A 266,826-nucleotide genomic window follows, 5' to 3' on the forward strand; every position below is an offset into this window, starting at 1 on the left:
CACCAACTAAAATGAATTGAACGTTTGCGGAATAGTTTCAAGTCCTACTATTCTTTGCCAAGGTTTGGAAAGTTTATTTACAAATTCGTGAAATTAAACATTTTGGTTCCAGGAACATTTTGAAAGATTTATCACGTTAACCGGCCAATAAACTTAATTGTAATTCGTATAAAAATACCTTTAGTAGTACTACAAGATATTTCCATTTAAATTTAATAAAGCTGTGTAATATTAATTAATTAACATTTGGTTTAAGGGGTTTTTCCCCGAGCTCTTTGGTTTCCCCTTCCATAAAAACTTGTTAAGGTTAACGGTAATAGTTAGTGTAGGGAGCTGTTGGCTCGGTCGCGTGGCATGCAGGGCTTGCCACCACCCTCCTACGCATTGTAACCCGGCCACCTGAATTAAAAAGGCTTCAAAAGTCGCTTGATGACTTAGGCCTATGGTGGTGCCTTGGGTATTAGCCTAGCTGATTATTATTATTATTAGTTCTTCAACCGAAAATATTTGTATTATAATTATTAAATATTTCAATATTTGGCTTAAATTATAATTTATAAAAACATCTGTTGTTTGAAAATTTATCAATAAAAGCATGTTGATCTGCAACATTGTTGGTTTTGCCAATAATGTTTTACAAATTGTGTGGCTAGTATGAATAGGTATATAATTTGTTGCGTATGAAAGAATTCCAAAATATTTAAATAACAAGTTGGCAAGCCAAAATATACCTCTCCTCGGAAGAATTGTCCCTAGTGGTATTAATTTATCGAGATAACCCTTAAAGATATATCTCCGCAATTTAGAGTTATTTGTTAAAAATATTAACCCATTTCTATCCCGCCCGGTATAAAATTTTAATTATAATTAAAATAATTGAGACGAAACGACCAATTTTAATTTATTCAGAATATCATAAGTTAAGTAGTTACAACAGTAAGTTAGACGTACTATAACAATGCACAATTGAATTAAACCCTTTTACAGAACAAGTTTATCAGTTAAATATAATACGAAGCAAATTTTAATGAAAGAAATATCTACAGAGGCTTTTTGGAATTACTCTCTTACGAAATACTTGCCGCATCTTTAACGCTCATTTTATTTCAACACTCGCCCTTGATGAAGATACCGTAGATATCTGGTAGTGGACGACTCGTTCACTTCCTGTTGACGTTGTGACGCATACCACATGAAAAAGACCAATGCCGTCCAATTTCCAATATCATATAATGACTCGCACACCCAAGAAATCATTGACTGCGTTAGAAATCGTAGATATCCAAATATCCACACCAAATGTATTTACAAGAAGCAAAAACCTTACCATCAACAAAGCACAGAGAGCCACTTGACGAACCGCCAGCTCTTAAAGCAATTAACGTTAAATTATCTCCTTTGAATTAACAGAACTATATATAGGTCGTTAAAAAAGTGGACCACCCACAGGGTCTACCCTTTAACCCTCTAATCTCGGCTGACTGCGCTAAAACAAGATTTAACCTTTAAAAAATACCAGATTAGGCCTTCATAAATTCATTAATAAAAAAAGACTTTATTACCTATTATGCTTACGATGCCTGTCTTAATTTCAGTGAATCTAAGGAGCTATCGGTGGTTCTGTGGTAGAGCGCTCGACTGCCAAGCCGAATGGTCTGGGTTCGAAACCTGGGTGGCGCATTTATTTTTAATCAATAGAGAAACGCTAAAGTAGAATTTCTTCGATGCAATAATTTCAATTTCAATTCTATTTCAATTAAACCAAAATTTCGTACTCTATTAAATACGCTTCCGATAAAGCTGAAGGTCTAATTTTCAAAAAGGCTTAACAAGTGTCGGTGGTTCTGTGGTAGAACGTCCGCCTGTCAATCAGGAGGTCTCGGGTTCAAATCCCGCCCGATGCGATCGCAAATTGATACTAAGACGAATACCGTGTACAACTGGTGGAAACCCTGCCATTGGACGTTGAGAGGTAGCATTACACTCAGCACTCGGTCCGTCCCAAAGTCATTAAGAAGAAGTTGGAGAGAAAACGCCCATATAAACACAACAGACTCAACATGCACATCCATCAGAACACAAACACAACAAATTCAACACTCACAACCTACGCATAAACATTACAAAAACCGTAATACACCAAACCGTCACGACGGTGAGCGAAAAAACACCATCCAAACCAAACCGCAAATGCATCCGTTTACGCTCACCGTCACACGGTGGTTTTGCCAACCCTTTGAGAAACTGCGTACGCAGTGATTACACTTTGCACCGAAAATGCGAACGCGTTCGCAGTCCTGACAGACAGACACACCCACAGACCTACCCACAGACCCACCCACAGACCCACCCACAGACCCACCCACAGACCCACCCACAGACAGACACGGTCGTTGTATAACCCCTCCTAGGGGACTTTGTCCCCTCGGAGAGGTAAAAATACTAGTTTATTTTTATCCTTAGTTCACGGGTTTGTTCTTCGTAAATTTATTTATTTTATCCTATTCCAAAGTTTAACTTTTTTTAATTTTCGAAAATTGATATAATTTTGGTTATTAGTTCAAACGCAGTCCACTTCTTAAAAGAAAAATTAGCATAAGACTACTTTTGTTAATAGGTGATTCTAAAAAATATCGGTGGTCACATGATTTGGTTACTTTCTGTCGTATGGTTAAAGTATGAGCGCGCGCTTCTTTTTTCAATTTCAACGCGCGTGCAAAATCGCGCGAGCCACAATCTACTGATAGGTGGTTTTTTTCCGCCTGTTCTGGGTTTTTTGAGCAAGTAAAAAAGTGTAGCCATATGACGTCATTTTACTTCAATTCTGTCTTGACGAAAAAACGAGTTGGAGTAAGAAGGGAGTAGTTAAAGGTTAAAGGTTACTTATAAAAAGCTTGCCCGTCATGTTTTCGTGAAACGAAATTTAAGCAGACGACAAAGCTAGATTACTCCATCTACACCTCCTTTCGAGGAGGAGTAAAAAGTGTAACCTTAGAGCTCTGGAACAAGCGAACAAAATTCGGGACAGGGTAAATCTTACCCCGAGAACAGGCGAATAAAACGTTTTAGGGTAAAAAGTTTACACTTTTTGTCCCCGGACAAGCGAAAAAAAACCCACCTAATATATCAAAAGCACGCGGCCAAAAAAAACCAACTCCTTTATACATGTATATTTGTCAAGATTATACTTCAGAATCACCTATTTATAAGCGAGGGTGTTTATTCATGGACAGTAAATAGAGGACAGGTTTTCGATAGCCTTCCACAGTGCATTTTATTTCTCCCCGCGTATCAATCAGCTCGAGAGACTCCGAGGGAGTCTTGCAAGGTCGTTTGTACCACGTGATCTTAAAATTTCAAAATGGCAATCTAACGCGGTTGATATTGTTACGTAATTTTTTGCGCTTTATATTTTAGTAATTTTTAATTTTGGTTTTTTAATTCAATAAAAACTATCATCTGATATTTAGTATATCTAATTTAATCTATAAAAACGTGAAAAAATACCTTTTGGCGTAAAAATGTATTTCGTGTTTATCTTTTTTATTTTTTCGAACAGTATCGTCCACTCTTAGCGATACTTGTTTTTTTTCAAATAACCTTGGACGACTCCCTTAGTGTGATTGGCTTACGGGGGCTAGTAAAAACCGGGCTTTTTACCGATCCTCTAAAATCTACTATCCATGGTTTATTTAATAAAACTTTGAATCACTCCTCGACACAAATTACAATTCCGTTCCGAAAAAGCGTAAAAGCCTTTTTCAGTATTTCAACTAAATTCAAAGTTATAGCATAAGTAAAATTATACACGTTAGTATGACCTAGGAGCAACAAACACAACACCCCACACAAGGAGAACGCAACCCGTCAAAAGTCGTGGATTTTCTTGCGTACGTTTTTCATTGGCTAGACGCTTTAGCGCCTGCTGCCGTCGGAAGGGGAAAATTCTGAAATTGTCTCCCCCCGCCCGTAAAACGTTCAGCGTAAAGGCTCGTGACGCTCGTCCAATGGAATTCGTACACAACCCTTCGTTAGCGTGTTTAAAGGCTGGCTGCGTTCTGCCTTTTGTTTGTTGCTCCTAGGTATGACACTCAACGAAAGTTTTGTCGTGGAGTGAGTGCGTATTCAGAAAGTTTCGTTTGTTTGGATTATTACACCAGACATTTTCTAGCGAGGTGTTCGAAATCCATTTTCTTTTTTGCTCCACGCCTAAATAGTTTTCCTGGTCAGAAGAAAAGGTTCGATTGGCGGTGTCTCGGTTTCCCTTTGAATTCGGACGATCGGAGAGATCTGACTTTCGTAAATTAGCTCCCTCTGTTGATAGCGTCGCGAGACCCCAAATCTATCTCACCTCGCGATGACACCGAGAAAGCCAGCGGCGGATGTAATGAGCCGAGATGAGAATCTCCGATTTACGACGCCGAGAATCTCTTCATTACGCTTGGACGGTGGCGCACCCTTTTTTCAGCCGACCTCGGAACACTCTAGTTCCATTCTTAAGCCTAGTTTACACTTGGAAGGAACGCGTTGGGAATTTTCACGGAATAAGGAAAAAATTCGATCGCCCAGGCTTAGGTTTAAGCTCTAATTTATATATTTATTTATATTCTCTGGCGAATTACTTAAAACATAATTACGATAAATTAGTGTTCGGAATTGTTTATTCATTATCCCCAAATTTTACGATTTATTTAAAAAAACGTTGGTAAAAAGAATATAATTTTAATTATGTTTTTTACGCAACCAAGCATTTATTTGAATAATGGTGGTATTTATTTAAATAATTGTTTGTTTTATTTAAATAATAGGCTTATTCACTTTCGATTATTTTAACATTTTACAAGTTTTATTCAACTATTGGTTATTTAAATAAATATTATTTAAATATCGCCGAGCTTATTTTATTCATGGATAAAAATTAATCAAATGCCGAGCACTACGATAAATAAGCTCATCCAACTGTACCTTATTAATGTCATTTGCAAAGAAAGTTTTAATGCGGGTTTTAGTAAATATCTCTTTTAGTGGTCAGAGCATTGTTAGCGGTACGGACCAAAAAAAAGCGTTAAAAAGTGTCAAACACTTGTCAGGACCGCGACGCTAAACGAAAACAACGCAACGCGAGAGATGTTTGATTCGTTAACTCCAAGTGAAAACTGGGCTTTAGAGTTTTTCTCGAAATCGTAGTTTAACTTTCTTCCTTTTCACGCAAGTTCGAGCTGGTATTCGATTCCTCTTTCGATTGTGAATTGCTTAAGAATTTTCCGTTTAAATGTTACTGAAACTATTTTTCCAATTTTTACGCTTAGTTTTTTAAATACGTTTTTTGAGAAGTCGATGGGAATTAAGGTAGTTGAAACTTTAATTGCTATGATTCTTGTTAAAATAATAGTTTAGTTATAGTTAAAATAAATAAACTATTATTTTAACTCAAATCATAGTAATTAAAGGTTCCATTTATGATTAATTCAAATCATGGCAATTAAAGTTTCCATTTATGATTAACTCAAATCACGGCAATTAAAGTTTCCATTTATGATTAACTCAAATCATGGCAATTAAAGTTTCCATTTATGATTAACTCAAATCACGGCAATTAAAGTTTCCATTTATGATTAACTCAATCCTGGCAATTAAAGTTTCCATTTATGATTAACTCAAATCACGGCAATTAAAGTTTCCATTTATGATTAACTCAAATCACGGCAATTAAAGTTTCCATTTATGATTAACTCAAATCACGGCAATTAAAGTTTCCATTTATGATTAACTCAAATCACGGCAATTAAAGTTTCCATTTATTATTAACTCAAATCACGGCAATTAAAGTTTCCATTTATAATTCACTCAAATCACGGCAATTAAAGTTTCCATTTATGATTAACTCAAATCACGGCAATTAAAGTTTCCATTTATGGTTAACTCAAATCATGGCAATTAAAGTTTCCACTTATGATTAACTCAAATCATGGCAATTAAAGTTTCCATTTATGATTAACTCAAATCACGGCAATTAAAGTTTCCATTTATGATTAACTCAAATCACGGCAATTAAAGTTTCCATTTATGATTAACTCAAATCACGGCAATTAAAGTTTCCATTTATGATTAACTCAAATCACGGCAATTAAAGTTTCCATTTATGATTAACTCAAATCATGGCAATTAAAGTTTCCATTTATGTATAATTCAAATCATGGCAATTAAAGTTTCCATTTATGATTAACTCAAATCATGACCATTAAAGTTTCCATTTATGATTAACTCAAATCATGACCATTAAAGTTTCCATTTATGATTGATTAAAATTGTTTTTAATTTCGATATAGTTGGCGATTAGAGATATGTCAAACATTTTAGATTATTTCTGAATTCCGACCTATTTTTGGCCTACTCGCCCCTGTAGAAGTGTTACAACCGCAGCACACTGGTGCTCCCTCAAAAAACATCACTCAAACAATATTGAAGGCGGTTGGGGCACTGGCGTTTGGTTGTTCAGACGCTGCTAGCTGGAAAGTGTAGTTGGTAAGACGCATCATCCGCCGGCAGCCTTTTCGACGGACTATTGAAAATTGAAATGCTTTCAAAACTGTAAATAACACTTACTTTTGGAAAAAATGATGAAATATTGAATTGGAAGATAAAAATCAGGGGTCAGCGCGATTTCCTATGGCTTAAATTAATACAGCCAAGCGCAGGAGAATCAATAATAAAAAATTTTAAGACTTTATTTTAAGCGATTTTCATGCCCAAGACTCAGTATTGTGGATGGCTAGCGGGATTATTCTTACTGTCAACAATTATTGTCTGCCAGTACTACAATTAATATTAATGTATCAGCGTTGGTGTACAGTGCAGAGATACCCATACGGATTTGTTGCTACTGGCAACTTCAGCGAGAAACGTATTAGAATCCCGTCATTTAACGAAAGTTAGTCGACTGTAGATAAGAAGCTTCGTACGGTTATGAGTTAGTGTACCATTTTTGACATGGAAGGCCAACTGATCAGCTCTTAGCCAGTTTCCCGTAAAAATGCCAAAATCAAATTTTGTCCGTCTTCGAGTTAACGTTGATTTTTTTTTCAAGAAATAATAAACCATTTCTTATGGGAACTTTATTTAAATATCATTATTTATACGTAATTAAGTATTTTTTAATTAAAAATTATCATAATCGTAATTAATTAAATTGCAGTTTAATAGTACTTAACATTTAACCGTTAAGCCTCGTAGGGAAAATTAGCCTGTAGAAGTAGAACCCGATCATATATTCTAGGTTAAAAATAAAGTATTTAGTAGTACCAGAAAGAATTTTGTGGAAAGTGAAATTTAGTTTGAAGTAAATTTTGTTTTATCTCTTCCATAAGGTTTTTTTACCCAGCTGATTTTTTACAGAGTAAAAAAAATTAATAATTGAATTTTGATTTAGGTGTATCCATTTAGCATTGTGAAAATAATTTTGAGAATTTTAATTACAGTAATGAAGTATGGTAAATATTTCAATAATTTTTCATAACAATAAACGTTTTGGGCATTCAAACTTAATCCTATATGTAAAGGTGTCTTAATTATTCAAAAGCTTAAAGAGTGAGTAGACTGAAATTATTGTTATTTGAGGATCAGTAGTGTACGAGCCATACCGTTGTAAGGTAGTACAGCCAGAATAGGGCTGGAGACCCACCATTCAAGTACTGTTGATAAATGTGCTTACTTACACTAAGCGCGTTAGAATTTTTTTTAGTTTTTTAATATAACATATATTCATATTAATTGCCTTTGTGACTATATTCATTTACAATGTCTGTGTTCTGTACCCCATTCTATATATATTGCCTTGTGGCTGTAAATTACACGATGCCTTAGTGAACATAAATTACACATGGTTGGTTTTTTATTTGAAAGCTCGGCAGAGTTAGGAAACTCTTGATACATAATTGAGATAAAAGTAAACGATTAAAAGCTCTTCACCAATCATGCTATGCTACCCATAAACACTATCTCATCAAAGGTCTGCTTTTGATTGACAGTTTTTCCAAAATTAGCATATTTCACTTGCTTACTAGAACCTATTATCTTGTTATCTAAGTCTTAATGGCAAATTAAAACTCAATTTGACATAACCAATTATCATCTTTATTTCCCAATGTTAAGTAAAATATTTAAAATAATATTCAATATGTTAAATTACATTCAATAATATTAAAATGTCTGTACAAAATATTTTTAAAAATAAAACCTATTTAATTTCTAACTTATGGATTTTATTTTCAATTATAAATTTTTGCCAAAATATGCCCTGTGAGGCAGAGCAAAGAGACAGCTATTAAATAAAAAATGCTTTTATCAAAGCAGTTGGAAGGTTGATTTAAGGGGTAGTTCGGAACTATAAAGGCACAGATATTGGAAAATGTTTTAGAATTAAAGAGTTATTTTTTGGAATTATTTTAAAAAGCAAAATATATTTCTAAAATAATTGCAATCAATTTTTCCTCAACTTTTATATATTTTAAAACCCTTTCCTTAAATTTGAGCCTTGAAACTGTAACAGTAAACTGATAAAATTTTAAATTGTAAAGGATTACGTGTAAAATTACGTCATTTAAACTGCTAAAACTCATTATAGAAAATACACTAGTAAAAAAGTCATCAATAAAAGAGATTTGCAATCAATTTAATCAAGAAAGTTATTAAAGTTAACAGAATAGGTGCAGTTATAGCCTCTATTTTCACAATAATAGCCGCCTAGAGTTAAATCTACGCGGCTATGTCACAATCAACAGATGATATTCTCTACCATGGACTAGTTAATTAGTCCATGTCTCTACCTATAGAGAGAGCCTGCAAGTGCAAGGATAACAATCAGTGGCGGCCTAAGGGGGGGCGGGGGGGCAGTCCGCCCCGGGTACCAGGGCAGCAGGGGGTGCCATCGGGGAAGCTCGAGGGGGGGGGGTGCAAATCAGAACGATTAAACCTGAAGAAGACGGACCCGTGAAAACTTCTGCACGGTCCTGGGGGGTGTCACAAAACACTGCCGCCGCCCCGGGGACCCAGCCTTCTTAAGCCGCCACTGATAACAATGCGTCTTGTCCTTTAGCTTAGAAAAGATAAGTCATGAATTTTCTTTTATTAAAGAGACTTTCAAGAGACCTAGCTCTAGTTAATTTAAAATACGTAATTCAGTTGCCGTAAATTGTGAACACAAAGTTACGACTGAATGACTTATTTCAATTCGACTAGGTCTTTCTTGAAAGTATCTTTAACAATTCAAACAGGCTACTGCAGTGTAACTGCACACATTTCATCAGGCCTTTCCAGAAAGAAATGTGGTCATTTTAATGTAACTCTAATGTCACTCTTTTTTACTACCAGCGGGTACTTGACTTGTGAAGATCTTCAGTTTTTCATGATGCATGCCAAATTTAAATACTGATGTATAATTCTACTTTAAACCAGAAGTTTAAAATAATAAGTGCAGACTTGAATAGATAAAATTTAGTACATGTCTGTTTTATAAATTCATTAAGAGAATTAGCTTACATAGAAAGTTGCAAACTCCTTTGACCGTTTAATTTCATATGTAATTATACAAAATTTTAATTTAACATATAAGACAGCATATTAATTAAGGTTATAATATAGTGTGTTAATATAGTTTGAAACAAAACTGCAGAATCCAGTTACGACAGCATTGCAGACGTCTATACAGGGCTTCCACATTTGATATTTAAAATTTTCCTTTTACGATAATTTCATTAAATGAAAAATCCCGTTTTTCGCATTTTTGACATAGAAATTTCCATTTTGTATCCCTCGCTCTTAATACTAATTTATATAGATATTCAGATTAATTCTGAAAATGAATCCAAATTTAAGGTTTTATTTATTACAAAATTACTTACATTTGAATAATTTTGCATAAACATATCCTCAAAAGTTGCTTTAGATATTTAGATCGTGACTTTCATTACTTTTATTATGACCTTTTATTAAATTTCCATCGTTTTCCCCGTTTTCCCTCTTAAATTACATTATTCCCTTTTAGCGTTTTTAAAGGTTGAAAATTCCGGAATCCGGAATAAGGAAAAATTCCCCGCATATGGAAGCACTGCGTCTATAGCATTGAAAATCAATGCCAAAAATAAGCGTTTCAAAAATATGGTGCCTTATCAAGCAAAATAACTCAGCTCGTAGTATGTCTTCTCTTTCGAATTTCTTATCCCACAGCCTTATTTTATATCCATGGTGGCCGATTTAATACATTTTAAATATTTCCATTAGAATATACATAATTCTGAACTAAACACGAGTACTCCTTTACAATTTAAAATTTTCTCAGTTTACTGTTACAGTTTCAAGGCTCAAATTTAAGGAAAGGGTTTTAAAATATATAAAAGGTGAGGAAAAATTGATTGAAATTATTTTAGAAATATATTTTGCTTTTTAAAATAATTCCAAAAAATAACTCTTTAATTCTAAAACATTTCCAATATCTGTGCCTTTATAGATCCGAACTACCCCTTAAATAAACCTTCCAACTGCTTTGATAAAAGCATTTTTTATTTAATAAACACTGGCTCCATTTCAGAAGTTAGTTTTTTTTTCGAATTTAAAACCTAAACACGTGTACACTCGTATTTCTCGCCATCAAACTAATAAACTATTTTGGCAACGGAAACAGTAGGAAGGGACGAATTTCCTGTCCGGAAATTTCCTATTTCGCAATCACTCCACGACTATCATTAGTTAATTCGTTCTATGCCATACTTATGTTTATTATGTTACTAATGGTAAAACTGGTCAAGCCTACCCATCCCTGTGTTGAAAGCGCCCCCACTTAGGAAAAGTAAATGAACATTCATTCATTCATTCGAGGTGAGATATTGGTGAGGAGAAAGAATTGCAATATCGAAGAGGAAATATTGGAAACTATATTTTGAAATAAACAAAATCAATCCCACAATCATTTTCCTACCTTTATTGGTATATTTATACCCCTATTGTTTTTACCTGACGTTGTTAGTTACATTGCAGCAAAAAGGACAATTTCGAATGTTCAATAAAAACTATTGACCCATGGCGAGGCTTTGAGAAAAACTGATTTTTTTGCGGTTAAAATAATATAATATAACTTATAGATTTAAGATTTTCATTTTAATTTTAAAAATGCTTAAAAAAATTATAGCAAATTCGTCTAGAATAAAACGTGTTTTTTAAATGATTGTTTAAAACATATTTTAAGCATTACCGACCATGGATGAATCTACAAACCTCAAATTTGGACAATAAAACAGCGCCGAGATGGTAATTTCCCAGCTCAATCGATGCTAATTACGAATAATCCACATTGCCAAATCCAAACTCCGCTTACAAAATGAAACGAGACCAAAAAGATTTTCCCGTCAAGAAATAGTTCAAAATAAAAACCAATGTACCATTAGCATAACAATAGTGGACAAATGTAAAATACATCACGTAGGATGCAAACGGGCTCTTCTGATACATCGCCCAAAACACTCCAGTACACATCAACCATAAAAAATGGCTCGTATCCAAAACGATATCGCCTCTTAGTAGGGAATTTTTAGATTTTAAAATAAGGGCCTTGACCGCTGTATATGTCCATCGCGTAAATTGGGTCTCCCCTGCCCTTCCGCCCTCCGCTGCCCTTGTAAAATCAGCCACCCGTCTTTTAAAACTTAAGCCTTTCGCTCGTCCAATTTTGTTCCTTGTTAAAACACTAAAAATTCAAGCTTCTAATCAGAGAACGCAAAGATTTCTCATTTCTGGACAAAATTCTTAACAAATTAAGCTCCCTAATGGATCGTAAACGAGCGGGAAAGAGCTGATCTTGGCCTTTATGCAAATTTTAGGCTAAATTTGAAATGCTTAAATTCTTATAATATCGGGGACGGATTTTTCGCTTCGCCGCTTGTTGTTCGCTGAAACGTTTTGATAGAATGCTAAAAATTTCTACGTCTTTACTTCTAAGTCAAATTATCCGAAGGTTTAAGTGTATCTTGCGAAGACATTTCTTTATTACTTCAGCGGTTTTCCTCGAAATTTTATTCAATAAATTCTTTATTCTAGGGAATAATTTAAGCTTTTTGAACGCGCGCGATGAAATTTCTCCTTTGAACGGAGCACGTTTAGTTTCTATAGCGATGCCTTAGGGTGGATTTGTTCTCTTTTAAACTCTTTTTGTTGTAATTTCAACTATAGTTCGGATTTACCGGTGTTGGAAATTACGTGCCGATTTTCTGTTCAGAATATTTTATCAAGGCTTCGCTTTTATACCCGTGAAGTATTCCTGAAGGAAAACTTTGTTGGATTTCGTTTCTTCAAGTTGACAAGAAGTCTTTAGTTTTATTTCTAACCTTTTTTTACGGAATTTCCTATTTGATATCTCTAGCGACGCTGTTTTAAAAAGTGTGTGTTTTCTTTAAAATTATCTTAAAAGGTTCGGAAGCTTTTGAGTTTCTTTTTGGGATGAAGGGATTTGGTTTCAATTAAAATACGTTTTTAAAAATAGATTAGGCCTAGCAGTGTCTTTACCGGGTTTATAGTTTCCATATGAAAATTGAATTTTCAATTTCAAAGGTTTAGTATTATCAAAAGTAGCGTAAGACCCAAAAGTGTGTCAGAACGGTATAGTAGTTAATGAGAGTTTGTCGCAAAGTAAAACAGGGAAACGAAGAGGGGGTCGGAAAATACGTCATCAAAATCGAGGTACTCCAGCGCCGCCGAGTGAGCCGTTTTAGAACGTATGTCTACAGGCGAGTAAATCGAAGAGTGATAATCGCGCCAGACTATAGACTAAATATAATGTTGCTAGTACTATTCCAACTAGTAGGTTATGTAGTCTGTAGTGTGACTTGGTCTCACTAGAAATTTTAATAGGCGCGAAGGTACAGCTGACACACTTTTGGGTCTTATGCTACTTTTGGTATTATGCTTTTAATTTAATATATATGTCTAGACAATTTGACCAAACCTTACCTGTAATTATACAATAGAAGTCTTCTTCTGAGATTTAAATATTTTGATTTGGTACAATAGAATGATGGTTTAACTTATAGGCGAATTTAACCTTGATTGATGTTTTGCCGAAGGGCAGATCATTCTGTTACCATGGATGTAACACAGGGATGCTTCACGGGTGGAATTTGTTTGGTCGGAATCCTACGTAGCGGACGAACTGGAAAAAGTGATTCAAAACCGGAAATAAAGAAGGAAATTGACCTCAAAGGTTTGTCGTCTACTTACAGGTTACATGACTCAATGTTAACTACTGCTAGAGGTGAACGGTAGATGGCGTATTCAACTTCCATATTTTATTCACATTAAGGGGGGAAAAGGAGGAGAATTTGTTTTAAACCGAAGAAATCTGGCAGCCTTGTTAGAAACAAATGCTATCCCAAAAATATAAGGTAAGTGAAGCATCCATGCTGTTACATGATATAATAATTTTTAATCTTTATACAGCTAAAGCTACAGATTTGATTTCAATCATTTAATTATTATTTAATAATATTTATCTTCATATAGCCAAAGCTACAGATTTGAACTTAAGCAAATTTAATGATGATTTAATCATTTTTAATCTTCATATGTCAGCCAAAGCTACAGATTTGAATTTAAGCGGATGAAATCATGATTTAATCATTCGGTGGTGTCCATGTAATGGAGTAGGTGATCTGCCCCTCGGGTTTTACGAGATAACCTCTTAAGTTATACAAATAAATAAGATTTCAAATTTGGTACAAATGAGTGATACCTGTTTCAAACTTTATTGCGAATATATAGTTTTACAGAGACGAGTGATTTTTTTCCTTGTGTTAATTATATTTTTTCAATTTATTTTTCAATTTGTTTTAGAATTTATAAATGATGCGAACGACAACAATCAATACATATTGTAAATTTTCCATAATAATATCTATATTTAAATTTAATCCTTCTTATCAACAACGTAAATATTTCAAACAATCAAAAACGTAATAATAAACATCGTTTACTTTTGTTTTCCATTTCCAAATTGAGACGCATTATACCTAGTTAGAATATCGTGGTAATCGACCTTTCCGTTTTCTCATTTTTGGAATTTGGCGCTTTAGACAATTATACCCATAAGAAAGTGGTGGTAGGATGTTGGAAAAGGCGCAAACATTCTATCTATAGTTCTATACTTCTTAATGCTTTATTCAAACGTATATTTGAATAAAAATCTCGTTCTCACTTTCAGAGTAATATTTCTTCATTTAGGAATGTGTCGACTTTTTAGGTTTTTTTTTGTGAAACTTTTTTCCGTCGAAGTTTTCTGGAGAGATTAATTAGTATTTGGTTTCGGCGTAGAAACGGAGTGTCGGTCGATTACCGCGAGGAACTAAGCTAAGAAAATGAAAAGAGGGGGTTTCTCTGTCCGACGGACGAAATAATTTGTTCTTTCGCGCCTCTGTTCTTGAAAAATAGAGCTTCGGGAAAAGGTGTAATTTCTCCTCTGTCCCGGGCGGGGCTGACGGTCGTATTTACTTTTTGGAAGTGAAAGGAGAAAATTTTAATAAAAGATAGGACACGGATGATTTCAAAAAGGCCGGCTTTGACTTTCCATTAGATTTGTCTTCCGCGTCCGAGTGTCGCCAGGTAGAAAAAAGAAAAGAAAATGCTTTTAATTACTTTCATAAGTTATGAGATTTTTCGCATTTTTTTAATAGGATTGGAACCTAAAGCGAGTGGCGGCTCTAGTGTTACATGTCGTTATCGGCAGTGCATCTAACATAGTGTACGATTGGCTGATATTTACAAACGGGGTAAGCAAATTCAAGTTCTAGTAATTTATAATAAACATATTTTCATTTGAAATATGAAAACATACGCATCTACTTAATGTTTATCTAGACAGATTGCGGTGGATTAAGGAGCTGTTAAAGAGATATTAGACTAATTTTCTTCGTCAGTTAAATTGAGAATTCGTTTTAGTTTCTCGTCTTGTGACCAAGTTAAAATAATTCGTGATACACTGTTAAAAATGAAGGTTTTATTTTAGACCTCTAAAGTTATTAAAACTTTTTCCAATAGTTAAGACCATTCAAGGTATTGCCACAGAGCATATTTAAACCTTCCATTCTCCAAATGCAGTCCTTTTGTGGGGTATTTAAGCACTTAATTTACACTTTCTATCCAATCTACTTCATAATCAGTAAACTAAACTCTATTTTCAGACATTTATATGCCCTTATTTATTTAATTTTTTTAAATTATTTAATACGACTCGATTTGTTAACCATTAACATGACCAGATTAAGCAATAACCGAATGAGCGTCTCTGAAATCGTAGAATAAAGGGTGGTGGCAAAACGTAGAACATCACTTAAGTATTTCGGTATTTGATGTAGATATAACAAGAATTTTTCGGCGCCTTTATTAGGGTACGCATAATTTGACGCCTTAATCAGTATTCCCCATATTTAAAATCTGTAATCAAACTTTTAAAGACTTAACTTTTGTTAAATATTTCAAATTGTAGTAACGAAATGGGTCCATATAATACTTTTTTTCGTTTAAGGGAATCAAAGGTATTCAAAAGGACTAAAAGTAAGTGCATAGCTTTGTGTTATTTTAAAGAGAATATTCAAAAAGAGAATAACGTAGTTTTCAAATACTAGTAACGAAATGGGTCCATATAATATTTTTTTTTGTTTAAGGGAATTAAAGGTATTCAAAAGGACTAAAGGTAAGAGCATAGCTTTGTGTTATTTTAAAGATAATATTCAAAAAGGGAATAACGTAGTTTTCAAATACTAGTAACGAAATGGGTCCATATAATATTTTTCTTCGTTTAAGGGAATCAGAGCTATTCAAAAGGACTAAATGTAAGAGCATAGCTTTTTTATATCTTTACCACAAGAACTGGAAACGTTAAATGATTTGAAATAAATTAAAAGTCCAATTTTAGAAGTTTCATAAACCTTTATTTCTAACAGTGGTGGGTGATTCTTTACGGGGTCTTTTTTGGTGTAATACGGAAAAGTATCCAAAGGGTTTTCGTTGGTACCGCCACTTGCTTTATGGAGTTTGTTGGGATTTCGCTACTATTACGAGGTGGGAATTCACGTGGCTTCTACCAGGATGGATGGTATACCTCTGGAATCAGTGGTTCGCGGCTGATCGAGGGACAGAATCCTGGGAATTGTCCGGTACGATGACCTGTTCGGGTTCCACGATTGATCGTTTCTTGGTGTGGCGTTCGTACGGGAACTGAGCCGATGGCACGTACGATTCCCGGTCGTCGCTACCAAGGTCGAGAATCTGTCTCGAAAAAGATCAATTAAAAGATGGATTAAAAGATTGATTAAAAGATAGATTAAAAGATGGATTAAAAGATGGATTAAAGAGAGATTAAAAGATGGATTAAAAGATGGATTAAAATATAGATTAAAAGATGGATTAAAAGATGGATTAAAATATAGATTAAAAGATGGATTAATATATAGATTAAAAGATGGATTAAAAGATAGATTAAAAGATAGATTAAAAGATGGATTAAAATATAGATTAAGAGATGGATTAAAAGAGAGATTAAAAGATAGATTAATACAAAATTGGCATTCGAGCGGGTTTTCAAACAAGAAATACTCAGCGCGAAACAATGACTTTTATGGCTTAAGTCCACCATTCTTTTCTACTAATTAAGATGACTATCGAGAGACCCTAGACGCCATAATTAACCTAAGTAGACTTATAATTAGACGGAGTTGGGCTTTCTACACTTACAACTGAGAGAATCCAATTCAACTCGCCAAAGCTCTTCTGGTGATACGAGCGTATCTCCGTTACAAATGATATAAGGTTGAATTGTTATTTTTATAATGATAATATACAGAATCCTAAGTGCATGATACTGATCCCTTTAAATACACGTATAATCTTTTTAAATTCTACTAAAACTGTCCTTAAAATGTAGGGGCAAAATTTTTGTTCATCATCCTATTACGATATAGTTAACTTTTAAGCTGATTACATCGCTATTGTTTGCGTATTTTTACTTTGTTAACCTTTTACTATACAAGGAAAAAATCCCTCTTTATAAAAGCATTCAACACATCGTTATATTATATAATAAAAAAACCTTTTATAGTCTAAGTTAAAAGCTTTGGTTACGGGGTGAGGGGGGGCGGAGTGATTTGCATCGACCCCCTTTCACTTGATTAAAGCGAGATATTCCCGGGGGTATTATCTTCCCTTGGACCCTAATGGCTTTTACTGTAAGCATTTCTTAGTACCCAAACTCTTAAAGAGTGTCCTAGCTAAGACCCATTTAATCCTTTTAACTGCAGTCTTTAATGTAGCCTATAACGCCAGTGGTGTTGTTTCGTCCTAAAACACAATATACCCTTTGTTTACTCTCAATTTTAAACCGATTTAGGAGAAACTGGAATACTTTATTAAATATTGAAGGTAATCAATTGAATCTAAACGCGTAACTTTGCTAACTCTCGCCCTTACTTATTTAATAAGGTTAAATTAGAACTTTCGCTATTAAATGTCAATTATTTGTTTTATATACACTATGGCCTAATCGAAATTTCCAAATTAGTTTATGGTCTCTTTTAGGAACGTTTCTCTTTAACTATTGCATTAGCAAGATTGACCCTTTTAAGGCTTTTGGTCCGAATCTGTTGGATGCTCTGTTGCCTTCCAAACAGCACCAATCGATAAACTCCTCTGACGGCGATATATTAAATAGAGAGTTACACTTTGTTGCTCCGTTGTAAATTACATTTCTAAATAGTTTACCAATGGATCCATTCGTAACAATTTTGGTCAATAAAATGTTTTTAAAGTTACTCGGTACTCTATATAGTGGAAAATATTAGCCACACTCAAATTATTATCATTTCTTAATGTATTTTCAATAAAAATTTTCTAGTGCCTGACTGTTGTAGTAGGATAGCTATTTTAAAAATTGGGTCTGAGTTTCGCGCTTTTTTGTTTGCTCAAAGACCTATCGGTACGAGCTATTAGTAAGTTTTTAAATTTCTTCAAATTTGTTTAAGGTTTAGCTTTATTATCCCTTTTCTTAATGGACTAATCTACTTATTCGCTAATTTTTTCATCCTTTACAATGCAGTCCATAGGTGGTTCCTTTTAACTTAACTTAGCTATTTTTAAAGACATTTTTAAACATTTGTTGTGATCAGTCTTCTGTTAGAAATAAATAACAAAAATTAATCTCGAACGAAATTCATTTTGTAGTTCTTTAAGTAGGTTTAAAACGAGGTTTCAAAGTGAAACGTTGAATACATTTTAGTCTCAAATCTGCGTACTAGAATGTTATTATAATATAAATTATATAGGCCTAATAATAACTGCCGTTGCTTTTATTTAATTGCTCCTACCTCGCTACTACTAAATTGAAGTTTTCTGTGAAGGTATATTTAGGTTATTTTACTAACTAATTTAATACCGGGATTAACATCAGTCTGTTATGTTGGGAAAAGCCTTCCGTAAACATTTTGCACGCGAAGAATAGGAAGCAACATACTTTTGGAAAAATATTATAGGGTTATGTTCCCAAGCGTCTAACGCACTTCAAAAGCAGAGCGTTCTCTTTATCGGGATGGGGCTTACCTTCTAAACATTTTGGTTAGTTGCAAAAGATTTTTTGAAACAGATCAGTTTTTTTAAGAGTTGGCAAACTAATTTTTCTCCCAATCCCCTTTCTTTAACCATTCTCATCAACACTAGTGACGTGCAGCGGCGAAATAACGTATCAAATGGCTCCATTTTTCGTCTGTTCGTACTATTAATTTTCAACACCTTGATAAAATTAAAATTAAATTAACTTCTAATAAGTTAATTTCAAAAAGCGGTCGAAGATGCACTTTACCGTCATCATTTAGTGACGTATGACGTCAGTTTAGGCTTCCCCTTTGTTGTAAAAAGTACCACACTAGTAACTTTTTATAGATAGATGGTAGTGTGATTATTGAATCAAATTATCAAAATGTTGTTAATCAAAATAGTTTCACCTTTTTGACGTCTGACGAATTCCCTAAGCCTTTGCTATTGTGGGAGTCAAACATCTGGTTTTTCAAAGGCTGAAATCGCGAGTTTTCGACGTTCACAACCTCAGATAAATTTTGCAAATCTGTCGTAGACGTACACGTATTTTCACGAGTTGCGTGAAAATGTTCAATATCTCTCTGATTTATTTTGGATTTTTGACATTATTCTCAAATGGGCGAAGTTTTCTTAAGTGTTTCGAGACGGTATTATAGTTTCATTTTGAGAAATCCGGGATTATCGCTGCCATAAATCAAAGCGGCCATTCTAAAAGTACGAATGTTCCGATCGTATATTTTTAGTCGCTCGTGACAGCCCTTCATCTTTTGGCCATCCCGCAGCGGCAGCCTTTTTCTAAAAGCTTCGAAGAAATTCACGCGCCCAGACCACCGCCACTAAAAAATAAAAGGTTGAAATAAATCTTCGCGCCTCAGTTACCCGAACCCTTCTGCCCGTGACACTAAATTGGAAGCTACAATTTCTCAGCCAGCGCTTCTTTTAGGCCTATTCACACGAGAACAGACAAGATGTTGGACAAACACAAATTCTGTTTAATTTATTACCGAAGCTTAGCTCAAAATATTTAAATTTAATAATTTTCGAACACATCTTTACGATTGAACATAACTAAGTTAAAATAATACCCTTTTCCACCATTATTAATGTCAATTAACAAATTTTTGTAGAAGTAGCGTAGCCTAGATTTTGGTTTGGGTTACATTGAATTATACGTTTTGGGAATCGAAAAATCCTTCGCTAACATTGAATACAATTGGTTTTTAACTTAACTAGTTTCTTAATTTTCAAAGTACAAATTTTTCGTTGATTTCGTTTTATTTTTTTGGATTTTATAACTGTTTTTGGCTCATACTTCCTTTAAGAATCTCTAGAGTGTACCAGGGCTGGACATAATGATATTTTTTTAGTACTTAGACTGACTAATGAGTCTACTATCTTAATATATTTTAGTAGTCACTGACTAGGGGGGGGGGTAGAAATGGGGTTATAATAACAAAAAGGACAGTCAACCTTTGGCTTTACCCGTCAGAATCAAAATAGGAATTTATTATCACTCGAGTTACATAACTTTCGCCATCACAATTTTTTTTAAATAAAATGGGATTGATGAAAGATGAATTTATGATACACCATATTCACCAATATTTATGAATATTTAGGTAAATTTTTCACTAGACAAATTAACTAGTGAGCCTCCAGATTTCGATTAATTTTGGTAGTCAGAGCAATTATTTTAGAAGTCAAATGCCGTGACTAGTGCCTTTCAGGGTTGGCAAGAACCAGCCAAACTGGATTAAACCAGCTTTAAAGGCCGACTACATAAATCTTCGGTTTACTCTGTCTTTCACTGGAAGTCGGCTGACTGCATCGCACACGTGTATTGCAGTCAGCCGACTTCCAGTGAAAGACAGAGTAAACCGAATATTTATGTAGTCGGCCTTTAACCACCGAAAAAATCCATGGTTAAAATGAATTAGAAATATAGAAAATTTAAATACTATTTATTTCAAATGTAAAATGCAGAATATAATATTCTGCATTTATTTCCAAAACTATTTCAACTAAAACTTAACTTTCACTTTCTGTCGTCTGCTACGTCGCCTCACGAAGTAATGAGGGCTAGATATAAGCAATTGGGGGATCTTCAAATTCATTTTGCACATGAAAATACGCCGCCATTGTTAGGGTATAAAAGCAGGTAAATAAGCCTACTTTACCTAACAATGTATAGGTACTGTCACGTGCAAAACGTAATTTTGAAATCGGTCAATTTGAGCAATTTCGAATGAGGGCTAGATATAAGCAATTGGAGTATTTTTTATTAGTGGTTTAAATTGTATTAAACCACCGGTTATAACTGGATTTTTTAATTAAAAAAAGCCTTTTTTTCCAACCCTGGTGACTTGTGTCCAACGGTATTTTAAAGAATGTCAGATTCCTTAAGGAGTATAACCTTTTCAGATATTTGGGGCAATAATAATAATTTCCTCCCCTCATTTTTCTAACCACGCGTTATACATAGTGTGAAATACAGTGGTTTTTGCGGAATTATCCCACTAAAAACAAACCCCGCTTTGATAGCGCTTTAATTTTCATATCTACTAGAACGCCTTTCGTGAATCTAAAACCACGTACCTCATTATTAAGAAATTATATTTCAATAAATATCCAAACTATAAAGAAAATAATGAATTTATAGCTCTGATATTGTTGTTTATATGTTAATTAAGGGTGCATTTAAAAAATAAACACTAAATATGAAACAATAAAGGTTTCAAGTGAGAAAACCACTTCAGGGCGGGCACGCTTCCTCTAATAGAAGAATTGGGTGTTTCTACTATCGTTCTAGAGTCTCTAGACTAGCACCATGAGCGAGAAAAGAGAGCAGCTATGGCTAGATATGCGAGCCGGTAAATTTACCGGGGGTCCGAATTGAAACGTAATAACTTAATTACTTTTAAATTTAAAATTGTAAAAAAAAATTTAGGCTGTTCTACACTTAAATATTAATTTTATAAGTTACAATACAAAATTAAAAGAGTTCAGCTTGAAATAGCGCGAAAGTAGACAATGGCCACTGTCGTCATCCCCCTTAAAGACTCCGAATTCCCGGCACTGTAATTCTACGTTCCAAACATTTAAATGTTTTTCTAATGGGTTATTTAGGAGGTTTCTCTAAGTTTAATGTAACCTAAGGCTATGGTAAAATTAAAATACTATTTTAATAATTATTGTGACATCAAACCATTATTTTGATTAAATAAAAAAGTTGATGGTAAATTTACCGTTTTTATTTTTACCGGTAAATTCCCTAGCTATGGCGCACCCTACCAAACAAGGAGGGTTCTACTCCCTTTAAGAATTACTCGAAATCTCAAATCCTGGTGGCTGTGGACGAAAACGAAATAAAGTTGAGGGAAAAATCTTGTCTCATGTGAATAAGCCTCTCTATTCGATTCGCTATCTTTCTTCGGTCGGTTTTACAAAAAGTAGGACAAATTTAGCTATATTTCTCTTTCTAGGGTTTTTCCGCCCCTTTCTTGATGGGAGTCCCTCCATTCCGTCCTCGTTGAATAGAAACTATGAATAGAAACTCTATCATCATACTTAAAACTAATCGAGCTGATTTTCGTGTCCGAAACAGTTCCGTGGCATCTTCGAGAATGTTTTTCCAAAAGTAATTTTTCCTTCCCCCGCTAGAGTGCTCTTTTACGTATAGGGGGTTCCTTTACGAGAACAGATTCACGTGGTAACTAATGTTCGGCTTTCATTAATATAAATCCCGGGATTTGGGTGTGTCTTTCTATCGGGAGGTTAAGCTTCCCCTTCAAACGCGAACGTGCGTGGAGATTCCGTTAGCTTGTAAAGTAGAAATTTAGACTATCCGTTAAAAAACTAAAAATGATTTTATTTAATTTTCGTTTAAATATTCGTAAAGGTATTTTTTTATATATCTTAATGTTTAAAGTATATACGCTAGACGTACACGCTAGCCTAAGAATGTTGAGCCTCGTTAACGAGCGAGGCTTAGTTTCATCCGTCCGTTCCATTAAAGAGAGATTTTACCATTAAATGCGGTAAATGGAAAAGTACCAAACTTTCTTTTCTCGACAAAGAAAGCTATCAGTTTTGGAATAGTCTATTTTTCTTTGCTTTTTACCGGTAGGGGTCGGCATTACGCGCCCTAGTATCGCTAAGTTTCGTATATTGTTAATTGCCAAGAATTCTTTATTACAGACCGTAAATGGGATTTTTAAATAAGGTGAATTCGTTGTTAAATTTGAAAATGGCTGAAGCTTAGATTCCTTTCTAGAAATAAATCCGAGGATTTTTTAAAACCAATTTTCCTGATTACCAAAGTGAAAAGAATGGATTTGCTAAGGTCTGGTATCATATTTTTATTTTAATCTCCTTTTTCTCCTTAGTCTCCAGGTTTTATGTTTGTGATGGTAAAATTGCCCTTTTAGAAATGTTCCCGAGTTAAAAGCTCTGGAAGGTCAAATGTTTTAAAAGCTACATCCCATTTCTATACATACGGGCTGCTTCGGCTTTAATAGACAAATTCCATTTCTAGGATATATTAAATATTAAAGCCTCACTTCGAGAAATATTTAATGTACCAGCTACTTATAACTCCTATGTATATTTTACCTGTTAACTTAAAAGCCTTTAAGAAATTTCTTGTAAGTTATAGAAAAATGGAAGCGAAAACAATAGGTGAACAGATTTTTAGATCTAAGCCATTAGAGGTTCATTTTTAATATTTTTTTTCAATACTAGATGTCGCCAGTTTAAACCTTTTGGCGATATGAATACATACTTAGTAATTTATCACAAAAACAACTTCTAACACTATTTTAAGCGATGTTTTGTGTTTTATGAGCAACTGGTAAACTTATGAATATTCTTCATGAAAGTAAATGAATAAATAATTATTATTTTTTACTGATTTTAGGTAATTTAGAATTCCTACGTTTCAGACTGTTAGCGCCATCTGGGTTGACGTCGTGTATTTAAAAATCATTATTTTCCCTTGAGAAATGGGTAGAAGTCTATTATTGGCCAACAAGAAAAAAATATAAATAATATTATTTCAATTTAATACAAGAATATTTGGATTAATTCGTATTCTTTACAAACATTAGCTTTTAGAAATAAATCTTGCGGGCGGCCTAAAGATTAATAAATCCGAGTTCTCATTTTTGCGAAGGGATCTTTACTTAAGAGGACATCAAGGCTTAGCATAAGTCTATCCTTAGCGACATCTCGCGGGGCTTGAATAAACAACGAACGGGAGTCGAGGTCTTTCCCCAAAATCAAACAATGAATAAATTAAATTGTTTAACTTGACTAAACCAAAACCGCGTCGCAATAACCGACGCGTGAAAAATGTTTCCAAAACAAGTTTCCGAGCTCCTCTGTTATAACCGCAATGTTATCCATTGTCATATTTTTGGCTTACATTGTCAAGTCCGCATTCGCGGCTGTCAATATTTAGTGTCGAGGATAGTAAAACTGGGAAATTATTACTGAGTAAATGAACTCGTTTCGGTAACGAGATCCCGGGTAAAAGTTATAGATTTGCTCCGTAACCGAGAATAAATGTATCAGAGTTATTCAACTTATAGGAGGTTAGATTACGACACTCGAGAACCTGAGTTTAGGAGGGGATTTTATTTTACTTTGTCAATACGCCATCTTTTTCAGATAAATAAAACATATTTATATTTATTTTATAAATATGTTTAGTAAATATATATTTAAAATTTTGACTATATCTACTCTAAGCAATTAACAAAGTTAATGAATAGGTTACCTAGATGGCGTTCCAGTTACAGGTCCGTATAGTGGAGGGGTCCCAGGGGATGCTCAGCGCCCCCAAATGAAAACTTGAGCATCCCCAACCCGACCGACCCAAAACAAAATCGATTCCTCAACTACCAACTAATAGCATATAACATCGGTTACCTGTTATTAATAAAATATTCTGTTTTCAACGAAGTCGAAATTCATAATTTAAAAAATAACAAAATAAAGCCAATTTCTTTATATTTACTAATTTGAGGAGTTGGAGTTAAAAATTACGATTTCTAGTATCAAGGCATTGGCACCCCCCAAAAAATTTGAGCGCCCCCGAGTTTCGGTGGCTGGTTACGGGCCAGTTCAAAAACTAAAATAGAGGGATTGGGGAAAGTGAGTTAGGCTTATCGGCACCATCCGATAGCTTCCGTAATTCAACCTCCTAAAGTTGACTAACCCTGGTTTAACAATTCGCATCGTACTCGCTAAGCCTCGGAGTTATTTTATTACGATGGCAGTAATGTGGAAGGCGGGAATCGGGTAAAGGCAGCGGTTCTTTTATTTACAGAGGCAGACCTCTTCAGTTCGAGTGGTTAAAGACAATTAGAATTGAGGCAATAAGAAATTCCTCCTCGAAAGAACCCGTATGTTAATGACCCTAGTTAATTAACGCGGTCCATTTTGACCTTTCGCGGTTACTCTCTCGTAAAATAAGGGAAGCGGGAAAGGAATATAAATTTTATTACCTCAAATACAATGCGAAAGGTAATAAAAATTCTGGAAATGTCGGAATTTAGAGAATTTTTCAAACTTTTTTGGGGGGGCTGATGGGAAATGAAACTTATATATTATTTTCACTTTCTCGGGTCAAAATATTAAGATTGTATAGCGTTTTTAACATATATAAAGGGCGGTAGGGTAAAGTAATTTTTGATAGTGGTAAATATGCCCTCATTTTTGAAGAATTTTTTACGCATAAAAATGAAAAAAAGGCATCTTTCTTCAATGTGTCAACTCCATTTTATTCTAACATCCCATTTTTTTTCTCTAACCAAAATAGCGTATATTCTCCACTCTATCTACCTTTTTTAGGGTCCCAAGATATCAACATTTCACGGAAGGCACCTTATTTTTTAAGAGTCGACTTATGTTTGCAATACATTTTAACTCAATATCACGGCCAAATCTTCCAAAGTGGAATCTTCGGTTGATATAAAGTCGCGTGGTTCCCGGGCGGATTCGAATTTTGGTCGAGCGGATGCCTCGGGCTCGAATTTGACAGGCGCCTAAGATTGAATTTGGTTATTTATCTGTATTATAGCGAATATAACGCTTCTATAGGAAGCCATATATGGTGGTGCGTATGTCGTGGGAATCGGTAGGAACGCGTCAACACGATTGGCTGACGATCATGACGTATCTTACCGCTCTGAGAATGTCTTTCATTTGTTCTTTCCTCGATTCGTCCGGTCGCGTTGGTAGGTAGCGTCCTTCCACGCCGCTCCAAGTACCGCAGTACACGATGACTACCAGAACGGTCAGGAAGGCGATGTTCGAAATGGTGGTCACTGTAAGAAATAGAGGCGGTTTCATTATTATCTTATGGTAAAATTGTCGGATGAATGCGTAACATATTTACGTCTTTACGCGTACGCTTTGACAAACTACTATATTTATTCTACCTTGGAGCAACAAACACAGACCCCCACACAAGGAGAACGCAACCAATCAAAAGTCGTGCATTTTCTTGTGTACAATTTGATAATCAAATCTTTTTTTTTCAGAGCATCTGAAAGTTTGTTGAGTCATGGACAGTAAATTAAGAGGACAGGTTTTCGATACCCTTCCACAGTGCATTTTATTTTTCCCCGCGTATCAATCAGCTCGAGAGACTCCGAGGGAGTCTTGCAAGGTCGTTTGTACCACATGATCTTAATATTTAAAAATGGCAATCTAATGCGGTTGATATTGTTACGTAATTTTTTGCGCTTTATATTTTAGTAATATTTAATTTTGGTTTTTTAATTCAATAAAAACTATCAACTGATATTTAGTATATCATATTTAATCTATAAAAACGTGAAAAAATACCTTTTGGCGTAAAAATGTACTTCGTGTTTATCTTTTTTCTTTTTTTCGAACAGTATCGTCCACTCTTAGCGATACTTGTTTTTTTTCAAATAACCTTGGACGACTCCCTTAGTGTGATTGGTTTACGGGGGCTTAAAACCAGGCGTTTTACCGATCCTCTAAAATCTACTATCTATGTTTCAACCACGGGAAGTGCGCAGCGCTTGCAATTAAGTCATTAAGAAAAAACAAGCCATTGGGTAATTGGGACTTTTCAATTTTAAAAACAGTAAAAAACTTTTTTAATATCGCTACCTTATTTCCAAAACCACGTAACTTTGTGGTTTTAAAAATAAGCTATATCCATAAAACTAGCTTTTAAAGGCCGACTACATAAATCTTCGGTTTACTCTGCCTTTCACTGGAAGTAGGCTTACTGCAATACACGTGTGGCATGCAGTCGGCCTACTTCCAGTGAAAGACAGAGTAAACCGAAGATTTATGTAGTCGGCCTTTAAGAAAAAGTAAATTATCGACATAACGAGATCGAGTTCTGTATAAGAGGCTCCGCTTTTCTGGGTGACTGAATCGCGCAGTTTGCAGATAGTCGACGAGAATTGATAGAAAAATGCCATCTTCTCGCTTATACGGGTTACTGTTTTTACCTCTCCGAGGGGACTTTGTACCCTAGGAGGGGTTATACAACCACCGTGTCTGTCTGTCTGTCTGTAGGTCTGTCTGTGGGTCTGTCTGTAGGTCTGTCTGTGGGTCTGTCTGTGGGTCTGTCTGTCAGGCCTGCGAACGCGTTCGCATTTTCGGGGCAAAGCGTAATCACTGCGTACCCAGTTTCTTAGAATCAGGGAAAAGGTTTTTCCAAAAGCGCCTTCTTTTTGTCATTGGGTGTAGTATAATTTTCTAATCGGCTGGGATTCGAACCCGAGCCATCTTGAACGACAGGTGAGCGTTCTACCGCAGAACAACGGATACAGTTACGCTTAACTGAAAATTAAAAACTCTTCCGAGGAGAGCTATATTTTGGCTTGCCAACTTGTTTTTCTCTATCTTGGGCGTTTCAATTCCACCTGTATTTACCTCTCGTATCCGGGCCGGCCGCGGGGTTAGGGATAGATAACGGCTCTTAAAAGACTCTCGGAATCTTTTCTGCAAGAATGCGTTCTCTTAAGATTGTCAACGGCTCCTTATTTTCGCGACGCTAAGGAACAGACGGGCGGGGACAGGGGGAAGGAAATCGACCTTTTTCGTGTCCCCAGATTGCTGGAATATCTGGGCGTCACTCCGTCCCGATCCGACCACGAGCCTCGGCTGCTGTCTCAAACGCCTCGCCGTCCCGGTACACTTACGAAACTAAGCGTTCTTAGGCTACTTTCCAAGTTGATACGTATACGTTACGGAATCGCGTGGCTAGATCGCGATTAGAAACTATGCCGGAAAGTTCCGCTTTTTGGGATCCTTTAAAGGAGGGAGGGAAGAAATAGTTTTTGGTAGGACCCGAGATTGATAGCTTCGGGTATACGTTCTCCGTTATGGGGCAAAGGATTCATCGCCTATTTTGCATTCGCCGACCCTTTTCTGTTGAATGTTTTATCCGAGTTTTTATCGTGGTCTCTTTATGGGATATTCGGTTTTCTATACGATATCCGACGTTGTTGAAAGGTTTCAGATCGATACGCGCTTGATATTTCTACGGATTATATTCGAACAAGGCTTATATATCGTGTAATCGCTCATAGCAAAAATTTATTACACTCTCTGATATGAGTCGCTCTATTTTGAATAACCTATTTTTCAGTGGCAGCGGAACTAGAGCTCGGTGGAACGGATAAATTAACCGCCAAAATTTCGATTATTCATAAAAATTTCGGTTAACTGTTTATTTATGGATATTATTCGCGGTTAATAAACGATTTAATATGCAAAAAATAACTTAATTTGGATAATTTTTGGTTATGGAAAAAACAAAGAAAACGGATATTTCTTACCCAAATCCCGCGAACTCTAAGCGGAACTGAAATAATTGCTGGGGTCAGGAATCCATATCTCTACTTGGAATGCTTATCCTGGCGTATCGCGTATGCTAAGATCACTCCGACGGCTTTGGCCCCGACTACGGGATAAAAAATCCCCTCTGCGCGCGCTCCCCTCTCACGTTGTTGTTTGTTTAATTAACATAGTGACGTCAAATAAACCGTCAGCCACATCGAGACGAAAATCTGCCGCGAGAAGCATTCCAGGTAGAGGTACAAAAGTTAAAATCTGGGGTACCCCACAGCGCTCCGAAAAAATTATGTATTTGTATGGCATATCTGCTAGGCATTTTCACAACAATAGAGCAGTGTTTAACAAATAGCGAGTCTAATTCAGTTCTTAATTAAATCAATTTCTTAATTTATATAATTATATGAATATATTATTATATTATGTATAGTATAATTATTATTTCTGAGGGATATGGAAAATTATAGACCAAAATGTGATTTATTAAATTTTTGAACGGGAAATTAGGCGGGTACAAATACTTTGATTGTACCCCTGTACCCCCTTATGCCGCCACCACTGCTGATACTAAGTGGTTTCTTTTCACCTGTTCTCGGACTAAAAGTGTACTCTTTTTACCCTAAAACGTTTTATTCGCCTGTTCCGGGGATGAGAATTACTCCGGCCCAGAAACTATTCGTATTAGGGCTACTCTTTTTACTCCTTCTGAAAAGGAGGTGTAAAGAAAATAAATCTGATTTTGTTGTCTGCTAGCCAGAATTTATCTGCTAAAAAGGCCAAAGGCATCCATTTTGTAAAAACGTTTTTACCCCAACTCAAACTATTCGCCACCACATAATCGGATTAAAATGACGTCATAGCCTACTCCGAAATCCTATTAAGAATTAAAGGGTTTGAATAGATAGATCAGGTATCAGAAAATCCGCCATTTACGCTCAGATATTATCAGATCAGTTGATATGGATAAATTGCAAACCAAATAGTATAAACCCGAAACTATTTTGAATTCGAAGTCAAGCAACAGATATAGAAGGCGAGTGGATTTCAGATGCCCCACAGTTATAAATTTGACAAATTCAGCGAGTGGGGTGTGTGGTTAGCACTTCCACCTCGCAGCGTCCTTAATGACTTTTGGGACGGACCGAGTGCCGAGTGTTATGGCAACCTCTCAACTTCCAATGGCAGGGTTTCCACCAATTGTTCACGGTATTCGTCTTAGTATCTATTTGCGATTTATTGGCGCCGGCCAGGAATCGAACCCGGGTCTGCTGCGTGCAAGAGATTTACTCTAACGTCAATTTTTTACGTATGAAAATTTAGAGGTCAAATCTTGTTTTAGCGCAGTCAGCAGATAAGATAGTTAAAGGGTAGAACCCGTTAGTTTTTTGTAATTTATTTCGTTTTTTCAGTCGTATATTTTTATCTATTGTGTGTTTAGCGTATTAGTTTTCAAGCGTAATAGTTCATTTATGTAGAAAATATCGAGCTGTATACATCGTGCTCTTATACTTATGTTGGTCTGGTTTTTAACTGGGTCGTCATTACTTCGTAATTTATTTTAATCGTTTTCTCGACTGATTAAGATGTTTAATGCAGTTCATCAATTGGGCTCGTTTGTTTTTATTTATAAAGAGCCCTAACTATTCCGTCTACGGTTATTTATTGATATGCGAGCTGTCGTTTAGTCAAGTGTCTTTCTATGCTTTGTGAATGGTAAGTTTTTCGCTTCTTGTTAATACATTTTTTATTGGTGTGGATATTTGGACATCTACGATTCCTAATGCAGTCATTGATTTCCTGGGTGTGCGAGTCATTATATGATATTGGAAATTGGACGGTATTGGTCTTTTTCATGCGGTATGTGTCACAACGTCAACAGGAAGTCTACGAGTCGTCCACTACCAGATGTCGAATATAGCTATTCTACGGTATCTTCATCAAGGGCGAGTGTGGAAATAACATGATCGTTAAAGATAAGATAATCAGCTAGGCTAGGCTAGGCCACATATTTTTTTATCGAAATATCCGTTTTGTAAACATTCTTTAGGGACATGTTTATTGAATAAATCCCCGTAATATTTCGTTTAAGAAACCAGCCGTCTAGGTGACCTCCGTAACGTATCCTTCATTCGTACAGAAAAAGGGAGGACGTAGGCGTTAAAGAATCGCCACTCAACGGCAAAGCGAATCCAATAACAAAAAGCCGATATAACTTATTGGCTATATTTCTGGTCCTCCAAACACAGGCGATTTCTGTTTCCTTTAATAAACGCGGGGCCAGAATTCTTTCTACGTTTCCGGCCGTAACCGGAAGAAGAGAGAGGGGGTCGTGAGGACCCATTCCGCCCCCGCGTGTCTACGGAAAAGGAAAGGAGATTCATGATGGCGACTGTAGTTTATTTCTGTTCCCCCCGCAGAAACGCGGCCGCTGATATATGGCGCGGTGTCCGATAAGTTTTTGGAGGGCGACCAGGAAGACCAGCAGGGTGGCTATCTCCGCGGCGCCCAACGCCTAATTTCTGAATTGATGTCCGACTGGGCCTTTTATTCGCGGGTTTTACGTTACCGCGCTCCAATGAAGAGCTTTGAGATAGCTTCTTCTGATTTTATTGTTTTAATGGCCTCAGTCGCGGCGGTGACTGGCTATTGTCCGCCGGAAATGACGCAAATTGTACCTGACTAGCACCCCGTAAAGGTGGCGTTACTGTTTCTTTCTTTTGTACTTCCGGATTGCCAGCTTTTATGGGTCACTGCGCGAGGTTTTAATTTAATTTTCGAACCCTTTCGAACCCTTTTCGAACCCTTTTCTTCGTGTTACATTTTTTTTTAATTTCGTTGTTTTAAAAATGATTATTCTTATTTTGAAAATTTGGGGAACATTTTATCTTTCGGTTATACGTTTTCTTAGCTGGATCAGTTTTTACGGTCGCATTCTTACGGACGAAATTTATTAAAAGTTTAACGTTATAAATGGGGAAAGTTTCAAAAAAATATTTATTTGAAAACTTGAATTTAAATATTACCAAGTGCTTAGCAAACCTGAAAGTACTTATGTTCCTTTAAAGTCCCTAATTTACGTAAAAATAGAGATTCGGTCCCTAAAGTACCCTATTTTTCAATAAGTCCGGGGAAAAGCACCATCGGTTTAAATATTTCGTATACTTCTTTCAGAAGGTAAAAGTCTAATTTTATTTTGCGCTTCTATTTCCAGGAATTTAGTTGAAATCCTTTCCTAAGTTCTTTCATTATTTTTCAGAATTCAGTGGGAGCCTATCCCTTGCGTGGATACTTCTTTTAAAGAATTAAATTTATTCAGTATGATGAAAACTAAGGTAACTTATTTATACTGTCGGGAGAATGATCCGAGGGTCTCATGGTTGAGTTTACTTCAATCTAGCGCTCGGGGTTCAGATATCAAATTTTCCGTTCATTTCTTTTACATTCATAACCGAAAATTTTACGAATAAAATCTTATTTGTTGCGTATAAAATCGTATAATAGTCGCGATTAATATTTATAAATAAACAGTTAAAGGGGAACTATCAAGCTTTAACCAGTTAGATAGCCCTATAGACCATTAAAAACTAAAATTTATGGTGAAAACCGCATCAAAAAATATTGAGTGGTTAATTTTTTATAAAATAAAGAAATTTCGGGAAATCGAAAAGCGCGAGACAGAAAAACAACGTAAAAGCGCGCGCTGCTGAAGACGCGAAAAATATGTTTTGCACGCGCGGCGCGTTCCAGTTATAAGAAACCTAAGCCTAAATTGCGCGATTTTAGAAATTAGGATAGTTCGCAAATCGCTCATACGGGGTTAGGGGCGCTGGCGGCACCCCCTAAGATGGCGGCGAAAATTCAAACCCAAACACCTGGCGCTATTTTTCGTTTCAACTTTTTGGGCCAAAAGCTATTTTTTCAAGACAAAAAAATGTACGTGTACGTCTTGTTAATCTTTTGATACGGAAATAAGGCCATATTTGGAAAAGCTTGGCCGTTCCCCTTTAATCGAATTTCTTATGATTAATTGAAATTTTGGAGGTTAATTTATCCGTTTCCCCGAGCTCTACTTCAATCAAGTTGGAAGACTTTAGTTTTAGGGAACCAATTAGATACAGGGCCAGTGTGACTTTTTTAGAGGGATGGAGCTCGCTTTTACAGCATGAGGGGAATTGGGAGCAACGTTAAAAATCATATCAACATAATAATTCTCCCGAAGTAGAAATAACTAAAATCTTGATAAGATTCTAAATATCCAGCATACCTGATCCCTTTTCAAACGAACTGTCACTACGAAGAAAATGCAACACGGAAAACGGCTCTACAGAATCCTTTTTATTTCAAAAGCTATTTTTCGTAATATCGCCCAAAATACTACAAAGGGATGCCGATGGGGTTGTGCGAGTACTTGACATCATCGAGTACCCGACATTTTTTCAGGTCGGGTACCCTAACTCGGAACTCGATTAAGAAAAATGCAATACTCGTCGATTTAAGTACGCGGAGCGTGTTGTTTTTATTTACTTCTGGATTACCCGAAAAAAACCTCGATCGAGTATCCGAAGGTTTTTCTTAACTAATCGACTACTCGAATAAGGAATTTTTTGGCTTAATCGAGTACTCGATTACCCGACTCGACGAAAATACTACCCTACTAGACTCAATTGCCTAGAACCACTACTCGCACTGCCCTAGATGCCAACTATATAAATTGACCCCATGCTTAAAATTTGAAGGATCGCGGACGCGCCTCCAAAATTTATCATTTTCATGGACACGTGTTCGCGTATTTAAAGGATTTCGAATCAGGAATTATAATTATAATTTTCACAACACTTGGTTTAGAAATTTAAATAATTTATTTACTTCCGCAACCTTTCAAAGGAATTAAGTTTATAAAAATACAAAAAAATTCAGTTCGTGCAAATCCTCCCGCGAATATCTGCAAAATTGAATACGTGATTAAATTCAAATGAAAGTCGCGTGGGGATTTTTCCCATTTCAATACGTTTTTGCCATTAAACGAAATAAAATTAAATAAATCTGCATCGAAAGGTGTTCTAACAGAAGTTAATAATATATCTTTCGATAGAGAAGTAGGACATTAAATTAAAATATATAACTTGCAGGCTATTGGCAGTTTTGGCACTCTCAAGCGAAATTTTCACCAAATCGTGGATGTGTACACCGCCTCACGGGGCTAAATTTACCCCATTTATATTTATCTATATAAAGTAGTGTTGTTAATTTTCCGGAAAAATAAAATGCGGAAAAATTTCCAGAAAATTTTCGGTAAATCGGAAAAATAAAAAATTGAAACATAAATTTCTTTTTAAGGGTTTTTTAATGTTTTTAACTTTTTATCGATATAAAATGTCTAATAACAGTTAACATACTACAAAACATTAATAGTGTTACATTGTTAATCAGTTTAAACTAGTCTAGAGGTTTAGTTTTACTTTTAGATTTGAATAAATTAGGCGAAAATGCCACTTTATTTAAATTTGCAAACAATACTAGACTAATTATGGAATTAAAACTTTTTTATTTTTTTATACTTTTCCGGAAAAAAGGCCTCGGTCATTTTCCGGAAAATTTTCCGACTTACAACACTAATATAAAGTATAAAAACTAGATCATTTTTTCCGTATATCATAGTTTTAGAAAGCTATATGCGACTAACATGGATACTTCCCTCGTAAGGTATATCTTATGTACTTTTGGTTCTATATTGCTAATCGAGGAAAGTGTAGCCAGCACCAGATTCAATATCTTTTTTAAAAGCTAAATCTGAATATTTTTCACACGGCTCCTTTTGACGGCTCAAGATGTAAATAATCCAGGCCATTGCAAAAAAAAATCTTTTTCTAAATATTTTTCTTTCCATATTTTTATCGTATCATTTCCAAAAACGATGCAAATTTTTGTTTCATCCTTTTTATTTGATTATTAAACTATACCTTATATTTTATACGCTGTCGATGTAAATCAATTTGGATACTTTTTTTTTATTTTTGAATATTTCAAAGATTTTTTATTGTTTTTTTTGGGGAAATTTTGAAACGTCTTCGAAAGAAAGAATGGTTTATTGAATTTTAAATTTATTCATCGAAATAGTTTCGGTTTAATTGATTTTACTTGGGCAAATTGAGATTGCCCTTTTTACGTAATTTCTCAATTTCGTTTTTTTCCTCATTTCCCATTTTGTAAAATTTCCTAGATTTACATTTAAATCACCTAGCTGTATTTCTACTTAAATCTTGAAACTTTAAAAGTTCTTATCGAAATTTTGCTTTTCAATTTAAATAAACGTAATTTAGTGGCGCGTTTAAGAAATTATAGTCACTTATTTTTGTCGTGTGAGGTGCTTTTTCTTTCAAACGCGAAAGCGTAATTTTTAGATAGAAATCAACTTAATCCTCTACGGATTAATCTGGAAAAGTGAAAGCCAATTTAGAAATGATGTGATTTTTTTACGTTTATTGGTACAAATTTTAAATAATAATTCGGTGATTATTTGTACAGAAAAAAAGCCCTATTTGGGAATTAAATGTATACGAAAGCCATACTGTTAAGCTTTCTATAGTGTTTGGTTTATTTTCGAAAAATCCCTCTCAACTCATCTAACAAGAAGTGTAACCCACCAATTTTGTTCAAACTCGGGGGATTGGTAGACCTTCATGTAACTTGAAAAATCCTAAAGGGAATTTATTCAATGGACAACCGTTTTGCCATGGTAATGAAAAACGTTTTTGACAACAAAAAATTGAAATTTTCCCATTGAAACAGATAAAAATGGACAAAAAACATCAAAACTGATCAACTTTTGATCAATTTGAGGTCAAAATCCTATGTTATTTTCAATGGGAAAATTTAATAATTGGTGTTGTCAAAAACATTTTACGTTGCCATGGCAAAACGGTTGCTCATTGAATAAATTCCCTTTAGTATTTTTCATGATACATGAAGGTCTACCAATCCCCCGAGTTTGAACAAAATCGGTGGGTTACACTTCGCGATGTCTCCTTGTAAGTAAAGTTCTCTAAACTCTCTTAAATTTTTAATTTTCTTACGCAACTCTCTCTATCTCTCTTTGTTGACAAAAATCACCTCGATTGTTAATTAACTAGCCTAGCCAGTTTGGCTCAGAAATAACCGATAAAGCGTAATTTTCTTTTAATTATTCCTGTCCTTTTTAATGTTAATGTCTCTTCTCGCGAAATTGTTGAGCGGCGCGTTACGGGAATTCTCCACCAATCTCTAACGACATTAATAGCCATCTTAGAAAACGAATCTCAGTCGAGAGATTTTCATTCTTGACTCCTTCGTGTATTTATTTCCCCTCCGGATATAACCATATATAGTGTTTAGCTCGTTAGGCCTAGGCTCTTTTTATTGGCGTCTCTCCGGGATATAGGCAACGTCTCTTGTTAGATTACTTTGGTGTAAGATGGCCTCTAATTAAGGGTAAATTTGACCTCTCCTGTCACTCGGCCACTCAACGGCTCTCGTTGTATACCCGCTTCGCACCCTGTTACGTTGTTTTCTTTCTTCTTTTATTTGATGGTTGTCAGTTCTACGTTAAGCCTCGGGTATGTATGTATATATAGCCCCTTTCAAGTTATAAGGGATCTTAAAAACTTCTTCGAGTAGTTAAACTTTTTATCTTCTCAGGGACTGTCTCAGCGATGCACTTTTTCAATCTAGATTATAGTCGCTTGTTTGACGCGTCAATTGTTAACAGTTGTATAAGAAATTAATTAAGTGGAAAGGGTATTGTGTTTGGCTACTAGGTCCACTAGGGAATTTCACTGTTAAATACTTTATTGACCTTTCTTAAATGGTAGCCTTTTATTTTTGACCCTTGAATCCCCCTATCATGTGACGTCATTAGGTGGTTTTTTTCGCTTGTCCGGGGACAAAAGGTGTAAACTTTTTACCCTAAGACGTTTTATTCGCCTGTTCTCGGGGTAAGATTTACCCTGCTTAACTTTCGTTTCACGAAAACATGACGGGCAAGCTTTTTATAAGTAACCTTTAACCGTTAACTACTCCCTTCTTACTCCAACTCGTTTTTTCGTCAAGACAGAATTGAAGTAAAATGACGTCATATGGCTACACTTTTTAACCTGCTCAAAAAACCCAGAACAGGCGGAAAAAAACCAGATTGTGGTTCGCGCGATTTTGCACGCGCGTTGAAATTAAAAAAAGAAGCACGCGCTCAAATACTTTGCCATATGACAGAAAGTAACCAAATCATGTGACCACCGATATTCTGGTCTCACCAGAAGTGTGAAAAATAAGTATGAGGCTTACTCGATTGAAACAAGCATCTTTGCAGGCTCTCCTTAATCTTTCAAAATAGTTTCAGAAGAAAAATGATGCGATTTAATTTCTTTGATATTTTGATGCCTTTTAAAAACAAAACTAAATATCCCGATGAAAAGTAGTTTTCACATTTTCCATGGTTAGGCGGAGTTATATACGCCATACATTTCAAGACGTGATAGCGGTGTACACTTCCGCGTGAAAAGCGTGGCTATTATAAACTGTATCGAGCTGGCGAAGATACATGTTTCGTGCTAAGGTCGAAGTAAGGAATATGTGATTTACTTCTAGTCTCACCCAATAATAGTAAGTTAACACTTTTGAAAATCGTTAATTTTTTTTTCTATTGCACATGGTCGCCATTTTGGATTACTTAATATCGTGCACTTTAATTTCATCTAAGCCTTGGAAAGCTCTTTACAAATATATACAGTTTTGAGCAGATTTATATTTTCTAAGTAAGTTAACTTTTCAGATTACCTTCGTTTAAGCTCTGGTGAAAGTTTAGTTCTCATTTACATAGGACCACCCAAAATCGAGATTTAAAATCTGATTAAAAATACTTCGTAGAATATAGAACACTGTCAACTCTAAACGGTATTTCGCTCCTGACCACTAATAACTCCCTACGGGGCTATAAAGTCATCCTTTGTTATAAAGTGTTAATTTTAATACTCCGGCTCTAAACTCTGGTTTCCCGAGTAAAGCATATATAGCAGATCATTAGTAGACCCTTGTAAATCTATACACCTCGTTCAAACTCGGATCGTATAACATGGAAGATATTAGATACAAGTTCCTCTAGCGATTAAATGGAAGCCAGGTATATATAAACTCTAGTTGACGTTGAAACGGAAACGTCTCGAGTTGAAAACATCGCTTAGCCGCAAATTGCGCATTTCTTTCGTAAAGATACCAAAATTAAGCTCGATCATTACGCGGACCAACTGTATCCTCGGAATAAAGGGGAAACAGCCACCGCCTATTGGTCAAGGCCGTGACACAGTACCGCCATCTCTGAATAATTTCAATCGAGGTTTTAAATTGGTAGTAGCTATAGAAGCTAGGATAGAAGACGCCACATTCGTACGAACTGGCTCTAACGCGGGGGGGGCGCCTTTGTGGCACCTAGGAGCAACAAACACAAGGAGAACGCAACCCGTCAAAAGTCGTGAATTTTCTGGCGTACATTTTTCATTGGTTAGACGCTTTAGCGCCTGCTGCCGTCGGAAGGGAAAGTTCTGAAATTGTCTTCCCCCTTCCCGTAAAACGTTCAGCGTTAACGTTCGTTCAATGAAATTTGTACACAACACTGCGTTAACGTGTTTAAAGGCTAGCTGCGTTCTCCTTGTGTTTGTTGCTCCTAGGTGGCACTGGGTGAAAACTCGGAACCTAGGAGCAACAAACACAGCACTGCCCACACAAGGAAAACGCAACCCGTCAAAAGTCGTGGATTTTCTTGCGTACATTTTTCATTGGCTAGACGCTTTAGCACCTGCTGCCGTCGTAAGGGAAAAATTCGGAAATTGTCTTCCCCCCTGCCCGTAAAACGTTAACGTTCGTCCAATGAAATTTGTACACAACCCTGCATTAGCGTGTTTAAAGGCTAGCTGCGTTCTCCTTGTGTTTGTTGCTCCTAGGTGGCACTGGGTGAAAACTCGGAACCTAGAGCACTGCCCAAACAAGGAGAACGCAACCCGTCAAAAGTCGTGGATTTTCTTGCGTACATTTTTCATTGGTTAGACGCTTTAGCGCCTGCTGCCGTCGGAAGGGGAAAATTCGGAAATTGTCTACCCCCGCCCGTAAAACGTTCAGCGTTAACGTTCGTCCAATGAAATTTGTTCACAACCCTGCGTTAGCGTGTTTAAAGGCTAGCTGCGTTCTCCTTGTGCTTGTTGCTCCTAGGTGGCATACATTGCAACCAATGACACGCGTTATTGGTATCGTATTTTCCTGAACAGTAGTACCTATTTCCTTTAAGCTTTCTGTCTCTCTCGCTCTGCGTATTCGGGTATTGTTAACAAAGCTCCACGAGCAATTAATGAATTGATTCCACGCGTTAATGCTTACAGCGAGGCACTCCATTATCGTCTCAGCCTTCGACCAAATGTTTGCTTCAAACTTCCAGCTCGAAACACTTAAGCGAAATATAAATGTTTCGAGCTAACCGCTCTAAAACGTTTCTAATCGATACGGTTGCAAATTCGTAACGCCGTTCATTAATATTTTAGCCGTTTTAAGTGGTTCGTAGTTCCGTTACGCTGGTAGGCTTTCAATGCCTAAAGTTGTGACGAATGAAAATGAGAGTTTGGTCAAAATACGTGTTTGTATTAAGAAATGCTAATGAAGAGCTTCGTTGTATAATAATGATGTAACGCTCGAACGCTTATAAAAGCGTTGAATAATTCCGCGATTTATTCGGTCGCCCGAACCCGGGTTCATCTATTGAGAGGAACGTAGTTTATTTCAACCTAGAAATATAGCGTATTTCGTCACAGATTTTCAACCCCTATTTTATTATTAATTTCTCAAAACTACGCCTCGCAGACTCGACCCGAACTTTCGCTTCTGACTAGTTAGTTGAAGTTTGTCAAAGTTGAGAGGTTCTTATACTCTTTCTAATAAACGGATCAGTCGCGTCTAAAGGGCTGCCTTCGCCTTGTCCAATTTATAATTAAATCTGTTTGAATAAGCGTGTCGTTAACAAGCGGGTTGAAAGGTAAACATTTGTAGCGTTCTTGTAAATATGAAAATTTTGTCAATATTATAAATATAATATTGTTCGTCTCGAAATTATCTCTATTATATAAATTGATCGCTATTTTAATTTTATGAAATTTTGATATATATGTGATCCAAAATTGTTCTGAAGCGTTTAAAAATATAATCTGATACCGTTAAGTACCAAATTTGGTTTAAATCAGTGGTTTTTAATAATAAAACTCTTCTTATATACATTGCTCATATTTTTCTAAATTTGATATTTAATGGTGGTACAAATCAAATCATTAGTTTTATGATAATAAATTTAGTATGATGTGAAGCGTTTTGAAATATAACTAAGCTAATCTAAAATTTATTGAAATTAATTAGAACTGATATCTTTAAGTTCCAAATTTAGTTTAAATCAGTGGTTTTAAATAATAAAATTATTTTTAAAAATATTGCTCATATTTTTCTAAATTGGATATTTAATGGTGGTACAAATCGAATCATTAATTTTATGATAATAAATTTAGTATGATGTGAAGCGTTTTGAAATATAACTAATCTAATCTAGAATTTATTGAAATTATTTAGAACTGATATCGTTAAGTTCCAAATTTAGTTTAAATCAGTGGTTTTTAATAATAAAACTCTTTTTATATACATTGCTCATATTTTTCTAAATTTGATATTTAATGGTGGTACAAATCAAATCATTAGTTTTATGATAATAAATTTAGTATGGTGGGAACCGTTTTGAAATATAACTAAGCTAATCTAGAATTTATTGAGATTAATTAGAACTGATATCGTTAAGATCCAAATTTAGTTTAAATCAGTGGTTTTTAATAATAAAACTCTTTTTATATACATTGCTCATATTTTTCTAAATTTGATATTTAATGGTGGTACAAATCAAATCATTAGTTTTATGATAATAAATTTAGTATGGTGGGAACCGTTTTGAAATATAACTAAGCTAATCTAGAATTTATTGAGATTAATTAGAACTGATATCGTTAAGATCCAAATTTAGTTTAAATCTGTGATTTTAAATAATAAAATTCTATCTAGAATTTATTGAGATTTATTAGAATTTAAACCATTAAGTCCCTAATTAACAATGTAAGTTTAAATCAGTAGTTTTAAATAATAAAAGTCTTTTAAAAATAATTGTTATTTATATATAATGTATTTAAAATTAATATTTAATATTGTTTGCTTTTATTTAAAAGACTCTTTATATTGAATTTAAATAATTTATTTGTTCTTATTTCGCTCGAAACTTTCTTTATTGAATTTATTTAAATCCTTTTATACGGATTTCTTAAAGTTCAGCTCTATATTTTATTAAAATTGAGTTAGTTTCAATTTCTCTACTGAATGTTTTGGCCCGTGACAGGCAAAAGCTGGTGGAAAATAATTTGACTCGGTACCTTAAAGTATATATAAATTTCAACTAGAAATGTCCTACTGAAAGCTCCCTCTAGCGGGATCCGAAGAATCTTCTAATCAGCTTTAAGAATTGAGACCGAAAAATGATCATAAATTAAATCATAACTCTAGCGTAGAAGTGTTCGAACCGCGTCACGCTCCGAAGCCGCTCTCCAGGGGCACATATTTTGTTTTCTTGGTTTGAGACAATTTTCAACGCTCCTAATTCCCAATGCACCGTAGATTCTTTTCAATTTAATATTTATATGAGAAGCATTTTTTAAAACCAAAAATATAATTCAATATACGCATTCTCTGGGCGAAATATGTTAGAGTAAAGCATTTTTTATTGCTGATTATTATATGTTAAAATTATAAAAAAAAATATAAAGTTAATTCAACTTTGTAATAAATAATCGAACAATTTTACTAAACATAAATTCCACACATACGTTTTCGTATTAAATATTTACTAATTTTTATAGTTCTATGAATCTATTCAAATATTTCATACGAAACCTAATTAGTTTTTATTTAGTTCTAAGTAAAATAAAGTAATAAAATTGAAATATTATATTATAAAATATTGATGAATTTTTCTCTTTCTTGAATTAACCATTAAAAAGTTACCCCAATCAGAATTAATTTAAACACGTACATGGAAACACCGGTTATTTAAAAGGGAAAACCCCGGATTTACCAGATATACATATTAAATATTTATTGTAAAGTAAAAATGAACAAACGCCAAAATTAGCATAAATTAAAATCAATACATACTTTTTCTTCGAAGATGGGGATAATCGAAAATTACGACGTGAATAATTGAGAACTCGATTCGAAGGAACGAAAGTACTTAATTAAAAATAGATCGTATTACTTAATTCGTTTGATTGCGAGGTGAAAGCGCGAACTTAAAAAGACTTTCGCGTGAGGGTTTTGATCGAAACTTTCTTTGGGTTCAGGAAGAAGATTGAAAATAATTGCGGGCTTCGTCTCTTAAAAAGCTTTTAGAATTTCGCTCTGCTCTGCTCTTCAGTAGGACGAAAGGTTTCGCTCCACGCGCTTATATAGCGCGCGCCGGGCCAAAGTTGAAACGGGGGAGAGTCGCGAGGGGGGGCAGGGGCAGAGAGATGAGCGAGGTTTCGGGAGCATCGGGGATCGTCAGAGGCTGAATCGGGGGGCGTGGCTCCATCCGCCCCTCCCACATTCGCCTTCAACTTTTGTGACGTCAGAGCCAGAATGGAAAACTTTCGGAAAGAGTATAGAAAAACCACTCGCGATACTTAACGTCGACACGAACGACTTAGTAGTTCTGTACAAGGCGGGAGGACGGGTGCGGTTAACGAGAAATTGGGCTTCCGCCCGGTGTAGGGTGAACCGTCCAGTTCGGAATTAAGGTTCGAAACATAACTATAGCGTAAGACGCCTGGTTGTCTGCTTCTTATTTTTGGGCAACGATTTATCTGCCCTCTTGTTCAACCGGTGGTCCGCGGGCCTCAGCCCTCGAGTCACCCACGCGAATAAAGTGCGCCTTAATTCGACGCGACTGACTTTAGTCACAACATTCATTGCGGATAAATTGAAATTTGGAAACTAGTTTGGGAATTTTTCAATAAAGGCTTTCTAATAGAATTCGGAAGATATTTTATTGTCTCGAAGGAAATATACGAAAAGTGTTAGAAATGATACTCTAATTACTCTTTTATTTTTTTATTTTAATAGTAATTGCGATAATCAATTTAAAAAGCTTTGGATTGCGTATTTCGAATGAAATTGGTGCGTAAATGCTTTTTCAAGAAATATAATTTTTCAACTATTTAATATAACATTCTTCTTTAGGTAAATAATAAAATCTGCTCCTAAACTTAATAAAATTCTGTATGCCACTATAATTTAATTACTAAGATTCTTACAACAAACAGAACTAAGGGTAAACTATATTTCTTATACTTAAAGTATTTAGTTTCCTAAAATTACAAATAAACTGAATTGACTGACTTGACTTATAAATTTATAGCATAAGTAACATAATACACATAAGTATGACACTTCCTATTATCACAACTCTAAGTTCTTTGATGATAGTCTTTCGTCAAAAACTACATAAATCATTATGTGGCTAAGGACTGACAAAGTGATTGAATTTACAATTATATTAGAGATTAAGAAGGGGCTAGTTTCCGGTTACGCAATAACTCTACGACAGACTATCAATAACTAAATCGTTTATTGTCATACATATTATTTTATGTTACTTATGATTATAGTAAATTCCAAATGAGGGATAGTAATTGGGGAGGCGCAATAATTTAATTTCAGGCTGACGCTTTGGAATTTTTCAAAACACCCTAAAAATTAAAAAAACTGCGCTCCTAGTGGCAAAACCGTGTAATTCGTGGATCCACCTACTTTCAAATTCCTTTAAATTAGCTATTTCGTCGGCTACGAAAATGTCCCTTTTATCCGAAATGTTATACAATCAGCTAAACTCATTTTATCATCTCCTGAGTGATTAGTTGAAACTAAAAATCTCGGAGGTTATTTATCGATTGGTTTTTCCATACAGAGAGGGCGAAGTTAAGGGTTCCAAATATAACTGGCGTTTGCGTAGGTTTTGTACTTGCCATTCAGGCTTGTATTTTTCTTTTCGACAAAATATTTCGCCGCTCTTTCAACGGCAGCGCCTTTTTCGTGGCTTCACTGTTTGAAAACGAAATTTTTAATGGCTCTGATCGATGGAGAGCCGTTTTATTACGTTTATTTATTTACGTTGAGTTTTTTTTAGTTTTCTCGCAATCTCAATAAGTTCTTCGGAAAACTCTTATTTTTATTTAAGCTCGAAAAAAACCCGATTATTTAATTTTGAAAATGAAAAAATAAATTATGAATGTTAATAACGTAATGGACTTTGAATTATTGCTTTTAAGAATACGCTCGCTTGCAAATGATTTAATAGTTTTAATAATGGTGATTTGCATTTTTCATAGAATTTTGGCTTGGATTTTAATTATTACTAGCTTTTTAACGTACATAGGCAAAAATAATCAGTTTTTAATTATAATGTTATTAATGTTATTAATAATAACTATAATGCTATTAATATTATTAATAATAATTATAATGTTATTAATGTTATTAATAATACTTATAATGTTATTAATGTTATTAATAATAATTATAATGTTATTAATGTTATTAATGTTATTAATAATAATTATAATGTTATTAATGTTATTAATGTTATTAATAATAATTATAATGTTATTAATGTTATTAATGTTATTAATAATAATTATAATGTTATTAATGTTATTAATAATAATTATAATGTTATTAATGTTATTAATAATAATTATAATGTTATTAATGTTATTAATAATAATTATAATGTTATTAATGTTACTTTAATAATAATTATAATGCTATTAATGTTATTATTAACAATTATAATGTTATTAATATTATATAAGTTATATATATTCGGAACTAGTTCACTTGAAAATCGCTATTTGATTTTTAGTCCGGCGCATCAAAGATGCTTTGATAAATGGGAAAATTTAAGAAATCTGGTTTTATTAAATTAAAATTAAAAATTTTATAAATAAGAGATTAAGAATTTTACGAATAAGAAATTAAGAATTTTATGAATAAGAAATTTAGAATTTTATTAATACGAAAATTAGAATTTTATTAATACGAAAATTAGAATTTTATAAATAAAAAAATTAAGAATTTTATAAATACAAGATTAAGAATATTGTGAATACGAAACTAACAATTTTATAAATCCGAAATTTAAAATTTTATGAATACGAAATTAATAATTTTATTAAAACGAAATTAAGAATTTTAATAATACGAAATTAAGAATTTTACTAACATGAAATTAAGAATTTTATTGAAACGAAATTTTGAATTTTTTTAATACGAAATGGAGAATTTTATACGAAATGGAGAATTTTATACGAAATAAAGAATTTTATGAATACGAAATTTATAATTTTAATAATGCAAAATTTATAATTTCATTAATACGAAATTCAGAATTTTATTAATATGAAATTTACAATATTATTAATATTCAATTCAGTTAAGTTAAATTTTATTACCTGCATTAAACAACTTGAAGGGAATAAATTGAATTGAATAGAATTTTTTATTTCATATTAAATTAAAATAAAAAATATTACAATAAAATTCAGAATTTGGTTTACATTAAATTAAAATTGTTAATTTTCTTAATAATAAATTAAAATGAATAATTTTATAAATAATAAATTAAAATTAATAATTTTGTTGATAATAAATTAAAATTAATAATTTTATAAATAATAAATTAAAATTAATAATTTTGTTAATAATAAATTAAAATTAATAATTTTATAAATAATAAATTAAAATTTATAATTTTGTTAATATTAAATTAAATTTAAAAATGTTAATAATATTAAATCAATTAAATGAAATAATTAAAACTATTATAACTGTGCTTTTGTGAGGTTTCACGAATCAAGACGAATGTAGATGGCGTCTGAAGTGCCGAACTACATTTGGCCTTTTGACAACTTATTTTACATCACATTGTGAATGTATAGACAACGACACTAAAAATTATCATTGCAAATCGCTTGTCGTAGAAAAGAGACACTATACGTCTCCATTTCGGCTTTCGTTTACGGTCCTATAAACTTGGGTGTCAAAAATGAATAATAGCGCCATCTAGGGACTAAAATGTTAATTTGTTCTAAGATCGAGTAGAATATCCTATTTGCGAAAATACTTCCACTCTAGTTCCTAAAATCGAACAAAAAAACCGGCTTGCCCAAAAAAGTAGCTAAAATATAAATCTCGCATTGAAAACATTTCTGTATTCTTGACTTTATCCAAGGGCAAATGACGCGTTACGACTGAACATTTGAAGATATTAACAAAAGGGATCCCTACATTTTCTCGATAAGCCTCGGCTTAACGTTTTACGCCTATTCCGATAGATTTATATCAACTTGCAGCCGGGTCTTGCGTAACATTTTGTCGACTTCTTGGGCATTCTAAGTTCGCGCACAAAGAATCGCCGAAAGTACGATAATAGTAGAAATATTTTGTCTTTTATTTTGCCATTGATAAGAAATCGCTTTTGCGCGACTAAAGCGCCGTCAAGCGTTCAGTAACGGAACGAGAGGGACACTACGTATAGTTTTTAAGCCGAGGCTTAGCTGAAAGTTCCGTGAAAGGGTGGGGTTAATGTTACGTCTTCGTCGTGTTCTTAACCCGCTTACGGCCTTTGGCGAGAACTGTTAGATAAGGGATCTTATATCTGTTCCGTTGTTATCCGATTTGTTGAGGAGAAGGGTGCCAAAGAATGAGATGCTATATTGATCGGGCGAAAGTCAGCTTACATTTTGGCTTTCACGAAAATTATTTATCGGTTTATCTAAATTAAAGATTTTCGGTTTGTATGATAGGATTTTAAATCGTTGAATTAGTAGATTTCTTCTGATTTCCGGAAGATAAACTACGCCCCTACGCGTATTCCCCGTACGTTGCGAACACACAGCTAAGCTAATACCCAAGGAACCACATAGACCTAAGTCCACTAGTGACTTGTGAAGTCAATTACCGGTAAACTAAGCTATAAATCAGGAAACAGAATAATAATAATAATATTAATAAGCTTAGCTAATACCGTAGGCACCACCTTAGGCCTAAGTCCAGGGCCGTCTTAAGACCTTTTGGGGCCATGGGCTAAATTATTTCTTAAGACCTTTGCGATCCCCAACTGTCATCCTTTGTATGTCCGTTGTCTAAATTCAACTACACAATAATTAAACCAAAACCTTTTATTTAAAAAGTATAACATAGGCCTACTGAAAATAAGATTTTTACTGACAGTGACTCGCTGTTAGGTTTTAGAAATTGTTGGTACCGTGTGATACGCGATGTGGCGATGAGTCAAATTACTTTAAACGTAATTAAAAGATACATAATATTAAATGAGTATAAATAATATTTAATTAACTAATCCCTTATCCCTAGAGTATGGATGGCCTTTCCGGGGCCCCCAAACTGGCTGGAGGCCCTGGGCTGTAGCCCACTTAGCCCATGCCTTAAGACGGCCCTACCTAAGTCACCAAGTGACTTTTAAAGCCATTAATTCAGGTGGCCGGGTTACAATGCGTAGGATGGTGGTGGCAAGTCCTTCATGCTATTGCTACCCAACAGCTCTCTACACTCACTATTACTGTTAACCTCAACAAGTTTTTATGGAGGAAGGTTCCAATGGACGCCAATTTTCGTGACTCATAAAATCAAGTTAAGTAAACTAAAGTTTATTTTTAGGGTACAATTAATTATAACAAATTAACTTTGATTAACAGAACAGAGTCTAAGCCTGGTATGTTAAGTTATTACTTCTATTAGCGGCGAACAATGTGAAAATAACATTACTTAATAGGAGTAGAACATATATTTTGAAAAATCATCGAGAGCCTGCAGATGGTACATTAGTCAAGTGAATAACGTTTGTTAGTTGCATCGTAGGTATACGTGATACCAGGAATCCATAACGCTACTTGGAATGAATATCTCCCCATATCCCCATGTGGAATATTTTGGCAGAACATTATGGTTGGGGCCAAAAAACGCTTATACCGCCTTAAATGACGTAAAATTCGGTGACGTGAAAGCTCTCGCGTTTTATTCGTTACTAAAAATATACAGGTTTTGTTAGTTATCTGCTAGTTTTCATCATCGGGAAAATGGCAGAACCAATCGGTTGACTTAGATGTTTTTCCGCTATTAGAATCGACGATAGATGAGTCATTAAAAGCAATTCATGATTTAGAAAAAACAGTAGTTGGTAATCAAGCTTCAAAGAAATGAGCGATAATAATGGTCCGTAAAATAGGGTAAATATAAAGTCTATTCTACTCCAAATCCTGAACAAAGGCCGAACTTCTCAGATTTAGCAGTATGGAGTGAAGCAAATTGCTATCAAAATCCTGTAAGTTATCATAACGTCCAACAAATTAAAGGCAATCCTATGATGATAGGATTTCAAAGAAGTATTCTGTAGTGCTTGGCACCTAGGAGCAACAAACACAAGGAGAACGCAGCTAGCCTTTAAATTTAGGCTTAGTTTCTCTATTCGGTGTTATAGTCGCAAGCCAGATTTCCCGCACGGTACTGACGAGTCCCAAATAGTACGAAACCGGTCTACCGTTGGATTTTCTGGCTATTTAATTTAATTTAATTTAATTATTCACTTGAAGATCTATTTGGTCCGAGTTTCGCGTTTTTTGTTTGCTCGAAGACCTATCGGTACGAGCTATTAGTAAGTTTTTAAATTTCTTCAAATTTATTTAGGGTTTAGCTTTATTATCCCTTTTCATTATGGACTTATCTACTTATTCGCCAATTTTATTAGCCTTTAAACACGCTATCGAAGGGTTGTGTACGAATTTCATTGGACGAGCGTCACTAGCCTTTACGCTGAACGTTTTTTGGGCGGGGAGGAAGACAATTTCCAAATTTTCCCCTAAAGCGTCTAGCCAATGAAAAATGTACACATGAAAATCCACGACTTTTGACGTGTTGCGTTCTAATTGTGTTTGTTGCTCCTAGTTTTATAACCATTGGGTCTTTTTCTTGCATGAAATCAATACAGTCTTTAAACCGGCGCGGGGGGAATATTAAAAATGCCGTTCTCTAAAAAATTTTGATTTCCGAAACAACTGCTTTCAACCGTTTTTAAGTTCTTTTATAACTTTTTTCTTATTCATATTTTGGTCTATCAGAACTTTATAACATTATAATAAACTCCACCAAAGACCCTAATTAGCAAGCAGATGACAGAGCAAACGATACATTAGTCACGTGGTTTTATGAGAGGAGGAGCTAACACTCGGCTTATAAGCTCCGCCTACTATGTTCCGCCACAACGACGTGAAATCAAAGCCGTTATTCATTCCAAGTAGCGATATGGATTCCTGCTCATACACACTACGATTCTGTTTGACGTGCTTACCAAGGACGTCTTAATTACGTGGCCGACATAAACTCGTTACCATGGGATCGAAAATAGCAACCTACGAATAAAATTTGCTAAAGTTAACGGTAATAGTAAGCGTATGGAGCTGTTGGCTCGCGTGGCTTGAAGGGCTTGCTACCACCCGCCTACGCAATTTACCGCGGCCACTGGTAATTGGATTCACAAGTCACTAGTTGGGTATTTATTTTTAAAAACAAGTTTTTGATGGCTTTACATTAGATTACAGTATTTTATAAATTATCGTTACAAGCCTCGCCCGTTCTCGTAAGGACTATTTATTCCCTTAAAATTAAATCTCCGAATTGGATTCGAAATATCAACCAAGTTACAAATCTCTTCCGAAACATAATTTTTTAACGTCCTTATAAACAAGGTTTTAGAGGGATAGTTTTATTGTTTCTATAGAGAGCAGCATTTCCTTCCAATCCCCTTCATTTTAAGTTGAAACCGCAACCCGGTCATTTCCAATTCTCGTGGCTTTAGGGAAATAGCCCTTTTAGGCTGATTACCTTTTCCGCACTACATATTCTACTCCTCGAATCGGTAATTTTCCAAAGGGACCGAGATTTCGGAAGATATCCATATTTCTTAACCTCTTTCATACTGAATCTCGGAGGTCCTCCGTACTTTAGAATTCGCCGTTTAGGAGTACACTTTTCACTCTGCCTTCTGAAATTTTCAATATCCTCGGATAAATTTATATCATAAAAATGTTATATTTATATTTAATATTTTATAAGTTCGGGGATTTGACGATTGCGAATTTTTGAGCAGAGCGAACGAGCGAAACGAGGTAGTGGAGCTCTCACTGTGGTGACTTCAATGGGAAAGTTGGCTGTGTGTGTGTGGGTGTGTGTGTGTGTCGCACTTGGGGAGAAGAGAAAGGGACTTTGAACGAGACGGAGAAGAGAGAGGGAAATTCGCGGTAATGTCCGGAATAGAGGGAGACCTTCGCCGCGAGAGAGGGGGGGGACAAGAATAGAGAGGGGGGGACAAGGCACTGCCGTTCAGGATATAATTTAAGCAAAAAATAAAGAGTGGTCCGGCTTTTGAAAGTAAACAATAAGAGCGGCTTATCCGCCAAAAAAAAAGAACTAGAAAGACTTAAATTACTAATGTTGTAATTGTACTATTTGTACTAATAAATTGTTTGTAGCTTAATAAAATTCGTTTAGTTTTCTTTTGGTATTAATGCTCAATTAACATAAATACGACATTACTAAAGTTATACAACTCTTCGACAACTCCGTCATTCACGATTATCGTAGCGCCCACGCTCCGCTCAAGTCTTTGTCGAGAATGCCGGCTCCGGGTTTTGAGACGTCCTAGTTATTTTTGTTAAAGGTGGCAGTGGGCGTTCTCTTGAAAAGGGCGGCAAGAGGCGTAGTCTACACTCGAAAAGGGCGGCAAGAGGCGTTATCGACACTCGAAAAGGGTAGCAAGAGGCGTGGTCTACACTCGAAAAGGGTGGCGAGAGGCGTTGTGTACACTTGAAAAGGGCGACAATAGGCGTGATGTACACTTGAAAAGGGCGGCAAGAGGCGTGGTCTACACTTGAAAAGGGCGGCAAGAGGCGTGGTCTACACTTGAAAAGGGCGGCAAGAGGCGTGGTCTACACTTGAAAAGGGCGGCAATAGGCGTGGTCTACACTTGAAAAGGGCCGCAAGAGGCGTGGTCTACACTTGAAAAGGGCGGCAAGAGGCGTAGTCTACACTTGAAGAGGGTGGCAATAGGCATGACTATAGGCGAAAAGGGGGGAAAGAGATACAACCATCATTTAAAAGACAGAAGGAAGCGTGTTATCGTCACTCCCGAGTTATCTGAGAAATAATTTAACTTAGTAAACGCCTTCATTAGCAGCTTTCAAGATTAAATACAGAAACAGTAACGTGAGATGGCATTTCGGTTAATTTAGCGTCGCTCCAGAATTCCGTTAATATAAAACCCTAGTTTACTTGAATGAAAAATGTTGTCATTTAAAGGGCCTGTCACCCATCTTCCCCAAAAAAACACCCTTATAGGTCTTCCTTATTGGTACTTCTTGGCTTAGTGTGGAAGTTCTAATTGACCACCCCTTCAAGTACCACCTGTCCGCGCTATCGTGAGCTAGCCCTAAGCTAAACGTCCAACGGGTCATTGTTTACTCTGACAGGAGAAACCGGACCTTTCAGTGACATTTTCTTTGCTGTAATAGAAGGTAAAAGCCATTTTATTTATAAATGTTTTTGTATTTTGGGAAAAGTTCTTTTCTTCCAATATTGTACCTTTAAAAAGATGTGCACGTTTTTGTCTAATTTTTTTCATTCTTATTTGTTTCGATCTATTCGTTCTGGAAAAACGCTTTTAGACGGTTTTAATGAATTCGCGTACGACTAATTTTTATTAAAAGGACTTTTCATGGTTGTTTTAACTCCTAAACAAAAACGCAAGCAGTCTGGGAGAACTATATAATCCTACGTTTTAAAATTATTTTCTTTATCAAAAAGCATTTATTTAAAATATCGCGCAATGATTCAATTTGGCATATTTAAATATTATTTTACTCTATTTTTAAGAAATGTTTTCTGCTATTTTCATCGTGACGTTTTGGCAAGACGTTATCTAGAAAGGACCGTTAAATTATCAGTTTCTCTTTTATCGTGAATACCAACCCGGAAGTAATGTTATTATGGAAAATTTCTTGAATTTTCCTAATATTCGAAATAACATTTATAATCAAATCTGCCCTGGTTCTCAAAAAACTTTGACGCGATTGAAGTATCATAGCAAGGGTTAATTTAATTTTTTAGGGGGGAGCAGCTTACTGTTAGAGTCATAAATATTAAAAAATATATAAATAATTATTGTTAGTACTTTAAATTTAGCATTCGACGTAATAGGCGAAACTATAAAGTAAATAGTTAAAATGGGAAAACAAAATCACGTGACTACCTTTTCACCGCCAACTTCGATTCGGTAACTTCTGTTCATAGTTGGCCGTGCGATGGTAAAGAAAAAATTATTCCTTCCAAATACTGCAGACAGCTAATTAACTTACACCTTTCTATTATAAAATGTTTTAAATAATAATAATAATAATAATAATAATAACAATAATAATAATAATAATAATAATAACAATAATAATAATAATAATAATAATAATAATAATAATAATAATAATAATAATAATTAGATAATTTAGATGAACCGCCATTAGCAAAATAAAATGAATAATAGTTCGTATTTCTTAGAATAGATGGCGCTGCAGTTCTCCACAAAGTCACGTGACTACCATCTTTTCAGCCCCCTGGACTTTATAGTTTCGCCTATTTAATCTCTAAGAAATCTATTCTCGAATTTCTCGATCGATAATTTAGTTGGGAAAGAAATTATTTAGGCCTATATTTATCCACCTCTGGTACGAGAACTTATTCGGAATCGGCTCGCATCAATCAAACGACCCTGATACCTCTTGATTTACGAATATCGGAAATAATTATGGCTTGGAAGACTAGTTGTTATAAAAGCAGGCATACGGAGACACTGCCCACCTCATCAATAATTAATGCTCGCTCGTTGCACCGAGTGACATTCTAAAAGTCGTTGTTTTACGTGAAATACAAGCCGCTTGTGTCGCTTCATTTTACGGCATAATTTATGTAGGTGGGAGTGGGTTCATTTGAAAGTCCAGTAATCCTAGACGATGCGGGAAATTAATTTAACTTAAAAGCTAAAATGGCGTTATTCGAATGAATTCTCTAAATATGTTGTTGTTATATCATAAGTAAATCACTTCCTGGTTACATCATAAGTAAATCACTTCATGGTTACATCATAAGTAAATCACTTCATGGTTACATCATAAGGAAATCACTTCATGGTTACATCATAAGTAAATCACTTCATGGTTACATCATAAGGAAATCACTTCATGATAACATCATAAGTAAATCACTTCATGGTTACATCATAAGTAAATCACTTCATGGTTACATCATAAGTAAATCACTTCATGGTTACATCATAAGTAAATCACTTCATGGTTACATCATAAGTAAATCACTTCATGGTTACATCATAAGTAAATCACTTTATGATTACTTCATAAGTAAATCACTTCATGGTTACATCATAAGGAAATCACTTCACGGCTATATCAAAACTTAATTACTTTGGGGTTATATCAGAAGTACATTACTTTGGGGTTATATCAGAAGTACCTTACTTTAGGGTTATATCAGAAGTACCTTACTTTGGGGTTATATCAGAAGTACCTTACTTTTGGGTTATATCAGAAGTACCTTACTTTAGGGTTATATCAGAAGTATATTACTTTAGGGTTATATCAGAATTACATTACTTTGGGGTTATATCAGAAGTACATTACTTTGGAGTTATATCAGAAGTACATTACTGTGAGGTTATATCACACGTAAATTAGTCAGTTGTATTAGTCAATCACTTTGTTGTAGCCCAAATAAATCAGTTATGCTGTATCAGATGTAAGGTAGTTATTTCAGAAGTAAGCTAGTTATTTCAGAAGTAAGCTAGTTATTTCAGAAGTAAGTTATTTATTTCAGAGTTTAATGGTTTGTATCAGAAGTAAGTTATTTATTTCAGAGGTTAATTGTTTGTATCAGAAGTACGTTATTTATTTCAGAGTTTAATTGTTTATATCAGAAGTAAATTATATTTTTGTATCAGAAGTAAATCAGATTTTTGTATCAGAAGTAAATTATATTTTTGTATCAGAAGTAAATCAGATTTTTGTATCAGAAGTAAACTAGAGTTTTTTATCAGAAGTAAATCAGATTTTTGTATCAGAAGTAAATTATATTTTGTATCAAAAGTAAATTATATTTTGTATCAAAAGTAAGTTATATTTTGTATCAAAAGTTAACTAGATATTTTTATCAGAAGGAAGTTATTCGTTTTATTTCTGAAGGAAAATTGTAAACCAACATTCTTGTTTATATTTAGGGACAAAAACTATGTAAGAGCATGGACTAATTAACAACAGGGACGGTCCAGATCTATAACATTTCCCTATAAAGACCCAAATAAAAAATGTGAACACGTTCAGCAGCGTTGCCAGGCAAGTATTTTTTTATTCAAACGTCATAAACTGGAAACTGATTTTTGAAATTTCGCCATCTGTCGGGAAACATTTTTAACGGTTTAGTGGTTGCGATTGGAATTTTCAGATTGTTGTTTACAAAGGAAGCCTCAAACGTGCCTCATAACCATCTATGTTATCACGTTAAATAAGTATAATTAGTATAGTTAAATAATACGTTTTCCCCTTCTTATTCTAAGATATCTTCTAATTCTAAATTATTCATCATAAAAAAGGTAAACAGAATATTTTACTATAAGTTTGATCGAAGAAGCTCGCCATTCTAAATTTTTACGATGATTTATTTAAAATAGTAATATATTAGCACCGCATAGTAATCTCGTGGTTCAACTTTTAAATTCCAAGCATTCCAAGGAAGCTTCTTGCCCTATTTTACTCCCCCCGCCTATTTTGAATCACCAGCCTATACAAGCATTTCCTTTATGCCCGCGAGTACCGCTAGAGTGCGTCGATGCTTGTTCTTTTTTACTTTTTACCATGCCGGACCGTCCCTGTTGTTAATTAGTCCATGGTAAGAGTATGTAGGGAACTCATGATTTGATGTCCGTGGATTGTCTCAACATAGTCATTCTCCCGAATTATAAATAAATATATTCTTCATATAACTGAATACAATGAGTTAATATGTGGCTTGTTAATAATGTAACAAAATAATATTGATAAGAAGTTGTTGAAATACGGTGCATTTTTGGTTTTATTGATTCGTTGGTGCATTAAATTTGTTATATTGATTCGTTGGTGCGTTATATTTGAAATTTTGGTTACTTTGGTTCGTTGGTGCGATATATTTGTTACATTGGTTCGTTGGTGCGATATATTTGTTACATTGGTTCGTTGGTGCGATATATTTGTTATATTGAGTTTTATTGACGTGGGGAAAGCTACGTGGCAGAAACTGCACCGTTACCCTTTGGCGATCTACGGCAGCTTCACAAGAGGACTTTCTTTGAACCAAGGATACTGTATTAACTAGATCATGCCGAATTTTCCCTTTTTCGCCAGTGCAGGTTGACTAGAATCTGATACTTAATTTTCCCTGCGAAAGTTTTGTTGACCTTTAAATTATATAACTAGTGGCAAGTTATATAACTATAATTACAATATGATACAAGGATTAATTAACTAGATTGCGAAAAAAACTCAAAAACGACCTTAGTAAATGCCACCTAGCGACGTCCTACCTCAAACCGAAAATCTAATTTAAAATGTGGGTGGAAATTTGAATTTACGACCAACCGATCGCACCCAGCAACAGAATTAAAAATTATACGACTAAGAATTTCATCACTCAGTTTTATTATTATTGGCAGAATTATTTAACTTTTAGGAGTTTTTTTGGGAATTACTAACTAATGTATATATCTTTACGTATGTATTCGGGACTCAATAAGTGCATAGCACTTTCTCTTCCTGATAAATAAAATTATTATTATTATTTGAAAAAGCACTATATAAACAGTAGCTTGCAGGTCGTGGCTCTCTGATATCTTACTTCTTGGGGATATCCTTGAACGAAACGAGTCTAGGTGGCGTAACGGCGCTAGCTTCTCCAAGGTATCGCCTATGATCTAACGTCTGCTAAAGTCCAATTAAAAAGTCATAAGAACTTTTTTTTAAATAAACTTATCAAAATATATCAATATATAATATAATGATATATAATAGATTATTATATTGAAATGTAAGTATCATTATTTAAAAAGTAAAATTTACTAATAATGATGAGGAAAAACTAATAGCGTCTGCGATAGTTTTCGGTCGCGAATTATCTTCGAACGGTTTGCTAATTGTTTTTATAGGTGGTTTCTTTTCGCTTGATCCGAGATTTTAGAGTAAGGTAAGAAGAGTAAGGCTATGACGTCATTTTACTCCGATTCTGTGGTTGCGAACATTGAGTTGGGAATATTAATCTAGAGGTCCAATCAAAACGTCGGATTTCAGTATTTCGCGAAACAAGTTTTTAAAAATAAGAATACTGTCGTCTGCTCCCATCGGCGTCCCAAATGACGAGAAAACGTTATCATTCTACCCGTGGCGCCGTCTATCTCTCAATGGTTCGTTCAAATAAGACGCGTTTTCAAACAAAAAGATTTTTTTTCTTCAAAATAATGGATGGCGCCACGGGTCATATGATAACGTTTGCTCGTCATTTTAGAGCAGACGGCACATTCGTATTTTTCAAAAACTTGTTTCGCGGGGAGCAGATTTGATTGGATCTCTAGATTAATATTCCCAACTCAATGGTTGCGAATAGATTGAGTCGAAGTAAAAACGTTTTTCCAAAATGGCTGCCTGTGGCCTTTTCAGCAGATAAATTCTGGCTAGCAGCGACAAAATACGATTTACTCTTTTACACCTCCTTTTCAGAAGGAATAAAAAGAGTACTCCTGAACAAGCGAACAGTTTGTGGAGCAGAGTAATTATCGTCCCCGGAACAGGCAAATAAAACATTTTAGGGTAAAAAGAGTGCACTTTTAGTCCGAGAACAGGCGAAAGAAACCACCTTATATTTACTTATTTCCCATACTTGTAAGTTAGGACGACTGAGTTGTTGTCTGCTACGGTTTCTGTCTCTTTTCTCATACAATTTTGTCCCCTGATTGGGGGAGCAGCTGCTGTGGCTGAGTAATAACTACTTCGCTCAAATATTTCGCATTTTCTACTTGAAATTATAACGAAATATTAACAATAATTACAAAAATAAGTACTTGTAAATAAAAAAAAAACAATTTTCGTAATTATTAATATTTTTTAGTCTTCAAAAACTTTTAATTGAATTATAAAAAAACAACCACTAGTGATAATGAACTATCGAATAATAAATAGAAAGTTAATAAGGCTAGTTGCTAGAAAAACGAGTATTAAGCTAGTACGGCACATGCACTTACCTGCTAAAGATGTCCGTAAATTATTTTTGGATTACTTTGTCAATGAACAAGGCCATACTCTTGTACCATCAAGCTCCGTGATACCTTTTAAAGATCCGTCATTGTTGTTTGTAAATTCTGGGATGAACCAGGTAATTTGTTTTTTAAATCTCTTTTAAATTCATAAAAATTTAAATTTTGTTTATGTAGTTTAAGTCCTTGTTTCTGGATCAAGTCCCTTCAGGAACTTGGCTTCATTCTTTGACATCGGCTGCTAATTCTCAAAAATGCATTAGAGTTGGTGGCAAACACAATGATCTTAGTGTAGTAGGTCAAGATGTGTATCACCACACATTCTTTGAAATGTTGGGCAATTGGTCTTTTGGAAAATATTTCAAAGTAAATTTTACTTCATCTTGTTTGTGAGTTAAAATTTATTGAAACCTGGTTTTTATGGTATTTTAGGAAGAAGCATGTTCAATGGCTTGGAAATTACTGACGGAAGTATACCAACTCCCTAAAGAGAAATTATATGTAACGTATTTTGGTGGTGATGAAAGCCAAAATTTAACACCCGATCTTGAATGCAGAGAAATTTGGAGACAATTAGGGTGGGTATTAACTTTAATTACTTGGAAAAAATTAACAATCTTTTTTATCTTTTTATCTTTTTTAGAATACCTGAAAATCACATATTATCATTTGGTATGAATGATAACTTTTGGGAGATGGGAAAATGCGGACCTTGTGGACCATGTTCTGAAATTCACTACAATCATTGTGATAAAAGTAAAATTCCCGGTCAATTGAGGGTCAATCGCGGAAGACCTGATATGACGGAAATATGGAATTTAGTATTTATTCAATATAATAGGTACCTTATTGCCGACTACAAAATATGAAATCTCAGTCTAATTATTAAATAACGCGTGTTTAGACTTGAAAATGGTGACCTGCAAAACCTGAAAACTAAACATGTTGACACGGGAATGGGTTTTGAACGTCTTACTGCCATTTTACAAGGCAAGGACTCTAACTATGACACTGATCTGTTTAAGCCTCTCTTCACTACTATTGAAAAAGTAAAAACTATATTCATGAACTTTTCATTACGCACTTAAGTCTTCAATTTCTCGTCTGATTATCCCATAGAAAGGCAAAGTAAAAAGATATCAAGGCTTAGTTGGAACTGAACAAGCAGCCAAAATAGATTCTTCATATAGACTCGTTGCGGATCACTCTAGAATGATTACTGTTGCATTAGCTGATGGTCTATTACCTGATGAATTTGGAGCTGGGTACAAAATTTTAAATATACCCTCACAAAACTGACGTCCAATGCGTTAATTCCTGTATATGTAGAAATAGTCTACGGAGAGTTATAAGAAAAGCTCTAATAACAAGCAAGCAATACTTAAACTGCTCACGTGGGCTGTTGGAAGACTTAGCCTTAGTGGTTGCGGATGAACTAGGAGAAACTTATCCCGAAATTATAACAAATCTTAATAAAGTAAGATGTTGTTTGTATTGTTTGCATTAAGTTTCCAACTAAATTATTGTTCATAATTAATTTAGGTAAAAAAGGTAATTAACGAGGAAGAAGATAAGTTTGTACAAATTGTTGACAAAGCAACTGCGGTCATGAACAAAATGATTGCAAATTCCACTAGTCATATATTTTCAGGTAATTAATATAATTTAAAATGTGTATATTCCTGTTAAATATTATTGTATTTTGAAATTGAAAGGTGAAAATGCTTGGGATTTATTCTTTGTTCATGGACTCAGTGAAGAATTAATTGAGTTGATGGTTTCTGAGAGGAACCTAAAAGTTGACTGGAAAACATTTCATAGTCTGCAAATGCAAGAAAAAGTATTTATTGGCTAAATTTTGACAAGTTTTACTCTTGTTTTGGTTCTTTTAAACCCTTACTATTGATAGGAAAAATCAAGGGTGATGAGTGATATTGATCAAATGAATTCGGTACGAACTGCCTTAGTTTCATTATTAAAAAATGAAAACTTACCACCTACCGATGATAGTGCAAAATATTCTTACAAATATGATCGCCAGTATGGTTAGTACATTTTGAATAAGATTATTTAGATTAGTTATTTCTCACGATAGCTTTGAAGTTTTTCAGCCAATGAAAAGCAAAGTTTTGGCGATAATCAAAGGAAATAAGCTAGTCGAGGAAATTGAAGTTGGAGATAAATTTTCTTTGGTTTTGGACAAAACAAATTTTTATAGCGAAGCTGGGGGCCAAGATGGTGATAATGGATATGTTATAGCCGATGTAAGTTTAAAAATAATCCTAACTTATACTTAAAGATACTTTAGAAGTTTAAATAAATATTTGGTAATTTAGAATATAAAGTGTTTTATTGGAGACACCCAAAAAATTTCCGATTATGTACTACACATTGGTATTGTTGAAAAAGGCATTCTTAAAGTCGGACAAGAACTAACTTTAAATTTAGACAAAAACAACAGAAAAGGCTGTATGCAGAATCACACTGCGACGCATTTGTTGAATAAAGTCATCAAAGAAACATTGCCCAACTCAATTCAGAAGTCTTCGAGCATTAATTCCTCTTATTTTAGGTTTGACTTTACTTGCCAGGTTCGACAAGATTTTTGTTATTTGAAGCTTTAATATTAAGATGTGGTCAAGTGTTGTATTTTATTTCAGGGTGGTTTAAACTATGAATTAATCACCACTTTGGAAAATTACATTAACAAGACTATAAATCTGGCCTTACCCGTTGAAAGGAGGGACTTACCGTATCAAGCAGCTTTGCGAGAAGACAACCTAATTACTCTTCCTGGAGAAATATACCCTGATGTAGTTAGTTTGATTACAGTTACTAATCCCGAAGAGGATCATTGGACTTCCAAGGAATTATGCTGTGGGACGTACGGAATTTTTTACATTTATTTTTAAAGCTTATTAAGTTATTATCATTTACTAAATTGTTAAAAAATATTACAGACACGTTTTTAATACAAGTCATTTGGAACAGTTTGTTATTGTTGGCCAAAAAGCACTTTCCCAAACAGTTCGGAGTATTCGCGCTATGACTGGATTTGATGCAAAATCTGCATTAGTTGAGAGTGAAAATTTGCATAATTTAACTTTAAAACTGAAAAGTAACGTGTCAAATTTAGGAACAACGGATGAGTCTAATTATATTTTATTTGAAAATAATTTGCGAGAAATTAGGAAAATTAGGACGGTTAGTGTTGAAATTTTTTGCTTATTTTAAAACTAATTTAACAACTTTTCTATTATTTTTTAAGATGTTGATAAACGTTACTGTGGCCTTAAGGAGTAAAATGCAAATTGAGGCCGAACTAGAGAAGCTGGAATTAAAAGTTAATAGTTTAGTTCGAAACTATCACAAAAATTCGTTTGTTTCACAAGTATAGCTTTTTTTTTAGAACCATTAATAGTCCTATTATTTTAAAAAAATATGGTTTTTTAAGGTTAAAGAGGAATGGACCAAAATAGAATCAAATCACAATAATTTGAATTATATTGTTTGCGTTTTAAAGACGCCAGGCAATGAAAAGTACATTTTGAAGCATTTATCTCAGTCAATCAATTCCAAACCCACTTTGGTATTATTTAAAATTGACGGCAGTAGATATGGGTGCGCCACTTGGGTTCCAAAAGTGAGTTTCTTTTTTAATTTTCTCATTTTAAATTTTTTTTTTAATTGTATACAAATGTTCATAAATCTTAGCCATACCAAGAAAAAATAACTGCAGAATCTTGGATTCAAAATCTTAGTTCTCATTTACTAAATCGCCGTACTATTAAATTAAAAACCCCGAAGCAACATTGTTACACCACGGGTGTTATTGAAAATAATGATATCTTTTTAAATATAGCCGCTGATTATGTGGAAAATAAATTATAGTTGTCTAAAAAAAATAAGTTTATTTTTGTGCGACTTTTTTAGCAATAAATAGGCCATCAGGTTTTGAGGGTTAGAACAGTTTATGGTTGTAAAGTAAAGAATACGGGTATGTATTGTAAAATTGTAGGACACTTTATTCAATTTGTCCATTCTCCAAAAGGACATTTGTAGAAATTTACACACATGATTGTTTATTATGCAATCATTCTTATAGTTTGTTCGCTACTTAAGTACTTTATTTACACTTGGAGACAGAAATCCGATTATGGTTCTACTCAATTAGATGCTAATCTACGCTTTGTCCTTTCCCGATAGTGGAAAGACGAAAGGGTGATCCGGCGGGTATTCTTGAGGTAGAGGAGAGTAATTGGGGTCCTGGACCGGAACAACCACCGTACTCTGTAATGGCGTCGGGCTATAGTTCGAGTACAACGTCGTGATACTGCCCTGGCGCGAATTTTGGGATAGGTGTCGTTTCCTCAGGCAATACCAAATTCCCAATATCACAAAACATACCAGAAACCCTCCTATCACAGCTCCAACCAAGGAACCAATGTTGGTTTCTGTTAACGGATAGAAATGAAAGCCTTTTTGTTATTCCATTTCTCTTTTATTATAAGTATAAACGAATTTCACATTTCGGCCACCAGGTCGTAACGCCTGTTAGATTAAGTTCCTACTCCCTTTACAGGGCTCCCAGAGTTCCTATAATTCCTATAAATATCTATAATTTCAATATGCTCCTATAATTTCCTATTTTCTTAAAATTGTTCCTATAAATTCCTATTTTTTCGAAATTTTCTAGTTTTTCTATAGCTATGTCCAGAAATTCCTATAATTTTAAAAATAATGTATTAGAAAACAGCCTTAACAGTTGGGAAAAATTTGTCTTCTAAATAGAGCTTAGGTCCGGTGTTCCCGAAAACATCAAAGGTGGGCTCCCAGAGTTCCTATGAATTCCTATAATTTAAATATACTCCTATAATTTCCTATAATTTAAATATACTCCTATAATTTCCTATAATTTAAATATACTCCTATAATTTCCTATAATTTAAATATACTCCTATAATTTCCTATAATTTAAATATACTCCTATAATTTCCTATAATTTAAATATACTCCTATAATTTCCTATAATTTAAATATACTCCTATAATTTCCTATAATTTAAATATACTCCTATAATTTCCTATAATTTAAATATACTCCTATAATTTCCTATTTTTTCAATATACTCCTATAATTTCCTATTTTTTCAAAATTGTTCGTATAAATTCCTATTTTTAGCTAAAATTCTCCTATAAATTCCCATTTTTAGCTAAAATGTTCCTATAAATTCCTATTTTTTGGCTAATAATGTTCCTATAAATTCCTATGTTTTCTATGAAATTTCCTATAATTCCTATAATATTTTTAAAAAAATCGCTGGGAGCCCTTCCTTTAAGAAACCGTAAAATTGGTTTGTTTTGACATTTGATGGAACACACACGAACGTCATAGATGCCCCCGTGTTAGAGCAATTATAGGAAAGTGGAAACTGATAAATCAAATAGCTTGTGTCAAAACACTTGAAATTACCGATAATGTGGGGCAATTAAGGAATGATTGTATGGAAACGAACCCTGAATTTACAGCCCCATAAGATCTAGTCATGTCTATTGCCTCCGTTTTTGATAAGACGTCTTCGTGATATTTGCCTTATCACTGAAATTACCGCTCCCTTAACTCTGCTGAGTGGGCCATAAAAATAGGTCTTTACCAATTAAGGCGAAACCCGAGACGCGATTTACCCAAGAGACACGCGTTAAATAGGTCCAGGGTGAAATTAGGAGTAATCCATACTTACTATTCCAACACAATTCGTCACTGTTGTCTTTACCACAGTTTATTTTTTGGTCACATATTAACCCTCCCCAAATATGTCTGCCGTTACTGCACGGGAAAGTGCCTTCCTCATACGCTTTGAAACATGAAAATATCAACGTCAAATTAGGATTATTTACGTAATTGAGATTTTTGGAGGCCATCTGAAATTCCTTAGCTCATCAGTTATAGCGATGAACGTAAAAAGGTTTTAATTTTTCAGTGGCCAATATTGAGGGTTGTCTGTAAATACCTCTCGAATACTGAGTTAATACGATTTCGAAGTTATGATCGTAAACACTGTCGTTTTGGCCATAGGCTTTCTTGCGAAAGAACTCTATAATCATCGGTTGTCCGTTATCGTAGGTAATCAGTTGACCACCTTCTTTAATGCATAACTCGTTGCTACTGTGTCCACGATAGCCGAGCTACGGATTTTGAACGGTAATAGAAGAATTAAACCACATGTCGAATGTTTTTTGGTAGGTGACCTTAGGTTTACCTTGACGTAGTCTTCGCACTTATGGAACTTATTCGTCCTTAAGTTGATCCTATTAACGTAAGCGATAACTCCGTGGTCGCGTTCGGGTTTTACTATGATTTGGCATTCTCGAGCGCTAGTTTGATATTGATTCGTATTAGTAGCTTTCAGTATCTTGGCTGACGACTCTTTGTCGTGCAGGTACAGATGCACCTTGTTGCTGTATTTGGTGCATAGCGAGTCCGCCGACTCTGTAACCATTATAAACGGCTAATTAATAAACCTACATCTACTTCTGACTCAAATCGTATAATTACCTGGAAAGTCTAAATAGTGACTGCATAGCGCGAATTCAACTGTTAGCACGGTCTTAAGAAATATGACTAACTGGAAGCGAATCATGTCTCGTTGGTGGACGCGTTAACTTAATTATTATCGACGCTCGCCTTAACCCAAACCTACTTAGCGAAGATTGTTTTATCTTCTTTGGCTACCTATTAGGCTCTTTGTTATCTTATACTAACACGCGAGAGCGCATTTTTGCCGCGACTCCTTAAAAATATTTTACTGATTGTTCATGGCGAAGACGATGTCACGGTGCGTTAGAGAAACTAGCCCTTTCTCATCAGAGCGCGTCATTTTCAAGACAACTGTCTTAAGTACGGCTCCTATCTGCGCTGATAATTTTAGATAAATGTCTATGGAGACCGCGAGATACCCTCTACCATCTCCTAGTCATCCTTGTTTTAAATGCAAATGGCATAAAACGCGTCCTAAAGGTTGCTTCCTTATACGCGTATAAGGTATAGCCCACCGATTATTGTTACTATTTATTGATAGACAGCGTTCGTCGGTTGGAGCTGGTTAAATCCGACCCGAAGTTGATAATCTCCCTGGTACGTCCGCGATTACAACCTCGCGACGCGGGAACCTCGAGTCTATGTAGGTTATGGTTATTGTATAAGCTATTATTTACGACTACAGAAGGGACAGGTATGATTTGAAAATAATTTATTTGTACCGTACACGCGACGCGTTTTAGATTGACTTACGTATAAATAGCTCTCTGATTAGTATGTACATATATTAATTTTTCATTTTCATTTACATTGTCTTTTGTTTATTTTTAAGCGTTGTTGCCGCGATTTTATTATTAGTGAGACAATTACGAAAACTTATCTGAGGCGAAAGAGGTACCGTAAATAGCGTGGCACTTAACAACGTCGACGGATTTAAAATCGGTGTATTCTTCCGTAGAACCAGAATTACATGTATTTCTGGTAGAACTTATTCACTATCGAAACGCGTAAACAAAATCTGTAGTATAAGGTGTTTTTTAATCTCTAATAAAAGTGGTGACACCGGGAAACAACATGAACCGCTTAGGCTCTTTCTCCCTCCAAACTGTCGAGTTCCTCAGGTAGATCTTTTTTTACACGAGGAGGTTTTCGCGCACGTCTACACGGCCCGCGCCTGATGTAGGTTACTTCAGTTGCCAAAATTATTTGGGACGGGTAGATAGCGTAGAAGTGAAGAGAGAGAAGAAACGACGTTTTTCGTATACAAGGTTTTATATAGAGATTGGGGGAATGAAATGGGAATTTGATCCACGTAATTGTCTTCGGTTATAAATGTCTTTGGCTATTTGCGTAAAGTCGCCTCTTCGTAGGACGGCGGTGGCACGGTGGCTTCGGAAACGGCACCGTATCCCACCTGGTAGGGTTGAAAGACCCGGCTGTTGTCGTAATTCGGATTGTACGGTTGGTTATCGGCCGGAAGGTTAACGACTTGAGGCGAGTTCGGTCTTGGCGTCGAACACGACTGACTGGACGATAGTTGTCGTTCGAAGCCGGACACCGTCGCTATGCGGCTCATTTCGTTGGGTCGCCCTGGAAGTTTTCTTTTGCGACATTTGTAGATGATGACAGCCCCCAGTAGAATGGATAACACGATGCCAGCGAAGATAATTATTATGAGGTAGAATAGGGATATTCCTTGGGCTTCTTCTCCATTCCTGAGTTCACCGTTTTTGCACTTAATTTCGTCCGACTGGTCCCCACAGTTATTCAAGCCATCGCAGAGATAGGTGGACGGCACGCATTGGTAGTTATTGCATCGGAAACGGCCAGGTGGATAGCAATCTATAATCGAAATTCCGTTAATTAAACTCAACTTTTCTTTTTCAGGATCTTTTTATGGGGAGGTCGGCGCACTGGCGTATCTTAGCCGTATAACGAAGTGCTACCCGTTCGTCACAATATCCCTGTGTCTCGTCGCGCCATCTAACAACCGCTAGTAGGACCAATATTATTTTTAGAGCGTAAATTGTGGTAGATTAAATTAAAACTATTAAATCGTGAACATTTTATTATATGATATGATATTATTTATTTTATTTTATTATATGATATTATATTATATATTTTATTTTATTATATTATATTATATTATATTATATTATATATTTTATTATATATTATATTATATTATATATTTTATTATATATTATATTATATTATATATTTTATTTTGTTATATAATATTATATTATATAATATAATATATACTTTATAATGGATAAATAATATAATATCATATACCCTCTACCATCTCCTAGTCATCCTTGTTTTAATGGTGGTATTATAGTATATTATTTATCCTATATATTATATTATATATCATATATCATATATATTATATTAAATATCATATACAGGTTGCTTCAAAAGGTTATGCATAAATTTTAAGGAGTTGTAGGGGGTGAGTTGAGAAATATGCCTGTTTTTTTTTTTCATTTTCCTACGATGAGTGAAAAGAGCGCCAGAGAGCTTCAAAGTGTGGCCTACTAGCCCCTGGAAGTAGGCTGCAAGAAGCGCAAAACCAAGCAGCGAATCCAGTAAATGTTTTCCTCCCTGATATAAAAGGGATTTGTATTTCAAAGGGAAAATAAATAATAATTCATTGATGCAGCAGGGACTTTAAATACTGTTTAAATTTACTTTTTTACGCTGGTGACCTCGATTTGTTTACAAAGCCCTTTTTTACCTATCACACGAACCCTGTATATTATATTACATTACATTGCATTATATGTGGTGGGAGTGGTTAGCGCTTTCGCCTCGCAGCAAGAGGAGCTGGGTTCGATCCCAACTTGTAGCACTGGGTGAAAACTCGGAGCTACTCCTTCTGCGTTGAGTTTGCAAGTTCTCTCCCCACTGGTTAAAGGAAATTTCCCCCGAGTTCTTCGGTCTCCCCTTCCATAAAAAAACTTGTTAGGGTTAACGGTATTAGTTAATGTAGGGAGCTGTTGGCTCGCGTGGCATGAAGGGCTTGCCACCACCCTCCTACGCATTGTAACCCGGCCACCTGTTTAAAGTCGCAAGATGACTTGGGCCTAAGGTGGTGCCTAGCTGATTAATACTATTTATTATTATTATTATTATATAACTTCTGTTTAACTATTAGGATATTATTCCAATTAATGAAGAATATAAAATTATTAAATTGATAGAATAAAATAATGGGTTTTATATAATATCTTTGGCTACCAGTATAGATGGCATAGTGATAGGTTTTGCCGGCCTGATATTGACGAATGAATTGCAAAAAATAACTGGGAGTGTGTTGGCTTCTCTATGTTTATGTAGTCATTTAGAATGTACCTTGTTCCTTTCTTAAAGCCGTAACTACGATCTCAAAATTTCGTGGATTCCCCGGTTGCTCCCCTGACCTTTTCACTGTCTTAAACGTTATCTTCAACCTGTGACCGTTACTTTCCGGAGTGTAAAAAGCGCTCGCCAACTCTTCTTTGTTTCCGCACATTTCTTCGTCGTCAGAATGGTGCTCTAAGCCCTCAATCTATCAAAATATTATACTTAGTCTTAGTTGAATGTTTCTGAAGCTCATTTAACGGGCCACAGAATCATTTGAAGATTCGACCAATCAAATTCAAAATCGCGTTGTACCTCGAGGTAGTCTTTACATTCTCCACCTTCTTTGGGTATGTTGAAGGACACTACGCTAACGACCAGTTGATAATTTTTGGGGGCCTTTACATAGCAAGTAGCCGTCATTTTAACTGGTCGGTAGGATTGATGCGATGAGGCTTTGATGACCACGGCTCTCGTTCCCGGTGTCAGTTCTATGGTATTCTTGAACTCGGAAGTCGATATGTATTCGTCCATGTAATCTGAAAACGTCAGGATATACATTATATTAATACGAGTGATAATAACGTAATACTAAACGAAAGCGATTCGTCACAGTATTTGAGTTATTCAAACTCCCTACTGACCAGTTAGAATTATATATCCCTTTATTGGTAAAATTGCTACCAAGTTAAATAGCGATAAATACGAGCCAAAATGCATTTAGGTGTCGCATGCATTACCATCCAAAATAGTCATCTTTATTTTTACAAAGTAAACGTTTTTTTTAACTGTTTGGATTGTTTCATGAAGTCTTGTTGTGCTCAGACCATACACGTTCTTAATACGCGTTTTCTAGCTGGGGTTTAACGGGCCTTATATGTTTTGACTGCTACTCACGAAAGACTAGCATACGAAAGGAGGTTTATTTAGCATCGTTATATGGCAGTTCCTAAGACTAGTAACATTTCCATGATTGTCGTCAGTTTGAATTAATATGACTATAGTCAGGAATCCATACCTCTACTTGGAATGCTTATCGCGGCAGATTTTCGTCTCGATGCGGCTGACGGTTTTTTTGACGTCACAATGTTAACTTGACAAACAACTACGTGAGAGGGGAGCGCGCGCAGAGGGGATTTTTTATCCCGTAGGCGGGGCCAAAGTCGTCATAGTGATCTTACCATACGCGATACGGCCGGATAAGCATTCCAGTAAGAGGTATGGATTCCTGCTATTGTAGATATTGGGTAATATTAAGACGTGTCATACTTAGAATGGCAAAAGCCGCAAAACACACGAAAAGGTAAAAAAGTCCATAATAAAAAGGGGGTGAAATAGCAAACCCTAAACAAATTTTGATATAATCTTAACGTTGGATTTCAACCGAAGCCCGAGCGTAAAAGAGGTCTGCTGTATAGCGACCACCATGCAATACTTTGTGAAAAACTTCACTATTAATTGCAATAGACTGCTCACATATAGTGCACCCTGGATGTAAGCTGATATCAGCAGATATCAGAGTTCCTAACACAGTACTGATGAGCCCCAAAAGGGTGAAACTGGTCTACTGTGGGAATCTCTGGCTTAATTTTTAACTTTTGATATAAACTTTTTTAAATGGAAATATTTTGCTTTAAGTGCTCAAAAATATTTTCGGTTGCCATGGCGAATTGAAAGGGTAGTGCAACGTCTCCTTTTGGGAAATTTCATGTCTCATATATATGTCTACATATTACGCCCGACTTTGAACAAAATCGCCAATAAACACCTCGGGTACTTTCCTTGTTAGTGGACTTTAACCTAAATTATATATCCCATTTAAAATATATTGTTAAAAATAACTATAAATTAAGTTATTGACAAATTTACAAACGAGCCAATCAACGTGAGGGGGTACCGCCTTTTGCGTCGAAATGTAGCGTAAGCATCTTGTTTGGATTTCGACGCTAGCGACATCTGTTGAAAAAAGAGCTACTTCACGTCGAGCCGACACTTGCTTTAACCTTCATTGTGTAGGCGGTAAATTCTGAGTTGTTATTCAGCGCATGCATGCTTTCGCGGTTAGCTTGGAAATTCGCGCTCATTGAAAACGACTTCGAACCTGCCAAGGCCTAGATGGATACAACTAAAAGTCTAAAACCATTCCCTTTTTATATTGAAATTATATTTTCAGCTTTTGGAAGTTTTGGTATTTAAGCAGAAATTATATATGCACATAAGCTAGACAACAATGGATTGAAAATCCTGTTGTTAAAAATTTAATAGCGTTTTAATAGTTGGAATTGCAAATCTTATAATAAAAATATGCAACTTACATTGCGCTCTGTATCCTCCCAAATCAGAAAGTGCCGATCCAAACAGTAGGATCAAAATAAGACGAAAGTAAACGAATTCTACCTCCATTTTTGTATTTATTGCTTAAAATGTCCGTTACCTTTCTACCAAAATAAATTTTATAATTGAACTAACGCTGCTATCGAAAACTGACGAACGTCAATCTGGGATTGCTGTATCTCTGTAGCTAAAGATAAGATTATAAAATACGCGTACCAAAAAAATGTACCTGTGATTGTGTACTCGAGTTAGGCAATCATTACTAAGTCAGCGACTGAAATTGAACCTTTTTCAAATTTATTTTTATCTTAAACTGCTGAAATTTCCTTTACACTATTTCATAACTATAAGTAATAAAAGCCATATGATTTTTCAAAGCGTGTTGATACGCATTTTTGGCCATTGAGAAACAAGTTTTCTAGTGACGTGAGATTAGTGGGCGTAGACGCATAGGTGACTTTAAACGAGTCTTTCCTCAAGCTTTTGAAACTGGATAAAAATGACGTCAAAATACAGCAGGTAGGAAATAATCCCCCTTCTCCTGATACCTCGACTTTCTCCGAAATGTTTCAAGGTCGTAATTACGCAAAGCTTGAAAAGTTGAAATCGAAACAAACTTTTTCGTGCACTCGCTGTTATTTCCTGACATTCTTTCTCCATAAGACTGTTTTAGTCAAATGTTCCTAACCATTCTCGATGGTCAGTTTCGGTGGTAATTTGGGCCAAAATTTTAATCGGGTATGACGTTATCCTTTTGTCCAAGCCAGCGATAAATATATTTGTCAATTTTTTTAAATAAATTTATAGATATGATAATTGTTACTAAGAAATATGCGATATAGATATATTCAGGAATTTATTTATTTCTACTTTCGGGAGAAGGGCATTAGATTAATGGCAGTAATACGTCACACGACGTCACCCATGCTTTTTCCTATTCATACAAAATTCGCGCCCACAATGGCGGCCATGGGAAAGCTACGAAGTGCTACTACTGTATGTTGAGATGTAGTACGGGTAAAAGAGGCCCAGAAAGGGGCTCTCCGGCGGCCAAATTCGTCCCAACTTGCAATGTGGCCTAATAATTCCATTTTGGTATCTACTTTGAAGATCTGATGACTGCGATGATGGTTTTCAGCGCTGAGTCGAATGAGACCAACCACAGGTCAGTCGGATGAACCGGGTTATGACCGAATTTGTACTGAATTACGTGGTTTTTTTCTCTAATATGCAAATGAAATCCCAAAATTTTAAATTAACACATCGGGTCGAGTTGGGTATCGTTTGGGTATCGTTTCTGTAGTATAATAATATATATAATCATAAGCTTATCAAATACATTTATGTATATTTAAATATATTTATTTATATTTAAATACATTTATTTATATTGAAATACATTTATTTATATTGAAATGAAATGAAATGTTTTATTTAGTGTGCAAATCAACAGTACCGAAGTACCTACCGGGAGATGCACAGGCAGTGCCAATCAATGTAGCAATCATAAAAACAAAGGGTTACAGGAGTGAGATAAGTAATGGTTACAATATTTAAAAATCAGGGTGTATAGTATACAGATATAAATACAGATATAAGAGATCAGATTTTGTATACACAGGAGGCAATATTCATTTTAGTTGGTGGATTTCATGGTATTTGCATGAGAAAATGTCAATTTGCTCACTAAACTTATTGTATGTTTTCTGAATCCTTAGCAATGGTTTGTCTGGTGTTGAAGGTAGGTACGTGGAAATTAATAAAAGGCGTTAATTCGAATAGATTCAGTTTAAATAAAATCTTTGTTTTTAGAAAAATTAATTGAAATACATTTTATATTTAAATTAATTTATTTATATTTAAATTAATTTATTTATATTTAAATTAATTTATTTATATTTAAATTAATTTATTTATATTTAAATTAATTTATTTATATTTAAATTAATTTATTTATATTTAAATCAATTTATTTATATTTAAATTAATTTATTTATATTTAAATTAATTTATTTATATTTAAATTAATTTATTTATATTTAAATTAATTTATTTATATTTAAATTAATTTATTTATATTTAAATTAATTTATTTATATTTAAATTAATGTATTTATATTTAAATTAATTTATTTATATTTAAATTAATTTATTTATATTTAAATTAATTTATTTATATTTAAATTAATTTATTTATATTTAAATTAATTTATTTATATTTAAATTAATTTATTTATATTTAAATTAATTTATTTATATTTAAATTAATTTATTTATATTTAAATTAATTTATTTATATTTAAATTAATTTATTTATATTTAAATTAATTCATTTAAATTGCAACACATTTATTTATATTGAAATACATTTATTTATATTGAAATACATTTATTTATATTTAAATATTTTATTTATATTTAAATACATTTATTTATATTTAAATACATTTATTTATATTTAAATACATTTATTTATATTTAAATACATTTATTTATATTTAAATACATTTATTTATATTTAAATACATTTATTTATATTTAAATACATTTATTTATATTTAAATACATTTATTTATATTTAAATACATTTATTTATATTTAAATACATTTATTTATATTTAAATATATTTATATATATTCAAATACATTTAATTTAATTACGACTGGTTGGTTACGATAATTTTGGGGGGACTATCGATTATAACTGTTAAATGTATGTAAAGCGTATACGTTTAACGATTTAGTGCAAATCGATTGACTAAATTGAAATTTTACATTGACCCAAGCTAAAGGTTAGCTGATAGATGTCCCTAGACTAAGCCGGGAAATATCTGAAGTCCAGTTCTTCTCTTATTTTAACCTATCCTGACTCGTTTTTTAGAGAGATGAAAGAGTTTATTCTTGCAGGCACATGACAGTCACGTCTTAGATGACATCTTTTATTGGATCATGGTAGTAAATACGGTCTGGGTCCGATGGGCCGAAGTTCAAGTGATCGAAGGGGGTCCAACGGATTTGTGAGTTTCCTCGCCTTTGGAGTTTATGGCAGGTCTCTCGATTCCTGGGAATGTGTGGGTGGAATTCCAGGTTTATTCCGCATTTCGCTACCTTGGTTGCACCTCTGAATAAGTTGAAGCGGAAGAATCAGCGTTGGAAGTGGGGTCCTGAGCAGGAGGCAGCGTCCTAAGGCTTGAAGAAACAGAACTAATGTGCCACCATGCTGCGGGTTCCTGATCCAGAGGGTAAACTCTTTGTAACTACCGATGCCAGTGGAATTTGTGGTATGTTGTCTTAGGTACAGCAGGGGGAGGAGGTTCCTTCGCCGTACGCTAGTCAGCTACTCCGGGGGGCTGAGGTAAATTATAGTACTCCTGAGCAGGAGAGCTGTTTCCCGGCCTTTTGGGGTCGCACCGGGATCTCCGCTGCCACCAGTTTTCCCGGTTACTTGGACTGCTGTGTGCTCGTCGTTCCCCTTTGGGAGCTCTCTTTAAAGGGTTTGACTCTTTACCTACGTAGGTAGGGTGTCGGCTGGAGTTGCTACAGCATCCACTCTTAATCCCACTGCTGTGTGCGAAGTGGGAAATGGTCCACCCATTGCTGCACCTTCTGCTGGGTTGAGTGGCTCGCGTCAAAGGTGCGACCATCAGTAGTAGGATATGTAACATAATTACTCATAAGTATGCCTCTGTATAATATTTCCATTGAAAAAAATCAATGAGGCCTAGTTTCACGCTGAACATACATTGAGCGGACCCAAAAATACAAAAATGCTTATAATCCTTGCGCTATTGAAAAGGTTACCATGGAAATGAAATCATGTGATCGCGAAGCACGATCTAAACTTGACATGGGCAAAGTCAGAAGCGCGCAAGGAATTCTTACTAACTTCCGTTTCCCATCAGTAAAGTTGATGACGCATATTTCGTCACGGAATTGTAAGTGACGTAATTTACGTCATATTCCGTGAACAAGATTTCATTAACGAAAATGCTTATGGCATACTTATGAGTGATTATGTTACATATGGTCAGGGGCGTATTAACCATTAGGCAGAGTAGGCACGTGCCTAGGGCGCCATTTGTCTAGGGGCGCCAAAACTCTGATAAAGCCCCACGGTTGAAGTACTTGGCTTGCCCCTACTTAGCTGACCAGCCCGTTAGACAATGCTCAGGGGCGGAAAATGTTTCTGTGCCTAAAGGCGCCGAAAGGGTTAATCCGCCCCTGCATATGGTAGTAGGGTACAACTACCCATGCTGGATTTGCCACCTGTCCGGGCTAGATGGACGCTGGCGTAGGGCACTATGATGATAGACCTCCGATGGTGTGGTCTCTGTTACTAGGTACACCGGACTATAAATTCTGACACACTGGGGGCCATGCCAAATAGTTGATATTTACAAAGAGTTTCGATTTAATATACCGTTTAAGAAATCAATACAGTTTACATGTCGTCACGTTCTTTTACATGCAAGAGATACTGCAGCTACAGAAGAGCTAGTGAGCTACGTATTACCATAAGTGGATAATTCTTTCTAAGTAGACAAAACGCTATGTTACCTATGACTAGAGTCTTTGTCGGGGTCGGTCTGGCAGCCCTTTATAACCGCCCTATACTGTGTATCACCTCAACTTCACTCTGAATTTATACTGCTGAATGTAACGTTTCTTGCATCTCTTATGGTACATTTCACGTCTGAAACGTGTCTCGAGGGCCCGAGAGAGAGAAATTTGGGGGGTTGGCTCATTGCATTTCGCCCCCAAAAAACCTGTACCATATTTGTTCAAGGTTAGTTTCAGATCCAAGGGTAGAGTTTTGTTCAATAAACGCCCCTTTAGTTGCCGTCTTGTCCACTCGGTGGCGCCTCCGCCGAAATATTTTCAAATATTTTCTCTTTGGAGTTTGCTCTCTATACAAGCTCTGACGTCACGAAACCCAGACTAAGATACCCGACCGAGACCCGGAATTTGTATACTTAGAGAGAATGATCAACTTATGGTATTACGTATGCGGAGATAGTCGTTGACGGCCGCTTCCTTTCCATGTGCTCAAGCCAGGCCAATGAAAAATGTACGTGACATTTTGCGCTATTCTATTATTCTTCGGGAAATGTTTATTGTTAGATAGTTACAACTACACAAAAGCCTCGTTTGTTGAAACTTTCGCGAGAAGTCGCCATTTTTATTTGTTTCAATTAAATTTTATTAAAGTGATAAATGTTTAGAGTAATAAATCTTGTATAACGTAGTCAGTAATTTAGTTAATCCAGAAAATGTATTTAAAATTTTGGTGTATATTTCGCGGTTCCCTAAATAAAATAAAAATATTGGCTTGTTTCTGGTCCGTTCGAGGGGACCAGTAAAATTGTAACTCGCGTGGAGAAGGGATTTGGGAGGACGGCCGGAGCTTGTTTCCGGTCAATATCCAATAATGTATGATTGTGAGCGAGCCTATAAAAACTCCAGGCTCCAACATTATTCATGTTCTTTTCGTTCATCGCGGGGTCTCGTAAATGACTACATTTTTAGGCGTCTCCAAAAGAGATTTTAGTTAAGCTCCAAACGAGCAAATCTTTGTTAATTTGTAATTGTAAATAAAAGTTGTTGTTCAGTTTTCAACTTCAGCGTTTTATTCTCAACAATAAGTGAATAGTTCTTTTTATAAAATAACCTTGGCCATCTTGTTGAAATGTTACCTCCCCGCTTCAGCTGTGGATCCGTTTTCTCTCCCACTAATGAGTTTATGAACTCATTCTCAGGCATTGGCGCCTTTTGGCGGAACTATTCCAGGGCAACATTTCAACAAGTTCGGCAAGCTTAAAGACATTTTATAAAATCAACTATTCAGTTCGTTCGCGAATAATTTTAGTCGGTCCTGAGTAGATAGATATTTCAGGACTCTAACGCTTTTTCAGTCGGGTGTTAGGGTTAGTGTTCGCCGAAAATAAGCTCTCCCAATTAGGGTTAATGTTAATTTTAATTTTAACACGAGCTACGTTCCGCAACACGTTACAATAACTTTTGTCGCTGCTTCAGCTTGCTTGTGTGGACGTATTCGATTATGGTCAGTATCTTAGTGATAAAATTATTTTAATATTTACGAAATTATGATTGTGGTGCGACCGTTCAGCGATGGCGTCGTAACTTTCGTCGAAACTAAACTTACAAGTTAGTATATAGAAGAGACAAACTATTAGGCTTGTGGGAACTTTAGAATATCTAATGGGAGTGCTAGCCCTTACAAAAACATTCTACAAATAAGTCTAAAATGCTTTATAGAGTTTCATAGAATGTCTATGGTACTCTATACGTTATACAGACTATACAGAGTATTCTATAGACTTCTCCAAAAAAGTTTTTTTTTTAATATTTAACAAGAAACAAGCATACTCTATTGTTTTTCTTTGTATATTTTAAAAACATTTTACAAAATATTTGCATAAATAATTACTTTAACACTCTATAAGTACGCTCTAGAATATTATAAAAAAATTATTGAAAATAAAGTTTTTATAAAATGTTTTAGAAGTTTGCTATATTGGGTTTCTTTGGGTTTTTTAATAAATTTTCCACTCGGCCCAATTGTTCTATCGTAGATTCAACTAAATCTTCGTAATAACAAAAGCGAAATAAAACCCTAAAGTGTGTCAGCTAGGAGCAACAAACACAAGGAGAACGCAGCGTCGGAACGCAGCTAGCCTTTAAACACGCTAACGAAGGGTTGTGTACGAATTTCATTGGACGAGCGTCACGAGCCTTTACGCTGAACGTTTTACGGGCGGGGGGTAAGCAATTTCCGAATTTTCCCCTTCCGACGGCAGCAGGCGCTAAAGCGTCTAGCCAATGAAAAATGTACACAAGAAAATCCACGACTTTTGACGGGTTGCGTTCTCCTTGTGTGGGGTGTTGTGTTTGTTGCTCCTAGGTATCAGTACGGTATAATGTTTAATGAGAGCTTGTCGCGAAGTAAAAAGAGAGAGTGGGAGAGGGGGTTGAAAATACGTCATCATAATTTGAAATTTCCTCCACTTCAGCGCCGCCGAGTAAGGCGTTTTAGAACGTATGCCAACAGGATAATAATTCGAAGAAATAAATTCGCGGCAGACCATAGACTAAATATAACGTTGCTTGTACTATTCCAACTAGTAGATTATGTAGTCTATTGTGAGACTAGCTCTCCGTAAATGTTTTAATGGGCGCAAAGGTATAGTTGACACACTTTTGGGTCTTATGTCACTTTTGGAAATAAAGGTTTATAAAAATTCTATATAATATTTATAAACATTCTATGTAATATTTATAAACATTCTATATAATATTTATAAACATTCTATTTAATATTTATACACATTCTATATAATATTAATAAACATTCTTTTCTTGTACTGCAACTAGCATTACGGTGCATGGGTATACAAATCCACAAGTGACTGTACTTTTATATCATGAAAAAACCAAAGACGGTGCCCACCCCCAAATGTTTAGCAAGCTCCGCTCAAGTCTATGTCATCCATGTTTAACTGTAATACGGGCAACGAAATAATATTATCGCCTTCTTGGCGAACTTGTTTTTTCCAAATTCATTGGAAAATGTTTATAAATTTATTCAAAAACATCCCTACACAGTGTAATCTTGGATTAATTAATCCAAGGTGTAATATTGGCTGGGATCAAGTTAGTATGGAAATTAGGGTGACAGCTCAAAAATTTTTTAGGAAAATCTGAAATTCATAGAATTTCTTAGGGAGGTAAAGGAAATATAGGATAATTTCTATTTAAATTGCAGAATAATGGTTTTCACAGTGGCGTAGGAACGTTCTAGAAGTTGGAGGGGGCAAAGAGAAACGAAAAGGGGTCTGGAGAATGGTTTTTAATTTTTAATGGAGTGTAGCTTCTCCGAATGCATGTGTACTTTTTAATACTATAAAAATTGGCGGGAAAAGACTGAAATTTAAACAAGAGTTGAAGTTCTATACATGTATATGCTTTTAAAATGATAATTTGAGATTTTGAAAATTTCAACTGACCAAAAGGTTGGAGGGGGCAATAACATAAGTTGCCCCTCCCAGAAAAATTCTAGGGAGGGGCATTGCCCCCCCTTGCCCCTCCCGGTTCCTACGCCCCTGGGTTTTCATATACTTAAGTGACAATTCCTTTTAAGTTTTTTTTAAATCAAATTTTGTTTAATCACAATTTCTTGGGTTTCACTGATTATTATTCAAAATGCTGACTAATTTTGTAGTTCTTTAATTTATTAATCAACAAAAGGTCTAGGACCCATCACGTTAAGACAAATGGAGATAAATTATATACAGGAATTAAAGTAAATTGCACTATATACAGAAGTAAATGTTCAATATTCAACTAACGGGAGCCAGAAAATTAGTCATATTGTTCGAGATAAATTGACAGCTCCTTCCGAAACTGAGCTTGGTTGCGGAGACCCGTTAGGTGGTCCGGCAGGGAGTTCCAGTCGCGTATAGACGAGGGGAGGAAAGAGTGCTTTCGGCATTCGAGACGGAAACCCAGAAGCACCACTGAGGCAGTGTGATTTCCACGTGGTCGGCGGAACTAATGGGAGGCTGTCGCTGTTAGCGGAGCAAGAACTTGTCCGTGGCAGTGACCGACGGTGTTCACGATAACGAGTCGCTTGAACCGGCGCCGAGAGGCAAGCGTGTTCCACTTGAAGTTGGTGCTCCAGGAGAAGCACCCACAGCTTGGGAGGCAACCCGTGTAGACCACGCAAGCGTTTTTTATATCAAAATACTTTATTTCAATAAGTACCAAAGTTACCTCAGTATACGAAAATGTGCAATTGTTATAGGAAAACATGGTAAATATAGTCAAAATTATAAAATACAGGTGGTGGCTATTCTGCATCAATTTAAAACCACTCCTAGAATGCCCAAATATGTTTTATTCTTATGTCGCAGATTTATCAACTTTTAGTCTTTATTCTTCTTAAAAATAAACCTTTTATTTTAAAACCTAATATTTGGTACAATTATTGGGAACATAAAACAAATATGAGTATGCAATTAGAAAAACTCAAGCGAAAATCTAATTTTGTAAAATATTCTTTACAAATAAAAAAAATAAAAGGCTTGGCTGAAAGTTTACACATAGTACATTTTGGGTCCAATGGTATTTTTTACGTTGATTGCTTCAGTAACATTTGCGGGTAGCTTAAAATCGTCCCCACCAGCATAGGTTTCTTCACTGCTCGATGAACTTGCGTCGCAAATTGTTGCTAGGTAATACTTGGCTCTAAAAGCTGCTAAATGGGCATACTGAACTGGGGCGGGAATAGAAATGGACCGGGTGCATCTATAACCATGGAAAACACATTGAAAATTGATTGAAATCATATAAGACTGGTGTACCAATTGACTTTACCTAACATAGGTATGGCACAAGTAATAACTCAGTTTCTGTATATCATCAGCATTGAAATTGTTATCATCCCAAATAACAGTGTAATGAGCCGGACGACTAGTACCCTGAATTCCAGCATGGCTACATAGGAAGAAGTCAAAATCAACAGGAGATGAGACTTTGGTATCAACCATCGTTCCTGGTGGAATATTCTTGTGTTTTCCAACCCCATCTCGTGGGTTTTCAGGCATGAAACGTGTATGATGACGTTTTCCAACAACAACAAATGTTATGCCGGGCTCATAGTTGGAATCAAGTTCTTTGCAAGCTTGGCGAATCTGGGTGACTTCAGTCAACTGGATTTCTCCAAATTGACCTTCGCTAACTCCATCACGATAAAAGACAATTTTTTCGGGTTTTTTACCAGTGTTGCGGTTGAAAGCTGTGGAGGAAAAATGAATACGGCGCCCAACATTATAAAACTAGTACACAAACCTCTGAGTAATTCTTTAACCATATCTTTCAATTCCAAAATAACTTCAACGCGTGATTGAAGCTCATCTTTGTTTTTTTGCAGCTTAACAACGCAACTGAATCTGCTAGGAATTGAATCAATGCTGCCAACAGCTGCTGCGATCGATGGCTTAACTTTATCACCAGGAGATGGATGACTTACATCAGCACCTGTTGAGTAATCAAAATGTTAGTAACTAATCGTACCCAACAAAAGAGGTTTTTACAAACCTATTATAATAACAGGCTTCTTGAAAATATCGGGCTTTTGGGCTGCAAGAAGGGCATTATTTGTTCCACCCATTTTCGCATTTATTTTTTGCAACAAGTTGATGATCAGTTGTGGGTTGCACTTTTTGACGATGCTTTCCTCTTTGATACACTGCGTCATTATTCCTAGTTTTGTTTCAGCCACTTGCTTCAGTTCTCCGTAGTTTGAATTTCTGCCTAAAACAATGACTAATAGGGACAATCCTGGGGCCTGTAGAAAATAATTTAACAATAATAATTCCAGATATTAATTCTAAAAGCTGCAAATATACTTGTTTTAGAAGTTCAACAAGGATCTTTTCAATTGATACTCCACGATGTGCCTCTTGTCCCTTGTACATAATGCCAGCTGCTGCTGGAAACTGCATTCCAGTCTGATCCGCAAACTGCTTTAACATTTTAGAGAATCTTTCTATCATGTCTGGCCGACAAAAGCGGTCATTAGCTAATGACAAAATGCCCCACTTGTCCACGGAGCAGCCCTTTCGTATAAAAAAAAGCTTTATCATTATTACATTGGTGGCAATGATTAACAAATAGCTACCGTGGAATACATACCCTAAAAAACATTGAGTCTTTCATGTCCCATACACCATCTCTCGGTCTAATTTCAGACACTCTAGCATTCGCGCTGTACTGAATGGTGGGAGGATCTAGAACTCTCCCTTCCAAATGAAGCGGTTCAGTCGCCACTTTGATTCCAAATTCTTGCATGTATTCTCTGCCACATACATGCATTTCCTTCACACTCTCTCTTATGGTCTGCAACAGCGGTAAATTAATCATTAAATTGACAAAAGCTATGGTAATCTTGATTCCTTACTCTGAATCTATCCTCCGGAGGAGTGGCAGTAAATCGAATCATCTCTGCTGTTTGTTGAGGTTGCAGCTTCCGTCTGTAATGTTGGCCTAAAACTAAATCACAAACTTCCACGGGCAAATAAACTTTTCTGGCCTCTGAACCAACCTTCAATGAAAGAAACAGATGATAATTAAATTTAATGTTTCATGACACACAATATTATACTTCAAGACAAGGAAAATTTGGATATCGAAGAGGCTTATAGTTTTCGCGGAAATATTGTTCCACTGTGATTTTCCTGACTCTTCCATCTTTATTTTCATCAAATTTGATTTGAGAAGCTCTTTCATTCGTCATCTGGAAGAATAATTTCATTTATGAAACTTCTATCTACTGAATTGACAGTTAAAATTTTGTACTTTGAAAACACGATATTTTCTTTTATAAGTTGGCATATGATTAGTGAATATTTGAATATTTCTCAACTCCTTGTTGAGGTCGCGAATAGCTGCATTATCCAACCTGGCAATGTTATCCACATTTATGTTCAAATATGAGCAAATGAAGTTGATGACTGGTCCACTGGGATAAAAAGTCGTACTAGACTTGTCAATGTTTAACATAGGTTTCCACTGCCCTGGACGCAAACTCTGATAATAACCAAACCAAACTTCATGACCGCCAGTTAACACCTTCTTTTGGTCTGGGTTTCGTGGAATATTGAACAATGAAGATCTGAGAGGATGCATTTTCTTAGCGGGGCCACTTCTTAATATAACATCCAACGCTTGTATCGCTTCGAAGGAAATGTCTGCGACTTTACCTTGGAACACTGCCTTTAATGATTCCATGTTTATTTCACACCAAGAAGTCCCATCTTTCTCAACAGGTTTGATGCTGACTTTGAATCGACTCTCTAAGTCTCGGCCCTCTTCTTTCAAATTTACAATGAAATTGCGACCAGAATCAAAAGGCAACGGGCGTCTTGTGTACAAATTCTTATTCCCATCATAGGCCAATAAATAACGTGCAAATTCCTGATAACTCTGTTTCAATTGGTCAATGACTTTTCGGGATATTGCAGCTTTTACTCTTTTGCCTGATAACTAAAAATTAAATTAAGTTTAAATTGGTGCTTAACACACAAGTCGCATTAAATATTTATACTTGTTGAGGGGTAGCTCTGGTCAGAGCTTCATTAGGATCAGGAGTCTCTCCTAGTTTCAGAGTTTTCAAGGCCTCAACCTCAACATCGTAGTGATAGACACTGCCACCAGGTATTTCAACTTCAAAGTGGTTTGCAATTAGCTTTATTGGGCGTCCCTTCGTTCCAAACCCAGGCCTTGGTGGCATTTTACTGACCACTGGATCTTTGGACACAGTAAACTTTGCTAAATCCTTTGTAACATCTATCACTTTGGGAGCTACTTGCTTTTTGACTTGAGGTGGAGGTGCTGGTTCAACTATCGGTTGGGGCTTCTGCCAAGCTTGCATTTGTGGCCTAATAGACTGAGCCTGATGTATTGGTAGTGGCACATTAGCTGAAACTACAGCTTGTTGTATAGGAGGTTGCTGTTGCAAAACCTGTGGAGCAGCTAAAATACAGTTATGTTAAAAAAACTGGCATATCCTCTGAAAGTAATTGTGCAATTTCATACTGCGTGGTGGTTGTTGCTGCGGAGCTGGAATTTGGCGGGTGATACCTCCCTGAGGCCCATGTTGAGGTCTAGGCCGATGATTAGAAGGTTAAAATTAATATTTAAAATACATTAAAAGTATTATACCCTTCTTCAGCTTGAGCAACTCCACGGCCTCGGGCACTTCCTTTTCCTAAAACAAAAATAATTTTATATAAAACAGAGCAGATAAGAGAAATGTAATAATTTTAGGTACCTTTTCGCTTAGAAGGCATTTTTCAAAACCCCAAATATGCGGTAATACCACTGAAAAAAAGAATTGATAAGAATTAGCATTCATATACAAGGAAGAAAAAATGATTAAGAATTTGAGGAAACCTAAGCTTAAACTCAATGCTCAAGTCCACCAGGAAACTTTCCAAGAGAATGTACAACTTAGACAATGAAGTCCTTTGTTCAAAGTACGCCTAAATAAAAAGGGGGAAAGTTTTAACCGTCGCTTCTACTTCAAAATCTAGACTAACTATGAAGGGAACTCCTGATTGGTAAATAGTTTCGCATGCGCAAAGACCATTTTTCGTTTAACAAAGAATGGTATTCTGCAAAGTGTTGCCAGATTGTGGTAATTTTTGGGGTCAATTTTGGCTCTGTGGGGAAAACGTGGATTTTGTGGGAATTTTCCAGTTTTTTTTAATTTGACTATTAATACTGTTATTACGTTCTTAACGGCGACGCTAAATTATTCCTTCCAAACATCCACAACAGGCACTTAAATCCATTGCGTTGAGAATAATAATAATAATAATAATAATAATCAGCTAGGCTAATACCCAAGGCACCACCTTAGGCCTAAGTCATCAAGCGACTTTTGAAGCCATTAATTCAGGTGGCCGGGTTACAATGCGTAGGAGGGTGGTGGCAAGCCCTGCATGCCACGAGATCGAGCCAACAGCTCCCTACACTAACTATTACCGTTAACCTCGACAAGTTTTTATGGAAGGGGAAACCGAAGAACTCGGGGGAAAACCCCTTAATATAGAGTCCCAAACCGGATTTTCTTCATAGGCTTTAAGCTTACCATTAGTGGTAACGGGACTGAAAATTAAGGACGTATTTCCGGGGGAAGGAAGCGGGGACTTCCGGTGCCGACCCCCACGTCTACCTCTACATGGAAACCCTCAAAGAGGTTAGACATACCTACTTATATTCGCTACCTGAGAGCAAAAGTCAAGTAAGTCGAGATACGTGACTATTGAAAGAAATTCAAAATAAGAATCCTTGAGTGTTTTTAAATTAAGGTGCCTCAGTACAAAATTTTCAATCTATATTTTCACTCGTATTTTGAACAATTTTCATTATTAGATTATCATTGTTATTATGCTAGATTTCGAACTTAAAACTGGTTTTACACAAATAGGGGTTTTCAGACTTGCTTGACTCTTGCTCTAAGGTAGCGTATTGTCCCATTGAAAATAACAATTGATCAATTTTTACATATTTTGATCAAATTGACCAAAATATCATAAAATTCATTTCATTTGTCAATTTTGATCTATTTTTTTGGTTTTGAAATTTGAAATTTTTTTAAAATTTTTCACAGAAGTGCTCAGATTCCCATGTTATTTTCAATGAGAAAATATACATACTGTGTTGACAAAAACATTTTCGGTTGCCATGGCAAAACTAATGCCCATTGCAATTTTTCCCTTGGTGAAATTTCATGTTACTATAAGGTCTACATACCCACCTAGTTTCAACCAAATCGGTGATTATCACCTCGGGTAGTCTCCTTGTTAGTGTAAGACGAGCCCGTTCAGCTATGGGCTGAGTTTTAGATTTAGTGACTAAAATAAAGGATTTAGTGTATAAGTTTCAAAAATTAAAAGTCAAAACCCAAGCACTCTTTGTAAGCAATAACACCTATCGGGCTACAGTATTTCGAAAAATATAATTTAATAAAAATTATCCTTTTAAAAAGTGTATTTCTAACAAGGAGACATCCCGAAGTGTAACCCACCGATTTTGTTCAAACTCGGGGGATTGGTAGACCTGCATGTATCATGGAAAATCCTAAAGGGAATTTATTCAATGGGCAATCATTTTGCCATGGCAACGAAAAATGTTTTTGAAAACAAAAAAATTGAAATTTTCCCATTGAAAATAACATGGGATTTTGACCGATTCAAAATATGAACTAATTTAAAAAAAATTAAAATGCCAAAAATAGATTAAAATTGACGAAAAAACAATCAAAATTGATTAACGTTTGATCAATGTGAACAAAATGGGTGAAAATAAACCAAAATGACTCAAATTGGAAAAATTTGGGAGCAAATTTAAAATCATACAAACATTGAAAAAATATTTCAAAATAGTTTGAAATAAATTATTTTTTCAAAATTAAAAAAAATTAAAACATTTTATCAAAAGCTGTAAATTTTATGAAGAACGATTATTATTGATAGGAATTGATAGAAATAGATTATTTGTGAAATATCCGAATAATATATAGATAAAGTAGTGCATTTGAAAAAAAAAACTATTTTGGTCAATTTGGTCAACATTCAGCAATGATCAAAATTCGAATTAATTGATCACAATGGGCAAAATTTTAATTAAAAAAATAATAAAGTTTACTAAATTAGTTTAAAATAAAATATTTTTTCAAAATTTTAAAATTTAGCTAAATTTGATTTATTATTAACAATTTTGGTCAAGTTTGACCAAATAGACCAAAATAAATACATTTCTTTATTAATCCAATTTTACAGAACTAATAAATTTCAATTAATTCCTTTAAATTTTGATCAAAACTTCTGCTTTTGATAAAATTGGTTCGCATTTCTTCAATTTCATCAATTTTGAAAAAAGATATTTTATTTCAAACTTTTGAGATTTTTTGTAAAATTTAGTCTATTTTAAAATTTAAAATTTAGCATTTGATCATTGTTGACCTAATAAACCAATTTATCTATGTATCATACCGATATTTCACAAGTAATCTATTTCAATCAATTCCTATAAACTATAATCGTTTTTTAAAAATAATTTATTTCAAATAATTTCGAAATACTTTTTCAATGTTTGTACTTTTTAAAATTTTCTCTCAAATTTTCCCGATTTTAGCCATTTTGGTTCATTTTCACCTATTTTGCTCAACAAGTAAAAAAAAACTGTAGACTACCCTGGCCCCTTTTGAAGCTTGAGTGTCCTAATGAAAGGTGTAAAACGGGCAGCGTTGCCAACCGTACTATAATTATAGTACATTTCGATAATTATACCTTTCGAATTTTTCCGTACTACAGTTTCAATCGCGTACTATATAGTACGCTTTTTGCGATAATTGTATTATAGTTTTACTATATTTCCGATATTTGTGCGATAATTTAAGAAATATTAGAAAGTTCCTTTTTGTTTACATAAGAACGGCGTTTCCAGTCTCTTAAGTAGGCAAGAATTGAAATATTATACTCGGAGTGTTTGGTTTGTTCTCGAAAATACGGCTGACTTGACTAATCAAGCGTGTTGTAGCCTAACGAAAACGAAATATGTTAGTAACGGCCAACTATGATAAAGTGCTACCATGGTATAGCGAGTAATCAAAGCTGGCCGTACTTGTGTACTATAATTTTCTAGAAAATTCGATAATTTTTGGGCTTCGATACTATAATTTCAGTTTTGGGACCTGGCAACGCTGAAAACGGGGTTTTTCTGAAAAAAATAAACGGGCTATGCATAGTTTCGACATCGTGATCCATTCGCTCTCTCTCTTCAGTCAGGTGCCAGCCTGGTAAACAGGACAGCACGGACTTTGCTATCTAGGGGACGGTTTTAGCCAAGGTTCTTAAAAAATGCTTCTGGCAATAATAGGAAAAATATAACACAATTTCCAAGAATTCAACGCAGAATTCAGTGAATTCACGCCATATTTTAAGGAATTCGAGGGAGTTTTTAATGAAATGAAATAAAATTTTGGAATTCACGTGAAATTACAATCGTTTTTCGAATTCATTGGGATTTCACAAATTATATTGAATTCCACTAGGAGTTGAAGGAATTCATTTATATTTCTACGGAATTCATACAATGCTTCAGGAAATACCGAGGGGAATTCTTGTATATTTTAAAGAATTCGCGTAATTTGTAAGGAATCATGTGAATTATAAGAAATTTAAAAAACTTTAAGAATTAACTTGAAATCCTGGCATGCATGAATTAATTTACAGAATTCAAGTATTATCTGTAGGGAATTCTCATTGAATTCATCTAGAGATGTACACCAAATTCGCGAGTTAGCAGCCCCTCGGAAGCTTAGCGCGCGCTCGGCGGGAAAATTTCGGAAAAATGGCGGCAACACGTAGCGTAGCGGCCGCAATCTTGCCGACATTTTCCCGCCGAGCGCGCGCTAAACTTCTTACAAGGATGCTGGCGCGTTCATCACTCCTACTTCGCCTCCCTTCCTAGCCTCCTTGATTTTAGTAGCTTCTTCCCAAATAGAATCAAAGCGTTCAGAGTTTCTACAATCTTCTAAGGTCTTGACAGTAGCTTGGCAAATGGCAACGGCTTCCGTAAAAATAACTTTGGAACTATTCCGACAGGGAATGTGTTACACCTAATACTTCGTCTAATTTAACGACTAATATTAAGTTGTTAAAGTTATGTAATTGGGATATATACCCACGACACTCGGCAGCCTCGTTGGGTTTTCAGTTTTCAATCAGATTCCCTAAAGTTAAAACTACGGAATCGAGTCTATTTCTAAAATAGTGAATCCATTTTTTTTCCTCCACCATCAAGTGTCGCAGCTTTGTGGCATTTTTAATATATCGTAGCCTACATTTAGATCTTTTTAGGAGTTTTCAAAATATTCACTTCTAATGACCGAATTGCTTTGAAAGTTGTAAATGGCTTGAACCAAACCAAGTAGTTCCCTAACTGTCGATATTTTGGAGCAACAGTCAACCAAAACTAAATTTAAGCGGACTTTCTCCCATTGACGTCGTGAGTGTGATGGGCGCGCTCGTATCTTTGGATACTTTTAGGATACGAGATGATACTTTATCCGAAAAATAAAAATATACGATTTTGATATGATCTTCTTTATTGCAAAATGATCGCGATAGAATTTGGAAGAAAATAAATGGGGAGCAAACTATATTTTAAAAGATTCTTTTCTTACCTAGCTTAGCGAAAAAAAGAGCGGAATAGAGCCAGTGCTTTCATTTGTTGTATTAGAAATTACACGATAAATGTTTTCTGGTTTCTCTTCAATTTTGTTTGTATTTGAGTGGAAATATTTTAGCGCCATCTAGATGCCGATATACACTATTTGAGCGGCGATCCTATCTCACGTGATACACTGTTAAGTGATAGAAGGGAGAGGAGCGGTCAAAGGTCGCACAGTTTTTGTCGCTGTTTTTAACGGGGGGAGGGGAATAAGCGGAGGGAGGAGGGACGGAAGGCGGAGACTGATTCTGCGCCGCGCAGCCTGAAGGCGATTTCAAAACTAAAACCAAAACTCCCAAAAGATATTTTTCCCACCGTCCCACGCAGACGCAGTTAGAGAGTCATGTGTGTTGCAAACTGGCGGTGTGTGCTATGACGATGCAATAGCTTTATTTATTTTCCATAATTTAGTTTTTGAAAATGATAAAATTAAAATCAATTCTAATCCATAAAATCAAAAGTTGAAGGATTTACTACTAAATCAATAATCAAAAGATAAAAATTGAAATATTCATTTTAATACTTTTAACTTTTGATATGAAAAAATTTTATTCTACTTTCTCGTGAAACGTATATACTTTTCATAATAATTAAAACTAAAGAATTATTTGAAATGATACTTATTCAAATCTTTAAATATTTCTATCGATATTTTTCAAGCAAGGGCAAAAAAGAATTGAAATTAATTGAAACTCATATCTTTAAAGAAATTTGAAAGGTCGTAAAAAAATCAAAGGGCCAAAACTAAATAAAATGAAAGATTGTGAATGATTTTGTCGCCATCTTTGCTCAAAAATATCAAAAATAAAATGATATTTTATAGAAATTTCAGAGGGAAAAAATTTATAGTATAGTATAGCTGCTGCCATCTATGTAAAAAGATACGAAAAAGATAGAATTTTTTTGTGCATCACTGGATCATGGACTAATTAATGTATACATTAATTAGTCCATGACTGGATATGAATAATATAGAGCCCCAGACCGGATTTTCTCCATAGGAACTTTATCATTTACCTTCTACAATGCATTCTCGCCTCGCGCCAGACTGCGCGCGCGCATGCAAGTCCACGAGACATTGCTCTGTCAAAGCTAGGAGGATGGAAACATTCATATTCCTAGGTGTGACGGGGAGCCTGTATTGGGGGAATACAATTTTCCATTCCAGGATACGGGTCATTCATATTCCTAGGTCAAAGGCTGTTTAATATTTTCAACAGAAGGCGCCAGCAGGGTCGTTGCTAGGGCTGGGCGCCTATGGAGCTATATTATTCTCAACTTAATGATTTCTCCATTTGTTTTTTTTTGTTTTTTTTTTTATTTATTTTTTTATTATTTTCTTCTTTCCTGTGTTTCCTACTGTGGGATATATATTACCTTTTCTAGCTTTGTATCTTGTATTTTTTTCTTAATAAATAAATTTCGATACTAATGTTTGTTTTAGAAAAGTTGCAATATTCATTTTAATTCTGTTTCCGTTTTTATTTCCAACAAGAGAATTAAACAACAACATGCGCTTAAATGATTTAAATATTAATAGTATACCGTAAATTTAGTTTCTGAATAAATATAGAAATCGAAATAAATATATTACATGGAGTGCGGGGCGAAATTCACCACAAAGTGAATTTTTAAAACAATAGACGGTAAAATAAATTCCAACGGCTCCCAGCCTCTGAAGGGTTTTTGAATTTGGGGGTAGGAAAAAAAGGGGAATCGTTTCGTGACAGCATGGCTGCCAGCCTCCCCACTTCGCGACTTTAATTGTCACTTAAGTCATTTCAACCGTTTTTCACGTCTATTACGATTGATATCAATTAATTATTTGTATTTTAATTTAAAGAATTCAAGTTATAGGTAAATTTACAGTTAAACAACCATTTTGTCTAGCTTTACTTAGATGGCGCCACGTGCTCTACGAAGAATCACGATTTAGATAATTGTTACTCGGCGACAGTTAAAAATTGGTCTCTGCGCATGCTCCAATACCAACCAATCCGGTGTTCCCTCCCTGGATAGTGTCCAGTTTTTAAGTGGCAATGACGGTTTAAAATTCCACCCCCATTTATTTTACCGTCTATTACATAGAGTAAACGATTTATTTATAATAATAATTTATTGTGCTTAAGAAAAAGGGTTTTACAAACTTTATTAATTAGTACATATTCCCATGAATCTATTTAACCCACCAATACCTCCCAAGCCAACCTAAATAAATTATTACTTCTGCAAAAACGGGTTATTCGAATAATAGATAATCAATCCTATATAGCCCATTCATCACCGATATTCGCAAAATACAATTTCCTTAAAAATAGAAGAAATCTACGACTATTTCTTACTAATATATATCTACAAATCCCTCAACACTTATTTTTATAACTCCTTTACTCAAAGGAAACTTGTCATTCACTTCACTCGTAGAAAATACATACTACACGTCCCCTTCACAAGGACGATCTTAAAAAATTACTCGGTCTTTTGCTATGGTACGAATTTGTTTAACAATTTAAACCCTCCCATGGGTATTGGAATTGACCAATTTAAAAAACTTGCGCGATCATTTGTCAAGACACCATGAAAAAAAAAACACAATTTTGTGTTTATAATAAATATAATTTTTTTATAACTTTTTGTATTTTTCTTTTAACATTTGTAACCTAGTTCTTTATTGTGTAATCATTTAAATTGCGTTTTGAAATGCTACAAAGAGAAGTAAAGCTTACGACCGTGCGTGGCATAAAAGTCGCTAAGTTGACTTCGCCTTTATGTTATCCCGTTCCTATCCCTGCCAGTAGTATATTTATTATAATTAAAATAGATATTACAAATGTTATTGCCTTAAACAAATTTCAAATATCAATAGAACAAAAAACCTCACTTGTTTTCTAAAAAGTGATTTCATATTTACGTTCTGCATAGTGGCGACCTCGTATTTTTGCGGGAGTTTTCAAAATTAGTTTCAAGGTTAGGCAGGGTGGGGGAGATCGGCCGGTTTTGAAAAGGGGACAGCATGTCTTGAAGATACAGGAACCGAGATATTGAGAAGTGCTCCATCCAAAGGGGGATGAACTGCTGGAGGGCAGAAACTATAATTGGGTTATGAAAGTTAAACCGGTTTTTTGGTCGGACGTCAGCTTTATCTGCCATCATTCTTGCTTGATGACGTCCGACCAAAAAGAGCATGATGGGAATTTTACAAAGCCGCAGGTAGCGCCCGACTTTTCCACTCCAGAATACTTCTTTCTTCCAAGTTTCACACCTCATGCGAGAACTCCGCCACCCCCAGGTGGGAGAATTAGAGGGGTGAAAAAAGGGGTTATCGTGGTAAAATATTTGTGACGTAGCATAGAAATATAACTGTTTGGCGCCCTCTTTCTTAAGGAAAAATAAAGATTTTCAATATTACGGTGATACTGCTGATTGCGTTATAATTAACCAAATATTCGAAATTTTTACTCAAAATTGTTTATTTTATGGATTTCATTTCTAAAGATCACAATTATTATAAAATCAGTAATATAAAAAAAATTACCTTCCCATTTTATAAACTTTGTAGCTAACTTAAATTTAAAATCATCAGTTGTGGCTAAGAAATTAACGAGCGCAACCGCAACGGCCAAAAATATTTTAGTTATCTAGATGGCCCCATCATGGTGCGGTGAAGCTAGTTTGCTGGCACTTGTCAATTTTACCTCGATGCGATCCCCATATTTTCAACCCACCCATTCACCCGTTTGTGGGAGTTGGCATCAAACCGTGGGTAGGACTTCGATACTCAATTCTATTCCTTAGCTTTCTTCTTCCATGCCTAGAGAGATAATCCTTTTCTTAGTTAACTGGACCGAACAAAGAGCAACTCTTCCCTCGTCTAAATTCATTTCGAGGAATTTTTAAAACTAGCTTATCACCTATAGACTAAGAGATTGATACCTACATTTCGTCTACTGTATATAAAACATAAGTGAAATGCTCCGTATTGATTTTATTTTATAAAAATTTAAAAAATAGAATTGCGTTTTCAATGGAGTAAATAAGGCTTACTTTGGTAAAATAATAATTAATTTTATTGAAAAATAACACTTTACAATTGTTTACAAAGCGAAACGGGAAGCCCCTGGAAGAAAGGCGTTCAATAAAAATAACTTTTATAGACACTCGCTACATGGCCCCGAAACTGGTCCTGGTAAGTGACTGACAACACAATAAAATAGTACTCCAATTAAGAAATAAAAATTTAATTTAAAAAAAATAAGAAAATATACCTCAAAACAACAATTATCAATAATAAAATATTTCATTGAAAAACAAATTAAAAAATATTCCCTAGGAAAGCTTAATATCCTAAGAAATCTCATCAGAAATATAAATTGAATTTCATAAAAATACAAATTAAAAATCAAAATGTTATAGAAATACGAATAAAAAATTAAGACAAATCCAAAAACAATATTACAACGTAAATGACTTATTTAATCAATCTACTAAAACTATAAAAACAAAACTACCTGTTTCAAATGAAGTAAGCTATAACCGTACTTCCACGGATAAAAACCAAAAACAATATTACACAGCCTCAAGCGCATACTCCACCGAGCTCGCGCCTTTACGAACACATCGAGGTAATCGTATCACCAACACCCGTTTCAGAGGGGAAATTATAATCTCATTTCCCCCTTTTAGGGGCACCGAAATAAAAAAGACACGAAGTAGTGAGGGGTCCCAACCTTTCACTACGGAGGGCCTGTAAAAAGGGAATTGCCTGGGATTGGGAAATTCCAAATGTTTGCACTTAAGTTCATTCCAAAGACTATATATACGCTTCGCGAAGCATATATATATTCTTTGGTTCATTCGATGTTTTTCGAAAGGGTCATATCGGTAACGTGGTATTTTTGAGTAAAACCCATAGCAGTCGCGTGACGGGTTTTCTAGAAATATTATCAGATCTGTCCCACGTTTTGATATTGGTTGGATAAAATGGAATATATGCCTTTGGATATGGTCAATATATTAGATGGAGAATTAATGCCGTGCAAATGTAGGAATTCGTGTAGCCGAGCAAAGAATATAAAGCTTTATTTTCTTTGAGCAGAGCCGCTACTCTGCTGCTGCTGCCATACATACGGGAGGGGGGCACATCAGTGGCGCCGCCAGGATTTTTTCCCACGTAGGCACTACAATTTGGGGCCCCCTCTTGCCCACCAATTTTTAATATATTTGCTTTAACCATAAGTAACATAATCAACATAAGTATGACACTACCTATTTACCTGATGCATTTTTTTAATAATGGTCTGTTTCGCCATTGACAAAGTAAATTATTACGTGACTTAAGACTAAGAACTCTCGGCGAATTCCTCTTAGTCTTTGGAAATCGCCGAGTGATACAGCCAAGGTCCATTAAAAATTGAAATGCTTTCAAAAATGTAAATAACGCTTACTATGTGTGAAAATATTTATGCAGTATTATATCAGGAGATAAAAATAACTATTATAAACAATAGCTAGTTATTTTAGAATTTAAAACATGTGTTTTCGCTGGTATGAATAACCATCTGAAACTACACTACTACTATAACTAACAAAGTTACTTTGTCAACTTATATACAGGGTGATTCAATAGTCAGTACAGACATTTCTGGTGGTTGTAGCTGAGAAATATGGAGATTTTTGTCGCGTTCCTCTGCGACGAGTTTAAAGAGCGCTAGAGGGCTTCAAAGTTTGACCTACTACCCCTGGAAGTAGGCTTCTGTAAGCACGCACCCACGAAGCAGGAAAAAAACTATTTCAGGGCTTATTACCTACCCATTCGAAACTATCACGAGTTTGAACGGCATTGCTAGTCATTATAGTGGACTCAAAATATTGTTTAATCTAGGAGCAACAAACACAACACCCCACACAAGGAGAACGCAACCCGTCAAAAGTCGTGGATTTTCTTGTGTACGTTTTTCATTGGCTAGAGGCTTTAGCGCCTGCTGCCGTCCGAAGGGGAAAATTCGGAAATTGTCTCCCCCCCCCCCCCGCCCGCCCGTAAAATGTTCATCGTAAAGGCTCGTGAAATTCGTACACAACCCTTCGTTAGCGTGTTTAAAGGCTAGCTGCGTTCTCCTTGTGTTTGTTGCTCCTAGGTTTAATAGATCCAGATTGGCTCTTAATTAGAGTCTCTTCTATTTTGCATTTTCTTCGCTTTTGGAAACCAGACGGGGTTTTTTCTCAAACTCATTTTAAACTAGGTTGTCTCAATAGAGGTCTCAAAATTAATTTTATCCTACACTATTTTACAATATTTATATGTGATTCAACTATGATCGCGAGTTCTAAATTGCTTCTTTATCGTACGAAAACAGACTGGAAAATGAAGATATATGAAAATGGTAAAGGATTTTTGAAATAGGCTCTACAAACCTAAAAACTGACTGTTAACAAAAAAGATAAAGTGAGTCACCCTTTTTTTCTTTGAAATAATACACATCTCGTCAAAATATAGCGAAGAGAACTATATACAAGCCTTAAATCTAGTCACAAGATAGCTTGTTGTTTGTTTAATTTAAATATAACGAGGATCGGGCTCATCCATTAGTTTTGGATCAGAAATATTACCCTGAAATGAAACAAGTTGGCAAGCCAAAATATACCTCTCCTCGGAAGAGTTTTTAATTTTCAATGAAGCGTAACTGTATCCGTGGTTCTGCGGTAGAACGCTCACCTATCGTGCAAGAGGGCTCGGGTTCGAATCCCGGCCGATTAAAAATTATACTGCACCCAATGACAAAAAGAGGGCGCTTTTGGAAAAACCTTTTCCTTGCTTCTAAGAAACTGGGTACGCAGTGATTACCCTTAGCCCCAAAAATGCGAATGCGTTCGCAGGCCTGACAGTCAAACCCACAGACAGACAGACAGACAGACACGGTGGTTGTATAATCCCTCCAAGGGTACAAAGTCCCCTCGGAGAGGTAAAAAGTGTTATAATATTAAGTGTTTAGTAACCATGTAATTCTTTTTGGCGTCAAACACCATCTCCGTCAATGAATCAATATACGAATAGGTTTTTGTTTCATACAATTTTCCACTATTGTATAATTTCGATTTTTTGCTCCAAAACATTCTGTATTGAAGTTCGCCAGATTTCGAACGGGCTTGCGGTCTATTTGAATGTTTAAGGATTAAGGATTAAGGATTAAGGATTTTAATGGGCGACTCGTAAAAAAATATACAGCCCTTTTGGAACAGGGCGGCTCACCTATTTATTCAGGGAGCACAGTCTTGACAATACTACTTATTGCTCTATGTAGTTAACAGAAACAAAAGAAAAAGATAAACAAAAGAATACATTGAAAATAAAAAATATATAAAAAGTAAAGAAAAAGTAAAAACCAAACCAAAAACTTTATCTATATAGGAAATGTGTTAATAGTAGGTAATGTCCAAAAACATATGGCTATTGAGGGGGGGGGGGATTGTTTGTTGGCTCTTTTCCATGAATCTTTTGCACGTTTCCACGCACCCAGCATGCTTTTAACTTCATTCATGTCCTTATCACTGCTATTACCCGTGAAACCTAGAAGAGTGTCGAGTGGCGTACGCAGGTGTTGCGCCCTCCACTCAGAGAGAGTCGGCTCCAGTTGCAACGCAGGGCATCCCAACAGTACGTGTTGCAGGTCCTCAACCTCATAATTACATAATTTACAGGCCGGGCTTAAGTTCATCAATTCTGCTTGGCGTTTGCCGGTCAGTAGTGCCCGAGCGTGCATCAAACAACAGTCCGCTATACCATGACCCATCGTAAAACGATTCAGGCGCCGGTTTGCTCTTTGCTTTGTATAATTGTAAGCTATGTTTCTGAGATACTTCAGTTAGCCATCTATTTTCCGCAGCTACACGAACCTCCCTAGCGACCGTCGTAGCCCACTGTTGCTCAGTTTGAGAGATTCCTCTGGTAGTCCCAATGCCATAGATTTTGTCTAGTTGTTCCACCCTTTTGTTGAACTTTGTCTTTATGCCCTTTGACGTATTGCTCTAAAAACAATGCCAGGGTACATAATCTTCGGCATCAGTTGAAGGCGCCCTAAGTATTTCAATTTGCTCGTCGCTTCCCGTTCTTGCATTGAACTCCAACCCAGTTCTCCTTTGATGGCGGCATTAGCCGCACAGGGACCTGCAGCTAAGGCACTTCTACCCGTTTCGCGCTGCGCGTATTCCAAAGCCGTGAGGGTCGGGCCTGTCATGGTTAGTACCTCGTTGGCATAGGTCAGGGCTGGGACTGCAACCGATTTCCAAATGGTGCGACTCACGGAGTACTTGTTATACGAGTTGTTGGCTAAGTTTTTCACCGCCCATCTGAGCCTTGTAGCTTTTAGTACTAGTTGGCGTTCAAATTCGTAGAGATAGTTTTAATTTTCGGAGGAGAAAGTGACTTCCAGGTATGTATATTCCGTTGCAATATCTATCCGTTGGTCGTGCAGGGTAAAATTGTCTCCGTCATTATCACTCCCAAAGATCAGCACTTTAGACTTCGCGCTACCAAAGCGTAGACCCTTGTTCTCAGCAAACGTGGAACATACGTCCAAAAGGGACTGGAGCTCAGGCGCAGAGTCGGAAATCAGCAAAACATCGTCCGCAAAAAAGAGGCAAGGGATGCGTCTGTTAGACTCGGCATCCACAAAGCCCCCCAGGCCTAAGCTTTCCAATTGATTCGCCAGAGTGTTAATGTAGGTCGAGAAATCCACAATAGAGAGGGCGGCTTCTTAGCTTGTAAAGTTCAATTAGCTGGGTTACCACAAAGATATTATCCGCCATCCGGCGTCCATGTCGAAAGCCGTATTGGGCTTCATTAAGGAAACCATTAAGTTCCGCGTATGTAGTAATTCTTTCTTTCCAGAGGATGGCGTACAGTTTGTACATTGCAGAAGTTACCGCAATAGGTCTGTATGATTCCAACTCGTCTTCTGATTTACCCTTTCCCGTAGGAATTAAGGTAACGCGACAACCTTTCCAGTCTATAGGGATAGAACCAGATTCTTTGATATCGTTGTATAAAAGCATGAGACAGTTCAGGGCCAGGGGTCCAAGGGATGAAATACACTCTGCATGTATGCCATCAACATCCGCAGCCTTCCCCCGTTTTAGTTTCCGAACAGCTGCCTTAAATTCTCTGGAATCAAAGGACTCATCCAGTCGATTAGGTGGTACCGTCATTGGGTCATTAATAGTCATGGTCTCCTGTTCAACATCACGTGACGGGCGATCAAGTAAGTCAGATTCAAGGTCAGATATATATTCCTGTAAACGAGTAGTCATCGCCGCTTTAGGAGCACCAGGGCAGTTTGTTTTTCGGATCTTTGATAAATATTTCCAGAATTTTCGTCCCATATTTTTACCGGCCATGAGTATGTCAGTTTCTATGCGCTTATTCACTGTTCTGATCTTTCTGGCTAGCATCTCCGATACATCCTTCTTCCTCCGAAGGTAGGTGGCTAACTTTGACAAGACAATCTCTACCTCGGCGCCTTGCGCCTTAGCCTTCCTATGCTCTTTACAGGCCTCTTTCCTGGCCTGTATGGCCATTGCAATCTCTTTATCCCACCACTTTTTCGGGAGTCGACCATGCTTGACGACGGCGGAGGGCGATTTTTTCTTTAGGTTGTCCTGGAGCATTCGTGTCATGGTTTCAAGGAAGGCATCATAGGTAGGTAAGGCCGTAAGTCCCGAGGCCCATTCTTCCATGTTAGTACGATAGGCTGTTAACGCCTCTTCATTGTCAAAGTCCCAAAACTCTTTATTTTTATTAGCAGTATAGAATGGCGTATTAGAGGTTTGTATCGAGATTGATAGTAGATTATGATCACTTCCCAAACTTGAGGTTCCCGCTTCATCAACTTTCATTTCTATTGTATTGTTGGCCACCTCGTCGCTACATAGGATATAGTCTATAGTCGTTCTACTATTGTGGCTTATTCGTGTGACTCTACCACTACAGCAACTCAGCAGATTTCCTATGGTCAGACTATTATTTTCAGAGAACTCACGTAGCAAACGTCCATTATCACAATCGTAGCCATCAAATTCTGCTAAGTGACCGTTCATGTCCCCACCAATACATATTTTACGAAAACCAATGGAGGTCAGTTCCAAAATATCTCTATCAAGACACGAGTAGATCCTTTTATACTAGACCAATAGCCATATCTGAGTGAAGTTCATGGGAAAACCACATGTGCTCTACACAAGATTTGATAACCTTAATGGATCCATTATTGCGAGAGAGGATTCCGAGTCCACCCCTTTTTTTGCCTTCCTTGTACGATTAAGGCCAAACCATGTTAACCCAGGTAATAATTGTGGTAAATTTCCATCCTTTAAGTGTGTTTCAGATAAACATAAAAAGTCCAAATTATTGTCAGAAATGGTTGCACTCGTTTCCATCCACTTTTGTTGAGAGGCTCCTTGCATATTGAGGAATCCGAAGGTTAAACAGCTAGTTTTATTATTTATACTATTTATAGCGGTACGATTTTTCCCACGTCGTGTCCCTCTGCGTACCTTATGCACATTCCTTTGGCGCTTGCGAAAGGAGTACACTCAAGAAGACGGGGATGGTTGGACTACCTGGTCTGATTCCCCGAGGACAGACCAGGCGACGCATTTTTTTTATCGGTAATGGCATTGGGTTGAGTTGACAAACGTTTACTGGGAGCACCTCCAGTGTTTTGGGTTGGTGCGCTATTATAGGCGCCTTGCCTTTTGCGCCTATTGATCGATGTTTCTGCCACATGCGAAACTTAGAGAACATTCTCTCCTCAGGTGAACGATCCGGGGCTAGTCGTACTTGGCTATACTCAAATACTTGACTACTCTCAAGCCGCCGTGAGGCATTCAGGAGGAGTTCTCTGCTCTCCGTACTATCCAAGCCTATGAGGATAGGCTTATTTATCCTTTCACTTCGTCTACCGAACCTTTTACAAGAATTGACTGTGAATGGGATCTTTTCATCAATCTCTAAATTCTTCCTCAGCCAATTATCGGTGCCTTGGAGGGTGTCTAGGTCATCAAAGTCTACACGGAAAGCGACAAAGTTTGTAGACAAGGCGCCAGCGGAGGTATGACACCTATCAATTGTATTGCTCGATGCGGTTTCTTGTTTAGTTCGATGTGGAGTGTATCAAACTGGTCAGAAAGGAGTTTTAAAGACTCCCGAAGCTGTTCTGTTTCATCCTTCTGTCTCTGTATTGCGTCTGGGATATCCTCCAATTGTCCTCTGTACAGTGCAGATTTTATTTCCGTAATTTGCCGTTGAAGAGCCTTATTGGCCTCCTCTTGCTCATCTTGTCGTTTCCCCAACAGATCAAACCTTGCTTGGGCTATGTTATCTCTTCTTTCTAGTTCCTTCACCAACGTAGTTTCAACATCAGACATCCTAACCTCGAGGGCAGTAAATTTAGAAGAGAGCATCTGTTCTAGTCTACCTAGCATTGATTCCATTGCCAAATTGACTGTGCCAGGATCTCGCAACATCAAGCTCGTGTCAGGTGTTTCCCCAACCTCGTCTTCATCGTGGTCAGCAATGCCACCTACTTTCGTTACTGTGGCTGTCAAGTGCTTGTCAGGACGTGTCGTAGGCTTAGTGTCACTTAGAGTAGTTTTACTACTTTGTTCAGTCATCATATTATCTGTTATATGGGTTATGGCACACTTGTCACATAGCCATGTAACCTTTATCTTACTAACATCTGTTGGCTTTATATTGACACATTCTGCATGGAACCAAGCCTTGCAACCTATACATTGTATCCAGGTGTTAATCCGGCGAGTTCCCCTATTAATTGGTGTGTCCTCTGCATTGCAGGCATAGAAAATATCATTATTTATTGCTCTAGAGTGTTTTGAAGTTTGGGACTTCACAGATTTATTATTCTGACTCATTTTGCCCTACCACCGGAAGATGGCACCTCTTAACCCACACTATGTTCGTTATAATCAATGGCCGCTAGCAATATTCTTAATTGGTAACTATCACACCTAAGAAATATCATTGAAATTGTATTATTTTTGAAAAATACATATTTTGACAGAACCACGGGGCAATAGTGCTACCATCTGTACGGAAAATCAATACGGAATTTAGGGCCCGGGCAAAAGTTACTCGACGGCCCTGTAGCTTTCGGTTATGGTCACCTTTCTGACTGCAGTTTTTTTTATAGTTACGCCAAGTTACGTAACACCGATATTACTCTATTATATCTTGGATTAATAATAGAAGCTAAGCGTTAGCTTCTATTATTAATCCAAGATTATGTTAATAAATTAGTAAGGACGAGAAAACCGCATCTTCCTCTTTCCCTACGGGCCACCCGTAATATTTATAACTCTGATCATATATTAAAACTTGAATATTGTGAGCAAATTAAAACTTGAATATTGTGAGCAAATTAAAACTTGAATATTGTGAGCAAATTAAAACTTGAATATTGTGAGCAAATTAAAACTTGAATATTGTGAGCAAATTAAAACTTGAATATTGTGAGCAAATTAAAACTTGAATATTGTGAGCAAATTAAAACTTGAATATTGTGAGCAAATTAAAACTTGAATATTGTGAGCAAATTAAAACTTGAATATTGTGAGCAAATTAAAACTTGAATATTGTGAACAAATTAAAACTTGAATATTGTTAGCAAATTAAAACTTGAATATTGTGAACAAATTAAAACTTGAATATTGTTAGCAAATTAAAACTTGAATATTGTGAACAAATTAAAACTTGAATATTGTTAGCAAATTAAAACTTTAATATTGTGAACAAATTAAAACTTGAATATTGTGAGCAAATAAAACTTTAATATTGTGAACAAATTAAAACTTTAATATTGTGAACAAATTAAAACTTTAATATTGTGAACAAATTAAAACTTTAATATTGTGAACAAATTAAAACTTTAATATTGTGAACAAATTAAAACTTTAATATTGTGAACAAATTAAAACTTTAATATTGTGAACAAATTAAAACTTTAATATTGTGAACAAATTAAAACTTTAATATTGTGAACAAATTAAAACTTTAATATTGTGAGCAAATAAAACTTTAATATTGTGAACAAATTAAAACTTTAATATTGTGAACAAATTAAAACTTTAATATTGTGAACAAATTAAAACTTTAATATTGTGAACAAATTAAAACTTTAATATTGTGAACAAATTAAAACTTTAATATTGTGAACAAATTAAAACTTTAATATTGTGAACAAATTAAAACTTTAATATTGTGAACAAATTAAAACTTTAATATTGTGAGCAAATAAAACTTTAATATTGTGAACAAATTAAAACTTTAATATTGTGAACAAATTAAAACTTTAATATTGTGAACAAATTAAAACTTTAATATTGTGAACAAATTAAAACTTTAATATTGTGAACAAATTAAAACTTTAATATTGTGAACAAATTAAAACTTTAATATTGTGAACAAATTAAAACTTTAATATTGTGAACAAATTAAAACTTTAATATTGTGAGCAAATAAAACTTTAATATTGTGAACAAATTAAAACTTTAATATTGTGAACAAATTAAAACTTTAATATTGTGAACAAATTAAAACTTTAATATTGTGAACAAATTAAAACTTTAATATTGTGAGCAAATAAAACTTTAATATTGTGAACAAATTAAAACTTTAATATTGTGAACAAATTAAAACTTTAATATTGTGAACAAATTAAAACTTTAATATTGTGAACAAATTAAAACTTTAATATTGTGAACAAATTAAAACTTTAATATTGTGAACAAATTAAAACTTTAATATTGTGAACAAATTAAAACTTTAATATTGTGAACAAATTTAAACTTTAATATAGTTATAGTAGGGATTGAATTAAAATTTAAGAAATCAACGAACTGATTTGATATTCTTGTTGCGAGGGGTACGTCGATAGTCTTCGGCTTTATAATCCAAGCATTCCTCGACTACCAGAACGGCTTTCTTGAAAGATTCTTCAATATCTTCGATGGACATCCGTAAATTCTGCAGTTGGTCGTCGCCAACGTAATAATAAGTACTACCGTGATATCCAGCTAGAACCAGCGCCCCACCTGGTTTTAGGATGGATATTACGTTTTCGAGGGCCTGTTCAAACTGATCCTTGGTCAATGCGGCTCCTTCCAAACATCCGCAACTGATAACCACGTTGAATAAACCCACATTCTGCTCCCCGAAGGGCGCGGTACTTAGAATGTCGCAAGCCACGATGTCGGTCACCTTTGTCCTGATGGTTTTGGCGCTCTCATTGGTGTCTCAGTTTTGAAGATACGCCAATGAATACACATAATTACCGCTTGAAATTTCCGGGGCTCCCAGCCACAAGTTTCCACATTACCAAGAATGTATTAGATCATTATGTACAATGTTGTCTCAATATAGTAATCCTCCCTAAGTAGAAATAAGTACATTCTTGGTCGGAGTAATGATGTCGATAATTCGAACCATTGAGAAGTGCCTCTAGACTGCGAAAGTACATTTTCCATTTTTACAGCCTATTATCATGAATGTATTCATTTCAACCATGAATATCTAACTTTACTATTAACCTTTCTACCATCTGAGGCTCAGATGGGTGGTGCCTTTCTGCGTTTTACGTTATCACTTCAGCCAATCAGGAGGCAGGCGTTTGTCGTTGACTCCATTCCAAAAACGTTTCAGGAATTGGGTTTGTATAATTTGCTGAATTTCTGGACGTCTGGACCGCGGAATTTTGAAGGATTCCTCCTACATAGAAGCTACTATCTTATAAACCGTCTGGACAAAATTGACTAATTTGCTGAAGTGCTGAGTTTCTGTTTTTTCAGCTTTCTCAGTTAAATTTTAACATCCAAGTCGTAACTAAGCCCCCCCCCTTGAAACAGCTACCAGGCCATTACTCTATGTCACATATCACGAGGCAAAACGGTTACCCCATACCATCTCTATGGTGGTAAATAATCACATGACAGCCATGGATGTCGTTATACATCTTGTCCTACAGAAACTCGTTACCATCTCAACGATAATAAGCCACACACACGAGCAACCCAATGTTCCTAAAACGCTCTGCTTACAATTGCGAGCCACCCACGAATACGAAATACCAGATAACTAATTATATAGGATTTTATAGAACCATTTCAAAATTAGCTAACGTTATAGGATCGCCAGGAGGAGCCCAACGATTCTATAGGCTTCGAGCTTAGGAAATATAGCGCCATCTGACATAATATCCGTCAACTAAATATGTGAAGAAATAGCAGACAACTTTTGTATTTCAACTTTTTTCGGTTGAAACTTTCAGCTGTTGTGTAGACAGAATTTTGAACAAGCAGACAGCTTTCATATATTCGATTTAAAACTCGGCTGGTAGGCGGCGATACTTGTAACCAAAATTTTGAATAATTTTTTTTGACTATGCACGAAGCCTATAGATTCTTGATGCAAAGTTAATTACGGTAAATTTTCTAGTTTATTGCAGTTCACTTTCATCCTCCTAGCTTAGAAAAATACGTCGCATGTAAGACTTAGCGCTTTTTGTTTTCAAATTTATTGGCTGGTTGTCGTGGCTGAGACGACGCACCGCGAGAAGAAAATGAAGAACGCACACTCGGAAAATAAACTTATCAGAAAATGAATTTAAGAAACCCTTTATTCAGGGCCGCCTTATCCATAAGGCAGACTAGGCAAAGTGTCTAAGGCCTACGAAAATTTTAGGAGACATTAGGGCCTACGATTCCATAAATTAGGGCCTACGAAGTTCCAAAAACCGTTAATTGTGAGATTTTAGCCTAAAGCCTACGGAAAGGTTAAAACGACCCTGCCTTTATTTAGACGTTTTAAAAATGAGCAAAGGAGGTAAGCGAAGTTCCCTTACTATTGTTAGTGACAAGGCTTACTGTCGACTGGAAGCGTAAAATGACCACTATGCGTAATCAGTGTACACACTTCCAAGAGTACGTAATATCGGCGTAATCACCGTACTTCCTGTAATTTTACTTAGCGTAATATAGGCGTATTCGCAAACTAACCAGGGGCGGCGTAAGTTGGGGGGGGGGGAGGGAGGGCGGCCCAGGGTAGCCAGGGGTGCCATCGGAGAAGCTCGGAGGGGCTTATTTATTTAATATCATGAAATAACAACTGCAAAGCCAAAGGTTTTCTTTTGTGCAGATAAACAAAAAAAAAGAGATGTAAGAGTACAATAAAGAACATATTTTAAAAATCTACATCGTAAAAGAGGGACAATTTTGAGCGGAAAATTTGATAATTATTCTCGGTTACAATATCGTTGGGGAGCGAATTCCAATCATTAATTACACTATTTGAAAATAAATTAAAACGAACGGAAGATTTTGTTTTAGGTTTGTAAAGTTTGAGCGAGTGCCCACGGGTTCTGGACTCCACGCTTAATGAAAAATAATCCGAAAAATTAAGTTCTAAGTTGTTATTAAAAAACTTGTGCAGAAGGCTTAAATTATTAATTTTGTGATGAATAGAGATGGAATGTATACCAAACGGGGGAACAATAATCAATGAGCGGGAGAGCGAGCGAATTATAAAGCTGCTTAATAAGTATAGGGTTCCGAAAATTCAAATTACGTCGAATAAGCCCAGCCACCGAACGAACTCGTTTAGTAACTTTATTGGTTTGCGCAGAAAATTTTAGGTATGGATCAATCACGACCCCCAGGTCACGCTCGGAGAGTGTAGAAACTATCGGAGTACCCTTAATATTGTAAACAAAGTTCGGATTGCGCCGGCCGAGATGCAACACAGAGCATTTCGTATTATTGAAGGAAAGACCACGACATTCGGCCCAACGAACAATCGCATCTAGGTCACTCTGCAGCGCGAGATAGTCAGATCGCGAACGAATTTTGTGGGAAAGTTTCGAATCATCGGCAAAAAGTAAAATTAACGCGATAAGCACCACAGTGGGTAAAGAATTTACAAATACGTTAAAGAGTAAAGGACCCAAAACCGACCCCTGAGGAACCCCCCTACCAACATTGCTCCAAGCAGATGCTTGGCCCTGAAGAACGACTATCTGCTTACGATCCGTTAAATAATTTTCAATCCACAACAAGGCATCACCATCGATACCCGCGGAACGCAGAGCATCGAGAAGACAAGAGTGGGGAATGGATGCTGCAGTACATGCGGTATCTACTTTTCATCCATCACAAGAGCTGCAGAGCACCGGCGTGCGGTCCACAGAGCACCACCTGCACCAGGGCGCAAAGTGTGACCTTCACGGATTGTCACACACTGAGTTACTGAGCTTCTGTGTGCAAGCGACAACGGTTTAAAGTGGCTAAATCAAAGCGAGGTTGAAGGAGCAGATGATTTTACTGAAAATCACATGGACATGTTGGTTCCAGTAGTCACTCTTGAGACCACACATGAGTCCCCGTGGACTGAATTAGAATGAATATTCTTTTACGAATTTTAGTAGTTCCTTAATACTTAAAATTTAAGTATTTTATTGTTCGATTTTCTTAGTGATTCTAGACTACGTTCTGTCTAAAATACTAGTCTTAACTAGTCTTGAATATAAATAATTAAGCAAATTATGTTTTTTTAAAATAAATCCAACGCAATCAAACACACTAAAAATACGCTTTTTGAAAAATCTCACGTGATATTACGAGGGAGGGAGGGGGTCGAAAAATCACCAAAATCACCTCCCGTAATTAATGGACGCTCCCTTTTTTGTTATAAATTTACGAGTCCTAGCAGTAGCAGACTCCACTGATAATTTGGTAAATACTAAATATGTAAGTCCTAGCAGTAGCAGTAACTTTGTTTTCTATTTTGTGTACAAATAAAATAAAATATTATTATTAGTATTGATGAATGATGATGCTGTGAAGTTTATTTAACGCTTTGATTAGCTTTTGCAACACAATAGTGTATTCTTTCACAGAAATATTAGTGTTATCTTAATATTTACATGCGCTTAAAAAATAATTAGTGCAATCGGAGCCAGCTCCTGGCTCGGGCTCCGGCTCTAGGATTTTGCATCCAGCTCCGGCTCCGGTTTTTTAGGGGAGCTGAGTTTTGGCTCCGGCTCCGTCTCCGACAATTCCTCGGGGGTCGGAACCGGATCTGCGGAGCACTAATTGCCGCCCCGGGGACCCAGTCTTCTTAAGCCGCCACTGAAACTTACAATTAATAATAATAATAATCAGCTAGGCTAATAACCAAGGCGACTTTTAAAGCCATTAATACAGGTGGCCGGGCCGCCGGGTTACAATGCGTAGGAGGGTGGTGGCAAGCCCTTCATGCCACGCGAGCCAACAGCTCCCTACACTAACTATTACCATTAACCTCGACAAGTTTTTATGTCACTTGATCAGATCAGCCCCTCGGAATCATCAAGGCCATCATAATATCCCTTAGACATTTCAATTGTATACATGTATCATAAGTATGACATTGTCTATGATTTCAATACTAATTGTCTAACCGAACCTGTTTTCAACACTGACCCTACCGCTCAGCTCCGAATTGAACTGAATAGTATATTATCGCCCTTGGCATTAGTATATTTCTATTTGGGTATATTTTGGACACTAGGGGGCTGAACGAAACCTGGATTGCGTAATCACTTGGAAAATCAGTTCGGTGATAATCAAGGCTTTTTGCCATACTTATAGTTAATATGTTACTTATGATGTGTATTGTATAATTTCCTGATCGTAATGTAAGAAATGATTACGACTTACCATTTTTGAAAAATTCGTCCAATTTTTGTAGAAACGGATAACCAGATAACGAACTTACTAAAATGCCGGGAGTAGTGGCGTACTCCTGTAATCCCAAGCGTCTGGGAGGCAGAGCTTGTGGATGGCCGTGTGAGGACGACCACCAATTCCCCAACGGGTGGTCGGAATACTTCCGCCACGAGTGTCCCCACCCCTGTCCCCACGTATCCCCCCGTTGGCGTGGCCGTTACACATATCTCGACCTGATTAATCAGGTGGACGAGAGGACTGAATTTGTCCCACACGTTACAATCACGAATAAAAAAAAAACTTACTAAAATATTGCTCCATATATATTCTACCATCGAATTTTTCGCGCTAATACGTTTTTAGTTGATCTAATTCCACCATGGTGATAGTCCACTGAGTTTCGGATTTTCTAATCTGAGTAAATGAAGCGTTGTAGGCTGTAGCTGCCTATTTATTCGTACGAAACTGAAACTGTCTACGGTCCTTTAGTTTTGGTTTCCGTTTTGAAATTGGGCCAATTATGTTGAATTATTACTTCACAATTTTGCAATGGAACTGTTCAAAGCTGTTAGCAAGGTGACGTTTTAGAAAGTGAAACTAAAAGTTTCAGTTCCGTATTGATTTTGCACTGTCAGGGAAGTACTCCCTCTCTTGGCTCGATGTTAGTCAATAATTTGCAACTATTAAACGTCAAGACTTCTCCCCAAAATTCGACCCATAATTTTAATTATAATTAATATAAATTATTAGTGGTGACAAGGGTTAAACATATAATCTAGCAGATATAATGTGTATTTGGATTAACGATTGACCGACCTCAAAAATATCTTTAGCGCCAACGGCAACCCCTACATTATTGGTTGTAGCATAAGTAACATAACATCATTAAGTATTACACTTCCCATTCTTTTATTGTTAATTTCCTTACCAGCCATTTTTCGGACACTGACAGTCTCGCCAAGCTCCTACTTGGACTTGCAACTGTACTTCATGGTTCTTGGTGGTAGTAGTATATTTAGCTTTGGATATATTTAGGCACTAGGTGGCTCTGGGTTAATCTATACCTTCATTCACTTCGGCCAGATTTTTTTAATTGTAATGTTTTTTATGATTGTAGCAGACAAATTTAGTCACATTTTAGACCAATGTTATCTAAAAATTAATTTACTTTTAAGTGTAGTAGTACTTTTAAGCGTTAAGTTAACTTCAGAGTCGGTTCATTAATTATGAAACACGGACGATTTCAAAAATAAAGTTTTTAATACAATATTGAAATGAACAACTGTACATGGCCAATGTTGAACTTAACTTTTGCTAGAACCCAAAGTAAATACACATAAACAGAAAGTCTTGGATTCGAGTCGTTTCGTACCTTCCCCAAAGGATTCCGTCTAATCTGAGATGCACACCCCTAGTTTCCGCCGCCCCAAAAGAGCCATCCAATCAAAAGGTTAAAAAATTTAGAAATTTTCGGCGGGAATTTGTGAAATTAGCCCCTCCGATACTAGCGCTCCTGGCGGGACAAAGTGTAACCTCTTCAGGTTGTCTGCTTTTTTTAATTCTATTTAGATTCTACGTAAGAGGATTCGCTATTAATGCGTAAAAACCAAACAAATCAGTGTAATTTTTACATTAAGGAATTGTTTACCGTCGGAGTACAAACCGAGTTTGTTAAAAGTAATGAGAAACATAATGATATTATAAGACAAAGTGAACCGTTAGACTTAGGCCTTGGCTTAGAGATGGTATCAAAGACGGTACTAGATCTCAAAAAGAGTCGTGTTATTACTGTGGAAACGGAAATAAACACAGAAATATTTGGATCAATAGTCCCTTCGTGTAAGTGGGATGAGTTAAATAAGTTTTCCAAGAATAAACCCAGAACTTTCCATGTTGGCGCAAAGTTTCTTTCTATCGCGGAAAATGACGTTTCTGAAACCGGATTTCGCATGTACCTCGCGTAATGCCCAAATTTGCGACAAATTTCATATTTCCCACATTTAATTTGCTTTTTAACGTAAGTGGTGACATCTATGATGTTTTTTTTTTATTTGCAACGCGACCTTTCAGAATTATTGATGAGTTTCCTTGATGATATTAAGACGTTTTCATCTAATAAAACCTTAAAAATAGTTGAAACTCGGGTTCAATTCCAAGATGGTCGCATTGTGAGAGAGAAAAAATCTGATACCGGCATTTTCGTGACCTCTAGCTCTGACACTGAACAAGGTCACGGATTTGTTGTAGATTTGAAGCCTGATTTACAAATTGGAATTATTCTACCAGGAATTGTTTTAGGTCGTTCTATTTTCTATATATTGGTGTTTATTCAAAATAATTATTAAGGGAAAGTTTGACGTATTAGTATCCATAGGTTCTCAGGATGTGGCTCAAGATGAGGATGCATTGGAAAAACACGCTATAACTCACATTCTTGACTGTTCTGGAGCAACTATTTCTCGAATTGATCAAAAAACCCAAGTTTATAAAAGTGTTCAAATATTGGATCTTCCTGATACAAAAATTCAGTCATACTTTGAGGAATGTTTTGATTTCATTTCCTTAGGATCTGAGAAAGGGTGTGTTTTAGTTCATTGCAATGCAGGAGTATCCCGTAGTGCTACAATTGTAATTGCCTACATAATGAACAAATTTAAAATAAGATTTGAACAAGCTTTAGGGAAAGTAAAGGACGCAAGGCCTTCGATTTGTCCTAATCCTGGTTTTATTGAGCAATTAAAAGAATACGATAGAATTCTCTTTCAATACTCAACAAATTCCTAATTCTATGTAACATTTTAAATTATTGAATTTTGATTTTCCACTGAAATAAAGCTATTCAATATACTTTCCTTTTTGGCATTTTATTATTTTAACATGAGGGGGGAAATAGCCAAAGACTACAGTATATTAATTTATAATACAAACAAATAGAACTTTTATAATATCATCATACTAGCTTTATTTTAAATGGTCAAATAGTGTTTTAGCTACGCAGTGATCCACACAGTGAAGGAAGTCATATAATTCTTCTGTACAAGTCTCTCCTGGTTGACCCTTTCCATCACTCAACTTCGAATTACACTCTTGGTAGCGTTCATTTAACGGCATACATTTGGATTCCTCAGTGCACTTTTCTTTTAAGTCTATTTGAGGATCAACCAGTTCCTAAAAAAAGCAGCAAAGGTTCAGTTAGGTATCAATATCACCTTCGAAAAAAATCAAGAGCTATCTGAGCTAATGTGATAACAACTAGTAAAGCCTAGGCTTAAAAGAGAAAAGGTTAAATCAAGTACTTCTTCCTCTTCTTCGGCTTCTGGTGATTCCGCTCTTGCTATTGCGAGAGCTGAAACTACAGGTTTTTCAAAGACCATGCTTGCTAAATTATTAATACTCATCAGAACTTAAAATTTATTTTAAAGTATTAATTTAAAAAGCAAGAAATCCAAGATTCGATCAATAAGTCTTGAGTCGTTTCAGCCGAATGTCCTTATGCAGTGATGCCAGATAAAGTGAACAAGATATATACCTTTGTTCTGGTGTCTAAGGCCTCGGGTCGACACCGATGTTTGTGTATCTCCAAAAAAAAAGATATATACCTTTAAATAAATTGATATTTTTCATCATGGCCATATTTTTTTATCAACGTAGAATGGGATTAAAGCTGATATATATTATCATATGTAACATAATTACTCATAAGTATGGCACTAGGTCTATTTCTTCACCCTACGTAATATTTGACGTCATCGAATCTCAAATGCCGATTAAGCCGTCGTATAATTAGCTCTACGTCTGATAAACCGACGGCCATTATTTTAGTAAACAAACCGTTTTGAACAAGGCTTAGGAGCTAAAATGAACTACAATATAGTGTCAAGTTCTGTTAATGTAATTAATTTACAAATTAATGAAGTTCACGGAGACTCACGTTCTAAAATAAATTTGCATTGTCAAATAAAAGAAGCAGGTTTATTGGAAAAAATAGTTGAAATTCAGGTTGAGCTTTTCTGTCGCATCTACAAGGCTGGAGTCTTTCAGTCTTTGGCTCTTTGCAGATTCTTTTGAGCCTAGGCCAAACTCCTCTAGGCTTAATTTGGGTTTTAATAACGCTAGTGGAAAATCCCACTTCGACGACTTGTTCCATTTTCGGAAAGCGATCACTTATTGGTCATTTTCCCCAACCTTTTATTTTTCTAAATTACTCATAATTGAACTTCATCCGCACAAACCGAGCGAGTTTATAAATTTCTATGAAGCTACATTTTTTTTTGATACACAAACATCGGTGTCGACCCGAGGCCTTAGACACCAGCACACACACAATAACTGATTAATCAGGGTGAGATATGTGTAACGGCCACGCCAACGGGGGGATACGCGGGGACACCCGTGGCGGAAGTATCCCGACCACCCGTTGGGGGATTGGTAGTCGTCCTCACACGGCCTTCCACCAACTCTGCCTCCCGGACGCCTGGGATTACAGGAATGAGCCACTACTCCCGGCTTATGAAGCTACATTGGGCTGACTAAAATTTCGACAAATCCGACGCAAAAAATACCTTCTCAATTTAGAGGTTTTCCATTGGCTGAAATACATATGTTACTAGCCAATAGTGTGACTCCCAAAATTACTAGGATGAATAAAAAGGTTAAAATCTAACGTAGTCCACCTTTTTACTGGTTCGTGGTGAAACAAACCGTACTTAGTGAAGATTTTTGAATGGAATAAAGGTACAGTGGCATACTTATGAGCAATTATGATGTTATCTTTGGTTGGATCGGCTTATTGCGAGACTTTTCAAGATAATTTTATGCGGTTTTTCTTTGGACAGCTCCGAAACGGCTCACGAAGCAATTAAATACGAGAACGATTTCCTTATAAACATTTGTAACATAATTACTAATAATTTATGGGAATGCAACTTTGCCAGAAGTAAATTTAATTCAGCCTTTGCTCTATACAAATTTCTTCACTAACTATTTTTCTAATCCTTGGAGTAATTATGTTAAATATGCAATATTTAAAAGAGCAGTATTTGGAGGAAATTTTGGGTTAAAATTTGAAATAAAGACATGGGAAAAGTATTAAAATCTTTACCTGACAAAAACCCAATTCGACACACATCGACTTTCGAAGCAAACCGGGAGCAATCGGAGCAGCCTAAAGAAAAACGCCATTGGATTTTTCGATGAGCTTACAGATAATTCAGATTAAGGTTTACTCTGAGCAGATTACGGCAATTAATTAGTTCATGCCTGAAAGCTATCCCCCTCAGTTCCCAGTTTCGGAAGGAACTCGACCACTGTATTTATAGGTATCACCAAGAACGTATATATGCATAAGAACGTTGTACCTGGTGCTAGGATGCAATCGGTTACAGAATAACTCAGCCCAAAAAAACCGCGCGCGGCGGGCGCTAAAGGTTAAAACCGTTTCTAGTTCAAAATCACGTGGATTTTAGGCCGGAGTTATTCTGAAAACGATTAAATCATGGCCCAAGCGATACCTTTTGTTCAACGTTCTTATACATATATACGTTCTCGGTATCACTGTATAATTTAAAATTTTTGTAGTATTGTGTGTCTCGACGTGATGGGTCTCGAACCCTTTGTCGGGCAAATTAAAGAACTTAAGAAATGAATACCTACTATGACCCTAATTAACATGTGCTCTTGCTACCTGATATATTGCCAAAGTTAACACTAGATAAGTAATTTAGTTTTCAAAATGGGACAAATAACCAGTGGCATTAGACACGGAAACCCTTCCCTTTGCCGTATCTTTGACTGTACCAAATCTTTACCTCCTTTAATCTTTTACATAGTCCCACGAGTTTCTGTTTTATCGTGTTTTATCAAGGTTTCTAAAACGTGTTTCACCAAGTATTTTTAAGTGTTAAATTATAAAAAGCGCTAATTAAGTTCAAATCGCATTGATTATGGAAACAAATACTGTGATTTTTATATATCGAATTAAGTGGCTATTTTGCGTGTATTAACGTGTTTTTTTCGTGTAACAAGCGCTTATTTTGCGTGCATTAAGTTACTATTTCGCATACAAAAAGCGATTATTTCGCATATCTCCAACCGTCCATTTCACCAATTTTTCATTTCCCCAACTACTCATTTCCCCAACTAAGCATTTCCCCAACCGAGCATTTCGCCAACCAATTTTTTTACGGAGTTGGCGTAATGAGCAGTTGGGGAAATGAGTCGCCCATTTCCCCAACTCGCAAACCCAAAGCATTTCCCCAACCGAGCATTTCGCCAACCAATTTTTTCAAGAAGTTGGCGTAATGAACAGTTGGGGAAATGGGTCGCCCATTTCCCCAACTCCCCAGTTCTCAATTCTAATAGGAAGTGGCAGAGGTAAAACGACTACAGGGTTAATCGATAACAGTGTGAGAAATAAGGCACTATCACAGGCCAATCGCAAGTTTAAAAATTAGCGGGACCAGTTTAAAAATTAAATGCTCGGGGTGTTAGTGGCCCTAGGGACCACTTAAATAATTCAAAGTTTTTCCCTTCAAGATTTTAGTTCGTTAAAATATGAAGGCCTGATTTTGAAGGTTAAAAATGGTAAATGGCCAGTGGCCAGTTTTTTAATTAAACTATCTAGGCTCTACTGGCCACAGGTCCAGTTTTAAAAAAAAATCCTTATTTCTCACCCTGATCGATAACGTATCATTTTCACACGGTGTTTTCGAAAACATCTTATAGTAATAATAATAATAATAAATGAGCTTTCTTGGATATTCCTACTAACGAGGAGACTACCCGAGGTGATTATCACCGATTTTGTTGAAACTAGGTGGCTACCATAGACATAAATAAAGACATGTAGTCACGTGCGACACACTCAACTGCACGTGCAGTGGAGATTTACCCATTAGGGGCGCGCCTAAGGCCCCCGCATTTTTAGGGGCCTCATTTCGAGCCATTGAAATGAGCCGAATTTTCTTCTTTTTCATATGAAAAATATTTATGATCGGCTGGTAGTTTTTAATAAATTTAATTGTTGAACCAGGGGCCCCAAAATCACACTGCGCTTTGGGCCTCAAGTGGTATAAACGCGCCACTGTGCACATGGCTTCGCGCTGACCTCAACGTCAAGCCTTTTACAGTCTTCCCTCTTGTCAGCGGAAGTATATGTCGCTTGCCTCAAATCGACTGCAACAGTCGATTCCAAGATTACAACAATAACTATCATGACCGCCATAACTGTATTCTGTTTCAATGGGAAAAAGTATTGGTCACGTTATCTGATGCTCGATCTGATGTCATCGTGCAAAGTCTATATTGCGGAAAATACTTATAGGAGGCTCACACTCTCAAATTAGATTAAGTAAGAAGAGTCGGGGTTTTGATTCGTCTTACGTAAGATAATTACGTAGATCAGATCTGTAACGCATTTTCAAACTAGCGACTGGGGAAATTAAAGGAATAAATATTTTCAATTTACAGCGGAAGTTTATAATTTTATTTGAAATTTTTAGTGTTGACGCCTATACATTTCGTTCACATTTTACAACTATTGTGGCAAATTTCTTTAATCTTCATTTTCCCAAATAATAATTGAACCGTGTAAAAGCGGTACACTTTTTAATTTTCGCACTGTACTATTAGTTGAGCGAATAAAAAATGCCAAAAGAAATTGACCGATGAAAGTTACACAGTGTTAATGACACCTTTGTCTAAGACATTTCAAATGAATTAATAATTTCATGATTAAACACATTTAACCTAAAATTTGTAAAAGAACTTAGCGTAAAATATTTTCCTCAAAACCCTGCATTTCGTGTATTTTATCACAAAACAAATTCTCCAAAATCAGGCCTCGCAAGCTGATTTTGAACGGAGCCTCGCAAACTCTAAGGCCGGCACTAACTATTTAGGTTGAAACTGAAAAGTCTAATTAAATTGGGCTAAATTACCTAAAGCGATATTTTAACTGTTTTCTACTAGCGAGCATATTATTTTTGTTTTTAGATACCTTTTTTTGGTTTTAATGAGAAGATTTATTTTTACTATATCTCCTTTAGGTCGTTCAGCCTTCGTCAATTTGCGGTGCTTCCCCTACACACCACGACTCCATGTCCCCTGCCTTCAATATCCGTTCTTTATGGGTTTTCAAGGCAGGGATGGCCCAACGCTATCGCCTCGGAAAAACCCCAGAAGGGCACTATCGCGTTTTACATTGTTGTATTGTTAAAAAGGACCATTTTTAGAAAGAGGAAATTTTCCAACGCATATTGGCAATATTTGACATTTTAAACACGATAGCCTACAAGATTTTACAAAAATGAATACACTTCAACATATTAAAATTAACAATTACATACAAAACTACAATAATTATAAAAATACACAATATATTTAACAGTATGCCACTGGATAAAATTATTTAATGAAGGTCTGTTTCACAGCGATTGCGTCATTTTGGTGTTATTACGTCATCAGGAAACGGAAATTGTGCCGTCGCGTAATTATTATTTATTAATTCCGGGTGAGCGCTATAAAATTTTACAATCCGTTTTGTACTAGTCAACTGTGTCCAATCTGTAAAAAAGCTTAATTAAATTTAATTAATTGCAATAAATATATAGTACCAGAAGCCTATAGGCCTACAATAATTATAAATTAAAAAAAAATTAAATGTAAGAAGTGTAGGGATTAAAATAAATATGGATGCCTTTGGTGACCAAATGCAGTGGCGTAACGACAAGCTTTGCGGCCCTTTTCCACCCCTCCCCGGGCAGGATATCCAAGGGACACTTTATTAAAAAAACATTTTTATATAGGGATTGTGTAAGTCATATGTGACTAAGGCATATGAATCCAAATCTGTTTTCAAAATTAAAATCGGACGAGTGGTTAAATTTAAAATCACCGGCAAAATATGACTGCCGTTAGATTTTCAATCCTAGAATACGTGCCCACGCTAAGTTGACGTGTCGCGAAATCCCCGCTCAAAGCAGCGTTAAAAAGCATCCTATACAATTCAGCAAGTTTTTAGGGCGGAGGAAAATTTTGTCCGGGGTCCCGCGAGGTAGCTTCCTTCTTAGGCCCTTTGATGTTCAATCTTTATGTTAGTAATAATTATATGTCTAGTAAAAACCTAAAGTTTTTTCTATATTCAGACTTGGATATAGATGAGTTAATTACTAACATGGAAAATGAGTTCAATTCTCTTAGGCGAATACTAGAGGCCAAAATATGTTAGTAAATTTTACAAAAACTGTCTTATATGTTATTTGCTCCTAAAGAGTCCTAATCGTTTTGAAACGTTGATTGACTCTATTTCCAATTTAGACAATACGGGTACAAAAAGAGATTATAAGCATCTCGGAATTATAGCGGAAACCACATAATAGACAGTTTCAGCAAACATATTTCTAGGCGTTTACGCGAACGTCTAAAAATGGGTTAGCTGAAACTGTCTATTAATTATATAATTTCAAAAATCAATAAGAGATTATGACTTCGTGCCTACTTAGGTTGGTCAACGTTAGAACAAAGATTTATTTAAATAACTTTAATTTTTATGTTTAGTGTTTATAACTTGAAGGTTCCAATGCATATATTCGTTGGCGTAAATAGCGCCCCCGCACAAGGGGGTGCTAGGCCCGACAAGAGAGGGGGAAGCCGGTCCAAATTACCGGGGCCCGTACAGTCTTAGGGGGCCCGGGTTTAAACTTTTTGACTATGCTTCTTCCGTGAAACATCGATATTTTAAGAAATACGCTCTCTTTTGGGGCTCGGAGGTAAGATGTTACCGGGGCCCGGAACCGCTCTCGACGGCCCTGAGGGGGTCTAATGTCCGAATATAGAGGTTATTGGCTAGAACCGAGTGACGTCACTGCAACTTTGGGAAGGCTAGCTTTTATGGAACGGACTGACGTCACATACTAGAGTAGAAGGCTGGGAACAGACCCAGAATCAACGACGCGTAAACCAAAACTACCCAAACGAGACAACCTGTCCGCAGTTCTGTTTCTAAAAGTTTTTACTAACCTTGCCCCCGCAGACCCCGTGGTGCCGGGGGGGGGGGGGTGAGACCTAGGGGGCCCCAAAATGTTATGAATAATGAAAATGAAACGGCCGTTTATATTTACAGCACCAAACATTTTTAAAAGTATTACGATTTAATTTCGTCACGATAACAAAGTTATAAAGTTATGTCTTATCACGACATCATTTCGTGCAGAACTCTCTTAGACGAGGAAGGTTGTCTTGGTTTTCTTGTACTGGTGGCTCTGCGAGAATGCAGTTGAACACCGGTAAAATGAGAATCTCTGGTAGAAACGCCAAAGTCTTATGCAACCGATCCATTCGCCAGACTTATTTTTCACGTAGAAATCAATAGAAAGCAAGTTATTTACCGATTTCAGTATCCCTTTAAAGCCGGAGAACTCACGAGATAAAATCTCGTGCTTCGCTATCCTAATTCGACGAAAACTTATAGTCCCGATTATTATATGTTATCTTACCTGGTTTTCTCTTTTTGAACCATATAAATACCTGAAATTAGGTATCACAACAAATTGGGGTTTTGAAATCCACTTTCTGATAAGCCTTTTTTTGCGCGGGAAGATCACCTATTAGTTACCATGGTCACGCATTCTTTTCAATGCAAATCACGAGCCAATAAATTTAAAATGTGTTAATATATGTCTTACACTCGACGTCATTTAAACGCCGCCTTTTTCTCGACACGCTTTCGTAACACCATGCCAATGGTACCTTAGACATTCCAAGTATATACCTATATAGTTTCCTGATCATACCCATACAAATTCTACACTGTATATTATCTACTCTTAGTTTTCAAATCCTAATGGACTTTAAACGCTTAAAACAGTGATTGGTCGGCAACATCATTTTCACTATTTTTAATTTTGGTGGAATTATTCTCTATGATTCTACTTTATAAGATTTCTATGGAATTAACCCTGTAGTGATCGTTTTTCTCGTTTTATACATACTGTGTTGTCAAAAACATTTTCGGTTGCCATGGCAAAACTAATGCCCATTGCAACTATTCCCTTTTGAAATTGCATGTTACCATAAGGTCTACGTAGCCACACAGTTTCAACAAAATCGGTGATAATCACCTCGGGTAGTCTCCTCGTTAGTAGGAATATACAAGAAGGCTCAATTATTATTATTATTATTATTACCAAAAGTAGCTACTTTTGTTATTACTATAAGATGTTTTCGAAAACACCGTGCGAAAATGATATGTTATCGATTAACCCTGTAGTCGTTTTACCTCTGCCACTTCCTACTAGAATTGAGAACTGGGGAGTTGGGGAAATGGGTCGCCCATTTCCCCAACTGTTCATTACGCCAACTTCGTAAAAAAATTAGTTGGTGAAATGCTCGGTTGGGGAAATGCATAGGGTTTGCGAGTTGGGGGAATGGGCAACTCATTTCCCCAACTGTTCATTACGCCAACTTCGTAAAAAAAATTGGTTGGTGAAATGCTCGGTTGGGGAAATGCATAGGGTTTGCGAGTTGGGGAAATGAGTCGCCCATTTCCCCAACTGTTCATTACGCCAACTTCGTGAAAAAATTGGTTGGCGAAATGCTCGGTTGGGGAAATGCATAGGGTTTGCGAGTTGGGGGAATGGGCAACTCATTTCCCCAACTGCTCATTACGCCAACTCCGTAAAAAAAATTTGTTGGCGAAATGCTCGGTTGGGGAAATGACCGGTTGGGGAAATGCTTAGTTGGGGAAATGAACAGTTGGAGTTATGGCCATTTTTGGTTGGGGAAATGAGTAGTTGGGGAAATGCTCATTTCCCATCCGTACTCTTGTACGACCTCCTATATGTGACTTCGGTCACCTCGCTTCTCGCTCACCACTTCGCCTGTTATGGTAATAATCCAACTTTTTCATTTTTGCACTGCCTTTCTGGCCCCGTGCTGGTTTGGTCTCACCCATATGTTAATTAGTCCATGCCTATGCCAAGCAGGTTAACTTCAAAAGTTTTTATTTTAGCTATTTTAAAAATGAGAAAATTTTGCGTGTAAAAATTACGATAAATCTAAACTTTCTCTTAGTCGGGGAAAAAAAATATTATCCCATACCAAAACCCAACAAAATCTTTTGTTGCTGCGAATTAGTAGGTTTTGTTTTTAATTTTTAGCTTAAAATAACTGTGATTACGTACTTTGAATTTGATCCACGTCTTGCTTAACGTTAATATAGGCCTATTATTCCTTACTAAAGGCATGGGCTGGCTTAGGATTGTTGTTATAAAGGATCCTTGTGATAAAGCCACGTGAGTCTGTCGTCGAAAATACCACCAAGGTGGACTTTGGTTAAGGGAGTGCCATCGAGTTGGTCACTTTTGAGAATAGCATAAACTGGAACTTGAGTCGCTGAAAGTTGAGACCCCAGCGTGCACCGTACCCCGCGATGTGATCAAGCGATTGCTGCATGGAGCCGTATAAAGCGCGAAGGGCTTGGCCACAGACCCAAGCCGCAATATCATCGGCGTGTTCCCCTTGGGAAAAATTTCTATGGCATAGTTGAGGGATCCCGTCCAACATTACAGTGAAGAGGATGGGGCTGATCGAGCTGCCTGAGGAACGCCTCTCGTGACGAGGTAAGTGGCTGAGAGCGCACCATTGACCTTGACCTGATAGGCCCTATCCTTGAGGAAGTCTTCCACCCAACGAAGAAGATTGCCAGTAAGACCCCGGCGTTGGAGTTTGTAGAGCAGCGCCTGGTGGTGAACACTGCCAAAACGTCTTTCAGATCTAAGAAGACCGCAAGGCAGTGATTATTCGTAGCGAGAGCGCCTTGGGCTGCCATAGCAAGGCGGATCGCATAGTCCGTCGCTCGACGCCCACGTCTAAAACCCGATTGCTCTGAAGGCAGAACTGCGTTCTGGTCTAGGAACCAGACCAGTTTGCCGAGAACCAGCTTCTCGTATATTTTGCCGAGATTAGGAAGCAGAGAGATGGCGCGGTAAGAGGCAGCATCGGTGGAGGGCTTCCCAGGCTTCAGAATGGGGTGCAAGACAGCATGTTTCCAACGAGAAGACATGATGCCCTCCGCCCAAAGGCTGTTATAGAGCGCTAGGAGTGCCGTTCGGAAAGCCGGAGTCGAGTTCTTTATGATGAGGTTGGAGACGTTGTCCTTCCCCGGGGAGGTGTTGCGAAGGCCGGAGAGGACCTCGTATAACTCCGCTTCCGAGAAAGGGACATTGTATCTCGCCGGTGGCTGCCCCAGAAGTGGTTCAGGCTGGTATTTTTGTTCCAGGCCGAGCGTTGGCTGTGGATGGGTATCCGCTCTAGCAGACTGCGCGAGGCACTCTGCGACATGGGCTTGATCCGTTTCCACATTGTCGCCTTTGTTCAACGTAATTAGTTTCCGTGGACGCGTGCCGGTCTTGAACCACCGAACTTGAGACCAGACCTGAGTCAAAGGAGTGTGAGCATGTAGCTTATTGCAATAAGTTCTCCAACTGGTACACTTCGTCTCTCTAGTTAGTTTTTTGAAAAGGGCCCTTCACGTTTGTAAGCGACCTGATCCAACGAATGACCCGAGCGTTGGGCCCTGCGTCAAGCCGCTTAGACAGTCTTGGCCTGCTCCAAGCATGCGGCATCCCACCAAGGAGGCTGGCGGGGGTCTGCGGAACCACTTCCCCGATTAACCGGAATCATTGCCAGGGCCGCTTGAAATAGAAAAGTTTCAGCGGACTTAGTTGTCAAGGGGTCGGTCCAAAAGAATGCGAAAGCGTTTCCAGTCAGCCTAAGGGTAGTGCCAGTGAGTTGGGCCAGTATGACCGCTATTTGCTTGAGACGGAACGCCCATGTGAATCGGAAGGTGGTCACTGGTGCCTGCGAGTATGACCTACCAAGGGAGATGGATAGCCAGGTCGGCACTCGCAAAAGTGAGATCTAGTGCACCATCAGGGCCCTTAGTTGGGCGACGAGTAGACTCACCCCTGTTGAGGAGGACCAGATTGTCGTGGTCTTCCAGCCAATTCTGGACGAGGCGGCCCTGTGCGTCTGTCTTGTAGCTGCCCCAGAGATTGTTATGGGAATTGAAATCGCCTAGGATTAAGACGGGACTGGTTACATCCCGAAGGAGAAGGACGAAAACCGCCTTAGTGAAGTTAGTGGCTTTACTCTGAGGATCATAGATGTTGAGAAGTACTGGAATTCGCGGTGGGGACCGGCCACGGCGATGTAGCCGGAAGAGTCATATTCAGCCAACTCCATACCTTGAGGAAGAAGCCATAGTCTCAAAAGCAGGCGAAAAAAACAGGATGGGGAAAGCTAAAAATCTAGGAAGGATAGGGACTGGGAAAGCTAAGACAAAAAAAGCTAGGCCAAATAGGCTTAGAAAAAAAATGGAACTAGGGAAGGTAAAAGAAAAGATGAAGACAAAAAAGACACGTCCTTCCGCACCGAAAAACCCGCGAGGCTGCCGAATCTCTAGCTCTCACCGCGTTGCGAGTCGCCGAATTTTGCCTCTAGATGGCAGCAGCTAGCAATAGCATTTTACAAGGATGAGGTCCCCACTTTTCAACCCATCCCATCCCATCCACCCGTTGTGAGGGGTGGCATTCATTTCCCCAACTTTCCATAAGCCCAACTGCCATTTCACTAACTACTTGTAAAACATTACACCAACTGCTCATTACTCCAACCGTTGGAGTAATGAGCAGTTGGCATTGTTGGTTGCTCATAACCCGTACTAATTTTCGCGATACAGTAGCAGTTGGCGTAATGGTCTACTCATAACCCCAACTAATTTTCTGGATACAACAGAGGTTGGCGAAATGATCTACTCATAACCCCAACAAATTTCCGGGATAGAACAGAAGTTGGTGAAATGGTATACTCATAATCCCAACTAATTTCCGGGATACAACAGAATACTGATGCCTTCCTCACTTACTGAACAAGCGAACAGTCTTTTACCATGATTTTATCATATATACTACTATTATGAGTCTGACATATAACTTTGTTAATATTGGCTGATATTATCTGCCATGAATAGCCGATGTATTGGTGCATCCCTAATCATTGGAGATAGTATTCACTTCAAATTGATATGCCAACATTTTTTCTGGTGAAACGTTGTTAATCAATTCTATTTAATTAAGCTTACATTGAAATATGTAACAGGCAAAGCACCAAGGTTATTGCAAGTACATGTCTATTAATAAATTAAATCCATTAAATTGCTAACATAATTTTTCCCTATGGTCAAATAACTAGTGGTGTTACACTATTTTTGGCCTTGAACACTATTGAATTCATAAAATTACCTTTAGGGTTATTGAAAAATAATGATAAAATCGAGTAGCTGAAATAAATTTATTACAAGAAATTTATAATATCTTACAACTATCTTTTAGGCCAATTTTGTTTTGTTGGCTGTGAGGAATTTTGACCGTAAATGATAGACTGATCCTTTTGACCTCTTCGCCTCTTTCCAAATTTGCCTTTATCATTCTGAAATTATAATTACGTTACAATCATTTAATGTAAATCTTATTTAATGAAGGGGTATACCTTGTATTCTACATCTTGATCAGGGTTAAATGACTTTCTCTTCCGACCTTTCTTATTTGTATTGAAACCTTCTAAACAATTTATAAAACCAAAGGTAACAAAAACCAAATTAGAAACGCAAACAGACATTAATTTACCTTTTTTGGAATTTTGAACTGCGTTGTAGTCAAAAGGCTTAAAATTTTCGGGTGGATTTATTTCTTCCGTGTCCTTTTTCCTTTTCCTTCTCCTCTTGTTTTTACTTTCTTCAATAATTTCAACTTCATCGTCATCGGAGTTTGGTTTGGAAGCAGGAATTTCATTTTGAGACGAGGCTTCAGGTGATTTCTGGCTTGTATTGGCCAATTCTTTGAAATGCTCATGCACTCGTTGAACTCTCTCGCCTTCTAGACTTTGTACAGTTTCACTGTCGTTAGGCATCAAAACTTGTATAGCTTTCAACTGCAAAAAAAGTGGACAAAATTGTAATTAGATAAAATTTCCAGTGATAAAATATTTAAAAAAAGTACTTTACCCTTTCGAAAGGACTAATGAAATTTTTAATAAAATTTTTGACTTCTGAATAAGCATTTATCATTGATGTTCCTTTTTTATCCGTTGTTAATTCAAAAATAGGCAGACTTGGTTTGCTCTTCACGAAATTACTGATATTGGGTATATTTAAATTTAAGCCATCTATAACGTTTAAAGAATAAAAATTCAAGTTAAAAATTTTAATACGCTGAAAATAGTTTTAATAATCTTACCAAGTAATGTCGGAAGTTTCGTAATTCCATCGTGTTGAGATATATCATGGGGGCAAGAAAGATTCAAGTTGCTTTCCTCATTGAAATTTTCAATTTTAGAATATGTAACTACCGTTCCGGGTTTTATTTCCGGAACATCCAACTAAATCATAAAGAAATCGAAAAAATTAGGAATAGAATCAACATTTAAATTTTTTAATAAATTACCTTCTGAAGAGATGATTGTCTAGCTATTAAAATGATGCTATGAATTTCGTTTAATTGAGTACGAACTAATGGAGGTATTGGGTTGCAACATGCAAGAATTCCTTGTTGCTCCCTTAATTTTGATATAACAAAGTTTAAGTCATTATGGACGAAGAAAAAAAAAACCCTATAAAATACCGTGGCAGAACTTCGGCAATTTGTAATAACATATGATTTGGCAAAATATATCTAAACATACAAAAATTATAAAACTTATAAAGCATTTAAATAAAGAAATAAATTGTCATTACCCGATACTTTCGTCTTCCAATCTGGCCAAAGCATCTCTCCAATTATAAATCTCTCTCAGAGCATACATTTGACGATTATTAAATACTTTTTTGCTGTTATTGTAGAGAGTGAGATGGTTGTTATCTGCAGAATATGGTTTTCTATATCGCTAAAAAGAGATACTTAATTTAAACAGAATTCCTTAAAATTTTGTACAACGCAAAAACATACAATAAGACAGACTTCCTTAGATTTTTGAAATACTGCTAACAGAAGATTTTTCTGTTCGTTTCCTTTCGCAATAAGATCACTTTTCATACGGTCAAAAATATACAGAAGGTAATGAGTATCGTCACGGGCGTAATTGACCATTTGAGAAGGAAGGGGACTAAAAAAATTATAAAACCGATTAACAAATAATTGAATATAATATTTTTCAAATGTTATTATTACCGTATTCTCCAATCAGCCAATCTAATTTGCTTATCGGGTTCGAATTGGCAATAATGTTTCATTAAAAAAGCCAATGACAAATGGGCAAACTGTAAAACAGACGCAGCTTGACCCGTATCAAACATATTAACCACATAAATGCCAAAATCTCTTTGCAGCCATTGCACATCATTATTAGCACCGTGAAATATTTTTAATATCTTTGGATCAGTAAAAACTTCATTCAGAATGTGCATTTCACTCCTTAATTCAATTACATCAAGCAAATAGTCGCATTGCCTAGTTGATATTTGCATAAGGCAAGTTATTCCTTGGAAAGTGCGATACGAGTGGTGCTATGAGATTTTATTAAAATTTAGTATTTCTCTGTATTTTGATTATCAAAGAATTCTTGAAGTACCTCTAAATCAACAGCAAACATGTTGCTTTGTTTCAAGTCTTTGAGAAGGTCCTTTAATGAGCTTAACGTATCAACCAATATGTATGGGGTCTCTTTCAAGGGTTGAGGAAATACAGGTTCAACAGCTGAAATATGTTCATCCGTAGGTTTACATTTATCAATTTCAATTTCATACGGATGGGTGTAGCTGAAAATAAATTTTGATTGGGAACTATTATATTTAACAAAAAAATGAAAAAATCTTACATCTGTTCATTTTCTCCATCATTCTCTAGCAAAATAGCCAAAGGTTTGATAGAGTTTGGTTTGTCTTTGATTATTGGAATGAAGGGACCTTTGCTATTATCAATTTTGTCTTTGAATTTTAATTGTGGCCTTTGAACATTTTTTCCACCCAAAAGTTCGTAAACGTGTTGAGATTGGCTTCTTCTATTCCAGCTGGTTGTAATTGGTTTAGACACCCTAACTGTGGTTAACACTATATCTTCCTCTTTCTTTCTTAAACCAGCAGCTTCGTCCATGGCGATACCCTTATAATATAAAGAAAAGCAGTTAATATCATGAAATATAATTATTAAAATTTTATATATTTACAGCTTCTTCTAAAATGCAATCATTAACTTCAATAAGTTTCTCCAGAATATCATCTTCATCCAAACTATCAAATGGTACTTTGCCTCCATGATGTCGCGTTAGTGAGGTCATTCTTTAGAAACAGGTAGGTATGTAAAGTAAAAATATTTCTATCACAAATAATTAAAATACCGTACAATTTCAAGACTCGTTTCCCCTCCAATCGCATAAATGTTCTATATGCATCAAAGGCACGATTATAATTTGCTTCATCCTCAGTTGCTGAAATCGCGTTTGAAGCCTTGGTTGCTTGAAAAGCAGCTTGTAATGCAGCCTAAGAAATAATGGTAATTACAGTTAACATATGAATTTCATTTCGATTTAAAAAAAAAATATTAACCTGGGAATAAGCATTAATGTCCCCAAACCCCGGTAAAGGTTTATGTTTTTCTTCGCCAGATCCAGTCGCACATGTTGCACCCTCCATTTTTAAAAGCTAAGCAGACGATACAGTGTTAAAGGGCAATGGGCGGAGTTTTGCCATGAAAGTAGCCTAACCTTAATATTTAATGTTCCTGTTATAAATTATACTTTCATCAAATAAATATTTGTTAAAATAAACGTGGCTGTTAATAAAGACTTGGGTAAGTGAAAAATAATCGTAAATACGAAAAAAATTCTTTAGTTAAATTCACTTTGTACGAACCCAAGATTAGTTCGTTATTTCGCCATTGGCGAATATCAGTTTCGAACTTTCTATTAGATTTGTATTATGTATAATTTTTTTAAAAAGCGCCAGTTCGTAAAAGGCTCTGAAGTAATAAATCATTGTGGTGTCATATTTGACTAGTCGGGAGGACCACACAACAGCGAATCTATACCCTCCTAAAGTATTAGAGAAGGCAGTGCTCCTATATCTCACTGTTTATCATTGTCCTAACCATGCAGGGCTACAAGCTCAACGCATGGGCCCAAACTTCTCTTTATTTTTTTTCAATAGATTGATAGTCCAGGCGCATTGGTCGGTCTCATAAGGTGATACCAGACGAAACTTTCGGGGCTTGTAGATAATACAATTAGCTAGCCTAAATTCCATAATGCATTCTCAAAATGGCGGCCATTTCAAGATGGCGTATACGGCGTTCTACGCAATTAAACGCACAATATCGCCGGTTCGCGTTGTCGTAATTATTCGTATTATAGGTCAATTGTAAGCTATTTCACTGCACTATTTTTAATTGTTAATCGAAATTGAAACAATAGAAGCTGAGATATATAATTTAATGAAAAACCAGCTGGTAAGAACTAAATAAAACTAAGGGAATTTAATGGAAATTAAACAAATAGGAAACCGTTTGAAAAAAGATGGAGGAAATTAATTTTCATAAATATTTGAATTAATAAAAATTAATTTATTATTTAATAAATATTCTTTTAAGCAAAACCACGAAATTCATGTTACTTAGTTTTTGCTCTCAGTTGTCATTGTATAACCTGATAAAGACAAAGCCCACAATATTTTTTAAATAAATTTACATTTAAACGTCCATTTTAAAGTTATATTCAAATCGATTTTTCATAGATCAAATAAAGAATTTTAATATTTATGTCGTTTGTACGAAAATTTCATTTTCGTTGATATGCGTTTTAAAACATATCATTTTTAACTATCAACGTCATTTACATAAATTTCTAGTCATTCCTAGGGATCAACCATTTTTGAACAATTTGAGCAGATTGAATGGCATTCATATGCATGGCGTTAGGGTTTGCGGGGCCCAAGGCAGCGAGTTATGAACGAAAATGTCCATTCTTAAACGGGTGCATGGGTGGTGTCGACTGAGAATGGGCGCTTTCAATAGCCGTATAGAACACGTAATTCCGACAACGCGAATTCGAGATTTAGTACATTTAAGCAAATATAATTTAAACTCGTACCCTAGATTCGAATACTGAGAGCTTTCCCATTGACGGTTTTGTTACTAAGCGTTTACCCTTTTCCGGCACGTGACCTCAGAAAAATCGGGCTCTATCGGTTGCGGTAAGGCGCAAACCATGGACCGAATTGTTTCTGAGTTCCAGCGGGAAGTGGGTAAACGCTATCGGCAACGCGCGAGAGAGTGATTTCGAATCTAGGGTACGAGTTTAAATTATCTTTGATTTAAGATATCCAGTGAGCGCCATCTTGTAATATCCGCCATTTTGAAAAGTAACGGTTTGGAGGGTGCATAATGAATCTAGACTATCCCATTGGATAATATAACAACCCGGAAAGTTTTATCTGTTACCACCTTATGGGACTGAAAAACCCTTTATATGGGCGCCGACACGTGGACTACGATTCTGAAAGACAGGGGGAAGGGAATTTTCACCACTACGTTGCGAAGACACACTTCCCCTACGTCATAACATCGTCTGCGAGGGTGTGAGAAAATACGACGTTATGACAAAAATGTAACGAGTCTCCTCACCCACTGACTTTCGGAATCGACCCATTATTTCCTTTGACACAATTTCAGAAATGTTTTTATGATGAAACCAAGAAAAATATGTCAAGACCAAAGTTACATAAAGATTTCTCATAATCTTATCTCTGTCATTACTATCACTACCAGATAAATTCACTAATTTCCTTTCTGTTTCGAATTTTTCTAGAAAACTCTTTCCACTCTTTTAGAATGCGTTAGTCTTTACTCACACAATGACCAATAATTTTTACAGAAGAACTCTTAGACTGAGCTTAGTGTCTAGATTATATTCCGAACGCAAACTATCCAAAATAAATCGACTTGGAACCATTAATATCGTGAATTTACTATCGAGAAAAATGAGCGGCGACAGCAAGCAAACTTTCAGCGAACTTCGAATACCATCGGATTACGGTTTCATCGCGGCGAAACAATGGGGGAACCCGCAAGGAAGGCCCGTTCTGGCTCTGCATGGCTGGCAAGACAACGCCGGAACCTTCGATCCGTTGATTCCGTGGCTGGACGCTAATCTCCGAATCGTGGCCATAGATTTTCCCGGACACGGATTTTCGTCCCACAAACCCAAAGGATGCTTTTATAACTTCATGGAAATGTTGTACGACGTTAGACTCGTTGTGGAATACTTGAAATGGTCGAAATACACTCTGATTGGCCATAGCATGGGTGGCAGTATTAGTTTACTATACGCTAGTTTATTTCCGGGCGAAATCGAATCGGTTGTTTCGATAGATCTATTTAAATCGCTCTCGGTGAAACCGGAATTGATACCAAATAGGGCGGCGAACGCTATAAAACATCGACTATTGATCAAAGACAAATTGAAGCAACCAGAACCGGTGTACACCGAAGAGGAGGCTTTAGACCGACTGTTCAGAGGTCAAGGAGGTTCCACCACCAAAGGTTCCGCGGCTGTGCTCCTCAAACGTGGGGTCAAACCATCCCCGGATGGAAAAGGCGTCGTTTACACCAGAGATATTCGCTTGCAAACAGAAAGCCTCCAACCTATGGACGACCGCTTGTTATGGGACTATCTCAACCATATTAGATGTCGTCTGCTCATTATTAAAGCCACAAACGGTTTGAAGTACGAACAACCCGAAACGTTGCTTCGTTACCGCGAAATGTATTCCACGAATTGTAAAGAGTTCAGATTAATCGAAGTCGAAGGGACGCATCACGTCCACATGAACGACCCTCAAATAGTCGCGCCTCTTATCAATCATTTCTTAGATCCCACTCAGAGCAGCCGGGCCGAGGATCCGTCGAGGTTATGATGTGTCATGTTTAATAATACTATAAATCAATTATATTGTTCCAGAAATATTTGAGGGTTTTTTAATAGTCATATTAACTTATGTAACACTAGGCATTATAATGAAATTATTAATTGAAAGCTATTATGTATATTGTAATTACGCATTAAAAGTATTTATTATTATTTTTGTTTGCAGACAGTTGTTGGACTAATAAAACGTTTATCCTAATCGTGGGTGCTATCTAGGTTTACTCATCAAAACTAAAAGATGTGCGCAAAATTGGGATTGAACTTTCATTCTAAGATAAGTAGATAACGCATGAGGGCTCCAAAATTCTCCGTTCTAACGTAGCTGATAAACCTTTGACGTTATCATTTCGAGAATGGCTGCGTTCCAGTTCAAAATTACCAGATACATAAATTATCTATTAACAAAAGTAAACTTCTACAGTACTCCTACATTCGTTGACGAGGCATTTACTTGTTCGGAAATTCGTATTCCAACGGGTTACGGCTATGTCGCCGCCAAAAACTGGCAACGTGGCATCGCGTCCGACCATAAAGAACGTCGCGTTTTGGCCGTTCACGGGATTATGGACAACGCCGGTAGTTATGATCGCTTAATTCCTCATCTACGCGGTAACCTGAGGGTAGTGACTATGGACCTTCCCGGACACGGGCTATCCAGTCGCCTACCCGAAGGCGTTTTCTACCACAAAATGGACTTCTTGTACGACATGAAAGTTGTCGTCGACTATCTGAAATGGGACACGTTTTCCGTCCTGGGTCACAGTATGAGCGGTGGGTTGGTCTTGTTCTTCGCCAGTCTCTATCCGCGAAATGTGGATTCCGCAATCAGCTTGGACATTTTAAAAAACGTATCGGTTGATCCAGAATCTCATTCCAAGACTACTACTCGGGTTATCGAAGAACGCCTGCGTATTCGGGACAAATTAAAGCAACCCGAAGCGGTTTTCGAACCAGAAGTAGCGTTGTCCAAACTAATGCGGGGACATGCCGGGTCCGTGAACGTAGACTCAGCGAGGATCTTGTTAAAGCGCGGGGCGAAAGTGTCCCCGTGTGGTGGTGGACTTACTTTCAGTAGAGACCCGAGACTTCGAATCGAATCCATACAAGCCATGGACCACAGAGTGTTGCGGGACTATCTGTGTAAGTTACAATGTCGCGTACTAGTTATCAAGGCCAAAAACGGGATGATATTCGAAAACGCGGAAACTATTGCCAGTTATAAAGACATGTACTCCAGGATGTGTAAAGAATTTCGTTACGAAGAAGTTGAGGGCACGCATCACGTCCATTTGAACCAGCCCGAAATTGTGGCCCCCATCATCAATGATTTTTGGAAAAGCTAAAAAATAAACCTACAAAATGAAATTTTGTCCGGCAATTCGTCTTCCTATCTTTAGGCTGTACTAGACAATGGAATAATTAATGCGAAATATTATTACTTATGTTTTATTCAAATAAGTCCGTTAGAATATCAATACCATATCATAAATCCAAAATGTGTTCAATAAAAATTTGTAAATTAAAATGCATATTTCTGGTCGTTAAAACTCACATAATGGCTCAGACATTCTGCACAAATACAAAATGAAGCCACCAACAAACCCAGTAGCCATATTGCGAAAACGCCGAGATATTGGTCCAAGGTTAGTCGCTGAAGTTGGTCATCTGCCTTCTCGTCGAAACATCGCTGGTAGAAGTCGCTTTTTTTGGAACCAGTTCCGGCTCTTACCAAGAAGTTGACGCTACTCAGTTTCGATATTCTGGTTGGTTATTATTTTTTTTTTAAACTATTCAGGTAAATCGAGTGCAAGGCCTTTTACCTGAGGTTAATAGTGTTCACCAGGACATTCGGTAGGTTTGGGTTGAATAGCAGAGAGTTGTAGCTTTTGGCGTAAGGTCGGGTTTTTCTGAACTTGCAAGGACCGCTCTGTTTTTTCGAAAGTAGAAACATGAAGTTACTGTCGACGGAGCCGAAAGCCGCGCGACCTTCTTCCAAAGCTCGCCGGAATTCTACAGTGAAAGAACTTTTAAAAATCTCGTCTTCCGTTCTGATGCACCATTTTGGCTTCTTCTCGATGCGTCGCCACAATTCCTTCAGTACCTCGCGTTTTGACTCCTAGCATTTAGAGCGCAATGGAAAAAAAACATATAATCATGAATCTATTTAACTCATGAATATTCAACTCTATCATTAGCCACGGTATACTCCGAGAGAACGTGAGGCGTAGCCTATTTTCGCGCCACACGAGTGATTTACCTTTTTAAGCCAATGAGAACGAATTCGGAAATAATGTCATTTTAGCGCAATATAGTTTACGGGAGCAGAATAACCGCGAAATGATTTCTCACGGATGGTTCGCCTTATTTTGTTAAAAAATAAGATTCAAAGTTATAAATATTTCTAGAATAAAACTAAAAAATGAAGGAATGTAACTCCGATCTTTTGAAAGCGATTCTATCCAGTGCATGTGAGGTTTTTAACAATTTCAACATACAAACTATCTCTAAGAGGTGATCAAATACAATAGATTCATGAAAAATACTGCAAAAAGGAAACATAACCGTAAAGCGCAATTTTAGGAACTAACGCTTCGACTGCTTACAAATAACAGCCGAGGTCTACTTCGACTACGTCACTATAAATTGACTCCGCCTCACGCGTCACCGGAGGTAACCTAAGGTATTCCAAGTGAATATTCATGGCTTAAATAGATTCATGATATAATGTATTCGGAATAAACAGAATATGGCAAATAGGAAAAAAAACACGAGGTGAAAGCAGCTAGCCTTTAAACACGCTAACGCAGTGTTGTGTACAAATTTCATTGAACGAACTTTTACGCTGAACGTTTTACGGAAAGGGGGAGACAATTTCAGAATTTATTTTCACCTTCCGACGGCAGCAGGCGCTAAAGCGTCTAACCAATGAAAAATGTACGCAAGAAAATGCACGACTTTTGACTAGTGGCGTTTTCCTTGTGTCGGGAAGTGGCGTAGACAAGAGGGGGGTTCCGTGTCCAACCCCCCACTTGGGTCTACCTTTGACTGTACTAAATTTTCACCCCCTTATCGACCCCCCTCTTAACATTCACATACTTCGACTCCCCCCTTGAGGAATTTCTGGCTACGCCACTGGTGTGGGGTGCTGTGTTTGTTACTCCTAGATGGCAGCAGCCTGTTAGCTTGTGATTCCCGGAAGACTAACCATGTACCTCGCCATTCCTCGTGTAATCTTTCAAAGGGCAAAGACACTCCGGTCAGTGTTGCCGCTAGGTATTTTCTGAATGTACCTTTATAGAATACGGAAACGTACTTTTTGTACTTTTGCTATAAAAAACCGGGCGCCACCTATTTATGTATATTTTTAATGTCAACAAGTTTTAATAGATGGCGCTTAACTTTATTTTTTCTCAGAAATGTTTCAAATTGAAATTGAAATATGGTACAACCAAATTTTGGTAACTTTGAACATGCGAGTCTCAAAACCCCAATTTTGTATATTATTGTAAATCTAACCCAATCAGGAGCTTCTTAAACGTCGTTTTTCTCATAATTTTACGGTTTTGAAAGACTTCGAAGGAAAATTTCCCAAAATTCTGAAACGTACTAAAATTCTCCTTAAAATTTTAAAAATGTACTTTTGTACTTGGTTATTTCCAATCGTACCGAAAAAGTACAAATGTACCAGTTTCGGCAACACTGACTTCGGTAAGGTCTGGGTGTAGGCGGATAATACCTTTCGTGTATATCATCGTTAACATTCTTGGTAAAGATCATCATTTGGATGAATCAAATCGGCAACGTACCTTGAGAATTTGTACATCCACCTTGCCTTTGGTTACGACTGGATCAACTTGAGGGAATTTGGCGAAATCGGAGAGGGACGAAATAAACTTCTGGATAGGCTGGACGCTGAATTTGGAGACGAGCACGCCGCTATAACCCGTCATTATGACGAAGGAGCAGAGGATCCATCCGTGGAAAAGACATCGACCGGCCGAGTTAATGGGGATGAAGACGGAACCTAGAATAAAGAGTTTTCTTTCATTTTGATCTCTATTTTCAAAGTAAACATTTTACTTTTGCCCATAAAGATTTCCCAGACTAGCCAAAAATGATCGACTAATCTCTTAGGTCTTGTCCGGGGTCTTTCGCGGTTTATAGACCAACTGACCAAGGTTATGAGGATTACGGAGGAAATTATCGAAATGTACAGCTTCGAAAGTAACGGAACTTGATGAGATAATTGATAATTAGGTAATATAAATATATTGTACCATTCTGCCCATGGTATCCAGAAAGTCAAAACGAAGGGGGAAGGCCCTAGAGTCGATCGGTGGTTCCCGGCCCACTAAAAAGAAACGCTGTCCAGCGCCAATTATGTTGGAAAATCTGGTCACGGTGAAACGGGATCTAGTTTGGACTACGCTTCCAAAACCAATGTGAACAATCTGAAAGGCAATTTAACTTTTAATGAATCGTTTTTCTAAAGCTCTCCAACCATCAATTTATATCTGGGCTGCCACAGGTAATTTAAACTTATCTTGAAATTTTATGAATATAATTTTACCATAGTTTTGTGATAAATGTTTGTTGCAAGGGCGTAACTGGGATTTCATTTCGGGTGGCGTGTAAACTGTGTACCCCTTTTGAACCTACCCACTTGACCCATTTCGGAGGAGGGGGTAGGTTTGAATCCCTGAATACGCTTTGTTGTGTTGTAATTCTAACGTTGTAATAAAAAACGTTTTCAGCTAAAACATCACCTTTTTAGCAGTGGTTCCCTAATAAGCAATCTTTAGAAAAGGCAATTTCAACCTTGAAAATGGCTACCTCGACCTTCAAACATGTTTATCACGAAACTATACTAAAACAGAATAATAAAAAATAAATAATATAACAGGTTGATCGCGACCTTCAAAACAGTGACCTCGACCTTCCAAATAATGATCTCGACCTTCAAAACAGTGCCCTCTACCTTCCAAATAATGATCTCGACCTTCAAAACAGTGACCTCGACCTTCAAAACAGTGACTTCGACCTTCAAAACAGTGACCTCGACCTTCAAAATAGTGACCTCGACCTTTAAAATAATAATCTCGACGTTCGTCATGTTTATAACGAAAATATACTAAAAACCTTATTACATGTATATAATATAACTAATATAAACAGGGCGACCTTGGCCTTGAAAATGGGTGATCTCAACCTTTAAATTGGCGATCTTGGAAAATAGGGCACCTCTCCTATATAATGAAATACAAGTTGAAGTAAATTCATTACCTTCGGATAAAAGTGAAATATAAAATTTAAAATTGTCTAGTTTTGTTCTTAAAAATGTCAAAGAAAATAATCTCAAAATGGTCAAGGTAAAATTAGGAAATTTGGAACTAAAAATATCGTGGCAGCCCTGTATAAGCAATGCGTACATTTCTCTGTAGCATTCCTATTAGTCCGGTCCAATTGCCTCCTTTTTGCACGCCAACCTGGTCGTCCTTCGGTTTGACGGTCTTCATTCTAAATCCAAATACGTCAAAATGAAAACCAATAGAAACGGAAGTTAATGAAAGGATTCATCGATTTTCGGATTATCTCTAAATAAATCTTACGAAATATTAAGGGCGAGAATGCAGTAACTCCAAATCAGTTTCATTTTGCCGCTTTTGGGTTGAATGCCACTTGAAGTTTCAACGAGAGGCATCGAATTCGTCTGAAAGAAGACGTCAAACTCACATCATTAAGCATTTTCAGAAGTATATAATATATCTCTTAGATAAGTATCCGTCTCCTTATACCGCTAACGTTAATTTTTACGTTATACGTCGCTAAGTCGTAGCAAAACTCGCTGAAAATATTCAAACGTGATTCGGGTAAAATCGTGTTTAATGTCGAGATGGATACGTTTTCTCATAACAGATATAATAGGTGGTTTTTTTTCGCATGTTCTGGGTTTTTTGAGCAGGTTCAAAAGTGTAGCCCTATGACGTAATTTTACTCCAATTCTATCTTGACGAAAAAAACGAGTTGGAGTAAGAAGGGAGTAGTTAGAGGTTAAAGGTTATATATTTGTTTTGTTTTTAAGATGGTGACCGGTGGTGAGATCATCAATATAGGACTCATTTTTCTTATTTCTTTAATAATAATAATAATCAGCTAGGCTAATACCCAAGACACCACCTTAGGTCTAAGTCATCAAGCAACTTTTAAAGTCATTAAATAGCATTTAACAATTGGATTTTCGTTATTAAAAGCTTGCCACATGTGAAGATGTTCAAAACCCGTCATGTTTTCGTGAAACGAAATTTAAGCAGACGAATTTTCTATATAAGCTAGATTACTCCCTCTACACCTCCTTTCGAGGAGGAGTAAAAAGTGTAACCTTAGAGCTCTGGAACAAGCGAACAAAATTCGTGACAGGGTAAATCTTACCCCGAGAACAGGCGAATAAAACGTTTTAGGGTAAAAAGTTTACACTTTTTGTCCTCGGACAGGAGAAAAAAAACCACCTAGTAATAACTTCTGGTATTTTTGACATTTCACGTTTGAATACTACCTTCACCAAACCGATAACGTACTCTTCAATCATAGTTAATGAAAATTTCACAAAATTTCTTAGATTTGAAATAACCGGCTGCTCTCGAAAAACGGAAAATAAGCTGTGGATCAAAACGGAAAAGGTTCAAAATGATAGATACACTTTAAGTGTTTTCGGTTTTTAGACATTACAATCGACCTAAAAGTGTAGTGCTTTGAAACGACACGAAATTTCGTTTTCCGACGACCTCATAGAATCATTTTCAAAGTATTTAAATGCTGAGAGTACACACGCCGAAAAATCAGAACGCTGTTTATAGTAAATCGATAACAATTCGAAAAATTCCGGTAACTTAAATTTCTCAGATCCGACTTGAAAAAGTTCGAATTGAACAAAATAAATTCATTTGGAATTTCGATAAAATGTTATAGACGTTAAATTCCTTTTTGAATACGTCAAATACGTGACTATACTCCGCAGTTTAAAGGGAATATAACCTGCAAAGCAATCTTTATGGAAGACCCCTTCAATTTTTCAAATTTCCCTGTTCAGTTGCGTCAAACATTTGTAAAGCCAAAAGGCAAACGTTGGTGTTCCACAACAAATACCTGAGGTTATATTCCCTTTAAAAGATTTCAAAAATCTGAAAGTCATATGAAATTTTCGAAAAAATCAGCTTAAAACCCCGAAAACCGTAGCCGTATTTCAAAATATGGAAACAATCGAAATCCAGTCAAATTTCCATTAGGTCGAAATTCAGTTTTGAATTGAAAACTCAACATATTTCGACTGATATCAAAAACCAGTTTTTTGATCGAAAACCCTTCATATTTCGATTTAAATCGAAATCCAGTTTTCAAAATGAAAAAACGAACATTTCTATTAAGCTAGAAATTCAGTTTTCTTACAAAAACTCACTAGATTTCAATTTAGATCGTCAAATTCGAATGAGTGTATATCATTGCAAAATATTGAAGTTGAACTCTCGAAATCGAAATCTCGTTTGATTGTGAACCAAATCACTTTCCGAAATCACCTGGATATTCAAAAATTCCATACACCAAAGTTTCAAGTGTCCGACACTTCGTATCATCATCGACGTTGAAAAGATCTACGGACAGCACTGTTCAGAATATTCGGTTTTTTGGATGGATTCCCACGCTCGGAAGAGAGAGACGATGGATGAAGGAGAACACTCGTCACGTGGTAGCTGCCAAAGGGCCAATGGCGAGACAGGAGCTCCCTATATTGATTATCCCGAGATAGGACCGAGTGTTTAAAAGGGCTACCCGGGCAAACTCAACTTCAAAAGCTGTCCCAAGTCAACGACAAGTACTCTTTTTTTCGGCTCTCGATTTAAAACCCGCTCTTTTCAGAACTTTTCCCCGTCGACGCCCACGTATTCTACGCTAAAATAACAAGATTGATAAACAGCCTACGCGAGGCCCTTAACAATTCGTAAAAGGTAAATCTCCGGGACAGGAAGAGAGAAGTTTCATCCGAATTTGAACGAGAGAAGGGGAGTTTCACGGTGTCCACTCCATCCGCAAGGACGATGAAAAAGAAAACAGTTCTTCTCTGTTACTTCCTAACTCTGCTTTTCACGGTAAGAATATGTATATTCTATCTCTTTCAATTACGAACAACTGGTACGTTTCACCATTAATTTATTTAACACCAAATGTTAAGTAAATTTATTAATTAAAATCAACTTTTTGAACTTTATCTTGAAAATGCTCCTGGCGATGAAACAGTAATATATTTTAACAATGTAAATATTAAAAGTTCCGATATTTATAATTGAATCCAAATTGGGTTTATCGCAAACGCAACCACCGAAGGACAGTCAGTGGATTTGTAGAGAACCATTATATTCTATAGAAAGTTAATTAATTATTACGATTACATTTCATTAATTTAATATTACGATTCCGTTGCTAGGATAATTTTCTAGATACTATTCGCAAGTTTGTACTCAATAAATATTCAAAACGGTTTTAAAATAACTTTTTACTCTTCACAACCTTGATTTTATTGTTTAATTGTAAGTATGGAAAATGTCTGTTTAAATCTCAAAATTAACTAAAATAAACTATTCAAAAGAATCGCGTGGGAAAACCAAACGAAAATGTAATAATTCAAAAATCATTTCCAAATTAGTTCGATCCAATTTCAACTTTGACCGCTATATTTGATACAATTACAATATAAAATTCAACTTCATTCCGATTTTATCAAAATTATTCGATTCAAACTCGACGCGTCTCAATTTGGAACTTTTGGATAAAGTCATTTTCTTAAAGGCTCTCTGTTGTAGTTTTCGCATTTCTTTAAATTGACGCTATGAAGACGCCATTAACAACATTACATTCTCAACAAATAGCCAGCGCTCTTCAAGAATGCTATCAACATTTTACGACCTATAATATTTATATCCGTGTATTTAACCCGATTAGACGTAAAGGTTACGAATTAATCTACATAATAAATAGGCTATTAAACTTGACGATCGGGTCCAGGGTGTCAATTACGGCTGTAACCGGAGAAAGTGGGAGAAATAATTAAATATTGAAATGTTTAGAAAATCATTATAGAATGAAGGGGTCATTTGAGAAGCGGGGACTCTCTCCTTCTAAACGAGGAAGCGAGAATCTTTGTCGCGTTAACGACTGCGCCAATTGGTCGAGAAAACTAGCGATTGAAAAGCGTATATTTAAACCGAATCACGCGCTGACACAGGAACAAGGCGTAACTCTTAATGGCACGACCATTAATCATAACAAATTGAGTCTCCAGGTGTCGTCGATTGGACGTCAAGGCTCGCTTCATACATACGATGTACGTTACGGAGTTACGTATTCGCCTATTTCTTTTATTATAATCGACGAATCGATTTGAATGAACAAAGTCGAAGGATATGTATCCATTTAAGGTTCTAAATCCTGGTTTTAGAAGGTCGATTTATACTAGTAGAATCAGAAGACACCATCTAGGCCACAAACAGAACCACGTTTCATGCCGTGAAACCGTGGAAAATACACCCGTCATTGACTATGTTAAATTTAGAGTCCGTTATGACTGTAATGCTTTAGCTACTTCGTCTTACTTTCTAAAACCACATCCAGTTCGAGGTCAAATCTAACAGAGTTGGTAAAAGCAGCGAAAACTTGAGAAAATTGATATGCTAAGCAAATAAAAGTATATAGGAACGTGCATACTTCTATCATAAGTTATTTAATACGCTTTTGGTGTAACGCAACAATCGAGAAGTATCCGTTTTAGGCCTATGTACTCGCGTAGTCCAAATACCATCTACATAGGATACTAGAGAGTCGAATCAGTAGCATACATTTTCGACTTGGATAGCTTGTTATAACTTGGACTTGACAATAAAGAGCGTGTCGTATGAATATTGGAAACATCCTTCCGGAATTTCCATATTACATAACTTTCTTTCAGCTTCCACCAAAGACTACACGTTAGATGGATATTTGCGTATAAATCGAATTTTCCACTCATCATTTACCATCTTTATTCTTACTTTTCAGCTTAATTGTATCTTGTCAGTTCGAATAAAATCTCAAAAATACGTTCTTGAAAATAGTGCTTAGCGCTAGTTGCGTTTTTGTGGATTAGTTTCCAATTGCGCTTCGAGAAAATATCTGTTTCAAGTCATTGTACCGGAAGTTGATTTTTCGGTTTTTTATCCGCTGCTGGCCATCATGAAAATGGAGCTTTAGAGCTATGTTCGCTGATAAATTAATTAAGAGAAGTAGACGCGAGCTGCATCATATTTTGAAAGGAAAGTGGTATGCCTTTATGGGTGAATATGAGCAAAACCATAAGTAACATAAGTACAATAAGTATGACACTTCCCATTGTTTTAATGCGAATATCCTGACCGAAGCTCTTTTCGACCGTCACCCGATCCTACTCGAGAGGTCGGACACTTGCCATTATTTTGTACGGGATTTCGGGATTTCGTAGAGATTTTGGCAGTTTTATCATTACTTTTTGAAGTGATTTTGGGATTTCAATGTTAATTTACCGAAGAGAGAGTTAAAAGATTTTGCGATTTTAGACAAAGTGTACGGGAATTTGGTAAATGTCCGACCCCTCGATCCTACTGGTACTTTCACCCAAACTGAGTAGCGTGTTATCGTCCTTGGTAGTAGTATATTTTGCCTTGTTCATATTTAGACACTTGGGGGCTCTGTGCTGATAACTAAACCTTGATTGCGCAATAGCTCCTAAAAATCAGTTCGGTGATAATTTTCTATAATTGACATACTTGTTAGTTGTTACATGTTATTATGTTACTTATGTCCAAGCCAATTCAATCGAAAAATAACTTAACCGTCAGGTCTATATTATCGAAAGTAACATACCACCCTACAAATAAGTATTACAAGGTAATAACAATAATAATCAGCTAGGCTAATAACAAGCACCACCTTAGGCCCAAATCAGGTAGCGACGTTTAATACCTTTAAATCAGGGGACCAGGTTAAAATGCCTAGGAGGTAAACCTGCCAAGGGTTCGGGCATTTCCAAGTATTGTCTACTGGATTTTACATCTAAAGGTAATTTCAGAAATCCAAAAATGATTTTGGGAATTTTTAAGAATTATCATGAATTTATTTAACCGTAGGTCAAGTCTCACAAGGCGGTGGGCGGAGCTTATTAATAGCGTAAAAATGTGATTGGTTGCTAAAGGGATAATTAAAAGCCTATAGAATCTATATCATATCAATTTTTGATCCAAAAATAAGAACGAAAATGATAGTAATTTTTTTTAATCAATTAAAATAAATTTTTAGTTTCTTATTTGCGTTTGATATAAAATATATCACTCGAGATTCGATTCCATGTTTTCCATTACCATTATTTTTTTGTAGTGCTGTTAATTTTCCGGAAAAATAAAAAATTTAAACATAAATTACTTTGTAAGGGTTTTTAATGTTTTTAACTTTTTATCGATATAAAATGTCTAATATCAGTAAACATACTACAAAACATTAATAGTGTTACATTGTTAATCAGTTTAAACTAGTCTAGAGGTTTAGTTTTACTTTAAAATTCGAAAAAATTAGGCGAAAATGGCGCTTTATTTAAATTTGCAAACAATATATTAGACTAATCCGGGAATAAAAACTTTTTAAATTTTTTTTCGGAAAAATACGGAAAATTTTCCGGAAAAAAGGCCTCGGTCATTTTCCGCGGAAAATTTTCCGACTTACAACACTATTTTTTTTGTAACAATTGTGTTATAAAATATTCTTAGCTACATATCTAACATTTAAAAAGTTAAACAAAGGCTTTATAACAGTTCAAGGTTTTTCTTATAAAATTAATAGTATTGAAAATGTTTACTGCAATGAAAAGAAAGCGAACTAGGGTAGAGGTCGGGGATGGTTAACTTTTATTCAATAGATAAAGCTTTCAAAATTATTCGTAAAACGTTTTGATCAAGTAATTTATATTTCTGTATTATCCGATTATATTTTTGATAAATTTGTAAAATTAGTCGGAAAAACGACGTTTTTTTCGATAAAAAGCTCAGATTTTACGAATAATGCATGTTTTTTAATCATTTTCCGAAATATTAACCGGTAAATTTCTTTGTTTACATTTTTTTCCTGAAAAAAATCCATTTAAACATGGATAATGATTAACCGTCCCCGACCTCTAAACTAGGGCATCTAGCATGACCGGCAAGCACGATAAATGTACCTTGAAGTCGGGAGGATCTTCGCGACATTTCATTGTTTGGATATCCTATTTTTAAAGCAAAGGAAAAGGAATAAGAGAACACGTCACTCATGGTAAAATTACGGTAAATTTACCGAGTAATTTTACCGGTAAATTTACCAATTATTTTCATAAAGCAAAAAACACCCAAAAATATTTTGTTAAACTTCAAATAAAAGAAGAAACAATTACATTTTACATTGGACCTGAAAACCAAATCATTTTCCTTAAGACTCCGAATTCCCGGCACTGTGATTCTACGTTCCATACATTTAAATGTATTTCGAAGGGGCTATCTAGGAGGTTTAATGTAACCTAAGGCTATGGTAAAATTAAAATACTATTTTAATAATTATTGTGACATCAAACCATGATTTTGATTAAATAAAAAAGTTAATGGTAAATTTACCGTTTTTATTTTTACCGGTAAATTCACATCACTACTCATGTGTAAAAATATGATCTGCCTTTCGCTTTAAAGAAGGGACCAATAGAAGGGATAATAGAGTGGAATATTTAAGGGTGAAATAAATTCGTGTTATTGTTTTCGCGTTTATTTCCAGATGTCTATGCAGAGTTTGACATTTTCGGTGTGATCCCAAGAATTGACATACGACAAATAAAATGAAATTATTATAGTGGTTTAACTGTAACATCTTACTTGTTAGTGTAATAATAATAATAATCTTCTAGGCTAATACCCAAGGCATCGAGCGACTTTTAATGCCTTTGAATAGGTTTTTCCTTTCTTAAACTGCAACTGGGTACAGGGACTTGCAAAGAGAATTACCAGTGGCCTGGTTACAATGCGTAGGAGGGTGGTGGCAAGCCCTCCATGCCACGCGAGCCAACAACTCCTAAAGCTTGTTTTCCACTGGCGCGCGGAACGACGCGTTTCTCAGCTTTGAAACCAGTGTTACCCACAGTCCGGTTACCAAATTTTCAGCCAAACCCCCGAAACGTTTTTAGCTACTGCCCCTCCCAAATCTCAGCGGCAAACATACCAAATATTTTCTACTTTCGTAGGCTAGCGCGGAATAAAAAAATATATTAAAAAAATATTGTAAAATACAAAAATCTGAAGGCGATATAAAATACAAAAATAGGTAAAATTTATATTTTATTCGGAAATAGTGCTTTTTCTCAAAAAATTTAAAACAAAATTTTTAAGGTAAAAAGTCCCACAAAATCAATGATTTTCACTTAAAAATCCCTTCATCCCACAAAGCCCAATAAATCGACAAAAATCCCCCAATGTGGGATTTATCCCACACATTGGCAACACTGTTTGAAACGTTCAAACGTTTTTACGCGCGTAAAGAAAATAACATTATGACGCGCGCTAGTGGAAAACAAGCATTACACTTACTATTACCTAGGTGGTACGATAGATGTCGTTTTCGGCAGTGTGTTCAACTAGGTCCGATTGGTTGATATTCTTAAAGCATACATTTGGCGTCGCTTTAAAGTCCTATTCAGGAACTAGTATCTCGTATTTAAAGGGGAACGGTCAAGCTTTTCCAAATAAGGCTTTATTTCCGTATCAAAAGATTAACAAGACGTTCAATATTCTAACACGTACCTTTTTTTGTCTTGAAAAAATAGCTTTTGGCCAAAAAATTTGAAACGAAAAATAACGACAGGTGTTTGGGTTTGAATTTTCGCCGCCATCTTAGGGGCTGCCGCCAGCGTCCTTAACCCCGTATGAGCGATTTGCGAACTATCCTAACTTTTAAAATCGCGCAATTTAGGCTTAGGTCTCTTATAACTGGAACGCGCCGCGCGTGCAAAACAAATTTTTTCGCGTCTTCAGCAGCGCGCCCTTTTACGTTGTTTTTCCGTCTCACCGACTTCTCACCAGGTGTCGCGGCGGACGCGCGCTTTTCGATTTCCCGAAATTTCTTTATTTTACTAAAAATTAACCACTCAATATTTTTTGACGCGGTTTTCGCCATAAATTTTAGTTTTTAATGGGCTATAGGGCTATCTAACTGGTTAAAGCTTGACCGTTCCCCTTTAACACTTTCACCGTCTTATGACCAAGGCTTAGAGTCAAAATGTATTTCTGAAATTATATATAAACAAATGATTTGAACAAAATAAGATAAAATATGATAATGACATCTATATTATGTCAATCTACAGTGATTGTGGTATATATTAAGTATTAATATATTTTATTATATTAACTGATAAATCGGTTGGTAAAATTAAAATGTTTCCAGCCGAGGCTACGGAGTATTTTTGGTATAATACGTAAAAGCGTCCCAGGACTTTTATTCGGATCCACCACTCGCGTTAATGTTTTAACAGCACTACCAATTTAACTTGACGAAACGACAGAAAAACATAGGGAAACATAGATGTTTCCATACAAATCGTGGGCTTCTTAACTTCTTCATTTTATCATTAAAAACACGATACATGTATACGCGTACGTAACAAAATTTCGAAAACCTGATCAGAGTGGTTCAGAACGAATCGTAAAAAAAGCGCTTTCATTCTCGACATCAGCGTCATCCGACGATATTAATAACCCTTTCAATAATCCCCCCACGAGGGACCCAAAAAGAGGCTTTTGAAAAGCTTCAACCGTTGGTATTTCATATTTAGCCGCGCAAACGCCGCAACTTTTAAACTTATGGAATCCCCCAAGGACGCAACGTTCCAAAAGAATGACTAAATTAGTAAAAATACACGGATTAACGGTACACGCGTAAATGGCAAACGCGGCAACGGGGGTTTGTTTTATAAAAAGGAGATGATAATCCCAATGCCATTACGACGGAGAGCTGGACAAGTACAACCTTTGGCTTTTAACTTAATTCCTCGCCGGGGGGTTCCGGACTGTTGGAAGCGGAGAAAACGCGCGCCATTTTACACTTTTACCACCTTCAATAATACACGTCGACTCGGGAATTTTGGGTGAAAGATTCAATGAAAAGCGGTTGTATAGACAGAAAAAAATTCTCCGAAACCGGCGGAGCTAAGAGGGTTTACACGGTGGTTTTCAAAAGGTCTTTTTGACCGGCAAAAGAGCGTCGAATTTTTAGACCCGTGTTTAGCGTCCAACGCCTCTGCTTGCTGAATTTATATTTTTTCTGTGGCAGCTCCATCCACTCTTTTAACAGCAGAAGGATCTAATAGGTTTATCTGAAAATGCTAGAAAACGACGAAGTGAAAATTTGGCTTCTCGCAAAAGTGGTTTTTCTGGACGCGGCAAACTTTCTATATAATGGCTCTTTTCAGAATATAGTGGATTTTTTTTTGGCTGATACTTTTTAGGTTACCGTTGAGAGGATGTAATGGATACGTAAAATTTTGCTATTTCACAAGGCGAGTTACCGGTTAAGTAATTTGATATGTTTTATATTTATGGCGCAATCACAAGTGAACAACGCCAATGAAGGTAGGGTTAAATGTAGAAAAGTAGATTCTCTAGTTATGCAATTTCAGAGCGAATTAACTTACAACTAGTAATTAAATTTCATTAATATTTTCTTGAATTTTAGTTATCATGGTACTCAAATTATTAATATATTTCTCAAGAGAAATAAAACTAAATTCCAATACAATTAAAATCCGATTTAAATCAAATCCTATATCAACTTCCTTTAAATATTTTCTTTGACTTAATAAAAATGAATCTCATAAATTATTTCGAGTTTAATTAAAACAATTTATATTAAATAGGTAAAGTTTTATTTTTATTTAATTCTGTAAATAAAAATAAAATCTTTACGTTGATAAATAAATAGAATTTAAAAAGCTATAATTATTTTAATAAGTGAAAAAGATCCAGTTTCTTTTAGAAATGAAAAAATTAATTAATTATTTAAAAGTTGACTTTATATTGACTAATTTTTATTATACTACTTCTTACAAACGTTCTCTAAATTAGAAAACGTTCTTGTCAACGTATGTATGACGTTCCTCAATTTTAAAGATTTAATCTTATTTTTTGGGCCCAATATTTATTTTTTGGGTGGGGTGGCGGAGTGGTTAGCACTTACGCCTCGCAGCAAGAGGAGCCGGGTTCGATCCCAGCTTGTGGCACTGGGTGAAAACTCGGAACTACTCCTTCTACGTAGAGTTTTCAAGTTCTCTCCCCACTGGTTTAAGGGATTTTCCCCCGAGTTCTTCGGTTTCCCCAAATTCACCTTCCATAAAAACTTGTTGAGACTAATGGTTATAGTGAGAGTAGGGAGCTGTTGGCTCGCGCGGCATGAAGGGCTTGCCACCACCCTCCTACGCATTGTAACCCGGCCACCTGTATTGTTGGCTTTAAAAGTCGCTTGATGACTTAGGCCTAAGGTGGTGCCAAGGGTATTAGCCTAGCTGATTATTATTATTATTATAAAAGGATTTTTGGAGGCCAATTTTTATTTAATAAATCTGGAAAAATATGGCGACTCATCTCAAAAATTTCCATTTCTATAGTCGAAATCATGTTACCTGAGATAACTAAAGCGGTTGGCATTTACCATTAATAAACACCCAAATAACTTCATTATCTGATCAATAGATGGCGTTAGTCCTCTTCAGTTTTTAAAAGGCAAAATTTTCAAATAAGAGCACCCATAGATAAAAAAAATTATCTCACATCTTACGGACTTTGCACTCAAGGTCGCGCGGAAAAACAATCATCATGATAATTTACGTTAATCAATCGTTAGTCCTTAGTTTTAAATCTTTTAAAACAGGGTTAAATTTTTAAGTGGGAAAATATTTGTAAGAAAATACGAATTTTTTTACAAGCCCTTTCAAGGTTTTATTTTGTATTAGTGGCAGACAATAAATTCCACCTCACTCTAATCTAATAATTTTTCACATATATAACTTATTTAGCGGACTATATTTCGTACAGAGGCCTAAATATCACTGCCTTTGGTAGTGATCGAAGGGGACAGTGATTTCGAGTATGCAGCATCGTAGAATTTTAAGGAATTTAAAAGTTATGGTTTGGGTCTCCTTGAAGGGGCCATGACCTACTTTACATACCCCCTGGTGCCAAAACTGTCACAAGAGGGGGCGACCAAATACCAAAAAGGTTAAACAATGACCACCTCAATATGAAAAGCCAGTTTGAAAATACCCAACCGATCCGTCAATAATAACACTGGGTGAACCCGCTAAAATCGATACCCACAGGCTGGTGCTCATGGGTATGCGACATTAGATGACCGTTGTACAAGAAAAGCAGAGTTTTTATTCTCGTGTTAAGTTGTATTTTTACAAACTAAACAGGTGTGGGGTACCGATTTAATCAGCAAAGTTTCTTAATTAATTGAGTACTTCCTGGAAAATTGGGATTTCATCGTGTTTTGTATGGTCTGGCTCACACGACTGGTATTTTGACTGTTTTCCGCTTTAGCTTTGTCTTTGGAAATTCGTGACTTAAGGGCAACGTATCTCGAACAATAATTGACCGTTCAATGGTGGTTAAAGGAACTCAGTCACGCGACATTTAATTACGAAAGACGGGCGTACATATTCCAAACTCTGGAAGTTCGCTCAGCCTCTCATTCAGCTCCTTAATTAAGCCGCCACGCCGTCTAAAACACTCCACTCAATCAATAACACGCGAAATAAATTGCTTCTAACAAAAACATGTAAAAGGTGACAATCCGGCAGCGAACGCATCCAAGAATAGACCGGAAGTATAGAAGATTCCTCTTAGAGAGACAGTGGCGTTGGCAGGGAGCTCAGAGGGGTCGAAAAGGTAAATTTATTACCGACAAAGCTTCGTCGAAAAGGGCTTTGGACACTGTAAGTGGGGTGGCGGAGTGGTTAGCACTTTCGCTTCTGTTCAATCACTGCTTGTGGCACTGGTTGACAACTTGGAACAACTCTTTCCGCTTTGAGTTTGCAAGCTTTCTACCCATTGTATAAAATGGATTTTCACCGAGGGGTAGATCACTAAGCTTTAGAGTGGCCTAATAATCATGATTAAATGATTAAAACTTTAATCATTATTAAATCATTTTAATCACTATTTAATCGTTTTAGTCATGATTTAATCAATATAATCACAATTTAATCGTTTTAATCATGATTTAATCTATATAATAACGATTTAATGAATATAATCACGGTTTAAGCAATATAATCGCGATTTAATCAATATAATAACGATTTAATCAATTTAATCACGATTTAATCAATTTAAACACGATTTAATCAATTTAAACACGATTTAATCAATTTAATCACGATTTAATCTTTTCAATCTCGATTTCATATTTTAAATAATTTGTAGTTTAATTTTTAATATCAATGAACTTAATAAAATACCTTGTAAATACTAAGACAAGTAGTGTTTTTCTAAGGGTTTAATAATAATTTTTCAGGTAAATATCGAGTAAATATACAATTTTTATCACAGTTTAATGACAAATTATGTACCGAAAAAATGATATCAATGAACTTAATAAAATACATCGTAAAATACTATATTGAGTAAATATACAATCATTTTAATCACGGTTTAATCACTTTAATCACGATTTAATCATTTTAATCACGATTTAATCATTTTAATATTGATTTAATCCGATTTAATCATTTCAATCATGATTTAATCATTTCAATCATGATTTAATCATTTCAATCATGATTTAATCATTTCAATCATGATTTAATCATTTCAATCATGATTTAATCATTTCAATCATGATTTAATCATTTCAATCATGATTTAATCATTTCAATCATGATTTAATCATTTCAATCATGATTTAATCATTTCAATCATGATTTAATCATTTCAATCATGATTTAATCATTTCAATCATGATTTAATCATTTCAATCATGATTTAATCATTTCAATCATGATTTAATCATTTCAATCATGATTTAATCATTTCAATCATGATTTAATCATTTCAATCATGATTTAATCATTTCAATCATGATTTAATCATTTCAATCATGATTTAATCATTTCAATCATGATTTAATCATTTCAATCATGATTTAATCATTTCAATCATGATTTAATCATTTCAATCATGATTTAATCATTTCAATCATGATTTAATCATTTCAATCATGATTTAATCATTTCAATCATGATTTAATCATTTCAATCATGATTTAATCATTTCAATCATGATTTAATCATTTCAATCATGATTTAATCATTTCAATCATGATTTAATCATTTCAATCATGATTTAATCATTTCAATCATGATTTAATCATTTCAATCATGATTTAATCATTTCAATCATGATTTAATCATTTCAATCATGATTTAATCATTTCAATCATGATTTAATCATTTCAATCATGATTTAATCATTTCAATCATGATTTAATCATTTCAATCATGATTTAATCATTTCAATCATGATTTAATCATTTCAATCATGATTTAATCATTTCAATCATGATTTAATCATTTCAATCATGATTTAATCATTTCAATCATGATTTAATCATTTCAATCATGATTTAATCATTTCAATCATGATTTAATCATTTCAATCATGATTTAATCCGATTTAATCATTTCAATCATGATTTAATCATTTCAATCATGATTTAATCCGATTTAATCATTTCAATCATGATTTAATCATTTCAATCATGATTTAATCCGATTTAATCATTTCAATCATGATTTAATCTGATTTAATCATTTGAGGGTGACCTAATAATCATGCTAGTGATCTGCCCATCGGGTTTCACCTATCCATACCAACTTGTTGAGTTTAACGGTAATAGTTAATGTTGGTTCGCGTGGCATGAAGGTCTTTTCACAACGCTAAAACCAAAAGTGACATAATTACCATGTCACTTGCTAAAACGTAGTATAAGCCGTCCACGTGTATTAATGGCATTAAAAGTCGTTCGGTATCAGCCTAGATATTCTGTATCAAAACGTAATTCGAGTCCATTAAAGGAAAGGTGAACTTTGTTGGAAATGGTGTTGCGATGAAAGATGGAATAGATTGGAAGGGCCGTTTATCATCTTTATACCGCGGAGCGACTGCCTAATAAAAAGACGAAGAAAGATTTCCCGGTGGAAACGAGCCCCGCCCAAGCGGAACGGAGTGCTTCTGCACTATCACCACCCTCGCCAACCAGAAAGGTAAAAGTATATATTGGTGACTAAAGATATCCTCCCCCCTCTAATAATAAGGGGACATAGAAATCTACTCTATGTCTGCACCTCCTGCTCGATCGATCAAGAATCGAAAAATGGGTGCTCTGTCTCAATCTCTTACACGAAGAAGTCATTTTTTACACTTAACACGCTACTTACTCGCGGTTGTCCAGAAAAGAAACTGAATTTGCGTCTAAATGTTACGGATTTCTTTCGAGAAAACTTAATATTGTAAGTCGGAAATGTTTCCTGAAAATAACCAAGGCCTTTTTCCGGATAATTTTCAGTATTTTTCGAAAAAATAAAAGTTTTCATTCCATTATTAGTCTAATATTGTTTGCAAATTTAATTAAAGCGGAATTTTCGCCTCATTTTTTCGCAGTGGCGTCGCCAGACCCTTTGGGGGGGGGGGGGGGCATGGCCCCTCCAAATTCCAAATTGGCCTCCCCGAAATGTTTGCAAAGCCCCCCCCCCCAAAATGTATGCCGTAGCTCCCCCAACTACAAAATAATGTATAGACTACTAAGATAATACTTTCGTATCGATCTACCAGCACATCTTCAGTGGCGTACCAAAAGAGCAATTGTTTAATAGTTAAAAGCAGTAAAAACTATGATACTATTTTAAACTATTTACTGGCTAACTTGTGCATAGTACTCAATTAAAAAATAATCACACCACTGTTGCACAATAATACCTTTATTTAGAAACGCTACAGCTGTTTTGGGACGACTCGCACGTCCCGAAACAGCTGTAGCAATTTTTTGTAATTGAATGAACGATGCCACCCATAGAAAATGCCGCCCGGGGAAAACCGAAGGGAAAAATATATATTCGGCATTTCATCCTATCTAAGTTCTACTAGAAATAGTTACCCCGGATTGCCCCCCCCCCCCCCACAAATGAAATCTCTGGCGACGCCACTATTTTTTCGAATCTAAAAGTAAAACTATTCCTCTAGACTAGCTTTAAACTGATTAACAATATAACATTATTAATGTTTTGTAGTATGTTTACTGTTATTAGACATTTTATATCGATAAAAATAAAACCTGCCTACTTACAACTTTAAAATCGCAAGGATTCGTACAACTAACAATGTAAGTTTGCGACAGTCTTGCCTGACAATGTTAGTAAATTCGAAAACGGTTTGCTGTCTACTAACTCGAAACTGATGACGACCGAATTAAAAAAACGAAATTTTCGGTTTTGTAAAAGCTAAAAGGTAATTTATAAATTGTAGGTTAAATCGATTAAAACTTTTGGTATTTCGTTTTTTGTCGAGTAATTTATTTCGGTTTTTAAACTTTTACAGCATTAACTTTTATCAAATATGTTATTTAAATTTGAGGCCCTAAAAATCGACACACAAAACACCTAAGTTTGATTTCAATGTTACTGCGAATGGTGTTTAAAAAATGTTGTATATACCATATTGCTTTCTCGAATGCCATAACAGAATCGAAATTAATGTAAATTATAAATTATTTGCTTTCATTTGAAAACAATATAAAATTCAATATTTAAAGTAAAAGATTTATCAAATTGTAATAGCATTCCAGAAATTTAGTTATGCAATTGAATAATAATAAAAAAATAACATGGCAATTAATCGTAAGTAAAATAGATATAAAAATTTGCTGGTATTTGAAACCATTAAAAATATTCAAGCAAACAATAAAATATACAGCATCATAAATAATTCATTAGCGTAACTAACCGAAACACTATTTAAAATTATTTATAAATAATTTATTATAGTAAATAATAAAATTAGTTATAAAAACTTGAAAATAATGGTTATTGTTAATAAAATATAAAAATATTATGATTAATGTATTACTAAACTCATAGTGTAAGGTATTTTAGACCAAAGCCAAATTCATAATTCCCAAAATAAATTCAGATTATTAATTATACAGGGGGTTTTGAATTGCTGTGACTGGGCATTTTTTTTCAGAAACTGCAAGAGATAGAGTTGCGAAATTTTCAGGATATTATTTCTAGTGTGGGATCGCTTTAAATCCTAAATTTCAGAAAAATCGGAAATAATTTCGGGTTTTTGTAAAAAATATTTTTTTCACCGGTAGGTGCTAGAAAAAACGTTTCAATGAGAAAGTTGTAGAGTGCTGTCGAAAATGTTCAAAGAAATTGGTTTCATTGGAAAAGAACACTTTTTCACGAAGATATGAGCTGATGAAAAAAACAAGCTGTTCATAGGGGCAATTTTGTACATAAATGAAAGAAATCACATTAAAGGATTAAATTCCTTAAAAAAAGTACATGTAATTTAACAAAACCCCAATTTAGGCCTACAGTAGGCCTAAAAACGTATCAGCCGGCCAACTACGCACAAAGGTCAAGTTTTCAATTAGTATTTAATGTGAAATCTTTATGTTTTCTACCATTCTCTAACGTTTTTGAGTCTAATCAACATGCCACTAAATTAGTCTCGTGATCAGCGTGCTTTTATGGTCGAGCTATTCTATGGTCGAGCTATTCTATGGTCGAGCTATTCTATGGTCGAGCTATTCTATGGTCGAGCTATTCTATGGTCGAGCTATTCTATGGTCGAGCTATTCTATGGTCGAGCTATTCTATGGTCGAGCTATTCTATGGTCGAGCTATTCTATGGTCGAGCTATTCTATGGTCGAGCTATTCTATGGTCGAGCTATTCTATGGTCGAGCTATTCTATGGTCGAGCTATTCTATGGTCGAGCTATTCTATGGTGAAGCCATTCTATGGTCGAGCTATTCTATGGTGAAGCCATTCTATGGTGAAGCCATTCTATGGTGAAGCCATTCTATGGTGAAGCCATTCTATGGTGAAGCCATTCTATGGTGAAGCCATTCTATGGTGAAGCCATTCTATGGTGAAGCCATTCTATGGTGAAGCCATTCTATGGTGAAGCCATTCTATGGTGAAGCCATTCTATGGTGAAGCCATTCTATGGTGAAGCCATTCTATGGTGAAGCCATTCTATGGTGAAGCCATTCTATGGTGAAGCCATTCTATGGTGAAGCCATTCTATGGTGAAGCCATTCTATGGTGAAGCCATTCTATGGTGAAGCCATTCTATGGTGAAGCCATTCTATGGTGAAGCCATTCTATGGTGAAGCCATTCTATGGTGAAGCCATTCTATGGTGAAGCCATTCTATGGTGAAGCCATTCTATGGTGAAGCCATTCTATGGTGAAGCCATTCTATGGTGAAGCCATTCTATGGTGAAGCCATTCTATGGTGAAGCCATTCTATGGTGAAGCCATTCTATGGTGAAGCCATTCTATGGTGAAGCCATTCTATGGTGAAGCCATTCTATGGTGAAGCCATTCTATGGTGAAGCCATTCTATGGTGAAGCCATTCTATGGTGAAGCCATTCTATGGTGAAGCCATTCTATGGTGAAGCCATTCTATGGTGAAGCCATTCTATGGTGAAGCCATTCTATGGTGAAGCCATTCTATGGTGAAGCCATTCTATGGTGAAGCCATTCTATGGTGAAGCCATTCTATGGTGAAGCCATTCTATGGTGAAGCCATTCTATGGTGAAGCCATTCTATGGTGAAGCCATTCTATGGTGAAGCCATTCTATGGTGAAGCCATTCTATGGTGAAGCCATTCTATGGTGAAGCCATTCTATGGTGAAGCCATTCTATGGTGAAGCCATTCTATGGTGAAGCCATTCTATGGTGAAGCCATTCTATGGTGAAGCCATTCTATGGTGAAGCCATTCTATGGTGAAGCCATTCTATGGTGAAGCCATTCTATGGTGAAGCCATTCTATGGTGAAGCCATTCTATGGTGAAGCCATTCTATGGTGAAGCCATTCTATGGTGAAGCCATTCTATGGTGAAGCCATTCTATGGTGAAGCCATTCTATGGTGAAGCCATTCTATGGTGAAGCCATTCTATGGTGAAGCCATTCTATGGTGAAGCCATTCTATGGTGAAGCCATTCTATGGTGAAGCCATTCTATGGTGAAGCCATTCTATGGTGAAGCCATTCTATGGTGAAGCCATTCTATGGTGAAGCCATTCTATGGTGAAGCCATTCTATGGTGAAGCCATTCTATGGTGAAGCCATTCTATGGTGAAGCCATTCTATGGTGAAGCCATTCTATGGTGAAGCCATTCTATGGTGAAGCCAATCGTAACGCGCGTAGAAGACCAGGCCACAACATCGTTCTTGGAGCTGTTCGTGACTTTCAGACTTACGGAAACGTCAATCCCAGATTTCGTGGACCAGGTCGTCAAAACATAAACATGGAAGACACCATTCTAGCCTATTTTGTAGCGTATCCTCGAGCAAGCGTCAGAGGTGCAAGCGACGACCTCGGATTATCGACGAGCTACGTGTGGACCACTCTTCACAATCACAACTGCCATCCGTATCGAGCGACCCTCCACCAAGCTCTGCACGAAGGAGATATGGAACGTAGATTTGATTTCTGCAACTAGCTGATGATAATCCAAATTTCATCAGTCAAATGCTGGTGACCGACGAGTGTTCCCTTGGGAGAGATGGGCCTTTCAACCATCAAAGCACCCACATGTGGTGTGACGAAAATCCTCACTGGGGTTTTCCTCACCATCATCAACAACAACTCCGGGGGAGGAAAAACATTTTTCGAGAATGAAGGGGATTAGAAACAACCCAAAAAACCTAACTTCTTTGGTAATATGTAATCTAGGAGCAACAAACACAACACCCCACAAAAGGAGAACGCAACCCGTCAAAACTCGTGGATTTTCTTGTGTACGTTTTTCATTGGCTAGACGCTTTAGCGACTGCTGCCGTCGGAAGGGGAAAATTCGGAAATTTTCTCCCCCCCCCCCTCCCGCCCGTAAAACGTTCATCGTAAAGGCTCGTGACGCTCGTCCAATGAAATTCGTACACATCACTGCATTAGCGTGTTTAAAAGCTAGCTGCGTTCTCCTTGTGTTTGTTGCTCCTAGCTTGCACGTTGGTGTGGCCTATTTTCGTGGCCATGATAACGAGTGATTATTTTATCGCAGTTAACATGGTCACGGGGTGTTTGCCTCGTGATTTGTGACGTGAACTGTGACGTAGTAATATGTCATGGCGACCGTTTTCAGGCGGAGCTTAGCTATGACGTATGCCTATGACGCGGCGAGTAAGGAGATAATAGAGTATTAATAAACCATAGAGTAGCAATTAAACATCGAAATATGATAAACAGAAGCAAATATTTAATTTAAAATATCGATTGGCATTGGACTCGAGGGGCAGGTCACTTCCATTTTGGGTGCGTCTTAATCATAGTAAAATGATTAAATCAGGGTAATCGTGATTAAATCAGGGTAATCGTGATTAAATCAGGGTAATCGTGATTAAATCAGGGTAATCGTGATTAAATCAGGGTAATCGTGATTAAATCAGGGTAATCGTGATTAAATCAGGGTAATCGTGATTAAATCAGGGTAATCGTGATTAAATCAGGGTAATCGTGATTAAATCAGGGTAATCGTGATTAAATCAGGGTAATCGTGATTAAATCAGGGTAATCGTGATTAAATCAGGGTAATCGTGATTAAATCAGGGTAATCGTGATTAAATCAGGGTAATCGTGATTAAATTGAATTTAATCCAAAACATCACGATTAAATCGGATTTAATCTTTTGAGGGGTGCGTCGTTAATCAAGGAAGTGACCTGCCCCTCGATTGGACTGTCAAGAAGTTTACCTTAGATATATTTTAGAAATAAATCTGATCGCTCAACAACTGGAAAGTATCAAACGAACAAATGGTGGTCAGTAAGGTTATTTAGGATTTACTGGATAATTTACTCAATCACAAGTTCATCACTACAGTCACATTTTATGCTCACGATAGTAAGCAATAATGGCTGCGATTAAAAAAAGTATTTAGTATTCAGGCAGGTGTTTGTTGGTCGTTGGATTAATAATAGTTACCAGGATATATCACTTCGACATTTTTCTGACCACAAACGGCTTTTACGACACCCGCCCTACATAGCGGTAAATTCTTGAAACTCCCGTAACAAAACGGAAACCTCTTGTTTTTGATACTAGGCGTAAGAACGCGTTTTGATACAAGCGCGATTTACAACTTCGATCTTCGATTGGTAATTAATCTTATAATATTAAACTTCTTCTTTTTAATCAAGTAAATTTACTTGTATTGATAATGTGAAAAAAAAACAAGTCGTTAAGCCTAAACGTCCTTATTTTTAAAATCCCGATCGCAAGAGAAGAACCCGTAACAAACGGAAACGGATTTCAAACGAAGTGTACGCAGTTACTGTAGAATGATATATCCAGGTAACACTATTATTAATCCAAGGTTGGTCGACGTCCAGCGTTTTATCACTAAATAAAGCTCAATAGTTGATTTTATTAAATAAAAAGTGGTCTTTCCCAACTTGTTAAAATGTTGCTCTTACGTCACAAGGCACATCATTATTAGCATATGTAACATAATTACTCATAAGTATGCCACTTTACCTTTATTCCATTCAAAAATCTTTACTAACGGTTTGTTTCACCACTAACCAGTTAAAAATTGGACTACGTTAGATTTTAACATTTTTATTCACCCTAGTAATTTTGGGAGTCACACTATTGGCTACTAACATATGTATTTAAGCCAATGGAAAACCTCTAAATTTGAGAAGGAATTTTTGGTGTCGGAATTTTTAAACCCGTTCGGTTTCTATGGATGAAGTTAAATAATGAGTAGTTTAGAAAAAGAAAAGGTTGTGGAAAATGACAAGTAAGTGATCGCTTTCCGAAAATGGAACAAGTCGTCGAAGTGGGATATTCCACCAACGTTATTAAAACCCATATCAAGCCCAGAAGAGTTAGGCCTAGGCTCAGAAGAATCTGCAAAGACTCCAACCTTGTAGATGCGCCAGAAAAGCTCAACCGGAATTTCATCTATTTTTTCCAATAAACCTGCTTCTTTTATTTGACAATGCAAATTTTTTTTAGAACGTGAGTCTAAGAGAACTTCATTAATTTTCAAGTTAATTACACTAACAGAACGACACTATATTGTAGTTCATTTTAGCTCCTTAGCCTTGGTTGTTCAAACCCATATAAGAGATTTTTCTAGGAACCTTGGTTCAAACCGGTTTGTTTACTAAAATAATGGCCGTCGGTTTATCAGACGTAGAGTTAATGGTGCGACGGCATAATCGGCATTTGAGATTCAAATATTACGTAGGGTACAGATGACGCAATATCTGTGAAACAAACAGTTAGTGAAGAAATAGAGCTAGTAGCATACTAATGAGTAATTATGTAACATATTTTATTAGTATATTCTAAGCACGAGAGATTTGCACGCGCGCTAGAAAAACATATTTTCCTCTGGGTACTGTAGCGCGCGCTCGTAGACTTGTAAAAGTAAGAGACTGTGACGAGAAAGCCACGTTACTTTATAAAAAGAACTATATTAAGTTTTAATTTACTAAAGGTTATCTTACTTCATACCAACTGTCTTCCGCGTTGAGTTTGCTAGTTCAGTTTCCTCTTTTCATAAAAACTGGTAGAGGTTAACGGTACTAGTGAGTGTAGACAGCTGTTGGCTCGCGTGGCATGAAGGGCTTGCCACCACCCTCCTATTCATTTTAACCCGGCCACCTGTTTAAAGACATTAAAAGTAGCTGGATGACTTGGGCCTAAGGTGGTGCCTTGATTATTAGCCTAGCTGATTATTATTATCTATTTACCACTTGGACGAACATACTGCCAGAACTTTGACAATAGCTAAGCTTTAAGCTTTAACAATACGAAGAAAAGCTAGCTGTATGTGCAGTTGTGGAAACGAAAGATGTAACGTATATTTTTCTAAATACAATATAGAAGAAAACGTATCTATGCGGGTATTATGGGTCGATCCTCCCCCCAATAATTTCAGTCAATTAGGTTGGGCATTCATTTTATAAACACAATTTTTACTGATTACTGGTTTTAATTTTTCAAAATGCTATAAGTGCGATGGCGAACGTTGCGGAAAAACTCTGGCTTAAGCTTAATATAATGTTTTCGCGTTGACGCAAAAATCTACGCTAGGCCTAATTCTTTGTTTCCTCTAGCGCGTGTCATAATGCATTTTTCTTTACACGCGTCAAAACGTTTGTAGTGGAAAAGGGTAGAGTTAGTAAAATCAATTCTTCTCAACCCCCAAATCGACCCCTTCGATACGCCCCAGAACTTCTCGTTCGTATTGGGTAAGAAAACCTCAGACCCTTAATACTTTTAATCAGTCCGCAATACACTTTTTTTTGCAGGAAGCGATTTTCTTATTTAACACTTCGCCAAATGACCCGTCAACAATATTGGTTCGGGATCGGCGAAACCAGGTCTCGAATCCCAGCCTCATCGACTGCCACGTGATATTGTGTAATATATAGACATCAACCTTTACCGGCCAGAAATTAGATCCGAGGTATATTAAGAAAACGTAGCTGCCACGAAACGGTACATTAGAAAGCCCAAAAAAACAATTAAAGACCACACTTCCGTTCTTATTACACGGACCCTCTCGGATGGCCAAAGAGAGGGACAGGGATAGTAACTGCCGCGATACGTATAAGTAATATAAAACCACGGTCAGCTTACGAAGCAGTAGCTTGGCCTATCGGTAGAAAAAGAACGGCTGTAAACGAGCAGATAGTGGCAAATAGATCGACAGAGACGGTCTCTAGCGACACAATCTGATAAAAATTGGAAGCGCAGAGAAAGAGGTAAGGGTAAGGCGGCTATTTCCTTGACCGCGTGCCCAACGCGATAACGCGACAGAATGATAGACGCCTATATTGGTCAAGTAATCGGCGCCTTGTCCAAGCTTTTCGAGATAGGGTGACCGTGGGGATGACTATATAGAAGTAGTCGCCAACTAACGATCTCCGTCGCCGAAAGACAATGGGTTTACTGCCGCTATTAACTCGAAACCCATTAATTACTTCGGAAAGAATTTTAGCTTCAAATTGCGTCGACTAAAATTTCACGTTTTCAGCTTAGAAACAGAGCCAGTCAGGAATTCGTCCGTATAAAGTTTCATTGTGGATATTTATATAAAGATTGGAAAGCGTGGAATTCCGTTGCCATGGCGGGTCACATTTAGAGAGTTGAATCCATTTAGGTACCATAAGAATATGGGAGGACCGCGATTCAATACCCGTCCTCGCAAACTTTGTAGCGAAAGTTCGTCTGCTTCGATATTTCGAGTAACTCACTCCTGCCATCTATGATAAACCCGCGCTACTACACGACCTTGACATATTATTTTTTGAGTAATTGAAAATGGAGCTGACCAAAAAAAAGAACAACGCGTAGAAATGTTAAAAAGAAAACGAAATCAAAAGCCATTATTGAAGCAAATACTATTTATTAGAGAAAAACTACCTTCGGAATTATTATTTAATAACAAACTAGTATTAAGATCTTTCAACCCATTGTCGTTAATAAAATTATTTACACTAATTTCCGCCAAGGAAGAGAATAAATCCGATTTAAACCCATTTGGACAGATATTTGCTTTTTCCGCCATTTTAACGAAATGAAAAAAAATAAAATAAAAACGCCAGATTCTAACGCCTGAGTGCGCTGTGTACGTGGTGTGAAAATTGCAGACGAACTTTCGATACAAAGTTTGCGAGGACGATACCAGAGGCTAAGGCTATGCTCCCATATTCTTATGGTACCTAAATGGATTCTTGGAGTTAACTGATGCTTCTCTAATAATAAGCGAACTAGAGAAACGTATATAGACGCTAAAAGAAATTATTCGCTCCAAAATAAAAACCGTCAAAAGGAAGGGTTTTTAAATTAAAAACGCGTGAATCTCGATGATATCGCCCATTTTTTCGTCGCACGTGTAATTATTTATTCTGATAATAAAATAGAATCACGTGGGCTTAGCAATATTTATCCGCATTTGTCTTAGCCAATAAGATTATCCCTTCCGAGCAAGCACGCGCCAATTTACACAATATAACCGTTGAATTTTTTCAAATCAATTTCTTTTAAGATCTATTCAGGCATATCTTGATTTTGAGAGGTTTAAGCTAATATTTTCTCTTAAAAGTGGACCTTTACAAATGTTGCTGAAGATAAATGCTCTGGTTTGGTGTTCCCCGTATTAATTAGTGGAGGAGCTTTCGGGGCACCTTAAAATCGATTTGTGGGTCCCAAGTATAATGAAAGTAGGTTATAGCTTGCTGGGCTGAGTAGAGGTGAGCAGGAGCGGCAAAATCGTCGCCCCATTTATGCCCTTTTGAAAACTAGATCTCATTTCTGCCACTACTTTAAACCCAACGGTAAGGACCATATTAAGAGTAGTTTGTACGAATGTTCATTTCAAAGAGGGCAGTCACGTGTCTGAGATAGTTTGTATCGTCTCGCTTTGTCTCCTGGTTATTGTTTTAAAGTTGGTACGTGTCATGGATCACACTGACGCGTGTTAAGCTTAATTAGGTACTGACGCCCGTAATATTTTGGTTATTGGTTAAAATGCACTACGCTCTAGAGACTAATATTTAAAATTTGTAGATATCAAATTAACAAAAACCGTTATCCATTAAAAATCTCAATCTGTATAAAAAACATTTTTGTAATCACATTGAGATTAAACAAAATTTGAAAAATATATTTTTATGAGATTATTTGTTGGGGGGTGTATGATTTTGACCTGAGGCGCGGTTGTCATGAGGGTGTGAGATTTTGGACCGAGGCGCGGTTGTCATGAGGGTGTGAGATTTTGGACCGAGGCGCGGTTGTCATGAGGGTGTGAGATTTTGGACCGAGGCGCGGTTGTCATGAGGGTGTGAGATTTTGGACCGAGGCGCGGTTGTCATGAGGGTGTGAGATTTTGGACCGAGGCGCGGTTGTCATGAGGGTGTGAGATTTTGACCTGAGGCACGGTTGTCATGAGGGTGCGAGATTTTGAACAGACGCGCGGTTGTCATGAGGGTGTGAGATTTTGGACCGAGGCACGGTTGTCATGAGGGTGTGAGATTTTGGACCGAGGCGCGGTTGTCAGAAGGGTGTGAGATTTTGACCCGAGGCGCGGTTGTCATGAGGGTGTGAGATTTTGGACCGAGGCGCGGTTGTCAGAAGGGTGTGAGATTTTGACCTGAGGCACGGTTGTCATGAGGGTGTGAGATTTTGACCTGAGGCGCGGTTGTCATGAGGGTGTGAGATTTTGACCCGAGGCGCGGTTGTCATGAGGGTGTTAGATTTTGGACCGAGGCGCGGTTGTCATGAGGGTGTGAGATTTTGACCCGAGGCGCGGTTGTCATGAGGGTGTTAGATTTTGGACCGAGGCGCGGTTGTCATGAGGGTGTGAGATTTTGACCCGAGGCGCGGTTGACATGAGGGTGTGAGATTTTGACCTGAGGCACGGTTGCCATGAGGGTGTGAGATTTTGGACCGAGGCGCGGTTGTCAGAAGGGTGTGAGATTTTGACCTGAGGCACGGTTGTCATGAGGGTGTGAGATTTTGACCTGAGGCGCGGTTGTCATGAGGGTGTGAGATTTTGGACCGAGGCGCGGTTGTCATGAGGGTGTGAGATTTTGACCCGAGGCGCGGTTGTCATGAGGGTGTGAGATTTTGGACCGAGGCGCGGTTGTCATGAGGGTGTGAGATTTTGACCTGAGGCACGGTTGTCATGAGGGTGCGAGATTTTGAACAGACGCGCGGTTGTCATGAGGGTGTGAGATTTTGGACCGAGGCACGGTTGTCATGAGGGTGTGAGATTTTGGACCGAGGCGCGGTTGTCAGAAGGGTGTGAGATTTTGACCTGAGGCACGGTTGTCATGAGGGTGTGAGATTTTGACCTGAGGCGCGGTTGTCATGAGGGTGTGAGATTTTGGACCGAGGCGCGGTTGTCATGAGGGTGTGAGATTTTGAACCTGACGCGCGGTTGTCATGAGGGTGTGAGATTTTGGACCGAGGCGCGGTTGTCATGAGGGTGTGAGATTTTGGACCGAGGCGCGGTTGTCAGAAGGGTGTGAGATTTTGACCTGAGGCACGGTTGTCATGAGGGTGTGAGATTTTGACCTGAGGCGCGAATGTCATGAGGGTGTGAGATTTTGGACCGAGGCGCAGTTGTCTTGAGGATGTGAGATTTTGACCCGAGGCGCGGTTGTCATGAGGGTGTGAGATTTTGACCAGAGGCGCGGTTGTCATGAGGGTGTGAGATTTTGGACCGAGGCGCGGTTGTCATGAGGGTGTGAGATTTTGGACCGAGGCGCGGTTGTCATGAGGGTGTGAGATTTTGACCCGAGGCGCGGTTGTCATGAGGGTGTGAGATTTTGACCTGAGGCACGGTTGTCATGAGGGTATGAGATTTTGGACCGAGGCACGGTTGTCATGAGGGTGTGAGATTTTGGACCGAGGCGCGGTTGTCATGACGGTGTGAGATTTTGACCCGAGGCGCGGTTGTCATGAGGGTGTGAGATTTTGACCTGAGGCACGGTTGTCATGAGGGTGTGAGATTTTGGACCGAGGCGCGGTTGTCAGAAGGGTGTGAGATTTTGACCCGAGGCGCGGTTGTCATGAGGGTGTGAGATTTTGGACCGAGGCGCGGTTGTCAGAAGGGTGTGAGATTTTGACCTGAGGCACGGTTGTCATGAGGGTGTGAGATTTTGACCTGAGGCGCGGTTGTCATGAGGGTGTGAGATTTTGACCCGAGGCGCGGTTGTCATGAGGGTGTTAGATTTTGGACCGAGGCGCGGTTGTCATGAGGGTGTGAGATTTTGACCCGAGGCGCGGTTGTCATGAGGGTGTTAGATTTTGGACCGAGGCGCGGTTGTCATGAGGGTGTGAGATTTTGACCCGAGGCGCGGTTGACATGAGGGTGTGAGATTTTGACCTGAGGCACGGTTGCCATGAGGGTGTGAGATTTTGGACCGAGGCGCGGTTGTCAGAAGGGTGTGAGATTTTGACCTGAGGCACGGTTGTCATGAGGGTGTGAGATTTTGACCTGAGGCGCGGTTGTCATGAGGGTGTGAGATTTTGGACCGAGGCGCGGTTGTCATGAGGGTGTGAGATTTTGACCCGAGGCGCGGTTGTCATGAGGGTGTGAGATTTTGGACCGAGGCGCGGTTGTCATGAGGGTGTGAGATTTTGACCTGAGGCACGGTTGTCATGAGGGTGCGAGATTTTGAACAGACGCGCGGTTGTCATGAGGGTGTGAGATTTTGGACCGAGGCATGGTTGTCATGAGGGTGTGAGATTTTGGACCGAGGCGCGGTTGTCAGAAGGGTGTGAGATTTTGACCTGAGGCACGGTTGTCATGAGGGTGTGAGATTTTGACCTGAGGCGCGGTTGTCATGAGGGTGTGAGATTTTGGACCGAGGCGCGGTTGTCATGAGGGTGTGAGATTTTGAACCTGACGCGCGGTTGTCATGAGGGTGTGAGATTTTGGACCGAGGCGCGGTTGTCATGAGGGTGTGAGATTTTGGACCGAGGCGCGGTTGTCAGAAGGGTGTGAGATTTTGACCTGAGGCACGGTTGTCATGAGGGTGTGAGATTTTGACCTGAGGCGCGAATGTCATGAGGGTGTGAGATTTTGGACCGAGGCGCAGTTGTCTTGAGGATGTGAGATTTTGACCCGAGGCGCGGTTGTCATGAGGGTGTGAGATTTTGACCTGAGGCGCGGTTGTCATGAGGGTGTGAGATTTTGGACCGAGGCGCGGTTGTCATGAGGGTGTGAGATTTTGGACCGAGGCGCGGTTGTCATGAGGGTGTGAGATTTTGACCCGAGGCGCGGTTGTCATGAGGGTGTGAGATTTTGACCTGAGGCACGGTTGTCATGAGGGTATGAGATTTTGGACCGAGGCACGGTTGTCATGAGGGTGTGAGATTTTGGACCGAGGCGCGGTTGTCATGACGGTGTGAGATTTTGACCCGAGGCGCGGTTGTCATGAGGGTGTGAGATTTTGACCTGAGGCACGGTTGTCATGAGGGTGTGAGATTTTGGACCGAGGCGCGGTTGTCATGAGGGTGTGAGATTTTGGACCGAGGCGCGGTTGTCATGAGGGTGTGAGATTTTGACCTGAGGCGCGGTTGTCATGAGGGTGTGAGATTTTGACCTGAGGCACGGTTGTCATGAGGGTGTGAGATTTTGGACCGAGGCGCGGTTGTCATGAGGGTGTGAGATTTTGGACCGAGGCGCGGTTGTCATGAGGGTGTGAGATTTTGGACCGAGGCGCGGTTGTCATGAGGGTGTGAGATTTTGACCCGAGGCGCGGTTGTCATGAGGGTGTGAGATTTTGACCTGAGGCACGGTTGTCATGAGGGTGTGAGATTTTGGACCGAGGCGCGGTTGTCATGAGGGTGTGAGATTTTGACCTGAGGCGCGGTTGTCATGAGGGTGCGAGATTTTGAACAGACGCGCGGTTGTCATGAGGGTGTGAGATTTTGAACAGACACGCGGTTGTCATGAGGGTGTGAGATTTTGACCCGAGGCGCGGTTGTCATGAGGGTGTGAGATTTTGACCCGAGGCGCGGTTGTCATGAGGGTGTGAGATTTTGACCTGAGGCACGGTTGTCATGAGGGTGCGAGATTTTGGACCGAGGCGCGGTTGTCATGAGGGTGTGAGATTTTGGTCCGGGACGTGGTCGTTAAGAATTCCTAGAGAAATTCTGGAATCGGTGAATTGACCTGAACTATTGTGCCATAACGGCCCAACCATCCATTTCCTCTTTTAAGACGATGGTTTTTGACTCCGTTTAATAATCTACAGTTACTATAATAAGGGGGTACAGAGGTACAATTAATGTATTTGTACCAACCAAATTGCCCTTTTGGTCTGTAATTTTTCAAAACCTAGAAAAAAATAATATAATATTATATTCATATAATTATATAAATTAAGAAAGTAATTTTATTAAATACTGAAGTTGTATCGCAACTTGAAAAACACTGTTCTATTGTCGTGAAAATCACTAGCAAATATGCCAAAGAAATGTAGAAAAACCAACAAAAATCCGAAATCATCAGCATTTTTGGCTCAACAAAACAACATTATTTTATTGGAGCACTGTGGGCGGCCGCGGATTTTTGCTTTTGTACCCCACAAATAAACTTTGGTTTACTAAATACAGTTATATAGTGGACATTAGGTCACATTTTACAATCCAAAAGGTTTCCCAAACTGAAACTAACACTCTGGCTCTTCACAAAGGAAAGTGACTGTGATCCGTTTCAGCTATTATATTTGAAACGTTTCCCGGTTTATAAGCCCGCTGTATGCTACGAATATCTCGCTCGTCACTACTCGGGCTGTAATTGCCATAGACAGATATTTCGTACGTTCAGTAGAAATTGTGTTAATGTTGGCTCGCGTGGCATGAAGGGCTTGCCACCACCCTCCTACGCATTGTAACCCTACCACCTGTTTAAGGCATTAAAAGTAGCTTGATGACTTGGGCCTAAGGTGGTGCCTTGGGTATTAGCCTAGCTGATATTTATTAATTTATTTAGAACAAATATTCATTTGTAGACTTGTTTATATATTTTAAGTGCTAAAATGAATGTCTTAAAAGTAATAATTAATTAAATTTAAAATAAAATAATAATAATAACCTTACCTAATACGCAAGGCTCCACCATAGGCCTAACTCAACTAGTTGCAGGTTAAGAAAGACAAAATATCTAGTACATTTGGCGGAAAGGTACTAGCACTACTTTCCGGTAAATCGTCGGCGGGAATTTCGAATTTCGCCTTTTTTCTGTTGAAGGTTCCTGCGCGTGTTATCAAATCACAGGTTTATATACGTCCACGTGATAATCTCTGTTCTATACTTACCCTGGATTAGCCAAACGGAATTATTTTAAGTATGCCTCACTTTTAAAACTAAAAATAAATAAGTACAACTGTTTTTAAATCTTATCTATGTTAATTAATTATCACTTGGAAATATAACGCAATAGACGGTATTTTCCAAAATTATGTAACGCGCGCGGGTATACTTAGAATGTCATTCGTAAACAAGCCAAATAGGCGTTTCTATAAAATAAGCTACGCTTGCTGAACTTGTTTTTATGTAGTTTATTCTTCACGAAATACGTAGAACCTCAGTTCAGTTTGTACTTAAAAACAGGGTGCCTCGTCGAATTTACTCTATGTACAGAGTAGTAACACGTCATCGATACGTCACCCGTTTCGCAGCAGCAACATCAAAACAAGAAGGCTAATGCTACTATATAGAAAGGCCTATTCGAAATTCCCGCCACCGATTGACCGAAAATTCGTGCTAGTGTCTTTCTTCCAATTGTACTAGATATTTTGCCTTTCTTAAACTGCAACTGGCTACAGTGTGTCAGAATTTATAGCCCGGTGTACCTAGTAACAGAGACCATATCACCGGAGGCCTATCATCATAGTGCCCTACGCCAGCGTCCAACGAGCCCGGACAGGTGACAAATCCAGCATGGGTAGTAGTACCCTTTGACGCGAGCCACTCAACCCAGCAGAAGGTGCAGCAATGGGTGGACCAATTCCCACTTCGCACACAGCAGTGGGATTAAGAGTGGATGCTGTAGCAACTCCAGCCGACACCCTAACTACGGAGGTAAAGAGTCAAACCCTTTGGAGAGAGCTCCTAAAGGGGAACGACGAGCACACAGCAGCCCAAGTAACCCGGCACAGCTGGCACCGGAGATCCCGGTCGGGCTCCAAAAGGCCGGGAAACAGGACCACCGTGCCCTCATACGGAGGCCCGCCGCCCCACCGCAGGCTACCCAATCCGCCGAGGCGGCCAGTTTGCACGGACCCAGTGACTTGTAAAGAGAATTACCAGTGGCCGGGTCACAATGCGTAGGAGGGTGGTGGCAAGCCCTTTTTGCCACGATAGTCAACCACTCCCTACACTCACTATTACCATTAACCTCAGAATGTTTTTACGGGAAGGGCCCTATAATTGGTTCGGCTAATAACACGAAGCGAGACCAAAATTACACGCCTATCTGTCGTAATCTACGGCTAACCGCCCTAAGCCGTTCATTACTGCACTGATTATCCTAAGGTTCGCTTAAATGCCCTAAAATGCAAATATTTTCCTTGCTGTAAATGTACAAGAAGTGATATCTAGCTAACGCCTAAAAACATTTTCAGTCGGGTCGGAGTAAAGCCATATCACAAATCACCTCTATTTTTAATTTTCGAAATATTATCGACATTTTCAACCGTGAAAATACGCAAACTACCGTATCTAAAAAAACAGTCAATATCTCCGGGGCAAGAATTAAAGAAAGCAGTTCGAGCATTACCGAAACAATACCAAAACCGAAGAAAATTATTAAGATTTTAAACTGGTCTTTTTGAGACGTTCCGGACGAAGAGCCAAGCCTCTCTCGGCTCATTCATCGCAACAGAATCTCTTTGAAATTTGATACACAGATATTCGTCGCGGTTAACGTACGACTGGGCACGAATGGGTTTAAGGAGCCATACTAATTTACATATCGCCCTCTAGCGGCCATCAGAGAGGAGGAAAAGAGAGTGAGATCCTAATGGTCGGTCGAGCGAACGACGGAGATAAGACCGACCAAAGTGGGCGGTATGCGTTAACAAGAATGTATTCGAGTGGAATGGAGAATGTGTGGGCTGCATACTGTTGGCATAGTCATTCCCGGTTGGAAAACCACGCCCCTACGCCTTCGTTGCGTAATCTTTCCGTAAGGGGGTGGGGAGACATTGCAGTAGTACTGTAACAGTACGATCACCAGCTCTCTCTCTAGCCACGTTCACACGTACCCTCGGAAACGTTTTGACTCGTTTCGATCTCGCAGCGGTTCTAAAGCCGCGTTCACACCTACCGTCTGAAACGATGCGAGCGCTCCCGCAACGTTTGGATGGCGTCGTTTGAACAGTGACCGTTGCGCGTCCCAGCGTTGCAGATCGCTTTGGCTGAACCGCTTCGTCCAGTCGGTTTTTGTGAACCACGAGCCTTTTTTTTACAAAAATCGACAACCGTGGATTTTTTTGTTGCAGAAGAAATTTTTAGGAATTTTTTAGAAGCAATAGTCTTTCAACTTTTGGCATATTTGTTTTAAAAAATACAAATTTCTTCTGTATGCGTGTATTTTTATTTTTAAAGCGTTACTCAAATGCGTGAGCAGACGAACTTCTAATTATATTTCTATACTACGCATGCCCAATTTTCTTCAAAACTCACTGGAAATAGAACGTGTGGACAAACAGTTTTCCAAACGCTAAACACCGCAGCGACATCGAAACGAGGCAAAACGTTTCCGAGGGTACGTGTGAACGTGGCTTATCGTTTGGAAATCTGTTTGTTCACACGTTTGATTTCCAGTGAGTTTTGAAGAAAATTGGGCATGCGTAGTATAGAAATATAATTAGAAGTTCGTCTGCTCAGGCATTTGAGTGACGTTTCAAAACACTCTAATTAAAAATGAATGCACCCAGAAGAAATTTGTTGGATTTTTTAAACAAATAGACAAAATGTTGTGAGACATTTTCTTCTAAAAATTTATTAGGCGCAAAAAAATTCACGATTTTGTAAAAAACAGGCTCATGGTTCGCAAAAACCGACTCGATGACGTCACGAATCACTGCCAAAATGGTCAACGAAGCGGTTCAGCCGAAGCGATCTGAAACGCTGGGACGCGCAACGGTCACTGTTCACACGACGGGATACAAACGTTGCGGAAGCACTCGCAACGTTTCAAAGGGTATGTGTGAACGCGGCTTATCTGTCTCTCTTTCCGCGTAGGCGGAGAATATCTGCCGGGAATCATGAGAGGTTATAATTGCGGCTGCATATTCTTTGTTCACCTGAATACATTCTTGGTGTTACGTTACGCCGACCGCAGAAACAAAACCGATAACGCTCATAGCTATAGCGGCGTGGTTTAACCCAAATAAATATCTATATTGTATGTATTGAAAGTTATATAAAGTTATTGACTATTATGTTGGAGTGAGAATAGTTGAGAACGCAAATTATGATGGCTTGTGAACTTTGTAATCAATACCCTTACAAACATTTCTATAGACATTTCTATAAAGTGGCTTTATAAAATGTTAGTAGATAAATTGTGAGAAAGGATTTTAGAATATTTAGTAAATATTTCATACATTGTCTTTAGCAAATCGATCAGTATTTTAAAATATGTTTTAAAAATATCTATAGAAAGGTTAAGATGTTTCTATAGATTCGATAGAATAGTTTCTTTAAAAAGTCTGGGAAGTAAGTAAGTAATATTTTCTTAAGGTCTCTTTAAGAATTTAATAGAATTTCATTACTGACCTTTCTATGAGTTTTTCAATAGAACACTCTGTAGGCTATAGAACCTCATTCAACCTCTGTAGAGCTCTGAACTATTTCATAGAGATTGGTTATAAAGTTTAGTGTAAATCCGTGCAAGTGAAATGTTCGATGTCTTTTGTAAAAGATTCACTTTGACATTTAATGGCTCAATCTCTCATAGATAATATTTTTTCCCAATTAATTATTTTAAGCTTAAAGGGGAACTGCCAAGCTTTTCCAAATATGGCCTTATTTCCGTATCAAAAGATTAACAAGACGTTCAATATACTAACTCGTACCTTTTTTGTCTTGAAAAAATAGCTTTTGGCCCAAAAAGTTGAAACAAAAAAAAAACGCCAGGTGTTTGGGTTTGAATTTTCGCCGCCATCTTAGGGGCTGCCGCCAGCGCCCCTAACCCCGTATGAGCGATTTGCGAACTATCCTAACTTTTAAAATTGCTCAATTTAGACTTAGGTCTCTTATAACTGGAACGCGCCGCGCGTGCGAAACATATTTTTCGCGTCTTCAGCAGCGCGCGCTTTTACGTTGTTCTTCTGTCTCACCGACTTCTCACCAGGTGTCGCGGTGGACGCGCGCTTTTCGATTTCCCGAAATTTCTTTATTTTATTAAAAATTAACCACTCAATATTTTTTGATGCGGTTTTCGCCACAAATTTTAGTTTTTAATGGGCTATAGGGCTATCTAACTGGTTAAAGCTTGACCGTTCCCCTTTAAGATTTGTTTTAACCAATAATGATTATTTGATAAAATTACTTTATTTCCCAATATGTTTAAAAACGAAATAAGTCTTTATTTTCCAATAAATATTTTCATTTAATTTAAAAAAAATGCAAATATAGAAAAAAGGTGATTTTGGTTTTGGGCAACCCCTGGTCCTTTTAGCAGGTGGACTTCGTCAAGTTCAAGAAATATGAAAACAATAACTAGCGTGTTAAAGAGCAATGTTAAGAATACTTTCGAGAATGTATATCATAGTTTGATTAAGAATTTATTTATTTATACTTCGGGATAATGATTATATTTTCCTCTGGTATCTCAAGGGTTACCTTATATTTATGTCTTCTAACGTGATTGACGATGAAACACCTCCTGTAGCAGTGCTGGCTTGAAACAACTGATGTCATACACGCGAAGTCATATGTATAGCCGTGTAAATAATTTGTTTATAGTTTTCCTTTTCTCCTTTCTTTTGTTTTTATAATTGAAATATACAGGATGTTTCAAAAGGTTATGCAAAAATTTTAAGAAGTTGTAGGGGGTGAGTTGAGAACTATGCCTGCATTTTCCCATTTTCCTACGATGAGTGAAAAGAGCGCCAGAGAGTTTCAAAGTGTGGCCTACTAGCCCCTGGAAGTAGGCTGCAACAAGCGTAAAACCAATCATCATTTACTTTAAATACGGTTTAAGTTTACTTTTTTACGCTGGTTACCTCGATTTGTTTACAAAGTCCTTTTTTACCTATGACACGAACCAAAACCTTAATGTTCGCGTTTCCCTGCTGCTTGGTTTTGCGCTTGTTGCAGCCTACTTCCAGGGGCTAGTAGGCCACACTTTGAAGCTCTCTGGCGCTCTTTTCACTCATCGTAGGAAAATGGGAAAAAACAGGCATACTTCTCAACTCACCCCTACAACTCCTTAAAATTTTTGCATAATCTTTTGAAACACCCTGTATATATTATATATACATTATTAAATTTATAAAATTGTATGTAAATATAGCATGTGAGTTTTTCATTTTCCTGTTAGAAAAGGAATTTGCAAATAAAGATTTATTCATTTGAAGTGTCTTCCTAGGAAAAAACCATAATATCAAAACCCAAATAGCATGAAAACTGATCCAAAATTGACATCAATCTTCACATTAACAGGGGTACTCTTAAATTTAATATATTTTAAATTTCAACGAAATTCTTAGTTGATAAAATAAAAGTAAAAGGATCCGAGTGTCTCACGCGATGCACTCCACGCTGAATCTGGATACTGACAGAAATTTCGAAAGGTTAGACCGCTATAAAGGGGAAAAAAAGTAACCGAGCGCTACTGAAATTCTAGCCGAAGTATCGTCAAAATTCCAATTACCGCAGATGGTAAAAAATGACCTAGTAATATGACGAGAAAAAGTTGATACTTTTGGAAAATTAATTTTCTACTAAAGCTGGCTTGGCACTCGGCGGAATATACGGCGGAAAAACGTATCCGTTCTAAATACGGCTGACTCCACGCGGATAATTTTCCGTTGAGTATGAAACGCGAATACGCCCCAATGGTAGCTTTTTTTATTTATCTTTTGTAATTTGTTTCTTCATGAATGATCATCGAAGGCGGTCTGAAACGTCTTTTGAATTTTTTTCCCAGTTTTTCAACCCTCACAAATTAAAGTATTCTTTAAAATGATGACGTTGTGAAGCGATATCTCGATAATAACACGCCTGTTTTCATATATATATATTTTAATCCAAGCAGGACACGAAAATATTAAAAACTATAGCTTATGAATATTAAGATTTTTTGAAATTTTCTGTTGAAGGGCAGGTCAGATCTAAAATGAAGCAAGTCGAAGAGTGTTTTTTATATTAAGATGATTTGTCACTATTTTTTACTTTTTTACAAACGTATTTTAGTAATTTTCTAAAACCAAATATCGTTTTTCTCGAATAGAATTTTTTTTTGCTCTCACGTTAATAAAATGAGAAAACACAATTTTAAAATATACTTCCACTAGTTGGCAGCGTAAACAATTTATTTTCAGTTCTAGCGGGTCTTGCCAAGCGTAAACCGAAAAAATCTATTTGAAACAAATAGGCGAAACCATGAAATTTTATGTAGCGGATTTTAAATATTTTTACCCGCGAATAACGAGTATGAAAATAAATCTGAATGCCTGTTTATATGAAAAACTTTTAACGGAAAAACCACGACACAAGCGGAAGCGTATTTTTTTATTCCACTTCTGCTTTTTATTTTCATAGTATTGAGAGCTTTGAAAAACTAAAAAAATTTCGTTCCGTAGGCGCAAAATCGCTTTTCGCGCCGATTCGAATGAATTTGATATTTTCAGCTCAATCTTACATTTTACGCTTGACGTCATGTTACTTTTACCGTAAATAGCTAATAGCATCGCGGTAAATGATGCATCTTGGATAAATAACAGTAGCTCCTACCAGGCAGTGGCGTAACTAGGAACTCCGGGGCCCCCCGCGAAAAACAACTCGCGGCCCTTTTAAATAGCACCGATTTTAATCATAAACGTTTGGGGGCCCCTAGTTCTCGGGTGGCCCCCCGCGCCGCGGGGTCTGCGGGGGCGCTATTTACGCCACTACCAGGATATATCACTCTATCGTTCCGCGTGCATTTGCTAAGTGTTTGTTCTGCCTTGTAGAAGGCTACGTGTTACGGGAGTTTCGGAAATTCTCCGTTAACTTTGCCGAAGCGGCGCTGCTGTCGCAAAAGCCATTTGCTGGTCAGATTTTTTCCCAAGTGATATATCCAGGTAGGAACTACTATTATTAATCCAAGGTTGCATGCTACATATACATCAACAGTATTATTTCACCCACAATAAGCAAAATACCTACTATCCGTCAAGACAAAATTTTTCCCATGAAAAAAGCAAATTGTAAGATTAAGCGGAAAAGTAACACAGGAGCGTAATCGAAATCCGCTTGACGTTTTGGCGTTTCTGTTTAAGCCTGGTTTTCACTTGGCGGTTTTTGGGCGAAAAAGCCCGGCGTCGACGGAAAATGGGCGAAAATTTCCGTCGACGCCGGGCGGAAATTCCGTCGGTTTTCGGTTTTGTGTGGCGATTTTCATTTCTATTTTTTTCGCTCAGTTGGGCGATTTCGCTCTTTTTCAACCAATCAAAAACCATTTTCGAAAGGTGACTGTGACGTCAGGGGGGATGGTTAATGCTTTTCTGTGAATTTTTTTAACGTGTTTTTTTTTCATGATACCCTTGTTGCCTTCTTTTCCAGTATGTTTCTTTCACACAAACCGATCTTTCGTAACTCATATTTCTTTGAACACGATAGATCATGTAAAATAACATTAAATTTAAAATGCTTACATGAGCTTTAATCAATAGTTCACTATTATGATCAGATAAATCATCCATTTTTAGGCCTAGGCTTAAATCTCCACAATCAGACGAAAACGGACGAACTCGCTGCCAGAAAAAAAATCGCTTTATTTCCGCCCTAAAAAAACGCCAAGTGAAAATGCTAAAACGCCGACAGTGAGCGAAACGTCGAAAACCATATCGCCGACGTCGAACTTTCTGTCGGTGATTTTCCGCCAAGTGAAAACCAGGCTTAAAAGGCTTAAATTCAACCAGGAAAACGAGGCTTTACTCTAGTAGGGGACACTTTAAACTTTCGCGGTTTTTAAAAGTGATTGCGGTAAATATCCATTTGAAACTAGTCGAGGCGGGAAATGAAAATTCTTGTAGCGAGAGCGGATTTTCAGTATTTTTTTTACAAGCTACTAGCGAGCGTGAAATTGAATTTAGTGGAAGGAATTCTAAATATTTCCTCGAAACGCGAAAACTGCGTTGAAGAAACATTCAGTGTTGCTTTTCTAACGCGATTTCAAAGATTGCTTGAACACTTAAAACTCAGTAACAGCACCAGCAACAGGCCGAGGTAGGCCTGGGCCTTCTTGAAATTTTGGTAGGGGCCTCCAAAAGTCGTCTTAAGTGGCCTCCAAAATTTAATATATGGGCCTCCAAATTATTTAATATCAGAAAATTCTGTAATTTATTGGCGAATTTTTATTATTATTATTTGTTCAATATTCAATGCGAGTGATTCGCTTAACGACACTGCTGTTTTTATTCCTTTCAAAGGTACGAGTAACTTTTATTTGACAGTAGATTTTTTTTTGTTTTAATTTTTGGTGAGAGCTTCTATATCCAAATTGTATCTTTAATTTTATCTTTGGTTCTAAATCTTACTTTGTTTAGTGTACCGATGTACAATCATTTTCGTAAAGTTGTAAGTTCTTATGTATTACAGGGGTGTACATGCGAAGTACCGAAGGAATTAATGGAAATTGATAGACTTGCATTCAGTCGTAGAAATAAGTAAATAACCACTCATTTCTTAAGTGTTAGTAGTTCTAATTTTTTCGTCGCATACCCATTTTACCCAAAAATTGCACCACTTGCTTAAAAAAAATTAAATAATCCACGTCGACGGATTTGAAAAATTTGTGGTGGGGGGCTACATAATTTTGGGGGGATGGGGGGGGGCTCCAAATGGTTGGCCTGCCTCCCCAAAAATTCTGGCGCCGCTTCTGTTAAATCTCTAGCGAATAACAAGTAGTCACCTACGATTTTGTTTGTTCCCATGGCAACCGGTTTATAGCCTCCATATTAACCAAGGTTCGTAGAAAAAAGGTTAATTTGTTGTCTATAAACTTCTATTTCCTATTTTGCTTATCTCTCTGTGGATGACGTCACAGGTACCCTATTTTTCACCACGCTCTATAGAAACCATCTAGAATTCTAAATAATAGCATAAATGTATTCATATTCAACCACGAATATAGATCTCCTTTGATACTGGCGCCATCACGTTCAAAAAAGGTCGAGCTTTTAAATCCCGCCGACAGTGGCGTCTCCGGATGCCTAAAATTTCGCGTCCTTTGGTTTACGTTTGTTAACAGAAGTGAATGAGAAAGCCAGTCTTGACTGTGATACTTATCAATCAAGTATTTTGACTAAATTGAAAATGATATTTCAAAAATTCAAACAGAATTCCTAGCGGTAGCCAAAGATATGAACATTATTCAACCTGACTTGAAATTACGCTAAGCCTAGGTCCGATAAGTTACGTAAATGAACTAATGATAGATTCTTAAAATTATAACAAGAGGTGGAAAGAATAGCTTTCAAGAGATTCACTTTTGAACTAATCATATTGGTAGAAGTTGACCCTTTAAAAGCACTTTCTAAACCATAATGAATGTAAAACTTAGGGAGTCTAAAAACGAAACGCAAACATAGACGCAAAATTGACTCACTGTAACTCCAGAGCGTGAGCGGGATTTTTCGCGTCATTTCACCCGCGATTGGCTCGTTTAATTAGTCGTTGTGACGTAAATCGGCAGGAATTCCAGCCTTTTTTTAACAATGATGGTACCAGGTATATAACCTACTGTTCTATATTCATGGTTGAATATGAATAAATTCATGAAAATAGTTAATATCAAATATGATTTAGGCCTAAGGTGGTGCCTTGGGTATTAGCTTCTGCTGATTATTTATTTATTTATTTAACATTAATATGTCCCCTTGTCGATGTAAGATTGTTCAGTTTTGGATTGTATGAAAATATGAAAAGAAAATGGGGCACAGTTTGATATTGAAGTGGATGTACCTATTTTAATTCACATTTATATGTATTTGGAATTATCTTGAATTGTTTTGAAAAAGATTCGAATTTTAAACGGTTAAAAGCTTTTAAGACATGCCGGTGAATCTTATATGGGCTCCTAAGACTGGCTTGTTCCATTTTATTGGAAACGGTAAGAGAAGATAACCTTTAAGTTTGCATTCCATGTCCCACAAGGACTGAAGAGTTGGCAGAAACGTCGCGCACTTATTAAAACAAAAGACTTTAGAGAGGCGCAAATGGCAAGCAAATATCTGGGCGACCCAGTCTGCTTCGAAAAGAAGGCTTCAACGGCTGTCGAGGGAACGTGATTAAACAGACATTATACCCATATAGCCAAGCCGGGCAAATGAGAATTTACAACCTTTCGTTGCGTATGATGCGAAAGAATGTCAAGCTATTCTTTAAAGAGTCCACTGGGGGGGGGGGGGAAGAAGTAGTTAAATTCGGAGAATTTCAATAGGTTTATAGGATATATATATTCATCCAAAATTGTTTTCAAAATTCTACCCAGACTTTTAATTCTATTTTTAATTTTTTATTTACTTGAAACTGAATTTTGCTAAGGCGTCTAACCAATGAAAATTGTACACAAGAAAATCCAAGACTTGTGACGGGTTGCGTTCTAATTGGGTACGTTCAGTAACAGTCAACGGAAACAAACCCGATGGATTTATATTATCATAATGACGTCGTAAGTTGCTGAACGCTTTTATTCAGTCATCGGTGTTTTTTTTTTAAATGGCGTTGAATTAATAGTAGTTTTACGTCAGTAATGACGTCAGTCATCGGAAAAACCGGCTCTTAAAGCCGATGACTAACGGATGACCATCTTGACGTCAAAACCGGAAACGCGAAAAGCGTACAGTAGGAAACCGATGTCAGCGATTAGTAATCGGTGAGTCCGATGAGCCCTGTTGAACGTACGTCAACTTCCTCAAGTCTAGTATCACGCGAAGTTTGAGGCTCCGCGCGAGAGCACCGTACCAAAGTAAAGTGGATCTAGAAACAATAAGAGCAGTCTGGCACGTAGGAGTAGTGTTCGGAATTGTTTATTCATTATCCACAAATTTTCCGATTTATTTAAAAAACGTTGGTAAAAAGAATATCATTTTAACTTATTGAATTATGTTTTTTACGCAACCAAGCATTTATTTGAATAAAAGTGGTATTTATTTAAATAATTGTTTGTTTTATTTAAATAATAGGCTTATTCACTTTCGATTATTAAAACATTTTACAATTTTTATTCAACTATTGGTTACTAAAATATTAGACGAGCTAACTTGTGCATAGTACTAAGTTTAAAATAATAAAACCACTGTTACACAATAAAAACGTTTTATTTAAAAACAACGCGACAGCTGTTTCGGAACGGCTCACAAGTTCCTTCGTCAGGCGTATAGTGTAAATCCAACAAACATCGTTATCGCGGCGACAGACAGAGTAAATACCAAAATATTGTCTACACAAAACAAGTACTTGCTACATCTCGGGAAAATTTCAAAAGATAGACATATGTTTTCATGAAGGTAGGAAATGCGGATTTGAAGAAATCCCGATTTTGTTCTCAGCGGGGAGCTTTATAAGAAACTCGTATTTGGACGTTTTCATGGAAGTCCACTCTTTACTTTCAACCGGGTTTCACACCCCAGAAACCTCTACACTTGGAATGTTCTTACTACTCTCTCGACTTCTTTCGGATAAGGGCAGCTGGCCGGTCGTTTCATTTTGCAGTAGCGCGTGATTACTGTAAACTCCAAGCAAATCGATCCCGGTTTAATGCTAAAAACTGCTTTAGCTTTATTAATTTCCCAATTTATTAGCTTCGGAAAATTAATATGTCAAAGAACACAAAACTCAATCCTAAGAAGGAGAAGCATTCTTTCGTTGGCCATTACTAAAATTAAGCTATATTCAAAATTAGGTTCCACTAAGCACTAACTTCTTCAAATGAGCCCAATCCTACTCAGTTAACTTGCCCCCCCCCCCCAAACGCTGTGTTGAAAAATTAACAAGTTGATTGAAAGGCACCCATTTTGCACCATCAGTAAACCATTACGCACCCATGGTGTTCAGTAAGAAATTGCAATTTCAAGGGGGGGGGGGGCAACTTTATCCGAGCCCCCCCCCACTTCCACTTTTCCCTAAAACTTGTTAACCAACCAAACGCACCATTATGCGCCACAGTCGAATTAAAAAGTTAGGGCTAGGTTAACCCCAGCCCCCCATTCACCATTGGCATCGTAAATGGTGCCATTCAAGCGCACCCATTACGCACCATTATGCACCACAGTCGAATCGTTACGCACCATACTAGTTAAGGAAATAACTTAATTTTTCAATTTTGAACTTTAAAAATTTCGAATTAGAAAAGTGGGGGTTAGGTTAACCCCAGCCCCCCCATCCATTCACCATTAGCATCGAGAATGGTGCCATTCGAACGCACCCATTACGCACCATTATGCACCACAATCGAATCATTACGCACCATACTAGTTAAGGAAATAACTCAATTTTTACATTTCGATCTATCCTAAATTTTAGAAAACAGATTAATTAATATTTGATGTAATGCTATAGGGATAAGGGTGCGTAACGATTCGACTGTGGTGCATAATGGTGCGTTATGGGTGCGTTTGATTGGTTAACAAGTTTTAGGATAAAGTTGCCCCCCCCCTTTTAAATTGCAATTTCTTACTGAACACCATGGGGGGTGCGTAATGGTCTACTGATGGTGCAAAATGGTGTATAATGGGTGCCTTTCAATCAACTTGTTAATTTTTGAACACAGCGTTTGGGGGGGGGGGGGGCAAGTTAACTGAGCCCTTTCGAGTTCTTATCTGTAGTTTACATCACTGGGAATTTAGCAGGTTACCGCCCCTTTTCCGCGGCTTATTTTAAATAAAAATTAAAAGTGTAAACATTGAAATGTTCGCGTACGATTACAAAAACCTATTCGCAAAATTTACTAATTTAATCTCGTCAACAATTAAATGTATTGTTTATATCTTTATATTTCCGCTTACATTTATTTTTTAATTTAAAAAGTGTCGTTAAAACCTAGGTGAAACCACAACCTTTTATTAGTGCTCGGAATTATGTATTCATTATCATAAATTGCGATATTTTTCCTCATCGTATTGAAGAAATAAACTTGTTATGTAACCAACGATTTCGTTAATCTACTACTCATTCTACTTATTCAAATAAATAATTGTTTTTATTAAGTTTTAGGTGTATCCACTTTCTTTTATTCGGCTATTTCATCTTGAAATATTACTATTTAAATTAAGGCTAAAAGTATTTATTCGTGAATAAAAAAAAAGTTCGAGCACTACTTATTAGTAACTACATTTCCAACTAAATAAACCCCCAGTGTATCAAACACGTGTTCGTGCGTTTTCATTCTAAGAAAATCCAGATTTACCATGGAAATACAGGTGCGTTTCCCGTGGGTGGGTCTGTCTGTGGGTCTGTGGGTCTGTCAGGCCTGCGAACGCGTTCGCATTTTCGGTGCAAAGTGTAATCACTGAGTACGCAGTTTCTCAAAGGGTTGGCAAAACCACCGTGTGACGGTGAGCGTTAACGGATGCATTTGCGGTTTGGATGGTGTTTTTTCGCTCACCGTCGTGACGGTTTGGTGTATTACGTTTTTGTAATGTTTATGCGTAGGTTGTGAGTGTTGAATTTGTTGTGTTTGTGTTCTGATGGTTGTGCATGTTGAGTCTGTTGTGTTTATATGGGCGTTTTCTCTCCAACTTCTTCTTAATGACTTTGGGACGGACAGAGTGCTGAGTGTAATGCTACCTCTCAACGTCCAATGGCAGGGTTTCCACCAGTTGTACACGGTATTCGTCTTAGTATCAAATTGCGATCGCATCGGGCGGGATTTGAACCCGAGACCTCCTGATTGACAGGCGGATGTTCTACCACAGAACCACCGACACTTGTTACGCCTTATTGAAAATTAGACCTTCAGCTTTATCGGAAGCGTATTTAATAGAGTACGAAATTTTGGTTTAATTGAAATAGAATTGAAATTGAAATTATTGCATCGAAGAAATTCTAATTTAGCGTTTCTCTATTGATTAAAAACAAATGCGCCACCCATGTTTCGAACCCAGACCATTCGGCTTGGCAGTCGAGCGCTCTACCACAGAACCACCGATAGCTGCTTAGGTTCACTGAAATTAAGACAGGCATCGTAAGCATAATAGGTAATAAAGTCTTTTTTTATTAATGAATTTATGAAGGCCTAATCTGGTATTTTTTTAAAGGTTAAATCTTGTTTTAGCGCAGTCAGCCGAGATTAGAGGGTTAAAGGGTAGACCCTGTGGGTGGTCCACTTTCTTAACGACCTATATATAGTTCTGTTAATTCAAAGGAGATAATTTAACGTTAATTGCTTTAAGAGCTGGCGGTTAGTCAAGTGGCTCTCTGTGCTTTGTTGATGGTAAGGTTTTTGCTTCTTGTAAATACATTTGGTGTGGATATTTGGATATCTACGATTTCTAACGCAGTCAATGATTTCTTGGGTGTGCGAGTCATTATATGATATTGGAAATTGGACGGCATTGGTCTTTTTCATGTGGTATGTGTCACAACGTCAACAGGAAGTGAATAATACTGCTAGAATTAAAATTACGATTTCGGTTGCCATGGTTACGCGGGACCTGTTCTGATAAGACTGTACGAAATTCATCATTATAATTAGGCGGTAGCGCCCTCTATATTTTGTAAAGGTATATGGCTAAAAATAAATAATTATTAGCTAACTCACCGTAACTTGAGTTAAAAAGGATCGTGTTGACAGAATAAAATTATTTTTAAACAACTTCAAAGGTTTGTTTGTTACGAGTAATCATACATTTCAATTTCGCGTCAGATTCGCGAAAAAATTCAATTGCAATATAGTTGCCACCACTAGAGACAGATGCCGCCATGGTAGAACGATAAAGTTGATAAAAGTCTCCTTATTGAACGAAATTGGTCCCGCGCCAGTAAGATTTAGTTGTACCTCTATTTATTCCCAACTCAATGTGCCCATCGGGCGGGAACGTCATGCCTTGGTCGAAACATATTTTCAAAATCAAAAAAATATACAAAATATAATTTAGTATTTTAGTAACTACTTACTTTACTTACTTTTCGTAAAACGATTTAAAACATAATTTAGACGATGTGGGCCTTATAACTTCAGGCTTTTTTATAAAGTAGTACTAGATTAGTTTCGTGATATACTTTTTCGTATGTGTCGGGTACCCGGTTTTATTACGAATATCAAAACTATCATATAAAAAGGTTTTATGTATACATTTTGCTATTTCTGCGATAACTTTTCCCGCCTCACCTCCGCGTAGGTTGGGCACCTACTTCGTATTCCCACTATACCCAACTAGAGGCTTGCGCCGCCGCTAAACGCCACCGATAATTTTGATCGCGCCGATCACGCCGGCAATAATTTTGAATGCTCCGATCACGCCGCCGCTAAACGCCGCCGATAATTTTGATCGCTCCGATCACGCCGCCGACGGAGGCCCACTTCATGAACGATGAACGGTCCATGGGATCCACGCCATCGGCAGGTTACCTCTATCGTAGAGAATATAGCTATATTCTCTATGCCTCTATGGCCAATCCGAGACTGATAATAATTTTTTACTTGAAATTCAATAAATGAAGCATTTGATATACTGCATTTTAGACGTCCAATACGTTTATAAAATCACATCATAATACCTTAAATTATATTTAAATGGAAAATAACGTATCAAAATAGCAATATGTATAATGTATGTTCACCGTGCGATGATAACCTTCGGCAGCAAAAATGATATTATTCGTAACTCGGATTTATTTCTGATTGGAAGGCTCAGAGCGTCAGTGGCGTAGCCAGAAATTCGTCAAAGGGGGTCCAAGAATGTTAATATTAAGAGGGGTGTCGAGAAGGGGGTGTCAATTTAGTATCGTAAAGGTAGGCCCAGAGGGTTGACATTGAACCCTCCTTGTCTACGCCAATGCTATAGCATGAGGCAAGAAAGGCTATCGGGGCTGGCATTGCTATCAATCGAACAAGACACTTCACGTCAGTTAAATACTGATAAATTAATCGATCAATTTGCAGATTTGAAAGCAAGAAAGAAACATTTCACATAATGAAACATAATTATGTGAAAATGAACTTCGTTCTAGTCTCCTATTCCTAGACTCTAGTCGAACTGTAGATATCAACTTTAACCAGTAAAAAAATAGTTGTTGAAAGTTAACTACGTACTATTATATATGTTCTGTATCCGTCGTGCATTTTAAATTTTTTAAACTACCGTCAACTACGTACTACTTTCACAGTGTAAAATATAAAAGTTCAAATTTTAATTAAAGTTTTAGTTTTTGCCATATTTTTAACTATGTATTAGGGGCCCCAATGAAAAATTGGCCACGGGCCCATCCAATCATTGCTACGCCACTGCCACGCTCTCCAGTAAAGTCGTTTTTTTAGAAAAATCGTCTATATTCATGGCCATCTCTAATAACAAGGGCCTTATCACTATACAGGTGGCAAGGATAGAGCCGAAAGTGGCTTTAAGCCATCCCTCGAAAACGTGTAGCGGGGAGCTTGTAGGAGTGAAGATTGTACACGTTTTCGAGGGATAGCTTAACCTGTCTAATATTCATGAATAATTTCTTGTTGGAAGTAGTTTGGCATATTTAATAGAATGAACATCTTCTTAATACTCAAAGAAAAAAGCTAACTAATTAAGACACGACAGGGTCCCGAGCGATTTTAAGTCAACCGCGAAAGTTAAAGAAGAAAAAAACTAACAGCTTCTCAATTTCGTAAAAAGCAATATACCAAACTTGAAATATATCTGTAAATATTTAATATCATTCTTTACCGCGCTTTTTAATATTAGTATTAAGTTATTTGTTGTCCTAAGATTATTAAATTCATATCTAGGCCATGGTAAAAAAAATATCCAGTATCTTTTGAAGGGAATAAAAACGCAAGTAGAAAAATGTTTCAAAAAATAAAAAGTCGCACATCGCCGAGTTTTTCAGGATTGAAATTTATGAAAGCAGCAAAGAAGGGGGGGGAGGGGAGGGGTAGGTTGAGCGACAGCCCGCTTAGGTCAGGACCCCCTCCGCACTGTTTGGAATGAAAGGGAACCGTTGGAGCGTACAAGGGCTGACGTTGGCTTTTCTTCCATTTTATTCTTCAATAGTTCGGCGGTGCAGCGTCGGTGCTGGCCCCTATAAGAGGTATACAGCGTAGCGCACACACGATCTTATTGTTAAAACTGTTTTTCTGCTTCCGAAGACTGTTGCGGGAAAAGCAGTGAGTTTTCATAAGCAAAGGATTCCAAGTTATTCCTCGAGAAAGAAAGATACTCCCGAAGAGCCGGATACTGCTTGAAGGGAGCGTGTGGGGAGCCTCTTATAGGAAGGAACAAGATGGCATCGGCCACAGTCCGTTACGCCTTCGCGAAATTGTTTGTATTTCCGTAGTACCATGTGTGATTTCAATGGGGATAAATACTTGTTGCTAAGACTACACATATACTTAATACTTGTGGCCAAGACTACGCATATACTTAATACTTGTGGCCAAGACTACGCATAGAATTAATACTTTTTGCCAAGACTACGCATAGAATTAATACTTGTTGTTAAGACTACGCATAGAATTAATACTTGTGGCCAAGACTACGCATAGAATTAATACTTGTTGCCAAGACTACGCATATAATTAATACTTTTTGCCAAGACTACGCATAGAATTAATATATGTTGCAAAGACTACGCATAGAATAAATACTTGTTGCCAAGACTACGCATAGAATTAATAATTGTTGCTAAGACTACGCATAGAATTAATACTTGTTGCCAAGACTACGCATAGAATTAATACTTGTTGCCAAGACTACGCATAGAATTTATACTTGTTGCTAAGATTACACATATAATTAATACTTGTGGCTAAGATTACACATATAATTAATACTTGTTGCCAAGACTACGCATAGAATAAATACTTGTTGCCAAGACTACGCATAGAATAAATACTTGTTGCCAAGACTACGCATAGAATAAATACTTGTTGCCAAGACTACGCATAGAATTAATAATTGTTGCCAAGACTACGCATAGAATTAATACTTGTGGCCAAGATTACGCATAGTATTAATACTTGTTGCCTAGACTACGCATGGAATAAATACTTGTTGCCAAAACTTCCTAAGGAATAAATACTTGTTGCCAAAACTTCCTAAGGAATAAATACTTGTTGCTAATACTTCCCAAGGAATAAATACTTGTTGCTAAGACTTCCCAAGGAATAAATACTTGTTGCTAAGACTTCCCAAGAAATAAATACTTGTTGCCCAGACTATGCAAGACTATCCATGGAAAAAAAGTACTTGTCGCCCAGACTCTCCCCAGAATAAATTATTGTTGTCAAGACTATCCAAGACTATCCATGGAAACAAATACTTGTTGCCAAAACTCTCCATGGAATAAATTCTTGTTGCCAAGACTATCCAAGACTGTCCATGGAATAAATTATTGTTGCCAAGACTATGCAAGACTCTCCCCAGAATAAATTATTGTCGTCAAGACTATCCAAGACAGACTATCCATGGAAACAAATACTTGTTGCCAAAACTCCCCATGGAATAAATACTTGTTGCCAAGACTACGCATAGAATAAATACTTGTGGCCAAGACTACGCATAGAATAAATACTTGTTGCCAAGACTACGCATAGAATAAATACTTGTTGCCAAGACTACGCATAGAATTAATAATTGTTGCCAAGACTACGCATAGAATTAATACTTGTGGCCAAGATTACGCATAGTATTAATACTTGTTGCCTAGACTACGCATGGAATAAATACTTGTTGCCAAAACTTCCTAAGGAATAAATACTTGTTGCCAAAACTTCCTAAGGAATAAATACTTGTTGCTAATACTTCCCAAGGAATAAATACTTGTTGCTAAGACTTCCCAAGGAATAAATACTTGTTGCTAAGACTTCCCAAGAAATAAATACTTGTTGCCCAGACTATGCAAGACTATCCATGGAAAAAAAGTACTTGTCGCCCAGACTCTCCCCAGAATAAATTATTGTTGTCAAGACTATCCAAGACTATCCATGGAAACAAGTACTTGTTGCCAAAACTCTCCATGGAATAAATTCTTGTTGTTAAGACTATCCAAGACTGTCCATGGAATAAATTATTGTTGCCAAGACTATGCAAGACTCTCCCCAGAATAAATTATTGTCGTCAAGACTATCCAAGACAGACTATCCATGGAAACAAATACTTGTTGCCAAAACTCCCCATGGAATAAATTCTTGTTGCCAAGACTATCCAAGACTATCCATGGGAAATAAAATTGTTGTCAAGACTCTCCCTGGAATAAATTCTTGGAGCCAAGATTATCCATTTTATCTATAGAAAAACATACTTGTGGCGAAGACTCCGTAGAATAAATTATTGTTACGAAGACTCTCCACAGAATAAATTCTTGTTGCTAAGACTCTTCATGGATAAATTCTTGTAGACTAGACTATCCATCGAAACCAATACTTTTTGCCACGACTCTCCATGGAATAAAATCTTGTTGCCAAAACTATCCATGGAATAAATTCTTGTTGCCAAGACTATCCAAGACTATCCATGGAATAAATTCTTGTTGCCAAGACTATCCAAGACTATCCATGGAATAAATTCTTGTTGCCAAGACTATCCAAGACTATCTATGGAATAAATTCTTGTTGCCAAGACTATCCCAGACTATCCATGGAATAAATTCTTGTTGCCAAGACTACTAATGGAATAATCAGAACGCATTTTCTTGGAGAACCTCTAACTCGGTCACATCACTAGCGGAGAAAATTTCTTCTTAGATCGGTATTCTGAAAATGTTAGGTCTAGTTCATGGTTTTTTTCTACTGTCTGCGCATATGCTATTAACTGAGTCGTATTTGGGAGTGCGCAGACAGCTAAGATGAAGTATAGACAAAGCTAATAAATTAACCACTCAAAGTTTTACTAACATATCAGTTTCTCTTGTTTGAGTTAACTCATGTCATGCGACTATTGTAGAGGTGTGACAGTACTATTTTTGGGAATTGAATCTTATATTTTTCCTAGCCACATCAAATAATAATAATCAGCTAGGCTAATACCCAAGGCACCACGTTAGGCCTAAGTCAGCAAGCGAAAACCCCCTTAAACCAGTGTGGAGGGAACTTGCAAACTCAACGCAGAAGGAGTTGTTCCGAGTTTTCACCCAGTGCCACAAGCTGGGATTGAACCCGGCTCCTCTTGCTGCGAGGCGAAAGTGCTAACCACTCCGCCACCCCACCAAATATAATATCGAATATTTAATGTTACATCATACATTGTCATTTCATCAAAAGGCTTGAATTCAAAATAAATTTAATAATTTAAATTTTTATTTGGCTTTTATAATTGAGGTGGTTTGAGTATTTGTGACGTTATTTACAATTACGTACTTTAAAATTGTTTCTCCTCGTGCGTTCTATTATAAAGAAAATCTTAGATTTATACATGCTAACAGAAAAGGTATATTCCCGTTGGATAGAATCCTATTGGGTTGAATTCCCAATGTATCGAATCAAAAAATATACTTTCCCAATTGATCGAATTCTAATTTTTCAATACCATTGGGGGTCGAATCCCATTTATTCGAAAAAGTTAAGGTAAGGTTAGGTAAGGTTAGGTTAGGTTAGGTTAGGTTTCATGCTTTCACTTGTGAGCAAACAAAATGTCGGTTGAATGGGACAGTCGGTCGAATGGGATTCGGTTGAATGGGATTCGGTTGAATGAGAATCGACCCAATGGGTACCGACCCAATGGGACAAAAGCAAAATAAAATCTCTAGAAATATTTGTAAGGGCAATATCGTCATGCAGTGTTATCTATCGAACTTCTTTCTGCCGTTATTGGGACGAAACGGTTCGGTAGTTGAATGTCACATTATCAGTGTAATCGGTAAGATGACGTGATCAATTTTGTAGGAGTAAAGATTTTGAAAAGGGGGACAGTTAAAGTCAGATACTTAACTCGGCCTAAAGGTATTTATTCGAAAACTGTGTAACAGCACCATCCTCCCTTCAATAATAATCAGCGTTTTTTCCTAGTGAAACACAGTCTCTGCTTTTTTCTAGGACAGAAACGTTGCAACGGCGAGTTTCGATTAAAAAATAATTGTTTAAAAGCTAGTTTTCAATAGGACCAAAATGACCCAAAGGCGAGGGCAGATGCAAAAATATTCTAGGCTGGTTTTCACTAGAAAAAAACGCCACGTTGACGAGCGTCGACGTTAAAAAAATAAAATAGGTCCAACGGAGATTTTTTGCGTCGTGGCGTTTTGTCCTAGTGGAAACTAGCCTAGGGGTTTTGACTATGACGGCGTTTGCTCTATTACATAACCTTCAATGGTCCCGTATGAAGGGCAAAATGAAATAAAGAGAAAGAGGTTCTAGATTTCTAGAGTATATATGCAAGCTAAAAACATTGTAAATTATTCCGAAGCTCACGCTACCGCAAAAAAAAAGAGAAGAAATGCAGAATTTATCGTTTCGCTTCCACCCCCTTTCTCCCGCCCCCTGGCGTTGAAAAAATGAAGGATTTACCAGCCCCCCGCCATACTTTAAGCCCCACTACAACGTCGACTGATTCAACCCGCGAAGAAAAAATAAGTGAAACCCCGATACATATTAAGATAATGTTCTCTTACGAAAGAAGAAACTTTGACTTGGAATTTAAAAGAAAAGAAATTAAATTAGAAAGTGCAGCCCGAAACACATTGTAAGACCAAAGAAAACCAAAGTATTATAAGCACGTTAAAACCGAATTGTCTATTTTTTCGTTACGTTTCTAATTTGCGTAAGTGTATTTACCACCTTACAACAGATTATGTGGTAATGCAATTATGATTACTTTTCTTTTCCATTATTGAAACGTACGTGCGTGATTATAATTTAGTTACTTACATACAGTGATGGGCACCGCTCATCTCATTTGAGAAGTTATTTAACTTTGAGCGAAATTGAGCGGTAAAATAAATTATCAGCTCTCAAAATTCATGAACGCATATTCCTGCTCTCAAAATTGAGTGGAAATTAATGAGCGCCTATTCTGTCTCTCAAAATTGAGCGGAAATCAATGAGCGCCTATTCCGCCTCTCAATATTGAACGGAAATCAATGAGCGCCTATTCCGGCTCTCAATATTGAACGGAAATTAATGAGCGCCTATTCCGGCTCTCAAAATTGAGCGGAAATTAATGAGCGCCTATTCCGGCTCTTAAAATTGAGCGGATATTCATGAGCGTCTATTCCAGCTCTCAAAATTTTGTGAGGGTGACCGTTTAACGCGTGAGAGAAGGTGCACGAGTGGTGTGCGAGCTGAGGGGTTCGCTAACGGAAGTGCCCAACACTGCTTACATAGAACGAGTTATGTTGATTCGCTTTTAAGGTGAAGAGTCTATGGAAGCCTTGTGTCGATTTTAATACTGACTCCTAACTTACCGACAGCGGGAGTGTCCCAACCAAACTAACATACGGGGAACCTCTTTCAACCCGAAACTAAATATCATCTACAAAAAAGGTTATACACTGTTTAGATTTTATCCCAGATTTCCATTCCAGCACTGGTATGGGAGTTAGCGAAGCATACTTTAACATTGGTCATGGCACCATGGGGCACTCTTGGTTCGAGGAGAAAAACACTACCACTGACTTACAATAAATTAACACTTAAACATTTCTTAATGATACAAGATTAGCGCTCTCATCCATAAAACGGTGTGACTAACAGGGTTAGCGATTTCTCGGAAACTTTCGATAAAAGAAGGGAGAGAAAAGTTTAGATATCGTCGTTTGTTTATCGGTTACCTTGATTGATAATTAACCGCTTTCTATAGATTACCTTGTACCTCTCGTAACAGACATTAAGACACATTTTTAAAGTTCTGACAAATGCAAGTCCAACATTTGCAATACGTACTATTTGTAACAATATGTTATTGAACAAATGACACTAAATCAGTGATTACCTCAGAAACGTTTGAAATATTAGGCCTTTTCATTGCATTTCATAAGCTTAAGCGTTGTAAAGGCTGCTGGCCTACTAAATTGTACTAGCTATGTGTGAAAGTCTGCCTTTAGGCCTAACCAAATATAATATAGTCTTCGGACCCTAGATTCGAATTCAGAGACCTTTCTGAGTGACGGTTTTGTAACGAAGTGATTACCCACTTCCGGCACGTGAGTTCCGATAAATAGACCTCCAACGGTTGCGGTAGGGCGCTATTTATAGTTGGTTACCATGGTAACTAAGAAAGTAATTTTTTTGGGAGTTCCGATAAACGCTATTGACTACCGCGCCAGGCGGTGATTTCGAATCTAGGCTACGAGCTCCATAATATCTTTGGTCTCACCGAGATATTTCGGGTGCATACTCGCCGTCTAGGCGGTTTTGCCTCAGTGAAAACCAGTCTTTACGCTTAAGAAATTTCCAATTAATAAGTATTTAACATTCCATACACTCTCTATATGTGTATTGTAACCTACCGTATTATGTTGGCCTTTTCATAGTGATTTAAAATGAGCTAATAAACATTCAGAGTGTCCTATATGTGAGTAGTTCATTGCAACTTATAGTGAAATTCTTCAACAATTATTCAAAATTTTTTTTATCATGAAAAAAAAAGACCGCGCAATTTTGAATAATTGTTGAAGAATTTCACTATAAGTTGCAATGGACTGCTCACATATAGGGCACTCTGATGTTTATTATTTTTACTGATATCGGCAGATTTCCGAGGATAGCCAGAGTTCCTACACAGTACTGATGAGCCCCAAAAGGGCGAAACCGGTCCACTGTTGGAATCTCGGGCCTAAATTTTGACTTTTGATTTAAAATGAGCTGTCAGTTTAAAAAAAAACCCGACTTAGCAGCGCCATCTCGCGGGAAGTTATTAAATCGCTGGGAATTTAATTAAAGGAAATCCACTTGATTAGCTCGTTATGCAAGAGCCTAACTGGCAGACCAACATTCATTTAAGCTATCCATCGAGTTTTTTAAAGTTTTCCAAGTTTCACGTCGTCAGCTTTCACTATTAATTCCAGAATAGACCATTCCAAAATGTTTTATGAGTTTCGCCGCCATTGAAATTTCTATGGTTTAGTGTAATGGAAGTATTCGGGAAGAAATTTTATGGTACTATTCGCCTTTATACGAAAAGTCTTACCAACCGTTGGCGGAAATTTCTGACTTACTTTCCTAAAGGGTAAAGGTGAGACGGGGGACTTTGTTAGCTAAATTTAGGAAACCGAAGATGCCCGGATAATTGGAAATTTCATAATCCGCGAGATGGGATATCATATGGACCGTAAATTGGTTTAAGAGCTTAAAAGTTTAACTCTTTGGAAGTACACTTACCAGCTAAAAGCTAGACATTTTTTATGGCTATATTGATGTTCAAAACTTAAATTTATCGTGTAAAATATTTTAATTTCCTCAGTTAAAATAATTTTAATATATATTTAATTTTTCTTATTTCTATTAGTAAAATTTTATTTTGTTGTAGGGGAAATGAGTTTATTGTTTGAAAATTTTGTTGGGATAATTAAATTTTGTGGAGATAATTACATTTTGTTGAGATAATTACATTTTGTTAGAATATTTATATTTTGTTGGAACAATTAAATTTGGTTGGGATAATTATATTTTGTTGGGATGATTACATTTTGTTAGAATAATTACATTTTGTTAGAATATTTACATTTTGTTGGGACAATTACATTTGGTTGGGATAATTACCTTTTGTTGGGATGATTACATTTTGTTAGAATATTTACATTTTGTTGGAACAATTACATTTGGTTGGGATAATTACATTTTGTTCGGATGATTACATTTTGTTAGAATAATTACGTTTTGTTAGAATAATTACGTTTTGTTAGAATAATTACGTTTTTTGGGATAATTACATTTGGTTAGAATTTATACATTTTGTTTGGGATATTTACATTTTGTTTGACTATTTTCATTTTGTTGTGATAATTACATTTTGTTTGGGATATTTACATTTTGTTTGGGATATTTACATTTTGTTTGACTATTTTAATTTTGTTGTGATAATTACATTTTGTTAGAATAATTACATTTTGTTAGAATAATTACGTTTTGTTAGAATAATTACATTTTTTTAGAATAATTACATTTGGTTAGAATTTATACATTTTGTTTGGGATAATTACATTTTGTTTGACTATTTTAATTTTGTTGTGATAATTACATTTTGTTAGAATAATTACATTTTGTTAGAATAATTACATTTTGTTAGAATAATTACATTTTGTTAGAATAATTACATTTTGTTAGAATAATTACATTTTGTTAGAATAATTGCATTTTGTTAGAATAATTACATTTTGTTAGAATAATTACATTTTGTTAGAATAATTACATTTGGTTAGAAATTATACATTTTGTTTGGGATAATTACATTTTGTTTGGGATAATTACATTTTGTTAGAATAATTACATTTTGTTAGAATAATTACATTTTGTTAGAATAATTACATTTTGTTAGAATAATTACATTTTGTTAGAATAATTGCATTTTGTTAGAATAATTACATTTTGTTAGAATAATTACATTTTGTTAGAATAATTACATTTGGTTAGAAATTATACATTTTGTTTGGGATAATTACATTTTGTTTGGGATAATTACATTTTGTTTGGGATAATTACATTTTGTTTGGGATAATTACATTTTCTTTGGGGTAATTACATTTTCTTTGGGATAATTACATTTTGTTTGACTATTTTCATTTTGTTGTGATAATTACATTTTGTTGTGATAATTACATTTTGTTGTGATAATTACATTTTGTTAGAATAATTACATTTTGTTAGAATAATTACATTTTGTTAGAATAATTACATTTTGTTAGAATAATTACATTTTGTTAGAATAATTACATTTAGTTAGAATAATTACATTTTGTTAGAATATTTACATTTTGTTGGGATAGTTACATTTTGTTAGACTATTTTAATTTTGTTAGGATAATTACATTTTGTTAGAATAATTACATTTTGTTTGTGTAATTACATTGTGTTGGGATAATTACATTTTGTTTGACTATTTTAATTTTGTTGTGATAATTACATTTTGTTAGAATAATTACATTTTGTTAGAATAATTACATTTTGTTAGAATAATTACATTTTGTTAGAATAATTACATTTTGTTAGAATAATTACATTTTGTTAGTAGAATTACATTTTGTTAGAATAATTACATTTTGTTAGAATAATTACATTTTGTTAGAATAATTACATTTTGTTAGAATAATTACATTTTGTTAGAATAATTGCATTTTGTTAGAATAATTACATTTTGTTAGAATAATTACATTTGGTTAAAAATTATACATTTTGTTTGGGATAATTACATTTGGTTAAAAATTATACATTTTGTTTGGGATAATTACATTTTGTTGTGATAATTACATTTTGTTGTGATAATTACATTTTGTTAGAATAATTACATTTTGTTAGAATAATTACATTTTGTTAGAATAATTACATTTTGTTAGAATAATTACATTTTGTTAGAATAATTACATTTTGTTAGAATAATTACATTTTGTTAGAATAATTACATTTTGTTAGAATAATTACATTTTGTTAGAATAATTACATTTTGTTAGAATAATTATATTTTGTTGGGATGATTACATTTTGTTAGAATATTTACATTTTGTTGGGATAGTTACATTTTGTTAGACTATTTTAATTTTGTTAGGATAATTACATTTTGTTAGAATAATTACATTTTGTTTGTGTAATTACATTGTGTTGGGATAATTAAATTTTGTTGGGATAATTAAATTTTGTTGGGATAATTACATTTTGTTATAATTTTTACATTTTGTTATAATTTTTACATTTTGTTATAATTTTTACATTTTGTTATAATTTTTACATTTTGTTATAATTTTTACATTTTGTTATAATTTTTACATTTTGTTATAATTTTTACATTTTGTTATAATTTTTACATTTTGTTATAATTTTTACATTTTGTTATAATTTTTACATTTTGTTATAATTTTTACATTTTGTTATAATTTTTACATTTTGTTATAATTTTTACATTTTGTTATAATTTTTACATTTTGTTATAATTTTTACATTTTGTTATAATTTTTACATTTTGTTATAATTTTTACATTTTGTTATAATTTTTACATTTTGTTATAATTTTTACATTTTGTTATAATTTTTACATTTTGTTATAATTTTTACATTTTGTTATAATTTTTACATTTTGTTATAATTTTTACATTTTGTTATAATTTTTACATTTTGTTATAATTTTTACATTTTGTTATAATTTTTACATTTTGTTATAATTTTTACATTTTGTTATAATTTTTACATTTTGTTATAATTTTTACATTTTGTTATAATTTTTACATTTTGTTATAATTTTTACATTTTGTTATAATTTTTACATTTTGTTATAATTTTTACATTTTGTTATAATTTTTACATTTTGTTATAATTTTTACATTTTGTTATAATTTTTACATTTTGTTATAATTTTTACATTTTGTTATAATTTTTACATTTTGTTATAATTTTTACATTTTGTTATAATTTTTACATTTTGTTATAATTTTTACATTTTGTTATAATTTTTACATTTTGTTATAATTTTTACATTTTGTTATAATTTTTACATTTTGTTATAATTTTTACATTTTGTTATAATTTTTACATTTTGTTATAATTTTTACATTTTGTTATAGTTTTCACACTTTGTTAGAATTATTATGTTTTGTTGGGACAAATGCATTTGGTTGGGATAATTATATTTTGTTGGGATAATTATATTTTGTTGGGATAAAAAAAATTTGTTGGGATAAAAACATTTTGTTGGGATAAAAACATTTTGTTGGGATAAAAACATTTTGTTGGGATAAAAACCTTTTGTTGGGATAAAAACATTTTGTTGGGATAAAAACATTTTGTTTAGAGGTCGGGGACGGTTAATCATTATCCATGATTAAATTGATTTTTTCAGGAAAAAAAGTTTAAACAAAGAAATTTACCGGTTAAAATTAAAATAAAGTTTTAAATATATGCAAATTTAACGAAGTCTTTCTTTATAACCATAGTAATTTAGTATGTGACAAAATGTAATTTAGTATGTGACAAAATGTAATTTAGTATGTGACCAAATGTAATTTAGTATGTGACCAAATGTAATTTAGTATGCGACCAAATTTAATTTAGTATGTGACCAAATGTAATTTAGTATGTGACAAAATGTAATTTATCGGTGACAAAAGTAATATTTCAATAAAACAATTTAACTTTTCCGTGAATGCATGCAAAATTTATTTAATTTGGTAAAAATAGGGAATATGTTTTAAAGAATTGTTTGTTCAAATAATATGACTGATAATTATAATTTGTTGCAAATGGTATTAACGTACACTGGACTTTTAGTAAAGAAGGATGTCTCGTTTCCAGAATAACAGCGTGGGGGAATCAAGGATGATTGGAAATAGGAGATTGATTATATTTGGGTAACAGTCTGTCATTGTATAAACATCGAACGAATGAATGTAATCTAGTGTATGATTTCGTGTATCTCTGTTGTCCCATTATTCACGCGACAAGTCCCCTTTAGCGGAAGCCACTGGGAAATCAAAGAACAGTTTCCCGTTACCGAATATGGGACACAATCAGAAGCAAGTTGGATTTAATTCAGGTCAAATCAAATCTGTAGATCTTTCAATTATTTTGCAGTTTGCTTTTAAAACTAAAGACTAGTGTTGTTAATTTTCCGGAAAAATGTCCAGAAAAATTTCCGGAAAATTTTGCGCAAATCGGAAAGATAAAAAATTTAAACATAAATTACTTTTTAAGGGTTTTTAATTTTTTTAACATTTTATCGATATAAAATGTCTAATAACAGTAAACATACTACAAAACATTAATAGTGTTACATTGTTAAACTAGTCTAGAGGTTTAGTTTTACTTTTAGATTCGAAAAAATCAGGCGAAAATTCCGCTTTATTTAAATTTGCCAAAAATATATTAGATTAATCATGGAATGAAAACTTTTTTTTTGTAAAAATACGTAAAATTTTCTGGAAAAAGGGCCTCGATCATTTACCGGAAAATTTTCTGCGGACATTTTTCTGACTTACAACACTACTAAAGACAATAATTAATTTGATGAAGTAAAAAGTGTTCTTGCCCAACTTGTTAAAATGTTGCTCTTACGTCAGAGCTTTATTTGGGTATTCTTTTCACGAGCGATTTGCACGCTCGTTAGAAAAACCCGTATTCCTCTGGCGACTGCAGCGCGCATGCACTCGTAGACTTGTCAAAGTAAGTGACTGTGAGTCTGTGACGTAAGGCCACGTTACTTTAGAAAAATAGTTAAATATTACGTTATGCCATTGAAAAGTTTAAAATATTTTCTTTTCAATTTGAGTTGTTGAATTTCAATTTAGATTGCCATGTACATTTGAAAACTGATAATCTTTTCCCAAAAATATGTAGCACTGTTTTTAAAATAAGTTTAATCTCCACTTCAAAATGAAACCGAAATCAATAATTTTTTCTTTGCAAATTATCACGTTTATTTTTGGTTATAAGTTTATAATTATGTTTTACATAAATATTTAAATTTTTGCTAAGAGACGCGCATTTTTGGTGGTTTTCACACTACGTAATTAGGCTTAATACGTGTTATTTAACTTGTCTCAGGGTTCAGTGCCGAGGCGTAGGACAAGCAAGTGATAATTTGTTTCCAAGTTAGAGTGTTTTGCGCTAGATGTGCGGACCACTTTGGATATGACGCCAATACAACTTCACTCTACACATAGCTATTTTTAATTTTTTCGACTAACTGACACACTTACTAAAAATAATTATAGACATATGGTATTGTGAGATGAATAATATTCTTCTTCGTAAACGGAAATATATTTAGGTTAATGACCTAAGTATATTTGTCGAACCCAAATTTTCTCGCGTAACATCATCGAAGTAAGCAACAGCCGGTGATATTGTAGCAACGCGATGTGATTGGTTTCGCTTCAAGAATATAAAAGTAATTAAAGAAGGCGGCGATGTAATTAAGTGGTTTAGCGTCGCTTTCTCAAGACCGAGCCATCTCTGTCAAAATAGAAAGTTGACTGTCGCTTTTCCATTCAGCGACGAACAATAGCCTCCTGAAAGATATTAGAAAAGTCTTCCTTTCGAGATTCGAGATTCCACGAAAAGTTGTCGGCAAGGATAAAGAAAGTTTTCCGTCTCGACTCTCTTCCCAACCACCAAAAAGTGGAACGAACAGTTTGATCACCGTAATGGCCCTATTGTCGGCCACACCTCTATTTTTTAATACTAAGCTCGTAAAAAAACGTGGTAGTTTTTTATCTATTTTTAGGTGAAACTCGTAAAAATATCTGCGTTATCTCTTCATTGGAAATAGTTATCTTCAAAGCTAGATCACTCAATAAAACGGCGGATGAAAAATCTTTTTTAACTCATCGTTTAAATGTGATAAGTTTGGCCGTAAAAATTAAGTGCCCCAGTCGAAATACGTTTTGATATTTGTAATATTTTAAGTAGATAAAAAGAGCTTGAGTAGGATTATTATTAGAAGTATTTTGCCGGATGTGGGGACCAAATGGATCAATTTATGCCCACGATTTTATTTATTTTTATTTGAAAATCTTCGCGATTTTTGATTTTTTTAATAATTATTTCTTCACTGTTTTATTCGTATTTGGTAGATTTAGTCAATTGTTATTCGTATATTGAAGAATTTTATACGTTTATTCTTATTTGTTTATATTTATTGACTTTTTAGGGTAATTCTACCTTAGACCAAGAAACACAGGGACGTCGCACGGTAGATATTTCGCGCCCGAAGCTTCGTTGCGGCTGCCTATTTCCTATTTATCTAGCGCTGTGTCGCTAGTAGCGAAGGTGAGTCACGTGCACAGCCCTACAATATGTCAGCACGTGGCCTGCAACAGCGTGGCTCCAAAAACGAAATGTCTGGTCTGTTTTTTAATATTTGTGTCCCTAAAATATTAAAAAAATATAAAATAATTTAAAAATATGTAACTCTTAGCTGATTATTTTTTTCAAGTTCTTTAAAAAACGTAATTTTTATCTCTCATGGATGGCGCCTATTGACTATCTGTATCACCTAACCCCCCTCTCCCTACCGCAGCCGCAACAAAGCCCCGCCGAAAAATAAAGCGTTGGGTATGCTATGAGCGAGACGTCCCTGTGTTTCTTGGTCTAAGATTCTACTACTTGGATTAGGTAATCTTGTCTATTTTTGTCTAAATTATATTTTTATAATTTTATGATTTTTTCTAATGTTTGTTTTTGATTTCGCGAGGTTCCTTTAGTTATAAAAAGGGCCTAAGAATTTCAGTAAAATTCCAAATAACTCATGGATTTGGATTTCGTATTAGCAAAGAAAATATACAAAAAGTACCATGTGTATGTGAGCTTCTGTCTTCTCGACGATATCATTTTTGACGAGCAATTTCATTTTATTTTAAACAACCAATAAGAAGACTTGATTTTTCGTCACATCACCTTAGCAAAAAACTGTTCAGTCAAATACTACACTTCAATCTTAGTCCAAAGGCCGATAAGCTAATTAAATTATTTCAACTACGCTAAAGTTCTACATTTAAAGTGCTACATGTAGAAGATGTTTAAAATAATTAATGAACTTAATTTTCTAACGGTATAATACATTTCAGCCAAGGCTTAAGAATGATAAAAACGCTTTATTTTGGTAAAATAAGGATGTATTATTGAATCGGAAAATTAAAATGAATATCATAATACAATAATTGAATATTTGGCTTCAATACGATTTTCATAGTTTTTAAGAAATCAAAGATACACCAATTAAATATGAGATTAGATATTTGGACGCAAATTGGAATACCATATTGTCAGTAAAACCAAAACTAACAATTTTAAGTTGCACTATTTTTCAGGAGCTACTAATAAACTGCATACATTTATATGTCAAACGTCGCAGTCATCGTATTTTGATTATTTTCCTACGCCGTTTCGAAATCGAAAGTTGTTAGATCTATTTCTTTTTAGCATATATAAGGTATTATAATAACTCAATGAGACCCTGTTTCACACGGAACATTTTGCGCTATTGAGAAGGTTACCATGGAAACGAAATCACGTGATCCCGAGGCACGAGCTAGACTATAAATTGAAACTCGCGATGAATTCTACCGGTTTTCAAAATCCGCTTCACAGCTTCAGTAAAGTTGGAAGTGACGTAATTTACGTTATATCCAGTAGCGGCGCCAGCAATAGGCCGGGGTAGGCCTCGGCCTACTTGAAATTTTGGTAGGGCCTCCAAAAGTCGTCTTAAAAGGCCTCCAAAATTTAATATATGGGCCTCCAAATTATTTAATATAAAAAAATTCTGTAATTTGTTTGCGAAATAATTTATTTATTTATTAATTTTCCAATATTCAACGCGAGTGATTGGCTTAACGACACTGCTGTTTTTATTCCTTTTAAAGGTACGAGTAACTTTTTATTGACAGTAGTTTATTTTTTAGTTTTAATTTTTCGCGAGCGCTACTATATCAAAATTGTATCTTTAATTTTATCTTTACAAATTAATGGTTCTTAAACTTACTTTACTTACGTCGTTAGTGTACCTACGTACATTCATTTTCGTAAAGTATTAAGTTCTTATGTAATGGATGTACATGCAAAGTACCGAAGGAATGAATGTAAATTGATAGACTGGAATTCAGTGGTAGAAAGAGGTAAATAACCACTCATTTGTTAGGTGTTATCGGTACACAAAAAAGGATCAACACACACTCATATTTTAGTAATGTTTAAATTCATAATTAACTCTAATTTTTTCTTAGCGTAAACATTTTACCCAAAAATTTCACCACTTGCTTCTAAAAAATTAAATAATCCACGTGGACGGATTTGAAAAAATTGTGGTGGGGGGTTTCCATAAATTTGGTGGGGCCTCCAAATGGCTGGCCTACCTCCCCAAAAATCCTGGCGCCACTACTGGTTATATCCCTTGAACAAGGTTTCATTAAAGAAAATGCTTTATGGCATACTTATGAGTGATTATGTTACATGTTTTTAGTAATAAACATAGGAGTTTTGAAATGCGCGATTCCTGGAACCTAGGTAAGACACCCTAATAAGAAATTGGCCCACCCGATATCGAAGGGTCGGATATTCACCAAAAATGTGTACGGGATTTTGAAATCCGGGATTTTCCGCTGCATTTCGGATTCCTTAACTTTTGTCCCGGATTTCGGGATTTCTCGTCAGATTTTGAGATGTCTCGTCGGATTTCTCGATTTCTCGTCGGATTTCGGGATCTCTCGTCGGATTTTGAGATTTATCGTTGGATTTTGAGATTTATCGTTGGATTTGGGGTTTCTCGTTGGATTTGGGGTTTCTCGTTGGATTTGGGGTTTCTCGTTGGATTTGGGGTTTCTCGTTGGATTTGGGGTTTCTCGTTGGATTTGGGGTTTCTCGTCGGATTTCGGGATCTATCATCGGATTTCGGGATTTCTCGTTGGATTTGGGGTTTCTCGTTGGATTTGGGGTTTCTCGTCGGATTCCGGGATTTCTCGTCGGATTTCGGGATCTATCATCGGATTTCGGGATTTCTCTCGGATTTCGGGATCTATCATCGGATTCCGGGATTTCTCGTCGGATTTCGGGATCTATCATCGGATTTCGGGATTTCTCGTCGGATTTCGGGATCTATCATCGGATTCCGGGATTTCTCGTCGGATTTCGGGATCTATCATCGGATTTCGGGATTTCTCGTCGGATTTCGGGATCTATCATCGGATTTCGGGATTTCTCGTCGGATTTCGGGATCTATCATCGGATTCCGGGATTTCTCGTCGGATTTCGGGATCTATCATCGGATTTCGGGATTTCTCGTCGGATTTCGGGATCTATCATCGGATTTCGGGATTTCTCGTCGGATTTCGGGATCTATCATCGGATTTCGGGATTTCTCGTCGGATTTCGGGATCTATCATCGGATTCCGGGATTTCTCGTCGGATTTCGGGATCTATCATCGGATTTCGGGATTTCTCGTCGGATTTCGGGATCTATCATCGGATTCCGGGATTTCTCGTCGGATTTCGGGATCTATCATCGGATTTCGGGATTTCTCGTCGGATTTCGGGATCTATCATCGGATTCCGGGATTTCTCGTCGGATTTCGGGATCTATCATCGGATTTCGGGATTTCTCGTTGGATTTGGGGTCTCTCGTTGGATTTGGGGTTTCTCGTCGGATTCCGGGATTTCTCGTCGGATTTCGGGATCTATCATCGGATTTCGGGATTTCTCGTCGGATTTCGGGATCTATCATCGGATTCCGGGATTTCTCGTCGGATTTCGGGATCTATCATCGGATTTCGGGATTTCTCGTCGGATTTCGGGATCTATCATCGGATTCCGGGATTTCTCGTCGGATTTCGGGATCTATCATCGGATTTCGGGATTTCTCGTCGGATTTCGGGATCTATCATCGGATTCCGGGATTTCTCGTCGGATTTCGGGATCTATCATCGGATTTCGGGATTTCTCGTCGGATTTCGGGATCTATCATCGGATTCCGGGATTTCTCGTCGGATTTCGGGATTTCTCGTTGGATTTCGGGATCTCTCATCGGATTTCAGGATCTCTCGTCGGATTTCGAGATTTCTCGTCGGATTTTGAGATGTCTCGTCGGATTTGGGGTTTATCGTCGGATTTCTCAATTTCTCGTCGGATTTTGAGATTTATCGTTGGATTTTGAGATTTATCGTTGGATTTGGGGTTTCTCGTTGGATTTCGGGTTTCTCGTCGGATTCCGGGATTTCTCGTCGGATATCGGGATTTCTCGTCGGATTTCGGGAACTATCATCGGATTCCGGGATTTCTCGTTGGATTTCGGGATTTCTCGTTGGATTTCGGGATCTCTCGACGGATTTCGGGATTTCTCGACGGATTCCGGGATTTCTCGTTGGATTTCGGGATTTCTCGTCAGATTTCGGGATCTCTCGACGGATTTCGGGATTTCTCGTCAGATTTCGGGATCTCTCGACGGATTTCGGGATTTCTCGTTGGATTTCGGGATCTCTCGACGGATTTCGGGATCTCTCGACGGATTCCGGGATTTCTCGTTGGATTTCGGGATTTCTCGTCAGATTTCGGGATCTCTCGACGGATTTCGGGATTTCTCGTCAGATTTCGGGATCTCTCGACGGATTTCGGGATTTATCGTCGGATTTCAGGATCTCTCGACGGATTTCGGGATTTCCGAATTTCTTGCAGGATTTCGAGATTTTTAAAAAATCTATGGATTTTGAAGAAAACCTGACTGGATTTCGTATTTCTTGGAAAGTGTACGGAATTTCATTGAATGTCCGACCCCTCACCCGATATTGAAGATACATTTAGAAACAAATGCTACTCTCTCTTTGTTAGTATTTCTTACAAACTACCCTATTGCGTCTGAAGGACCAATTTACGACCAAGTAGGGACGCCAAGAAGAATTATTGAACGGTGTGCCATTCAACCCTTCGTTTTGGTTCTTCTTAACGAGAAGGGTGACGGCAAAGATGTTATAATGAGGTGATCTTTTAAATCACTGGAAGCCACTTTTCCATTCAACGAGCTAACGACATATAGTTGGGTATTTGTCAAGCGAGACGAGAGGCGAGAAAAAAGATTGTTTCGGAAATTGTAAGGGTCAGGAGGAAGAACCGCGTACAATAGAGCTTATGGCCAAGGCTTAACGAGACGACGCGATTTTTCTCAGCCCGTTGAACATTGTAATTAAGCCTTAAATCTATAGGCTCGCTGCATTAAGCCTTGCCGGAATAACTAGCTTATTTGTAAAAGCGAGTAACGCGAGAAACACCTCTTCATCATTTTCTAATTAGGAAAACCGCGACGACTTTTATCACACGATCTCTACCCTTTTTGTTTTGAGATTTGATTAATTATTCTTTCGCGGACTTAATCCGATTAAAGGTTCTCCAAAGAGTGTTCTAGCATAGACTAAGAAAGGTTTCACAAGGACATTTCGCGCGCGAATTTAGGACCATCTAAAGTCTCAGCACGGGAGGGCGCCACGTATATCAAAATTCTGGTGCGAACCAAATTCGAAGGACTCAAATATTATTCTTATTAGCACGTGTTTTAGAAATCAGATGTGATACACGTGAGGTACTATATAGGTTTGAAAATAATATGCACGTGATCACCACTTTCTTAAAAATCCGCTGGGCGCGTGGCCGTTCGCACCATTAACGAAGTCGGGGGGTCTCGCGCCGCCGGTTATACAGGAAAAAGCTAAGGGGGCTCACACGCGAAATGTCCTTGTGAAACCTTTCTTAGTCTATGGTTCTAGCACTTACAAACGGGTATAGAAAATCACATCAACGTATTTCTGAAGCCGGACCAAAAAATAGACTTAAGAAATGTACCGTGTAAAGTTGATACTTTCACCGTTTTTACACGCAATCCTAGGGGATTTGTGTGTATTAGTTTCACCAAAAGTAGCATACTACTACTTTCTTACGCTACTTTTGGTTTCACGTATGGTGTCCACCACATGATAGGTCAATCAATTGCAAATATCACGCATTCGCCGGCAATGTTAACATTTGTGAGATCGGGGCATTTGCCCATTTTAGGGGCTGTTCACAAATTACGTAACGTGGTAGGGGGGAGGGAGGGGTTTGTGCAAGCGTTACGGATTGTTACGTGGGGGGGAGGTAGGGTTCACTGAAATGTTACGTAACACATCTTATTTTTAATATCGTAGAATAAAATTTTCATCACTTTCAGAAACAGTCGTAATTATTAAAAACATAAGCATCTTCATTGGTTTACACAAGTTTAAAAGAATTTCATACCCATGGGTATAAAGTGTTGCGTAAAAATACAGTTGTAATTTCAAATGTAAATTACAAACAATATTATTTAGTACCTGATCTTATTGTACTTTATTACCAGCATATTAGTTGTTACGTAATATAATAATTTAAGGGGGGGGGGGTTCGATATTTGTTACGAAATTTAAGAATAGGGGTCTTTCCATTTGTTACTCTTTGTTACGAGGGGGAGGGGGGGAGTCAAAAAAGTGGTTTTTCTGCGTTACGTAATTTGTGAATAGCCATTGTTGGCGATTTAATTTCTAGCGATTTTCGACTTCAAATGCACACAACAGGGCCGGACTGACTAGTATTCGGTTCACGTTTCGCTACCTTATTTTCAAAACCAGGTATCTCAGAAAATTCGGTTCACGTCTCGCTACCTTATTTTCAAAACCAGGTATCTCAGAAAATTCGGTTCACGTCTCGCTACCTTATTTTCAAAACCAGGTATCGCAGAAAATTCGGTTCACGTCTCGCTACCTTATTTTCAAAACCAGGTATCTCAGAAAATTCGGTTCACGTTTCGCTACCTTATTTTCAAAACCAGGTATCTCAGAAAATTCGGTTCACGTCTCGCTACCTTATTTTCAAAACCAGGTATCTCAGAAAATTCGGTTCACGTTTCGCTACCTTATTTTCAAAACCAGGTATCGCAGAAAATTCGGTTCACGTTTCGCTACCTTATTTTCAAAACCAGGTATCTCAGAAAATTCGGTTCACGTCTCGCTACCTTATTTTCAAAACCAGGTATCGCAGAAAATTCGGTTCACGTTTCGCTACCTTATTTTCAAAACCAGGTATCGCAGAAAATTCGGTTCACGTTTCGCTACCTTATTTTCAAAACCAGGTATCGCAGAAAATTCGGTTCACGTTTCGCTACCTTATTTTCAAAACCAGGTATCTCAGAAAATTCGGTTCACGTCTCGCTACCTTATTTTCAAAACCAGGTATCGCAGAAAATTCGGTTCACGTTTCGCTACCTTATTTTCAAAACCAGGTATCGCAGAAAATTCGGTTCACGTTTCGCTACCTTATTTTCAAAACCAGGTATCTCAGAAAATTCGGTTCACGTCTCGCTACCTTATTTTCAAAACCAGGTATCGCAGAAAATTCGGTTCACGTTTCGCTACCTTATTTTCAAACCAGGTAACTCGAAATATTCGGTTTGTTTGGAAATCAATTTAAATTAACGAATTCGCACTACCTTATTTCCAAAACCAGGTAACTCAACAAATTCGGTTTGTTTGGAAATCAACTTAAATTAACGTGTTAGCGTTTCACTACCTTATTTCCAAAACCAGGTAACTTGAAAAATGTGATTTGTCTAAAAATTAATTTAAATTAAAGGGTTTGCGTTTCACTACCTTATTTCCAAAAACCGGGTAACTTGAAAAATTATTTTTCGATAAAATACCTCTTGGGTTTGTTAAATTAATGTACAAGATGATTGGAAATTTGTTCCAATTTAAATTTAATACTTGATTGACAGTGTTTACGTTTAATCCTTTCACAGGGGTAACGCCATTAGAGGACGATTTTTAAATAACCGAAGTTCTTCGAGATGGCGCCAACAATTTGATCTAAATTTTGAAATATTGAAAAACCCTATTTATTTTTATGCCGATTTTTTCGTTTATTGTTTTGACATAAAACATCATTTAAAATAATGTAATAATAAGTATTTAATAGTAGAACTATGACTGAGGTTTTATGACCTTCTAAGTACTCATTCTTTGCTACTTTTGCTAAAGCATTCTCGACGATAAAGCAGATTATTTTCACGAAAGGAAAAAATACTATTTTCAATTAAATATAATCATCTTATAAGTTTAATTTTGATCAAATTAGCGAGAAATCCTAAAATATTTGTAATCTTGGGAAATAAGGATAAATATTTGAAATCTCGGTAAATTCGTAAAAATGTTTAAAATCTCGGGAAATCCGTAATTTTTTTTTGAAATCTCGGTAAATCAGTAGAAATATTTGAAATCTCAAGAAATAGAGAATTATATAGTAAATCTTGAGAGCTACGGAAAAATATTTTCAATGTTTCTGGATATCCATAAATCTACAAGACACATAGAAAATATTTGAGACATATTGGGAAATATAGAGAATACATTTGAGGAATATTGGGGAATACAGAGAAAATATTTGAGGAATATTGGGGAATACAGAGAAAATATTTGAGAAATATTGGGGAATGCAGAGAAAGTATTTGAGAAATATTGGGGAATACACAGAAAACATTTGAGAAATATTGGGGAATACAGATAAAATATTTGAGGAATATTGGGGAATACAGAGAAAAAATTGAGAAATATTGGGGAATACAGAGAAAGTATTTGAGGAATATTGGGGAATACAGAAAAATATTTGAGGAATATTGGGGAATACAGAGAAAACATTTGAGAAATATTGGGGAATACAGAGAAAATATTTGAGGAATATTGGGGAATACAGAGAAGATATTTGAGAAATATTGGGGAATTCAGAGAAAATATTTGAGAAATATTGGGGAATACACAGAAAATATTTGAGGAATATTGGGGAATACAGAGAAGATATTTGAGAAATATTGGGGAATTCAGAGAAAATATTTGAGAAATATTGGGGAATAAACAGAAAACATTTGATAAATATTGGGGAATGCAGAGAAAATATTTGAGAAATATTGGGGAATACACAGAAAACATTTGAGAAATATTGGGGAATACAGAGAAAATTTTTGAGGAATATTGGGGAATACAGAGAAAAAATTGAGAAATATTGGGGAATACAGAGAAAGTATTTGAGGAATATTGGGGAATACAGAAAAATATTTGAAGAATATTTGGGAATACAGAGAAAACATTTGAGAAATATTGGGAAATACAGAGAAAATATTTGAGGAATATTGGGGAATACAGAGAAGATATTTGAGAAATATTGGGGAATTCAGAGAAAATATTTGAGAAATATTGGGGAATTCACAGAAAATATTTGAGGAATATTGGGGAATACAGAGAAGATATTTGAGAAATATTGGGGAATTCAGAGAAAATATTTGAGAAATATTGGGGAATACACAGAAAACATTTGATAAATATTGGGGAATACGGTTTGAGTCTATTTGATCGATTCTCAAATGATCGAACGGGTCCCATTTGATCGAATTTCCATTTGATCGAATTGCATTTGATCCAATGGTATTTGATCGAATTGCATTTGATCCAATGGTATTTGATCGAAAGCTACTGTAGGGTAAAACTACTAGTTTTTGGGAGTAAATCGAAAAGGCAACGGTGCATACGCGCCTACGGCGCGCGTACATCAACCTAACCTAACCTAACCTAACCTGACCCTATTTATATATATCCAAAGCAACGGGCCGTTATCGTCGATGTCATAAAAAAATTCCATCATATAGTGTATAAAGTAAAAATCTCTTCATCTTTGTGGCTTAATACAGTTAAAGCAATGAATTATTCCATCATTATTCCTTCCGCACTTCATATTGACATTCGGTAAAATAAAAACATACCAACTGGTACTATAAATAGAATTCGATCAAATAGTATTCGTTCATTTGAAGGTTCGATCTTATGAAACAAATGACAAATGGGATTCGATCAAATGGAATTTCGATCAATTGCAACGTATAATGATCGACTGTTGATCACATATTTTTCGATCAAATGGACCAACATCGGGAATGCAGAGAAATAATTGAGAAATATTGGGGAATACAGAGAAAGTATTTGAGGAATATTGGGAATACAGAGAAAATATTTGAGGAATATTGGGGAATACAGAGAAAATATTTGAGGAACATTGGGGAATACAGAGAAAATATTTGGGGAATGCAGAGAAAATATTTGGTCGTACTTTATATTCTTATTTTACTTATGGTGCTACGTTGAACGTATTTTTGCTTAGGATGGATATTCGTCATGGGTGCAATCTGTTATTTGTCATAATTTATATTATTATGTTACTTATGGTGCTACGTTGAAAGTATTTTTGCCTAGGGTGGATGTTAATCTGGGATTCAATCTGTTATTTATCTATGGAAAGCATTAAGGCATGGGGTATACCTACTCACTACACGTTTTTTATGTAGAGATTTAATCTCGCCCGATCATAAGCCCATCCCGAAAAACCAACAATACATAAATGGAGCCGCTTGAAGACAGATAAATACGCCATATAAACCCCATCTTTTTCCATTTACGATATGATAGCTAAAAATAACTTTTCCGGCGCGCAATAAGAAAATACTAAGAAGAAACCACTATAGCCTCGAGTAGCCTCTGGTCAACACTGAAACTTTCGGATCGTGAGAGGACATTTTTTCTATACCGCGTTGACCAATAGAATGACGTTAGCTGCCCTTATAAAAGGATTGAGCGCTAAAAGTCCGAATGTCTTCATCCCTTCCTTAAGAGGTATCAGACGTTATTAGCCTCGGTTAGGAAATTCGCGCACTTTGCCGCTACTCGGGACAGCTTCGGAGGGGGTCAATGTTAGCTCTACCGATCAAACTCCAAATCGGGACGATGACTCTCTGCTGAGATAAAAAAAATATAACACCCACTGTTCACCGGGTAGTTCCGCCTATAGCGGGGACAGAGTGAAGTTTGCGCGGGTGCTATCTCTTTATTTGTTCGAGTCGTGATTGAAATCAGAGTTTGTTTCGCGGCGGCTATCGGAGAGCCCCGGAATCGCGATACTTTTAAAATAATCGACCGGGTTAATATAAATGTCACTGGAGTCAACATTGGAGTTGGGCTCCAGCCAAAGCAAGCGCCGCAGTCAGTCTTTTCAAGTTAAACACACTCACCCTCACGAAACTACTTGGCGATATAGTTCGAAGAGACAGGAATATAAAATTACAGAGTTAATAGATGTATAAAAGAATCAATTGCGCTATATAAATTCGATGTTTGTTTAAAGTGAGATTTTTCCCGAACCTAAACACTGACAAGGAGAGTACCCGAGGTGTTTATTTCCGATTTTGTTCAAAGTCGGGTGTAATGTAGACCTGTATGAGAGATGAAATTTCCCAAAAGGAGACGTTGCACTACCCATTCGATTTATCCATGGCAACCGAAAATGTTTTTGACCACTTAAAACAAAAAATCTCCATTTAAAAAAAGCATTATGAAATTTTTTTAAAACTTTGAAAATCACGAAATGGGTAATTTGGACCACATTTAGGTAAATTTCATCCAGTTTGGGTAAATTGTAATTTTTTTTGGATAAAATAAGGAACAAAATCTATTTTTTGTTTTAAGTGGTCAAAAATATGTTCGGTTGCCATGGCAAATCGAATGAGTAGTGCAACGTCTCCTTTTGGGAAATGTCATACCTCATTTAGGTCTACATTACGCCCAAATTTGAATAAAATCGGCAATAAACACCGCGGGTCCTCTCCTGTTGGAATCGTTCAAGATCGGACTATTTTTAATTTAATGGTGCAAAATATATCTATATTAAAGTTGAAATCGTTCACGATCGGACTATTTTTAATTTTATGGTGCAAAATATATCTATTTCAGAGTTGAAATCGTTCACGATCAGACTATTTTTAATCCTAATGTGCACAGTAACATACTTTTTAACGTTGAAATCGTTGACGTTCGAAACATTTTTAGTCTCTTTGTGCAACATAAAAATATACTTAACCGAAAATGCATTTGATCATTCCTATCTGTTAGACCGTTGATAATAAATGAGAACCACCAGACCATACCGGATTTTGTTTTGGCAATTCGTCGTGTTCTTCTTGACGATAGAGATAGCACATCCGGCTATTCCTTGTACGGACACATACAATGGATATTTATTACCACAAGGAAGATTATACAGAGCAGGAAGTTAAGTGTGGGAGTGTGGATAATACCAAGAGTTCATAAATGTGCATTTATGGGTCCTTTATAATACTCGTTAAAACAACTTTCAACCATAAATAAAACTGTAGAGATTTATAATCCGAAATGCTTGAAGAACATTTTGATAAAAATTATCTAACAGAATTTGGAAATTTTTAATTTAAGATTAAAACCTTACATTCGATATATCTTAGAAATTGGTACACTTTATTGGTACACATCCGATTGAAGGGTATCAATAAAAGTTTCGGTCTTTCAAGAAACAGATATTGAAAAGATATTAGATTAAACTCATTTCTTGAATCATTCAAAATATAAAAGAATAAAATACATTTTTTCAATTTACATGATTTACTGAAATTACTTTAATTATTCATAAAATATAGTGAAATATATTTTATTAATAATTAAAATAATTTCCGTAGATCATGTAAATTGAAATTTTTTACCATGGTTAAATGGCAATGTAATATTTCAAGATAAAGTTATTCATTAAAATAAATATTTTAAATTTTTTGTTCAACACCATTAAATATGCACATTTAAAAACATTTCACTGTGATCTTAGCCTCGAAACTGTAGCCACAAACGGTTAAAAAATAAATTTTGACATATTTTGTATTATACTATAATGCGAAACTTGCGAATAAGTGACAAACTTTGTATTTCACGTTTCTTATAAGAATTAATAGCTTAATCAGTACAACTCACCTGTTTGTGACAGTGTCCAAATGATTATATTGAACTCTACCTGTCTAGTGTCTGCACTATTAAGCATACTAGGCATATTATTTAAATATTCTTGAATTTTCTCATATTTTTATACTTTGTTCCGTTTCTTGTATCACCTTAACGAAAATTTGAATTTCCTTACATATAGATAAATATCGCACACTTTAATTTTACCATAAGATATGAATTAACCAAACGGTGGTGGCATTTTGCTTTTTTTAAATTAATTTTAATCAATTGATTGTCAAAAATGTCAATCCGTTTCGGATATTTTAATGTTGTTTTCTTTTTACTACAAAAATTAATTACCTTTTAATATTTCAAATAATTTTTAAAGGGGAATGGTCAAGCTTTAACCAGTTAGATAGCCCTATAGCCCGTTAAAAACTAAAATTTATGCCGAAAACCGCATAATAAAATATTGAGTGGTTAATTTTTAATAAAATAAAGAAATTTCGGGAAATTGAAAAGCGCGCGTACGCTGCTACACCTGGTGAGAAATCGGTGAGACAGAAAAAAAAACAACGTAAAAGCGCGCGCTGCTGAAGACGTGAAAGATTTGTTTGGCACGCGCGGCGCGTTCCAGTTATACGAGACCTAAGCCTAAATTGCGCGATTTTAAAAGTTAGGATAGTTCGGAAATCGCTCTCTAAGGTGCTGCTGGCGCTGGCGTTACACCTTAAGATGGCTGCGAAAATTCAATCCCAAATACTTGGCGTTATTTTGCGTTTCAACTTTTTAGGCCAAAACTATTTTTTCAAGACAAAATAAGGTACGTGTAAGTATATGGAACGTCTTGTTGATCTTTTGATATGCAAACAAGGCGATATTTGGAAAAGATTGGCCGTTCCTCTTTAACATTAAACTATATTTAACTTTATTCTACAATTTTCAATTAACATATCTTTTTATCTAGAATCAATTTTCCGTATCTGTTTCTTAAGAGATCCCAGCCCCTTGAAACCGTGCAAACGCATTTGTGAAGAATATTTTTACATTAATATCTACATCTTCAGACTGACTCAAGCGTTAGAATGTTCATTAATTTATATTATAAGCAATGCCATCTGAAACTAAAAACCAATGCCATCTGAATCTAAAAACCAATGATTTCAAATTAAAACAAAAACATAATTTGAACATACATATAAATAGCTCTGAGAAATTTTGTTTACCGGATTTTGAATCTCAAGGCAATTTCTATTATCCGGAAATGGTTTTAAGATTTTAGGCTACGATTTACGTGTCTATTTCTCATTATTCATTACGATTTCGAGATTTCAAGACTGATTTTCCCAATACTAAAATAAATTAATTTTAGTTCTAAAACTGTATCTGATCGTAAATAACGTAATAGGCCAACGTTTTTGCAAATTTTCAATCCCTCTACTGCCAAATTGTAATTTATTTAAATTATCTTAATTCAAAAATATTGAAGATAATTGGAAAAATATTTGGTCTACATTTCGCCTACAAACGCCTATGCAGTGCACCCGTGCTCAGGGAGAGGCCAACTGCGCTACATCTAATTAGTATTATTTGTAAATTGATCATTATTTCGTCGAAATTGTCGCCAGTTTTGGGCCTTGGTGCGCAGAAACAATTATTTGGCCAAAGAGATTCCTCAGCATAGAGTGGGGTTGCGGAGTAGTAAGCGCTTTCGCCTCGCAGCAAGAAGAGCCGGGTCCGTTCCCTGCTTGTGGCACTGAGTAAAAACTCCGAACTACTCCTTCCGCGTTGAGTTTTCAAGTTCTCTCCCCCGTAGTTAAAGGGATTTCCCCCAGTTCTTCGGTTTCCCCTTTCCATAAAAACTTGTAGAGGGTAACGGTAATAGTTAGTTTATAGGTAGCTGTTTGCTAGCGTGGAACAACTCCTTCTGCATTGAGTTTGCAAGTTCTTTCCCCACTGGTTTAAGTCGGTTTTACCCTTCCATAAAAACTTGTTGAGGTTAACGGTAATAGTTAGTGTAGAGAGCTGTTGGCTCGTGTGGCATCCAGGTCTTGCCACCACCCTCCTACGCATTATAACTCGGCCACCCGAATTAATTACTTTAAAAGTTGCTCGATGACTTGGGCCTAAGGTGGTGCCTTGGGTATTAGCCTAGCTGATTATTATTATTATACACAGCGCCACGTTCGTTTGCGGCGTATGTGTGAACTTCATAATCATCCCGATAAAGATAACAGTTGAACCCAACAAGTTGTCACGTTTTCAAAGTCATTGATTACTTTTGTCTTAGGCTTAAAAATAGGCTGAAATATTATTTCGCGCATAAAATTCGGAGAAAACGTTAGTGTCCTCAGGCTCACCGAAGCGATAATTTTAGATGTGGGTGTTATCTCAGTGTAGAGTGGGCTAGACTCATCAGTTAATGGATATCTTCGGAGGATAAAATGCTCTCCCTCTATCTCTGTTTCCCGGAAGAGGGCAGTGCGTGCGTGGTCTGACATTTAGTTAAACCCTATCCCAGCGCCATCTACCAGGAAGGCATCGCGGCACATTCAATTTATTCGACGTTATCGCCTCTCGCCCATCTCTTTCAAATAATAGAGAGAGGGAGAGAGAGAGAGATTTCTCGCAAATGGATATCCAGGATGGAGATACTCACGGCTCGTCAAGCTCCAAAGTCCAACGGGGTTAATGAAAACACAGACATAGTTTCCAAAAAAAATAAAATAACTACACTGATAAGGACCCAAAACTCTTAATCAGGAAAATGTTACCAAAGCGAGTTAAACCATCGGAACGACTTCGTGGAATCGCTTTTAATTAGTTGTGGCGCAATTGATCAGAAATTACTTTTATAATGTTTATATAAACTACGTATATTTATTTAAATTTATTACTTATATTTATTTCATTTTATTACATATATTTATTTCAATTTATTGCTTATATTTATAAAAATTTATTACTAATATTTATAAAAATTTATTACTTATATTTATTTAATTTTATTAATTATATTTATTTAAATTTATTGCTTATTTTTATTTAAATTGATTACTAATATTTATTTAAATGTATTATTTATATTTATTACCTATATTTATTTAATTTTATTACCGATATTTATTTAAATTTATTACTTATATTTATTTAAATTTATTACTTATATTTATAAAAATTTATTACTAATATTTATAAAACTTTATTACTTATATTTATTTAATTTTATTAATTATATTTATTTAAATTTATTGCTTATTTTTATTTAAATTGATTACTAATATTTATTTAAATGTATTATTTATATTTATTACCTATATTTATTTAATTTTATTACCAATATTTATTTAAATTTATTACTTATATTTATTTAAATTTATTACTTATATTTATTTAAGTTTATTACTTATATTTATTTAAATTGATTACTAATATTTAAATGTATTATTTAAATTTATTGCTTATATTTATTTAAATTTATTACTTATATTTATTTAAATTTATTAGTTATATTTATTTAAATTTATTACTTATATTTATTTAAATTTATTACTTATATTTATTTAAATTTATTACTTATATTTATTTAATTTTTTTACTTATATTTATTTAAATTTATTACTTACATTTATTTAAATTTATTACTTATATTTATTTAAATTTATTACTTACATTTATTTAAATTTATTACTTATATTTATTTAAATTTATTACTTACATTTATTTAAATTTATTACTTATATTTATTTAAATTTATTGCTTATATTTATAAAAATTTATTAGTAATATTTATAAAAATTTATTACTTATATTTATTTAATTTTATTAATTATATTTATTTAAATTTATTGCTTATTTTTATTTAAATTGATTACTAATATTTATTTAAATGTATTATTTATATTTATTACCTATATTTATTTAATTTTATTACCGATATTTATTTAAATTTATTACTTATATTTATTTATATTTATTAATTTTATTTATCTCTTAACAGGAGCTGGCGTCAAATGCTGAAGCGACGAAAGAAGAACTTCTCGAGAAGGATGACGAGCAAGAAGAGGACATGGGTGACAAGGACAAGCGATACGTGGGAGCTTTGCTAAACAAGGGACGGATGCCAGACAGTGAGCTCTTCCGGGACGACAAGAGATACATCGGAGCCTTGGTCAAAAACGGAAAGATGCCCGTCTTAAACTCGGACAAGGACAAGAGGTACTTGGCAGCCTTGGCCAGAAATGGCAAGATACCCTCTCCGGATACCTTCGATAGTTCAAGCGACAAAAGGTATATCGGTGCCCTGGTAAAAAATGGAAAGATGCCATCAGCGTATATGTTTGATTCTGCAAATGTCAAGAGGTACGTAGGTGCCTTGGTAAAGAATGGTAAAATGCCATCTACAGACATGTTTGACTCCTCGAATGACAAAACGTACGTCGGCGCCTTGGTAAAGAATGGAAAAATGCCATCCGCTGACATGTTTGACTCATCAAATGACAAAAGGTACGTCGGCGCCTTGGTAAAGAATGGTAAAATGCCATCCGCTGACATGTTTGACTCCTCGAATGACAAAAGGTACGTCGGAGCCTTGGCAAAGAATGGTAAAATGCCATCCGCTGACATGTTTGACTCATCAAATGACAAAAGGTACGTCGGCGCCTTGGTAAAGAATGGTAAAATACCATCCGCTGACATGTTTGACTCCTCGAATGACAAAAGGTACGTCGGCGCCTTGGTAAAGAATGGAAAAATGCCATCTACAGACATGTTTGACTCCTCGAATGACAAAAGGTACGTTGGAGCCTTGGTAAAGAATGGCAAAATGCCATCAGCTGACATGTTTGACTCCTCGAATGACAAAAGGTACATTGGAGCCTTGGTAAAGAATGGAAAAATGCCATCTACAGACATGTTTGACTCCTCGAATGACAAAAGGTACGTTGGAGCCTTGGTAAAGAATGGCAAAATGCCATCAGCTGACATGTTTGACTCCTCGAATGACAAAAGGTACGTTGGAGCCTTGGTAAAGAATGGCAAAATGCCATCAGCTGACATGTTTGACTCCTCGAATGACAAAAGGTACGTCGGCGCCTTGGTAAAGAATGGAAAAATGCCATCTACAGACATGTTTGACTTATCAAATGACAAAAGGTACGTCGGCGCCTTGGTAAAGAATGGCAAAATGCCATCACCGGACATTTTTGATTCCTCGAATGACAAAAGGTACGTCGGGGCCTTGGTAAAAAATGGTAAAATGCCATCTACAGACATGTTTGACTTATCAAATGACAAAAGGTACGTCGGCGCCTTGGCAAAGAATGGTAAAATGCCATCCACAGACATGTTTGACTCCTCGAATGACAAAAGGTACGTCGGCGCCTTGGTAAAGAATGGCAAAATGCCATCACCGAACATTTTTGATTCCTCGAATGACAAAAGGTACGTCGGGGCCTTGGTAAAAAATGGTAAAATGCCATCCACAGACATGTTTGACTCCTCGAATGACAAAAGGTACGTCGGCGCCTTGGTTAAGAATGGCAAAATGCCATCACCGGACATTTTCGATTCCTCGAATGACAAAAGGTACGTCGGGGCCCTGGTAAAGAATGGTAAAATGCCCGCCTCAGATATGTTTGATTCAGCGGATAAGCGGTACATCGGCGCCTTGGTAAAGAATGGTAAAATGCCCACACCAGATATGTTTGAAGACGAACCCGATAAGAGATTCGTAGGAGCCCTGGTTAAAAATGGGAAAATGCGAATGGCAGACATGTTCAATTCTGTACCGGATAAGAGATACCTCGCAGCTTTAATCAAAAACGGAAGAATGCCATCTGACGAGGGCAAGAGAAACGTAGCCTCGTTAGTCAAAAGTGGTCGTATGCCTTTTAAGCAATCTTCGGACAAGAGGTACGTGGCAGCATACGCCAAAAACGGTCGCCTTCCCTTCACGGCCGGGTCCAACCACGTTCTGGAAAAGCGCTACACCAGGAGTGGACGGATGCCCATGATATCCTTAAGGAACGTCGTGGACGACCAGGAAACCTTCAACCCCTCCTTCGAGGATCTTTCCGCTCTTAAAGACGAGGATGTCTTCTACTTCAGTTCCAACGAAGAGCCCCAGTACTTCGAGAAGAGACGTATCGGAGCCTTCTTCAACACGAGAGGACCAGCTAGCAAGCAAAGCATGACCATCCAAAACAGGCCGGGCGCTGAGGTCAACGACGAAGACGATGACGACGACGATTCACAAATGGGAAAAAGGAATATAGCCAGTTTGGCCAGGAAAGGATGGCTCAGTCATCTCAGATCTTACAGGTAAGTTAAATCAGAATCTTTTTATGGACAAGACTATCCCTGGTATATAAGGAAGTTCAACCTAGGAAGATGGAAATTATGGAGAGGAAATTATGGGATAGACTGGGTAGATAAGTTTGACAACGTTAAACCATTGAACTTAATACAATATAGACATCTAGCGGAAATAGTTTGACCCTAAGAAAATATTTTCGTCTGCTAGTTGTGGTACGCCACGTGTTTTATAGTTTATACAATGAAGGAAAACCGTTCTATTTTATTTTCCAAGAAAACAACTATACTGTTTTTTCTAAAAGTAAAAAAAGAGACAAATAATGGTAAATATATATATTATTTAATTAGATTTTACAATATTTTGCTACTAAAACCAAACATTCAGCTTCCTCCATTAATTAAAACCAATTTCCACTTCTAAAACAAACAAAAAACCCGTTAATACTTCTTATTTCGAACATCTAGCAGACGAAATTATATGTACACGCATGTTAATTTAGTAACACTGCCTGCCGTAAGATGGCACTACAAGCTTGGGTTAAAGTTTAAGCTCGAGCTACGTTACCGTACGGTAGGTGCGACGGGGAGACCGTATTTGGAAATATAGTTTTCCATTCCAGGATACGGGTCATTCATATTCCTAGGTTCCACCCGTTCGTCATAAGCGTACTCTGCTTTTGTAATGATTTTTAGACCTAATTTTATAGTACACTATGATACGCCATCTATCGAGTTTTAACATTTGATTATATTATATAATTTACGTTAGGATATTAGAATATTATTAGAAATAATTAAGAAAAATGAATAATTATACTGGTACCACAAAATAATTTGTTTTATATAGTTTCTTAAATGTAGTTTAGGGTACCAGTGTAGATGGCGCAATGAAACAAAATGTGAATTTTCCGCTTTGATACAGACCATGGACAAAGAATCTAAGGGGACTCACTGTACAGGCAACGCCGGCCCTCAGTGTTGCCAATGTTTGGGATAAATCCCACATTATGGGATTTTTGGCGATTTATTGGGCTTTGTGGGATAAACGGATTTTTTAAGTGAAAATCATCGCACGTACGGTTGCAGTGTCGCCTAAGCCCCGACTAAGCCTCTCCCCCTGTAGCACATGAGGTCGTTTTAGGGTCGGGGTACGGTCGAAAAGTCGGTTTAAAGTCGACGACCAAATGCCGACCTAAAAACGTCGAAACGTTTTTCGACACTAAAACCGTAAATCCTTTTTTGGGACTATTTATGGTCGATATGCCGACCATTATCCGACTTAAAATAGACCTTACATTTAATTATTACCCCTGTAGCACAATGAGTCGATTTAAGGTCGCGCTTTGCCAATTAATCGCTCAAAACTGTGAAACTTTGGCGATTTAATAAAACAAATTGAAATATTTTTAAAATAACTTCCTTTCTGTATTTTATTTTTTCCAAAAAGATTATATATTCAATCTGAGAATGTTTCCTTATTAAAAATCTCTCAGCTCAAGTCGGTTACATTCGAATAGCTAAATATGTTAAGCTAAGTTATTATTAATTAAGATTTATTCTTTAAGTTTACTAAGCCCCAAGAAACTCTAGAGCTCTGTACTCTAGATTCAAGAGCTTTCCGATTGACGGAAATAAACTCATTGTTTCACTCCCTTTCATGGGACTTGACCAACTACATACATGTATATATCTATATTTACGGTTTTATTTGGTCATTCTCAGTCGTTTCGACGTAATTATACAGTACATTCTAAGTCGGGATGACGTCGTTTCGGAGTCGGTTCTTAGGTCTATTAAAAGGCGGTAAAGAGTCGACGTTTTGTAGGCGGCCGACCCTTTTACCCCTAGGACATTTCGACCCTAAATCCAAAGGTCGGCCGACTTTAGTGTTTAGTACCTTTTGCCGACGTCGGCCCAACTCTAATTTGCTACAGGGGTCGTAGTGATAGTCGACCAAAATTCTTGAAGCGCTTCAAAGCGGCTGGTGTACCTCAGTAAGCCTTCTGATTTAGACCACGCCTACCGTGTTAAAATATCAAGAACAGTGAGTCTCCTTAGATTCTTGGTCCATGAACTGTCCATAAGAAATTTTATTCGTTCATACCATAGATATAGGAAACGTATTTAAAGGTCTCAAGGGCGTATATAAGGGGGTTGGGTTTTGGGGGTTCAAACTCCACCCCCGAAATGCTGATTGACTGGGGGGGGGGGTGCCTAATAAAAATCAGTGAAACTTCCGTCAGCACTCCCCCCCTTGAAATTTTCCCTCAAAATCCCCCCTGAAATAAAATCCTGGATACGCCCTTGAAAGGTCTAGATAAAATATTTCAAAGGGAGTGAATACGGAGGTGACAGCTAGCAGAAACGCGTAATTTCTGCAGGCTATCCTTATGAGGCGCTATCTATCGGTAAAAAAGCTCGTGCTATCGTCGCGAGAGCCATTGTCTCCTGCTGAAAAATTATACTAAAAGTCACCAACAGATGGTGTCTAAAGACTACGGCCTGCGGAAAGGTCAAGCACTGAGTACTGAAATGTTAAGAGAGCTCGCGCTCTTGGTCACGTGCCTTCCTCGGTGTCTGCTAGGTGTCAATTCCGTATTTTATGTTACGCTTAAACGCCCCGAAATTTAAAATTATCTAGACCTTTATATACATTTCTTATATCTATGGTTCATACTGTGGAATTTAACTTTATAAACCTGTAACTGACCTTGATAGTGACGTTGGAGACGGTAGGGATTGAGCAATGACGTCAAAATTCTTTGTCGTTACAGATCACCCGAAGCCAAACCATCCAAAAACTATTACCGTAGCTCTCAAGATGGCGGCGGCAGGAAACGCGAGGACATCTTGTACTCGGACCGACCGCAGCTAGTCGGCAGTGCCGCTAGCGAGGACTGCGAGGACACGGACGATGAGGCGACGTGGGACAACGAACTCAACATCATCGAGGGGAAACGGAATGTCGCGGCGCTGGCCAAAAATGGGAAGCTGCCCTTGAACAGACCGGACTACTGGTCATTCAAGCGGAACCCGGTGCCAGCCACCAAGTACTCTCGGCTGGGATGGCCGGCGCCTCCCGTCTTCTTCGGGCCCGTCACCAGCGACAAGAGAGAGAGGACCGGACATCTCAGATTCGTCAAAATGAAGTCCAAGCGGTGCAAGAAGGCTGCCCCCAAAGGCCACAACGAGACCTCTCAGCTCGACGAAAGAGATGTCCGATAAAAAGATCTCGACATAAACCAAAGACTATATATATTATTACGTTGTACGAACATTAACCAATAGTGGCATACCATTGTTTCAATAAGGCCGGAACAATTCGCGAAATAAAAGATTGGAAACGAAAGTATAACTCGATTTAAAAGCAGGCTCAAGGAAAGCTAACCTCCCATCCCCCACTCTTAAGGTGCTGTCATTCAATGATGTTAATTAAAGTTTATTAAAAATCTCAAGCTGTATACCTACAAAGAATAGTGCTAATTTGTTTCCTATACTAATGAGTCTCGCTTTGAATTTCAAGTGAATTTTAGGATTTGGGAGTTTAAATTTAAATTATGATCAGCGTGTTATTATTTTCTCCAAAATTTGAAATAGAATTGAAAATGATTACGTAGACAAATTTTCGAGTAGACACGTTATGTTCATTGGCGTAGCCAGGGGGGGCACCCCCCCCCCGAAACGTATGGTCGTACGTAAAAATATTTTTATTTTCTTACTTTTTTTCAATGGCGTGCCCCTCCCCCCCCGAAACAAAATCCTGGCTACGCCAGTGGTTATGTTAAAAGTTCCAATCGGGACCTAAAACTCCTAGGAGTTCAAATATTTAAAGGCAATTAGGCTATTTAAATTTAGGATTAAAAAATATAGAAAAAATTGTTTTCTCTGGTGTTTTAGATGAACGAACTAGAGAAGTGAGCCCAAGAGGGAGTCGACATATCCACGAATTTAATTTGTTAAAACTTGGCCGTTATATTTAAATGTTCATTGTATCATGGTTGATATTAAATCAGACAATGGTATGTTCTTCGTCAATGTCAAGAATAACTTTCACGTACACCTAAAATCATGAATATCTTGAATGTACATTGTATATGAAGTAATATTTAATTAAAACCAGAATATTCTACAATGTCATCAAAAATGAGATATACCATCCAGGGACGTCATTTGGGTGGGGCAAGGGGGGCTAAAAAAGTTCACGGATAAATTTGCATATAGCTACGTAAGAAATTAAATTTCGTGTATTCATTGTTTTGGCTTGAATGCTATTATTGCAATTATTCAATAACTACATCGATTAAATATCCAAAAAATATTGAATTTGAGGCATTTTTGATCTCTTAAAAAACCTGTTTTCTCAGCCCCCGGACATTCAAGTTCTGCCCCCTCCTGAAAAATCTTGAAATGACGTCCCTGGTACCATCTTTGAAAGTAGCGATTCTACCAATAACCGTTCGAACTTCAAAATTATATATTAAAAAATACAGATTCGTTATTTTACGATTATGGAAACGGGTAACGTAAACAAAAGTTAATTTAAAATGGAAATATCAAATATCATTTAGTTTGATGGCTGTAAACTATGTAAAGAATAAATTAAGAAAACAAAATATAATTAAATAAAAATACAATATCAAACTATCGTAAGTGCTTTTCATCCATTTTCTTGTACTCTTGATTCGTAAAAGAAATTGTATAACCCCCTAGGAATGGCTAGGTTGTCTTATTCCCATTTCGAACCCAGGGGATAGGTTTAAACCGGCACTCCTATAAATACGTTATTGAGTGGGCCGTCTTTATGACATCAAATATTCCGTAAATTGTTAGGTTTGTTTCATTGGTTGAAAACTTTCCTACCCCCAGACATGTCAGTGTCAGTGTTTCATTTTATTTTAATATCTTTCCATCAGTCTAAAACATATTTATTTATTCTATAACTTTCAATGACTCTTGAGTGAGTATTTACAGCATATACTACATGTAGACAGCGTGTATTCCTTAACGTGCGCATTGTAGACCTTAAATAATTTCTTACCATTTTTTCGATCCACGATCTCGGCCAGCCGCGTTCGTTTCAATTTTCCAGGCCGCTGGCCGCCCCCTACATCTAAGCCGCCCGGAGCCATGGCCCCCTTTGCCCCTCCCACGCTACGCCACTGCATGTAGAATGTGCACTTATTCAGGGTGACCAAATAACACTAAATAAATAACGATAAAACAGGGACCCAAGCTAGAATTACAGTCACCGATAATTAGTAGCGGCTTCCAGATTTTCTCGTCTGGCCTGGTGCAATTTGATGTACGTGGTAGCTGGTTTATGGAAATGGATGCGTAGGGGTTCCTAAATTTGACAAATTGTCTTCTTGTTTTCAGAAAGGGGTAATGCCAGGACAGATTGACCCAATTGTTCACCCTACCATCGCCAAATTTTGTGAAAACTTTTATTTAGGGTTATTTGGGCCGTTGAAATCGCATTTTCAATTTTCAAGTGGTTGCGGAGTTACAGTATAGTCACATTTTAGAAACTGACCTTGACCCCTAAATATGACCTCTATGTTTATCTGCTTCTACTTACCCGATGTTTGCAAATAAGGTCTCATTTTAAAGGTACTAAAGAGCCCAATTTAAAAAACCACATAGTTTTAAACCATATATAAGCCAGCATACATTAAATCACGTTTTAAATAGTTGACCTATGACCTTGAAAATAGCTAATTTTTAATTTTCTAAATTATATTGGTTTCTGAATTCCGTATACGTGATTTAGTTGTAAACAAAAAATTACGACGGTAATATTTTTTGTTTTATAGAAAAAAATATTTATTTATAATGAAATACATATATTAAAATTAAAAAAGTCTTTTTATAGTAAAGTCACATTTTTATTTGGATAAATACATGGAATAAGTGTGTTCAATTTTTATATTATCTTCGAGGCCACGTGCAAAGTCACCTTAGTTTAATGGCCTTAGTTTTGGCCAATATTTTTGGCGCATGTTTTAAATAGTTTCGTTAAATGACGTTTTATTCTATTAATTATTAACAGATTTTATCAGTATACATTTTTATTTATATTGAAGTATACAAATACAACTAAAATGCAATCTTTCTCACTTTTCTGGTGGTAAAATCGTCAATTAAGGTTGACAAATCTAATGAATGACTTATTTCATTTTCAATTGAAATCATTGCTAATCCAGATAGTCTTTCTTGAGTCATGGTGGTTCGAAGGTAAGTTTTGTTCAGCTTAAGCTTAGAAAAGCTTCTTTCTGCACTCGCAACTGAAACAGGCAGTGTTCGCATAATTCGAAGAGCTACCATCAGATTTGGGAACATTTCAGCCAACGAATTTTTATGTATATATTGCACAAGTTCTAAAGCTTTCATTTAATTTTTGGCTGATCGCATTCTAATCAGAGTTTTTATTTCTGAATATAACTCATCCGCTGTAATATCAGCTTCATTGGTGGCAGAATCCGTTAAAGCAAGCTCTAACTTATCACAGGATATTTTTAAATTGTTCCATTTGCTTAGTGCTGCACAGGAAACCAAAGATATCACAAAATGTTTTCAAAAGTTGGAAGCGTTCTTCAAGGGATTTAACGGCCACATCAATTAAAACATTAAAAAATTCGATTTTAAATTGCTGTTCTCCACTAAGAGGCGCGTCTGCAGTCTCATAATCGAATTGTCTACGTTTTCGGCGAATTCATTTTTCAGGAAATGTATTAGTTGTGTTTAGTGTGGACGCTACGACTTTAGCCTCTGCAATAATATAATCAAATGATGAATTACAACGCATATCTTGGAGAAACAATTTTGTTGCGAAAATTAATTTGGTGACTTCACTTACGACCATTGATGGATTTTGAACAAGCTTGCTAACTTTATTAATTTCGAACAATATTTTATACCATATAATCGATGATAGAATAAACTGAAATGAAGAAATTTCCTTAGCAAGACTTGTTGCCTCAGAAACAGCAACACTGTCATTACTACTATCAGCAACGTCCTGAAGTGCTTTTTGAACGTGAATCAGGTTTTCTTTGAGTACTTCAATGCTTTTTATTCGGCTCTCCCATCTCGTTTCCGACAAGTATTTTAGTGTAACGTCACAGCTTTGACGCAATATTTCCCAACGAACTGTAGACGGCGCAAAAAATGTAAAAATACGTTGTACTAATCCAAAATATGAAATTGCCTGTGTAGAAGACTTCGCTGCATCACAAACCATGAGATTTAATGTATGGTTAGCACAAGGAACAAAAAAAGCACGATTGTTGATTTCCTTTAACCTAGCTTGAACGCCTTTGTACTGCCCTCGCATATTGGATCCGTTGTCATAGGACTGAACACGACAGTTTTCAATGTCCAAACTCATAGTTTTAAGAAAATCAAGGAAAACGTTAGCAAGTCCCAGTCCAGTGCTGTCGGTAATATGTAAATAGCCCAGAAAATGTTCTTTAATTGCAACAGAGTCATTTTGAATTATCACACATCGTAGGAATATGGAAAGTTGTTCTTTGTGGCTCAAATCTGGCGTACAATCCATTATAACTGCAAAGTATTTTGAATCTTTTACGTTTGACACGATCTTTTTAGAATCGCGTTAGCTAACGAATCAATTATTTCATTCTGAATTCTTTTCCCCAAGTAATGATCCATTGCTTCTTTGTTTTGTATACGGCGTACGTGTTCTGAAATAACCGGATCAAACTTGCTGATCAACTCTACTAGCGCCAAAAAATTTCCGTTATGTGGTGAAAATAATTTAACCGACTGCCCCCGAAATGCCAATGACCTTTCTGCCAATTTCTGGACAATAGCAAACAAACACTCCATAACAGATCGCCAATGTCGTTTTTCAATGTCTATAATTCGTTGATGATGATCATCTAGTGTAGACTCTTTATTTAATGCCACAGCCAAAGTTTTCCATTTCTGTAAGCTCTGAATATGATCAGAAGCGCTGTCATGTTCACATAAGGATTGAGATAAATGACGCCAATCATTATATCCGGTACTTGTAAGTTTAATATCACGGTTTGAAAACAACTTGCAGCAGAAACAGAACAGAGAGTCATTACTAATTGAATATACCAACCAACTACGTAATATCTTTTCACCATTGCTTATTCTTCGATAAAAATGCTGCTTTGAAAATTTTCTACCATTGGTATCTTCTGGAAAATCATGATGAGTGATTTGCACGGGTCCTGTTTTCACCAATTCAGTCCTCTGGTCATCCCTTAAATTAGTCGGCCACATAGCAGGGTCACTGGGCAAAAACGAAAGCGCCATCGTCCTTGGGGCTACTGTCTCTACTAATGACGAATTTTGTTGCCCAGATAATACAGATTCCTCATGGTCTGACGGAAATAGTTCGATTTCTGCTTCGTTAAAGGAACTAGAGCTTTCTGCAGAAATCCCTGCAGCAGACGTATCGAACTTTCTGGCAAAATAATAGACGGTAAAATAAATGGGGGTGGAATTTTAAACCGTCATTGCCACTTAAAAACTGGACACTAGCCAGGGAGGGAACACCGGATTGGTTGGTATTGGAGCATGCGCAGAGACCAATTTTTAACTGTCGCCGAGTAACAATTATCTAAATCGTGATTCTTCGTAGCGCACGTGGCGCCATCTAAGTAAACTGACCGTTATATTTCGGGAATAAAGCTAGACAAAATGGTTGTTTAACTGTAAATTTACCTATAACTTGAATTCTTTAAATTAAAATACAAATAATTAATTGATATCAATCGTAATAGACGTCAAAAACGGTTGAAATGACTTAAGTGACAATTAAAGTCACGAAGTGGGGAGGCTGGCAGCCATGCTGTCACGAAACTTTCCCCTTTTTTTCCTACCCCCAAATTCAAAAACCCTTCAGAGGCTGGGAGCCGTTGGAATTTATTTTACCGTCTATTACTAAGGGGTTTTGTTTTTTTTTAGATCATCTTCGAACTTTTTACGCTTCTTTAATTTTGATGCTCCGGACTCCCAAGTCCGACCAGAATCACGTTCTCGATGACTCATAGTAAATTAATTGTTAATTAACTCGAATTATCCTGTTTGGAAATGGGAGACTACGTTACGTCCAATATTTTAAAACTTGAAGACGAAGCCACATTTTGTACGAAGCTAGCTTACCTTTTTTACCTGGCACGTTGTGTAATAGTTCAAATATTTCAATAAAAATACTAATATTATAATTATATTATATTGTATTATAATTATTCAGCCGAAAGAATCAATAGTGAGTCATGGCAAGGTATTTTTTCTAGCGGAACGATTTTCGGAAAAGCGTAAATACTGTTCTAAATTGAAACGGGATTAAGCCGCGTAAATTTTAATAAGAAATTGTTACGAATATACATTGGCGGATATAGCGGATACACGATACGACGAAAACACACATTTTTATTTTGACAATACTCAAAGCACGTTTTAGTTCATAGGCGTGTGTACGGATAAACCCGGGTGCGCTAGGGCTCGACCTGAAATATATTGAATGGCGCGAAGTTGGAGTCAAAAGTTCAAAAATTGTGTAATATGGTTTTAGAAATAGCATGGCAGTTTTCTTTGGCTACTGGGTCTAAAATCTAAATTAACTCTAGTCCGGTTCAAACTCTTTTGTCCTTTTTTCGTGTACCCTGCTTTGTATTCAAATTCTATCCGAAATGTGTTCCTTTTCGTTCACCTTCTAAATGATTGTAAAGAACGTCTAGGTACCTCCGAAATAAATAATTCATTTTATCTGTTTCAAATGCATTCTATTATTTCGATCTGTAAACATTGTCATTTTGAGATACAAACAATGTCTGAAATATGTAGACTTAGATTTTCTAAACTAACACTTCCCAAAAATGTACATTTTACAAGCTAATAATTCGTTACAAATTAGCCTTACCTTGGCTTGGCCTCCTTGGGTCCTTATTCCTTAAAGTGTGTAACCAAAAAAATTGATTTAACATTATGAGTTAAACTACTAGCACCAAAGTCGACTAAGCTATAAATTTACCGCGAAATACGCGTTTAACGATATTCTAGATTGCTACATAACTCTCCCTATTGAAAATAAACCACAATCACATAAGAGCCTAAGGCCACTAAACAGATTTAAACCGATTTCAGTCATCGTGAGATTGAAACAAAACAAATTACTTAGTAAATGAACTTAAATCAAATCGTGTTGGCGCCATCTATCAAGTTATTGGGAAACTAAAACTTACTATATTTTGCAAAGGTGTCAGAAACAGATGGCGCCAACACTATTCGATAGAGTTGAAACTTAAGCCTAATTCTCCTACTCGAATAAAACGTGTCCCGCGAATCCCAGATTGGTTTGAATCTCTATTGGTTCGTCGAATAGTTACGGCGGATAAAGAGCTACTTTTTGTGATAAAGCAGGATACACGAAGAAGAAAAAGTTATTGAACGATACTACAGCAATGAAAAAAAACCCATTGAACTACAGTCCATGCTTAATATGCCGATAATGCCGTCGTCATGTATCTCGCTGTAACAAAAAATGTACGACCGATTCGGTTTCGTCAATCGTGTGGGCGTGACCATATATCTAGGCAGCTAGGCTACTAAATGTCACTATGTATGTTATTTGATTATTTATGCGATGGTTATTGTTGTACTTTGAAAATTAATTTTGAAATTGCTTGTTGTACTTTTATCGGCTTAGAACATGAGATACTCGAGGTAAACGAAACCATAATTTTGGCTGCCAAGCGGCAAGAGGGAACAGGGAAAACTAGAAGACCACTAACGTTGACCAGAGACCTCGCGCGAGACCTCTGGCTAGAGCGAGGCCACGTGCGGTTGCACGTGCCTAAGGCCGGCACTGGGTCTGTTAGCGATGGGAATTGTATTTTACAATTCAAGTGGAACTCAGCATGAATCAATTTAGTTGACGGACTAGCAGGATACATATAGTCCAAAACCTTTCATATATAAAACTTACTGTCGGAAATCGCAGCCAAGAATTCTCCTTTCGCAAAAGTGATATTTTCAGTTTCACTTTCGACTTCAATACTAGTAGCAATTGAAAACAATTTCATATCATCCATTTCTGACAGAAATAACACTCCAAAAGTATTATTGTCGATGGGAAAAAACTTGTGATTTCTTTGCGTGCCTTTAATCGTTTTATTTCGAGAAAATCGATCTTTCAAGAGATACGATGTTCTTTCTTTGAGTAATTTCAACAGTTTCGATTTAATTCCTGGTCGCGAGAAAGCTATTCAGGGTCAAAGGTCAACTATTTAAAACGTGATTTACTGTATGCTGGCTTATATATGGTTTAAAACTAAGTGCTTTTTTAAATTGTGCTTTTTATTACCTTTAAAATGAGACCTTATTTGCAAAGATCGGGTAAGTAGAAGCGGTGAAACATAGAAAACGACCTTGACCCCTAAATATGACCTCTAAAATGTGACTATACTGTAACTCCACAACCACTCAACCGATCTTCTTGAAAATTGCAATTCGACTTCTACGGCCCAAGTGGGTCAATCTGTGTTGGAATTAAATACCCAAATACTGTAAACCTGGAAAACATTCTTACGAATCTCAGGGCCGTCTTAAGGCATGGGCTAAATGGGCTACAGCCCAGGGGCCCCAGTTAATTTTGGGGTCCCGGAAAGGCCAGCCATACAGCCTCTACTCTAGGGATAAGGGTTCGGTTGGTTAAATATTATTTATGCTCATTTAATATTATTTATTTTTAATAAGGTCTAAAGTAATTTGACTCATCGCCACATCGCGTATCATACGGTACCAACAATTTCTAAAACCTAACAACGAATCGCTGTCAGTAAAAATTTTATTTTCAGTAAGCCTATGTTATACTTTTAAAATTAAGATTTTGGTTTGATTATTGTGTAGTTGAATTTAGACAACGGACTGACAAAGGCTGGCCGTTGGGGTATCAAAGGTCTTAAGAAATAATTTAGGCTCTAGCCCCAAAAGGTCTTAAGACGGGCCTGATGTCGAACCTTGCACAAACACTTTGACAGTTAAATTTCGTAATTCCACGTTGACACAGTGGCGTATCGAAGTTATGTATTTTCAAAAGGGTTTCAAAAATTTGCCAAGTTGTCGAAAATATTTCGGTTCATTTCTTTTTAAATGAATTCCGAAAACAGGTAGTTCCATAATTCCGATTATGGCGTCAATTCTGCATCACTCCACACATATTTATCATTTAATTTCGACTAATTGACACACTTATGGAAGAAAGCTTAAGACTTATGGTATTGTTGCGACATTTCTCAGTTACGTATGCAAACGGAAGTATATTTAGATATTTGTTTTAGCAGCTAGACAAATAATCTTTGATTTGATCATATTATAGGGAACCAAAGTCTTCGTTCATTTCTTGCCAAAAATCACCGAATTATACAACAACCGGTGTTACACACTAATGCTTTAAGTATAGAATTATGAGCTGCAAAGAATGCATTCAAGTGAACAGAAAATATGTGGTAATACCCTGCTCATCTCGTGATTCCCGGAAGAAAATACACACCGTGTAATCATCTCCAGTACAATTGCAGAAGCTCCAGTTGTCGCTACATTTTATCTGTTAGCCCCAATACATTCTAGGTCCAATTTACTTTCGAAGGCGACCTTCAAACTATTTTTATTAATAATCGTTCGTATTAACCGAGGTGGATTGCGTTACTATTCGTGATATGTCCACAAACGATAAAACGCGGAAGCGTACAGAATTTTTATTAAAATATACGGCGTCTGTTCCAACACCGCTCAAGTAGAATCCTATACGAAGACCACCGAAATAGAAATCTCGTTACCACCGACTAAAATCCACTTGATAGCTCCATCCAAAGGCGAGGGGTCCGGTTCAGTCTGCGTGTTGACCGTCTCTATTGGATAACGCGAGAATAGCGAAGGTAAGGTAAAAGCCGCGCTTCCACAGCTGGTTGCCTCAGACTTCTCAGGACACGTAGATATAACTAATCATTCTCCTCCGAAGAAAAAGACAGGCTTGGCCATCGCGATCTAAGCGGCAATTTCACCGGCCTTTGAAACTTTTCCTTTAACGAAAGATGTTATTCTAACTATAGCGACATTTCTGATTGAATTCGAAAAAAATATATTGGAAAAAGCGTGTCCTCCTTGTAACACGCGAGGTATCGAATTTTCCTTATGTCGCTTCAAAATTCGATTTTTATTGGAAAGTTGATGGTTCGAGAGTGGGGAATACACTATCTTGACCCTTGGCTCGCGAGAAAATACCATTAGCGTTAAGATGGTTTTATGATTTTACTTTTAGAATAACAATTTTTGAAAAATAGCGGTAAAATTCTAGGATTAAGACGTTACGTGAGGAAACACGAAGGTCGATTACCCTTTGACTTCTAGTATGAAATACATATTTGTAGTTGTTCTTATATATTTATGGCTTCCAAAAGAAGTAAATAAATACAACCTTTTGAAGATTGAAAGTATGCAACTCTAATAGTCAAGGAATTTAATAATTGAAATTTAACTTGATTACTTAAGTTTGTAAATGGAGCAATTAAAATATGTGATTTGATGTGAATATTTCATGGATTTATTTAAAGCAACGGTCGTTTCTATCATGGCCACCTGTATTATGAAAAGGCCCCTGTTTTTAGAGATGGCCATGACTATCCGATTCTTCGAAAAACGCGACTTTACTAGAGAGCGTTGTGCCATCTATTTATGGCAAAGCTAAAATTCAAAATAGCCAAATGATAACGTCATCAGAGAGCCATTGTAGATAATTATATTTAGACAAATTATACTCTATTTAGTTGACTTTAACCTAAATTATATATCCCATGTAAAAATATTGTTTAAAATGACTTTTTGTTATTGACCAATTTACAAACGATCCAATCAACGCGAGGGGTACTTATAAGTACCCGCCTTTTTGGTCAAAATGTAGCTTAACTGTCTTGTTTTGATGTAGGCGCTAGCGACATCTATTGAAAAATAGCTACTTCGCTTCGAGCCGACACATGCTTTAAATGCAGTGACGTGTTTGCACCACTTGAGGCCTTAAACAAAGTATGATTTTGGAAGCTATCTCTTTAGGGGGGAAAAGGTTATCACCTTCGAAGAATTTCTGACACTCCATATTGCAGCCAGCTAAGTTAAAAAATTATCAACTTTCCTCTTACGTTTGGATAATGTTGTAATGCCAACACAACATATTAACATCTTGAACATTTAGAAAAATTAAACTTTGGAAAAAGCGACTTGAAACCACTTAACAACGTCAATGAATACGTCATAATGACATAAAATTCTCAGAGCTACAATAACTCCATCTAGCAAGGGAAATATTTAAAATAACTATTAATTACTATCTTAGTTTAAATTTACATAAATACACTGAATTAAAATATTTAAAACACTTTTGGCAGGATTCGAGGTGTAGATTTCATAAATATATAACGTAAAATTAAAGGTAAAACATAGATGGCAGCAGAGAGCTACCAATATTTTTTACAAATTCGATAAAAAGTTCGAGCATCGAACACGAGATGACGCCTTAGTCGCCGTTCTCGTTATTATCCCATCAACGAAGCGGGAAACAGGGAAGCATTCCAAACATAATTTCTTAGACTGGTAATGTTTCGGAGGGGGATTCTACACAACACAGTGAAGGTAGTTCTAATCATCAGTCAAGGAAGGGGGGAGTTAATGAGTTCCAATTTGATCCTATTCCCCCTTATTAACTCATCTAAACATCCTGAACGTGTAGTGACATTGGCTCCGGGGTAAAATTAATGAAGGATAATCATGATTTCAGATTGAACCTGTTATCACGTCAATCCGATCTACCGCGTACATTTTAATCTCTCGTCATTAGAACTCGGTAATAATCAAAGAAAGGCTTCAAAGCTTGTCGACAAAATCAAGAAATTATTACCCGTCTTCCAAATAGACAAGCGATTACTTTGAATATTTACTAAAAATTAATGTTGCCGCTAACTAAACTTTGCGTATTGGATTTCTTTGACTGTTAGAAACTTGTTTTCGAAATGAGAAATTTTGTTCCTCTTGAATTATGGTTGACAATTTTAGCTATATTCATATATTGGACTATAGTTGGAATCCCAGGTATATTGCGTTTAGGCTTAACCGGATCATTCTGATATAAACGTTTGTTTATCGACAATCTAGAAAGTGGTAGACAATTCCAAATTGCTATCCTGCTGCGGAGTTTGTACTTTGTAGAAGCACGGCCAACTTTGATCACGCGCCAACACATTCGTCGAAATTCCGCGAGCAAGGATTTTCCCCCTATAAACTGTACTATAACGTGTAGGAGTTCAGCGCCACGCTCGGTTTTTATATTGGCTTCAATGTAAAAACTATTCAAAAAAAATAATCCGCTAGGGGAGCTCACGTCATACACATCTTTTGCTCATAGGTTAACACAGAAACGTCAACGAATGAGAGGGCCGCTGTAGTGCGAGAGATCAAAGTTGGCCGTTGTAGAAGTATCGTTGGGATTATCTACAACGTTCTAGACTGTCGCGTCCCCAGCGTGTAATGACGGAAGCTTGACTTTTTTTCAATAGGGCTATACTCCCTTTAAAACAACTGTCGGCTCTATCATTGCCACCTGTATAGGGATAAGGCCTTTGTTATTAGAGATGGCAATGAATCTACCCGATTCTTCGAAAAAACGACTTTACTGGGGAGCGTGGTGCCATCTATTAATGGCAAAAGGAAGCTAAAATTCAAAATAGTGTACCGATAACGTCGTCAGAGAACCATTTATAATAATTATAATTAGACAACTTCTACTATACTTAGTGAACTTTAACCTAAATTCTATATCCCATTAAAAATATATTGTTAAAAATTACTATAATTTAAGTTATTGACAAATTTACAAATGAGCCAATCAACGCGAGAGGTATACCCGCTTGTGGCACTGGGTGAAAACTTGGAACAACTCCTTCCACGTTGAGTTTGCAAGTTCTCTCCCCACTGGTTTAAGGGGTTTTCCCCCGAGCTCCTCGGTTTCCACTTCCATAAAAACTTGTAGAGGTATACTGTAATAGTTATAGTAAGGAGCTGTTGGCTCGCGTGGCATGAAGGGCTTGCGTGTCACCCGGCCACCTGAATTAATGGCTTGAAAAGTCGCTTGATGACTTAGGCCTATGGTGGTGCCTAGAGTATTAGCCTAGCTAATTATTATTATTATTATTAAATATTTAGTACATTTGGCGGAAAGATACTAGAACGAATTTCCGGCAGGTTGGCTGGAATTTCGACTAATTTTCTGTTGAATTCCTAAAAGTTCCTACGCTTGTTATAATATTACATTTTCCAAATGTCTTATGCCTTAAAAATAAATATATGTTTCAATTTTTATTTTTCCGATTTGCGGAAGATTTTCCGCTTTTAATTTTTCCGGAAAAAAACAACACTACCTGAAATTGAAGTTCCTTTGACCTCTACAATTCCTTTGACCTCTACAGTTCCTTTGACCTCTACAGTTCCTTTGACCTCTACAGTTCCTTTGACCTCTACGTAGAAAAATAGTATCTCGTGTAAAGATAAAATCAATGGTGGTTAACTGGACCATGGTCCAAGAAACGATAAATCATTTATCGTTTCTTGACCCATGACTGGACATAGAAAGCTCATTTTCTTTGTACCCTAGCAATCATACAACGCCATATCTAGAGGTCGGGGATGGTTAACTTTTATTCAATAGATAAAGCTCTCAAAATTATTCGTAAAACGTTTTGATCAAGTAATTTATATTTCTGTATTATCCGATTAATTTTTTTGATAAATTTTGTAAAATTAACGACGTTTTTCTCGGTAAAAAGCTAAAATTTTACGAATAATACATGTTTTTTAATCATTTTCCGAAATATTAACCGGTACATTTCTTTGTTTACATTTTTCCCCCGAAAAAAATCAATTTAAACATGGATAATGATTAACCGTTACCGACCTCTAGCCATATCATATTGTCTCGTCACGAGTTGGGTTCAAATGGCTGTACGCAATAGAAGACCCAATGGTCCGAGGCCAGGGTGAAGGGAATGGATTACCAGAGATAAAATATCACTCAAGTCTAAAACATCTTATTTGAAGAAACCGAATTTTGGATTTAAAAAGCTAAAATAATATAAATATTAATTAACGTAAATATTTAAAAAAATATTAACATTATAAAAAAATCCATTTTCCTGTAAAAACAATTAAATTCGAAATTTCTCTGAAAAGTAAGGTATCTCGATTGGCTTCAGTTTTACTCTGAGATAGGAATCCGGGTATGGAGAGGTTTTTCTCTGGAGCCACGCACTCGCTGACAAGCTACTGTCACCCACGAAGCACGAGCGTCATGTAAAGAGCTCGAATCGGCAGCTCGTCTTTGAAGAATCAGAATTCCGGGCTCCGCTTCGAAAATAAAGAGATTTGATCTTTCCACGAAAATCTTTCGTCGGCCTTTTTTCCGTATTCGGAGTTCTAAGAGATGTTTTCCCGCGAATGACGAGCGCGCGCGTGACCCTTCCCCAAAAACAGACCACGGACACGAAGGAGTCACGAGCGAGGGGGCAGTCTCTTCAGAAATCTGGTGAACAAATAGTGATAAATCGAAATTATTATTTCTGGAAATTTAGAAATATTATAAATGTAGAAATACACGAGAAATATTAGAAATGTAGAAATACAAAAGAAATATTAGAAATCTAGAAATACATAAGAAATATTAGAAATCTAGAGAAATAAACAGAAATATTTTCGATTTTTCTGGAAATCTAGAAATACAGGAGAAATATTTAAAATCTAGAGAAGTCCAAAGAAATATTAGAAATCTCGAGAAATACAAAGAAATATTAGAAATCTCGAGAAATACAAATAAATATTGCAAATTTAGAGAAATAAACAGAAATATTTTCGATATTTCTGGAAATCGGGAAATCGAAAGAAATATTAGAAATCTAGAGAGATAAATGGAAACATTTTCGATATTTCTGGAAAACTAGAACGGAAATATTTTCAATATTTCTAGAAATCGAGAAATCCAAAAAATATAAGTAGATCTCGAGAAATATGGGAAATCTAGAGAAACAAACGGAAATATTTTTGAAATTTCTGTAAATCTGTAAATATTTGGAAATATTTAAGAAATATCAAAAAAAAATAAAAAAAAATAAATATCGGAAATATTTAAGAAATATAAAAAAAAATATCGGAAATATTTAAGAAATATAAAAAAAAAATATCGGAAATATTTAAGAAATATCGGAAATATTTAAGTAATATCGGAAATATTTGGAAATCAGAAATCTGGTGTACATTTTTTTTCTAAGTGTCTGCCCCCTCGGTCACGAGGGAAATGCTAGAACCCGGGACTGCTAAACGCCGCAAGCCCTGGAACGAGGTTTCGAGCTCGTTCATTCCAACGGAAAAATGATCCACTCTACATGACGCTTGAAATAAGATGCTTCTGGGATGGATCACCTCGAATGTTTCATAGGAGCCGTCATAATCCAGGAAATTATATGTGTACACACTTGGAATGTCCAAGTAAGATTACGAAACGGGCGTGGTTTATAGTCGCAAATTTCGATCGCCAATGATTTTGAAATCTTACTTTGGACGTTGTTTCAGTCAAGACCGTTTCCGCAAACTCAATTTCAGTAGGGTGTCAATTGATCCTTACACATTCCAAGTGTGTACTCATAAGAAACATAATAACTTTAAGTATGACACTTCCTATTGTTTTAATGCTAATTTGCTAACAGAATATTTTTTCGACACTGACATTATCAACAAACTCCAACTTAAACTTGCACTCGAACTAACAAGGAGAGTACCCGAGGTGTTTATTTGCCGATTTTATTCAAAGTCGGGCGTAATGTAGACCTATATAAGATATGAAATTTCCCAAATGGAGACGTTGCACTACCCATTCGATTTGCCATGGCAACCGAAAATTTTTTATTTTACCTTGGAAATATTCACTCACTAGGGGGCTCTCTGCTGAGAACTAAACCTAGATTGCGCAATAGCTCTGAAAATCAGTTTGGTGATAATTTTGGCTAATTGGCATACTTATTAATTAAGTTACTTAGGACACATAGGTTCCTGGTTTTACTTTTCGAGCTAATTAGCTTCGATTCCTTGAGATTCCTAAGTACCCACAAGTACTGGCCAACAGTCTGTCTGTAGTGTTTGACGGTTGGGTATCTTACGAACAAGGTTAAGAGGTTAAAGGTAATTGGCTCGCGTGGCATGAATGGCTGGTTAACGGTGACATCTATTTGATCGATTCCCAAATGATCGAACGGGTACCAATTGATCGAATTTCCATTTGATCGAATTGCATTTGATCGAATGGCATTTGATCGAATGGCATTTGATCGAACGAAATTTGATCGAAAGCTACTGTAGGGTAAAACTACTAGTTTTTGGGAGTAAATCGAAAAGGCAACGGTGCATACGCGCCTACGGCGCGCGTACATCAACCTAACCTAACCTAACCTAACCTAACCTAACCTAACCCTATTTATATATATCAAAAACGCTTTAGTCCCATTCGACCGAAATCCCATTCAACCGAAGGCGGTTTTTGAGGTGTCCCATTCGACCGAATTCCGCCGAAACGTGCGGTTTTTATGTGTCCCATTCGAACGAACGCTTTTATGTGTCCCATTCGACCGAACGCTGCTATATAAATTGGCTTTTGCTATGTTTTCAATTTAGTTACTGAAACAAAACTGAAATAGTAAACTTAACCAACTCTTACCTAACCTAACCTAACCTAAACATGGATCTTCGATAGTACATACCTTATAAATAAAATACCAAATCACCCCGCCAATTGGGCTACATTTTAAAATTATTTCGGTCGAATGGGATTCGGTCGAATGGGATTTCGGTCGAATGGGAATAAACGATCAAAAACAACGGGCCGTTATCGTCGATGTCATAAGAAATTCCATCATATAGTGTATAAAGTAAAAATCTCTTCATCTTTGTGGCTTAATACAGTTAAAGCAATGAATTATTCCATCATTATTCCTTCTGCACTTAAGCAATGAATTATTCCATCATTATTCCTTCCGCACTTCATATTGACATTCGGTAAAATAAAAACATACCAACTGGTGTTATAAATACTTTTGAATTCGATCAAATAGTATTCGATCATTTGAAGGTTCGATCTTATGAAACAAATGACAAATGGGATTCGATCAAATGGAATTTCGATCAATTGTAACGTATAATGATCGACTGTCGATCACATATTTTTCGATTAAATGGACCAACACCGAATGGCCTGACATTGGGTATCTTACGAACAAGGTTAAGAGGTTAACGATGACACAGCCCTCCTTATTAACCCCAGGATATCATATATCGGAGGCCGATACTATAGTTAACGTTCTTTTAAGTAATAGCAAAAGAATGTTACTGTAACGGAATAATATTCATATTGTTCGCTTGAAACATGAATATAGTGCCTAAATACTTTTTAACGTTCTTGCATAAGTAACATAATAACAATTAGATATGTCACTTCCTATGATACTAATTTTTTTAGCAAACCTTTTTTTCCACTCTGACACTGGCGCAGCTCAGACTTGGATTTGCAACGGAACTGACAAGGAGACTACCCGAGGTGTAAATCACCGATTTTGATGAAACTCGGGGGGTATGTAGACCTTGGGGTAACATGAAAAGGGAAAAGTTACGCTGGGCTTCCGTTTTGCTATGGCAACCGAAAATGTTTTTGACAACTTAAAATGAAAAAATCTACCTTGTGAAAATTTTTTAAAACCCAAAATTAAAATTAAAATTAAAATTTCAACTAAAATGCTAAATTTTAACAATTTTGGGTGAAATCCATCAAGTAGCCCCCCTGTGAAACCGAAAAAATCCCATGCTTTTTTAAATGTAGATTTTTTCATTTTATGTTGTCAAAAACATTTTCGGTTGCCATAGCAAAACGGAAGCCCAGCGTAACTTTTCCCTCGGTCAAAATTCATGTTACCCCAAGGTCTCCATTACCCCCGAGTTTCATCAAAATCGGTGATTTACACCTCGGGTACACTCCTCGTGAGTATTATATCATTGTCCTGGGATAACAGTGTTCCTAAACAGCCAATTTTTAGGGATAACAGTGTTCCTAAAAAGCCAATTTTTGGATTTTTGTCCAGGCTAGTGGCAAATACTGGCAAATAGTGACTAATTGGCAAATAATGGAAAATAGTGGCTAATAAGGAAAATAGGCCTTTTGAAAAGAGAATAAGTTAAAAATCTAATTAATAGTTATCAATAATAAACTATTGCACTTTTTTATTAATTTTCACTTATTTATTTATTTGTTTGTTACAAATGGAAAATACTAAAATAAAAAAATTATGTATCAACTACTGTAAACTACACAGTAACACAGGCAACTTGCATGTTTAAGGTTTTTTAAAAAATAATTTCTGAATAGATATTTGTATTTTATAGCCCAAAATGCAAAAACTTCAATGTTGAAATCTTAATAATAGTACCACTTTTTGTGAAATTGACCACTAAATACATTTTTTGGTCAGGCCGGTATTTACCACTATTTGACACATTATTTTCCACCTGGTATTTACCACCTCGGAACACTGTGGGTATAGTAGGATATTTCATTTTGGGCATATTTAGAGGCTAGAGGGCTCTGTGATAAATTAAACCTTGTTTGCGCCATAACTCTGAAAATCAGCTCAGCGATTCTTTTTGCTAATTGTCACGCACATATTGTTCGCTTCTGGTAATAAGGAAAAACATCAAAGGGGATTTCGACGAAACATAAACTTTTGTTTACAAGAAATGTACTAATTAAATAAAATACTAATTTTCGCGGTAGCTTAATTATCCGGTTAAATATTATTCATTAAAGAAATTGGACTTTGTAAAGACGCCAAATATTCGCGTAGAATATACGAAGGCCGACAAGGTTGTACACGCGTGATGCTCGGGGTTACCGGCAGAGGGCGCGGGAAGAAAACGGCGAACGAGTGATCCCGCCGTCGTCGCCCTTTCGCCCGTCCGAACCCCGTCGTGCGTCCCCCCACCCCCAACGTAACCGGGCACCACGCGAATAACCAATTCTAGTACTCCGAGAGCGTGGAGAACGGAGCCAAGTGACGAAGGGAAAATGGTCCCTGGAAAGTCGGGACTAGTCGCGGTGGGAAAGCGCGGCGAGGTGAACCAGGCCGAGAAGGGTGGGATGGCAACCAAGGGGTAACTTCTAAGCGCGGAAGCGGTAGTTACTTCGGCTCCTAGCTTTACGCGTTGGTAGCAGACACGAGCGAATACATCCGCGGAGATGCGTCCGAAGACTGCAGGGAGGGTTTGGCTGGCTGCGAAGAAGCGTGAAGGAATGGCGCCACGAAGGATGCGCCCTCGGAAGACTAAAAGAAGCTCCCGTTTTTGGCAACAAGCAGAGAGCCATTCGAGTTCAATCCGCCCCCCGCCGTTCCCCCCGCTGTTCCCCACCGATATCCATCGAAGATTAAAAGAGTCTCTCTTTACCTTTCAACACGACTCGGATTAAAAATGTTTATCTTCAAATTTAAGACTGAGAAATTAAGCTGGCAGATACTATTCGTTGAAAGAATTATCATGCTTGGAATCAGCGTTCGTCATGCGGAAATTAGCGTACAACGCTTAACGATTCTAAAAAATACTCGGATATTTTCCTTGGGGAAGCGGTAGATTACGTAAGAGGCTGTGATTTGTTTTCTTATATCATGTATGTAGATATTTCTCATACGTTAGTCTTGATAATTTTCTTCGATATTTTATAGCAGTTGTTTTGACAGATTTAGTCTTACATTTTTTACCCCTTGTATCGTTGTGCAATTGGTTCAGTCTACCATTTTGATTTGATTGTTTTAAGGGGGAAGAATACAGTAAAAGCCTCTTTTTCGTTCAAGCTGAACGTTTCTGTTTGAACAATTACATAATTGAATTATATTTTTCTTATTAGGCTGAACCTTCCTCTAGTGCTTAAAATAATTTTGATAATTATAATATTAATAGTTAACGAGATATAAGGTCCTAACTAAAGGGTAATTTGGGCGCTTCCCTAACTTGTTTAGCTCCGGGGGTCCGAATTAAAACGTAATAACTGAACTACTTTTAAATTTAAAATTGTCAAAATTATTTTAAGCACTAAACAAGAGGCTGTTCTACACTTAAATATTAATTTTATAAGTTAAAATACAAAATTAAAAGCATTCAGCTCGAAATAGAGCGAAATTAGACTATGACCACTGTAGTCTTCCTCCTTAACAGAAATTACTACAATCCGCTAATCCAGTTTTAAATTTAAATTAATTTAGGAAAATAAAATATTTGGTCAATAGAAGTACTTCGGTTTCCCCTTTCCATAACGGTAATAGTTAGTATAGGGAGCTGTTGGCTCGCGTAGAATGAAGGGCTTGTCACCACCTTCCTACGCATTGTAACCCGGCCACCTGTTTAAAGAAATTATAAGTCGCTAGATGACTTGGGCCTAAGGTGGTGCCTGGGGTATTAGCCTCGCTGATTATTATTAGCCTCGCTGATTTTTAAATAGAGAAAATCAGGGCAGTCAAATTAACTTTCATTTACGAAGCAGACGAATCTGGTATATCTAGAGCTAATAGCCTTTTACTGTGAAGACCGATAAAAATAGAAATAAGCAAGTTAAAAATGGTCTAAGCCTAAAGTGGCATTCAGACTATGCAACTTTTAAAAGTATATTAGTTGGGCCGAGGGGTCGGACACTTGCCATTATTTTGTACGGGATTTCGGGATTTTGGCGATTTTATCATTACTTTTTGAAGTGATTTTGGGATTTCAATGTTAATTTACCGAAGAGAGAGTTAAAATATTTTGCGATTTTCGACAAAGTGTACGGGATTTTGGTAAATGTCCGACCCCTCGAGTTGGGCCACCCAATTTCTACAAATTATTGGATATGAATTAAACAGCGTGAACTGAGTAAACTGGTACAATATTTGAGGGACCAACTGGCAGACTTCAACAACAAACTCAATAATAATAAATTATAAATAAAATATTAAAAAAAATCAATTTTGAGAAAATATTTGCGGAGTAAAATCAAGCTTTTTTCGGTCGAATGTTTTAGTCGCTATAAAGGATTAATTAGGATTTAAAATGTAATTCATTTTACTGTTTTCAATTGAGCCAAAATTGGCAGATTTTTATATAATAACATAAGTCTATATCTCTTAAAGGCCGACCGACTACATAAATATTCGGTTTACTCTGTCGTTCACTGGAACTAGGCTGACTGCATGACACATGTGTATTGCAGTCAGCCGACTTCCAGTGAAAAACAGAGTAAACCGAAGATTTATGTAGTCGGCCTTTAAGATATAAATATTCATCGAGGGTATGGCAATGAAACATGTATCTTCTTAAGTTTCCCAAACGTTAAGTGAAAAATCAACCGCAGTTTGTGAAGGTAGATATTTCGAGCGAATAAAATGATAAAATTAGCAGTTACAAGGGGCGTATTTAAGTTGGTGTTTAGGGAAATGGATCGAGGTAATGTCACATAAATTTTAAGTCTCAATGAGGGGTTAAAAAAAGTAATTTTCACCCGAAATAAAATAATTTATACGCCTTTGTTTGGAAACTTCACTAGTAAGATATATATACTTCTGGTAATACGTTTTAACCCTAGCTAATGCACTTGGAATTCGGCCACCCTTGGCTAGTTTGTTGCCCCGTATAACACCTTTACTCAAAGGTTAAATCAGAGAGTGTAAAGATTATGAGAGGCGTCTCTCTTTCAAAAAAGCGTACTAACTTTTTTTTTCCCAAAAATGTCCACTACTACCGTTAGAGCGATGGCGCCACCAGTGGCGCCGTTCTCACAGCGCGTGCGTTTCGATGTTAGGTTTAAAAGAGACGCAAAAACTTTCTAGATTTTTAATGCTAGTTTAACAAGGTTTTTAAATAATTTAGTAGGTCTGGGGTATATTCTTTTGTTTTAAATTGTAAAATATCGAAAACAAGAAATCCTTGTTTATCTTTTTTTAAGTTTCCAAAGGAAAAAGCCTGGTAAATTCGCATTTTCATTAGATAGGCTTATTGGCATATTAACTTAATATAAATTTTAGTTCTATTTTGTGGCTGAAAATTGTAAATAATGATGGACTTACAAATAAAACTACGGAATATTTACACGTTAACCATAGAATTTGCGCGAATAATTTCATTGATGCCAGTTTCATGAATATTAGAACTAAAAATAGGCTCACACCATCCGCTGTGCCAACAATTTTCAGTCTTAATGACTCTACACCATTGGAAATTTCAGAAAATGGTAATTTCAATTCAAGCCTTGCTACTCCTCTGGGAAGATCTAAATGATAATTTTGGTTTTAAGTTTTTATTAACGGACAGGATTAGCCAAGATTTTGTAGATAATTTTCTTGGATCTATAACACAGAAAGGAGGCAACCGCGAGTCCGTGATCATCCCAATCCACAACAATTTCGAGCTGCATACAGGGCGGCCTCTGTGAATAATCTCTTGAAACCACCGGATTCTAATTTTGAAAATCTTGTAGTCTCGCAAAGCCAGGGGCAATGTTCCGATGAAGACTTAGAATTTTGTAAATCTATTGAAAGTCCAAACCTGCTAAAACAAAATGTTCTTAGTTACATTTCAGAATATCTAATTCACCGCTGCTACTCAAACCTTCAATGCTCTTCTTGCATAAGTCAACTCAAAAAATACAATCCAATTGTTGACCCAACAAATCTGCTCTTTTACTTTTAAGCTTTCAAACCAGCAGCCTCATCGTACCAACTGATAGTTTCTTCAAATTTGTAACGGAGACAAATGAAGTATTTGACACCAGTTTTAAGCTTTTATCGCACATGACAAATATTAAAGGACGTTTGGAGAGATTCATCATTCAAAGAATTGACAAGAAATATTTTAAAGCTAATGAAGATTCTCCATGTGCAACTGCTTACCAAAACATGATATCTTTTTTCATAGAATTCTGCATACATAGTTCCCTTAAAAAACAAGATCTCAACCATGAATACATGAAAACCCAGAAAAGATAAGTTAGGAAACTGTTAAAAATACAATATTAATCACATTTTACCAAATTCAATGTTTCCTCGTATTTTTTAACTTATACCGCTCTGTTCTCGTTAAGCCTCGGCAATTTCATAAAATTTCCTTGGTTAATCAAACAAATTAATTCTTTTAGTATCAAAATATTATAAATAGTCCGCTTTCTTGTACTTACGTTTCTTTATTTTTCATGGAATTGAATTTTATTAATTTTAAATTAGCATAATTCAACTATGTTTAACAGCCATGACTGATGAAAAATACTTTCCGGATGTTTACAAAATTTAAAAATTTTCCAGTAGCGACATCGTGTGTCGGATAGTATCGTAACCTCTCCTATGGGCGCGTGCTCTCAAAATCTTGTACGAAATTTTAACGTTACGGGAATAGGAAGAGACGTCTCTCATAATCTTTACACTCTCTGGTTAAATGAACTAATATCAATAATACATTACATAAAGTCAATTCCTTAATCTATCACCGCGTAAGACAACATACAAGAGTTACGCAAATAAAACGGCACAGAAAATCAATTTGAACTATTACATTTTAACAATTCGTCATAATCCGAAAATGACTTTTAACGGCGAGGGGGGTCGTAAGGAGGGGGCGACAAGGAAAGATAATTTAATATAAACGATCGTCATATATCAAAACGATCGGCTTCGGAGGTGCTGAGGCATCGAACAAAAATTGAGACGCGCAACTTTAAGCGATGGTCCCTTTTGAAAAAAATTATAACTTTTAGGATGCAAAAGAAATTTTAAAAAATGAGGAAAAAAACGCGTAGTGAGTGAGAAACAGGCCGATATTAGAAAGGTCAACGGTAGAGGTCGCGACCGTCACGCGGTGAAATGGAGGGGAAGACGAAAGGTCACGAACATTTTCGAATATATGCCACTCGAAACTTAAATATCGCGTTATAGACGTAATCCATACGGCGAGCGAAATTACACGGGTTAAGTCACGTCTCGAAAACGTTTAGCTTGAACTTGTAGACGCAGCTTTATCCGTATCATCTACAAATTTCCCTTACACGTTTTCGAGGGATGGCTTAGCCTGTCGATTTACGGAGCATTCTAGACTTACGAGTTCCACGTTTGAAGTCTCTAAATTCTCGGGGAATCAACTTTTTGCCATTGTACTCGAGAAAACGGGGAGAGTTCTGTGAACGACGCACGAGTTCGTTACCAACGGCTTTTTTTGATAAGGTAATAATTCTAGGAAGCTACCGTGAGTGCACTTTTCTTTTTATTAAAGATTTCAGCCATAAATATTTCAAAGTTGAGAACGATTCACGATTTCACTTTCACTCACCTTGTTCTTCGAATGGCTGAGTAATCTTTGGTATTACCGACAGCGGAAAAAACTATTAAATGTTTGGGTAGGCCACCTTTGTTTACCAAAAGAATTATAAATTTGATGAATTACGTTTAACAACAAGGAGGAGTTAGGGGGGAAAACCGTTTGTTGATTTGAAATAATTTGTTTACCCGAGCTGGCACTAGAAAGGATTTTCAAGGGCAACAAAGTATAGACGGTAAAATAAATGGGGGTGGAATTTTAAACCGTCATTGCCACTTAAAAACTGGACACTAGCCAGGGAGGGAACACCGGATTGGTTGGTATTGTAGCATGCGCAGAGACCAATTTTTAACTGTCGCCGAGTAACAATGATCTAAATCGTGATTCTTCGTAGAGCACGTGGCGCCATCTAAGTAAACTGACCGTTATCTTTCGGGAATAAAGCTAGACAAAATGGTTGTTTAACTGTAAATTTACCTATAACTTGAATTCTTTAAATTAAAATACAAATAATTAATTGATATCAATCGTAATAGACGTGAAAAACGGTTGAAATGACTTAAGTGACAATTAAAGTCACGAAGTGGGGAGGCTGGCAGCCATGCTGTCACGAAACTTTCCCCTTTTTTTCCTACCCCCAAATTCAAAAACCCTTATGAGGCTGGGAGCCGTTGGAATTTATTTTACCGTCTATTGTTCAGACTATGCTAAATTAGTTGTTCATATTCGATATAATAATTAATTGCATTTTGAGTTCGAAAAATTATTTGAATTTTACATTTTGCTTTTGAGTAAACTTCTAGGAAACTACTTTGCATTTTAAATTTTGCATTTTGTGGGTTTGATATGTGGAAAAACCTTTTCAAAATGTTTTTACTCTGGTAGAGAAAGTTCTTCTGCTATTTACTCCCAAGTAATCATAGATAGCGTTATCAACTATCAAACTATCAATGTTCTCAAAGTACAATAAATTCATTGTAAATGTATGCGACTAATAAAAAGTAACCAGAGTGCATTTGAAAAAACATTTTGTATTTTTATTTTGAGCTGCAAAAACCGCTTAAAATTTTATATTTTGCATTTAGAAAAACCAATTCTCAAAATGTATTTTGTATTTGGCATTTTGAGTTATGGAGAAGGTATTTTGCATTTTACATTTCGAGTTATGGAGAAAGTATTTTGAATTTGGCATTTTGAAAATAAAAACCATTTTGAACAACCCTGAAAATTTTTATGGGTTCCGATAGTACGACAATTGTTTCGGTTATTATCGTCTACTGAAATTTAGAAATTAGGTTTAGTCTGAAATTTATTTTTCTGCTATCTTCGTAATAACTTAATTTAATTGGTTGAATTTCCCCCAAGTTACGGTGTTCATCCCCCAAAAATGAACCAACACATCTAAATTCATTGTGGACATATAGGTCACATATGACTATACATTTAACTTTAAAAATTGTATTACAACTATCTTACATTTCACTTCTGCGAAGATTGAGTATTCAGCGGAACTCCAACGTCCCCTAACGGTTCCTGCAAAAACATTTAGTTAGTCCAGTTGTACCCAAATAGGCCATCTATAATCTCGTCTTCCGATTGTTTAACTCGGAAATATACAAAAATATTATATTAAAAATTATTTTCTATAGACGCATTCACATATTGCCTTCAGGGAAATATGCAAAAAGGGGCGAAATCCACCCGAGGTACCTTCCTATTTAATAATGTTTGAGGTAGATGGCGACACTATAAAGTTTATGAAAAATAAACTTTTTTAAAAAGTTTTTAATTAATTACTAAATTATAGTCCATTAAGTACTTATTAAAAATATATAATTTTTGTAATTTAAATTAACAATTAATTTTAACAGTAGTTAACACTCTCCGCCATAGATGTCACTATAATAAAATTTTAAACTATCCAATCAGGGAAGATAATTTTTTATTTTAAATCTCGACAAAACCGTTCTCCACTAAAAACTGAAAACTTTCAACCAATCGTTGAAAATCAAAATTATGGCGTAACGTTGCTATCAGAGCGCCATCTACTAACAAATAACGCCATCACCACGTTACCTCGGATGAATTTTACCCCTTAAAAATTGTAAATCGATCTATAGGCTTATAAATTTGGTGGCCTCTGAGCGACAATAGGAGTTATTCAAAGAGCAGCTTGTAACGTAATTAACACGAAGAAATATGGTCAATGAATAAGAACCACACTGATTTAAGGCGGGGAGGGGAGCGACCAGGGAGATGGTAGGCCTAAATGAAAGTTCGGGGTCAGCCAGATAATTCTTCATCGTCAACTCAAATCCGAGCAATCATTAGCAAATAAGGATGGCTTATTTTATGCCCAATCGATGGGCAAAGGACACGCCCCACTTGGGAATCCCAAGACGGGTAAAACCACGCAAACTACAGCCTCATCCCGCGTTCGCGCTGAAGAGTCAAGTAAAAGGCGGCGTAACGCTCGTGTCATGACTCGGGTATAAAAGAATTCCCGGCTCATTCTTAGCTCGGCGCTTGGAGGCATTTCTCAAGACCTTCGACCTCCGATCAAAAAGAAGAGGAACCTTTTCGGTTTCGGCCTTGACTCCATCAAGACGAGATTTATCTCTGCGGAGCTTCGATTCAATCGCGAGAAGCGAGCACGGTTGAGAAATATAAAACTTTCTTTCCAAGCTGGGGGCAATTTCTATTGAATATTAACGCGAGAAGATATGGGAGATATTTTTTTAAATATATATTTAACGTAACCATCTATATAATTAGTTCCACCGATGGTGAGGGGTCGGACATAAGACAAATATGTGTACTTGATTTCTTGACTTTCAAGTTGATCTTTTTTTATCTTATCTTGGATTTAAAAATACTTTTGGCTTTCTTGATTTTTAACTTGGTTGTTTGAAATCCTTTCAGATTTCCGATAGTCCCGGATTTCTCGATTTCTTGTCTGATTTCTCTATTTCACCTAGATTTCGTGATTTTTAAAGTATATCTTGATATCAAGTGGGATTTTGTGACTTTTTGTGATGATTTTTCTTTGTTATTTTTTTAATTTTTGTGAATTTTTTGATTTTTGTGAATTTTTTGATTTTTGTGAATTTTTTGATTTTTGTGAATTTTTTGATTTTTGTGAATTTTTTGATTTTTGTGAATTTTCAATTTTTGTGATTTTTTAATTTTTGTGAATTTTTTAGTTTTTGTGAATTTTTTAATTTTTGTGAATTTATTTATTTTTCTTTACCAGTTTTTCAAAAGGATTACCGGAAAGCTAAAAGCAACAAACGCAAGGAGAACGCAGCTAGCCTTTAAACATGCTAACGCAGCGTTATGTACAAATTTCATTGGACAAGTCTTTACGCTGAGCATTTACAGGCGGGAGGGAAAACAATTTTCGAATTTTCCCCTTCCGACGGCAGCAGGCGCTAAAGCGTCTAACCAAGGAAAACTGTACGCAAGAAAATGCTCGACTTTTGACGGGTTGCGTTCTTCTTGTGTGGGGTGCTGTGTTTGTTGCTCCTAGGTGCTGTGGGGCGGCGGGCCTCCATATGCGGGCACGGCGGTCCTGTTTCCCGGCCTTTTGGGGTCCACTGGGATCTCCGGTGCCAGCTGTGTCGGGTTACTTGGGCTGCTGTGTGCTCGTCGTTCCCCTTTAGGAGCTCTCTCCAAAGGGTTTGACTCCTTACCTACGTATAGGTAGGGTGTCGGCTGGAGTTGCTATAGCATCCACTCTTAATCCCACTGCTGTGTGCGAAGTGGGGATTGGTCCACCCATTGCTGCACCTTCTGCTGGGTTGAGTGGCTTGCGTCTAAGGTGCGACCATCAGTAGTAGGGTTCTGCTACCCATGCTGGCTTTGTCACCTGTCCGGGCTTGGGGACGCTGGCGTAGGGCACTATGATGATAGGCCTCCGGTGGTATGGTCTTTGTTACTAGGTACACCGGGTTATAAATTCTGACACACTGTTGCTCCTAGGTGCCAGACTGCTCTTATTGTTTCTAGATCCACTTTACTTTGGTACGGTGCTCTCGCTGTGTTTGTTGCTCCTAGCCAATCCTTCCTCGACATGTGCAATATCCGACTTATTCAAAGCTTTTCTTAAACTTAATACGAATAGAATTGAAAGTAATTATTGGTATTATCAAAAGTGATATAATTACCAAAAGTGTGACAATCCCTGTACTTTCGTATGCTAAATGTTTAATGAATGCTCGACTCGAGATCGACCACATAAAAGACTATTTATTGTCGCCTTTCTGGATTTTTTTTTAGTCTATGGTATTATATCGTAGGTAGATGGTGATAGCATCTCCACAGAACGACGAAAAATCAAAAAATACAATAACTTTGACCAGTGCTACTTAGTTCCTCCGTTCCTCACTAGGAGGCGTTACTTGTTGGTATTAACTTCCTTCCCTCCCCAAGGCATACATTCCCTTCTCCCCTCCCAACTTGTATTTCGCTCGTAACATTCACTAAGAAATTGGTCCGATTGACACACTTTTGGTAATTATGTCACTTTTGGTATTATGAAATTAAAAGCATCAACCTTTGAAAACGATTATTTAAGCCCACTTGATTGTATTTCCAAAGCATCCTGGAGATCCTGCTCAAATTATACTGGTTTGGCTTAAGCTATCTAATACCTTTGGTTAGTAAAGTTGTTCAGAAACTCTTTTTTTATATAGAAAACGGTCAACCCTATAAAAAAACCTAAAGTTGAGTGGACAGTAGGTTTGAAAAATTATCCGCTAACAATTTGTGGCACTGCATTGTTAGAAATAAACGTTTTATTTTAGGCCTCTAGAGTAGATAAAATGTTTTCCAATACTTCATACTAGTGTTGTTAATTTTCCGAAAAAATAAAATGCGGAAAATTTTCCGCAAATCGGAAAAATAAAAAATTTCAACATATATTACTTTTTAGGGGTTTTTAATGTTTTTAACTATTTATCGATATAAAATGTCTAGTATCAGTAAACATACTACAAAACATTAATAGTGTTACATTGTTAATCAGTTTAAAGCTAGTCTAGAGGTTTAGTTTTACGTTTTACTTATAGATCCGAAAAAAATGAAGTGAAAATGCCGCTTTATTTAAATTTGCAAACAGTATTAGACTAATCATAGAATGAGTTTTTTTGCGGAAAAATACGGAAATTACAACACTATTTCATACCATTCAGGGTATTGCTACCGAACATATTTAAACCTTCTGCTCTCCAAATTCAATCCTTTTATGGAGTGTTTAAGTACTTATTTTACTTCATAAACTCTATTTTCAGTCCTTTATGGGCACTATTTTTTTCAATGCGACTCATTAAATTAACCATTAATGTAGCCAAATCAAAGAATATAAAGCCCCAGGAATGGAAGGTGTAGCTCCGTCTAGTGGAACTTTTGCGCCTCGCGTTTTTATAGAGAGACCGGGTTACTCTGATTTGCTTTGCCGGAAGTTTCTAGCTCGGCCAAAAATATCAATCCTTCCATTCCTGGGGCTTTATATTCTTTGGCCAGACTAGGGTGGTTTTCACCCGGGGCCAATAGCCCAATAAGTGTCCCTGAATTTAATTCGCGGAACAAATGGGAGTTATGCAAAGTACAATATTGTTTAACAGTTCCTTTATTTGGGTAGCTATAGTTTGACGCCTTAATTAATATCCCCTATATTTAAAATCTGTAGTCAAACTTTTAGAGACTTAACTATTATGAATTATTCCTGGGCATTGGATTTTCTTCACATTGTGTTATTTTAAAGAAAATGTTAAAAAAGGAAATAACGTAGTATTCAAATAGTCTAGAAATTGGTCCATATAATGTTTTTCTTTGTTTGAGTGTATTCAAAAGAATGTAAGAACCTAACTTTTTTAAAGCTTTACCACAAGAACTGGAAAAAGTTTAGTCTATACAGTACCTTGATCTCTAATAGTTTAGTCCTGATTTTAGTCAAACTTCGGAAAAATTGCTACCGAGCTGAGTTATTGCAGGCACCTTTATTTAGTTGTAATATATAAAATGTCAAAAGTTCGCATCATTTGGTTGTGAGCACATTTTTTATGGTGAAAAATGGGTGCGCAAAATTGAGTTTTGGATAATATCCCCGTTTGTATTGTATTTATATGGCCAAAAACCCAATTACGGAAATTAGGGCCCAGCTATTTTCTACAAAAACGATTCAATAAAATATTTCGTTACGAGTTATCGTTTTCCCGCAATCACAGTTTGAAAGTTAAGTTGTACCCGAATCACCTTTTGCAATTTGGCGCCTTCCTTGACTAAAAATGTGGCCGCCGTTCTACTTCGCATTAATTAATTAATTAATTTATTAATTAATTCTCATGTCGTGAACAAAAACCTTCTATTTAAACCAAGCCCGTTTTTATGTCAATCATCGAGGCCACTATAGTCTTCATTGGCGGGAAGATCCTGTTAGTTATTATTTTCAAATTAGAATAAAATAGTATTTTTAGCAAACTATTTAATTTATTAAAAGTATGGTTTTATCACATCGGATGACAACGACTATAGTGATCCTAATGGGTGATATGTTTGTTTGAAAAATATTTACGTTTTAAGTAGTGCTCGGAATTGTTTATTCATTATCCACAAATTTTCCGATTTATTTAAAAAACTTTGGTAAAAAGAATATCATTTTAACTTATTTAATTATGTTTTTTTACGCAACCAAGCATTTATTTGAATAAAAGTGGCATTTATTTAAATAATTGTTTGTTTTATTTAAATAATAGGCTTATTCACTTTCGATTATTTAAACATTTTACAATTTTTATTCAACTATTGGTTATTTAAATAAATATTATTTAAATATCGCCGAGCTTATTTTATTCATGGATAAAAATTAATCGAAATCCGAGCACTAGTTTTAAGGGTGCAGCCATTTCGTATTTTAGTCGCGAACAACTTCGAAAACGTATAGTTACGAATCTTGAAAGAGCGTTTGCTGTTTCAAAAAGCGTCAAGCTGTCGATAACCGGGAAAAAATCTCGCAAATCTGAGCAGATTTAACAATTTGACGTATCCCTATGCTGGCGTTTTCCGAATATTTCAATCGCTCAAACTAGAACACGGACACGTCTGCTTATCACGACGCGAGACAGATTTATTTTCCAAGCAATAAAGAGATCACATCAAAATTTGTTGATCACTCTCGATCTGTATCGACCCCGGAAAAATCACGAGACATATTTCGAATGACTTAAAAACTATTTATGGAGTAATTCGTCTCCCTTCGCCAATAGCTAACATCAATTACGGGCTATATCGGGCAACCGTGAAATATGGAGACCACCAACAAGGCACTGACCCTTCCCGTGCCGCGAGAGTTGGCGTTTTATATTTTGCGCTTGATACGTGTCAGAGTGGTTCACGCTTTCGGAAAAAGCGAGAAAGAGAAATGGAAGTACGAGAGCAGCTTGTCAAAAACCAAATGACGTGTCGTCCTCAAAATGCCTAGAACCGTAATACGCCAAAGAACACTTTGCCAATCGAAAAAGGATGTATTCTAAAGCTTTCTGTCAAATTGAAGGAGGTGTAAGGTGGAGTTAGGTTCATAGTTTTTTTAATCAATTATCTTTGCAAATCTGTTATATACAACTAGATTCTAAACATTTAAATCTTTGGCGTGTCTAAAAATCATCAACGTACAGGTTTGAAACGCTATTTCGAGGGAATACATTAGAAAAGTCCAAGTTGAAATATCAAACTTAAGAAAACTGTACATATTAAAGAAATTCGGGTTACTATGAAATTTTCTCGGTTAAGATTTCAGTTGGTTTCGAGGGGCAGGTCACTTCCTTGATTAACGACGCACCCCTCAAAAGATTAAATCCGATTTAATCGTGATTATTTTGATTAAATTCAATTTAATCACGATTAAGTTGATTAAATCACGTTTAATCATGATTAGAATGTTTAAATCTGATTTAATCATGATTAAATGACTAAATCTGATTAAAATGATTAAATCTGATTAAAATGATTAAATCTGATTAAAATGATTAAATCCCGATTAAAATGATTAAATCTGATTAAAATGATTAAATCCCGATTAAAATGATTAAATCTGATTAAAATGATTAAATATGTTTAAAATTATTAAATCCTGATTAAAAAAATCATATCGTGATTAGTATGATTAAATCGTACTTTAGTTTTGATTTTAATGATAAATTCTCGATTCGACCGATTATATTGATTAAATCGTGATTAAAATGATAAAATCGTGATTACCCTGATTTAATCACGATTACCCTGATTTAATCAAGATTACCCGGATTTAATCATTTTACTATGATTAAGACGCACCCAAAATTTAAGTGACCTGCCCCTCGGTTGGTTTCAAAATCGAACCGCCATCTAAAAGCGTTAAGGGGGGAGCACAAAGTTGATAAAGAAAATTTAACATACAACCTAACGTCACAAGGTCAGCCTAAGATGACGCCATCGCTGACGTAAAAAGCTCACATCACTCAATCCCTGAACATAGGAACAGCTTTAACAAGCCTTTAAAACTTTACACTAGGCCTAAAGTATAGCGAGTTTCCTTTCCTTTTGTATATTTTCGTATTGAAATAGGATTGGTAACATAGTGGTTTCATTTCGAAAAAGTAGACAAAATAAGCAAATTATATACATCGGTACCAGTGTTCAAAAGCCAGTAGCAGCCAACTCTATTTTCTCATATTCCACGGCTCGAATTAAACGACCAACTTCTTTTAGCATCGGTGGCAAGCCGTCATTTTTTACGCACGATTCAAATTACCACCGATAAGAGGGGGGTGGAAAAGTACCAGACCGGGGCCATATATTTTATCAATAGATCGTATACTCTAGAAGAAGAAAAAACACCATTTATAAAAGAAAAAAAACACGAAGCGGAGATATTGCAGACTTCTGAAGCTCTCGAAAAATTAGCGGAGGGGGTAGTTAGTGGTCACGATGAAATCACGACTCCGACCCCGCAGCGAACCCTGGCGTGCCAAAGCCGAACTACGCGGAAAAGCTGCCGGGGTCGAAGGTCAAGCTAGCTTCCCGAAACGCTACCGCGTCGAAGCGATGGCGGTAGGTATTCTTCTCCACCTACCTTAATTTATGTCCCAAGTGTTACGGTGAATCTTAAAAGGTTCCCAATCAAGTACTTACCCGAAGGGGTACCATCTAAAATTAGGCTCTTACAGTCATGTAATAATTTTGATGCGTATTTTATTACCATATCTGATAGGGGGATGGAAATGGTAAAAAAGGGGGGGAAAGATGCGGTCAACCACGCCCCCTATCACGATGTTTCGAAGAGGAAGTAAAATACGTACGGTTATATATAAAAATAAGCTTATCTCATTAATTATTCATAACAGTACATAAGTTTAAAATTTTGAAATTTCTCAGTTAAAATTGATGAAAGATCCGAGGAATTTACCTAAATTTACAAACCACGTATATGGCCTTCTATAATTTACATTTTCAAAACCTTTCGAAGAACAGAGGGTATTTTTAGAACATTAGATATTTTATTATTTTCTATATTTTTAATTTAGGCTTTAAATCCTTTTTTGCAAAGATGTGTCGGGCTAGTTTTAAGGCCCGACCTGACCCGATTAAAAATTACAAAATTGAAACCCGACCCGATCCGGCCCGCCAAAATTATTTATTTCGAAAACCCGACCCAACCCGGCCCGCCAAAATTATTCATTTCGAAAACCCGACCCAACCCGGCCCGCCAAAATTATTTATTTCGAAAAACCGACCAAACCCGGCCCGCCAAAATTATTTATTTCGAAAAACCGACCCAACCCGGCCCACCAAAACGATTCATTTCGAAAACCCAACCCCACCCGACCCGACCCACCAAAATTATTCATTTCGAAAACCCGACCCGGCCGGGACCGAGAAAATGTTTAAATTTTAAATCCGACCCGATAAAATTGAAACCCGGCCCGACCGGAAAAACTTGCACTTTTTATGTTTATAGTATACGCTTGTACTAAATGTTAGAGCGGCCTCCCAGATTAAAATTTTGTCAGTAGATGAACGTGCCAAGAGTATGATTAACACGTGATAATGATTCGCTTTCTGTTTGTAGAGATATGCGGTTACGAATAAAATAGAAACTTGAAGTCCCGATCACTAATATATAAAAAGCCCGACCCGACCTGGTCAGTTTTATGTAAAAAGAACTACCCGACCAGACCCATTTAAATAAAGTCCCGACCCGGCCCAGCCAAAAAATAAATTATAAAATTAAACCCGACCAAACCTGACCCGCCTCGAAGTTTTTGGCAAATGTAGACATAACCATATATACAATAATTACGTTACTTCTTTAAGAAGTTCTTAGGCCCTGGGCACAATGCAATTTGGTGCCCTTTTAGGCATTTGCTTTGCTATATTTGTAAAAACCTCAACAGTAACATTGAACATACATTTTTTATTTCTTATCATGAAAGCCACAACACCATTTGTGTTGATCGAATAATATCTAGTTTTTATTGTAGTAAAACAAATTAACATTTAAATTCTGTACTTATCCAAGCTGTATGGAGTCCTACAACGATATACAGAGTGTCCACTAAAATGAAAAATGATAAATAACTGAATAACCATGTCTTCAAGGTCATTCAAAAACTATCTGGAGAACCGTTGGGTTTACGGATTTGGTTCCAATTAGAAAGTTGTTGCTCGCCATATTATTATTATTATTATTGACCAATCAGAAGCCGAGATATAGAAGTTGTGCGAGAAAGAATAATTAATGCTTCTGTGACATTTTAATTGAAATGTTGAACAACACTATGAACTCCGTCGTTATACGAGCTAAAGCATGTAACCGTTGTAATTTATTCGGTATTTATTTGATTTGGTCAGATCTAAACTAATCAGATTATTTTATTACCAAACACTGAATTCCTTAACCTTCAATTTCTCGGCTTCTGATTGGTCAAATTTAGTAGAATCAAAAAAAATATGTGAACTAATAATATGGCGAGCAACAACTTTCTCGAGATAGTTTTTAAATAACCTTGAAGACATGATTCAAGGTCATTCAATTTTACACTAGTAAATGTCCCCCTGCATGCGGAATGTTCCATAGAAATTTGCAACTAAAATTCTATTGTTGACTACTGCGGGACCCCCTTTAGATATGAGGCCCTGGAAACATACGAGGGGCTGATCACTCCTCGTAATCGGTGTACAGAGCCGTACATTTGACTGTACTAATGGGATTGCGCCTAATCTTTGAAGTCCCTGCCTTTGGCAGTGCTAATCTAAGCGTAATCCGGTGTACAGACTTTCTAAGAGTGGCTAGCCCCTCGGAAACATAGTCCTCATGTCCCTACAGGACAGGACCAAATGCACGAGTCAAGGCATTTGACCGCTAAAAAATTCCTTTGACTTGTAAATTAAATTGGAAGGTGAAAGGTTATGAATATTTTTGACTATTTGGAATTTACTGTACGCTAGTAAATGATTTCACCCGTTATACCGAAAAGTACAACAAAATTAATTTTACAATTTCACAATTAGCTATTTTTTGTAACTTTATTCGGAGCAGGTATATTTGGAATTTTTCTGATTAAAACTAAAATAAAATCTTGGCTGGATAACTAATCCCCTATTTTCACCCCCACTAGTCAATGGCTCGGAAAGGTGAGAGCCAGAATCACAATGACTACTAAACTTAATAACCTGCCTTGTGTCCATAACCTAAGAGGGTACTGAATGCCACCTTGTAAATAAATGAAACAAAAGTATAACATTGTGAAAATCAAAACCAAATTAGATATATTGAAATAAAGTATTATGAACTAACGGAATTGCAGAATTGTTCTTTTTGTCTAACCAATAATGACACTTCGGTGGGTAATTGATTCCATCATTTTCAACAGTATTTCCGGTTTTGACGTCACGATGTCCATTTTAGGGCCATCGGAAAAACCAACTACATGATAGTTTTTTTGGGGGTGTCGTAATACATCGCAGTCATGTATTAAGACACCGTTGCCTGAAAAAAACAACGATTTTATTAAAGAGATAGTGCCAACTCAGAATAATTTAAAATTTTGTTCTTTGGCTTACTCGTTATGATAGATTTTTAAGTCCTGAATCCGAATATATATACATATTAGCACTTTCAATTAATATTTAGTTTTATATTTTAATGTAAAATTATGATATTTCAATAGCCGCGTCAAAACTTTACAGATTGTTGACGTCATGAGTTTGGTCGATTTCGGCGCGCTCGAACAAGGACCGTAGATACAGGGACGAGAAAGCAAGGGAAAAAATTTGATTTTAAACGTCTTCATATTCACGGGGAGTTAGATGTAAACAAACCGCGGCCATTGTTAAGACGTGGTTCACCATGGACAGTATTATTGTAGTTAGTTTTTACCATTTTGATGTTAAATTAAAAATAAAACTACGAGCGTAAATAAAAAAATGCACATTTGTTTTGAGCACTTAAGAACCGCTAAAATTAGGTGACCGCCATTTTTTTTGTTTACAACTAACTCTCCTTGCGTTTAGGTAGTTTTAGCTGATATATTCCAACAGAGGCCGCCAATACACTTTCTCGTCCCTGTATCTACAGTCCTTGGCTCGAACGACTGGGAATTTCCAGTAGTCTTTTTCTACTATCGCGTAGAGGATTTGTAAGCGCGTTTTTTGACTTTCTTCTCGCGGACCACGCGGTTCGAGATTCTCGGATCACGACTTCACGAGCCGGCTACGTGTAAAAATATTATTCTCAAAGTAGAAATTGAAGAAAAAATCTATAACAAGGTATTGTTTATAAATTATATCATTATTTCTTATACGTAGTCATTATAACAATATTTATATTCTACGGAAAGATGCCACCGAAAGCACCGAAGACGTGGGCGCCACAGTGTATTGCGCAGTTCCTTACTGCAGTAATAATAACAACAAAAGTGGCTTATCTTTCCATTACTTTAAATCGAATGAGGGTCTGAAAGCGTGCGAAAGCGATGGGAGTAAAATTTCCTCCTGTAATCCCCTAAAAATTCTATCTCGAGCTCGCTCTAGTAGCAACCAATAAACATCAACCTATCTATGACGTAGACAGTATGTGATAAAAAAAAGTTACGCTATCTTTCTATTTTAAAATTTGAAATTAATAGTGAATATTTATATTTATACCAAATGTTTTATAACTATATTTTTCTTTACTATATTTTTCAATAATAGGTGATTATGAAAAATATCGGTGGTCACGTGATTTTTTTAAGTACTACCAAGTTGAAATTATCAAAATTGGCCCTTTTTGTAAATTCGTCTGGCTAGTTGGGCAAGGGTTAGCGAGATTTCTGTAACTTCATTGTTCAATCGAAAGGATTTTTCGTTTTTCGTTTGAGATAAGTTTGCAAAGTCGTTAAATTAAGGTAATTGATATTAAAATGGTTTTAAGCTTTAGCTTGCGCAAATATACTATTTAAAAAATTTAGATACAACGATATTTCAAGTGCAGAAGGAATTTCTTTTAAATAAAATTCCTTGTGCACTTGAAATATCGTTGTATATAAATTTTTTAAATAGTATTAAGGTAATTGATTTATTAAATGAAATATTAGGTGAATATTTACTAGGGCTAAGCATCCTATTATATTATGTTCATAATTAGAAACAGAAATAATGGCAACATGTATGAAAATATAACCTTGTGTCTTCTATTAAAATTGGGCTTGTTTCTTTATAAATACTTGGTCTAGAACTATACGAAATAAAAAAAATATATAATAAATTTGTTAACTTTATGTATTTTTAATAATTTTAGAAAAATACTAACTTTTCAAACAATCAATCCATGGTTGGTGCTTTTTACTAAACGCGGACGACCGCGGGCCTCGGTAGGTGCAGACGAATTTAAGCAGCCGACGATTTGCCAAAAAATAACCAACTCCCGTGAGCCTCTGCGTGCAATTCTTTTTCATAATCACCTATTGATGAAAAAACTTCATATACGTAGAAAATTCTGACACTATCTCTTTAACAAAGAAAAACCAAGAGTCAATGTTTGTACTCTAACAAGGAGACTACCCGAGGTGGTTATCTCCGATTTGGTTCAAACTCGGGTGGTAAGTAGACCTTCATGTAACTTGAAAATCCCTAAAAGGGTGGACAAGAATGGGCTTTCGTTTTGCCATGGCAACCAAAAATGTTTTTCACAACTTAAAAACTGATTTTCTCTATGAAAATTAACATGGGAAAATATCAATATTTTTTCAAAAAATTCAAAAAAGGTTCATCAATTAGATACATAATTCAGATCATGGCTAAATCTGGTATATTTGGACCAATATACGTAAATTTTGGTAAATATGAGTAAATATACATATATTGAGTAAATACGAGTTTTTAAGTTGTGAAAAACATTTTTGGTTGCCATGGCAAAACGAAAGCCCATTCTTGTCCACCCTTTTAGGGATTTTCAGGTTATATAAAGGTCTACTTACCACCCGAGTTTGAACCAAATCGGAGATAACCACCTCGGGTAGTCTCCTTGTAAGTGCGAGTTGACCAGTTTACATAATGTAGACGTACTACCGAGGTCAAACACAAAATCGGATTTCAAAGTAACGCCATCTGTCGCTGACTTGTCTCAAAATATTTTTCATTAAACAATAATTGCATATTTTTTACTAATTATTTTATTATTTGCTCAATCTAAATTTAGAGTTAAATTCAACTTTTCCGTGACTAGAAGGCGCGATATAATTTAGTAAATGTACGGTTTCCACACGCACGAGCAGCTAAATCGCCGAACGATATCCACGATGGCTGACCAATAATATTGGCACGTGACGGCTGGTAATTTTTAAATACAAAACTAGAACTTGCCACATTGGAAAATCTTTAGCCTAAAGTTACAACCAAACTGTTTGGTTACAAATTTAATTTTAATAAACTTAGAAGGGAATTTTTAATTTTGAAATTTATATATTTAATGAATCAATTATCAGACTTAAAGCCAGTGTCGGCTCGACGTGAAGTAGCTCTTTTTTCAACAGATGTCGCTAGCGTCGAAATACAAACAAGATGCTTACGCTACATTTCGACGCTAAAGGCGGTACCCCCTCACGTTGATTGGCTCGTTTGTAAATTTGTCAATAACTTAAATTATAGTAATTTTTAACAATATATTTTAAATGGGATATATAATTTATGTTAAAGTCCACTAACTATAGTATAAGTTGTCTAATTATAATAATTATAAATGGTTCACTGACGACGTTATCGTTTCTCGATTTTGAATTTTAGCTTCCTTTGCCATTAACAGATGGCACCGCGCTCTCCAGAGTCCAGTAAAGTCGTTTTTTAGAAGAATCGTCCATATTCATGGCCATCTCTAATAACAACGGCCTTATCATTATACAGGGGTGGCAATGATAGAGCCGACAGTTGTTTTAATAACTCTGAAGAGCATATACACTTTGTGAGTTGACAACTGGATTACCGGGGAAATGGATTTATTCAGTGTGTTGGGAATATAATCTTCCCAATTCAATGGTTTTACTTTGGAAATTAAAACGTTTACGATCTTTTTATATAGAACTACGAAATCACTACAATATAATTTTAATAACTTAATCTATCAAATTACTGGTATCAGCCAAAAATTCAGACAGATAAAAAAACACAGCTGCAGACGAAACGGCAGACGATGATAAGTTTGTATCACTATCTTAATTTGCCAGCCGTCACGTGCTTTAAAACGCCAATATTATTGGTCAGCCATCATGGATAACGTTCGGCGACTTAGACTTATACGTTCTCAGTAGTGTAATTAAATTCTTTGTAGTAATAAGAATTAATGCATTAAGGATACGGCAGAAATAATAATTATTAATGATAATTACGAATGAACGCGCAAGTAACGGAACGGTAATTTCCACAACGAAACGGAGCTTTCAATTTATTCCGATAGATGGCTCTGACAGTCAAGCGAAGTGGAATATAATTCCAGTAAATCACGGTTAATAAAGCCGGATATGGAGCATTTCCGCTATACTCGTAAAAATGAGGCATTTACGAAATGGCGGGGGTGAGAGAGCGAAATCAAAACGCCAGTTTATAATAGGTACCGGAAACGGACGATATAAAGATCTCTGGCTGTGTAATTTTTAACCTATTTGCTCGGATATTTCTCAGTAGAAAGCAGCCGAAATAGAGGCTGGCTGGAAGTCGTGACCCGTAGCCGGCTCTCTCTTTTTCGGAGATTTTCCTCTCATTTTTTGGAGGTCGAATACTTGGCCAAATTAGCCTCTTCCGCCCACGCAACTTTCAACGAGTACTTAAATAAAAATACGACTAAAGAAATTCGGCAAGCCGGGAAAGTGCTGGCTTCCGTTCGCACGAATTTGACGCGGAAAAAACCACCGAATATTCCAAGTTTTTGCAACAAAAACCCAAATGTGCATGTTGTATTTATATATTGCCCAAGGTCGCCGATGTTCAGTTTTTTCCCACATTGTTTTCGAGAAGAAAAGGAATTTAAATTCGACGAGGTTAAAATAATCTACTACGTTTTGTGGATGATTTTGATGGGTACAAAATGGAATATGTTAAAAATAAATTAATATCGTTTACTAAAAAATATTATTTAATTCCCAATGGCCATTTCGAAGATCGAAATCGGCCTGTTTACGGTAGTTTCAATTTCAATTTTTTCAATTTCAATTTATTTCACATCACATAAGTTATTTATTATTATACGATTTTAGTATATTGTTGAGATAAACCTTTTGATGAGCGACATTACTATTTTGAAGGTCGATTTCACCATTGTGAAGGTCGAGATGGCCATTTTGAAGGTCGAAATCGGCCTGTTTAGAATAGTTTTTATTATTATTATACGATTTTAGTTTATTGTTGAGATAAACCTTTGGATGAGCGACATTATTGTTTTGAAGGTCGAGATGGTCATTTTGAAGGTCAAAATCGGCCTGTTTACAGTAGGTTTTTTTATTATACGATTTTAGTTTATTGTCGAGATAAACCTTTGGATGAGCGAGATCACCATTTTGAAGGTCGATATGGTAATTTTCATGGTCAAAATAATTTTATGCCTTAAAAAGACAAATGAATTTAGAACATTTTGTCCATATTTAAATATATGTTATCATGGTTGTTTGGTTTTAGATAAAAATGTATTAAGCCCAGTTCACACTATACAATTAATTGGGCCACTTAAATGTATCCAACTAATTGTAACCAAGAAAATTGCATAGAGTGAACAGAAATAGCTGGTAACATTTTTACAATATTTCTGTTCACACTATGCAATTTTCTAGCTTACAATTAATTGGATACAATTAAGTGGCCCAATTAATTGTATAGTGTGAACTGGGCTTTAGTTTCTTTCAACAAAAATAGAGTATATGCATACCCACTGTTCAACTGCAGTTATCACTACTTGTAAAAAACATTTTAAGAAAACAGATACCTACTGTAACTTGAACTATACTCGATACGTCTTTTAAAAAATCGTAGTTATTCAGATATTATTTGCGATTTAGCCACTTGGTATTGAGATGGCGTAACTATTTGAATGTTTATCTCTTTTAAATCTTATATGGTAATATACACGGTAGTTTAGCAACACTTGCGTAATAATATGGTTAAATGGTTATAGCTCGGGTGGTTCACGCAATTTTTAGATATATTCCATTTAACTGCAATTAAATAGTAAGAAAGAATGCTCAAACAAATGCTATTTTGACAAATTTGATTGGGATTAAATTATTACAAGTGTAAAACTTGTATCAAACCTGCATTGTTCATTTACTTCTAGATGCAGAGAAATATCAGAATAGAAAAGTTTAATTTGATATCAATTAATCAGCTAGGCTAATACCCAAGGCACCACCTTAGGCCCGAGTCATCTAGCGACTTATATTGCCTTTAAACAGGTGGCTGGGTTACAATGCTTAGGAGGGTGGTGGCAAGCCCTTCGTGCTACGCGAGCAAACAGTTCCCGACACTCACTATTACCGCTAACCTCAACGAGTTTTTACGGAAAGGGGAAACCGAATTATAACACTAGTCAATAAAGTTACAACGGTAGGACTATCTCAAAATGTAGATTTAAAATTTTTTAATGCTTCGCAACGGATACATCATGGTTTTACAATTTTATTGTAGAGTTAAAAATACAATTACCAACGCTAGCTTTCGGGTCGAAATACCTCTTCAGGCGTCTAGTTTACAACTCAAAATGTCATTTACAGGCGTTGATTTACTTTTGGTGTAGCGGAAATATCAAAGTTGAATTCACCAACGAACTTTGTACCCTAAGGCGAAGGCAGTGGCATTTCAATGAAATAACTAGGCCTCGGAAGGTAGAGAATGTTAATCCCAAATATATGAGCCAACGAAACTATTTACCGACTTTTTCTTCTCTTTGCTTTATTTTTGTAAGCTCGAGATGAAATGATGATAGATTAAATTCTTCGACTCTTTCGCGCATAAACGCGGACCAGATTCCCCCGAAGTGAATGATGACTACTGCTTTACGCCGCGACAACTTTTTGCCGCTTCCACGTTTCACAAAAAAAAGCGCCCTCTACAGGGTGTTTCAAAAGGTGATGCAAAAAATTTAAAGGAGTTGTATCGGGTGAGTTGAGAAGTATGCTTGTATTTTCCCCATTTTCCTACGATGAGTGAAAAGAGCCACGGTCACACTAGAGCTTAACACCCAGTTTAGGTTGGTTTTGAATGCCAGTTTTGACCACCGAAGATAATTCTTGGTTCACCAATGTTCGCTTATAGCCAAGGCTTAACGTTATTTCAAATTATGACCAGAATTTTGGAAATACTAAAATGTAGCCCAAAACAATTAGTTAATCATGTTTACTATACATACAGTAATATTATTTGCCATTATTTAGAATTTTATTCCCATTATTTTGGAAAATACGGGCAATTTCAATTCCCCGCCTTGTCGTTTTGAAAGCGATTCTAAGCGAACCGACTTGGACGAATTGCTTCCCGAACCAACACCAAGCGATTTCCCACGCTAGTTTGGAAAACTAGTTATGTAAAACGAAGCGATTTTAGGGGTAAGTGTGAACCTGGCTAAAGTGTGGCCTACTAGCCCCTGGAAGTAGGTTGCAACAAGCGCCAAACCAAGCAGCAATTATATCTACAGGGTGTTTTTTAAGGTTATGCAAAACTTTTAAGGAGTTGTAGTGGTGAGTTGAGATGTATGCCTGTTTTTTCCCCATTTTCCTACGATGAGTTAAAAGAGCGCCAGAGAGCTTCAAAGTGTGGCCTACTAGCCCCTGGAAGTAAGCATGGACTTTAAATTCTGTTTAAGTTTACTTTTTTACGCTGGTTACCTCGAATTTTTTACAAAGTCCTTTTTTACGTATCACACGAACCCAAACCTTAATAATCGCATTTCCCTGCTGCTTGGTTTTGCGCTTGTTGTAGCCTACTTCCAGTTGCTAGTAGACCACACTTTGAAGCTCTCTGGCGCTCTTTTCACTCATCGTAGGATAATGGGGGAAAACAGGTATACTTCTCAAATCATCCCCTACAACTCCTTAAAATTTTTGCATAAAATTTTTAAACACCCTGTATATTCCAAAACTGGTAAACGATAAATGTTACTACTCAATACTTTCGCCAATATCAAAGATCGATTAACAGTATCAAATACGGAAAGATCTATTTTTTATAAACTTCTAAAAAATATCTAATTTTTCTATCTAAAGAAATATATTGTGGGTTTTTATAAGGCGGTTTTCGCTTTACATAAATCAGGTAATAAACGTGTATGTTAATCGTCAAAAAGCGACTGAAATATTATGAAGACGACTTCACACTCGACGGAAATCTATCGGCGTAAAATTGGGTGTTGGCTGTAACCATGGTCCGCAGTCAATTCCAGATTTTCCGTCAAGTGTGAAAATGGCCTAAGTTTCGTAAGACTGTTATCAGCGGCTTAAAATTTAGCTTTATAGCAAGAATGTAATAAATTTTTTATCGCCTACACAAATAAAGGGATGTAATAATTATAAATTTTACGTTGTGTAGTCGAAAACGTGTAGCTATACGTGCATCTGTAAGTTTTCAAGTTGTGACTCCCAGTCAATAATCCACCAAAAAATTTTAATAAAGTACCAAAATTATATAGAGAAGTTTTATTTAGTTGAAAACTTACTTCGAAGACAATTAACCAAAGTAAATATGTTTAATTTTGCTGAATATTTTTAGAATATTTCTAACGAGGAGACTACCCGAGGTGATAATCACCGATTTTGTTGAAACTAGGTGGGTATGTAGACCTTATGGTAACTTGAAATTTCACCAAGGGAAAAGTTGCAATGGGCATTAGTTTTGCCATGGCAACCGAAAATGTTTTTGACAACACAGTATGTATATTTTCTCATTGAAAATAACATGGGAATCTGAGCACTTCTAAGGGTACCCCCTGTGAAAAATATTTTATGATATTTTGATGAATTTTGGTCAATTTGATCAAAATATGTAAAAATTGATAAATTTTTATTTTCAATGGGACTGTGTAGTCAAAAACATTTTCGGTTGCCATGGCCAAACTAATGCCCATTGTAACTTTTCCCTTGGTGAAATTTCAAGTTACCATAAGGTCTACATACCCACCTAGTTTCAACAAAGTCGGTGATTATCACCTCGGGTAGTCTCCTCGTAAGTAGGATTTAACGGAAATTAAAAAAATGGAATATATATATATATATATATATATATATATATATATATATATATATATATATATATATATATATATATATATATATATATATATATATATATATATATATATATATATATATATATATATATATATATATATATATATATATATATATATATATATTCCATTTTTTTAATATATATATATATATATTCCATTTTTTTAATATATATATATATTCCATTTTTTTAATATATATATATATTCCATTTTTTTAATATATATATATATTCCATTTTTTTAATATATATATATATTCCATTTTTTTAATATATATATATATTCCATTTTTTTAATATATATATATATTCCATTTTTTTAATATATATATATATTCCATTTTTTTAATATATATATATATTCCATTTTTTTAATATATATATATATTCCATTTTTTAATATATATATATATTCCATTTTTTAATATATATATATATTCCATTTTTTAATATATATATATATTCCATTTTTTTAATATATATATATATTCCATTTTTTTAATATATATATATATATTCCATTTTTTTAATATATATATATATTCCATTTTTTTAATATATATATATATTCCATTTTTTTAATATATATATATATATTCCATTTTTTTAATATATATATATATTCCATTTTTTTAATATATATATATATATTCCATTTTTTTAATATTATATATATATATATATATATATATATATATATATATATATATATATATATATATATATATATATATATATATATATATATATATATATATAATATATAATATATATAATTCAGCCCTCGCCCAAGGCGGTCGCACTTTTTTTCTGGCTCTGCTATCGTGAGTTTTAACGCTTTACCCGCGGCCTAGGCCTAGCCGTTCTCGGCCGTTTCTTTGCGATATTATGAGTTTTAAAGCTAGTGCTAATCAACAAAAACCCGAAAAGACGACGGCAAATACAAAGAAAACTCCAATTCAAGGTCAAGCGGGATTGTGTGACAAATGTGACTATGGCATTCACGGTAAGCAAGGCAAAATTCGTTGTCACAATTGTTTAAAGAATTCTCACACTGCCTGCTATAATATCATGGACAAGGACTTGCCATTCCTTTTCAAGGATGGCGAATCAATATTTAAGTGTCAGAAATGCAAAAATTCAAAAAACGACGATTCTTTAATCTTAACGCCGGGTAGGCCAGATACTACCCTGAGTACATTAGCCCTGGATGAATCTCACGATGAAGATACTTCTAAGAAAAATCGCTTGGACGGTAAGCCTAACTCCTGTGAAATTTTAGAAGATGTTCTAAATGACGTCCGTGCGCAGTTCAAAAACTGTCCTCTTGACGTTATGCAGTCTACCCTAACAACTCTGATTTTACTAATTAAAGACCTAAAACTAGAACTCGGGGACTGCAAAATCGAAATATCTCAGCTACGCAAAGAAGTAACTGTTAAAAAAGTAGACACCGAAAAAAACGGTTTGTCGCGCGATCATTATCAGATTGAAAAAGACGTTATAACAGATGATTTTACGGAAGTTAAAAGAACTCGCTCGGCTTATGCCAACGCACTCAAAAAACGTCCTACCAACAGTCGGTTTTTTGAACATGCTATTGGTAATCCCCTCAAAAATCAACAGAAATTAGATCAGAATGCCACAAACAAAAATAAAAAAATATTACTCACCGGCGGAAAGAATGTAGAGACTATTAAAGCCGTTGCTAAGCACACTAGGGAACCCCGCAAGAAAGCAATTTTTATCTCCAGACTACCAACTAATGTATCTAATCAGGAACTCAAAGAGTATATAGAGTCTGATACTGATCTTACTTCTGTCGTCTGCATACGCATGAAAACTAAATTTCCAAGTTACGCGTCCTTCCACGTCACGTGTAATGATGACGAATTCCAGAGACTTTCGAATCCTGATAATTTCCCAAGGGATTGTTTGATTACCGAGTTTTTCGGAAAACTCAAGGATGAACAGAAGTACAATTTTGACACATCAGCCATCCCCGTAGACAATCAAATAGTCAGTGCTGTTGACCAAGACATGACCTCAAATCTCACTAAGCATGGACTATAATAAAATAACTATCCTCTACCAGAATGTCCGTGGCCTTTGCACTAAAGCCGACGAATTCTTCGAAGGCGTCAGTGATTCCAATCATACATTGTATTGTATCACTGAAACGTTTTTTACCCCAAACCAATTTAATCAAGACTATTTCCCCGCTAACTATACGGTACATCGAAGTGACCGTGATGGGCCTTGTGGAGGTGCACTCATCGCCATTTCGAATGATATAAAATCTTTAAGAAGAGAAGACTTGGAAAACGACTTTGAAACTGTCTGGGTTGAGATTGGACTAAAAAACAAAAGGAAATTATTAATTGGAAATATCTACTTACCACCATGCGCCACTGTCGAATCTTATGAAAAATTAGACATCCACTTACGTTCTTTCCTGCCATCTTACGACGGCGAGGTTATCATCCTGGGAGACTTCAACTTACCGAAGGTGTGTTGGAGAACACTCGATTTCTCAGAATGTTCTTATTATGTCAAACTTAAAGCCGAGATTATTATTAATATTGCGCAGTTCTGCAATTTCACACAAAAAAATAGTATCACTAACTTTCAAGGTAACTCTTTGGATTTGTGCATAACAAACAATAACTTTTTAAGTATCAGCCCACACTCGCCACTGGTGAAGGAAGACAAGTTGCACCCTACATTTGTCGTCACGTACCATGGTTATTTGGAGCATTCCGCTCCTCTAGATATTATTCCATATATTTATAAAAAGGGGGATTATTTTTCCCTTTATAGATATATTGATTCTGTAGATTGGGCCCCTGTTTACGACACCGACGACGTAAACGTTGCTGTCGATTTTATTACTGACACAGTCACACGAGGGATGGAAAAATTTATACCTAAGCGCAAATCTGGGAAGAATCTGAACATTCATAAAAACAAGCAACGCTTTCCCGAGTGGTTTTCTCAAGACCTTATTAAGGCATTAAAGAGGAAAAAGTATCTACATCGTAAGCTCAAAAGGCTGGCGTCGTACGACAATAGAACACAGTTCAACGAACAACGTGCTCTCACCAAAAAATTAATTACAAGGGATAAAGCAACGTACCTTCAAACCGTGGCCAACTCAGTTAAAAATAATTCGAAGAATTTTTGGTCTTTCATCAATAAGCGAAGGAACACTACTTATCACTCGATTAGTCTTATTGATGGTGACAAGGTTTTAACCGACAACGCCTCTATAGCGAATGCATTCTCTCGTGTCTTTTCGTCTATTGCCGTGGACGATAGCGATCCGTCATTTGTCCCGGGCCCAGATTTCCCTTCGCCAAATGAATTCTTTTACCTAAATATCATCGAAGCCGACGTGACTCGAGCCACGAAAAAATTAAAACCTACTACGACTTGCGGTATGGACAAAATACCGAACTTTATTTTGAAGGGTTGTATGGAACCCCTAACAGCACCACTTACTTATTTGTTCAATACTTCGTTAAAGTTCGGTGTATTTCCACGCAACTGGAAACGTGCAGTGATCTCGCCAATCTTTAAAAAAGGATTTAAGGGTAATCCTGAGGACTACCGTCCGATTTCCGTACTTTGCGCTCTGGCCATGATTTTTGACTATGTCATGGAAGACCACTTGTACAATTGGTTCAAACGTTTTATCCCCGACACACAGCATGGATTTTTCAAGGGCAGAACAGTAGAGACTAATCTTCTATCTTTTATAAATTATGTCGAACCTATCGTTACCAACCGCGGCCAGGTCGACACAGTTTATATTGATCTCTCGAAGGCGTTTGACCGAGTGTCTCATCCACGCCTGGTTAAGAAGCTCGCTGCCTATGGTCTGTCCGGAACTCTCCTCGAATGGTGCAATGACTACTTAAAAGAAAGATTGAACTTCATCAAGTGCAATGGTGAAATATCTAACATCAATTATCCAGTTCATTGTGGCGTCCCTCAGGGTTCATCACTTGGACCACTCCTTTTTAACATTTATATATCCGATCTTCCGTCTGTGGTCTCGCATTCCAAGCTTCTACAATTTGCCGATGACCATAAACTCATTAAAAATATACGTTCTCCGTCCGATTGTGAGAGACTTCAGGGCGACTTATATAACTTGAAATCATGGTTTCTATCTAATAATTTGCCGATAAATAATGGAAAAACGATTGTTGTAACCTATTCCCGGAAAACCAGCACCATATTTTATAACTATGAGCTTAACTCAAAAGTTTTAGAAAGAGACAACTTTACAAAAGACCTAGGTTTTTATTTTGACAAAAAATTACTTTATTCTTATAATATTCAACAATTGATTTTAAAATGCCAAAAACAATTAGGGATTAGTTTTAGATTAGCTCGACAATTAAATTCTGGAACTTGTTTTCTAACTCTTTTTAACACTTTAGTCATGTCCTCAACACTATATGGTTCTGTTATTTATAGTAACACTTGTGACACAAATATTTTGAAATTAGAAAAAATTTTAAACAAATTTATTTTCCTTTACAAAAATTTCTTTCCTATCACTTCAAATTTTCTTAAGCTTGACTCGATCAAGACGAGCTTGATAAAATCCGATATTAAATTTTTACATCGAGTAATTATTGGGAAAATTGAGTGTAGTGATATTTTAAATGGTATTTATTTTAATTGTAGTGCTCACCATTCCAGAAACAGAAATTTATTTCAATATACACTGAACAGTCCACCTGCTATGAAACGAATGATGTATAATTTTAATGT

At 36.2% G+C, this 266,826-nt stretch overlaps 14 protein-coding genes and 1 long non-coding RNA gene across 17 annotated transcripts; 6 read left to right on the forward strand and 9 right to left on the reverse strand.

Annotated features, from left to right (window-relative positions):
• Nucleotides 1-13,753: 13,753 nt before the first annotated feature.
• Nucleotides 13,754-41,971, reverse strand: LOC149924992 (uncharacterized). The gene is made up of 4 exons (XM_090160181.1): nucleotides 41,716-41,971; nucleotides 25,807-25,949; nucleotides 16,139-16,305; nucleotides 13,754-14,617 (listed from the first exon to the last, which is right to left on the reverse strand). Coding segments are annotated over exons 1-3 (303 nt in total). The 5' UTR covers nucleotides 41,717-41,971; the 3' UTR covers nucleotides 13,754-14,617; nucleotides 16,139-16,146.
• A 14,921-nt stretch (nucleotides 41,972-56,892) lies between these two features.
• On the forward strand, nucleotides 56,893-60,895 carry LOC149924993 (alanine--tRNA ligase, cytoplasmic-like). Its single transcript, XM_090161683.1, has 17 exons — nucleotides 56,893-57,123; nucleotides 57,182-57,370; nucleotides 57,437-57,582; nucleotides 57,648-57,845; nucleotides 57,909-58,053; nucleotides 58,124-58,269; nucleotides 58,334-58,481; nucleotides 58,547-58,655; nucleotides 58,720-58,844; nucleotides 58,914-59,049; nucleotides 59,108-59,268; nucleotides 59,341-59,595; nucleotides 59,665-59,888; nucleotides 59,965-60,208; nucleotides 60,273-60,395; nucleotides 60,459-60,647; nucleotides 60,719-60,895. Exons 1-17 carry the CDS (start codon nucleotides 56,908-56,910, stop codon nucleotides 60,893-60,895), a joined length of 2,931 nt encoding a protein of 976 aa, XP_090017809.1. The 5' UTR covers nucleotides 56,893-56,907.
• Nucleotides 60,896-61,006: 111 nt separating this feature from the next.
• LOC149924994 (uncharacterized) lies at nucleotides 61,007-64,158 on the reverse strand. The gene is made up of 5 exons (XM_090160501.1): nucleotides 63,560-64,158; nucleotides 63,264-63,493; nucleotides 63,015-63,189; nucleotides 62,745-62,858; nucleotides 61,007-61,458 (listed from the first exon to the last, which is right to left on the reverse strand). The coding sequence occupies exons 1-5, from the start codon at nucleotides 63,642-63,644 to the stop codon at nucleotides 61,187-61,189; spliced, it is 876 nt and encodes a 291-aa protein (XP_090016627.1). The 5' UTR covers nucleotides 63,645-64,158; the 3' UTR covers nucleotides 61,007-61,186.
• Nucleotides 64,159-64,238: 80 nt separating this feature from the next.
• On the reverse strand, nucleotides 64,239-69,473 carry LOC149924995 (transmembrane protease serine 7-like). The gene is made up of 5 exons (XM_090160499.1): nucleotides 69,456-69,473; nucleotides 69,208-69,330; nucleotides 67,208-67,431; nucleotides 66,905-67,100; nucleotides 64,239-65,383 (listed from the first exon to the last, which is right to left on the reverse strand). Exons 2-5 carry the CDS (start codon nucleotides 69,293-69,295, stop codon nucleotides 64,884-64,886), a joined length of 1,008 nt encoding a protein of 335 aa, XP_090016625.1. The 5' UTR covers nucleotides 69,296-69,330; nucleotides 69,456-69,473; the 3' UTR covers nucleotides 64,239-64,883.
• On the forward strand, nucleotides 65,107-65,615 carry LOC149924996 (uncharacterized). Its single transcript, XR_016476935.1, has 2 exons — nucleotides 65,107-65,371; nucleotides 65,429-65,615. It is a non-coding gene; the product is annotated as an uncharacterized LOC149924996 (long non-coding RNA).
• Nucleotides 69,474-78,186: 8,713 nt separating the features above from the next.
• Nucleotides 78,187-82,261, reverse strand: LOC149924997 (protein argonaute-2-like). 2 transcript variants are annotated; one of them, XM_090160105.1, is made up of 14 exons: nucleotides 82,199-82,261; nucleotides 82,077-82,126; nucleotides 81,968-82,013; nucleotides 81,842-81,909; nucleotides 81,351-81,778; nucleotides 80,603-81,289; nucleotides 80,409-80,540; nucleotides 80,205-80,348; nucleotides 79,940-80,143; nucleotides 79,654-79,863; nucleotides 79,343-79,592; nucleotides 79,094-79,282; nucleotides 78,620-79,040; nucleotides 78,187-78,550 (listed from the first exon to the last, which is right to left on the reverse strand). In XM_090160105.1, exons 2-14 carry the CDS (start codon nucleotides 82,093-82,095, stop codon nucleotides 78,340-78,342), a joined length of 3,009 nt encoding a protein of 1,002 aa, XP_090016231.1. In that variant the 5' UTR covers nucleotides 82,096-82,126; nucleotides 82,199-82,261; the 3' UTR covers nucleotides 78,187-78,339. The 2 variants fall into 2 exon arrangements, with proteins under 2 accessions (XP_090016231.1, XP_090016232.1); XM_090160106.1 differs by having other exon boundaries at nucleotides 82,077-82,117; nucleotides 82,194-82,210.
• Nucleotides 82,262-100,946: 18,685 nt separating this feature from the next.
• On the reverse strand, nucleotides 100,947-101,430 carry LOC149924998 (nicotinamide N-methyltransferase-like). Its single transcript, XM_090161684.1, has 2 exons — nucleotides 101,390-101,430; nucleotides 100,947-101,322 (listed from the first exon to the last, which is right to left on the reverse strand). Exons 1-2 carry the CDS (start codon nucleotides 101,428-101,430, stop codon nucleotides 100,947-100,949), a joined length of 417 nt encoding a protein of 138 aa, XP_090017810.1.
• A 6,415-nt stretch (nucleotides 101,431-107,845) lies between these two features.
• On the forward strand, nucleotides 107,846-108,644 carry Mkp (MAP kinase-specific phosphatase). The gene is made up of 2 exons (XM_090159984.1): nucleotides 107,846-108,112; nucleotides 108,189-108,644. Exons 1-2 carry the CDS (start codon nucleotides 107,848-107,850, stop codon nucleotides 108,596-108,598), a joined length of 675 nt encoding a protein of 224 aa, XP_090016110.1. The 5' UTR covers nucleotides 107,846-107,847; the 3' UTR covers nucleotides 108,599-108,644.
• Nucleotides 108,521-109,319, reverse strand: LOC149925000 (cytochrome b-c1 complex subunit 6, mitochondrial-like). The gene is made up of 2 exons (XM_090159985.1): nucleotides 109,111-109,319; nucleotides 108,521-108,982 (listed from the first exon to the last, which is right to left on the reverse strand). Exons 1-2 carry the CDS (start codon nucleotides 109,210-109,212, stop codon nucleotides 108,776-108,778), a joined length of 309 nt encoding a protein of 102 aa, XP_090016111.1. The 5' UTR covers nucleotides 109,213-109,319; the 3' UTR covers nucleotides 108,521-108,775.
• Nucleotides 109,320-121,148: 11,829 nt separating this feature from the next.
• Nucleotides 121,149-124,646, reverse strand: Rrp6 (exosome component Rrp6). The gene is made up of 15 exons (XM_090159710.1): nucleotides 124,410-124,646; nucleotides 124,207-124,343; nucleotides 124,031-124,142; nucleotides 123,683-123,966; nucleotides 123,437-123,623; nucleotides 123,037-123,371; nucleotides 122,815-122,971; nucleotides 122,604-122,752; nucleotides 122,491-122,541; nucleotides 122,314-122,425; nucleotides 122,107-122,248; nucleotides 121,875-122,035; nucleotides 121,498-121,801; nucleotides 121,361-121,431; nucleotides 121,149-121,300 (listed from the first exon to the last, which is right to left on the reverse strand). Exons 1-15 carry the CDS (start codon nucleotides 124,494-124,496, stop codon nucleotides 121,193-121,195), a joined length of 2,397 nt encoding a protein of 798 aa, XP_090015836.1. The 5' UTR covers nucleotides 124,497-124,646; the 3' UTR covers nucleotides 121,149-121,192.
• On the forward strand, nucleotides 124,544-127,936 carry LOC149925002 (serine hydrolase-like protein). The gene is made up of 2 exons (XM_090159711.1): nucleotides 124,544-124,653; nucleotides 126,731-127,936. Exon 2 carries the CDS (start codon nucleotides 126,837-126,839, stop codon nucleotides 127,770-127,772), a length of 936 nt encoding a protein of 311 aa, XP_090015837.1. The 5' UTR covers nucleotides 124,544-124,653; nucleotides 126,731-126,836; the 3' UTR covers nucleotides 127,773-127,936.
• Nucleotides 127,937-128,001: 65 nt separating this feature from the next.
• Nucleotides 128,002-129,284, forward strand: LOC149925003 (serine hydrolase-like protein). Its single transcript, XM_090159712.1, has one exon. It carries the CDS (start codon nucleotides 128,137-128,139, stop codon nucleotides 129,124-129,126), a length of 990 nt encoding a protein of 329 aa, XP_090015838.1. The 5' UTR covers nucleotides 128,002-128,136; the 3' UTR covers nucleotides 129,127-129,284.
• A 6,126-nt stretch (nucleotides 129,285-135,410) lies between these two features.
• Nplp1 (Neuropeptide-like precursor 1) lies at nucleotides 135,411-218,413 on the forward strand. 2 transcript variants are annotated; one of them, XM_090160883.1, is made up of 3 exons: nucleotides 135,411-135,924; nucleotides 211,496-213,816; nucleotides 216,585-218,413. In XM_090160883.1, exons 1-3 carry the CDS (start codon nucleotides 135,874-135,876, stop codon nucleotides 217,033-217,035), a joined length of 2,823 nt encoding a protein of 940 aa, XP_090017009.1. In that variant the 5' UTR covers nucleotides 135,411-135,873; the 3' UTR covers nucleotides 217,036-218,413. The 2 variants fall into 2 exon arrangements, with proteins under 2 accessions (XP_090017009.1, XP_090017010.1); XM_090160884.1 differs by lacking the exon at nucleotides 135,411-135,924 and adding an exon at nucleotides 208,239-208,318.
• Nucleotides 218,414-220,522: 2,109 nt separating this feature from the next.
• Nucleotides 220,523-221,368, reverse strand: LOC149925005 (zinc finger MYM-type protein 1-like). The gene has a single exon (XM_090161685.1). It carries the CDS (start codon nucleotides 221,366-221,368, stop codon nucleotides 220,523-220,525), a length of 846 nt encoding a protein of 281 aa, XP_090017811.1.
• Nucleotides 221,369-221,394: 26 nt separating this feature from the next.
• LOC149925006 (zinc finger MYM-type protein 5-like) lies at nucleotides 221,395-222,117 on the reverse strand. Its single transcript, XM_090161686.1, has one exon. It carries the CDS (start codon nucleotides 222,115-222,117, stop codon nucleotides 221,395-221,397), a length of 723 nt encoding a protein of 240 aa, XP_090017812.1.
• Between the last annotated feature and the right edge of the window lie 44,709 nt (nucleotides 222,118-266,826).

Source organism: Leiobunum rupestre, chromosome 10, assembly GCF_980474605.1.
Source record: "Leiobunum rupestre chromosome 10, qqLeiRupe1.1.hap1, whole genome shotgun sequence".
NCBI lineage: Eukaryota > Metazoa > Arthropoda > Arachnida > Opiliones > Sclerosomatidae > Leiobunum > Leiobunum rupestre.

Bases quoted from the DNA above. Each gene is read 5' to 3' on its own strand.
- LOC149924992 (XM_090160181.1), bottom strand. The intron at 16,306-25,806 runs GTAAGATACGTC...TTTTCGAGACAG, and splicing joins TGAAAGACATTCTCAGAGCG to ATTCTCGACCTTGGTAGCGA.
- LOC149924993 (XM_090161683.1), top strand. From the start codon at position 56,908: ATGAACTATCGAATAATAAATAGAAAGTTAATAAGGCTAGTTGCTAGA. The intron at 58,656-58,719 runs GTAATTAATATA...TGAAATTGAAAG, and splicing joins CACTAGTCATATATTTTCAG to GTGAAAATGCTTGGGATTTA. The intron at 59,889-59,964 runs GTACGGAATTTT...AAAATATTACAG, and splicing joins AAGGAATTATGCTGTGGGAC to ACACGTTTTTAATACAAGTC.
- LOC149924994 (XM_090160501.1), bottom strand. From the start codon at position 63,644: ATGATTCGCTTCCAGTTAGTCATATTTCTTAAGACCGTGCTAACAGTT. The intron at 63,494-63,559 runs GTAATTATACGA...TAATGGTTACAG, and splicing joins TCACTATTTAGACTTTCCAG to AGTCGGCGGACTCGCTATGC. The intron at 63,190-63,263 runs GTAAACCTAAGG...CAAAATCCGTAG, and splicing joins AGTGCGAAGACTACGTCAAG to CTCGGCTATCGTGGACACAG.
- LOC149924995 (XM_090160499.1), bottom strand. From the start codon at position 69,295: ATGGAGGTAGAATTCGTTTACTTTCGTCTTATTTTGATCCTACTGTTT. The intron at 67,432-69,207 runs GTAAGTTGCATA...TGACGTTTTCAG, and splicing joins GGGAGGATACAGAGCGCAAT to ATTACATGGACGAATACATA. The intron at 67,101-67,207 runs GTACAACGCGAT...ATATTTTGATAG, and splicing joins AATGTAAAGACTACCTCGAG to ATTGAGGGCTTAGAGCACCA.
- LOC149924997 (XM_090160105.1), bottom strand. The intron at 81,910-81,967 runs GTATAATACTTT...TCATCGGCCTAG, and splicing joins GTTGCTCAAGCTGAAGAAGG to ACCTCAACATGGGCCTCAGG. The intron at 81,290-81,350 runs GTATAAATATTT...TTTAATTTTTAG, and splicing joins CCAGAGCTACCCCTCAACAA to TTATCAGGCAAAAGAGTAAA.
- LOC149924998 (XM_090161684.1), bottom strand. From the start codon at position 101,430: ATGTGGAAACTTGTGGCTGGGAGCCCCGGAAATTTCAAGCG. The intron at 101,323-101,389 runs GTAATTATGTGT...CAAAACCATCAG, and splicing joins AGCCCCGGAAATTTCAAGCG to GACAAAGGTGACCGACATCG.
- Mkp (XM_090159984.1), top strand. From the start codon at position 107,848: ATGATGTTTTTTTTTTATTTGCAACGCGACCTTTCAGAATTATTGATG. The intron at 108,113-108,188 runs GTCGTTCTATTT...TAGTATCCATAG, and splicing joins TCTACCAGGAATTGTTTTAG to GTTCTCAGGATGTGGCTCAA.
- LOC149925000 (XM_090159985.1), bottom strand. From the start codon at position 109,212: ATGAGTATTAATAATTTAGCAAGCATGGTCTTTGAAAAACCTGTAGTT. The intron at 108,983-109,110 runs GTACTTGATTTA...TGCTTTTTTTAG, and splicing joins AAGCCGAAGAAGAGGAAGAA to GAACTGGTTGATCCTCAAAT.
- Rrp6 (XM_090159710.1), bottom strand. From the start codon at position 124,496: ATGGAGGGTGCAACATGTGCGACTGGATCTGGCGAAGAAAAACATAAA. The intron at 124,143-124,206 runs GTACGGTATTTT...CTGTTTCTAAAG, and splicing joins GGGAAACGAGTCTTGAAATT to AATGACCTCACTAACGCGAC. The intron at 121,802-121,874 runs GTAAAGTACTTT...CTTTTTTTGCAG, and splicing joins TCATTAGTCCTTTCGAAAGG to TTGAAAGCTATACAAGTTTT.
- LOC149925002 (XM_090159711.1), top strand. From the start codon at position 126,837: ATGAGCGGCGACAGCAAGCAAACTTTCAGCGAACTTCGAATACCATCG.
- LOC149925003 (XM_090159712.1), top strand. From the start codon at position 128,137: ATGGCTGCGTTCCAGTTCAAAATTACCAGATACATAAATTATCTATTA.
- Nplp1 (XM_090160883.1), top strand. From the start codon at position 135,874: ATGAAAAAGAAAACAGTTCTTCTCTGTTACTTCCTAACTCTGCTTTTC. The intron at 135,925-211,495 runs GTAAGAATATGT...ATCTCTTAACAG, and splicing joins TCCTAACTCTGCTTTTCACG to GAGCTGGCGTCAAATGCTGA. The intron at 213,817-216,584 runs GTAAGTTAAATC...TTGTCGTTACAG, and splicing joins AGTCATCTCAGATCTTACAG to ATCACCCGAAGCCAAACCAT.
- LOC149925005 (XM_090161685.1), bottom strand. From the start codon at position 221,368: ATGGATTGTACGCCAGATTTGAGCCACAAAGAACAACTTTCCATATTC.
- LOC149925006 (XM_090161686.1), bottom strand. From the start codon at position 222,117: ATGGCGCTTTCGTTTTTGCCCAGTGACCCTGCTATGTGGCCGACTAAT.